The sequence below is a fragment of the Phaethon aethereus genome (assembly GCF_964289735.1).
Source record: "Phaethon aethereus genome assembly, chromosome: 3".
Classification (NCBI taxonomy): Eukaryota; Metazoa; Chordata; class Aves; order Phaethontiformes; family Phaethontidae; genus Phaethon; species Phaethon aethereus.
In genome coordinates, this window is record NC_138576.1 from 100,583,859 (window position 1) to 100,827,815 (window position 243,957).

The window sequence follows — 243,957 nt, forward strand, 5'->3', positions numbered from 1 at the left end:
TCCACAGAACCAGACTACAACTAGTGTAAGATAAAGCCCCGTGAAGTACACACACCATGGACACTGGGTCTGCTTAGCTTACTGCTTCACTCTACAGTCTTCTTAAATTGCATCATACTGCTTGCTAATTTAAATATAATCAATGTGGCAGATACTGCCCATTCAAGAGCCTCAAGCAGCAGTAACTAAACCCACTGCCAACACACACCTCAGCCCTAAAAAGGAGGGCTGCACTATGAATTTGAGTGTTACTTTCCCTGGAGTAACTATAGCAGCAGTGTCTCACTGCTCATCCACTTTTGCTTCCATCCCTTTACAGTTGGGAGTATCAAAAGCTAGTGGGGTACATCTAGGAAAGTTCTCTGAATAAAGTTTAAAAAAAACCCAAAGATCTACACACTTCACACATCACCTACATTTACTGTTTTATAAAACTTTTAAAAAAACACTGAAAACACAACCCAATAATCCACATCAATGGCTTCATTGTAGCTGATGATAGGAAAGGAAGAGCAGCATGTGCTCGATAATGCTTTATATTACTTGCACATCAGCTTAACCAAAGCTGCCTGGAAAAGAGGGTTTTTTTGTTTTTGAATAAGCTGACCAACATAATATTCATTGTTTCGGTTTTCCACTTGAATCAAAATATCAGTTCTTTACAAATGCTCCATCATTTGAGATTTGTTCTCTCCAGTCACCACTTTTCCTTTTGCTATACAAAATTTTAAATACAAGATCATGAGTTTTGAACAAATAATACCTGGCTTTAGCAGGATAGATGACCTGGTAAGAACAGGCCAAAGCAGTATCACATTAATAAATTCCAATAAAGTGTTACCCCTCTACTCAACACATCATCATCATCTTATTTCATTACCTCCTTGATAAAAACAAGTAATTCATGTACTAACAATATAGAGCCATGTATGCTTTACATTCACTACAGGTCAACTTCCTGCACTGGGGTGCAGACACAGAAGTACAATTATTGAAGACAACATTTTCTGTTAACACGACAATCCCCTGAAAACTGCAAAGACAGATGGATGCTTTCCTTTGTGACTTAACTGGAAGTTTGTGCTCATTGACTTGTCATTACCATACACACTAAAGAGCCACCTTAAGCTTTCCAGTAGCCTAGTCTGAAACATTCTTAAACAATGTTTTTCTGAGCTGAATTCCTGTTAACTCTTGCAAAAATAGGCTTAAGCAGCTAGGTGTACTATTTATTTGAAATTAAAAGGTTACTTCCCAAAGATGCAGAGAACCATGAGATAGTAATGTAACATCATAAAATGACGCACTGAAGTAATGTTAATGAGAAACTAATGGTGCATGGGGGTGAAGAGTTGTGGGTGACTTATTTTTCCTAGCAGAACAATACCCAGGCCTGAATAATTTCCTCCATAATTATAAGAAAGGCTGTTGTCTGCTGAGATATGGGGTTTTCCCTTCTATCATTTTCTATACTAAAACATCTTTGTGCCTTCTCTCCCTATGTAGGTTTTTCTAAGAGCTAGAAGACCAATTTAACCTACACTCTTTGGCAAGTCTTATGTTTCATCATGCCAATGATGTCTAAGAAGTTGAGATGAGCTGAAGCGCTCATCTCAAGAAACTGAGATGAGCTGCAGCAGCTCAGTGGTTTCTTACAATCTCATGCAAAGCTTTTCAGACCAGTTTTCTTTTGGAATGACACTCATTTATTCTTCAGAATTTTTACTTAGCACACGATACAGATATAAATCTGTACAAGACTTATTTGTTTAATTTTAAGCAGCTTGACCAAAGTTTCCCATGCAAGATACCTGCCCAAGACTGAAAGGCATGAGCCAAATAGCTGAGGAGTTTGCAAGGTTGTCTGTTAAGGAAAAGCAGTTTTGGTCATCTTTTTGGAAACTCAGCATTCTTATTTTTGCATCAGGAACACATCTTTCATTGTCCATGCACACAATTCCTCTTTTCTGGGCTTTTATAGTCTAATGTTTTTTGGTTTTTGTTTTTTTTTAAATTAAGAACCTGCAATGACTTGTCCAGATTTTGCAATCAAATTCCCTGAAGATCACATGCATACTGTATATGCCGAAGACCAGGGCTAAACCAGACCCTTCTTGAAGTTTCATAAAACATTTATCCTGCATTCAAACTGCTAACAGTGAGAAGGAAGAAACCACAGCTCACACCCTGTACATCTATAAGCCAGATCCTGAAGATGATCAAGCATGAGTGTCCAAAGAAGGGCAATGAAGCTGGTGAGGGGTCTGGAGCACAAGTCTTATGAGGAGCGGCTGAGGGAACTGGGGTTGTTCAGTCTGGAGAAGAGGAAGCTGAGGGGAGACCTTATCGCTCTCTACAACTACCTACAAGGGGGTTGTGGCGACACAGGTGTTGGTCTGTCCTCCCAAGTAACCAGCAATAGAATGAGAGGAAATGGCCTCAAGTTGCGCCAGGGAACATTTAGACTAGATCTTAGGAAAAATCTCTTTACTGAGAGAGTGGTCAAGCATTGGAACGGGCTGCCCAGGGAGGTGGTGGAGTCACCATCTCTGGAAGTGTTCAAAAAACGTGTGGATGTGGCCCTTCTGGACATGGTTTAGGGGACATGGTGGTGTTGGGTTAACAGTTGGACTTGATGATCTTGAAGGTCCTTTCCAACCTTAATGATTCTGTGATAAACAACTGAAGCACAGAACACAAGTGACAAAGAGGGAAGGAGCCAGAACAGAAAAAAAATTTTAACAGTTTTCCAAAGAAATCACCATTGCTCTCCTCCAATTTACTGAGGAGACAAATATTTACATCAAATCACTTGGGTTTCTAAAAGGCCCAGGATCTGAAGGATGCTTCTTCATTTCCACAAGGAAGTAAAAAAAACACTAGTGCAGCACGGAATTCAGAGAGATGAGAAAACTTGTTGGACAAGGTGAAAGAACTAAAAAAACAAAACAAAATAGAGCATACTTGATACAATTAGAGTGGTGGGCAGAGAGAATTGATATTAGAGAAAACAACAACTATGGACACAGAGGTATGCGCAACCTATCACAGTAATCTCCCTCCACAATCCACCCATGGAGTCTAGACCTTGGATTCTTTCACCAAGGCCTTCCCATTCACCTGGAAGAGACCATGCTTGCAAAAACCAATGGTTAGCTAGCTATTTTCCAATGCTGACCAGAAAAGAACAGCTATTTACCATTACCTGTAGCAGTAGGCCTGTGTGGCACATTTAAGCATTCCTACTGGACTGATGATCCAAGACACTACCAAATAATCATTCATTTCCACCCCCCCGCCCTGAAATAACAAACCACAACAAAAACTACACCAGCCAAAACACTACACACAACTAGGAACATTAAGGTAGCATTTAGCTAGGTATACGAATGAGCAGTTTGCTTCATTCACGATGGACAGTATTCTCTGAACATCATTCTAGGGACCACCCCGTCCCTTGCTGCAGTCTAAATAAACCCTGCTCCAAAAAGCAGTATTTGTAATACAAATACTTCACAGACACAGATTTTTACATCCAATATTTTTACTGCCTTTACCTTTTTGTAATATGGAGGCAACACATTCATGTAAGAAATACTCTCTACTCTCAGTTGCCCCCTCCAAGAGCAATAGTTCTTGACACTGAGCACCTTAAAAGACTGCGTTTAATACACAGATTTCACAAGCTTTAATTTCAATTCTGATGAGTTTACACTTCTACAAGACAGGCTCAAGCTTAATATGATAGAAGCACACATTAGTGATGATTGTTGGAAAAGTTTAAGTGAAAAATGATAATTCTGCACCAGAGACAAGAAGAGAATGGTATTACCCTGGATAACTACTATGACACTATTTTCTTTCTCTAGTTCCCTACCTCACTAACTGACCACTTCACAGCTACCACAAGAAAAATGGGTTCTATGCACTCTCCATACAGCCTTCTCCATACTACATTAATTCCGCTTCCCTCATCTTGATGTATATGTCCTAATTGAATCACTATCCTATATAACAACCTCCTTGAAATATCTGTACAGAACAAGAGATGAGGGGCTGTGTAAACAAATGATACATATGATCACAAACCCACAGAACATGGGATACACATGTGCAATTTTTCCTCATTTCCACCTGAGCCAAACAGCTTTCCATTCTAAATGAATCATCTTTTCACAGATCTCTTTCAGTAACAAACATACGTCCAGTACAAAAGACTTCATACCTTCTGGACACATGCACTCAATTAAAGTGTTAAGGTATATATAATGCACATGATAAATATATATAATAGACACATTCAAGCCCCTGAGCCCACACATAGACAGGGCTGGTCTACACCACATTAAGTGCTTTTAGTTAGCTGCTGACCTGTCAACACCATTATGAGTGCTAGTTTCAGCAAAAGTTTACTCTTAAAGTTAATGGACTATTTACCCAGTGGAACAGACAGAACAAAATAAACAAAAAAAGCACCTTTAACAGAAGCCCCTTGACTATTCTGTAGCCTTCTTCAATCTGAAAATATTCAGAACATTCACAAATTGCCTCATCTTCGTTCACTTTTTGAGGTTCCACTGGCTGTCACGACTATAAAATAATTCTCCCCATACCAACAGGAGCAAAGAATCCCCACAGCCTCCCACCTGCTCAGGACACACCTGGGACCTCAGACCCAGTCCATCATCTCTCCTCTCCACCCTTTCAACTTTTCATAGCCTCAGCCAAAAACGCCTGCCTCCTCTCCATACACAGACTAGAGTTCCCACTAACTCAGCAATATGAAAACCCCAGTTTCCCTTTTGCACAAATACCATTCCCCTGATACACGCATGTATAGATAGCCTAACATAATCTTCACCCGGGTATATGTACAATTCCCACAAATTCATCCTGCTCCCCATTTTCAAACGTACACAAAACTTTCAAAGACTCCACCATTCATTTCTACCTCTAAAGAGTCCTTCAAGCCCTCTCACTTTCTTATAATCCATGGTAACCCCTGGAAATTTACCCACAAGAAGAATGCAGTGATGCCCTTATAGACAGAAAGTTACACTGCCCAACACCCGTCACAAATACAGATAACCTACAGTTCCACAACTCCCCAGGACATGCACGGACTTTTCTCCAAACTGCACTGTCATGACCACAACGTGTGGCATTTGCTACGCGTTTTCCATTTGTATTCTATGGCTCAAACAACAAATACCCAGCCTTGCAATTTCATCACAGGTGAGACACCAATTCACAGCCCCTCTCACGTTCCCACAATGCAGACCATGTTGCTTGCTGCCCTAGCCCATCTCGACACAAGAGAAACAGGGCTCACTCAGCTGGTGACAGCCAGGCACCTCTCAACTCTCGGTGTGAGCAGCAGACACACCAACTTGCATGCAGTAAGAACACGCATGCCTTTCTGTCCACATACCATCTCATATTACACACGAAGGTCTCGCACATTAAGTCTAACCACACTGGCCACCAAACAAAACAAGTTCAGAACCTTGTAGCAACCTGTTACCACTGTGCCTGTAAGTTGTACATAGCCTTACCACCCAAAGCCTCACTCCTCCACACCACTTAGAAGCCAGCCAGCTTAATACCTTACTTCTCACAACACACACACACACGATTGTATACTTATCGCTCCTGAAGTCATAGGCCTTCATGTACCACCATTCCTAAATACATGTGGTTTCACCCACCATCTGCATTCCACAGCATAAACATATCCCTCAACCCACCACAGCACACAAAACAACACACATACAGATTTTTCCAGCTGCCTCCAGCCTATCAAAACGCCTCCCGTCGACTAGCTACAAATTATAGTGTATCCACGTTTATGTCCACCGGGTTCGCAGAGCCAGCAAGCTCCGAACTACAGGAGAAGGCCGCCTTCAACTTCTTCCCCCTTCCAGGCTACAGGCGCCCAGGCGCTGCCCGTCGGTCCGTGACTTCATCCCCTCCACACACCACCAGCTCGTCACAAGCGCCCAGGCCTAACGACAGCTTCTCCCTCCAGCGCTAAGGCCTTACCCGCAGCTCGCCTCCACCCACCACCCCGCCCCGTCGGTAAACACCGGGCCCCGCCGGCCCCCGGCCCGCCACTCCCCCGGCCGCAGCCAATGCACGTGCACAGCTCCGGCCGGCCGGCCGCCCCCTCGCCTTGTTCCGCGCGCGGCGGCTACCGGCACGCCGGCCGCCTTCGGCCCCTTCCCCGCCTCGCACACGGCGCTGCCACACCGGGCCCGGCCCGCTGCCCCTCCTGCCGCCGGTCCGGCTCGCCCCACCGCGGCGCACAGCGGACGGGCCCACCGGCCCCCACCCCGGCTACACGGGGGCGCTCGGCTTCCCCGCCACTTCCTCGCCGTACCTCCCCCGCGCGCCTGCCCGGCAGCCGCGGCTCCCCCGCCGGAGGCCGTGTCAGCGCGGTCCCCGGCCCTCTTTTCTCCTCCGCGGCGGGAGAGGCGGAGGCCGGGCCTGCGCGGCGCCTGCCCGCTCCCCGCGGACGCACACGCAGCAGGCCTTACCCGCCGCCTCTCCGGCCCCACGGAGCAGGCCGGCGCTGCCAGTCCCTGCTTCCCACGGCGGGCGCGCAGGCCCTGCCGCTCGGTAACACGCGCGCCCAGGCCCGGCCTGGCCTCTCGGCCCCTTCCCTCTCTGTCCGCTTCGGCCCAGCCCGGCGCGGATACAACCGGCTCTCCCGTGCCCTACGGCTGGCCCCGACCCCTCTACCTGTCGGCAGACGAGCGCCGGCGTCCCCCGGCGTCCGTGTCCCAGGCGGCCCGGCAGGGCCCGGCCCGGGTTGGGTTGGGGGGGGCCTGACGCGGGCTCAGGCGCGGGCCGCCCCGCGCTGGCCGCCGCCGGCCGCAGTCACCGCCCGCTCGCGCACTCCGAGCGCTGCCAGCAGCGCGGACATGTTGAGAGTCCCTGTCCCAAAGGCCGCCGCTAGGCCCACCCTCCCCGCCACCTACGTCAGAGCGCTCCGGGAGGGGCGGGCGGGGAACGGGCCTCGGCCCCACCGCCCCGTCGCCGCTCCCGGCCGGGCCGCCCCGCATCCTTTCCCAGCCTACTGGTTGCCGCTGCCGTCGCTCATCCCGTCCCGCCCCCCCGGTGGCCATTGGCCGCCCGCCCTGCCGCCTCTAGCCTTCCTCAGTGCCATTGGTCGATCTGTTCACCGCTCACCCGCCAATCCCGCCCCAAAAGCTTTTCTCTGATTGGGCATTTGCCCTCTGCTTTCGTAACTATTGGCTGCGGCTCTTGTCAGTCAAGGCGCTAGCGCACGGAATCTGTCTTTCTCTGCACTTTTTTATCGGGCCTCGTAGCCTGGGCGGGACTGACGGAAGCGGCTGTCAGCAAGCGCCCTCGCCCCTCCCAAACTCCCTCCCTCCACCACATCCTTTCCCTCCCGGCGCGGTTTGCCTGCAGGTCATTGGCTCTCAGCGCCGCCAGTCCCGCAGTGCCGCTCGCCCCGGCCGCCGCTTCGTGAAATGGGCGTGAATCGGGCGGTGAGTGCCTTTTCCTGATTGGCCGTCGTCCCTGCCAATAAAGCGGGTGTTAGGGGGGCGGGGTGCCGGGGAAGGGCCGGCGGACCTCGGCGGAGCCGCAGAGCGCGCGCCGTCCCGCGCGCCGCTGCGCACGGCGATTGGTCGCGGGGCGGACGGGGAGGGGAAAGGGTGCGCGGCCTCCCCCCGCTCCCGCGGGGGGGCGGGGGGCGACAAGGAGTACCCGTATGTTCTCCCGATTACATCACCGCCAGCCAATCACGGAGCGTGGGGCCGGTCTCCTGGTCGCGGGAGGGCGGGGCCTGGCGCCTGCCCGCGGGTGGCGTTGCGTCTCGCGCGGACGGGGAGTGAGGGACGAGGTGGGAGCGGCGCCGCTGCCGGCTCGGTGGGCAGAGCTGCCGTTTTTACCACAGTAAAGAAGGAGGCTGGAAGTGTCTCGGTGCTCGGCCTTGCCTTCCGCCGGCGGGGCTCGAACGCCATGGCCCACCTTAGGGGACGGACCGCCCCCCGCGGGAGGTTTCTCGCCCCGAGAAGACCGCCCCGGCCCTTTCTGCTATCGGGCACGGGTGGGTCTGCGGGCAGGGAACCGAGCACCGCACCGGGCGGCTGACAACGCGCCGCCTGAGAAGTAACGGCAGTTGGGGGAGGCCGCCAGTGCGGGAATGGGCAACAGCTCTCAGCCCCACCGGCTGCAGTGAGAACCTCCCCGTGGGAGGCCGTAATTAATCCCCTGCGTGGGCTTGCCGACCCTTTAACTTCTTTCTCACCCCAAAACAAAAATGTTTATTCAGGAAGAAACACGAAAATCTGTTTGATGCCTTGTAATCCCTTACTCTTCCCATCTTTCTCCACCAACAGGCTGGCTGAAGCCAGCTGGCGTTCATCTCTCTGCAGAGGGACCCAGCTCCTGCCTGGCTCTGCAGCCCTGTACAGCAGCTCTGCTGGCTGCAGACAGAGGCTAAAGCCTTTAATCAAAAGCTAAATGGCATAAAAGTGATGCCCTTGCCTTACAGTCCTGAGCCTGAAGTTTCAGGTACCATCCATACGAATGGTATACAACTTCCCACACGATAGCCTACTGCTACCCTTGACCCCTTACGTCGAGGCATTTCCTCCCCCCACACTATATAGATCAGTGTGAATGAATGCTTGTCGAATGCAGGGCTTGAGGCCATAGGTCAAAACAGGGTTTATGCAGCATTTTTCTTTATCCATCTGTTTTCTCTGGAGTTTGCAAAGCAGTTACCCCTGAAAGAGATGGGAACTCTCCCTTCTGGAGTTGGCATTCTCTCCCAGTCTTCCACACAGGCACACTGTGGGATTGTATTTCCAAGCTCTCTAGAGTTAAGCTCGCAGTATACAAAATGCTATGCAGCTTTAAGGTCATCAACACCACCACTCACATTAGAAAATCCTCGCAGAGCTCTGGAAGCCCTTTGAGCTCACGTAACTGATGCAAGTACAGCTGTAAGAGCTGAAGCTTTACTTTCTGTGGGTTCAACTGCATCTACTCTGCAACCAGAAGATGGGAAAGGTCACTCCAGCGTGACGGTGCTGCTTCCCACAGCTCTCTACCCGGTGACAGAGTTAATTGAGAACGAAACATAGATTGCCTCAGCACCGGCACTCGTGAGCAGGGTCAGAAACGGCCAGAACACTGCGGCTGCGGTTAGCCCTCTGTCATAGAAAACTTGCTTATAGACAAGCTAATTCGAGTGCCCAGACCCAGCTGCCAATCAACCTAGTTAACTTTGCAGTGTCCACATGATCTGGGACTCAAGATACTTTTACATATATCTAGCTATGGATGTTTTTTTGTTTTGGCCTTTCCTCAGGCTTAAATCTCATAGTCATTTAAACACAATTCATATATTACTAAAGCAATGACAAACCTGGCTTAAAAGTGCTATATCTTTAGGTTGATGAATGTAAAATACAGTCAGCTTAGGTTCTTCCTGGACTTTCGAAACAGTCTTTACTTCAAGCAATTCACCAGGAATTTTTTGAAAGCCTATCACTCTTTAAAGTGATAGTAGGTCTTGCAGCAATTTCAGCAGGTACAGAGCTGGGCTGTAATTTTATCTGGTCTCTGTTTACACCCTCTACTTTGCTTCTTGGCTACCTGCCAGAGAGATACAGTGGGTAGCATTAGATAATTTTGCTCAGTATGACCAAGGTGTACTCAGCTGCTACTGACTCTTTCATCTAATTTACTGTAGCAGCCATTCTTCCCACAGTGACTACTAATCCAAAAACATGGAGAAATACTGAAGTAAACCATGAGTTAGTCCTTCAGTTGTCATTTGAACCTCCTGACCCTGCCTTTCTCCTTGCTGCTGGGTTCCTTATCCCCTTCATTTCACCTTCAGCTCTAACTGTATGTATCATTTTATAACAAATCTATAACAAATAAAATACTTCCTTATCATATCACCACACTACCAGTACAACCTTTACAGAATTGACTTCCTCAAATAATAAATATTACCTTACATTAGAGATAATGTAATAAATCATACTCCCTATTGCTTCTCAAAAATGACCTGTGTGAATGTTAGAGATTAACTAAAAATCTACACCATGTGTATGAGTGCTCAGCCCAGCATAAACAGCACATTCCTAATCACTAGAAAATGTGCGTATCTGGCTGGTTTATGTGGGCTAAAACTAAACGTGGCATTGCTCAAGAGGTGTGTGTGGCAAGAGGCAAGAGCACAGTGACAGGCAGCAGGGGCGGTGGGTGAAGTAATAAGTAGGTGAAATAATAGTTTTGTGTGGCAATGTGGAGTTAATGGCTAATCTAGGGATTTTGTGCCTTTTTGGGGCTGGCCCCAGTTAAGCTTCATGTAAGATTACTAAAGCAGGATATTTGTTTGTGAGAATACATGTGTGTTGGATCGACAGTAACGTGTGCATGCCTGAAAGTGCGTGCATTTCTTAATACATGCAATGTCCATCTGATTCTTAGTGGCAACGAAAGTAACTATGAGCTATAGAAATGTTAACCAATAAAAGGGAAATAGATTGTACAGGATAAAGGTAATTTGCAAACAACTTTATCTGATACTGCACTTAAGAAGAATGAAAGTGAGTTCTTACCATGCAGATTTTTTAAATTCCCATTGTTTTTAATGTTCTACTGTCAGTGGTGAACAGATTTGTCCTATTGATGAATCTCAATAATTAAATTTGTTTCATGTTCAAATGAATGAGATGTAAAACAGGTCTTGACAAAATATCAGTAACTTTGGGAAGGTACTTGATCTGAGACTATTTTCACATCATTATCTCAACTTTTAGCTCTGTTTTTGAAAAAACTAGCTTTTCATCTGAAGCATGTGTCCATCTAACGTTTTAACTGGCCTTCACACTGGTTTGACCACAAGTGGCAACTGCTCTAGTTTCACAAGAAAGCATTCTCAGACACTGAGAGTATTCATGGTACATGAATATTTTTTCATCTGCAAAGCAAACAAGCTCTTTCATTTTCAGCTGAGTAACTTCCCATGGAAATCAATTCACTAAACAACAGTAGTTAAGTTCTTCCCCACTTCCCTGCGTACCCCTCTAGGTTACACCATCTGTCAAGAAAGGAAGGAAGTCACCACAGATAATAAGGTCATCTTCATATTAAGAAATGAGTAGAGAACATTTGGAAAGATTCATGTAATATTTTGCCTTGGTTTTGCTCAACAAGAGGAAGATTAAATGCTAATACAGCAACGGGGAATAGGAAGAATGGGGGATGGGTAGCAAAGAAATAGGCACAGATATAGACAAAAGCAAAAAACAACTAATGTTACTGTGTCAAAATGAAATAACTGAAAAGTGAATGTACTATTTCCAGCATTTCAGGAAAAAGAATGGAGGAATTTCACAAAACAGTTCAGGACACCCCCCCTGTGATAAAAGAAAACTGGTGGAGTTCCTAACTGGAACACGTGGATTAGAGGGGATTTGCAGTTGAGGAGACACGGAAGTAAAAATAAAGATGGGTAGTAACATTCTATGTTAAGGAAGGAATGTTCTGCAAATAAAACATAGGGAATAAACCAGCTCGATTTAGTTCCAAGGTATTTTTGGATAAGATGGTTACAGAGTGTATTGAGAGGAGAGGGATGTGAGATGGTTACAGATCCTTGGGTGGAAGTTTTGGAGGTAGCTAGAAAAGTCCATATTATTAAAGAGCTTGGATACAGAGAACCATTCAGTGAGATTTCAAATTCTTAGTTAATAGTTTGGGGAATACAAGCTACTTCTAGGTTGGGACAGAGATTCTGGGCTGTGGTCATCAATGAATTCCTCCTCCAAACTGCCACCAAGCCTGTAAGAAGTAAAGCTTTTGGATGGTTCAAGAATATGCCCTCAAAGGCCTGCCTGTAAATAATAACCCTGGAGTAAATGATCGCAAGTTGGGTGATGAAACGCAGGGTGAAAGGAAGTAGAACATTCTCAATTTCAGAGACGCAAACTCTGACCTGGCAATAAAATCAGCTTGTATAATGAAAATAGAAATTTGAATGTGGAGGAAGCCTTAGGTATCTTAAAACCAAAACTGCCAATTCCACTGGGATTCTGTATCTCACACAAGGCAAAAAGGTTTACAGGCAGAGGCTTCAAGGCCTAAGTGGAAGAGAAGCAGCATCAAGAGAGAGGTAAGAATTATAAGCAGAGAGCATATAATGAAACAGAAAGCAAGGTCTGGTTCAGGAAAGATCTCAAACATCAGTCAATGCGATAATGAAGGGAGAATTTATCTGGAAAATCAGGTTAATTTAGACCTTGCATATGATATCTGGAAAACCAGCAAGATGTTATCCAGCTGTGACATAATATTGGAAGAAAGAAGTGATGTTGCTTTCCAGTGAGGAAGAAGTGGGGATTAGAGATAGTCTACATCTGATTCTAAAACTAAATGCATATTTTGTCTCAATTTTCAGTAAAGATGGTGATGTTGAACGTGGGGTTAGGGGGCAGGATGGCTAATAGCTAGGAGGGAAAGGAAATTACTAAATCACATATAAGATGAAAATAGAACACAGTCTACAGCCTCTGGGCAGAAAGAACAGATAGTGCCCATTCCAGAAGTCAGAAAGCAGTGTCACATGAAATCACCTGTCTCACAGTAAGCTTTTTGAAGTAAATATAGCAGGAAATGAGAAAGAGTAATGCTTGTTTACAAAAGGTGGACTTTGGCAGATTATCCCAATATCTTTCTTTGATAATACTATTCAACTTCTAGATAAAGGAGGAGATGAGAGGAATTAGCAGAGCACTACCAGAGACTAATAGCAATAGAGGATAAAGCAAAACCTAATTATCAGAAGTAAAGTATCTGAATAAAGGTTGTTCTTTTCCCCCCTCCCCCAGCCCCAAGATCAGTTTTGGGCTTAAACCTATCAGATATTTTCCTTAATGACACCGACACAAGAAGGTGGTGGGAAATAAATTTGTAAATTACCCAGTTCTCAGAGGTACCAACAGTAAGGAGCACTAGGAAACCATACACAATTAAACTGATGGAGAAATAGAAATGCAGTTAACTTCAGGAGTATAAAGGCAAGACCTTTGGGCATTAATGTCAGAAATTTCCTCTAGCAGGTGAGAGCTCATCACTTCAAAAAGATGACAGAGAAGGACAGAATATTCTACTTTATCACAGCATGATATGAAATACTATTCAGTTTCAGCATTAGAATGACAAATGCAATCTTAAGCATGGCTGGGCAACAGGTTAAGTGCCTTCACACAGGCACTTAATTGGCAGTGTGGAAGTACTTATTTGGAGCTCCAGACAGGCAGCCATGAGCTGGCTCTGAGAGGTAACAAACTGAAGGGGTTCATGTGCCACTATTATTTCTGTTGTCTTCATTCGAGCTTTGTTCATGTTGTTAAATTGGGTAGGGACAGTCAGCCACAAGCTGTCAAGCCAGTTTGTAATTAAGCCATGACTTAGCATGGCTTAATAAGTTGTTACTGAACAGACAAGCTGTAATAACTGCCTGTGTGCACGCTCCCAGCTCATCCAGCTGCCGAAGGAAAATGTGTTAGTTTAAGCTACTGTACGCTGCTATAGCATCCTAGCTGATAAGCAATAATTTGCCTTGGTAACCCAATCACTTGTGAGCATACGTTCACACTTTTCCTCCATGCTACTTGGAAGCTCAGAACTCAGTGCAGTATTGTAGGTAGCATGGGAGGTAGACTACAAGTGTTAGTTTTGTCCACTTCTTGCTGAAATGTCTCCTTTTGCAGTCTAAAATCTTGCTAAACATTTTACTTCAATGTTAGAATACCAATTTTTGCTTAGACTACTCTCACCCATCATCCGTAATGTGTCTTCATTATCACTGCCCTGGTTTATTCTTCACTGACTATCTGGACTTCAGATTACTTTTTCTACCCTTTGACTGAAGTATTTTAAGAGAGCTTAAAATGTTTTATGAGAGCTTAAAATGCTTTAAGAGTTCAAGAGCTTAAACATGATCAACTGTAAAGTACTTATGTTCTTATCTTTTAAGCTCATGAAGAAGTCAAACCTTATTAAAGAAGTCAGTCAGGTTTGGCTAGTGAACTTGCTTTTAGACACCATAAAATAGATGGCTTCTGGTAACAACACCCTCTCAATTTTCAAGTATCTTTCAAATGCTGTATAGATACAATGGTTATACGGTACAGACTATTCTAATGAAAAGTCAAAAATAAGCATGAGATTCAAAAAGAAAAAAAATGAAATGTGAAGAGATTATCATCGAAATTCGCAGCTATTAACTGGGGTATATTACTGTCAACACAATTCCATTGCTACCTTTTCCTGCTTACTTACACTTCTGTCCTAAGCATGTCTCTAATAGTAATCTAATGACAAGTTAACAGTTTCCTAGTTAATCTTTGTGATATTTTCCTAATTCATATGGAATCATCATTACTGTTAATTCATTATTTTACCCTTCCTTACTGTAACTATGAGAAGTAATTGCCTGGAGAGTGGCAAAGGTTGCTTCCTAAGATCAGCGACACTTTAAAAATACTTTCCCACGTTTCCGTTCACCATCATCTCTTTTTCTCCCCGTTGTTGAGGGAGAACAACAGCTTGAGAGCCCCAGTACCTTGAGAGGGGGTTTGTAACACACGCCGTTCTTATCTATCCATGGGTAAGAGAAGCTGCCTAGAATGGGGCAACACATCAGGCAGAAGCAAACCTGATCTATGTGAGTGGCGTGTATTATTCAAGGATGTTTCTGGCAAGGGCATTCTGTTAAGATCAGCCGAGCTGTTAAACCGGAATGGATGTGACTCATCATCCTTCTAAGGGGAAAAACACCAGCGACCAAACTGTGCACAGGGTTGCCCTAACACACGCTTGAAACATTAACGATGAGCAAAGCGGGTCTTGAGAAGAATTGTTTTTGGTTTTGTTTTTTTTAAGACTGAGGGGGAAAAGATATCTTCTTCTGAGAGAAGCTTCATGCACGTCCAGTAGGTCACTGAACCTTTTCCTAAAGAACTGAACTGCAGCAGGGGCTGTTAAGTAATTTATGGATGCATGCAAGTGATGAATACCAGTTTAAGTAGAAAGGAAAGTGGCAAGAAATCAAACAAACCAGAAAAGCAAGCCCACAGCAAGGGAAGGGCCTCTGTTTCTCTAAAATCTTGTAACATCTAAGCAGTGCTCCTTGGTATCCATCCCAGCAGTGCACAGCCCCAGAAGAAGTGGCCCAGCAGGCCAGAGCTGCGGACGTGACTGGTTGTGAACTTGCTAATGGAAATGCTCGGTGGTGACTCAGTTACAGAGTCACCAACAGCAAACCCAACAGGCTGCACACCAGCTTGCTGGGAGGTAAAGCTAATAAACAGGGTTGGCAAGGGGGTAACACTGACTCCAAATGGTGCCCCTCACTAAGTTGTTATGAAAAAAGAGTTAATTCCTCCTTTTCTCATTTCTGTGGGGTAGTTAGATAGGTGCTGTCTCTGACCATCAAAGCGTCAGACACTTTGTCACGCTGCGGCCATTTCAATTTTGAGCTCTGAGTAAACAGCTTAGCTTCTGCATGCTAAATCCAAGTACATCCCCTGCATTGTCTTGCAATATCCACAGTTCAAAAATTAACGTTTTTAATGTTAAAACATAGAAGCATGTAATGAATCTTCACAAAGAAAAGTGGAATGTAGGCCAGGTTCCATGTTCTTATTTATTAATGTTCTTTTCAATTAACAGTGGGGTTTTTTCCCCCTGATTATTTACCTTGAAACAGTTGTTCTGTCTGTTAGTGTATATGTTGTATTTAGTTTAGAAAGTATTGTTAAATCCTTCTTTGTCTAGTTATGAAATTCTTCCTGAAAAAGAAAATGCGTGTTTTTCTTACTAGCATATCCACATGGAGATTATTCATGGCAAGGGTATTAATTTATATAAGCTATTCTTGTGGCTTCTAGAAATTATATTAGTGTCTGGACAGAAAAAAGACCCAACCCTCAGATACATTCTCACCATGGTGACCTATGAGAGAACTGTCACAACAGAAGCTGCTGTTGCCACTACAATTTCCAGAGCTCCTGCTGTTCGTGTTGTTGCTGAAGAGAAAATCTACTGCCCTTTGCTTCACTTAAAGCTCAGTAAGATCAGATTGCAGCTTAAAGATAATGTTCACACTTTACTGTACATCAGTATCAAAGAGAAAATGAGATGATCAAAATATGCCAACCATAATAATAGTGTCAACGTTAAGTATGCTGTGTACTTCCTTCGAGGTACTGAGCGCTCCGACTCCCTCCCGTTTCAGCAAAGGGGAACTAGCATCATGATCACAGCCTTTGGGTTCAGCTCTGCTCACGCCAGAGTGCTGCTAATCTTGGTGAGAATACAAGCTAGGTAGGAAATAGAGGACTGATCCCCCTCAAAGGAAAAATAAAATCTAGTGGTGTTTTTGAAACACAAAAATAAACTAGTATTAGTATTATCAAAAAGAAAATGTGAAATAAGAATGGGTGCGTTGTCTCTCTGCACAATGAATGTTATGATCTCTGCTCCCACGCTCCACCAAAGGACTGCCAGTTAAAATAAGCATGTTGCAAAGGTCCTTTTTGCCAACAGGAGAACTGCTAAGTCAGTGAAATGTGTAAAGCATATCTTTTTAACAGACTACCTGTTACCCAGCTAAATAAGTGTATTTCAAAGTGTCAGAAAAAAATTTCTAATTTCAAAGCTAATCTAAAGTTAGTGACAAGAGGACATTGGTTTTTAAATGTGAATGTTCAACTTGAGCAAAATGAGCAATTTAATGAATTTTACACTCCACAGTACAAAAATGAAACAAAAGCGAAGTCTTGGAGATAGGACTCGGCATTTTAAAAGCAGTATTTCTGAAAGTGAAAGGGCCCCCAGAAGACGTCCGATTAGCTTGCTCACTATCAAGAAACTCTGGAATAAATAACTCAGAGAAACTGCTGAGATACCTATAATTAACTATGGCTAAGGGAATTAGAGTTGGAAGTTACTATGACAGTTGTAAAGCCTCTGATACGATGAAGTGAGGAAGTAAGAGGAATGACAATCATTTAAGAAAATGCTCCAAACACTAAACTGATCATCATTATTAGTGACATCTCATGTGCGAACCCTATGAATAAAGTAATCCATTTTTCACAGGCTGTGAGGTTGGGGTCTGATATACAATTGGTAGTTTTGCTATATGTAATTTATAAGATCTTAAATAGCCATGAAAAAAAGGGTCATATTATAAGTTAAGCTGTCTGGGAAATGGAAAGCCAAATCAAATTATAATCCAACTCTCTTTCTAAGCAGGAAGGTAGATCTAAGTTTGGAAATTAGTGTGGCAAAGGATCACTGTGTATCAGAGATGATTCAGTTTGAGACAAGCATAAACAGATTTCATTTGCATTCATCTAAATAGCTCATGCTGATGAAAACTACCATACCATATATTAGAATTTTCTCTAAGTTGAAGGAAGCAAGGGAAGGGAGGTGGTGCAAAGAAATGTTCTGAAGTTTACCCTCCCTTGCAGTAGGGAAGTCCCTCATACATTGGGCAGAGGCAGGCAAAAACCCAACCAATCCTGAAGTGCAGTTGTACTGGCTCCTTGGCTCCTGGAGGTGAGCTGTGAGTGACTGCCAGAACAAGGTACACATTGAAATTGGATTTTCTTGTTCCGGTGCTTTTTGTTTGTGTGTTTAAGTTTGTTTCCATTTTGTAATCGGAAACTTAACCGTTGCTTTGCTAGTCTAATCTTCTTTTCCTTATTTAAGTTTGCCTGGTAACAACAGTGATTTCAAGTAACTGTGGCAAGCAGAAGGCACAGTGGGTGTCTCCCACTGAAGAAGCATCAAGTCCAAATAAATGAGTTGGCACACACACCTTTGGAATTCCCACAACCTGGGAGAAATTTGAGAAACCAAAGCGTTTCTTAACAAATACCGAGAGTCAGCATTACACTACAGGGAGAAGTCTTTCCAGGGAGGCATTTATTGAAGACATGAGATTGCGCAATTGCAGGTGCCCAACTGAGATTAGATCTTTTGGAGGTTACACAGTGATCTAGCACACCCTCGGATGCAACGTATCACAGGCAAGGAGGGGTGAGGCAGAAGTATACATGGAACTCCAAGACAGTCAAGCAAGAGTGCCGGAGGGAATGCAGAGTATACGACTGCCAGGATAAGCCAGGTGAGTATCTTACATCTAGAAAAAGATTCAAGAAATGTAAATATTGCATTCCATTGCAAAAGGGTTTAAGAACAGCAAAATTCCAAAAGCTGAAAAAGAAAGAACGACAACAGACACTGGAGAGCACTACTGTGCAAAGCTCTTCAATGGTAAAAACTCAGCTTTTTCATGAAGTGTTTGAAGAAAAAATTGAGAGGCTCCACAGCTGAAGTGTAATAAGTGCAAAGGTAAGTGCATAGTGGACACTGCCAAACACACTGCTGGCACTGTCATATCACAGTAGGGTACTTACGACTGGATGCCAGCAGTGTATAAGCTAGAGAGATACAGAAAACCTCAGTGCCAGTTGATTCAGAGAGGGACCTTTGGATACAGGCTTTGCAATCATGTATGTTTACCTAAGATAGGCCAATGTTAGCTGAAACACCATAAACTGCATATTTGCATTGCTGGATGGGACTTGGGAATTTTCACTCCTTGAAAAAATTGTTACTCATTTCAATTACTAGCACGTTGCTATTACATTATCGTTATATTTTTGCATATCAGGAGTAAAAGAAAGGAAGATACATTATTTGCAGAGACATCGAAAAGAGCAGGGGCATTCAGTCTCCAGTGGCTATGACTTCCAAGTGTATTTATTCAGTCTGTGGCCCTCTGGAATAGGCTGTAGGCAAGATGACTTGCTCTGGTAGCAGCAGTAGCATACTTCTTACCACCATTCCTTCCCTAGGCCCTTTCCCTGCCCAGCCACAAAACACAGGAAGGACCAGAGCCCCTTGAGAAAGGGGGCTTTTAGAAATGAGCTACTGTCAGAACAACTAACCCAGTAATCACTCTTTTCTCCTCACACGTCTGTGGCACCGCTTCGAAGGGAGGAGACCGACAGTGAGCTGTCTGAATTACTTGGCGACACTGATCTATACTCTCAGCTGCTATATTTCTCGGGCACTCATCTCTTCAGCGTGGGAAACTTGCTGCATGCAACCTGTTGTATATATTTAGTAGCTATGGCACTTCCAGGGCATTGCTGTGTCCTGCAGCAAAGGATGGACTGCGGTACGTGGCCCTCTCCTGTCGCTAAAGAAAGGTGTAGCATCTCAAAAGTGGGCATCTACTACAGAGCATCTGACAGCAGTTCAGCAGAGCAGAGTGCTTTGTGCATGCCTTCTTGATAGGAATCGTGGATGGTCTCAGATAAAGTGTCAACTGTGATTGGCAGTACAACAGCAAGAGAAGGGACGTTAAGAGGCAAAATATACGGGGACTGAGGTAGAAACATGTATTTCAACTTCTCTTCAAACCTTGTCATACAGCTGTGTGGTTCTCCTTGTATCATGCCCCATTACATACAGAATCTTAATGACCACTGAGGTTTGAAGTAGCAAAAAGAAGAAGTTATACTCTATTTTCAAGCACACTTAACTCAAACCACAAAACCAACAACTTCTGAATTCTAGTGACAGAATTACAAGAAAGCCCTGTGTGAACAATGATGCGGGCAGGAAGGTGTGACTAAAGACTTAAAAGTCTGGGATTTATTGTTTTCCAAAAGCAAAATGAAGGACTATATACCCAAAGTACAAGGAAGTCAGTGAAGCAGAAGCCACAGGGGATGAAGTGTCCACTCATCCAGCACTTTCAGATTTAGAGGACAGGGCAATTTAGTGAATCCCAGAGATGAGAAGACAGAATCATAGACGAACTCATGCAGATTAGGAATCATGCCTGACTGACTGCAGGAGCAAGAGAAGTAAAGCACACAGCCCCAGAACACTGTCAAAGCTGACATACTTTTGAGAAATTACATAAATTCCCAGAGAAAGAGGGAAGGGTATGTGGCTTGGGGGCATCAACTGTTCTTTCAGAATATTGGAGAGGTGGAGAAAAGTCTAGAGACCTCGATCAATTTACTGAAGCATTTGATCGTGTTTCTTTCGGGGGAAGATACATGCATATCATTTTCTGTTGCTTGAACATTCATTAGTAATTTGTCAGAAGAGTTTAAAAAGCAAATCGTGCAGGACTATCCCAAGCAAAATATTTTTTTTCTCTCCCTTAGTCTTTGTGTGGAGGGGAAAGAATCCTGGAGCAAGGATGAGACTATCATAAATTCTGATATAACAAGTACATGAGTCTGTATCAAAGAGTATGAGATTGAAGAGAAGCATTTCTTTGGTGAGGGAATCTCACTGGCGTTTGTCTCTTCAGTCACTGCAGCTCGTACTGTAACTTCAGGCTGCTACATCACATCAGATTTTGACCAGAACTCAGAAAGAGACAAATAATTAGACTGATCTTGTTCCCATTAAAGTCTGCCATAGAATTCCTATTTATTTCAGAAAAAGCAAAATCAGTCTGAAGATATTTGCAGTAGCATTTAAAGAATTGCTTTCACACCTAGTTTTATATCATCTAATTCTGTTTACTTCAGTGGGGTAATTATGATTTTCAGTCTTAAAAATAAAACCAGAATCAGGTCAATTTGTCGTTTTATTAATTATTAATTGCATAAGCCTAGGGACTTATAGCAGCTGAGGCCCCCATGCACCGCTGCTAAATTCATAGCAAAAAAGGCAGTGATTATGTATTAGGCCTTTAGGTCTATAGCATCAGTAAATTATCACTGCTTCTATATACCTGCAGTGTTTACAGACAGACCGTCCTACTTGGAAAGTTGCTCTTATCCACATTATTTTAAAAATTTATTTCAAAGGATTCTGCAAAACATAACCTGAACACATTTAATAAGACATAGATACAAATTAAGGCGACCATTGAAGAAGTGTATCTGTCTCTGTAGTTAAAGCCTACTAAATTAAATTTTAAAGAATTCACTCAGACTGGAAATCATATCACTGCGTGTGGGCATAGAAGAAGGCTCAGTAAATTCTGGCTTGGTGGGTGAGTCAGCATGAGTCATCAGCAGACATACCATCCTACGGTTATATGAATCTGCAAGGTACATTTAGAAACGTTTCACAGTAACAAAATAATGCCATCCTCCTGCTTTTTCTCTAGATGACATTAATGACAGCCCAAACTTTCCTAAAATATTGTAGGTGTTCTCCGCTCAACATGTGAGGTTAAAAAAAAAAAAGAAATTCCCCTATTTTGGTATTTTCATTGGGCAAAGCTAATACAAATATGAGAAGCTGTTAAGAAAGGCTCACATTGTCAGTAAAATAATTTATGTAGTTGCACGACACTGACAAACAACTGAGCAACATCTACTTTTCAGGTGGATTTCTGATTACTTGATTGAAACATGAGGAATTTCTTTTTCTCTCTTCCAATTTTAGTTGTTTACATTTCAAGTGGGTATAAAGATGCTATGACAAATGAAGTTATTTAACTGACATCAACTATGTAATAAGCAAAACAGTGTCAATTTTGTTCTGAAGGACTTTTTAATTGTGGCATCTTATTGAAAGACTCCAAACGCAAAGTAGATAAACATTTGTACGGCTGAAACTATTCCTCCTTTCTCCTCTTCCACTTTTCTTAATTTCCATGGAAAGTTAAATTCTTTACTCTGTATTTCATTTTCATCCAAAACAGATTTCATTTTCTTCCAGCCTGTCAATCCATGTACAATATATAATTACCCAGCATACCGCCATTTGTACAGCTACATAGGAAATGCATTTTTTCACTCCTCCTCATATTAATTTTGGGAGCTCTGATATTTACTTTTTCTTTAGTTCTGCTAAAGATTAGGGAAACGTCACAAGTAATATGGCTGCGCTTACAATCTAGGTAACAGCCTAGGTTTGCTCTTGGGCATATACGTACACAGCTATTTGGCCGACTGATCACCTCCCAGCCTAGTCTGGAAACCAAATCCACTGCCACGATTAGTCATCCACTTGGATCCCACTCATTACAGTGATGCCAGACAGATGCAGCCAGATTCACATCAGCTAATCTAGTTACAAAACAGAGGCCCTGGTTCTATCAGAGATGTTAAAATCTGTGTAAATAGAAATGGCTTAACCTCTTATTTTAGCCCACAGACTCTTGTTTCCCGCTCTCCCGGTAGCTTGGCAAAAGCATTCTGAATTTGTTTTCTCATTATTCTCAAGGGGAGGATGTTTCCTGGATTTATTATACTATATAACATAACTATTGCGTTTTGGTTTACTAATTCCTTAAGTTGTCTCTATATCACCCACTTAGTATTTTAGGCAGTTAATATTGCCCTTCATTTCCTAGTGCTATGTGCTAGTAGTCTTAGTAAAAACGTGTTTGGGTTTTTTTTTTAATTCTGTGAAATACATATTAGCTCCCATACACTGAGTAAAGGAGGTTACGCTTGCCAGTGCCGCTGCCTCTGCCTATTTTTGTAAGGCATTAACCACAGTTGGAACTTCTCTGCTGGATTGGACCCTTCGGTTGGATGAGGAAACGTCAATTTTGTGAACCTTGTCCAATTGAGGAGTGAACTAGTGTCATTAGGATAGGTAACTTCAGGCACACCTTGTGGAAGAGCATAAGCCCCTTGAAGGTTTTGCAAGAAGCTCTGAGGGCAAAGTGATTTCTGAGCGTCAGAGGCACCTTAATGCTGGATTTGGGCTTCCGGACTTCAAGTACAACCACAAGGACAAACTCAAAGCCACGTTTACCAAACATCAGTGCTGTTTACTCACTGGACAATCCATGCTGCCAACCCCCCCACACTCCCCGACGATTTCAGCATCTAACCCAAGTTGTAAATAAGATCAGTTAGCAACATATCTGTTGATAATATCTAGCATGTTGCAAAAAATGCACACAAAGAAAATCAGAAATACTTTTCTTCAATCATGTTCACCTAATAATACAATTCAGTAATAGCTTTACTTCAAATATTTTACCCAAACTCAAATCTTGTAGGACATTGCTGCTTTTTGACTGTAAACAGTGAACAGAAAACATTTTTCTGCAGAAAAACTCATTATTGTAGACATATACGCAATATATGCTTATGTACATACACATACTTATCTTTGTAGAATATATTCTCAGCATGTAGTCTTTCCACAAAAATTCAATATGCTTGGTATATTTTAAGCTGTATTTTATACAAAAATGCAAAGTAGTGTCTATTTTATTAAACTCATTTTCAAACGTTGCTAGAACCAGCACTCAGTCTTCTGATACACTGCTCTTTCTTCAGCATTCCTTACAATTAAAGTGAGTTGACAAACACTAGTTTAAGTCATCAAAAATGAGGCAAATTCCCCATTTCCTCATGCTTTATATCAGCTACTAATAAAAATTAAGATTTTCTGTATTTTTGGGGGTGCTTATTTCAAAACTTACTATGAGTAGGGGAAATCCACTCTAGTAACCATACAACAGATTCAGAACAAAGGATGTGTCAAAGATGATTTAATACTCGGCTGCAGCAGATGACATAAACAATAATTCTTGAGTTACCTTTGAGGGAGGATCTGTCGTCCAGCAGAGGCCATCTCAGAGCCTGCAGGACGTACATGGAATATCCTTTTCTTTCACCACAAGTTCTCCCAGGAGAAACCTCAAAAGTGAAGCTCAGAATCACACCTAAAAACTTCCAGTCGTACCTACAGAGACGGAGACCTTGTGAATAAGCCAGTGAGTAGACCTACAAGAGGGAAAACGACAGGTGTACTTACCTTGTTTCCACCCTTCAATGCTTTCAGGTGCATTTAAGAGCAAATCCCTGAGCCACATGAAAGAGCCGCTGTCCCTGCTCAGCGTCTCATCTGCCTGGGCAGTGGAAGCTCCCGAATGCTCCGGCAGTCTCTGCTCACTCCCATTCAGGCTGCCTGGAAGGGTGGGATGGGTTCATGTCCAAGTCTTTCGTATATCCTGAGGTTAGGGCTGCTCCTCGCTTCAGCTGCACAGCCATTGAACGGGTATCCAAAAAAGCATTTAGGTGCCTCGGTCCCCTTGAGACCTCACATAGGACTTTGAACAAGGAAATTCCAGCCCTCGCGACTGGGTAATGGGATGATATTCAAGTCTTCAGGAGGGCTTACTCCAAGGGTTTGGGATGCTTATTCTTAAGCTTCTGTATAACCCCTGTAGCGTTTTTCTGATTTAAGTCATTACTGAATGCACTTATGATATCAGTCTCTGTCTAAATAGACAGTGGATGAATTCAGCTAAGGAAACAGGCATCGTTCTGTATCCTTGTGTTCTGTGTCCTTGCTGGACAGGGACTAGTAAAAGCTTTTTCTAGTCTAGCAACAGGTAGATTTCCCAAGATGAAACTGCTGAGTAACCTTGGTCATTTTCCAGTATGTTTCTTCATTTAATGTAATGTAATTAATTAATGGTATATTTAATAATGTAATTAATTAATAATTAAATGTAATTTAGAGCATCATTTTCACGCCTGTAGCATTTAGGTAATCGTTAGCTAAGAGCTGCCGATGGTATCAAACATTCAGCTCTGCCATGCAAACCTACTGCTACGTTTTCCAGCTTTGTTAAATTGGATGTCAAGATCAGGTACAAGTGCTGATATTTCAAATAAAAAAGAAAGAAAGAGAGAAAGTAAGAGAGAAAATGAGTGGAAGAAGGAAAGGAAGGAATGAAGGAAGCAAGCTCTGGAGAAAAGATTGGGTTAAAGTTTTTCATTAATTAATTTGTTATGTAAAATAACTTTCAACAAACATACAAATATGTTAAATTCTTTTTCAGCATCCTTTAATTTTCCTACTTGTTTGGTAAAAAGTCAAATAACATTTCTAGAAGTAAAAATCAAGCATGGCAGAATCGAATTAAGCTTGTTCATTGACAGTGCCCCTTGTACTTTCTCAATATTTAATATCACTTCAAGTTTTCTTGCGCAAATCCGGTGACTGTACAAAATGCAGGGCAGTGGGGAATCTGGCAGTATTTTTCAGGTCTATATATGTGTATTTGAGGACTGCATGCATATACATAAGTTTGTGTAATTTTGATAAAAAATAAACATCATAGATTTGACTTAAAACTAGTCGATGCTACATGAGTTCATTTGCTTGCATAATTTTCCCCCTTAAACCTCGGAAAGTAGCCACTGCTTAGCCCAGCCTACCGCAGCTACAGGCAGAGAGAGTGGAGGGCTGGAGCTGTCAGGGCACCAGAGATGTGGAGACGGGAGACAGAAAGGCTAGAGATGCGTGGGTGATGATGAGCTCCATAGAGCATAGCTGTAAATCAAAAATAGCTAAATAAATGCCAGTTGTTTCAATTTCTCTTTTTGCATCAACAATATGTTGATGTAGACTGACTGTGGGCAGTGCTCGTGTCTGAAAAAAAATTATGCAAGTGGCTGAGCTAGCTTTTACTGGGTGGGAATGTGGGAGGCAGTGAGGAGGCAGCGGTGGAAATCGCAGATTCTACATGCTTAGGAAAAAATCGCATCAAACACGAGCGCGTAAAAGCTGCTGGGTGTCACAGTGCGTAGTGCTGAGCCAACATTGTTCTGCTGCCTGAACTGACTGACGAGCAGGTTTGACATCTAGCAATGCCAGTCATGGCACATAGTGAGCAACCGTGGAGCAAAAAAAATCCAGAGGGAGTAGGGGAAGAGGGAATACTGGCTGCTCAGCATGGCCGGGATAAGGCTAGCTCCGGCTGAGGCAAAGACACGTCTCTGCTCTTTTCCCAGTAAGAGTCTGACAGGGAATTGCTCTGTGGTATAAGCACCATCCTTCCTTAGATGTTACTAATGGTGCCAACCAGCTAGTGAAAGGCTTGCATGTGCTGCAGGTTTTGCTGGGGAAGGGGGAGGGCGGAGGAAAAGAGAGGAAGAGGATGTTTGCGCTGCTGGTGGGCAGTGGGTAGATTGGGACAACGAGGTGCGTGGGGTGGCAGAACTGCTTGCGGGACTGTCCTGCACAGGGCTGCGGGAGCTGAGCGACCCCGAGGCTTCCCCGGAGCGTGCCGACGCAGGCGCTCTCCTGCCGGCAGCGGCCTCGCCCGGAGGCCAGGACAGAGCGGGCAGCCGTGGGCCGGACCTGGGGAGAAGGACTCGTGAGGAAGCGCTGCCAGAAGACAGTGCAGTGGAAACCAACGCACGTAGAACTGTTTAATTATACAGTGCTTAATTATATAAGCTATATCTAAGTGTGGAGAACAATGAGTAGGAGTAGCCCATATAAGTTAGTTGCCCGCAAAGTAAAAAATTCCCTAGGTACTGCAGTTGGGTAAGTGAATTTCATTTTACATGTTTGTTTCTTCTTTTTCTTTTTTTGGAAATCCGAAAAGCTTCCCCTGTAAATTTGCATAGCTGTCGACTTGCTGAGGGCAATGTTGCTATGTTGCTGAGAGAAGTCCTCCCAAAAGGCTAAAACCTGTGGGCTTTGTTTCTTTTCACATCACTGATTCATCGCTCGCTCTCCTTCCTCAAGATTTACAGTACATCAGGACCTGACTGGAGGAGCTGTCTGTCATACTTCCAGTTAATCAATGACCTACTTTATTATTACATTTAAAGCATGGGCTCAAAGAGAGGCTTTTTGCATCGAGTGAAGATCTGATCAATAACTGGCATGAAGGACACGGCAGGGAACAGGACTGTGGAATAGTGAATGGTTTTTACTAAATGTCATTTCATGACACCTCCCCTTGGTAGTCCAGTCTGTTTTGGGTACAACAGGATGTCATCATTCCCGTTACTCTTTCAAATACAGATGTGCAGATTGTGGAAGTATACTGGGCACTGAACTGTAAGCCTTTCATATAAATACTAGCACACCAGAAGGAAACAAAACAAGTTTTATTTTCGTTCTCCGTCATTTAATTGTATGCAGCTTCTCTGATATAATGGCAAGTACAATACAACCCAGCCGGCCTCAGAAAGTTAAGTGGAAGTGTGCCAAAAATTACTTTCTACCGGACTAACAAAGGGCAACTCTGTTAAGAGTTATTAAGAAACTTAATTGGTAAAACTGCAACCATTTTGGGGGACAGACCTGTTCCTTTGGATCTTCTGTGTCACAAACACTTAAGTTCATTACAAAAGTAAACACTTGTTACTTTTACGCACCTCTGCAAAACTGCCAGGAGCAGGAGAGAAATGAATTGTGTTCTCCTTTGTCTTATGTATCACCAAGAGGATTACTGTTATGTTTCTATTACTCATACTGTATATAACTTTTTTTAATATATATATAGAGTTATATATATATATAGTTATATAGTTATGCTTCTGCAACCTTATGTAGCCAGTACAGTCAGTGGATTTGTATTGTTCTTACCAAAGACCAAAACCAGCCATGCACAGGCGCAGCTGAAGAACGATTTGACAGTCTCTATTCTCACTGCCAGGACAAGAGTGGGAAAGATCCTGAGTTTGAGATCCGGGCTGAGTTTGCATGTTTCGTAACTGAATAATGTCTTAGGTCTGGATTCATCTCACCTAGCTGTAGGCAAGTGTTTGAGTCGATCAGGGGGGTAAGTAGTAACCTTCATGTCTGCACAGGGTTAGTCATGAGTGATGGACTGAGTCAGTCCACCTAACGTCTGATGCATTATCTACAGGTGTCTGTCCTTCTCCATGAGTCATCACAGGAAGCCCAGTGAGACCCTGTCCCTAACCGGACACCTCAGGAAGTGTCAGTGCTAGCTGTTATCGCTCAAGGCCTTCATGCACTCAAGGAATGGTCCTGACCTGGGAGGAGAGACTGATAGATTCCCTCTCTGTTGTAAGAAAAACGGGAATTCCCTACAATCTTGTGCCACTGGTAACTTCCCCAACAATTCTGAAAAAAAATCCAAATCCTTACACTTGAAGTGTGTGGGTTTTTCAAGAGACAAAGCTAGTTCCAGCAGTAACCCCTTTCCAACGATAGCAAACACTATTCAGGAGAATGGAATCTTGTGGCGCCAGAAGAGGTACATGCTAATGAAATTGGGGTGAAACCGTGTTGCTCTTACGATTTTGGTTCCTGCCCATCTTTGCATAAAGGGAGGAGTTCCAACACTTGCAATTTATACTCCCTTCAGTGCAAAACCTCCTTACATGGTCTACCTGTTATTCTGCAGCTTAGAGTAAAGCAGCCGTTCAGAAGTGTTACAGAACACAGACATCTGCTCTTCCTTCCCCAAAGTCAGAGTGGTTTTGGGGTAGGTGAAAGGATGAAAAGGAACTGAGAGTACCCGGCATCTCGTGTTCACTCCTCCTAATATCAATATTTATGCATGGTAACGTGCAATCCTATCATAGGTGACAGAAAAATACAGGTAATAGCTTTAAAACAGGGCATTGATAAAAGTAAGCTCAGGACCCTTTGGATTCATTATATGGAGAGAAGAATTGCTGTCAAGACATCAAAAGCTTTGTATATTATAACAAATGCCAATACCTGAAGCTAAGTACTTAAATAAGCATCTCAGTTTCAGGTTCTTGCCAACCACGTAGCTTTGGCATTTTGCAAAATAGTATTTCACAAAAAATATATTGGCATGTAAGTAAACAATGCTTTTAAAATGCCACATTAAGCTAAGTGATAACAGGAAAACATAGGAGTGGAGTGGTAGAGTGGTTAAAATGAGTTGCTAGGACGTTACAAGGATGACTTTGAGATTGTTCCAAAGAGGGTGTCCTCTCAAAACTGTAAACACATGCTTGGGCTGCAGAGTCAAAAGCAGATAAATTACATGTTAGCTACATGGCTCTCTGGCACGCCAGAAGTGAGTATATCTTAACTGTTGTAGCTCAAAGGGCTCCAAAGATCAGACAGGCCATGAATGCTGATTATTATGAAATTTATATGATAAGATTATGCAGAAAGAAAGCCTATTTATTTAGTTGAAAGCTGAATAATTAGATATGGAAAATAGTAGCCATGGGCCACACAATGCCGTCATTTTGAGAATAACCTCATTGTAAGAGCTGTTCTAAACTGAAAAACACAAGGAACAACTGAACAGAACATAACACATTTAACAAAGGAATAAAATGATATTGGAATGACCACATTGCAGGGAAATGAAAAGCTGCTCCCAAAAGTCTGACTCTATTTGTTCCGAGTCTCACATGCTAAATCTCCCTGAAGGGTGATTTTTCTTGGACAGATCAGACAGATGCACTCCCATATTGCAAGCCGCTCTCCCATCACTGCTGCACAGAGCAGACCTACTGATGGCCTGCTTCACCCCGAGTGTGGAGAGGCTTGCCAGGAATACATGGTTCCTTCCAAAGAGAGCAAACATATTAGTTGTTTGCTCAGTTAAATGCAAGGTCTTTGGCCCCCTTTTTGTTCCTTCTACAACTGTCCCGTTCTGTGAATGAGATGTTTTGCCACTGAAGTCATGCAAGTAATAAAAAGGGTGACGTGGTGTTTCCTGTATCTATTCCCTATCCCGGTGTGACACAGACCCTGCAAGCTCCAAGCACCTCTGAAGCCTTTCAGTTTGATGTGGGCAGAGCACGGCTTCCAGCAGGCTGTGGTATAAGGTGTCTCTGAATCTCAGCCTCCTCTCTCGCGCGCTTCTTGCTCTTTAAATTATTCTCACCTCTGCAAGCAAAAAAAGAGCATGTGCCTTAAAAGTCCTGTATTAGTGACCAAACCGTCAAGTTTCTAACAGCTCCTGAAGTTCTGCATATCCTGAGCGCTCACTGGAAATGTAAGCCCCTCCGCATCTCTGCGGCCAGCACTGGTGCGCGCCGTAGGGAACTGAGAGTGAGTCCGAGTGGTTACTTTGATTGACACAGAGTGTCCAAGTTATTCTGTCATAATGTTAAGCAAAAAGATCCACTGGAAATGCACCAGTAAAAATTACAACAAAGGCCAATTAGGTTCTTTTTTCTCTGACTTACTCACAGAAAGAACATTTTAAAAGGTGAATTGCTGACTGCAGCTGGGATGAGGATAACTTGGGGTTGGTAACTGCAATAGCAGTTTCAATAGTGAAACTCATTTGCTGGCAGTAGTGCAGCTCTAACTGATTTTCATCCGCACTTTTAATAAAGCAATTACAAAACAGCTTAGTCTCCAGTATGTGAAAGTGTCCAAAGCTGGGACAGAAATTAATAACGTAATAGGGTAAGGTTCCTAGGGTCTGGATAAAGTGTCCTGGAATTAGAAATGCTAATGGGTTGTCTCACAGATAACTGGGTTGGTATAACAGTGGGCACAGTGGCCTGCCACGAAGCCCACTGTGCACTTGAGTCACTCCAGAGCCTGGAAGCCAGCTCTGCCACATATTCAGGTCTTCCCAGCATCACCCCCACTTTTACAGAAATGCCAAGTTCAAAAAGTAGGACTGCTGCAGCCATTTCCCAGCGCTGATAGTCCTGGTGCTTCTCACCAAAAAGACTAAGGTTGTGAGAAGAGAAATTATTTCTGCCTGCTTTTGAAAGGATTTGTTGATTCATGACTAGACCTAACACTTGTGCTGAGACTCCCAGTGTCTCAGAAAGGCTGAAAAATCTGATTACAGCTGGGGTGAATGGGGGAAAGATTTCAAAAAGCCTTGCAAATTTCAGGAGTGTTCTGATGATCAGAAAGAGCTATTTCAGCAGTCCACAATTCCATGCAAGATACTCGTTTATAAGGAGGAAGAATAGGTCAGAAGGAAGGCATAAATGAACTGTCGCTTAGGAAGTTTCTGCTGTGGCTGAACATTTCTGGAGAGATCTTTACCTTCTAATAAACTTAAGTTCTTGGAATACCCTTCCACTGTTTCAGAGGACATACATTCACTTATTCAGAAATACTGGGCAAGTCTCTTAATTTTGCTGTGCTATAGAGCACTTATTTGTACAAGCATCCTACTTGCCTTACATTAAGTTTGCCACTAAACGCACCAATGTTTGCAGAGAATTTAAAATACTTGGATGTCAGTGAGTCAGAAATTGGAAGCATTTGGTATTAGTTATATCCTATGTTCTTTCTCCACGTATTTTAGTCATTATATACACGTAAGAGAATAAAAGGAACTAGCATTGCTTTCCTTAAGACAAGTAAGTCGTCTTTCTAGCAGCTCACAATCTGGCCCTGCAGCTTTGGCTGTCTGCCAGGCAAGTTAGTGCTGGTATCATGTAGGCTAATGTAACTCTTGAATCACTTGACTAAATTTAGATGCTTGCCTCAGAATTGCCTCCAAACATTTAAACAGACCTCACAGAGATGCTTTTCAGGTTTTGTGGGGTTTTGTTCTTTAAATCAGACACACGCCCTTAATTTGGCTTTTTTTTCTTTCTTCGGTAAAATAAGTTATTATTCATAGATACTAATTAAAAAATATTAATTCTGAATAGTTAAGAGATGCTTTCCTAGCACGCCATGCGTTCAGCAGCACGGATGCCCGGGTGCCTGGGTGCAGGAGCAACGTGCAGAGCGGCTGGTTGTTTCCTCCCCTCCTCTGGGAGCCCCCGGGAGAGGCGCGCAGGGCGAAAACTACGCAACTCGGCGTTATGTAACCCAAACCACCACGGCTGCAGCGGTATTGTCCCCTCAGGGCGCGTGCCCGGACATACTCATCGGGAGAGTGACTTCAGACCTAGGGGAAATCAAAGGGACCTGTCCGGGTTATCTCCCCTCTATCCTTCCCTGCCTGAAGGTGTGGGAGCTGTGGGAAGGGGGAAGAGTCCAGCAAAGCAGGTTTGCAGTCACACCTCACCACCCCACACTTGGTCTTTGAGCTGCCTTTCTGAGTGGTCGATGGTATGGTTGTGTTACGATGAACGGCAACTGTGGGCAGCGCCAAATCAAGCAAGTTAGCCATTATGAGTGGAGCCCCGGCAGAAACGCGGCAATTCTCTTTCGGGTGGCAGCCAGGCCCAGTGGCACGTCTGACAAGCACTCAGAGACTTGAAGCTTGGTCGGCACGACCCACTCGCTGGCGTGAAACCGTAAGCTCACAGAAAGTCTCGGACTCACATGAACCACCGGGGAAAAGGCATGACTCCAGGGCATTTCTGAGCCTCTAGGAAGGAAACGCCGTTTTCCGAGCCAAGCCCTGTACCGTCACTTTTCTTTAAGGGATATTAAAACGAAGCTGTCCAACAGAGGGTAAGCACATGGATGGTTTGGAGCTCGTCATACACTGTACATATTGGTATCTGGTTGTCAGTGTATAGAAACTTCCCTGCTGCAGAGTTTCAGAAACTGAAAGCAAAGGCTATAACTGGCGTGTTTGAGAAAGACCAGAGAAGAATTGGGTAAGCGACCAGCAGAACGAGATTTATGGGAATATATATGAACACTTCAGCTGTAAACAGCTAGCTATGCCGTGACCATGCAGAGACAAACAACCCTGCAGTTTAATTAGTGACGGCAATGTGCAGTCCCTGCTGCCGTTCTGAGGCAAAAGAGACGTCTGTGTGAGAAGCAGAAGCAGAAGGTTTGGCATGAGCTGGAGACTGTGTTGACCTCCTCAAACTCCATACATCACTCAGGGTGGTGACAGCTGACTCCACTCATGTTTTGTATTCTTACAATGTATGGTTAATATTCTCACAGTAACTATGGCAGCTACGTTTGGTTTATTCTGTATAATTAATGACTTTATTCCAGAAATATGTACCGTAGCATCCCTTACATTTTCCTCTGAAGCATCTGATATTGGCCAGGGTCAGATCCTAGATTGTTTTGGACCAGCTTGGAAGTTCTTCCTTGTCTTATTAAACAAAGTCATAACATTTTCCTTGTATACGGCAAATAGCCACACTTGAAGCTTAGAAAACAGTATCTTAGCAGCATTTACGCCAAAAGAATCTGAACAAGTTGTAACATATATTTATACATATACATACAGGTGTGTATGTACTTAAATATATATCTACATGTACATAAATATATATCTATAGGAAGCACTGTCTGAAAAACCACCTTCCCGGTATTTATATATAAATATATATAGCGAGATATGCTAAAGCATAGCAATTGGCTGATTCTGACCTCAGCCAATAGCAGCAGAAGGAGGGGGAATTTTGGCCTGTGTCTACAAAGGGAAACAGAGTTCACATTGGTAGCGTTCATGCACAGCATCTCTCCTGCGTCAGGCCTCAGCCGAGAGCATGCGGTACCCCACAGAGCAGCACTCCTAAGTGAGTGCCTTGGAGTTGAGAAAGACAGAATTTGCACCAAAAGACTGATGTGTTCATTCACAGCCAGAAGCCACAGAAAGCTTGCAATGAAAGGCGCGCAGTGGAAGGTGTAGCTAGAGAAGCAAGGAGTTAGCGAGTACGAAAGGACAAAACTAGGCCCAGGGATGTCCAAGAAACTGATCTCTCAAATCTGCTGATGTCCATTAGTGTAGCGCCTAGGCTTTCAGGGTAGTGAGAAAGTCCCAGTGATGTGGAGGACTCAGGATCAAGTGTTGGGTTTGTCAGTGACCAGAGGCTTCAAGCATGTTGCCTGAAAACAGCCAGAACTTCAAAGACAATCACAATCATTGGCTTTCTCTGTTTAACTCTATTAATTCTTTAATTATATAATTCATCGTCTTCCTCCTTTGAAGAAAAGAAGGTAGTGTATTTAGCTAGAAATGAATGTGAACTTGGACCTTATTTTGGACACACACACACACATTTTACTGAAAAGTGTTAATTTTAATTTGGATCTGAATTTTACTTCTGATCACCTTTAGCATGTAAAAATATTTAGGCATCTGGAAGAAAGACCTTTACAACTGGCAATGTTTACATGTGGATCTGTATTTAAAACCATAGTTGACATGAACTCATACTCTATGCATACGCTATACAGTTATACTTTCAGGGATGTAGACTTTCATTTCCCTGTGTGGTCTGTGGCCCAGACTACAACATAGTGTCTTCCACAAGCCAGAGCTGAACTGTCAGCTTTAACAGTAATTTCACCCAGCAGAGTCATCGAACTGGCCAATGTCATTCATGGTCACTTTCTACCATGACATTCTGTCTCAGATTGAATTTGATTACTTAAAGCTTTATTGCCAAAGCAAAATAAATCACTCTAATTAATACCACAAGCTGAATGCTAGCGGAAGCATGGTCGTTTTTTGTTCTTTCAGTAAAGCCTATCTGTTTTGGTACCATAAATATCCTTATAGCATGGTTTGAGATCATCTATACCAGCTGAAGTCACTATCAAAATTACCTTTTATTCAGTCAGTTTCGGGGAGGTATCCAATTGTAACGTCAATACACTTCATCTTTATGCCTTGGAGAGGGACAAAAGAGTCCAAAGGAAGACCTAAAAATCTTTGTTCCAGAGGTGAGAAGGATTGCTGCTGAGCAGGAACCAGAGAGACAACTGTAGGGCGTTATTTGATGACCCTTCACAAAGTCAACAGTAGAAGGCAGAGCATGGCATTCCTGATGAGTGGAGACAGGAGTATTAGGCTAATTAAGCTGCATTGCTGGCAGCAGCTCAAAGTTAAGAGGGCATAAAGTTGGAATTCCTGCAAAGCAAGGTAGAAGTGAGGCAAAAAATCCTTTATGATATTCCTACCTATCAAGAGCAATTGCGATTAACTAAAGATCAGAGCAGGGGACCAAAAATAATCTTTCAAATTTGAGTTAATTTTCTCACAGTATTTTTTCTGTTGAACTTCATTCTCCACTACTGGTAAGCTGGGAAGCAATGTTCTCCCTATAGATCTTTCTTAGTATCGGTTTCCAGGTAGTGGCTCAGCGTATGAGCTATTATTCCCCTCTGCACTGCCACTTGCTGTCCTTTCCTTGAAGCCTGGTCAAAGCATCTGCCCTAACAGTTTGAATTACCTGACTTTGGAAGATATCGCTGTGTATACAGCATCAAGTATGCACATACCCTTTACAGAGCACATTGAGAATGAACAACTCACTATCCCGCTTGCAGAATGTAATGCACAGGCCAGTTATTGTTGGTGAAGAGATCTCACAATTTTTCTTTTCCATGGTAGAGTGTTTTAAGGGAAGACTGAAAGAGATGGATGGTGCTTATAATCTGCAAAGTAGTGGCCTGTTCTAAGTAGAGGTGTGATATGAAAAGAAGTGTAAGTCACAAGTGGGAGAAGACAACAAAAGAAGTAGGCAGCAGAAAATGCATGGAACTGATCAGGGTTGACTCATACGGCTTTCAAGTCTGTTTATTTGTTTGGAGGACTATACAGACATCTATTTTCTTCATGGACAATTGACTCCTGCACACAGCCTTGCTTTCTGTTTTTCTGCCATTCGCTAGGTATAGACCTCCTTTCTCATACACAGGCCCTATAAACAAGCTGTGAATGTGCAAGGAAGGAGAAGGGTGTTAAGAGACTTCTGTTACTTCCCTGATTTGCAGGAAATTGGAATTAACCACTGCATCCTTATGCTTCTCTATCCTTTAACCATACCAATGTCAGTGTTCTCACCTTTACAATATCTCCTTGCTGCTGAGAATGAAATTCCTAGAGCACCCAGTACTGTCAGGTTCCATGTACAAGGAGCAGGGAAAAAATAACCCTCTGCATTTTATGGCCTTTCAGGGACAAGTCCTCATCAACCACATGCTGGGAAACCAGACAATTCAGATGCCTTTAAGACATCACATGGAGATAGTGTGGGTAGCGTTCCGGGCTTAGGTAGCCAAAAACAAAAAGAGCTTTCAAGAGGGTACTTAGACTAAACTTTTTACAGCCTGGAAACTTTGACATCTGCAGAATGCAATGCTTAGTTATTCAGCCTCTGTTTACATCTCCTTCAGATCTAGCCATCTGCTACACTTCAGCTGTTGTGTTTTGATGCCAACCTCCCTGTAAGCAGGCTTGCATTGATTAGATTCCATCTAGCAGTGTAGTTGCTTCTCTGTGAAAGCCTAGCTTAATGGTTCCTTTCTTACTTCTGCTTGGACATGTGAATAGTGCCTTCTCATCAGAATCAAACTGACATGTCATACATCTACTAGTTGCCCACATCCATTCTTGTAAGTCCATTCATTCACCAGAAATTCCTACTATGTTAATTCATGTTGCACTGCTGCAGAGTATGAACGTAGAGGCATTCCACACATGCATGGATATGACAGATTTAGCAATTAGAAGTTCACTTTCTTGCACTTTCACTGGCATCTATTCTATTCTAAGCAAAAGGAACTGTTCAATACATTAAGAATGCGTCATTTTTAGAGGCTGAACTCATGGGCCTGAGTTGGCTGAGATGCAAATATTTACTTAGACTTTATTGTTTTCTCTGCTTTTCTACTTCTTGTTGTGCTTAAATCTGGGAATAATTTTGGATAATATTTACCAAAGCCATGGATAGAAGAGGAACCATTCAGTAAGCTACTAAATCATAGCCATGCAATGAAGTCTAAGGAGTGGGAAGAAGAAGGGTCGAAAACCTGAAAAAAAGGAGACAAGTATAATAGGGATAGATCAGTGGGAGTGGAAATTTTGTTGTTCTTTCTAAGATAGTAATGATGCCTTCAGAAAGTAATATTTTAGCTGAGGTTTTGAGTCTCTTCTTGCATGCCTTGAAATTGTTATTCATTCATATAGTCAGAAACATTCTGCAATAGTCTCCCTAGTTTGCCAGAGCAAAAGGAACAGCAGGTATCGGAAGACATGCTGGAAGTGTGCCTAGGTTTATTTTCACGTTTCATCTGCCTTCCTCCCTTACCCTTCATCCCTTATTTCATGCCTTTTCATTACACTTTCTAGGACGGGCTGTGCCTTCTAAGGCCATCATTTTGGGACATTGTGAGCATGCTAGTAACATAAGCAATCAATAATAATTCTACCATGGAGCAGCTAATCAGCAAGGTATGTCTTGCAGCTCATACATAGTAGATGTAGGGTCTTAATTCTGAAAACATTTCCACAAAGTTGTCTTACATAAATCAGTGAGAAGGTCCATGGCTGTGAAGTGCAGCACATGCATATGTGCTTTCAGGATTAAGGCCCAGTAAGCAACAGGATACTGTTTATTTTAAGCCTGCTTATTGCATTCAGCAAGTAGCAAGACACCATGATTTTACTTTGCTTTGTTTTTGTCATCACAGCAGCTTCCAAGAGTTCAGGAGTGAGCCACTGGTGCTGTGAAATAAACTGCAAGCTTTTATTGACTTCAGCTAGACCTTTTAATCATAGTGTTTCTTAACACTATTGCTCAGAAATACTGAATTTTTCCACACAAGGAAGAAGACAAAATGATTTCTTCAGGTAACTTCCTTTAGCAAAAAAACCCCAGGATTACAATATGTATTTTTATTTATGCACTTCTCTCCCCAGCCACCAAAAGCTTGTTAGAAGTACCAATCAACTTTTCTGTTGACCATACCGTGGATAATAACCACTTGTTCACAAATGCTTGATCAGATTCTGAAAATACAACTTTTTATTACGTGGACAGAGAAAACCACAATATTAATTTGGGCATTTGAAGCAATAATCAATAACTCTCTGAGAGTACAGCACTTAACCAGCCATCAACCTGTGTAGCAGTCCCTTGCCGTGGATTCCCTCAGGTATCTTTGTTCAAGACACAGGTCCCACACGCCTTCTTCGTATTACCTCCTTCAACTGTCCTGCCAGAGCTTGTGCTAAATTACGGTTTTTCAGCATGACACCATCTACAAATATATCCAGGGTTGTCTAAGGAACCCTTATTTAAGTCAGCCTTTTCAGCTCAGGGTATGCTAGGCAAAATTGGCCCGTGTTCACCTGCAGTCGAGAGTTTTGGATATTTCTTCTTGCAACACCACGTAGAGTCGTGAAGCTCCTTTCATAGTAATTTGAGATATCTGTAACTGCAGCTGTGGGAAGGCAACATTTTTGAGGGAGAGGTGATGTACCTTATCAAAACAAGTGACAGAGTTGGAAGAAAAAAGCAGACCAGATTTTAGTCCCATTGGGCCTGATCCAGAAGTCTTATACGGATGGAACGAATTTTGTGCTAAGCATAGACTGAGCTTGAGCTGTGTCCATGCCACATAACAGGGAGGTCTCACACAAGTCTATTAATTTCTTGCAGATTCCTACAGCCTCAAAAAAAAAAAAAAAAAAAAAATTTAATCAGCTTTCTTAAGCGCAAAAATCTAGGGCTTCAACTACCCTTAAAACATGGAGGAGGCATTTAAAAGTTACAAAACATTTGATATTTTGAACAGAGTCTGTGTTTACAATGCTATCCATCTTTCACAGCATAAAAACTTTTTCCTATTTGTGTTGTTCAGATCGTTTCACATCATTCATAGCTACACAGATGAAGTTTTGCTATGATGAATCAGTTACTCAAGGCATCACAGAGTTTTAGCATAGCATAGCAAGGTTCTTAATCTTTAATCTCCTACAACACTTGAATGAAGTATAATCAGATTCTTTCCAGTGGTTTATAAGGTGATTGCTAATGCAAATGATATTATCTCAGTTTCTTCCTACAGTTCATTAATATAGATCAACAAGGTTTTCCTCGATGCCTTACCTCAAACTGTAGAAATTCTCTACGGAATTCTCTACAGAAAAAAAATTTTTCACAACATTATCAAGAGAGTTGCCCTCTCAGGGAGTGGGATTTTGAGGACAACTGTTGAAAGTCAGAAAAGGAAACGTGAAAAAAGGCATTTGTTTTCTGAGGATTGCCTTTACTCATCATAGTCCAGATTTTCTTTGCAACTAAGCTCCCAGTCTGGAAGGCTGTGTGCATGTGCAAAGGTGGGGTGCATGTGTACAGCATGGGGGACGTTTGGGATGTATTTCTTGCAAAGCTTGAGATGAGAGAAGAAGTAATGACATTGCTCCAGACCTTTAACCTCTAGATCCTGCACGACCTGATTTCCACCCAGTGTTTCAGGAGGCTCTGGTAGGATGGTGGAAGGGCAAGAGTTTTCCTGCTTAAGACTGGAGATAGCTGCATGCAGGGGCTCCCTCTATTCACAGATTCCGGAAAAATAAAGTCTTCCCATTCTCCCCTTTATTTTGTATCATCCTTTTCAATTCACATGTTAAGGCAAAGATCCACAGTCTCAGCCAACAGGAAAAGAGGCCTGTAAATCTGATGTATACAGATCTGTGTAGCAGATTTCAGAGAGGTTTGTGGTTTCTAAGGCAAATCGAAAAGTATAATCCTGGCTGGTTTTTAACAAGTGTTCCCTGACTACAAGACTATTGGCAGAGCCTGCACAAAAATGTTGCCTTTATTTATTTTTATCTGCGCCTAGACATAAAGAAGGCATTTTGCCAAAATGCAAATGAAAATCATTGGCCAAATTAGCATCGTGTGATCTTAGCTTTAAAATGACCCTGATGCTGTATAAACAAGATTACATAAGGGTTCAGAGGTATGTGAAGCAGTTCAGTAGTGCCATCTTGAGGGAAGCTCCTAGATGTTATGTACAATTCCAGATTTTAGATCATCAGCATTTGCCTGTGTTTTATTAGTTGCAAATAAGTCAATGAACTACCCCAGAAGAATGAGGTACAGTACATTCAGAAATGCAGTAAAACATGCCCTTATTAGCAGAAGAGAAGTCAAAGCCAGCACTAATGCATTTCTATTGCTTGCAGAAAATTATAGTCTAGGAAATAGGACTGTAATGTTTTGCACTTTCAGCTGTTTATCGCAAAGCCACTTAGTAATACGAATTAAGCCCTGCAAAACATTAACACTAATATAGATCATAAATACCTTTGCGTCAGAAGGGAGCCAGTGGAGGTAAAGAGCTGATGGCAGAGTCTCACAGAATTCTGTTTATTTTCTGTAATCTTTATTTTCATCTGGGATGCAGAACACAATCTGTTTATCCTAGTCTGATTTTCAGTAGAATTATAACCATACATCGGAAATCAGATTGATTAATTTATGAAGTGGCAAATGGTCAGAATTATGAAAGAGGATGCTTACAGTTACGATCTGCTTTGTTTTCCATGCATTCCTATCTTCCCCATCACATTGGTCTGGAAGTGTCATGCACCATCTGGTAGACTAAGATCAGTAAACGTCAAAAATGTTTTCAATTTTTCAGTTCTGTCAGCTGATGACAAGTAGGGCAGTTTAGAGATCACACAAAGTTTTTTTTCCTGGGGAGGGCTCTCTCCTTACTCATAAACATTTCTGCATTTCCTGACCAGAGCCAGAAATGGCAGAAAGTGATGGTTCATATATGGAGTTTCTTTTTTTTTTTCTCCAGTTTCCTTCTTTCAGTGAGAACAGATTTACAGCTCTTAAACCAGCACAAAAATAGTGTGCCATCTTTAATAGCTTAGATGTTGATGACGTGTTACTCGACATGCACAATCACCAGAGCTGACGTATGATTTATTGATTATCTATGAAAGGACAGACAGCTGTGAACTTCGATGCTTCTGTAAATATCAACATCCCCCTAATGCGAATGCATGCAGTGTGTGACCTTACAGCCACACACAGTTCCTCTGGGCCCTGCAGGTGGAACTAAACATACAAATTCAAGTCACCTCTTCACAAGATCCAAGCATGTTAATTTATTGCTGAGTTCATCGGGACCAAGGGTATTTTGTGCCTTTAGGAAGCTCCGACAAGTCCTAAGATTGTCTGGAAGAAGCAGGAAGGGAGAGGGAAACAAGACATCTTTCCTAAAGGGGGAAGTGAAGACCCCCTTGAATGTAAGTGCAGATAGCCTCAGAGCGATTGCAGACTGAGATCCTGATATACTAGCATGATACTTATTTCACAAAAATGGCTCTTTGAATAAAGAGTAAAAGTTGTGGCAAGGTAAATGCTGTCGTACTGTAGTGATAAGATACCTTGCTGTGACTTTTTGGTATCTTGTCATTCTTCAGAGCTGGCAGAGTAGTCAGTCCCTGTATGATACCATATGCGATGATGTTTTACCCACATTCTGATGCTAAGTAAATGGCTAATCATCTGAAAAAATAACAAAGACATAGAAAACAGCTGTTCATAAGTCTCCTTGAATCAATTCCTGAAAAAGTGCTGAAGAACAATACTTTTGCATGTATCCTTTTGAAGTATAATTTGCTTGAAAGATATGCAGAGAATGCGTACTTTTGATTAAATGGAAACTATATATTGCCTGGGCCCTGGGTATCAGTACATGCCTTCCTTTTCTTTGCTGCTTCATCCTGTTTTACATCGTTTTTGCTCTTCACCCATCAGTCAGATTCTCGGAAATAAAATATCATTGGTAGTCTCTGAACTATAGCACTTTATGAAGGTGAGGGCCTGCCTTCTGTCTTCATTGTCTTTTATACCTTATTGTTAATCATCCTAGTGTTTGAAGTTAAATTTTCAAATCAATATTATTATAACAGTGTGAAACAGAAACTGAAGTGAAAGAAATAAAAATGCTAGTGCTTATTAGAAGTAGATACATTTTTCATTGAGAGACATTTTCCTCGTTTTCTGGATTTATTAATGAATCTAAGTCTTTTTATTCATTGTTTCTCTGGGAAACTGTCAGGAAAGATGAAAGCCGTGTGACTGTGGAAAATATCTAGAACTATGTTTCTAAGTCCTTGGGGTGTGATGACTGCATATATGTATCAAATAATTATGCTAAAAATGTAATAACATTTTTGCTAGGATTGAGATAATGCTTTACCTTTTTCTCTGTGGAACTAAAAATTATTTCCATCATATACTTCTCCGTCAATACAGCATGCAGATAAAGAATTATCAAAATTACAGTGAGGTGTTGGTTTTTCACACGGTCCTCACTATAATTAAAAACTCTACCTAATCCTGCTCTGGGAAGAAGGTTTGAGTGCATATACCTCCACACACACATGAAAGGAGGAAATCTATGGGGAAGGCTCTGTATGTCTGTACTTGTTTCTTGCCTCCTTATACACACACACTTGTGGAAGGAGGCAATATCTGAGAAGGCCCTGTATTTATGCACTTGTTTGTAGCCTCCCTATTTCTTTCAGAAGAGTGAACATACTGTTCAGAAGATATTTTGTGCTGCACTGGACTGCTGGCCCATCCCTTGAAAGAAGGAAATTTATTAATGTGGAAGGTATAGTAAATTAATATGCTTTATCATGCCTATTTGGGAATTGAGTTCGTGGATGACAGCAGGATTTCTATCCCTCCTTACGTACCCAGCCCATCCACAAAGGGCTGCCTAGAGGGATGACTAGGGTGGTGCAGTGTAGAGTGGAGTTGGCCTTCTCTCATTCTGTGCCCATGGGAATAAGGCTCTTGTTTACCTCCAGAAACAGAGGCAATGATATGACATTAATGAATAAGCTGCCTCTGTTGTTGTTTATACTTGTCTTCTGTTTCTTGTATGAGCAAAGCAAAAAGAGCTAAAATCCAGGTGTGAATACTAGCTGTATGTATTTATTCTATTTCTTTTTTTAACTTGCTCTCTCCTCCTTAATCGGGTACAGTTCTACAGCCCAGATCCTACCAAAGGAGGATGCTAGGTCTGTGGGGGCCAAGAAAATATCACAGAGCAGGGGCCACTCATCTCCAGCGGAGCTGTGGAAAATACTTGCAGTGAAACCTCTCAAAGACTTTTCCTGTTTGTAATTTGCCTGCTTGTTGCTTTTCTTTTCCTGTTTGTGGTTTTGCACTTCTATGTAGATGTATCTGCATCTGAATAAATGGTCATGAATGAACGCAATCTGCATGCAAAAATGGCGTCTGTCTTGAAAATATGTGAAAACTTACATTTTCAATTTATCCTTTCCATAGAAATTACAAAAAAAAAAGCAAAGCTTGGGCTGTGGAGATGACACTAAATGCAACAGAAATACTTTTAAGAAAAATACACAGAATTTCTTCAGTTGAGTGTGTTTATAGGTATCCCTTGCTGCATTTCCATTATATGCTATCTGAATAGACTGCTATGAAATTGATATGAAAGAAGTACTTGTATCATCTGAGTTTCCTTTAGAGTTTTCTTTCTCTTCTATTTCCAAATAACTGGTTTGTGATTTGGCAGTTCCATTTAACTGGAGTTCTTAACCTCACCAGCCAAGCTAGTAGGTAAAATTTTTCTGAAGTACTAAACACAAAGTCCTGGTTGTAGGGAGTTGTCTTTACGCTTCTCTTACCATTCAATTTTAAATGTCCACCCTCAAAGGAATTGGGTGAAGGATGAATGTGCCAATGTGTTTCCGTGACCTACAGTCCAACATCACTGCCTGAAGACTGAGAATCATCTGCTTTACAATGTTAATTGCTCCTACCAGAGCACTGTTTTCAAAAAGCAAATTCTGTCACAGGTTTACTGTTTTAAGCAGCAGTGTTATTGCATCAGTAAAATATCTGAACAAAAACTAAGCACTGATTTTATTCCTGAGAGTAATTTAGGAAAAACATTTCTCGATGGATTTGTCGTATTGAATGTGTGGTTTGCACTCCCCATCTACAGAATTCCTGTGGAACTTAGAGCACAGCGCATGAGAGTCCTTCACATTATGTGTCCTCAGCCTGACATAGATAATTTTTAGACTCAATAGCACAACAAATGCTAAGATCCTAATGCAGGCAAGACAGCAGTGTACATAAGCCGGAGAAAGTAGCATGTACACGTACTGCTTTTTTTCAAAAAGGAGCTACAAACAAGCTTATCCTCTTGCTAGATCATCCTTTATCTCAAATGGTCCTCCTGCAGGAGGATCATCTCTGTTGTTGACATGATGTTCTTATATTGTGCGTTCAGCACACGTGCAGTTCTACAATGGCTAGATACCGTGAGGCGTCTTCAGGTTTACTTCAACCAACCTCCTAAAACACTTCTGGTAACACAGAAAGATAACACCTGGAAGTTATTCATAATTTGCAAAAGGGAAAAAAAAAATCCAAACCTTCTTTCAATTTCTACTCTAACTTCCAGGACATACTTTCCCCCCAAAGGAAAAAAAAAACCAAGTTCCCATTTCATCTGATTCATATATTTATGCTATAGTCATAAATTCATATATGTGGTGGTGATACCTATTTTGTTGGTATTTGAATATGGCTTTTCTTTGCAGCCAAGAAGCTATTTCCCCCAGAAAGGATGCGATTCCAGCAAATTTCCTGTGCCAGTACTATCCTTTGCATTCAGAAAAGTTGCCGAACAATGTGAGAAGAGAGAGAGAAAGCACAGGGACAAGAAAATACTTAGAGCATATTTTAGAAGTACAATGTAATAAATACTCCATTTTTCTTGGTGAAATATACAGATTTTGAATAACCCAGAAAACTCATTAGGTCTTTGTTTATATCTGACTATATCTGCAAAACATAAAATTCAAGATTTCCTTTACCAAATGGCAAGACACAAACAGGCACCATGATTTACTGCAGGGAACAGTCTACAGGGCTGTATATAATTCTGAACAACAAAATTACACACATGTTTTAAATGAAGACTTAATTAGACATAATGTTTTAACTGTCTCCATGAAACACTGTATTTGATGCGATTGCATTTTAACATCAGTTATTTCTGACTCTACATACATTAAAGCCTTATTCATTCATGACTGGTTGCAAACAATAATCTGATAAATATCAGCTTTAACCCCTTGCTTGACAGCCTAAGAAAATAAGACCCTGATCTTGACTAAGGTCTTAGTAGGCTATAATAAGACAAAATGATACAAGTTTCTCCTATAATTTTTGTCAGAGGTCATCAATCTGTACTCAACAAAACCATTATTGATATTTGATGCCGAGGAGTTCCTAGTTCACCGGCTAAAAAAAAATTCGTATGACATATTAGGCCTATTCTTTTTCTTATGTGAGACCCGTAATTAATAGGGCCAAGTCATTCTCCACAGATAATTAATTCTCATATAATTCCACAGGGTGACTGACATTTCATGTAAATACTTCTTTGGATAGGAGGATGCAAAGAAAAAGGGCTTAACTGCCAAACACAGTATATTTTGCATCCAGCTAAAGCTCCACATCAGTGTGCTGTTGCAAAGCTGCATTGGCACACACTTCCCTATTGTGTCCTCCCCCAGTCCCTTCGCAAATGGCTGGAGAAAGAGTCTGTAATTTGAAAGAAGAAAGGGATTAAAAATGCTTAAAGAATCAGAATGACCAAAAGCCAAGATTGAAGCCCTATCACAAAGTGTAATGTCTGTGTAACCCTCCTGCAGTGATAACGTCTCAACACAGTCTGTTGGTGTTTTTAAAATGGCTAGGCCAACCCTATATACCAGTGCTACCAAAATGTGCAATCCCATTCCCTCTTCCTCTTCTCTGGAGGAAGTTCTGGTGTACATCAGACTCTTCACTGAGCTGTCTTCATTCACCAGAGCCGTAAAAAGTAACAAAACACACCTAAAATGTCATGTTAATCAGTTAAAACAGCCCACTGAAGGAGCAAAGGAGCACCAGTTTGCCACAGAAATGTGTGAGATGTGAGGAGAAGGGGACAAGGGCTTCCCCAGCTGCCAGCCATCACCTGACCACAGAGCCCACCTCCTCCAAACCTGCCCACCAGAGTCTAATAGGCATGGCTGAGGCCACATGAAAATACAAATGCAAAAATGAGGTTCATTGGTTCTATTGACCCCACAGAACCAGCATCAATGAAGTCTTCAGAGAGGCTGATTATATAAGGCTGACTGCAATATAAGTCATCTTTCCAGCTCTGGATGAACTAACCCTCTTTCAGACCAAGAGATTTAGTTCCCTGCTTACAGGAAGACAGGCAAATAAACTAATAAATTACTACATTGTTCACCTTTGCAGACAGGTTCCTTCATTTCCTATAAGATATATGAATAAAGTACCTCATGGATAAAATAAAAATCTTTATCTCAATTGTGTTTTTATAGAGACCCAGGATCAATGCAAAATGATAGCAAACCCCAAGCATAAATCACAGTTTTTGTGATAAGGCTGTCTGGTACTTAACATGTAGGTTTCTGGTAACAAAGAATGCTGGATTTAGCACCACCCTTGTCAATATAGAGCTTTACAGTTTTACTAACTGCCTTTTGGAAACTATTTAAAAATTTATGTGAAGGCATGGGAGTAAAAATGTAAAGGGACAACAGACCTGTTAGGTCACCAGATCCATCTACGTGACAGATCAGGACAGCTGGTCCACCCAGCTGAGTTTTAGCCGTCTTAGGCAATTGGACAACTAGCACTTTCCCTTACATTATAATTTTTTCAGACCGTATGTTGTGTGCTTCTTTTCATTAATTCAACCATATTTTTTCCTCTTCCTTTTAAATAAAGATTGCAGCACTCACATGTCAAGCTGAAGACGACGTTATTCTAACAGTAACATCTAACATCTGTTTTTGGCAGGCACTATGGGCAGTTGGCAGCAGCTCTACAGTTCCCTCCTTATGTAAATGATCATGTGCTGGTGGCTGTCTAAGCTAACGTTGCTGGAAGACAAAGGAAGAAAAAGTCCTTTTCCTTTTACTCAATGCTTACTGTTTAGCTAGAACATAAGGAGTTTTGCATGTTGAGCAGACAGCCTAATTTTCACTCTATGTGGGCCAGATCTGGCTTCGGGGGAACCAAAGAGAGCCTTGTGCAAGCAGGAATATTCACTAAAATATTTATCAAAGAGAAATTATTTTTAGGGTCTTATTTATGCACAGATTTATTAACTGGAAAGAAGGAATTCTAGGGAACGCTGCCTGACACAGAAGCAGGGAAGAAATTATGATGTGCACCCTCCAGTCCACACAGCAGATGTATCAAACCTTTCCAAGACTGGAATGCATTTCTAAAAGGTAGGTTCATTGGATGCACAATGATTGTTCAAACCTTTTTTAATACGCCTGTAAAAGACAGCAAATATAGAGCCCCGCTTACTGTGAAAATCTGTCCTTTCCTGGGCATCACATAGGAAGTACATTATTTACAATTCCTCCTCTCATCTTGTGTGTTGACCACTTGATATATGGAATAAAACCAGGAAAACTGGAGACAATCTTCCCTGTATTGTACAAGACAAACCGGAGGGTCCCTTCAGCTTATCTCTATAGATCTCCGACATGCAGTCTGTGAGATCTTACCACTTTTAACTCCTGCAGGGGTACAGTTTCTGAAGATATCACTTCTCTGAGGTGTTTTGGAGATTCTCGTAATGCAGCTGCTCGCAGATGTTGGGACAGTACTGCCCAGCCTTAATTCACTTGAAAATTTATTGCTGTCTGCAGTGAGAGCATGAGTAGACCTAAGGGACTATCAGGACTGCACAAAGCAGTTGTAAATGTGGTCTTCAGCTCCGAGGAGCAGGTGTTGGCCTGAGAGCGCAGTTTCATGGTAATTAGCCCAAGGTGTTCTGAGGCAATACTTCTGAGGTCCTGCCTTCCCCTCTGTCTTGCTGCCTCCTACCACCTTGTATTTTTGTACCCGTACTGGCACTTCTTAAGGTGCATTTTAAACTGGAGCAGGTAGCTCAGATGGCCAAACGTTGATTGTACGAGAAACATGGGCTTTTTAAGCCCGAGCAAAGCTCTGTGCTAATGTAGCAATACTGCTGGTCCTTAAGTCATTTTAGCAGCTCACATTTCTTACCTTAGAACTGCATTGGGTGATGCTGATACACCTCACATGTATTGAGGAATACACCACTTTGCAGCTTCAGACTCTGACTAAATACTTCTAATCACAACTGTGCTGTCAACTACAGATGTTTTTCCCCAGTTCTCAGCATTGCCATCACTGAAAGACCTCAAAGCTGTTACAACCATGGCTCTGGGTAGCTACTTGTAAGTACTGCCATGCAGTTCAGCCAATCTTGTTTAAACAAAAACAAGCAATCTTATTGTTTGATATCTGAATAACATAAATGTCAGTATGAGATGCCAGTTGTGATGCTATGTAGTAGTAAGAGCCCCAAAAGAAAGAGAAAACCATGGAGCTTGAAATAGTGGATGAAGATCTGTTTAGATTTGAGTCTTCCTATGACACTACTTTTTACAAAAAGAGAATCAAAGCATTTTACAATCTGGCAAAGTTCATACTTCACCATGTTCATACATGGAAATTTAATCTAATGGTTAAAAAGGTAAATTTGAGTTAGCTTTACAGTTGAGGTCTGGGTTCTGTTTCAGCTTAATTTTCAACCCCAAATATTCTACATAGCAGGAAAAGGAGTTTCTTTGGTTAAGTGGTCAAATTTAAGAGATATAGCTGCTGCATATGCTCTGTTCCCTCAAACTTCCCAGCCAGTTGCAGGATTGGGCTTTAACCTGTTTGCAGCAATAAGTTCACTGCTTTGGTAAAATGCCACTAATTTCTTGGTTTTCTTTGGGGATGTTAGGAAGCTGTTGCTGTGTGTGCATTGGAGAAGCCTGGACATTTCACTGGGAACTCTTTCTACATGTTTACACCAATCTTTCTATCTTGATGCCATCTTAAACTATGCTGAACAATGGTGGGGACATGCTGTGCATACTGCTGTGAGAAAAAGAGAGAAGAAAGGGCAGAACGACAGTAGGAAGCTGAATGGTGTGTGAAAACAAGAATACGACTAAGTGACTTACCATTCAAATTGCCTTTCATGAAATGTGTGTAATCAATTCGAGCACAGTAGGGATGGTTAACATTACAAAGGCTCCAATCATGGATTTGTCCAATATCGTCTTTCCCAAAAAGTAGCCTCAGATGCCTGAAAAGCATATGCATGGATTCAGTAACAGAGTTGAGGTTAGACCACTTTGCCTTTATAAAATGTCTTGTTTTCCAGATTTTAGGTGTCCCTGCTGTAGTAATTTTATTCTCAGGGAGCAAGTGACTTCTCAGTACTTGCAAAACTATACCTACAAATTTGACTGAAGCCAATACTTTGCAACAACTGAGGTAACAGTACTAAAAATTTTATATTTTACGGCGTTTGAGTTTTATATAGAACATAAACCAATAACACTCACAAGGAAATACAGCTGTATTTGGGAAAGCCACTGGGAAAATGATCTACTGCTCTCCAAATTAATCCATATCCGCTGAAAGCACAGAAGACAATCACTTTAGATTTTTTAATAAAGAGGAAAACCCCTGTATTCCATGTTGCACTAAAAATGATAAGCCAAACATTTGTGACCTTTATATTCTATTTAACAGGGCCAGAAAATCTGTGAAATCCTCGTCAGAATTAATCTAAAATATATTAAATCAGCAACTCCTATTCATTTATAATTTTATAACTATGTATTCTCCCTTTTATGGAATTTTGTGCTCCTTCACAAATCCAATTCTCCACTAGTTGTTTCAGCAGAAAAATTCCCACCAGCTCTAGCTCATATCCAGAAATGGCAAATCAGCTCTGAGTATCTAAAATAAGAAGCTTTTTGTGTAATTTTTAATTAAATGTATTTGCATTTCTATCTTGAACTGGAATACTGGAGAAAAAAGCCTCGGGGACATCTGATCTGTCCCAGCTTGTTCCAAGCAAGAAGAAGATCTATATGAGCCTTCAGCTTGCATATAAAACAGTCTATAGAAATGAAAGATGTTTAGAAAATATGTTAGTTTTCTGAAAAACTGAAAAATAGATGCTCTGAGCACTGAACAACTATGGGTATTTGGTAATGATCTAGACTAATTCCTTTGAACTTACTGGAGTTTCTCCCTATTTATCACACTACAAAGTAACGTCAGAACTTGGCCTAATTTCTGAAGTTACTTCCAGTATTCATTGCAGAGGGAAAAATCTGTCATTACAGCTCGCTATTAAATGAGTTCAATATAATTACATCACAACCTTAATAGCATGTGTCTCAATAATTTTCAAGATTAGTGAAAAACATGGACACAAAAAAGAAACCTGCGCTTCCTTACATAACTCTTCTATTGCCATTTTTTCTATTGTCATAAGTAGCTGCTTTTCGTTGGTGCACTACAAAAGAAACCTCTTTAGACAGCGTTCTGCTGACTACTTCTTTTATCTGTGAATGCTTTCAGTGACTTGTTCAAATATCTTTTTTTTTCTCCAAGCAAAATAATCTTCTATAGCCTCAATGAACCTGACAGTGAAAAGCACTAAAGTTGGACTACACAGGGGCGTATCACAGCTTACCAAGAAACACAGGGCCACCAAAAGGAGATAACTGTAGACAGCACAAGGGTCCAGGATGGCTCGTGCTTCAATCCTGCCTCAAGGTAGCATCTCACGAGTACCCACTTTCTATTTCAGTAATCCATCTTTGTATAATATACTTATTGTTTATGGCCATCAAGTAAGGCAGGCAGCCCTCATCCCATTACTGTTTTAGCTCCAGGGTAAGGCTTATTTTTCTTATCTACAAAGAGGATATTAAGGAGTGGAATACATACACATAGTTCTCCATAGGTTTATTGTGTTCAGCCTACTAGCCTGTCAATCATGCCATTTTTGTTTTGTTATCAGTTTACTTAGTTTAGTGCCATAACCTCAGGCTCTGATCTCATCAGATCTCACAAGCTAAACGGGGTCGGGCCAGGCCAGCATTCAGACAGGAAACTTCCAAGAAAATTCAAATGTTTGCAGGAAGGAGTACTTTTTCCCCCACACTATATTTTTCAGTCTCAGTCAGTACCCAGTAGTGCTGAATCAGCACCAGTAAATGAACTTAGAAAGTTACAATAAAAGATTTCAAGGCAATTTCAGTGTTGACAGACTTCATGTCTGGAAGGATACCCAGCTTGAGTACACTCAGTCTAAAACAACAACTATTACTTCAGTAAGATAGTTCATTTTTCACTTACCCTACAAGTCTGTGGTTGCCTTCATAACCTGTCCACAGATCTTTCTGACAATACTATATTTTTCCCTTCATTGATATTACTCACTGAGAACTCCTAGCTCTGACCCAGTAACATCCCTCCTTTTCTAGGTCTACCGTAACTCCTAATGCCACAGGATCAGGTTCATCTTTCAACCACCCTAGCAACGACTGCCTCCTTCTCAGGAAACTAGCATTTCACTACATTTACTACACATACTCTAATTCCAGTAGCGTATTTTGGTTCTCATTTTATGTCATTAACTGGTGTTCTGTTACTCTGAACTGCTAAAAGCTTTCTGTCCCATTTCTAAGTTGGCTAGATTTTGTGGCAAATAAAATAATTTCCACAGAAGTAATTGTTAAACTAAATTGAGACCTTTCTGAAGGGAAGTAAATTACTTTAGTTATTAGTTTAAATGTGGATCTTTTTATTGTTAGTAGCTTTTTAACCAAGTTCATGTTTTATTATGTTAGGGCATCATCCCATGACAATCTATGATAACATAAGAAGGTATGAAGTGACATCGTCTGCCCTTGGTTTTTCTGTCACTGATTGTCTTTCATTGCCACTCTGAATATTAAGCTCTACATTTCATGATCCTGGCTATGACCCTTCCACCTCATCAGCACTAATGTTTGTCTTATTATCATGTAAGCTTTTTATTTTTTTCTTCCATATGAGAACCGTAAGTCAGGAACAATAAGTTGAGCTCCTTATGACTTGCTGAGGAAACCTGTGCAACTCAGTGTGTTTTCCTTAATGCAGTGGATAAGTCAGTTGGCCCATTAGTGATTTATTTATTTAAAAGTTAAAGCCATTGTTGATAATTTGGAAAGCATATACCACCTTTATTCATAAAGGGTAATACCGTCTTCTACAGGAGAGTCATAGGGATATTCAGCAAAATATACTTAAGCAAGTCAGAGTAATAGAACCTGTGCTTCTGATACCATGACCTGATGCTAGTTATATACATTATTCTCAGTTTGTATTTTCAAAGGATAAGTAGATGCACGAGAACTTTATTTTTGTTGTTGAAATGTTGCTTTCACTATAGTTATAAAGCAGGAGGCAACATGATCTTGTAAACAGAAAAGGAAACTGAGGATTGGGATACTTGGGTATTTTTATCTTGACTTTGCCACAGCTGTCACTGTTATCTTGGATAAATCAGTTTCAGACTGTGGCTTCCAGCTTCCAGAGCTTCAGTTACTCACAAGTAGGTAGTCACAGAGTTGGGGAAACAAATGGGCTCATAGGCCATGCTCTTAGGCACATCAGCCTCAAGCCAACATCCTCACAACCGTCCTTTGATTACATTTAGACCATCACAAGAGAAGAAGTTACATAGTGACATCATCTGCTCTCAGTTTTTATGTCACTCAATACCCCATCTATAAAATGAAGCTAAATATACTAAACAAACACATGTTGGAAAATCCTTTGAATACCTGAAATCAACAAGTCTGTGTAATGAAGTTTGCAAGTTCATAATACATTCCTTATAGGTAGATGTGGCATGTTCAGTGCTTATTAACATCTTACTCTTTGGAAAGCATCACCAATTAGAAATAAGAGAGTGGGGCCAAATATGGAGAAAAGTACATCTTAAATAGGTCTGAATTTGGATCACAGAGGTTAAACGATTTGCCAAGGATTGCAAAAAATTTTTAGAAAAGAAGCAGGACTGCATTAATTTCTTTTAAAGTTCATTCTTTGCTTGATTTAGATTCTTTCTCTTTAGCACGCAGTAAAGCCATGATACTAAAATGTTACATAAATTTAGAAATTTCTGGAGATATTAACAACAAATCATGAGTCTATAATTTGAAAACAAAGGGGAAAAATGGACAATGTACAAAAAGCTTTGTAAAATATTTGCATAGACATTACGCAACATGTGCCTTAAAGAAGCTACATGTGATTTGTTTTCTTAATTCAAGTTTTCTCGGTATACAAATCCTTCTAGAGAGCTTATTGCTTGTTTACATCAAACCTTTGACCCAGTAATGGAACTTTACACAATGGCACAAACAGAAATAATACCAAAAGGTGTGAAAAGAATGGGTCCATTGGGATTTATACTTATTCTAAACGGTACTATATGTCAGCAACAGTCTAAGGTTACCAGGTTTTATCCATTAATAACCACTGACTGTTAAAAAGTGTCACAGATTCTGATAGCTTCCACACTGCAAACACGCTGCCTTCTTTTGTCAAGAACCACTTTTAGATAAGGGCATGTGGCAGATTACTGTTTCTACTGTTCCTTCCTCGCCATTATGAATCTCAGCATGTAGTCCTCATGCCTTACAGAATTTCACAAGATCCTCTATGTGATGCAAAATTTTCACTCTACATGGACTAAGCTACCCTACGACAATTCCCAAGGGACAAACCCTCATCAACTGACAACACTTAAATGTGACGTACAGAATGGCGAAAACTAATACAGCTCCCATCTTATTTTCACAGCTGGACTCTTATGAATTTTTGACCCCAGCATGTTGGACGTTAACGGGACTGATTTTTGATTCAGTGTTTAAGCTTCACTTTGACTTTTTATTCCCACTGCCAGATGATTACTATCTCTGATCACACTCTCAAAGTTTACCAGGCACAAATCCCTATAATGTGTAACCTTTATACTGCCTTGATTTAACGTTAATCTGATCTACCAACAAATGGACTCATCTGTTTCATTCTGACAAAGTTGATTTATGTTGACATGTTGACTTTTGTACTTTCCAATGCTGCATTCCCTTTATTAGGTTTCTGACTTCGTGTCAGCTAGACAGGGCTGCCTTTCTGCGTTTTTTTATTCAGCTGGGAGATAGTTCACTGCTTCTAAAAATTGGGACGCTGAACTACTAAAATCAAGAGACAGTACAGTACAGTGGACAGTACAATAAGGTCTCTTTTCACTTCCTAAGATTTCAGTGCTTTGATTTCCTTCTCACTTTGGTTGATGTAAATTATTAACAATGCAAATAAAATTATTTAAATTACAGTAGTGGAAAGGCAGAAATTTAGAAAGAATTGTTGCCTAATTATTTTAAAACATTTAGCGTGAACATTGGTACTGTGTGGTACCAGAGCGCAAAAAATAGCTTTGTCCTTTGTTCAACGCCTGCATTTGCCAGGACAGGAATCCCAGCTTCTGACAGAAAGCCATGCTTTGTGTCCTGATTGCCCTCCTTCAGGAATAAGAAACATCTGAGCCAAGGCTCTCACTGGGGAGATCATACCCTGATAATAATCCCAGCTGAGTAGAGAAGGTTTATAAGAGAACAGCAGAGGTCTGTACTCGGATATCATCAATGCAGCATCAGGATTGTGTGGCCAGGCCTCCCATGATGAAAAAGGATGAGCGGCAAATACCACAGATATATATGCATTTTCACATAAAAGTGATAGAAAGAACAGCCAACAATACTTCAGTGAGACAAGGGCTTCATGAAAGCTTCTTTTCCTGGTAGCGAAGTGAGATGCATTTTTCTCCAGCTGAGTGATGGGGAGGAATACAGAGAGAAACCCAGCTGTTTGCATACTGTGTTGATGTACTTCTAAGTGCTATACAAGGAAAAGATAGTATGTGTTTTCCAGGCATAACCAAATCAGGCTTTGAACAATATTTTGTAATACTGTGGTCTGGAAAGCATCTCAAGAGATCATCAAGGCCAATGCAATTAAACCAGAGGTTGAACTTCAAGACCTTGTCTGATATATGGGCATTGAGCCCATGGAAGCAGATTAGAGCTAGCTGAAGTAACCTCCCTGAAACTAATTTTTCATGGACATTGTATCCTTAGCTCCATCCATTTTGCTCTTTAATCCCAATCCTGTTACATCCCACTAGTTCCTGACAGGGGCAGAGGCTAAGTGTATCACTTTGCCTTAGGGCTATTGAAATTATGGATTTTTGGTTGAGTGGTCAAATCAAGAATTGTCATAAAATTAAGTAAAATTTTGATTTGGATCAAACTGACATGAAGCAATTTATTTTTAGCTTATGTAACCATTTTTAATCCGGCAGTATAAGAGTAATAGATGATGGAGGTGGAATGGAGGAGCAGGAAAATGCCTGTTGAAAATAGTTTTGCATGCCTTTCTCCTTTTTTTTAATTAAATACAATTTGCTTAAAAAATGTTACTATTCTTAGTACTCTACTATTTTCATACTTGTTTCTTCTCTAATTTTGCTATTTCAGTGGCATTTTCTTTCCTTTTTTGAGGGATTTTTTGAAAATTTCCAAAATCTGTGGAAAGGAGCAGCTGGGGGGGGGCGGGTTGGGGATCACAGGGAAGAGGTTTCAAAATGACCGTACTAGGGTGGCCCAGCTGTGCTCTGGAACATCACCTACCTTTCTTATTTTAAAATTGCGGAAAAGAAAGACCAAAAGGAGAGGACACTCAGACAACGCAAGGACATGCAGAAGTGGCTGTGATCCTGAGGCCAAGCGTGCCATCTAGTGTTGGATATTGTTTGTCGAAGGGCAAGCAATTAATTTCCGCCATGTTTACAATATTCGTAATATACCCTTCATCACTTACTGGCCAGGCTACTGATACCATGCTTGGGTATTAAAAGTAAGGCTGAACAATAACAATAATTTTTCACCTCCACCATGTTTGGGCAGTACGTTTGAACAGTTTGTGAACATCTTTTTTGAAAGCTGCCGATCAACACCCAGTAACGAGCACATCCAAAGAGTAATGAGCCTTCTGTGGAAACAGGGCTGCCCAACATTACAATAAAATACCTTAAATATACTGTGGACATTGCAATGATCATTTACTTCAGTAAACTGCTGGAACTGATAGCTCAGCTTGCTGTGCAACAGATTGTAACAACATACTTTCCCTGAAAACCCAGTAAGGAGGACGCTATAACCCAATTACCACCCTCCCACAACAGCAAAATGGGTAATGAAAGTTGAAGACATGCAGACTGCCATTTTTTGTTCTTTTGGTTCTTGTCAGCTACTCCATATTCAGTGGTGAGGTATCAGCAGCAACACAGATAGATATTGACAGCCAAAGCCACGGCACCACTTTGATTCTGGCCGTTCACTTAGCACAAATACTCGGTTATCACTGAGGAGCATGAGTTTCTAACACACATTACCACAAAATTCTCTTAAGGAATTGCTAGAAACTCTCATGGCACAGTAAGGGCAAGTATGAACACCTGCAATTTGGTGCATTCCCACAAATGCAAAAAATGTAAATTCTTTGAGATAAGGTGTCATTGTTCCTTCAGTTGTTCCCTTTTGGACCCCTTAAATAAAGATGCCAAAAATCGTTGTGGGTGAGCAGGGCTGCAGGCAAGAAGTTGTATGGCAGCTAGAGAGCTGTAAAAAAGACTTGCCTGTGAAAATCTATGGGAACAGTTATTTCAAGCATCTCTCATATTCTTGATGTATTGCTAAAATTAAGGCTGATGTGAACGCAGGCACTACACTGGTGGGCAGAGTAAGCGGTGATTAACTGTTATTAACTGCAAAGTGACTTCATGATACATATTATCCTTTGTAACTTAGACTGTTGCCAAAAAAAAAGTCACTCAGATTGCCCTCCTGTGGTGCCATGCTCCCACCACTTTCCTCATGTCAGGTCCAGTGATCCTGCAGCATCAGATTTTCCCAGGTCAGTGAGTTGGTCCAACTGAAAACCAACTGGAGGGAAAAAAAAGTTTTCTATCAGCCAGCCACCAAAAATGACACCCTGCAGCAGATACGGGGGCAGGAACAGTAGTCTGATCGTTCAGGGAAAATCACCCTTTTTAGCAGCAGCTCACAGTTCCACAGGTTTAAGAGCAAATGAAACCACACCCAAGACTACAGTACTACAGACCAAAGTATTCAGCGATGGGCGTGAGGTGTAGCCCCTCAGGAAGCATAAAATATCAAGGCTGGCGAGTAAATTTTATTTTGATATATCAATACAAAAAGTAGAATTATTTATAGTACAGAGAAAGCAATATTTTTAAATGTTTAAGCTGCGTCCTTTGAAGAAAAAGCATGCTGCTTTACACTAAGATCAAATTAAAAGACAAAATGTGTGTTTCTTCTCAACACACACATTTTTTAAATTTCATTATGTGCCTAAAGGTTTCCTTAGTTGTAAAAATACATAGAATATTGAAAAGATGGACAATTGGAAGATTTCTTCAGTGAGAGACATCAGATACGTTATCTTCAGTTTAATGTTGTTCATAAATAATCACTCAAGACTCTGAGTCTGAACCTGAAAGCAAGCGGAAACATTGGGAGACACCGAACTTGCAGTGATCTTTGATTTAAAGAAAACATACCGCTGTGCAGCTAGGAGGGCACCCACACTAACAGCAGCACCATTCTCCTTCAGGAATAGGCTGGGAGCACAAATTACTCCCCGAGTAGGTTGGAAGTTTCTGTGTATCCTTTTCCAAGCAGTGATTCTGTTCAGAGTTACTACTTGTAGTAAGCCTGCATGCCAAGGTCAAGTAGGCAACGCACAGCAATTTGTAATGTTCCTCCCAGCAACTATTTCTGAAGCATGTTACAGCAGGATAACTCTGAGCGCAGCACATCTCCTGTAGGAAGCACTGTTTCAGACTTTGATGTGCAGCAAAGATACAAGAGAAATATCATATCCTTTCTCAATTTCATCACGGATGATCACAGTAGTAATTCAAAGACCAAACCGAGGACTCATTTGCACTGAATATTAATGTAGGTGTAACAGATAAAAAAAACCAAAACTGGCAGGAGTAGTTTTCAGAACAATGCATCTGCCAGCCACAATCTTTGAAACAAATCCAAGTCTAACAGAGCAGCTTCTTTGCCTTTCTTGAAAAAGGGACTCAATATGATCAGCTATATCTTCTCAAAAGAAAACATTTGGACTCTTTTCTTTTGTAGACTTTGATCCAACGTCAGAATGGCAGTGATTTCAGTGGAGGTAAGCTCTTAAATAAGGCTCGGGCATTTAGTTGCCTTTGAAACTAGGTGTTCGCTTTTGTGAAGGGACTTACTTGCCAGTCTAAAGACAAAAGCCTCTTTTAATGCCCAGAATAGAACAAACATGCCATTTTGGAAAACTGCTTCACAGCCCTGCCAGCTTGCCGTGACATTTTGGTGCAGGAATCGGCCTGAGTTTCACAAAGAAGCTATTTCCCATGGCATTCGGCTCCTCAGCTCTGCTAAAAAGGCTAGTGCAGATGCTGAAATTAAAGCAGGGCGGGTTGCTTCAGATCTAACCGTCTGCTGGACAGCAAACAGGCCTGTGAACCATTTGTTAAATATCAACAGTCACTTCCAGCTTATAACCAGGTCCTGCACAGATGTAACTTCACTGAAGTAAATGGAGTTCTGCACTTGACCTGAGGTCTGATTTCATCAATAATTTTAAAGTAGTCTAGCATCAGTCTTCCAAGTCATTCAATACACCTGCAAAAAACTGCTTTAAAACTGGAACTAAACCTACTTACAATTTCAGTTTTCATGTGAACATACACGTTCAAAAGCTACAATGTTAAAATTTGCAACTTTGATGGTAGTGAGAATTAAATTGCCATTTTTATGCACGGATCCTTTAAGACGATCCTTCCAGCAAAACAAGACACCTTTTCCTGCCAATATCCTGCCGTACCCTTTCTCTCTCTTGTTATACTTCGGTGAAAGAATACTTCATGTCCTCTCCATTACTTTCATACTTAATGGCATTGCAATGAAAGAAATGACACCTTACAGAATCAGGGCCCAGACTAGCATCCCTTGGAGGCTGAGTTTCAGATCATTATTTCTGCTGACACTGTGCAGCTGTTGCAGAGGGTCTTTTTTTCTAGGAGCAACTTTGGGTGTTTTTTCATCTTTTTTTTTTTTTTTTTTTTTTTTTTTTTGCCGCAGAAGTCTTTAGCGGGAAGAGGAAGGCATGGCTTGTTGGATCAGTGATGTAACGCCAGCTGACAGGTGGGTTTCAGGGAACTCTCTGGGGCCATGGCCTCTTTAGTGGTTTTACCACTCTAAACTCAATTACAGTGGAGTTTCACGCTCCACAGCAAACTCCAGTCTTTTTTTGATAAAAACTCTACAAAGTAAATAAGTCATGATGATGATATGGGTCTACCATTTAATATTCATTGAAGTACATATGTTTGAAAATTGGAAGCAGAGTTTAATCCATTTTCATATTTATATCAACATGAAGCTTTAAAAAGGGTATCTTTCCTTTTCTTGGAGAATCTTGACAATTTCTGGTCTGACATAAGATAAATAAAGATGTACAAAATTCACTTTGAATATAAGGAGAAGACAAAAGGAGATTTAAGATGCAAATATTAAAGTATATATCCTGAATCTACTCACTTTCAAGAGGGAGCACATCTCCCTTCTCTGTGATTTTCAGTTAGTTTGAAAAGACATCAAATACTTTAAGGGATACATAATTCTTGATGCTGTGGGCATAATGTGATCACAATCTGCTTATACCTTATTGCACAGTGCACTGATGGTATAACAAGCAATATATTTGACAAAGGGACTTATACATTCATGACCAATTTCTTCTCTCATTTAGATATATTAGCTTGAAGTAACTTTTCTGTCTTTGGTATATTTAAAGTTACAGCAATCATTAGAATTTGGTTGTGTATAGCTATGACAGTTAAATCACAATATGCAAAATGACTAGTCTTTATGAGACTACACACAAAACTGACAAAATAAAAAATACACTGATCTCAAATAACTTAAAAAATTCTAATTTGCAAAAAACCGAACCTCATATAGCATTAAGTTTAATCATTATTTTATAACATCAGACAGGTTTTCCTGCCCATGTTTATGCACTTTCAAGAGAAGTTAAAAGAAAGGCATAGCAAAGTTTTCTTTGTTTTAGCATTTTATTTCAGACCATTGACAGATAAATGAAGCTGGCGCAAAAAGAGTTAACATAATGATGTCATCTTTTATTTGACTGAATGTTTAAGCATGGTGCTACGGCTGATGGCACCTTGTTTAATAATGCAGTACGTAGCTTCCTAAGGGGACAGGGCTTGATCTGAAAACTGAATATGGTGCACTCTAAATTCTCTTCCCTGAGGAAGGCTGACTAACTGATAAGTGCCATGAGCTAGCGCAGGGACTGATTCTGTCAAATCAAGCTCAAATGGAAGGCATAATGTAGACTCTTCTCAAGTCTTAGTGAAGTAATTTGAGCAGACATTTGTGACATTAGACAGTGCATCAACTATGGAATGCTGTAAAAGTTCACTGTCTTACTACAAGGTGGTCTTTAGATGACAGGATAAAGAAATCAGTGCAAATTTGTTAATGTAACAACTTGGAAAAGCATGCTAAAAATGTCACTCTATTGGGATATGTGATAAAATGTATAGGGAAGTGACTGCCAGTTGGGTTTCCTTGTGAATCCTTCATTAGCACTCATGTAAAAGGCATAAAAATAGGGAAATACAATAAACATAAAATTTGTATTAGTTGTCATCAGCTAAACTTCTGGTTTTCCTCAGCTAAAAAACTCCCAATGACAGCTGAGGCAAACAAGCAAGCAAATCCATTGTTGAGCTGTTTATTTCTCACTTTGGGATTATGTAGGGATTCTTTCAGTTAAGTCATTCAATTCAAACTTCTGGTACTGAAGTCCTTGAACATCTTGTCTAAATAAGGACTGAAGAATAACAGTCTTTAAAGCCAGGAAGAAAATTGTACAGGTTGAGAAGGAGGTAAAACCTGTTAATCAGACATAAATAATATGATAGCATGCAAGGACTAACTTTAAGCAAATCAGCAACAAAGACTGGAAAAGAACGGAAGTTCCTCAATAAATAGAATGGAAAGTGGCAGAACAAATGAATTTTTCACTGGTCATTCATGTTTGCCTACCCTGGTTTTGTTTTTCAAGCAAATACTGGTTTCTGGTTATAAAAAATGAGGAAGATCTCTGCCAGGTTTTGAGTGAAAAATCTGACAAATTGCTGCCTGGTGAAATTGAAGATGAAGTTAGTAAAGGAAAACATGGTACATAAGAAACTGATTAAAGAGGATATAACAGCAAACAATGTTGAAAATAAGCATTTCAAGTTGGAGAGAGGTTATTAGTGATTATCTTCCAGGATAATTTTAAAAACAAACTTTGTCAAAAGTTCTGTGACCTTTACAGAGAAATGACAGCGTGCTGACGAGATGGGTTGACAATGCTCAGCTAAAAGGTACATCAGTACAAAAAGAGTCAGCATGTCTGAGAGAAAGACCTGATGTCTGGAATAATAATACTGTGAAGAAATGATAAATCACAAAACACAAAATTGTGCATCTGGAGACTAATAACAAAATCTTTCTTGTAAGCTGGGAATCCATCAGTTGGATAAGGAGAAAGATTCTGGTGTAATGAGTGATCACAGGAGGAGTTGCAGATGACAATCTGATGCCATCAAGAGAAAGGCAAACGATACCAAACTGGTATCAGATGAGATTTTTCTGTTGAAGAACTACTAATATCATTGTGCAACACAGCTGGTGAGACCCTACCTGGAAGCTTTATGTGACAACTTACTATGAAACTTTCAGGTCACCTGGTTCAGGAAAGAACTCCTCAAACTGGAACAGTCCTGCAAGAAGAGGCTATCTGATGAGATAGTATGAGAAGAGAGTGACTTATTTTCTTAAAAGAAAATATTGTTTTCTTTTAAGAAAGGTATCATTCGGGTGCAGAAAGAAAAGAATTTCTATTTAACCACCACGACAGGCAAATGAATGACTAGCTGTACATGAGCCAAGGGGCTGACGCAGGAAGCTCCCATGGCAGTCCAATTCTGAAATGCAGCTTCTAATCTGAGCGGTGGAAGCAAAAGGGCTGCTCCCCAGCACAATGAATTTTGACAAGGTCAGGAAAAGAGTTATGTGATGTGTATGTGCGGTTGTGTTTGACGTGAAGACCTAGAAGGTACTTTGCTTACATTATCTTGGGTTGTATAGAGAACACCATTTTTATTAGTAGTATGCTCAAAGGTACAATTCAGGCCAGTATCTGAGAAGTGTCCTCAGACTGAAGTACTATACAAGTAAATACATTAAGAATCTTGTATTAATGGACCATGGGGAGAATTTTCAAAGGCATTCAGCACTTGCAGAACTCTACAACCAGTGATATTAATGGCATTAAATAAAAAAAAAATTGAAAGGGATCCTCAACCACCTTGTTCTGCAGAGACGGAATAAAGATCCAAGCATACTTCCAGTGCAGGTGACACTCACAACTTTTCTAACAAACTTGTATTCAAGCTTTAAGTCTTGGAATTCTACATCTCGGTGTGCAAAAATATCTGGTCTTCACCACTCTGGTGATTCTGCCCACTTTTAATCCAGGGAAGAGTCATTAAATCATACAACCTTTTAGGAACAAGACAGATCTATACTAAATCTAGCCATTCCATTAATAGTAGATATTACCTTACTGTAGAGCCATGTATGTACAGATACCCTCAGAGGTGGGGAGAGAGGCTGAGGGGGGATAATCTGCTAGTTGAGTCTAATTATTAAAGGTCTGACTCAAAACACCTAAAAGTAGTGATGCTCATCAACAGTAAACTGGAATGCAACAGTTTGATTAATATAGATAGCCAGTCACATGAAATAGGGAAATCTTTGTTTCTGCATTGTATTGCAGAATAGTTGCTAATATACATTTCATAGATTAATGGAATACATATACACTTGTTACACTAATTTTATTTCGTGAAAACAGTTCAACTACACAGCATTTTCAAGATTTCCATAGATTCACCAGGTAGTATGATCAGACTAGCCTGCCTAATCTTTTGAAGGGACTTGCCCTACAAAAACTTTAAATCATTATTTTCAGAATAAGCATTTATATTAAAATTGATCAAGTTTTCTTTGCATTCAAAGTCTTCCCATCACTGAGTCTCAAGGGAAAAATATTGAAATCCAATAGGCTTTAAAAAAAACCACCAAAACTATTCTTTCAAGTATTCCTGCAAGGGAGGACCTTGAAGAATGCCTGAAAAACAGTTTGATTAAATATTTTTACTATAGTGCTCAAACTCTGCTGCTCAGCTTTTACTTTAATGCCTTCCTCTTCTTAGACCATCAACCCAATGAAACTGAGTCCAGTCCAGCCAGAACGGAGGATACTCAGCAACAGCTTACTTAGGAAGCTAAGGGAAAAAATCCACAAGCAGCTTTCTAGTTAACTAGGAAAAGATGAGAAAATTGCAGTACTCTCCAAGCAGAGCAAAAATAAGAGGGCAAAAAAGACATTCTAATTTTTCAGGGACTGAGGTGGTCTCTCTGTGAAGCAGTATGAACCAGCTTTTATTCTACATCTTGAGGTTCTGAAGCAGCATTCACTGGAACTGGTTTCACTGTTTCATAGGTAACATCTGTCCTGCATGCCCCACTAGTATTTGCAGCACAGTCTCAAAACGAAAAGAATAAAATAGACCTCAGAGGCCTAATATTTAAGCTAATGAGATTTCCTAGCCCGAAAAGCTGACAAACCAACTAATTACATTGACACAGACCTATTTTTAAGACCACTGATAGGCATGAGATTCAAATAAATCAGAATTGGTTGTACATAGACCCCTGCTTTCTATTTTCTTTAATTCATTTACTTACTCAATTCCGTTCATTCATTGAGACACAGCATATCAGTGTTAATGCTCAATTCAAAAGTAAATGCTCAGTTTCAGGCAGAGCATTTTGACTTACATCTGCAGCAAGGTGCTCAAGAGTGCTGCAGAATGAACGGTAAGTTACTCTGTCACCTAGTGTCAGGATTTCCAAGGTAATTACATTTGGAAGTACCTACATGGCAACTAGCATTTAGCTAGGGTCCCATTTTGGAATTTCCTGTGTGATCATTCTACTGCCAACTAATTTAACTTACTTAGAAATAAACTGTTATATAGCTGAAATAAGAAGAATATTATAAATCATGAAACAACACTAATTACTAGATGATAAAATAGGCATGCATTGCACAATAATGATATATTTGTAAAGAACAATTTCTCATGTTTTAAGTAATTTATGAATAACTTGTACTTGAAATTTTCCTTCGTTGTTTTGCTGCAGAGGAGGATGTCCTGTGAAGCACAGGCAGCATTCTAAAGCTGCAAGTCTATAAACGCTAAGTGATGCTTTATATGGGAAACCTGAATCAAAGTTTTCTACAATAAGGACATAGGCAGTGTACCTTTTACAAACAAGGTGTGTATTCGATGCTGGTATGTAACTATGCCACAGATACTTTCACCAAGGGCTGCCTTCAGCTCTGACCGATCTTGATATCCATTCTTACATCTTCTATAGCTCATCTCAGATCTTTTGGTACAAAGAATTGTAGTGGCTTTGTAGCCAATAAACTCCATCAAGACTTTCTTCCACAGCTGGCTGAAGCAGGAGCCAAAAAATCAATAGAGCTAGTATAATCAAGTTATAAATATACTGACCCTGTTGAAAGTCAAAGGATTTTATTATTATTGTAAAGATCCACCAGCTTTGATTAGCTTTCTCATATCCATGGAGTAGAGTTTAGATCAAACTTTGGCTGCACCTATGGGCTACAGTTATAATGGAGTCTAGTGTGTGCTTCTTATTGCTTATTATTCATCAAGGCTGCAAAATCTTCAACATCTCATGCAATGTCTCTCCTCTGGCATTTTACTTATGAAGTAAGACTTTTCCTCTTGCACTAGCAAAACTGAATATCTGCAGCAATGTGGAGAACTTTTCTATACCTTTCTGTTTGTAATATCGTGTTGGAGGTATAAGAATATAGACATTTAAAAATATTTCTCTGCCCATTTAAGATAAATGTTTTAAATGCATGTCTAGAAAACTTGGAATGGATTTATCATCAAAACATGAAATGTTCATGATTTATTTTAGAAAGTAATTTAAAAGTTATGTTCACATACTATTGTACATTATTACAAGTTATAAGGGTCATAATATTCTATGCACTACATTACTTAAAAAGTGAGATGATGTTCACAACAGACCTTTCCGGCTAATCTGAAGTGATTTTCTTTGAAATCCTAAACATAGGCCTAGGAGGCATAGACTACCACTCATCTTCCAAGGAAAAACAGTGAAGAAGTGATGACAGCATCATAAAACTTTTTCCTTACACTTTCACCAGTTTGATAATGTAGTGTTTGACAATGTAGCATCATTTTCTTTCACTGAAAGAAAATGGAAGCATCCCAAAGTAATGCCAGTGGCTACCCTTGAGGCATTTTGCTTTAATATCTCTATGTCTCAGTTTTCCTATTTCAAAAAACTTTCGTAATATTCATTCACACCAACAGGGTGTTGTAAAGCTAAATTTATTATTGTTTGTAAAATGCTTTTAGAGCATCCAACTGGAAGAATGATAGATATGCAAAACAGAACCTCTTGTAGCTATTATTCTCAGACAAGTTCTGTTGAATTTATATAAAAGGAATAGTGATTATTCTCAGACAATTATTCTCAAATTGTGTTGAATTCATATAAAATGGATTTTTTTAACAATATAAAGAAAACTTGTCCATTAATCATTAAAATAATGATGCCCCCAGATTTTTTTGCAAATAAACAATAATAAATTAAATTGAAAATACATCAGACACATTCAGCCTCTGTTAAAATCTAGATGCACTGAACACCTACTTCATACTGACATGTGTTACACGAACACGAGCCCACAGTCATCCTTGCTTCTTCCTGTCAGTAAAACATGAACAAAGCTTTCTAAGAGTGCATTTGCTTTTGATGTGTGACTTTCAGCTAAGGAGAAATACAAGACACTGCCCACTAGTTTTTATTTCCGGTACTTGTCTGCGAATCCTGTCAAATTCACACTTTAAAAGGAGCTTCGTAACATACTTTTCAGAGCATGAGGAGACCCTTGCTTGCTCACTCCAGTCACGTTCAAATCAAATAGAAAGAGGCAAGATGTGCTCTGGTATACAGGACTGGAAGTCAAACCAAGCCTGTGCTTAGTGTTGCCATCCATTCACTTTAGTCACAAAACTCTGAATTTTCATTCCAATGACAATAAATTTGCTGCTACAGTTCCCATAAGACAGCTCGACCTCCTCCTACACAAAATAAGAGCCTATCCCTCTCCTCAGATGTTGACTTTTATGGTACTGTGAATTAGGCAACACCAGGATTCTGCTTTTTAATCACTTGCACCATCCATCTTTACCACTCCCAGTTCTGCACAGGCCCAGAATGGCTGTAGTTTGATCAAAATTGAAATTTATATTGAAGATTTTAGTTCCTTGTAGGCCAATGTGTAAGCAGGTTAAGACCAATATACAATATAAAGTATTACCGGCATTCTGTAAGGTCTTACCTGGATCAGAGCTACTTGCTACTATAATGCACGTGAACAGAAGGAAATGGCCAGAACGAATATATGCCCTCCCAATATTATGAATAAAAGTTAGTGATCCAAAGGAAAACGTTACTCAAGACCAGAATAAGGACTTGTAACATTTTCAAGAAATCTGAGTTTAGAAACATCTGAATTGGCTTATATTTATCCATAAATGTAATCAATGTAAAAATAAATGGATGAACAATACTGATTTTTTTAACTGATATACCATGATCTCACTCCCTGCAGGACTGGAGATCTGGATTAGCTTTGTCCAAACCACAACCCTTCTGGGGCTCTTCATACACTTCATGAGCAAGAGATTTGGTTCTATAAAGCACTAAATCAGCCAGGCAGTAGTAATTATAGTGTGATCCAGGATTATCCCTTCCGTTCAAGCTCTCACACTAAGCCATCATCAGGCTGGGTACAAGACGGCAGACACGTGCATGTGGGCACACGTGTGCAGATGACTCTTCCTGCTCTTTTCTGAAAGAGCCATCTGACGCCGGCGGCAGGAGCGGGCCGGAACCTGTGCCACCACAGAGACCCTTTCTGCTTGGAGCTGGAGAGAATAATCCCCTGCAGGGTTCTTAATTTAAAGACGTTTAGGGGGAAACAAATAATGAGTCAGAAGAAAACTAAGAGAGAAACCATATTTCTCCGTGCCCAGTCCTTTTATAAATTTACACAGTGGGGATAGGTAGTGGCGGCTGTGAAACCTTGAGATCTAACCTCAGGCACTATTGACTTGGCACCATACTACTTCGCTTTCCCCAAGACCAAATGAAATGCCTAAAAATAGCAACACTTGCCAAAATGTTTATGTTTTTAGCTTCGCTTGGTTGTCTTCACATTCAGACCTCTTTTCTTCTTCTGCCCTATCCCTCTGATTAGATTACATTCCTCTTAGTTGTGGGAGCTGGGATTACGCCTGAGCTGGGAACTGGAGGGAATACAGTAAAGCAGTCTAAAAGGGAAGGGGGAATGTTTCTGACATTCCTCCCAGTGAAAGCAAGCAGTAATTGACCAAACACACTGCACATCCACACTCGGTGCTTACACACTGGGTTAAAGGGTCAGCCCTTGATCTCTCTGTGTTGCCTTACTGCATTTCCCAAAAGGCATTACCTTTGTTGACAGATTCCATCCTTCTCGTCAATGAGGACTGTCATCTGATCCCTCAGGCTACGCTCTTGACTGCTTCAATTGATCCTTTAGTTTGCTTTTATTTCTGGATGCCATGTTATCGTTGTTGCCGGGATTTTGTATGCGCAGCTGAGTATTATTATTAGTCTAAATAATAGCTCCTCAATTTAAAGAAACCCAAACAAATAATTAAAAAAATAAAGCTTGTCCAAAATCCTCTAACTTTTATTTTGATTGTGTTTAATGTTTCTAAACGTTACATCCCTCATTGTCATCATTCCTCTCCCCCAAATCAAGTAGCTCTGAACAACTTTCAACCTCACTGCCAACTACTGCAAAAAGAATAAATCAGGTAGCAACTGGTTTCAGCCAAAGTCTACAGTGATTCTTACTGGCATTGCAAAGCTTACTTGAATTCACAGGGGGCTTAAAAAGCACTGAGATGGCAGAGATTGTTGTGGCAGAAGCAACTGGAAAACGTCCTGAGATTGAAACACAGACATATTAACATCACCCTTGTGGACGCTAATGACTTGCACTTTAAAATGCCAGAGGCTCATACTGCCAGCTAAAACAAAGAAAAAACACATTTTTAGTCTCCAAAGACTTTAGATCTTTCCAAACTCTGAGGGCAAATTCAGCCATAATGTATTTTTGCAGTAGAGCAGGGCAGCTCATGCATGCCACTGGGGGAATCATTGCCTGGAGTTGCTGTAGGCAGTGTAGTCAGTATAGCTAAATAAAACAGCAGCTGAAAACCTTTGAGAGGTTAAACTAGTAATGAAGCATTCCATAATGCAATGCCATCAAACCCAAACAGTTTGAAGGCATATCTTGCTGACGCTCGCAACCCTTGTCTTTCTCACTGAAATGTATTTAAGGAAACGGCCACCAACACAATCCAACACAAGGATTTCTAGAAGAGGTTTACCTTTTAAATTGACACATAATTAGAAAAATATTTTAACCTTTCAATGAAGCAACAATGTCCTACTTAGACGTTTCTAGGTGAGGAATCCTTTTAAGAGCTTACTAGTAATGGCAGATTGGAAACTTTCTGAAACTGTAAATGTTTAAAGAGCTCTACTTGAAGAAACGGAAAGGTAAGGAAAGAAAGAAAAACAGATGCTGACAATAAAGAGAAGGCTAGGAAAAGGCTTAGAAGCAAATATTTGGAATAAAAAGTAAGAAAAGGACTGGTTTGAGTGGGAAAATATGTGTAGGGTAGGAAAAATACAGAGGCCAAATTCATCCTCAGTATAAATCTAATGATGAACCAACCCCACAAAGCTTTAAGTGGACTGGGACAAAGTATATTTCTTTGTTTGTTTATGCTTTTTAATATGTAAAAGAAAAAAATTTCAAGTTTCATTTGCTTACATTAGAAATGCAAACCACATGTACTTCTTTCTTCACAGATTCCACGGACACAGGGTAAGATTTGTGTGCTATATAGATTGCATTAAACCTGAGTAACTGAGAAAGTAATTTATACCTTGCCTAACTGAAAATACATTTTCTTCTTAAGAACAAAAAATACTGACTAATGTTATGGTGTTCTCTTAGGGACTTACTGCTACCTCCAAAAATCAAACAGAACATCTCCTTTTATAAATGTTATGATAAAGCAAAAGAAGTAAAAGGGCTTTTATTTCCAATTTACATTTAAAGTAATTCTTATAATAGAATGAGTCTGAAAAAAGAATGTTTTGTCAAAGTCAAGTGAGAAGGTATCGTAAAAGAGGTGTAAATGCAAAAAGATACAGAAGATAAACTTTGTATCAAATATTCATAACGGAATTTGGTGTTGGAAAGGGAAAGAGGTTTGCTCAATGAGCTTCTGGATCTGTGCCCCACGTATGTTTAGGCACATCTCTATCCTCACACACATTTTAGTAAAGATAAGCCTTAGGTACATTTAAGCCAATGCCTGGAGCTGTCAAGTGAGTAGTTAAAAAGATGAAAATAAATTGTGAAATTGTGAAGTTTATAGGCAGAAATTAAAACACAAACAAAACCCAGGCAAATACAATTAAATTCCTCCCAAAAATGAGGAAATACAGTGTAGTTCAGGGATAAAAAAAGTAACACATATACAGGACTAAAAAAACAGACGAAAACAGTTACATCCTGAGGGTTAATGTTGGGGAAAAAAAAGTAAGAGGTGAACTTGCCAAGATCCTCAACATAAGGGACCAGCTCCATTCCTCTTTTGATCTATCTTGCCAATTGGCAAACCCCTTCCTATTGGAGTCCTAATGCATTCCAACTAATTCACTGTGCATCTTCTAAATTCAGATTTAGATTTCAAAGTGTTGGAAGTGGTCTGCTAGGTTAAAAGTTTAGACTGCATTTGTTCTTCTAAAAATCTCTTCTAGATGCTTGAATTTGTCGTGTGCAGATAACCTTCACTAAAAACTCTGGGAAGATGGAGAGTTTTGACCAAATAATGAGAGTTAACTGTAACCAGCAGGAAAGTGGGCAGGCTTAACATGGCTGCAATTCTAGTTGGTCTTTAAACTGGAAATGAACAAATTATCCAAGATTCGAATACAACCTGGCCATAAAAATGTACAGTAGTATTGAATTGGAGCAAGTGAAGTAATTTAAATAGATAAATGTTATTGAGCTGATCCTTGCTCCTTGCACACCTTAAAATGCTATTGATGAAGTCCTTATATTGAAGTTCTAAAAGGACCAGAAACACAACTTTGGGTCATGACCGTACAGATTTCTCTGTATGTTTAACTTTTTTTCCAGAATGGAGAATGTAAATTTAAAGTACTGTATGTATCACTGACTAAATCCTTGTGGAGTCCCCCTTATTCTGTACAAAGTATGTTTTCCCTCTCAGATTAAGCTTTATTCACTTCACTGAATTGTTAATCCACAATAAAAGTTTAAACATGTTGGTAAATTATATCAAGCTTATCTCCAGAATTGCATACAATACTGAAAGAAGCAAAGTAAGAACTATTAATAAAGATCATGCTGCGTATGGGAATATCCATCACAGAAACCCAAGGGATGGATAGCTAACAGTCAGCAGCGAGATGCTTCTCTTCAGTTCCTCTTCTGCTCCCTAGCTAAAAGTCAGGAAAATACTCTACTTGGCCTGACTTCAGGTAGAGCATTAAAAAGGATTGGTAACTGTCAGCAGTATTAGCATCAATTTTAATATTGTTCTACTAAAATTTGCAAATAAATAAGGACCAATATCTCTCTAAATCACATTTCAAATACTGGATTTAATATCTAACTTTAGTTTCATGAGCACTTCAAGGCAGGATAAAATAGCATTATTGCTAAAACAATAGCAACCATCTAGCCACCATCAGTCTCTCAGCTTCCCATTTCTGCACAAGCCCACTCCTTGTCATCACCATGTGTTGGCACAAACATTTGTGTGGCTGTGCAGTATAAAGGACTAGAGAGATGATCTGGCTTGCAACTAACCCAGACTGCTACACCCATCTGGTTCATCAAGAAGCTATGTAAACACTTGTGCCAGCACAAAAGGATGGCATGGGTCAGGACTCAGAAGCAAAATACAGGTTGAGGGAAATACTTTTAACATATCCTGTTTACTACCTATCTCAGGGGGTTTCTCAGCAATTTGTGACAAACTGATTCCTCCCCAGATATCAGACTGTGTTCACACAACAGCCTCACACTTTGATACATAGTCCATTGCCTCAAACAGAACGACCACTTTTCGATGTATAAAGATCAGGCTAAGCTTACTTATTTGATTAACCACAATTCTTTGGAACTTTTGTGTTTCCCTGACTCCTGCTCTGCCCTCTCCTCCAGGAATTTTTGGGGCTACACAGTAAAACTGGATGCTAATGTTCATTAAATAAGAAGCGTGTGGAAGAAGGATTTAAAAGAAGTGGGGATGGATACAGCATTGCATTGTCCTGACACACTCCCTAAGCAAAGACACAGGAGCTAACACATGCACGCATCAAGCTGACCACAACATATGATGATGTTCTCAGCACCAGCAACATCTCCCTCCCCATCACCTAGTGCTGCCCTGACCCACACAGAGGACATTCACAGGCAGGTCCCACAGATGTAACTCTGCATCTCTGGGGAAGTTCCCTTTCCAAGAAAGTCCTTTTAAGCAGTGACCACTCATTCCAACACATCTGATTTTACATGTGCTGAAATAACTTGGTGGTTGTACCAGCTGTCAACATGATCCAAATCATTTTGTGTAAGCAAACCGTTTCCATCACTTACTACCCCATGATTTTTCTCGCTAATTCAGACAGTGTCTTTTCCTTCAAGTTTTAAGTAAAGTACTAAGCTGAGAATGATCTCTATATAACCTGACTAGACTATAATTTATTTTGCTACTTATTCCTAGAAAACACATTTTGAGTATTACTAGCTAACCCATTCTGAATTTACTGTTGTTGAAGAGCAATCATTTTTTAATTGGTGTCACTGAGTCAAATGCCTTACAAAAGTGTGCCAACACAGCTGTCACCTTTATCAACCAGACTGGTAGTCCTTCAGAACAATATCAAATTCCTTTGACATGACCTAATTTCTATGAAATCATGCTGGTTAACATTAACTATATTCCCAGCATTTAATTCTCTATTGAGAATTCTTATCTGAGTCACTGATTTCGTAAAATAATCAAGAAGTGTTTCATGGCTTCATCAGAACATATATTTGCCAATAATAAGCAGAAGATTTTGCAGAGTGAATCCAGGTTTGTAATATTTCTTTCTGCACTGCTAAAAATACTCTTTTGCACATTTTTGATTAATGACTTTAAAACATGAGTTTACAGAAATACACAAATACTTTCATGCCACTGTTGTGGCTACATGGATAAGGCCACCAATGAACCCTGCTTATGCTAAGTATATCTATTTGTTTTTTAAACTCAGCAGCTCTGAAGTTCAGGAGGAAAAACCTTTTAGAAAACAAAGCTAGGGAAACCATTCAAACTTCCCCATAATTTAATCTGTCAAAAATCCTCCTCTTTGAAAAGAATGTCTAGCAAGTTGTTCAACCTGTAGAAATTTTCTATGTGACTAATTGACACTTGAGTTGTAAATGTTGTCTTGTAACACAACCAGTACTTGCGCTTAAAAAAACAGGTAAATAATTGTTCCTGCCCTGGCTTCAAAATTGGAAATTGTACCCCTCAGTTAGACCATGGCCATACCAACATTCGATTTGTCATTTGGCTTAACCAGTGGGGCAGAAATGTCCAGCAGGGATGATGGAAAAATAAGCAAGAGGAGAAAAATCTCTCAAAGCAGATAGATCAGCTGCCAAAAGAATTAAAAACTATTTTCATCAGTGGCTGATCTGCTTTAAGAGGTTCTTGCTCTCTGCCCTTCCAAATGCTTGTTTACACCCCTCCTGATATTTCTGTCTTCTCAGTCAGGTTTGTGCCCTCCCTCTGAAGGAAGAGAAATAAACAGGAAGATGGGAGTTCTTAACACAATAAATGCTAATTTCATTATTGTTCATAAAAATAGCAACCTAGCTATCATTTTAGATACCCGTATCATATTTGAATGACCTGAATGAAACTAAATTAAGTGTTGCTCAGACAAATGAGACATACAAATGCATAGTAGCATGCTCTATCTGTCCCTGGCATGTATACCAGTGAGGTAGACATGTGTGAGGTATACATATACTGTATATGTACACCAAGGGGTTTAACATGTGTCTTAATGTTAGTGGATTATGTTTTGCAGACTCCAAGTGGCCTCTGGATTAACCCTTCTAGATCACATATGACTAATTGCCCAATTCATAAGAAACATTCAGTAAGCATTAAGATAAATCAGAACATCTGTAAGAAAACCTCAAATATTTTGCATCAAAGCAGAAGCCTAGACTTCAGATGCTCTCACTTCATCTGTCTTATATCCAGAATTACAGATTTTTTTCATTGTTTGGGATAGGAGATTTGGAAGAAAGAATCGGCCAGCATGTCTGCTGATATAAAAACAGCATAAAGATTCTTATCTAAAGTAAACCCTGTAAGCTTATGAATCATGTTTTAATATAATTTCCCAGTCCAGCTAGTAATCTGCATTATCTCTGAATCATTACATTCTTGTTTCCAACCAAAAGTTAAAGTATGCATCCAAATTTGAAAATGGTTTATTCTGTACTGGAACTACAGGCAGCTGAAACACAGTTTTACCATTCCTGAAACTTGTCATACTACTTTCTCCCCTCCAACACTCAGAATAGCCAAATCCTGGAACATGATATTCTTTGTAGTACAGCATGCCCACAATTACACATGTAAAACAAGAGCAATGACAGAAAAAACACAGTATGTGATGCACATGCATATAAATCTTAATTATGACTTTGTTATTCTTTAAAAGCAACAGATTTAAGACACTGAAGGACTACTAAAGCAGTTACAGATTTATGACTTTTGCAGTTTTCAGTAACAGTAGAATATGCAAATCTCTCAACTATATGATTCACTACAGCTCTAAGAATATACCTTCTGACAAAAGCGGCTACCTCAACTTCTCATTTTATGCAGCTTATAGAAAAATTTCAGATGTGACCCAGTTATGTCACAACCATTTTCAAATTGTGATCCTCTGAAAAGTAACTATATAAAAAAAGCACCTTCTTACTCATCAGATCTACTCCTCACAGATAGCCAGGATAAGACCTGCTGACTTGGTTACAAAAATAAAGGCTCTACTACTTATTAAAATTTCTGCTAACCTTGCAAAACTAACAAAGCTGAGGAGCACAGGGAGCTAAAGTATTTTTCATCTTCAGTGGAAATAATTATTTAACAGCGCAATACAGCTCTAAAAGAGCTCATAAAAGATTTTGAGTAGAATCAAACAACAGCAAAAGCATACTTTTGTCTGCAGAAACATTTAAACTAACAGATACATACAATAAGGAATTAATTTAGCATTTTGTCAGAGATTAAGTCGCATACAGAGAACCACAGGGAACCACATTCATCATTCTCCTTCTATCTTTTACTGCCTTGAGAGTGATCTCTTTCAGACGCTCTACAGATTCAGCCTGAATTGCATGCTTGAGATTCGGCAAGAGTCTTAATCCAACACTTTGAGTCAGGTTTAGAGAACAAGCCATAGGGAAAGGTCACTTTTTGGTTTCTTTGTCACGTTCCCTCAAGATACATTAAGAATGCCCATTATAGAATCACACAGAATCACAGAATCATTGAGGTTGGAAAAGACCTTTAAGATCATCAAGTCCAACCACCAACTCAACATCACCATGCCCACTAAACCACGTCCTGAATTACCACGTCTACACGTTTCTTGAATACTTCCAGAGATGGTGACTCCACCATCTGGGCAGCCTGTTCCAATGTTTGACCACTCTCTCAGTAAAGAGATTTTTCCTGATATCTAGTCTAAACCTCCCCTGGCGCAACTTGAGGCCATTTCCTCTTGTTCTATTGCTGGTTACTTGGGAGAAGAGACCAACACCCGTGTTGCCACAACTCCCTTTCAGTTAGTTGTAGAGAGTGGTAAGGTCTCCCCTCAGCATCCTCTTCTCCAGACTGAACAACCCCAGTTCCCTCAGCCGCTCCTCAGAAGACTTGTGCTCCAGACCCCTCACCAGCTTCGTTGCCCTTCTTTGGACATGCTCGAGCACCTCAATGTCCTTCTTCATACCAGAATCTCTTACGTACCGCACTGTCTGAAATCTAAGGTTATCCTTACTCAGCCAACAGAAATAAAACCAATGTTGACACTAACAATACAAATGTGTATGTACCTCGCCATCTTCTCAATTCCATGGCCTACCATCCCCCAAAGTCTCAGGTAAATGCCCCAGATTATCCTCTCCATGGCAAATCTTCCTGATAATCCATTTCCAAAGATGAATGCAGCCACTAAACGAATGCTGGGAACTATGTTCCCTCTCCCCATTGCGTAACATAGACCATGCTCCACACTGAGTTATGGCTTTGGTGGGAGGACAGATGTCTTACTGCACTGGTGTCATCCGTACAGAGCTGCCTCTAGATGAGGCCATGTTAATTTAGGGAACAGGAGAGAACAGGCAAAAGTATCAGGGGGTTAGGAGCAAGAGGTCCCCCCTACACACCACAAGATGTTTTGTGCCCACCTTAAAATCTCCTGCCTTGAAACCTCTTGAAATGAATCCCACCTTTTCAATAGGGATTCGATGGGTCGCTCCTTCAGACAGCTCAAGCCAGTAGAGGGCACCTCTGAGATCCCCAAAGGATGCATGGAATTCAGCGAGACCCCATTGCACAGCCTGCAAGCACAGACCGCGTTTGATTTTTTCAAAGATTAACATCTCACAAACCTCTCATATGAGAGAAAGGCAATTAGCCTCAATCCCTGTTATCATCTTACCCTCTGACACACAGCAGTCACATCCAAACTGCCTAAGGCAACAGTCCTAGGCCAATAGTGATTCTCTGCTACATGTCGTCTTGTATTTCCTCCAATGTTGTAAAGGCATTTTGACACAATTTGGATCATTCACTCCAAAAGTGTTTACTGCTCAGGTTCTGGGGATGCATTTATAGCTTAGTTTTAACTTTGTATTTCCATATTTTCCAAAGCTAACTGTGGCACAAGCTACTATTCTTAGCTGTTTTGTACATAAGGGGTTCTATTTGAAAGACAGGAGAGTGAGCAAAGAAAGCTCCGATTACTGCATGTTCTTGTAACTCTTGCTTTGGAAATTTCCATGTCACACTTCAATGAAGTTTTAAAAATTATTAAGGAGTGTTTAGGATATACACTCTACGAAATTAGCAGAAACCTTATCAGAACTCACAAGTTCTAGCAGAGGTGGAATGCATGTAGGCAATGCCTATTTATTACCTTAAATAACCGGAACCATTCTGTGGCCTTCAAGCCAACTAGAAGAGTTTGGCCAGAGTCCTTCATTTTAAATCCTCCCATCCTCCAGCATGGCATCACCATTGCCAAACTGGCAACAGCCCCAAGCTGGTTGATGCCAATTCCTCAAACTATGCCAGGCAATTGTCTGGCGTAGCCTGAAACTGTTGTAGAGAACAGGAATTCAATACTACAGACACAGCTCCAGAGCCCAGGAACATAACCTGGCACTGCTTAATTATTATCCCCAGGTTTACTCTCCTGGGAGTTATTAAGGATGGGAATAAATTCTCTGGGCATAGTGAATCAGACCAAGAATCTTGGAGGATGTGGTCTGTTTAGAGAGAGGAAATAACAAGTTGGCAGAGGATTTCTTTTGCTTGTCTGGAGCTTTCTGTTAATTCTTTCTTTTGGCAGCGAGACCAACAAACCAATTTTCCCTAGACTGCTTCCTTTTTCTGGTCCCTTGTCTGCCACACGTGTCTTTCCTTCCCAACTCTCTTAGCCTGGACTCACTCACATCTGATTTTTCACTTGCTTCTCATGCAGCTGACCACAGTTTCTGTGGTTTCTACAACTCCTTCCTTTTTGAAGTGCATCTTTTGCAATCCTCCTACTTGAATGAGTATCTTCATCCTCCTCTTTGGATATGTTTGTGCCTTTGGCCTTTTCTTTTCTGTATCTCTGGATCCGTATCTTTTACTTCTGGATTTGTATTTTCTACAAATATAGCATAGCTACTGTGCTGAGAACTCGCAGATCTATCTCAAGCTTTTTGTCCATACTGAAACCCTGGTGCCTCATTCACATCTTGTGTACAACTCCAGTGTGGCATGGCTAAAATAAAACACTCACTGTTCACCTAGTAACTTCTGTTTCTCAACTGCTACTGGTGACATTACCATATGGTGCTTCCCCTAGATTATCCCATTCAAGTGCTAATAATTTTTCTCCATGAATAACATATCTAATACAGAACTTGTTTCTTCATCCAGAGAACTAAAATTGTCACCTAGTGAGACTCCAATCATTTTGTCTCAATTTACTGACTAAAAATTTTCTCATTTTCAGATCTTGATAGATATGATCCAGACCCTCCCATCCCTTCAGAGAACTGCAGCAAATATAATTTCCTAAGTCTACTGCTTCAGCTGTATCTCATTTTGAATTAATTCCTCAGGACCCTCTTTCCTTTCCACATCCAGCAAATAGTTGTCTTTACCTCTGAAATAGAATTACATCTATGACCTCTCACATGACAGTGAAAAGACAGCTCCTCTCTGAGCAGCCTATTGTTTCAGATCCGTTATTTACTTACTAGATTTTCAAATATCTTTGCATTCCCTTTGTCCTTTGGAGGAATTCCTGGTCACCATCTGTCCCACCGTTCTCCTTCTAAACACTTCTTAAAACTGTTCTTTACTGATTCAGTAGCAGTGAGGTCTCAGCGACAAGCACTTACTGTTTATTATGCTATGTCATCTCATTATTTTCCTTTTCTCCTCCAGCCATTTGCTTTACCCGTTCTTGCCATTACTGTAAGCATTGTAGACATGTTTGTATCGTGTCTTTAGACTGAGCTCCCAGGGGCTCTACACCATAATCAGGTTTGGTGAGCACATCTCTAAGTCAACCTAATAATTAGCATGCAGGCTACTAGGTTTGTACTTGGGCTAGAAAATTCATCTCTGTCTTCCTTGCTGAGACTGAACTCTATATTCTCTGAAATAGCGTAACACTAACAGAGCAGAATTGACGATAAGCAATAAAATTACAAATACTGTCTTACTAGCTTTAGCTCATGCCTAATGGCTTGATGATGATAAGTGTTGACCATACAAGACTTTCCTAAAAATAGCAAAAGTGGGTGCTCATAACTTTTAAAAACTGGGCCGTTGGCATCTTGATGAGACTTCACAACTCTTTCCAAATATAGCGTAATCAGAAACAGCTGATTGTCCTTGATTTGATAAAAATCCATCTGCCCCCTGTAGTCATTATTTGCAATCTATGGCAAAACCAATGTTTTTTTGTATGAAAGCAAGCACTTAACTTGTAAATAGCTATCTAAATTAATGTTTTATATCATAGAAACCAGCGTCACTTGCATACCAAAATGAAACATCAATGCAGATGGCACCTTTGTAAATACAACCAAGCTCAGGCAGAAATTTACCGTTAATTTTTTTTTTTAAATTAAGGTTCTTCCCTCTGCCCCTCGCTCCCATTTTGTTGCCAAGAGGAAGCAGGGATACAAGAGTTCAGACACCTCTGTGAAGGCTGGCCGCCACTGGTGGCTTTCCCAGCGCCGCTACTCAAGTATTGCTTTCTCGGGGCCACATGTACAAATGAACTAGCGGCGCGGTTAAGACAGAGTTTATTCTCGACAAGAACAGGCCGAGGCATTATTTTTTTTCGCATTTGCACGTCACCAGCCACATTTTTAGCGGTATCCGAAACAACCCACAGACAGGGAGCGGCAGGTCCGGCCCGCCTCAAACCCTGAGCGAGCAAGAGCTGGCGGGAACCACCTCTACCCCTGCGGGCAGCCCCTACGACACCAGCCGCCCCTTCGCCGCTCAAGGGCCCGCAGCGGCTGCCAACGGCCCGCCGACCTCCGCCCCGCCAGCGCGCGGACAACAAGAGCCGCTCGCGCCCCCATCGCCCACGTGACTTCCTTCCGCAGGCCAGGGCGGGCAGGTGCTACCCACCCGCGAGACCCCCCCGGGCCAACGGATACCTATAGCGGAAGCGCACGGAGGGCGTGCAGTGGGGTGCCCAACTCCCCCGAGAGCCTGCCGGCAAAGCCGGTGCTTTACTGTGCTCTCTTCCGCTTCCAGGAGGGCGGCGAGACGCGCCGAGCCCACGCTTTTCCCCCCTCTAACAGCTAACGGTACCCCCCCGCCTGCCTTCCGCTGGAGCACCTCCGGGTTGGTTGCCGATGGACCCAACCCGGAGCTGGAGCTGTGCCGCCGACCTTGCGTGGAATGTCCCATCAGCGGCACGGGGTAGAAGTGGAAGGGCACCAGTGCCTGAGCGAGCCCATTCCGAGAGCGGGGCCAGTGGCCCCCCTGCGAGGAATGGTTGCTCCCGTCACGTGGGCCGGCGGAGGCGGAGCACTGACGTCTGTTGCCCCCTCGCCCCCTGGTGCGCGTGCGTAGTACCGCGGTGCCCGGCTCACGTGCTCCTCTGCGTCCGGCGCGCGCGGCGGTCATGGCTGCGCTACTGAGCTCCGCCGGGCGCCTGCGGGCGTTCTGCCCGCGTCTCCTGCCCCTCCTCCGTCCCCCCGCGGCCGCCGCCGCCCCCCGCCCGCCGGCTCCCACCAGGTGAGACCCTGCGCCGCGGGCCGGGCCGGGCCGGCAGGCCGCTCAGGCGGCGGGGCCGGCTGAGGCGGCGGTCCTCGTGGCCAAGGGCACTGCTGGCTGGGCCGCCTCGCGCGCCCGCGGCCGTTGGCCCCTTGGCCGCCGCCGCTGGGGCTGCCTGCGGGAGCCTTGCGGCCCGGCCCGGCCGCCCCTGGCCACATATACGCGGCAGCCGTTAGTGCGGGGTCAGAGGCCGCGGTCGAGCCCCGCTTCCTCCGGCTGGGTCGGCCCCGGTGGACCGCGCCCTCCGCAGCGGTGTGTCGTTGGGCTGGAGGGAAGGTAGAGCGCTCTGTGGAGAGCAAGGGGTGGGTCTCGCTCCGGAGGACGTTGCTGGTGTGGGGGCGAACTGTGCGGAGAGGGAGCCCAGGGGGAAGGGAGAGACCAGGCGGAGATAAGCCGTGATTGACTGCGGGTAACCGCGCGCTTGGAATCCAGGCCTCTTTCCCCGTGTCCATCAAGATTCCGCTGTATCTGTTACCAGGAGAAATTCATTAATTCCTTTGCTATGGCTTCTTCTCTCCCATCACACAGGTAGGGTGGAAAACTCACACCACCTGTTTGCACACCCGTAGCTGTTCTGATCACACTAATGTGTGGTTGGTGCCCTGCAGGATGTTTGGACACACACCACTTCCTTAACACCAGTACATCTGTTAATTAAAAAGCAAATGCTAGTTTTGGGAGAGCTAAGCTTTCTCTCCAGTGGTGGTGCACTGCAGCTCCGCATTTGGAATGTTTTTTCTCTTGAGCACATATCTCTAGGATGTACAAGTGGAAAAGGCTCAGTCCTGAATACATGAATAAACGCGTCAGAATTTGTGTTTGTAGGAAACATATGCTATTTTAGGTTTTCTTGCATGCACTGGCATTTTAATAAATCATGAGGGTGATAGCATTCTGCTATATAGGCAAGCTAGTTGCTTCCGTAATTTTTTCCTTAATTACTTGTCCTAAGAAGGAAGCACCTTATGCAGATGATAGCTATGTCAAAGAGTTTGTCAAAGGTATTTTTTGTATTTCATGTAGCGAGTATGCTGTTGCAACTACATGAAGATTTGTGCAAACTTTTTTTAATGCTGGGGTTACTTAATTGTCAACAAGTTCTTGGATTGCCTGAGAATGAGAAAGGTTTGTTTATGACTTCTGAGCCTTGATGGGGTTAGATGTTTTTTTATTTACCCTATGTCCAGTTTCTAAGTCTTAAAGGAGGGAGTTGGGAATAAGTTGAGATAGTTAACTTCCATTTATGTCAAATGTCTTGCTGGGATTATAATTACAGTTGTTACCTAAAAATTTGTGTAAAATTAACCGATTGAAATAACTATGAATAATTTGTAAATATAAATGCCTAGCTGTATAGAGGTTTAGATCCGTTTTTTCCAAGGATGTGAACATTTGCTGTATTTTTTTCCAGTGTTTGCAAAACCTAGTGAGGGTCCAGTGTGGGCGGGAAGGGGATATGATGCTTCTGGTGTGTACAAGTGTCATCTTACAAACTATTCAGAGAGTAGCTAATGCTGCTATTAGCTCTCAATGTGGGAACACAGCATTATTGTCTGGAAAAAAGTATCGGTGTGTAGCTTTAGTATTGGTGACCGAGCTTGAAATTAATCTCTCATTAAATGTCCAAATGATGCTATAGACAAATTTTTGCATAAAATTTGGGAATATAAAAGCATTAAGCATACACACCGGGTTTTATGAGCTGACATAACAACTTAGTGCTACCAAAGGGAGAAGGTTCTTCTGTCCTGTCTTGCTCGTGCCTTGTTATAGCTCTGATGGTCCCTCTAAGTCAATGTAACTTAATTCCTGGCAGGAAAGTAGAACAGTTTTCTGCCATTCTAGATAGATAAATTTGTTCAGCAGAGGACTTGGTAAGTTCCAGAGCTTCTGGAGAAGGGATGGGAACAGACGAGAGTCATCATTAGAGAACTAGAGGGAAGTCTCCCCGCCAAAAATAAGGAAGTTGTTGCTACCTGCACTAGCTTTTGTACTTATCAAACCTATTGTGAGCTGATTTTATTTGGTATCCTGACCAAAATCTTACCTAAAAAAGAATACCGTTTTCTGCTGGGTTTACTGGTTGAAGTGTAACAGATATGTAAATGCTGAAGTTGGTGTGAAAGATGGAGTAGACCTGTGCAGGAAGGACCAGGAACTGGGAAGGCATCTGCTGTATGGTTGGCAACAGAACCACATGTTTAATTAGCTGCAAATCATGAACAAACTTTTCTATTTTGTGATAACTCAGCTGATTTTTGTTTTCCTCAACTGGAAGCTTGATTCCCTAAATTAGTTTGTTGCAAGAAGCAATACTCACCAAAATTTATGTATGACTTGATGAAGGACTGGTTTTTTTTCCTAGAACTGCATTTCTGAAAAGAACTTGAAAAGTGCTTTATGCGATAACTTGGCTCTAACAGCTGGGTTTTCGTTTTTTGGTTGGTGTCTTGTCCCCTTCCCTGATACTCTTTTTGTGTGCCAAATTACACTCTCTTCTATTTTCAAGTATAAATGATGTCATATGTGGGATGGTTTCGTGATCATGCAGAAAATTCTCAGGCTAGATTTAGTTAACTGTGAGAAGGTGCTTTGTAGAGAACACATTCATAGGAAACAGTAGTGGTATTTATTTCATAGCTTTAAGGTTTTAGTCTAAACTGCAAATTATATTGGAGTAAGACTGAGTAGCAAACCTAAATTTTTGCATTCTTTTTGTCCAGTAATTTTATTCCTAAAATAATTTTTCACCTAAAATCTTTGTCTTATTATCTCTTTACTGTGTGGGTTTAGGCATCCTAATGCACAAATGATGCTCTAGGATGAAAATGTAAAAGCAAAGGTAAAATTTATGAACTGAAACTGCACATATAAGCATATAATCTCATTTAATTTTTTACTCTAACTATTAATTGGATTTTTTCCTACTCAGGCCTTAATTTCTGGAAATGTATGTCTTTTGAAGAACTAGAATGACATATAGACAACATTTAGACTTTCTGTACTCGCTCTTCAGGTCTCAGGATGGTATTTTGAGAGTGAAATGAAGTCTGCTGCAGTAAATTCCAGAGAATACTGATAAAGTTCTAACTGAAATAGTGGGGGGGAAAACCCCAGAGTTATAAGAGTAAATAAGTAACAAGGAATAATCCAGCATTTCGCAAGAGAACTGAGTAAATGACTTTATGTTTATATGTGCTTGGTACAGTTGCTTTGGCATTGAACATACTGAAGTCAATTCAGAGGCAGGTTTGAGGCTTTCATTACAATAACCATTAGAGAAAATTTGCAGATCTCTTAATTTCTTTAGAGATGTGTAACAGAACTGTTCACATTCAAGCAGAGGTTTTTATCACAGCATCTGATTTTTCCAGGAAAGTCCTAACTGCCATTGCCGAACTGTAGAGTACACAAATGATGAGTGGACTACTTGTTATGCCTGTGTAATTTTAGAGAATCTCAGGATATGTTGCTTTTCTGCTCATAGCCAGTATGATATGCACGGGACAGAGAAGTGACTCTTCATGCAAATAACGCTTCAAATTATGTGTCAGTACTTTGAAGTGCATCTGTGTTTGTGGTGGAATGATGACTTTGACCACAGTTGGACAGTGGCTATGCAAAGATAGTCTCCCTGCAATGACCCATGGTTCCTGTCGCTCTGCTGCATGTTGCCACACCATGGTTGTGCCAATGGAATATACTGTGGGAGTGGTTCCCATTTTTTTTTTTGTGTCGATTTAATCTAAACTTCTTCTGAAAATGGATTAGGACAGTAGGTGGAGAGCAGATTGCATTGGGTGGTTGAGGAGTATGTCATAGTAACAGCCTCAGATCAGATCTAAGGCAAATTTACTATTTCCCTTGTCTACCTGTTGTATGAAATGTGAAATATACTGAGCTATATGTCATCACTCTCATGCCGTGCAATTATAAGAAGATAAACAAGCTATGACAAACCAATACAACAAACTTCAGATTTACAACATCAAACTTTAGCACTGTGCTGGTTTATATAGTACAGATGATTTACTGGAATTTTGTTCACAGAAGCTTCAACTAAGGGAAGAAATGCTTAAATTTGCTGCTGGTAGCTGACTGTCAAGAATGCTGTAACAAACCTCTCAATCAATGTGTGTTCAGAGTAGATTTTGAATTAACATCAGAATACCTGTTGGGGACTTTATTCTACATACTCTAGGTGACTATGTTATGGTGTGATGTTACAGCTTGCTGCTGTGGGAAGGTTAGTGTTGGGAGGAAGGGCATTGGAAGGGCATTGACTCTATTCTTCCCACATGGACCACCCTCCCATTGCTGGCCAGCTTGTCCTGCTCTAAATCAGGGTGCTCCTTGGACTTATTTCTCGACCGATTTCATTTGTTAGACTGCAAGGAAAAAGTTTTCTGACAGATGGACTGGTTTTCTTGGATCAGTTAAGGATGTGATAAACTCTGGAAGAGTGGGACCACGGGCAAAAGGAGAAGAGGGAACCCTGCATAATGACTCTGTGGTATTAGATCAATGCAGCTTTTTTGCTGAACCACACTTTTAGATGTGTGAGTGCTAGGAAGTCATCTTGACTCATTCTGAAGTCAACACCCTATCTGTTCTCAGAGAAAAGGAGAAAAATTAGGCTCCCAAGGCATAGATCATAAAAGTATAGCTGAGGAGGAAAATCAAGTGGAATCTCTACATGAGAGTCTTGCAAGGCATCTTTGGCTTTGCTGTCACTTCTGCAGTTTGAGATTCTTGTCTGTGAGTTTAAACGTTGCTTTTGGGGACTGTGGAGCAAAGAGCATCTTCCCAAATGCAAATTGTGGTGTAGTGAAAACTTCAGCTTTTTGTAAGATCTGTGTTCTATTCAGAGGAGCGATTGCTGATGAAGTTGGTAAGAAGGTACCATGTGCAATGCTTTTCAAGTTGTCCTTGTAAAGACTGTTGACTTTTGGTATGTTGTTGTGTGTTTGTACAAGATTTAAGCATGTTGGTGAGATGGGAGGGAGAATACCCTTTTAGAGAATCTTGTTTCAGATATGGGGGTTTTGATTGGAGCTTTGGGTAAGCCATAAGTTAAAAACCCAAATGATTCATCATTTAATGCATGGTACATTTTTTTTTAAATTAGCTGCAAACAAGTTGCTTTTGGCTATTCACTGTCATACTCAGCAATCCATCACCAGTGGACAAAAATGTAGTATTGAATGCTTAATTACATTAGCAAAATAATAGAATCAATGGGCTTTAAGTGCAGAGGAGGCATTCAGTAGACTTGCTTTTGGTAATACTGAAGCCATGCTTTGTTGTAGTAAAGTTTCACAAGCTGCACTGTTGTAGTTTGTATGTATTTTACTGATGGACATAAAATGTCTAGCGACTTCCTAAGAAATAGCACAAAGCAAAGTCTTCCTGCTTTGCTTTTTGTGAATCACTTAGGCAAAGTTTTTAGATACTGTCCAAGAAAATTGAGGTTTTTCAGTCCTGATGAAAAATCTTAAAATTTTCTGTCTCATAGGATCCTACTGTATCTCATTTAAACAAGGATACAGTGGCCTAAACATTGGGGTCTTTTTTTGTAGGTGATTGTAGCTAAGTGAGGGGAGATACTGTTTAGCAGTCATGTGAACCATGCTGGGATACCAGGTGATATATTTAGTCTTATATTTAGTAAATTTAACTAATGTTAAGTCTGTAGTGCTTTTGTGTAGGGTAATGAATTTTAACTCTTTTAAGTTTACCATTATTCTACTTTGAGTATGGCTTGTATTTTAAAAACTATTTCATATACCTTTCGCCTATTTAGTTTAAAAAGAACTAAATATTAAGTAATTTCCTTCAAGAAAATGTAGCAACTGCCTTATTTGGCCTCTAATAAACGGAGGCAAATATCCATGTGGTGGCTTTGTAGTTATTTTTCTGAATGTTTGCAATTGGTCACATTTTACAGAAAGTAAACTTTCTGGTCCTGCCAGGGAGAGTGCTGGAACTACCTAATTTTTGAGTTTTGGGACATTTTTTAATCAGGCTGGTGTGTAAGATGTGTTCCTTTGGAAAACTGAAGGCACTGCCTTTAGTCCGCTTCAGAAATATGGAAAACATTTAAGTACATTAGCATGGTACTGGGATTCTCACTAAACCTTTGCAAACATAGAATAATTTTACTAGTTGACTTGGTATCAATTTCCCCATGCACACTTCATCTCTGCATAAGTTTTTTTACAAGTTTATCTTCAACTACTTCCCAAATATTGTAAGCTAAATTGGAGTTGAAAAGTTGCCGCTAAATAGTGGGTGGTTGTGTGTTGGGATTACAAGTGTGCAATTGGTTAATTTCTCCTGTGTAGGCAAGGTCTAATCCTCATAGTTGTAGAGCCAAAGCTGTAAATGGTGTAAAGGTAGAATTATGTAAAGGCTCAAATATCAGAAGGCTACTTCTACTCTTGTGATTGTGGGAGTAGGAGAGAATTCACATTATAGGGCTTAATATATCCTTTTGAGCTTCTCTGAGTAGGTACAAAGAAACAAAGTTCTGAAGCTTAGTAAATAGAAATTACACTTGTTGGGGAAGAATCAGATTGCTAATTCAAACAGATCTGAAGTCTATTGTGCAGCTTCACATGTTTACAAATACAGTGTTTCACATGGAGAAAATCTTAAAATGCTGTTTAAAGGTAATTGATGAAGTAAATACTTGGCATTCTTTGTAGCCCTTGGAGAAGTATCATGCATTTTTCGATGTAGCATAGCATTTAATTCTGTACAAAGTTAATTAAAACAGTTGAAAAAATGTGGTTACTTCATAAGACTGGAAAATCTAACATCTAGAACCGAGGCAGGATCAGAAATGCCAAGGTCATACATAAGAAAGGGGAAGGGGAAAAAAACCCAACAACTTTATAGCTTCCAAATGGGAAAGTTTGACTGTCAAAGTGTCCTGCTCTAATACTCATTACAATTAATATTACTAGTGTAATGCCTGATGGATTAGGTACAGTTACTTCTCTACTTGGGGAGTGGGATGGGATAGATGAGTCTTTTTGAGTCTCTTAAGCTTGTTTTTGGGATGTTTAGATTTTGGTGGGGGTTTTTTTTGTTTGGTTTTTGGGTGTTTTTTTTGAGTAAACACACCGTGACAAGCAGAATTATTTTCTCTGTATTTTATCTGTGTTGCATTTGTTAGGAGTTGAAGAATCAAAGGTTTTGCTGTGTGATGTTTCATGTTTAGCAGTGGCTCATTTTCAGTACTTTTTTGGTTGTACTGTTGTCTAGCCAATTGTACGCCATCTTATGTTTCTGCCTTTGGTTTTTGTCCAAAAAGTACAATTTTCTTTGGTCCGTATTGTTTCCTTTTTGTTGATTTCAGACCATTATGTCAAGTGTCCAAGATGACACTGAAGTCTGAGACTCTCCTAAGCATTTGCCACCATTATGGTGTCACCTACAAATTTTATAAGTTTATTAACTCTTCTGTCATCCAAATTGTTTATTATTGAATGGGCATGAGTCATACGAGTCTTTTCCCAGTTGAGTCAGGCAATAGCTTAATTTAGAATCCCACAAAATATATTCCCAATTTTGCAACAAACCCCGATAAGCACATTTTAATTTTATATACATATTTTCTTTAAATTTTTTTAAACAACTACTGAACCCATATTTTTGTAACTGAAAGTACATTGTATCTCCATGTTTTGCTTATGAGATTGTCAGGTAACATGGTGCTAAAGCCTGTACATAAATCTGGTTTGTTGTTTTGTTTTTTTTTTTCCATTGATTATGCTTCTGTTTTTCCCCAGAACTTTAATGAATTTTTCCATTCCAAAGGACTGGAGTTTGAGTAAGATCCATTAATGTGTCTTAAATGTAACATATCTTGATGTTTCCAGAAATTACTTGCATCGTTCTTCCCTATTCTCACCTACACTCCCATCTCCTTGTTAAAATTGAGTAATGGTAAAACGGTTAAAATTTACATAGTATGTTTGCAATTAGCGTTTTTGAAAGCAAAACGGTATATGACCTGTAAATTTTTTCCCTTTTAAAGAGGTATGTGTATTTTCTAAAATAATCTTCTATTTAGAAGCCTTTCTTGCTGCCTTTTCATGTGACATCCTGACTGAAATGGCTAACATGGCCTTCTTGATTTTTTTATCCTTGCTTTTTTTTTAATTCTCCTTAATCATGTGTTCTTTCTTAACTTCTAAAAATTGAAGAAGAACTGCACAAGTTTGTTGAAAATTCCTGATGCATGGATAACTGCTTCATTTTGTTAACTTCTTTTTTGGTGTCATGGGGAGGTTGTGCCATTGGTATCAATTTTCAGCATGTTGTGTACTGCATTGTTCTGTCCTTCACTTGATTGTGTGAAATCAAACCTGATGCTGTGTCCCTTAATTTGTTAAGTTTGCATTTTTTTGGAAGCTATCTTTCATCTTTTGGAACAGTGAGCTCTTAGCATTTTTTTAAACTACATTTTCTCTTAAGTTTTGTGTTCTTAGTTGATTTGTAGTGCTAAGAACCAAATTCAAAATAGTAGATGCCTGCAGCTTCATCCAGCTTTTGAAGCCACAGTTATTTTTAACAAATTCTTACTGTGGGATTGGCTTAGCATTACACAGTGCCTTAAATCATGCTGAAGGTGTAATTTATTCAAATACTGAAAGCCTACAGATGATAAGGTACACCCAAGTCTTGTGCTAGACATTATATTTCAGATTGATAATGGTAATTTAGGTGGATGCTAGTGGAAGTTTAAGAGTTCCTCAGGTTGTTTTATATTCTTATACTGTTTTCCCCTGACTGTATAAAACTAAAACTCAGACTCCCAAGTTGCTATTTTTTAAAATATCTTTAATCAGTATAAATTAACAAACACCAGTACCATATTTGATAGTATCAGAGGGGATGGGTGGGTAAATAGAAAAAACCAAAAACATTTCAGATAAGAGTATAATATTTTACAGGATGCACGTGTAGCATCTCATGTAGTATAATATTCTGAACTTAAGTTTTAAACAGCATCACGCTAAATGCTAAACAGGGAGAGTTTAGTAACAGACGAAACTTTAGAGTCCTCTCATGCTGTTAATCAGCATATTTTGAGCATGTGTGTAATGTCTTTATCTTCATACTTAATCTGATGGAGCTATGGAAGTGCTTTAAAATGTTTGTGACTTCTGATGTGCAGAATCTTACAAAGATGGCTTTCTCAAAACAGCACAGGACTTAGGCTAAGATTTGTAGATACCTGTTAGTTTACAGTTACAAGTGTGCTATGTGGCGTAAGGTATAATTCAATAATTTGCAAAATACTGAAAACAGTAGCAGATTTTAATAGAAAAAAACATTTCAATTTTAATCTGAAGCACAGGAGTTTTGTCTGCTTGTGCTTTGATTTTTAATGGAAATCAAAGTGTACATTTCTGCGTTACAAAGGCAGTAAGTCCTGTGTTGCTGCTTGCTTCCAAAGCATTTTTTCAACCTGACTTGAAGGATTCTGAAAAGCTTTCATGTAGCCTTTTTAATGGATGTATGAGTGGATGATACCATTTTCTTGTTTTATCTGTATCTTTAAGAAAAAATAGAGAAATAACTTGCAATCATTACAGTTTCATTCTTGCAGCTCTCCAGTGGCTAGCTCATAGTTGAGTATTGCTATTTATGTGTTATTAATGAGTTTATCCAAGTCGCAGATATCTCATTTGGCTGTTACAGCCAAAAGGACTTAAGATTTAGTATCTTACTGTTACTCTTACCTTGTACTACTGGATTTTATTCTAAGGGATAGTATCCTGTCTTTGGTTATATGATGCGGTAGAAGGAGAATAGGAAAAAGAAGGAAGAAAAGAATCGGGGAAAATGACACCCTTGGAAATACTTCTAGTGAGAGAAGGCGTTACTAGTAGTAAAAAAAAAAAAAAAGTTTGATAGCCTTGATCTGATGAGCTGCTTACCACCAAAAGTGGTGTTTCAGTTTATTCTTTTTCCCCCTAGTTCCTGTGATTTTACCCACCTATTCCTACTCCCTTTCTTTTTTTCTGGTTCATCTGGTAGTTTTTGGACATTGTGAACTATTTCCACTCCAACCTGAAGGAACAATAATTGGTTTTTTGTAGAAGGGGGTGAATGGGTATTGTGCCAAGTTAATGACTTAAATAAGCTCACAGAGGGATCTGAATAAAATGAGAGCTAGTTTGACTAGCTCTAGGATTCAGTGGGAACTTGCATCTAGAAGGAGATAGAACTGAGACTGAAGGAAGGAATCTCTCCTTTTTGGCTTTTTTAATTTTTTCCTTCTCCAATTCTTTCTTCCGTGTCATTTACCTAGCCAAATGAAATGCAGATAATTTGCTGGCTTCTGGAAAGTTCTTCAGGAATAAACTTGAGGAGATTCGGCAGTGTAAAATTTGCCTGCTTGAAAAAGATAATGCGTAATGGTAGTGATGTTCCTCATTAATAAAGGATTTTTTTTAATGACTTCAAAAATCAGACAGATCTCCTATTAAACTCTTTTCACAGCTCTATTAGGAAAGAGACTCTGCTTCAGGATGGTTTTGTTTAAAGAACTTTACTCTTGGAACTTACGGCCTGCTCCGTTACCAAATGAGGTTATCAAACAGCAAGGAAAAAGAGTGGTCTTTGGGCTACTTCCTACTCACAAGAAGCAATCAGATGGCAAACCACCACTCTGTTTTTTCCACCATACGTGGTATGTGCCTCACTGATGCTCTTTCTGTCACTTAGCAGATTGCAGTCAATGCTGAAACACTGAATTGCCAGCGAGCTTTTTCCCCTCCACTGGATTCCCTCTGCTAGGGCCTTAAACTAGCACTGGTTGGTGAGAAACCAACCAGCAATGGATATTATATACCTGTGAAAAAGCTCTAGGCGTGGGAGATAATTTTGTAGAGAATGCCAGCAGTCCTCACTTTAAAGCTGCCTTTTCAAGAAAATGTAGGACTCCTGGAGCATCTGTAACAGCAGGGAATACAACAACTAATTTTTTCTTGGAACTAGTCTAGAGACCTTGGGGAAATTTAGCTGAAGAGCTTGCTAGAGAGCCAGAGGCCAGGGAGGGCAATTTCACAAGTTGCTGAATCTTCTTTTTGCCATTGAGCATGTGTTACTTCCTTTGTGTACGATTCTGGAGGAGGATAGTCTGGTTTATTTTATGCAGTTGTAAGACCTATTGAGAACAGACTTCCAAAAATGCACGTGTGTAACAATAATTTGTCCTGCAAAGGCTGTTCACAATTCCTCAGTGGCACAAATAGCATGGTCATATTGTTATGTACATCAACTTGTTCTTTTTTATTAAAAAAAAAAAGGCAAGCTCTTATGGTTTTGCTAGAGATAAGAACACTTCCTTGTTACGTTTATTGTCATTGTCATACTTTGAGAAAAACAAATACTTAAATCCAGTGTTGATGTTTGATTTATGTCAGAGGATGACCACTTCGTGTTCTTTAATGTAAATTCTGAAGAACAGGGAATGATTCTGTTATTCTTATGTTTGATACATTTGTCTGAAACAGTGGCCTCTCCATTAGTTTGTGTATTTTAATTGAAAAGAAAGGTATGATTTGCTGACTTGATTTGCTGTCTTCTGGAAGAGAAGTCTGTGACTATTCTTGGAATAATTTTTTGAAAAGCATGTGAGAGCTTTTTTGAGATATAATGGGACAATAGACTGTACTTTTTGGGAGCAGTATTTGAAATATTTAACTCATGATATTGCCTGAAAATCTCAGCAGAAAAGTTGTCACTGTGAGAAAATATACATTACTACCTTTTTAAGTAGAAAGACACTGAAATGAATCACCTGCATTTGTTTATATCAATATGGAATGTTTTGAGAAACTCTTCATTAGCAAGAAATAAAGCGCATAATCTTTTTGGTGTTGTATGACTAGTGGAGTTGCAAAACAAGTCACAGAAGGTAATCTCTCTTTTTTTGTTTGTTTTTATTTCAGCAGAAATATTATGTACCAAATAAGGTTCCTCACAGTTGCACCTCAGCAGGAGGGAGGTGTTAAAGAAGAACCAGTTTCAGAAGTTCAAAACAGACGGACCTGGCAGTTTGACTGGGCATTAAATAAACTGGATAACTCTGTCAGAAAAACTGGCCGCATCCCTAAAGCCCTTCTACTAAAAATCTTCCATGGAATATGCAAAACAGGTAAGTTGCTTCCAATTAAAACAAAACAAAAGCTACATTTTAAGCTGCAATATAATGATTCATCAGACCAAGGAAATTATTTGAAAGAGTTCTGATTTATGGTTTGTCTTTGGATTTTGTTTAATCTACTGCATATATTGATGAACAGATGAAGATTAAATGCTTTAGAGATGTTGTTTTCCTTTAAATGTTCACATTTACATTTCTAGGTTTTTATGTCTTTGCGAATTTATAAAAAATGAAAAAAAACCCAGCGTGCTCTTAAGAAGTCTCATCATATTGTCTTGCTTATTGTGGATTTTTATCTGGTAATGTTACGCCTTCCTCATATAACTGTACTGTGAACTCTGAATAGGGATCATGTCTGTCTGTTTTACACAGTATACTTTTAAAATGTTTATAATAAACCATGCTGTCCTTAAGAGGCCATTTGTTTTAAAATGGAACTATAAAGGGAAATGTGGAGGTGATCCCCAAGCTTCCCCATTCCCTGGTAGCTGTGGCTATTCAGGACAAGAAAGCTTTATTTTTTGAATAAAACAAAAAGAAACAGCTGAGGCATGGTTCATTCTGTCAGATTCAATAAATATTTGGCTAAAAATAGCCAGACTATATTAATATTTTGCAAACCAGGTACCACAGTTGATGAGGTTTGGTACTAGTTACGGTGAGTCAATGGAGATATTTGATGAATATTGGTGAGTATATTTAACAATGAAAGCGTGTATTGTTTTGTTTTAATTTTAAACTTTTCTGCGTATTCTTCTGGACTGTCACTGGCTTGTATATCTGGGATTGTGCTTATAAGAGTTTTGCTGGTCACTGTTTAAAAGCTGAGTCTTCAGTTCATGCTCTCTTCCTGTCGAACTAAGTTTTTCCTTTTTGCTTGTGATATCCTTTTTGATTCTGACTGCTTTTTCTTTTTTAGCTATAAACTTAGAATTTGTGAGTGTGGGTTGGCAAGAATTTTATGTCTCTAAGCTTATCTGCAAATCGCAGTTCTTGATGATACTTGATTAGTTACATGGTTCTTAGGAAGTTGTATTAACAAAAAACTTAATTGCTTATAGTGGTTTCCTTTGGATGTGTAAGTATATTAAAAAAAAGCCCACAACAAAACCCAACAAACATGGAAGTTACCAAGAGATTTAACTAGGATGCTATTCAAATAAATCATTTCCATATGAAAAATCCAGTCCTTTTTTTCATTAATAATTTTGAAAACTAATTTAGTAAAAGTGTGGGAGGTTAGTTATTGTGGATTTCTTAAAAAGATTTGACTGTGTTTGTATTGTTCTTCTTTTTCTAATTACAACAAAAAATGCCCAAAGAAGGTGCTTGCTTTGGATCTTGTCCTGCATCTTTCCATACTCATACTGCCAAACCTTTTCTGGTTTCTTTTGACTTTCAAGGTACTTGGTCACTATTGTAACACTGGCATTGTGAAACTGGAGATGTGTTGGCATTTTTATTGCATGAACTGAATGTATACAGGGATTTAAAAGTTAGTCAGGTATGACTTACCTCACCGCTCCATTATGTCTTCAGAAGTTCAAATCCCCATTTGCAATTTGTACTTGCTCCCTCAATATGTTAACTTTTTTCCTCTTCCTTTCTCATTATTGCCTAGTTTTTTCCCACTACTGGCTGGCTGTCTTTCTAGATGCGTTTACTCTGTATGAGTAACTTTTCTGCTGTAGATTGCACTCTTGCAACGTAGTTTGCATTAGTTATGTGGTATCCTAGATTTGCTAGTCCTGTTTGGTGCCTGAAGTTCTAAACCTAGAGAGTATTTAGCTTTCTGCTGTTGAGGTTTTTTTACTTTATTTTGCCATTATTTTATAGTTGTATGTAGCTGTTTCTGCAGCTCTGTATAATTAGAAATTACACTTACAGTGGTCAGCAGCAGCTGGAGATATCTTTACTGGCAACAGCTCCTGCCTCTGTGCATCCTTTAGGGATGCGGCCAGTTTTTCTGACAGAGTTATCCAGTTTATTTAATGCCCAGTCAAACTGCCAGGTCCGTCTGTTTTGAATTTCTGAAATTGGTTCTTCAACACCTCCCAACTCTGGAGTGTTGGCATGATGATTTGTCGGTAACTTATAAAGCATTAGAGATGCTTTAGACTTGAAGTCATTTTGGAAGTCTGAGTCTTTCAAGTCTGCATGTATGTCTCTGAGGGCAATGATGAAAAAAATCTGTAAGGTTTTCGATGTTGTATGTGAACATTTATCTTGCTCCTTGTTAGAAGAAATTACTTCTGAATTATACCTTTCTCTGTGCTAGGAGAGGGATAGACAACATTTTTTTTTTTTGCCTTTTTTTTGTTTGTTTTTCCCTTTACAGTATGCTGCTTGTTAAAGGAACTCTCCTTTTTATTAGAAATTGCTGGGTGTGCATATAAAGATGTGATTGAAAAAAGTTTTGTGTCTCCAGCTTATTGGGTAAGCTGTGATAAATTCTACAGCTCTGCCTTTCTTTGCCTTATGAATAGTAGTGAAGTCCAAGACAGACAGATGAGTTCATAGTTACTTCTTCAACATCCTTGGGCTAGTGCAGAAGTCAGAGAAGGTAGACATTCATAGTTTCCTTCACTATGCTCTAGATGTAAGTTATCTCATTTATTTTATATTGAGCATGGGCAGAAGTGGAAATGGAAATTCAAATATGGAATGTCTCTGAATACTAGTTTTGGAGTAGTGTGGAATTGGTATGAAGTATTTTGCCATTTTAAAAATTTACCAGAAAGTTATGTCCTGGTTAGGATGAAATGATCTGTGGATCTTAGATTAGGAAATTTAAAGTACGAAATCATTTGAGTTTAGTATTTTGAGTTGTGCTACTTAAAATTTCTGCTCAGCTCATTATTTTACTAAATAGCATGTTTTATCATGAATCTTTTTCGTGATAGAGCATAATACTGTCATTGTTTAATTATCTGCGTATCCTGTTCAGTAAAATACTTCAGTTTTGGAGAAGATTCTATTCTATACAGAATGCTTAATTATTTCAGTGGGTCAGTCTTGAATTTTTTTTCTAATTTTAAATGTATAATTATTTACAAAGAAATCTGTGGTTGTGTTCCACTTGCAGGGTGTCCAGGGAGTAACCAGACCTTGCTTTTGTTGCGAAGTTGTGGTGCTCTTTTACCAGAGGTATTGTCACCTGAAAGAACAGAATTAGCCCATATGATATGGGACAAGATGAAAGAACTGGGTAGGTTGTTTTTTGTTAGTCCCTCTTGCAAGTACAGCTGTGTGCTTTAGTTACTTTCTTTGTAACAGAAGTCTGAACATATTTTAACAGCGTTTAAATGTTAGGTTACAACAGCAAATACCCATTACTAAAAAAAGCTAGGTTCTATTATTCAAGTGAGAGACCTATTTCCTATTCTTCGAGTTATACTGACATCTAGGGGTGTTACCAAAAAACCAACCAAACCTTTAGATTTATTATTAAGGTGCTTAAATTGGACTTTTGCTAGATTTTCATTATTGTGAGAGTGGATTTTACTTTTCTGTTAGAAGTTAGATATTCTGTTAGGTATCTGGTGGGCTGAGTATTCCTAGTGCAACCAACTATTTTATCAGATGATTTTTTAATTGTAACTTACTGATTTATCTATAGATGTTGCATAGGTGAACTGCTTCTTCGTAGTAATATTGCTGAATCTGTAAAATAAACACAGCTGTAGAGACTGTGGGATAGCACGCACACAAGCATTGATGTTACTGTGTTCTTGTTATGTTTTAGCCTTTTATAAACAGATGTGTGCTGTTAAATAGATGTCTGATACTTCAAAGGTGCATAAAAGGAAGCAGTCTCGTTATACATAAATTTCATACAGAATACAATTGATATGAAGTTAATTGCTTGAGAAAGGTACAAAATTGTGTTGAATTCAGAGAATCTACATTCACTGACTGTGGATAAAATATTTCCTTAGGTGCTGTGTATGATACAAGCCATTATAATGCTTTACTTAAAGTCTACCTTCAGAATGAGCATAAATTTTCTCCGACGGAGTTCTTGGCCAGGATGGAGGAAGCTAATGTACAGCCCAATCGAGTAGGTACCCCTTTATGATACCTTCATTCATAATAGTGCATTCTATTACTATTCATAATAGTAGCATTCATTTATTGGGTGGAAATCATGAACTCGCCCTTTTTGTTTTCTGTAGGTTACATACCAAAGGTTGATTGCTGCTTATTGCAATGAGGGTGACATTGAAGGAGCGAGGTATTCTTTCGCATTTATGTTTAAAGGGATTGCCACAAAACTTCTCATGTTCCCTACCATCAATGTTAAAACTCATTTCAGTGTAATTCTTATAAATTGAGCAAAGCAAAGAGGGAGTTTAAGTATATTTTAACCAAGCACTGAAGAGCAGTTTCTTAGAAACAGCTGGAACCTACACAAGCAAAAGAAAAGTGATAGACCAGTGTGTTCAGATCAAATTGTATTCAAGTTGCTCAGAAAATAACTTTGTCATTTCTAGAGCCAGCGTGAAAAAGTGTGAGGTTATGGAGGCTTACTGCCTACATAAGAAAATGGCTACTAGGAAAGGCATTTGAGAATTAACTGGGCTAAGGATGAAATAGTAATAAATCTGGGTTTTGTTGTCATTACGCAGGGCTTGCTGGACATGTGTCTAATGTTTTTATTTTAGCAAGGTTAAGTTGCAACAGTGTGATTGCTGGGCATGAGAAATAAGTAAAAGGAAGAGAAAAATAAAAAACCCAGCCCCCCCCCCCTTGTGTGGGCATGATTCAAAGTGACAAATAGAATTCATCTGGAAAAATTAAAATGACCAAATTATGAGCATATTATGCAGCATCCCCAAATGTAATTGCTCAGTGACATCAGGATTTGGTTTTGTTTGATGCAGTACTTGTCCAGCAGAGCAGCAATAGCTCAGTAGTTTATCTTTTCAAAGGAGGAAAAAAAAAAAAAAAACCTAATCATTCATTGTCTTGTGTCTTGCAGTAAGATTCTTGGATTTATGAAGAACAAAGATCTCCCAATTACTGAGGCAGTATTCAGTAGCCTTGTAAAAGGTCATGCAAGATCAGGGTAATGTTGTTTAATACCTTTTTTGTTTTCTTTTAGTTTTAGTACAATATAAAGTGATACTGTACAGAAAAATTACATGCTGCTTGTAATAGCATCACCCTATTCACAAGAATAGTGTGATGGTTTTTATTAATGATGTATAGAAGATTGTCTTTTTACACATTTTTGAAGCAAAACAGGGCTATTTAACAAAGTAGATATTTCTTGTGTCTGAAGATCTTGAATTTCGAGGTAAATTATGGCACCTTAATACTATTTGAAAAAGAACTTTGCTGCACTTAGTTTTGAACTTTTTCAACTGTTAAAGTTGAATAGTTTTCTCAGTAATATAATAATGAAAAGATTTGCACTTTCACCTTCCAAGATTTGTTTGGTTTAAAGTAAGTTTCTGTATGCCTGTTGCAGTCTTTGTTTCCAATTGTAATTAATTTAATGAGGAAATGTGGAAGTCACAATAAACATTATGATGATTAAATCTACTGAGGGTATTTTTTCTGAATTCTTTTAGAGATATGAAGAGTGCGGAAAATATCCTTTCAGTCATGAGGATGGCTGGTGTTGAACCAGGTCCAGACACCTATTTATCACTCCTGAATGTGTATGCTGAAAAGGGTGATGCTGATAGCATCAAAAAGGTATTGCAAATTTGAGTTTAAATACAACTTGTTTGATCTTTTGTTCAATTCAACTTTGGAATGCTTTTTATCTATGTAGGAGGAATAATACTGAATTTTATAACTTGTTTCCTCCTAGTCTGCAGCAATGAAATTTTTTTTTTTTGCATCTGAATAGCTGGTTAACTGAAAGCATTCTCGTAGCTTATGAAAAATGCTTGTCTTTTGATAGTTGCTTTTCACTCTGAGAATATGTTTGTCAGTAGTGATTTAATAATTCAGGTTTTTTTTTTAAAGAGGCAAATAGTACACGTGAAATATTTGTATATTTATAAAAAATAAACCTGGATTATACTACTCGTATTGAGTCATTCTTTGGCTCTCATTGAAGGCACAAAGTCTTTCCAGTAAAACTGAATTTTTTTTTTCATACCAACAACTTCATGAAGTGTGAATCAGATAATGCTACCTTACAGCCCTTTGTGTAGCTGTTTTTTTTTTCAAGTATTCCTTACTTGAATATATCTCTTTTTTTAAAATCGAAGAAGTATTTGTAAAGGAATGAGAGAAGAAAATTGGTTTGAGTTTAATAAGTAGTATCAGATGGAGAGGACTGAATCAAGGAAGAGGATGTGCAAAACATAATATTGTTCTGTGACTTACAAATTAAACAAATCTTCATAAACCAACTTGCTTCCAAACACTAGCAAAAAGTTTGATTAATCATTCTCTTCTTTTCAATGTAATCTCTTTTGAAAGTCATCTCACAATGGGAACACCTCTGCTGTTTTCATATATTTTTAGGTAATAGAACTACCTATTATATCCCTTTTTCACAGTCTAAAGGTGTTTGAGGCCCTCTCTATAGATCTTTGGTATTCTCTCTACCATATTCTATGTATCTAACCCTGTGGTTTTTTAAAATGGAAAAAACCCTTCAGTTTTGTTTTTCTGTGGGTTTTTTTTTTGTTATTTTAGTATATGCTATTTTGAATCACTTTGGAGTCTATTGAAGTTAAATTTATTTTGATTTACAGACTCTAGAAGAGGTTGAGAAGGGTGAAGGGTACCTTATGGATAGGATTTTGATGCAGGTAATTTTTAGCCTTGCCAAGGCTGGATATCCTCAGTACATCGAAGGTATTAAAGAACGCATAAGATTTGAAAAGGGATTAATTCCAGGTATGTACTTGATTATTACAGCAGTGTTTTGCTACTCAGGGTGGAGAGAGAAAGCTTTTTTTTTTAATTGCAACAATAACTAATGTTACCCAAAACAGGTAATTTTGTTCTTTTCTCTTGAATGCTTAGGGAAAGTGATATTTTTGCCATTAGTTTGTGGATTCATTTGTACTACTTTAAAATTAGTTTATATTTAAATTTTATAAAATGTGTTCTAATAATTTACATACAATAATTAATCTATAAATATTTTTTAACTTCTAAAATTCATTACGTTTTTATAGAAAAGCAGTAAGCATGGAGTCTTCTTCAAACAACACTTTTAATTCCTGTTCTGGCCCCTCTTTGTGAAAATCATAAAACGGGAGATTAAACACTGAATATAGTTTCCTTTATCTACAGTTAAAGACACTTTTGGATCCCAGTATGCATAATCTGTTTTATAACTGTTAAATACACTTCATCTTTTTTTTCCTTTTTGACGTGTCTAGAAATGTGTTTCTTATATTTAGTATCCTTCTATCATATTGCAGTGGTTATGCTTCTGTATTTTTTGGCACAGTCTTCTAACAGGAAAAGCAAATTTCATTGATAAATATAAGTCTGAAAAGGGTAGTCTCAAATTTGATTGGTTAATCATGTTTAAAAGTATGCTAATGATACTTGTAAAACACTTTCCTAGCTTTCACTAATTTTAGTAGTTTAATGTGAAAATACGTATATGTACTTCTAAAATTTTGTTCTCTGTTTTTCAATTGCTAGATGCAATGAACCTGTGTTTGACTCTGGTAACTCACGGCTTTGAAGATATAAGTTTCCATATTTTGAAGTCTCTTAATCATTTATCGCGCGATAATGTGGATCAGGGTAGCTTCTTCTTGCAACACTGTGTAAACAGAGATATGGTATGCAGAATAGTAATACTCTTTTCTTAATATATTAGGAACAGTATATTTAGCTTGATGCAACTGTGAAGAAAAATGGAAGATTTTTTTGCATGGTTCTTAAAGAATACAAGAAGGATTTTAAAATTTCATATCAATTTGCATAGTAAATTGAAATTCATGACGGAATCATGTTTGGCATGTGTCACATCCATTTCCTAAACATTAGAAGAATCTGATATTCTTAACAATTTGTGAAATTGAAAAATATATTAAATTGATTTTTTAAATTCTTTGCAGCCTATGAACAAGTTGAAGCAATTTTGTAGTGAGTTAAAAGAAGCAAAAATGCACTCAGCACCGTTACCATTTATTTTGCGTTGTGCTTTGGAGGCCAACAAATCAGGTACTCTGCTTATTTAGTTATTTTACATATGCTTATTTAAAGTACTTGGTCACTGTTTAATTGTCTTGTGAATCTTTGCAGCCTTGGCCATTGATGTGATGAAGATGATGAAAGAGGAAGGCTTGCCACTCAGACCTCATTATTCCTGGCCGCTGCTAGTTGGGTTCCAGAAAGAGAAGAATCTTAAAGGTTAGTTGTTTGATTTATTGCAAACCTAGTGCACATATCTTATTATGAAAACATTGTTAGGAGATTCAGCAGACTCTTGAAAGTGAATGAAGACCTTGCTGCTTGTCTGTATTTTTTGTTGCAAACAGTTTTTTCTTCAGAAAGACTTTTTTCAAAATCTTCTTTCTTTCCTAATCATGGTACTTTTCTACAAATTTAAAGTCTACCTTTGCATAGAAAGGTTTGTGAGAGTGTTTAATTATCTCTTTAACCCTTCACGTTCTTTCTGCCTTCCACTGATTCTTTTTGCTGCTCATTACCTTTTACTGAGTTTACTCTTGAAGAAACTGGAATCTGAGAGAAGCATTTAAAAGTAAGATTATGTTATAATAGCTGTCTTGGACTGCAAACCCAATCCTTTTTTCAAGCCAACTTATTATTATTTACCTGATAAGCCAAATGTGAGTTTTGTTACGATAATAAAAACTGCAGGAGAACTTACATGGCTGAATGTGTGAGCCTGACCTGACAGCATACTGATTGAAGGACAGAAATGCTCAATCTTTGGGATTCTTAAGTAGGTTTAAGCATTTAGCACACTTTCCCCTGTTACACCTGGGGATGTCTACAGGATATGAATAAGAATTGAACAAATATTAAATTTTAGAGTACAATATCTAATTCTTTGGTTTGCGTTATTGGTAATTCAGAAAGAATGGTATTGTAAAAAGATGCTTTTAACAGAAGTACTTCCCCCTTGGGGAAACAAAAAACTGTCTTTTTCATCTTATCTCACAGTATAATGTGCTTTAGAATGAGATGCAGAGTTGTTAGTGTGACACTGGGTGACAAACAAAATGCACAAACAAAAAAAAAGTGCTTTTAGCAGACTCTTCATATCGCAATTTTATCTTAAATATACAGTCACATTCCAGTGTGGAAGAAATGCTGAAACAAGTATTCCCTAATTGTTTCTGGCTATAAAAACGTCTCAAGTCTTTTTCAAAAAGCCTTTGTGAAAACAATATTCAGTTTTTATTAACTCCTTAGGCTCTGTTCCTACTAGGTGACTTCCCAAGTTCATCTTCTCCCAGGTTTTCAAATGCTTGAAAGTTCTATGATATTTTAAAAGTCTGGCAACGTTGTTGTAGTTCTGTCCTTTGTGACTTAATTGAAGTACAATGTTGCCAAAAAACAAGTAAATTGAAATTGGCGTCATAGTTCTCTATGTGGATGCTGCCTACTGAAAAATCATGCTGTCTGTTACTCCATGGAAAATTTCACCTCACTAACACAGTTATAAGAGGTGTTGGAAGTATTTTTAGATTTAGACTTGACTCCCAAAATTGAAGCAATGTTTGACCATCAAGAGAAACTTAAGTTTTCCTATCTCTTTTGGTCTTTGGTAAGATCAGAAGTTGCCTTAATTTGAGCTCCTGCTATAGAAATCAACTATGCTTTGGCTGCTAGTTCCTGCTGGAAGCCATGAAGCAAATTGAAAAGAAAACTGAGGATGGAACCCTCAATTCTGGCTTTGCCATTTTCTACAGAGCTTTTCTTTTTCTATCTGCAAAGGCATTGAATGTATAAACTTCTGTATGGCTGTATGATAGTACTGTGGATTTGCAAACATGTTTTTGTTGGTACTTAGTCTCCAAGTTTGAATTGTCAAGTGGGAGCGTTACTACTGGGTGCATACCTACAAAAGTCAGTGATTTTGCAATTCTTAAAATACATAAGGTACCTAAGCGATGTTTTTCTACATGAAGAGTCAGTGGAATTATTTTGCTGCAGTGAAACAAGTTGTCTTTTTCTTTCCCATGTGTAAGCTTACATTCATTTCTTGAAATTTAACAACCAAAAAAAAAGAGATCCACTATCTAAAAATATAACCAATATGTTTGAAGGAAAGAAAATAGGGGAGTAAACCCCACCCAGCCTGAAATTGTTTTATAGAAATAATAGAGCAAAAAATAATGCCGCAGTGAGAACTTAAAGGTGACAGCAGATAGTAAATGAACAGAATGGCGCTTTCTAGCAGCAAAAAATAATAGAGCTGTGTGAACAAAACTGTAGATAGATGTTGTATCACATCTCATACCAAAAATGAAGTAATAATTCCTTTCTCTACAAGGTAGTAATGCCCAGCCTAATGTGTATAATTTTGCATCTCTGTATAGGTGAGGCTGAAAATGGAAAAGAACTTTGAGGAAAAACTATTAAAAATCTGATAAGATGTAGATAGTGGACTAAATAATCATTAAAGAACACAAATATAAGCAACAACTTACCTAGAACTGCAGGGTACAAATGCCTGAATCAGTATGTATAATGTGACCCAAACAATTATATAACTAATAAAAATGTTTAATTATACGTTTATCTAATGTTCATTATAACAAAAGCTGACATGGGATATCAAAGGTAATTCCCTAACTTCTGTACTATGGAATTGAGTTTGAAAGAAAAATAGCAGTGAAGTGGTGGCTAAGGGGAATGAAAGTAAGCAAGGCCCCTTTTAAATATACTGTAGAGAACTTAAGCACTCTGAAATAGCAGACAGTTCTTTTCCATCATTTTACACAGGCAAATAATTTCAGATAGGGCATTCTTGCTTTTGTGTGCATTTGTTATATAATTTGATAATTACTTATTTCCTTATTACTTATCTAGTTACTTATTAATTATAATTAATAATTACTTGTTACTGTTGGGCTTTTAGGAATGGAAAGTGCTTGAAGGGTTTAAAAGATCCATATGCAGTGGTTCTGAAATGGTTACTGGCACTGAGATTCATCTTGTATCAGATAATACACTGAAACTGGGAGCGCCTACTATAAATAACTAGAAATGTTTGACTTCCCCTTCATCTTTGTATAATCATGTTATTTTTAAGGACAGTTTTTTTAAAAGTCAGTAAACTTTAGTTTACTATTAAACTGTTGTTATATACACAAAGCATGGTTAGTGAATGATAATTCAGTTTTTACTTTGGGAAATAAGAGTCTGGGTCCAGAAAGGAATTAGGTTGATAACTTCACAAAGTGATTGCTTGAAATACTAGTTTGAAGACAGGTTTTTCTGGTAAAGAACTCTGAGTGCAGCTAGAGCTCAGTCCGGCCACAATCGTAAAGGATAATAAAAAATGTTTTTACAAATATATTAACAACAAAAAGAGAGGCAAGGAGAATCTCCATCCCCTACTGGATATGGCGGGGAACATTGTCTCCAAGGACGAGGACAAGGCTGAGGTACTTAATGCCTTCTTTGCCTCAGTCTTTATTAGCCAGTCCAGGTAGCCACAGGGTATTCAGCCCCCTGAGCTGGAAGATGGGGATGGAGAGCACAATGTACTCCTCATAATCCAGGAGGAAGCAGTCAAGGACATGCTGAACCACCTGGACACCCACAAGTCTATGGGGCCTGATGGGATCCACCCAAGAGTACTGAGAGAGCTGGCGGAGGAGCTTGCCAAGCCACTCTCCATCATTTATCAGCAGTCCTGGTTAACAGGGGGTTCCCAGAAGACTGGAGGCTTGCCAGTGTGACGCCCGTCTACAAGAAAGGCCGGAAGGAGGATTCTGGGAACTACAGGCCTGTCAGCCTGACCTCTGTACCGGGAAAGATTATGGAGCGGTTGGTCTTGAGAGTGCTCACAGGGCACCTGCAGGACAACCAAGGGATCAGGCCCAGCCAGCATGGGTTCATGAAAGGCAGGTCCTGTTTGACCAACCTGATCTCCTTCTATGACCAGGTGACCTGCCTAGTGGATGAGGGAAAGACTGTGGACGTTGTCTACCTGGACTTTAGTAAAGCCTTTGACAGCGTCTCCCACAGCATTCTCCTGGAGAAACTGGCGGCTCGTGGCTTAGACAGGTTTACTCTTCGCTGGGTGAGGAACTGGCTGGATGGCTGAGCCCAGAGAGTTGTGGTGAACGGCGTTAAATCCAGCTGGCGGCCGGTCACAAGCGGTGTTCCCCAGGGCTTGGTTCTGGGGCCGGTCTTGTTCAATATCTTTATTGATGATCTGGATGAGGGGATCGAGTGCTCCCTCAGTAAGTTTGCAGACGACACCAAGTTGGGTGGGAGTGTTGATGTGCTGGAGGGTAGGAGGGCTCTGCAGAGGGATCTGGACAGGCTGGATCGATGGGCAGAGGTCAAGTGTATGAGGTTTAATAAGGCCAAGTGCCAGGTCCTGCACTTTGGCTACAACAACCCCATGCAACGCTACAGGCTTGGGGAGGAGTGGCTAGAGAGCAGCCCAGCGGAAAGGGACCTGGGGGTGCTGGTTGACAGCCGGCTGAACATGAGCCGGCAGTGTGCCCAGGTGGCCAAGAAGGCCAACAGCGTCCTGGCCTGCATCAGAAATAGTGTGGCCAGCAGGAGTAGGGAAGTGATTGTGCCCCTGTGCTCGGCACTGATGAGGCCACACCTTGAATCCTGTGTTCAGTTTTGGGCCCCTCACTACAAGAAGGATGTTGAGGTGCTGGAGCGTGTCCAGAGAAGGGCAACGAAGCTAGTGAGGGGTCTGGAGCACAAGTCTTCTGAGGAGCGGCTGAGGGAACTGGGGTTGTTCAGTCTGAAGAAGAGGAGGCTGAGGGGAGACCTTATCGCTCTCTACAACTACGACGACGAGGGTGTTGGTCTCTTCTCTCAAGTAACTAGTGATAGGACAAGAGGAAATGTCCTCAAGTTGCGCCAGGAGAGGTTTAGATTGGATATTAGGAAGAATTTCTTCACTGAGAGAGTGGTCAGGCATTGGAACAGGCTGCCCAGGGAGGTGGTGGAGTCGCCATCCCTGGAAGTGTTCAAAAAACGTGTGGATGTGGCACTTCAGGACATGGTTTAGGGGACATGGTGGCGCTGGACTAATGGTTGGACTTGATGATCTTGAAGGTCCTTTCCAACCTAGTGATTCTGTGATTCTGTGAAATTAACAGCACAGCAAAAATACCTTATATGTTACGTTGTTTTCCGAAAAGCGACCTTGCTTTTCAAACCAGAGTGGTTTTTCTTTTTGTTTCTTCAGAAAACTGCTTGAAGCCCTTGCACATGTAGTGTACGTAACTGCCTTAGAAATCCCCCCTGGAAGAAGGCATGACTTACTGTGAGAAACTTAGGAAATGAAAGGTGGACTGAAATGCAAGTCTCACTTTTCACTTCTTGAATAACAGCAAGTTGCTCTGCTCTATCACAGGAATATTATGACCACCTTGTAATTAATCTCTTCTGTATTTGTTCTTGGATATACCGATTTGAGGCTGGAATCTTTTCTGTTGGGGTGTTCCAGTGCTGTTTCCAGTATTGACAAAAAGGAGAACGGAAGTTTGTCTGTGTTTTGTTCTCTATTTCTTTCCTCTTTCCACTCACTAAATGATTTTTTTATACTCAGCTCCTGCAGTCCTTGCATATCTCAGCCCCAAGATCGCGAAAAACTGTTCTTGATTAAGCAGGGAGATGGCCGGAAGACTTTACTGTGTGTTTTAGTCATACCAGTCTTCTGGATCAGTGGTCTCCGAAGTGGGGTGTGCAAGGCAATACACTGGGGTGTGAGCCATCTGTAAATAAACAAAATAATTATTTAATCCTTTTTTACTTTCTGTTTTTGTGTATGTTTTATACTGTGCATAATATATCAGTACAGTAGTACGTGTATATAATTTCGAAGTAAATACACATGTATTGGGGCTGTGTTCTGGAAAAAATTTGGTAGACCAGCGTTCTAAATGAACCTGACTGCACTTCTGTCTCTCTGTTTTTAGTCTGTTCTTTGGTTTGGGGAGAGAGAAGAGTTTAGTGTATTTTCCAATATAAGGAGCAAATAACTTCTAAAAGTCCACACACATAGTGCTCAAATCCTATTTCATGCATGTATTGAACAATTTTACAGTATTTTGATTGAAGTGCAAATGTTTTATTGCTTTGTGTTGTGGAAGGTGTCTATGTGATAATAAAGTGTTTCTACGCTTGGTGAGGTAGAGAATGTAAGCAAAACTGTAGGATTCCGTGTTAGTTTTAATCTTGTATCCCCCCTCCCTGCCCCCCCCCCCCCCGACTTGTACATTAGCCATCTTAGAAATGAAGAAATATGTGGCAGCATTTTTAAGTTTGCAATTAATTTGGCTATGTGCAGTATTGTAACTGGTCTTCCTCTTTAATCTGCATATCACTGTTGTGCTAGTTTTCATGCATGCCCTTTCCTACTCGGGAACTATGCCAGTTCATGTAACATTTTTGTGGCAATGTCTACTAGGGAATGGGGATGATTAACAAGCCTGTTTTGTACTCTGTTCTAGATACAAATTTGAACCCAAGTCTCCTGAGTTTACCACACCTTATTCATTATGGTGTCTAGTTCTTGATCTACAAACTACTTTCTAGTGATACAGATACAGTTATTTTTTTTAAAATGTTTCAACGTTAAGAGGACTTAGTGTGTTTTTTGTGAAGTAGAAGACATGAAATAGAAGCTAGCTGTCAAAATTTGAGAAGTATCAAGAAAGATTTACTGTAATTAATTCTTTATTCATATTTTTGCAGGTTCTGGGCCAAAATCAGAGTTTTGTTTAAGGCAAACTCTAACAGATGATGCGACTTTAATCTAGTGTGACTTGCCTGCATGTATTTTCGAGTGCTCAAAGGGAATTCACATTTGATTATTTGCACCGTAGTGCACTGCATAAAATATTCATGGAAGTGTCACTTTTCCATAGGTGGCACTCCAGGGCAAAGACAGGGACTTTGGGAAACTTTACATTTTTAAAGTAATAAGTATGAAATGCAAGTTGAAAAAAACATATGCTGTTTGGTACTGGTGTCCTGCAGCAACTGACAAACCATTTTTAGACCAGCAAAAATGATAAATACCTGTATTTGTTTTGACAAGGATTCAGAGTTTGCTAGCTAGGGTTACTGTAAGAAGTTTCTGTAAATCAAAAGAGCGTGAGCAATTAAAAAGCATGACATATACACTCTTATTGCTGAACTACTAAGATTTGGTATCTGTTGTCTTCAAATGCATATCTACAGTACTAATACACAGTCTAGTTGTGTGAATTGATCTGAACCCTGTAGAAGTTATAATGTAGCTTCACTGGGGCTTGGGAGACTCCAGCCTTTCTCTGAATTTCCAGTTTGAAGCTGATGCATTCATAGAGGAGTCAACCTATGTGCTTACAAAATTGTTACTTGTTTTAAACAAATCTAGAGACAGATCTTGAAAGATTGCTAATCTGGGTTGGATACTGGGAACAAAACTAAGAATTTATTATATATTGAAGAATGCATTTGTATCTTGATTTTGATTACATACTTTACACAAAATTTCAGATTTGTTTTTTGTGCCAAATAATATGGACATTTTGATACATAGCTCTAAAATGTGTTTTGCAAACATGACCAAGAGTAACTGTCATATATTCAGTGTTAGAAGATAACTTCGTATACTACCAGTTTCCAAACTGGCCAAGAGTTTCGTGGCTTTTATAGTACAGCACAGAAAAAGAAGTTTTGTAAATCTATTCTAAGTTTCACAATTAAGAACTTTATTAACACCTGAAATAAAAATGCAGGATTTTGCATGTCATTTTCAAGGAGGGAAATTGAGGGGAGAAGTGCTTTTTTTGAAAAGCAACATTTCTTTTTAAAAGTTGAATCTCATGTTTCCATTTTTCTGAAATGCTTAGGCTTACCAATTTTGTCTTGCTAGGTATCTTTGATGTCCTCAAAGTGATGCACGAGTTGGGGGTGGAACTTGATGCCGAAACATACACAGACTATGTTTTTAAAAATTTTGCTGATAGTGAAACTGCCCGTGCCCAGCTGAAGGTGAGTTTACATTTAGAATTCGTAAAAATTACTATTGCCTGCCTTGTTTTTGCTATGTTATTTATTAAGGCTGTGGATCCCAGTTGTGCTCTAAACATGAACCTGGTATGATGAAGCCTGTTCAGAACATTCAGATTACTTTTGAAACAGTTGTTGCACTGATGGTTTGTTTACGGTGTTTTTCTCCTGAGTTTCTTTCTCCTTTTCAGAGCTAACCAAAATACTTTGCTCAAGACTTACTAGCTTTCTGTTTCCTGAAGTGGAAAAAATAAATAAATGAATTATGTCCTTTTTTTTAACTGGGTATTAGGAGTATTACAATTGTTACTGGTGAATTATTTTTTTTTTAATTGCTGAAGAATTCAGAATTGCAGACTAAATTTAACTGTCCCACTCTTTCTGCCTTTGGTAACTTCTCTCTTGCAGTTGATTTCAATACAAAAACTGGATAATTTTTGATGAGTAGCAACTTACGTGGCTAGCCATGTAGACTTCCGTAGAGCACCTTCTATGTTCTCAATAGCCATCAATACAAGAATGCTAATATCCTTTGGGAAGGAAGTGTTTAAAAACAAAATAGCAGAAGGTCTTCTCTGGATGTATTTCCAATGATTGATCGCTTTATCTCTAGAAAAATGACTGCCTGTTTGAAACTGTTGGACTCTCTGTAGCAGAAATAAGATATGAAGCAGCACATGGAAGACTGAATAATGTTCTTTCCCTATGTAAGTATTTTTCATGTTGCACGTAACTATGCACTTGGCCATAGTGTTGATTGGTTGTAGGCTAAAAGATTGACATGTATTAATATATGAGGTTTAAAGATATGTGGGAAACTTGAGCAAAGTTTTATTATGTGAGGTCCTTTATGATGAGATGTCAGACTGTTTGAAACTACCAATTCTGGACAAAATATCATGGTTAAATTCTTTTTTAATATTGAACCTAGCTGTAAGATTTACATACAACATATTTATGAATCACAGCTTTGCTGTGATTGTGATAGGATTATGATCCTCTTGTACTTTGTGGGCTTAAGGAGAGCATTTGCCTTGCACAATGACTTAAGTCTTTGGTGCAGGGTTTGCTTTTGTTTGCAGCATCAATTACAACAGGATGCTAGTCTAACAATATGGCTCTGAAGTACTACAGAATTATAATGAAAGAACCAACTTTAAAGAACTGATTGGCACTGACGTTGACCTGAGGGTGCTCTGCTGATCTGTTGGTCATGGAAGTTATGTATATAAATTGGATGGGTTAATTAGGTGAAGTTGTAACAGCATGAATTAATCACTTAAGAGTTCTCTCCAAAGACTGTTCTGATGCTCAGTGCCTGCAAAAGATAATACATGTCATTGAATGTACGGGATGGGATGATTTGCTTGGTTAAGTAGGAATGTATGTTTCTCTTCAAAATTTAAAACAAATACAGTTTTTATTTTCCTAGTATACTGAGGCAAAAATAAACCACCTGATTTTGGAGTAAATCTGATACAGAGAGATCTCTTTTTTTTTTTTTTTAAACAAGTTTTATTTGTCCAAGGTTCAGGGAAAAGCGTAAGCAGTCTTTTGCTGCAATTGTTATTAACTGTTTTATTTAAAAAATATAGAAATATGTAGCCTATACACTGTGACCATGGGATGCTGTAGTGTTGAAAATGAGAAAATTAAATGAGTAGTTACTAATCAGTGATTTAATTTTTGTATTGGAGATTTGTCAATTAGTGAAACTTTAAGATTCACCTTAGATTATGCTATTATTTTGTTTGCTCTTATTACAACAAAAAACATTAACCATGAAAATGAAGTACTTAAAATAACTTTGAAATTTTTTTGAAAGGATAACTATTTATTAGGAACAATGAAATTTCTTCTCCAGAGTGGAATAGGGTCTTTTGCCTACATGAAAGAGTAGACCCACCCTGCACACTCATTTTGGTTAACTGAATTAGTCAGGTTTTAATGTGTTATAAGGTAGAAATATGTGTGTGCCTGCTATATGGTAAATGTATGAGATACCAAAAGTATGGTAGAGGCACATACAGCAGGCTGCATTCTGTCTTACTGTCATGAAATTAGTGTCGCATAGTGTATTATTTAGCTGTTGTCTGTGTGTTGAATTTAAATCTTGTGGTGGTATTTCTCTTTACAAAGACTAGGGTTAATAATTCATGGAGATGTACAAAATTTCTTTTGAACTTGAGCTTTAAAGGAAGGTACTCGTGTAAATAGTTTACCAAGCTGAAATGAATGCTGATAAATCTAATTAGCACCTATGTAATGATAAGGCATGGATATTAAAAAGCTGGGAGGTTTTTTTGTTTGTTTTTGACTTGGGTTCTTTTGCAGTATTACAAAGAGGGAAAAATAGATGCAGTATGGAAAATAGTTCAAAACTGTCTCATCAGTGTAGTCAGAGGAGGCGAAGGTTGGTTATTAATGCTGGTTGCTATCTAGTTGTATTGATTCAGCTTCTCATACCCTAAAATATATAGATTTCTGCTACTGACAAGATGAAAACTACGAAGCATCAGCTGAGGAATCTGGACGCATAAGGCGGCATACATGAGAGCTGCTTTTTCCCTTTATCATGCCGTTCCATTCCACTTCATTGTCAGCCTCTTGATTTTCTCAGACTTGTTTGTTGCTAAGGAGACCAGGTTGCTGGTTGTCAGCAGCAGCTGAGCATACTAAGATGCTTTTCTGCTGGTCTTTTTATGAGCAAAAAGTTTAATATACCACTGGAGGAGAATTTGTGTTGAGGGTTTCTTGAAACCAACTTTACCTGAGATTTTCAAACTAAAATAAATGTTCCAACATTTAGAACTTTTAATTTTCTAAATGCCTGGGGTTAGACTAAGGAGTGGTTTCAGCATGTTGTTCCTGCCTTTTATTTCCCAGGTTCCTATAGAGCTGGTGTTTGTATTTCAGTTCTCTTTTACCATCTACCATATTGCAGCCCTGGCTGAAAGAGCCCAGTGGATTCAAGTTGTTACAGGGGTTAATTCTATTGTCATGGTGAAGTCAGGTGGTAGTAACTTCACACAGGACTGAAATGCATCTACTACTGTATTTTTTTTCTTTGCTGGATTGTGGTGCTGGAATGAGACACAGCAATTCTAGAGGAACAAGGTGGAATGATTTGGAATATTTAGCCAAGAAATGATGTAAAGATGAGGACATAGGGCATAACTGTAAATGACCTCTCAGGGACATCTAATTTTAAGTAAGTTTACAGTTTCCTTTGTGTTCAACCAATATTGTAAATATCAACGTTTAGAACTGTGTGTCTTTTTCTTTTTTTCCCCACTTAACGTTTAACTTGATTCAGTGGATAGCACTTTAGACGGAACTATTTTTTCTTTCTTGTTAGGCAATTTTACACCAGCAGAAGCAAACACCTAAGGAAGTGTCTTTTTTAGTTTTTTGTTTGTTTTCTAAATCTAAAAAATAGAAGGCAAAATTGTAAAGCCTATTTTAAGGCAGGAATTCGGTCTGAAACAGCAAACCATTTGCTGCTGATGGATTTCCCCCCCAGCGCTAATATCTCAAGTTTTCTTGATAAGGATTGTTTGGGGTTGTTTTGCTTTTTGGAATATTATATTTTGTTTGGTCTTGTACTTCTTTTACAGATAAGATGCTTACTTCTATTACTAATTTATATAAAAAACCTGATATATCAACTATTGACATTAAGGGCAATGAAGAGGGGGGGGGAAAAATCTCTCAGAATATTTGATTCCTTTTGAAATGGAGCGGATTTAGAGCTGATAAAACCAGGACTGTTTCAAATACCCTGGTATTTGAAATTTTGATTTTAAAAAGTTCATCAGCATTTACTAAACTGAAGACATAGTTCTTCTAATGATACCCTATTTACATGACCTCCTGACTTGTTGCAGTTCAGGGATTTTTTTACAATGACTATTTAGAAACATTTCTTTCATTTACAGTATCTTCAGCAAGCACACCTCCTATTGATACTCGTCAGTTTAAAAGCAGCCTCATTTTGGGTTTTAAAAGGTAAGGTTGCTATATGAATTACCCCTCCCCTCCCTTCGCAGCAACATTTCCTCTCTTTTTTTGCTTTGTTGAGCACAAGTCTGTGCAGTCTTTTCCCCCTGACTCCATGTTTGAAAATTTAAAAGTACGATTCCAGCTGTAGGAGATCAGAGGAATATCTTTGTTCCTCTCTCCTCTCCCTGGTTTCCTTGCCTCTGCTATATGTGAGTATCCCTTTGAAGGGGTATATAGTGGATTAAAAAACTTCACTGTTCTTGTTTGTTCTGTGCTATTTGACAGTATATAAACTTCTCAGAGTAGAAAACATTCAGGGTTTTATCATTATTCACTTTTTTGTTTAGAAACTGCTATGCTAATACAAGATTTCCTTAAAGATTACTACTATTAACCGTTAAAGTAAATGGGTGCTTAATGAAGATGAAATACCAGGAGGAGCCAGGCATATTCCACTACATCTGATAGCTTTCTGTGCCCTTTGGGTTAATATGACTCCCAAATGCTCACATTTAACACCTACTACTGTGCTATGTTGCCATGACTTCGTATTCACAGCCATATGGTCCCATTTTGTAAGGAGAGTTCCTTCCTAACTTGCAGGGTTTTTTGCTTACGCAAATACATGTGAGTTAACAAGCATTTCTATCATTCACTCTTTGCCCCAGTCAAACACTGAGGACGGTGAATGAGGTTTTTTTGCAGCATACGTACACCACTGGGAACCAGAGAGATCACTTAATATTACTCAGGACCAGAGTCTGAAGGCCGAGTTTGTCGACTAAGTTATTTCCTAAAATTTTGTAATGGGAGTGTGATGTGCGAGATGTAACTATGTTTAGGTTAGATATTAGTAAAATGCAGCAGGTGAATATCACCAAAATAATTTCCTAGTAAACTGCAAGTTCTATCTAGCTGATCCTGCTCTACTGTGAGAAAAGTAGGAGAAAAAGCAACCAGTGTTCAAACTGGGTTTGTTAACTAGGTCCTAGCTGACCTTGACTTCCAAGGCATAACTGAAATAGTTTTAGATCCAATAGGGGTACTTTACTATGCCTTTTAGTAGTCGGCTCCAGGATCATCTGTTTCAGATGTATTAATTACAGTAACAGATTTTGAAAACACATTTTCTATCTGTAAGTATAGATAAATATTTAATTGAAGTAACACTTGAGCTAGAAAGGAAGCCATACCAATGTTTTCCACACAACCAATGCTAGTGTGAAATACCTCTACCACTGGAGAGTTGTGCAGGTGTTCAGAATGTGATTTACAGTATCTTTAAAACATTATCAACTTATGTTGTGAAAACTAGCTGCTGAGGAATCATACTCTCCTCAAGTGAAACAGTTACTCTCCTTAGTGGTGGCACAGTTACGACTGTTCCGATTTCAATAGTTATCAGACATTTGGGCTAAAAACTCAGAATTCTGAGGGAAATTAAGGGTGGGGTTTTTTAGTTTACTGTTTCCCACTCTCCTTGCCACTTGCGTGGCACAAGTTTTGGTGGTTTTTTTTTTAATTTTTGTTTCTTTAATATTACCCTTTCTTGTTTGCCTTTATTGTTACCTGGCTTCAGAAGCTATGTACAAGGCTGGCTGTGCCCATATTTCACCCTTATATTGTTTCTGAAAGCATGCCAATTCACGGTTCCTTTTCTATTTTAATGGCTAGAACAGCCTGAAAATTAATCTTGAAGGTATAGTAGGGTAGAAGAAAAGAATGTGTGTACCTTTTGTGAAGACTGCAGCAAAATTTTATGACTAAATGCTGGTCTTAAATGTTCAAATGAGTGGAATTTAGGACTGGCATACAAAAGTACAGTGTAGAGACACCAGGGACACATGAACAGTGTCTGTTGCAGACTAGTTTATGGATTTCTGTTGAAGCTGCTCTTCTCTAGTAACTGCTTTGAAGTATTCCCATTCTATCTGCCTGATGTACCATTACTATTTCGGAGTCAAGTACTTTAGGAAATTGATGCATTTGATATCTGCAGTTCATTGTCATGCTGTCAGTGGTGGAGCGAGTTTACCCAAGAAAGCTTAACTAATCTCACAGATAGCATTTTCCGTGCCCTCCACCAGCCCCACCCCGCCCCGTGGACCTGCATTTGACTCATTTTCAAATACAAGTGGCAGTAGCACAATAAGAATAAATGTTTCATAGGCTTGAACCTCCTAAATAAAATCATAAACTTCTGTGAATGCTTTGAGATTTCTATGCAGCTGTTCAGACTGACATCTTATTTTCCCCTTATTTTATCTTCCTACAGTTCTCATAAGGTCATAAGTTTTTGTTCTCCTAGCCTTGTCTAGTTAATGCTGCTCTATAGTTGTCAGAAAGTTATAGCTTCTAGTGAGAATTTTGATCTACAAATTATAGGAATATGTCAGGTTTTTTATACTTTGGTGAACTGGTTAATGTTTTAATATGTCAGGGTTTTTTATATTTTAGTGAACTGGTTGACATTTGATCTTTGATTGTTACCTGATGATTTACGGAGAAGTGCTTTCCATCAAGATCTATCCTGTTTGAGTTCTATATTTTCTGTTTTTTAAAATATTTTCTATTTATGTCACTATAATAGACATTATATCTTAAGTAAGAGATTTGATTACTTTTTTGCGTGGTATAAATGCATTTATAACTGCCTGTAGTTAATTTGTCTCTACTAAAAATCTAATGTTAATGCACAGGAGTCTAGATTTTTGCTCTAGCAAATTCCATGTATTGAGGGTTGGCTATGTAAAGAGTGACTTGTTTGAGGGAAGTTTATTTTCTTGAAATGCTAAATAGAATGACATATAAAATAAAAAAGTACAATCAGAACATGTTAAAAGATCTAATTAAAAATAAAATTAAAATATATTCTTAGTAGTCTTAGTTATCTGTTTGGATTGCTGCATTATTTTAAGTCATCTAGCAGAAACTATGACCATATGCAGTATAGTAAAAAGTACAATACTTACGCTGTACAGAGTTGGCTTAAACAATATGTGGCAATTACTGTATTTTAATTTTATTTCAATAATTTAGTAAGATCCTCAGTGTTAATGATTTGTGAGGTTTTTTTTAAAAAAAAAGATACAGGAGTAAAATCATTTTGTTGCTTATAATTTGTTATCCTTTGCTGCCCTCTTCAGCTCAAATGATGTACAACTTTGGAGCAAGGTAAGTGGAGATAATGCTGTAAATAAAATCATGTTCTGTAGGCACGGCATGTTTATCATGCATTACTGTAAATCTGAATTCAGAGATCAGTAATTGTAGAGCTGATTAATTTGAGCAAGACTTTTGTCAGTGGCAGATTGTACAACTGTATGAAATTGAGTTTTCAAATTGTACAGTTTAGTGTAGTTGTGAAAAATCAAATGTGGTGCTACGATGTAGTGTAGCTGTTGCTACTCCTGATTTCTAGATCAATGTTGTTACAGATGAAGGTAGTATATAGTTGTAGCTTCTGTAACAAAACCTGCCATGGTTGTACAATTTGACATTGTTTAATTCCCTTTCCTGCTGTCCCTGGACTTTCTTCGTATCTCCACACTAGTACTAGTAAAATAATAGGGCACAATTAAAACCTGAAAGTTTCTGTCATATAACTTCAAACATGGAAGGCAAAGCCAGATAAAAGAACTCACCTGGATGAAGTCAAAGGGAAATGACAGATCATCTTGCTCTCCCTGGTATGGGCTACATTAAACACTGCAGTATAACTTAGTGAATAAATTTTGCGGAGCACAAGAATAGAGGAGATGTTGGCAGATACCGCTCGGGATGTAGTTACAAAATTTGAGAAGGCATGCACTGTGCTTTTTGTATTTTTTCTTCAATACTGTACCTGCTGACTAATAAACTAGTACATGGCTTGCAGTATATTTTATATTTTGCAAAGAAATCTTGGAATGAGGTGGAAATTTTAATTTGGAAAGTCACTGATTAATGATTTAGGTAAGTCAGGTACAGCTTGTGAGGTGCAGGTTTTTTGTATTTTACTATGATTTTCTGTTGTGTGAAAATTATGGCAAGAGGATGTTTTTGTCCTCTGCTTCTATCCTTCCTTTTTTGCATTTAAAAAATTAAAAGGGATGGCAGGGAGAGAAAAAAAGGGTAGCTCTAATCACTCCTGTTATGACACTAATTTTGAAGGACAGTCAGAGGACTTCAGTAATGGTGGTCTGCACATGAAGTTATATACAGAGTTACTTCTACAGTTCTCCACAATGGAAGAAAGATATATTTTATTGTCTTTGCTAAATTTCTGAGTAAATACGTGTATTTCTAAAATAAGAAATGCTGATTTGGGAAATTAATAGATACTTAGCATTAGAAATAATATCACGCTTTTTTTTTTTGTTCTGTAATCCATCCTTTTTGGTCTTCTCTGAAACTTGATTCAGAACAACTATGCTATCATTACTTTCTTGGATTTTTATTGTAGTTGTAGGTTCTTCTGTGTCTTGATTTGTCATAGGAAAATGAGGACAAAAGAGCAGAAGAAAGCTGTAGTTTAACTGTCCACAGTGTCTGTGGTGGTGGTAGAATGAGAAGTGATAGATACGTTATTCCACTGCACGTTTGGTATTTTCTGGCTTTGTTTATCCTTTTTCATTAACATTTGAATGTTGAGGGTTCCTTTTCTTTTGTCACTACATATAACACAGCACTTTGACAGTGGGAATGCATCTCCCTCTAACTTCTTTCAGGTTGCATTCTAGAATCATGGCAGATAAAGCAAAATTAATGAAATATTTAAAATCTCAGTTTTTAACTAAAGGTGATGTAATTTCCTAAGAACAGTCAAATGGATTTTTAGAGTGATGTAGTTTAAGTTCAAGTATTTGTAGGTAGGTTGTGGGGACTTTTGGTAAACGCTTCTTTTCCTCTGATGAAGTAAAATAGACATATTCCTTCAGTTTGTATGACTGATGGAACATGTGCTAAGTTTAGTCAAGTGCAATTAATTTTTATGGACGCATATTTTGTCATTCAAAATTGCACTTATTTACAACAGCCGTACTAGTTATAAATCTAGCAGAGCATGAGAAATCGTGTTCCTTTTTTTCTTTATGTATTTGCTTCTTTCAAAATAATAACAAAAAAAAGCTTTATGGGCGAATTTCAGCCTTTCGGTAAATTGGAACATAATTGTAGCATCTCCATGAGTGACGCTGGTTAATATTTGCTTTAAGCAATGTCTTACAATAGCTAACTTTCTGTAGAATGATACATAAACAGAATACTAGAGTGTCTGTCTTGTTTCCATACCTCAGAAAGCATTTCTGTGTGCAATATTTTTTTTTAAAGAAAAACCTATTATTTAAAAAACAAAAACTTCCTTGTATTTCTTAGGGAATTACTGTGATGTGGTAAAGAATAATACTTTAACAGAGAAATGCTTTATTATTTTGAGAATTCAATTTCAGATACTATTTGTCCTTGCTTGCTGCTTTTGGCTGCAATGTACGATTATTCTGTCTTACCAGATAACAGAACTGTTGTACAAGGATGAACGTTATTGCCTGACGCCTCCAGGACCAACTGGTAGAGTTTCAATTTCTATGATTGTAACTTATCCACAAATCCGTTCTTCTGTGTAATGATGGGTTTGAGGGATTATAACAGTAAACACTGATTGCTTCTTTTTGAAAGTGAAATTTGAAAACATGTTGGGTAAAATCCTAATTCGAATAATCAGAGCATATTTTGTCAGATCCATGCAATTTTTTAAAATTATAAATAAATCTTGCTGATAATGATTTTTCTAAATCGGTTGACCGAAATAGAGATTTAGAATGAACAACATATCAGTGCTGAAATGCGTATGTAATAAATAAATAAATAAATGCAGTCTTTTAACCTAGTTATACCTTTAGTAGCTCTTCTGATTTTTATGAAGCAAAATGATACTTAACATCCCAAATCATCTACTGTGAAATAAGTATACTTTTTTGTATAATCTGGTTTTTAAAAAACAGGGTGGTTTTTTTCCTCCTGTCAGGGCCAGAGGGACAAGGGGGCATGGGGAAAGTGAACCTTTGAAAAGACAGTAAATTATGTTCTTCCTATTCTCGGCTGCAGGACCCCCGATATTTTTACATTTGCATATGTAAGAAACTTAACACTACTTGCTAAAATCTGTTAATCTTCATTTTCATTGGCTAATAGGCAACTTCTTCAGTATTAGTTCATCTAATGGTTAAAATGTATTTTATGTTTTTATATTAATACTAAAATACTTTATCTTTGTAACGGAATATAATGGCTAAAATGTACTGAACAAATATGCAAAGTGTTAGAAATCTGTTTTTTCTTTTGAGCAGTGACAAAATATTTGTGGCAACTATTTGGGGTAGCGGGCAGGAAAGGGGGGGAAGGCCTTGGGCAGTACCACTTCTGTCACACAGTAGTGGAAAAAATAGATTGAAGTAAGATTCCGTACTGAAAAGCTGTCACTAGGTCTGAAAATAATTAATATTCCTTTCACTCACCAGTTAGATATGTGCTCCCAAACCACATAATCTCTATGCCTCAGTGATCATTGTTGCCATTTCAGAGCCTCTCATCAGGGTGACATCTCACACCAAAATGATTTCTTATAAATTAATCTTGATAACATGACAGTCTCGGTAATTTTAGTGGAATGCTTTCTCTTGTTTTTTTTCCACAGAAGCTGTTGGCTATTTTCTTTATCACTTGATTGACAGCATGAGTGACTCAGAGGTACAGGCCAAGGAGGAGCGTTTGAGACAATACTTCCATCAGCTGAAGAAGATGGTACCATTTCATTTTTTGCTACATAATGCCTGTCCTGCCTGACATGTATCTATTAGATTTGAAATTGCTGCTTTTAAGTACAACCAGACCACTTCTCAATGACATGCAAGAGCTGGAGACTTGAATTACGTCTGAGATAATTTGTTAGACAAATTTCAGTTTGGTTGTGTTTCAAAACTCATATAATTTTTCCCCACCTCTTGGTACAGAATATAGTTATCCCTACAACCCACTTGAGCGGCATTTGCAGACTGCTGGACTCCTCTCAAGTTCCTGAATTAATTAAGGTCTGTGGTTCTCTAGCAATTACTTTGAAGCTAAAAAATGGAGTATCTGTACTCTGTGAATATATTCTCATTTGCAAAATAAATATCTTTATGCAATGATTATATGTAAGCCTTTTAACCTTTCCATGATTTTTCACTGTTGAAGATGTTTTCATTTCATAATATGAAAGTTTGAGGGATACGTTTAATAAGTGCTTTTTCAAGTCAATGTAACGATGCTGCGGAATACAGCTTTTTTTAACATTGCAATTATATAATTAACTGGAACATTTTTAGCATGATATGCTTACTTAGAGATTGAACTTCTGCGGGGGGGATTAGTGATACCTTCTTCTTACTACATTTTAGGATGCAAGGTTACTGTCTCATAAAAAATCCCTGTCTACAGACAACATTCCAGAAGTAAGTAAATTCGCAGATAGCTATGCTTGTTCTTAGTGTAATAATAATGTTTGGATATGGGTTTTAGATGAAGAGTGATCACAGAAGTATGTTAATGTTACTTAATTCTACCGTTTGAAATTCAGAGGTTACTTTCCAGAGTAGGAGTAAAGGCTCTCCAGATTTTCACATAGACCTGATACTTGACCTTGGAGTTGGCTAATGTTTCATGCCTCAGTTTCCCTCTCTGGTAAATATTTTTTTGAAAGTTCTAGTTAGTTAACAGTGGTGGTGTGAGGCTTAATTCATGCTTGTAAATTACAGTGATCCACTTGAGTGGCAGGAACCATATAAATCCATACTGCTTCTAATGGTGGAGTGTCAAGTCTTTACATCTCTGATCTGAGCAGAGTGGAGACAGAAACAGGCTTCTATTCCCTACTTCCCTGAACACAAAGAACTGAGTATGATAGAAATAGTAATGTTGACCTTTGTAGATACACTACTTCATGCTTTTTTTTACTGTATTCTTACTCAAATCTTCAATTAGTAGGTACTATTTAAACAGATAAAAGCACCTTAAATGATGAAAAAATTTCTTATAGTATGAAAGAGGAGGATTATTTTGTCTGTCTTTAATAAAAGTGATCCGACAAGTTGCTTGGGGAAGGCTGTTTTTGCAATTGACATTCTTTCTGTTACCTCCATTTAGAGTGCTAAATCTGACGTGTCTGCTTTGGAGAAGAAACTAGAAAAGCGAAAAGCTGAAAACCAGCCTATTACAGATGTCTTGAAACAACTCATACATGCTCTTTGTGAAGAAGAGGTATCTTAAGCAATACAGAGATAATTGGAAACACATAGCTATATTTTTAAAGGGACATAAATGACTGTATTATGGAAAGACATAGTTAAGCAAAGACAAGTGCAGTGCTTGAGGTTTCATGGTTTGATGCTTATAAATCAAACATAAGTGCAAAAAGCAATTAAATCAAAAGGTTAACTAATTTCAGCAACACCTTGAATGGCATGTTTTGGGGTTGCTGAAGTTTGTTTACAATAATCTGCGAAGTGAATGATAGTAACAGCTGTGATAGGTTTATCATACATGCCAAATGTCCTTTCAAGCCATGGCTCTGGTCTCTTATATCTAGATTGTCAAGCAACTGATACATTTGCAATTCAAATATTACTAGGTTGTTAATGCAGGGATTGAAATTCCATTTTCCTGCAGGAAGAAAGCTCTTCTGAGATAAAGGGTCTCTTGCCTTCATTCGGCAGGCGTCCAGCTGTAGTTTACATTCATTTAGTGTGTGTCTGTAATTTGTGGGGTATCACCACACTTTTGTTCAGTTTCTTCTTCAATATGATCCTGCCTATAAAGCTGTATGTATAGGAGCAGTAACAGCCATGCAGATGATAGCACAATTCTCTATTGCTAAGAATACAGTTTAGAAAGAGTGATTCTCAGCTGTCTGTCTTTATAGTTTTGCATATGAAATAAAATTAGAAGCAAACCTGGTTGTAAGTTCAAACTGGTCAAATGTATGAGTAGGAATGTATTAAAAAAATAAGCTTTCTGTGGGATCATTAAGTAGTTTCTTATTCATTAGAAAGTAGTTTTGTTGTGTTTGGCAGTATAACAGGTGAAAATTGTTAGGAATTCCAAATAAATAAGAACTATTTTAGAATTTGGGTTAATCATGTTTATGGTGTCTGTCAGGATTAAAAAAAAAAAGGCTTACATAAAAACATGCTAGCAATATAAACTCAAAGCAAGAAAATTTCTTTAGAAGTCTATTATCGAGTTCATCTAAAAGGTGTTTTAGGAAAATATTAATTTCTGCAAAATAACTTTCACTCTTAAAATTTGCTAAAGCGTTACAGCACTGTGTTTTCAAATGTTATCTTATACTACTAAAAGCACCAAAGCAGTCATGTAGCTGCACATGGAGTATACAGGAATTGTAATGTCGTAATGACTTTTCCTCTAGTTTACATCTTTGCTGTGTTCGTTTTTTAGAATATGCAAAAAGCCCTTGAAGTGAAAGCCAAATATGAACCGGACATGGTTGTCGGTGGCTATGCAGCCTTAATAAATTTGTGCTGTCGACATGATAATGTAGAAGAAGCAATGAACCTGAAAGAAAAAGTGTAAGTACACCGGCACTGAAACATGTCACAGAGATTTATGCTGATACACAGACCTTGTTGCATTAAGTAGGTTGAGTATTAACCCCCTCATCCATTTTTAATTAGTTTCCCCCACCAATGTATGTGCATTTAAAACAGTCAAGGGTGTGTTTTTTTCTAACAAAAAATTTGCTTTGTATAATTGAACATCAGAAGCAACTACTTTGTATGGTCAGTAATTATCTTTGTTTAAAAAAAAAAGGCAAATTGCTGTGTAGTATCTGTTTTGCTTTTATTTTAAACATACATAGTGTCTATAAGTCTGGCTTAATTTAAGGGGAAATAGAAGTACCTGTATTGTGTGTTAGAAAGCACCTAGAATGTGTTTAGAATATGCTGCACCAATACTGTCTTTAGAATAGAAGTGTTTCTGAATGACATTATTTTAAGACTGTCAAGAAGCATTCTACTTGATTTTTTTTGTTTGTTTGTTTTCAGAACTTTGTATCTTGGCTGTAAAATTAGCTCTCAGCTAGAACATGCTATGTGTGACTTATACTGGAGCAAATTCTTACAGATCATCTTTCTGTCTACCCCTTTCCTCTTTCCCTTGAAAACCTCACTTTGGTGTGATGCTACAGTGAATATAGAATAAGTTATGTGTTACTTTCAGTTTCTTTCATACGTGTTCACAAAGTATTTGCTTTGGTTTTACAGTAGATTAGCAGGCAGGTGTTCATTACACCTTGCTGGTGTTTGAAATTGTGAAATGATTGAGCTATGAATATAAAGAAATTTGCCACTCTGCAAATAACGATAGTGTATTGGTTTTGTCTGGACTACCACTCTCACACAACCCCCCTAAGTGAGCTTGCATGAAGTAAAATTGAGTCTTGTAGTGGAGCTTCACTGCAGTAGCACATTTTTACTGCTCTGCCTCAAATGTAGCATAATATTTCTAAGAAATGACTCTTTGAATTATTACAAAAAGAAACAACAGAGACAATTAATTTTAAAACTTCCAGAAAAAAGAAAACAAACACATAGCAGAAATTTCAAAATAGTAGCTTTTAACATGTTACTATAGGCGAGTAGTTTCATATTCTTTAACAAAAAGAATATAGCCCTGTCCCAGCCATGCGGACTGAGTTTTCTTCCCAGGCTTCTGCGAAATACCGGATTTTATGCAATAACTACCAAATAATTAAACCATTTGGCTCTTTAAAATACAACTTTTGGGTTTAGGAGTTGAGAAGGTGTGTAGATAATTTTTTTTAAATCCTATTTTAGTGGTGCATTTTTTAAAGTCTATCAGATTTTTCCTTTAATACTTGTTATAACTTTTAGCTCTCAGTGCTGTTTTTTTATTATGTAGTTTAAAAAATAAATCTTTAAGCTAAATCCATAAAACATGAACTTTTGTTGATGCAATTCTTAATGTTTTAATTTCTAGCTTCCCAAAGAGTTCACCTGTTGCTCTTGACACTGGAAAGTATGTAGCACTGGTAGAAGTCTTAGGAAAGCACGGTAGACTAGAAGGTAATCCATTTGCTTTCATTGTGTGTTTCTGCTATATAATAAAGGTATCTTGCCTCAAGAATAAAAATGTGAGTTGATATTAATGGTATATCATGTCCTGAAAAGTGCTTGAACATTTTGCATACAAATTTGCATGTGAATTCAACCAGAGATGCTTGGACAGTGCAGGCCATTAGTTTTAATGGATTGGCAAGCTTGTCATTTACATTTGCACAGCTCAGTGCTTTTTGCATTTCTGCAGCTAGTTTTTATTAGCATTGCTGTTTGGATTGAGTTTGAAGATCATGACTTATGGCACAAATTGCGTATGTGCCTAGACTAATGGCTTTGTTTTTGCTTAAGAAGGTCTGAAGGCTGAACATAAAACCTATAAACATAACCTTCTCATAAGAGCCAAGTACTGCAAAAAATCACTTAACTTTTTATAAAGTATATATTTTTCTGTTAGTATTCTTTTATGTGTTTGTTACTGAATTTTAGAGTCAATCTGTCAAACTGCCTGGAAATTTTGGCTTTTCATGAGTGTTCTGCAAACTGCCTATTTTGTATTTCTAGATGTTTGCATTGAGCTGTTAGCTCTTTAATTTCTGTAATTTAGTCTAATAGAATTCTGTAATTTACATGATTTGCTTTATCTTTAAAAGAACTCTAGACTGTCATCAACTTTAAAAGGTGATTCTGAATATAGAGCTCTGTGATTTTGTAGAAGATTTAGCACCATAAAAGCGTGGTCCAAGCCTATACACAGTGTTATGGTTTATATAAAATACTATACAATAAAATTAAAAAGCTAATGTAATTTTTTTCTTGTAAGATCTTTCTTTGATATTTGTCTTGGCCTCTTATTAAGCTTACTGTTAGAAAAAATAATAAACAAAGATGATGTTTTCCAAATCATAATAAATCAGATCATGACCACCTCTACATTAAAGCAGTTTGAAAAGATTAGCTTGCTTTGAAGAGCATAAATGTCCCTCAGAAAATAAAACCATTCATAAATGTAGCCAAATGTAAAGTGATCAAAACATTCTGCCTATCCAATAATTAAGAACATTATAAAAATGTACTTTTTCCATATACCAAGATGTTTGTTTCTGCCTTACTAATGAAGCTTAATGAACCTAATGTTTTAACATGCAGTCTGTTAGAAAGCTTTCATTGGCTCTCCTTGGCTAATTAGTATCGACACAGCAAACAGGCCCTATCGGTATCAGACCATTAGTCTGGCTGTATATACAGTGTAAACATATCTTTATTATCTGGCCTCGTGACAAGCCATCTGCTGAAGAAACAATGGAGTGATTTAGCAGATGTTAGCATTGAACGATAAAAGCATCCATTTAGCAGAATCTTGCAGCTATAGGGCAGACTATACAGGGTTATGTGGTGCAGAGTGGGCACACAGTTCCTATCTATAATTTGTAGTCAAAGTTGCAGCAAAATGATAAAACCATGCTATTGTGGATTTATAATTGTAGTCTCGTTTAGAAATGCAAGTAGTAATTAACTTGAAATCGGCATTATACGCCAGAATTTACATTCCTGCTGGGTTTGAAATGCTGTTTTAATAGCAGTTTGTTTTCCCTACATGAAATTACCTAAGGGTCTTTTGTGTTGTTTCATTGTAGATGCTATTAACATTCTAACGGAGATGAAGGAGAAGGATGTTCCTATCTCAGACAGAACAGTTGCATCTTTTTTCCGCATTCTTAATGCCGCTGCCATACGAGGTGAAGTTGAAACAGTGAATCGATTACATGAGACCATTGTGAACCTGGGGTTGGCAGAAACTGCTGTCCTTCATTGCCCTCTGATTACAGTTCACCTTGAAAAGTAAGCTATATTTGGGCTTCAGATGACACAGGTTATGATATGATATTTGTGTATGTGATTCATAGCTACACATTCATGTTTGAAAGTGCTCATGCACGTAAACATGCACACATGCATGCACATATAACACTTAAGTGACCTAGGAATAGTCATGAATGAATTTCTTAAGTTAGATGAGTCTGTTTTCATCAGTTATACATCACGTCATGGTCTTTGGGAACAACAGCTGTGTTTTGTGGACACATCAGACATGAAATGTCTATATATTGGAATATGCTTGTGAATTAGTTGGTTCTCAAGTCTGTTTGACAAGAGCATAATAGGTATATTCTCAGCTCTTGTGGTTAAGTAGTGTATGTTTTCCCATCAAAACAGCGTTATTTTGCTGTGCCACCCAATATATCTCAGGTGAGTTGAAGGGTGGTTGTTGAACACCGAAATATTTTTAGTTCACATAATTGAGATAACTTGATGTTATTGCCAATAGACTTCTGTGTTACTGAATTTAAAATTCTAAGAAAGTACTGTCTGATTTGTCCATTGTGTTTTTTCTTTTTCTCACATGTACTTTTAATTCCCTTTGTTAGAAAAGGAAGATCATACTTAGTTCTGGCAGGAAATATCTGTAGTTCCATGTGTCATGTTTTTGCATAAATTTCTGTTATGAGGTGTAGGGTGTTTGAGCTAATGTACACATGAACTACATAACAATTTTTTACTAAAATTGCTGCAAGACTCCCTTTTCACTTCCTTTACCATATGCACAATCCTTTCATTTTTTTTTTCTTATGTGATTTATTTAGTTGCTGGATTTTAATCTCTTGCAGCTAGTGTGTTCAATTTCTTGCAGTTCGGTTCATGTATAGGGAATGCTTTTGGCTTAAATATAATACTTATAAGTGAATTTTTCATAGTACCGTGTAAGTCAGCCGCAAAGATACATATTAATGTTTCTCTTAACGTGTAGAGGTTTTTTAGTTCTTTTAAGTCTTGTCAAAATTCTTGCCAAAAAGATGTAACTCTTGGTAGATGCATGTACATTCTCTTCTAATACGTAGTGGTCAACATTTAAGAATATAATGTACATCTTTTCAGTTAGTAACACTGCCTTGGTTACATCACAAGACAAAGCAGATGTTTGTGAAAGTAATTTAACTGCAATCATATGTAACTAACGTGTTGGAAAAATATCTGATATGCTTTGCAGTGTGCAGTAAGAGCAGCTGCATTTTACATAATTGCTTTATGTATGTTGACATGCAAGCTGTACATGGTGCTACTTGGGTTCTTTGCAATTCAGAAGTATATAGTGTTGTAAATAAAGACATGATCACGTGTGGGTGCAAAGGGGGACAGTAAAGTGTGACTTCAGTTTGGATTGTGTTCGGTAAAACCGTCTAAAGTTTTTTTGGCGTTTTTTTTGTTTTATTTTTTTTTTTAATAAGGGGACTCAGACTGCGTTTTTAAAGGAGAAAGTAATTTCATACTGTGGAACTGTATGGCTACAAATCATTTGTATTCATCTATCTGTATAACTCTTAATACATTTCATATATATATAAATACAATACAAAGTAAGCTCATTTCCTATGGTTTTTTGCCACCTTATTGGTGGAGAGACTTGCTTCCTCTCCAATGTCAGAACAGAAGGGTGAAGCTTTTTCCACATAACTTGCTTGGGAGAAGTAACTTAATTTCACCTTTTTTGTTGTTGTGTTTTTTCTCCTGTCTTGGAGATGAGTTTTTTAAACTTATGGGTCACTGAAATAAGTGTTAGTCGTTCATTGCAGCAGTAGTGCTTACTATTTGCCATCCTAGAGCTCAAGTATCATGCTGAAATGCTGTCATTTAGCTGCAGGTTGCCAGTGTGCCTCTGAAATTAGCTCTGGAATGTTTTTTAATGTTCCACAGCAGTGGTTGTGGAAGTGTTTTGTGTTGTTAATTTATTTCCAACTTTTTAATTGCTTATAAAGGAATCTGTGATTTCCTTTTGAATATTTCAACAACTGTAGGTGTAAAATGTTTTCATCTACCGCTTTTCTCTGTACCCAGTCCTGAATATTCTGAAATTCTTGTTAAGTCCTATTGCATATTAGAAATGACAATTTGCAGCAGAGCATGGAAAAGAAAAAAGTTGTTAATAATGAGCAGTACAACTCGACAAAAGCTAACGAAGTCTAATATTCTAGTAGATTGGGCATTTTGCTCTCAATATTTTGAGAAATATTTAACTGATGTAGCTAGAGATGTAACTAGAGAGACAACTCATACCTAGTTTTTCACCCTGAGTAAATTCAAGGGGAACCAGCCCCCTCCTTTTAATTGTATGATTACTATTTAAAACTCTGAACAGTTTCTCAAGGTGGTAAAATCACGTTAAAAATTGAGGCAGTCCACATGTGGAATCTTGATCTGTCATCCAAGGTGATAAAGCTGCCTTGGACAGTATGACAAAAATCTTAGTTTCTAAAAGCTGCAAGGATGTGAAGAGCTTGCACTTGTTCTTAAAGCATATTTTACTATTGAACTGGTTCTTTCAACTGATAATAATTGGAGACAGTTGTGTTACCTACACCATATAAAATCTCTTAGTGATTTTAAGGAGTGTAGTTTTGGGTTTTACCTTCTCTACCAACTGTCAGGGAAACCTATTTGAATATGAGCCGTTTTACAAAACTGAAGAGGTTTGTGAAGCTAACCTGCTCCTGTGCTGTATGGTACTTTGAGAATACCTATTTACAGGATGATGAATTAACAGCTACAGTAACTACTGATAATTTTTTTTCTTCCTAAAATGTTGCTCAAGCCAACTTGCGTACAACCAAAAATAGGAATACACGTCTTAAAAACTTGATGTGGCTCCTGTCTTTTCATCAACATAACTTTGTTTTTGCTCTCCTTGAATAATAACACCTCTGAGAGAAGACAAATAGTATCTTCAGGTTTGAAATTTACTAATTCCCCATATCAGAATTGCTCCTAAGCAGAAGGAATAAAATTTGCAGGTAAACTATGAAAACATTATGTTACGGACTGTATGAATAAAATATTTTGTGGTTTTTAAGTCAGTGAATGCAAGCAGTTAATATCTGTATTTTAAATGATCAAAAGACTATAGCTGAATTGTGTTCTTTAAAAATGGTCAGTGTATTTTAATACAGCATTGTCCAGTAAAACATTGTGTGCTGCTTTGTGATTAATCTTATATAAACCCATTTTGTTTAGTTTCTTATGTAGTAGATACAGCATGAATCCAGTACCTTGACAATTTTTCTTCTGTTGTTTTCACAGTTAAATTCAACTGTGACTTTATTTGAAATGATTCTGTAGTGCATACAAGTTAATTGACTTCGAAATTTACTTAAAAAATAGGCATCTTTTTAAATTAGGTGGTATTTTCAGTGGGAAAAGAATATCTCTAGTGGGGAGAGGTTTTTTTTCCTAATTTTTAGCAGCTTTATTTCAAATATTTGTAGTAAAACTCTTTACGTGTTGCAATGAAATTAGGGATGTTTGGCTCTCTTACTCCATTATTGCAATTAGGAATTTAGCATCGTCAGTGCCAAAGGACAAAAGTGTCTAATTTGCCCTATGGGGACAGGACAGTGATAAGATGATTTTTCATCAAGGATCATTGGGTCGTAATTAAGTTACATTCATGGCTATTGCTTTTTGAAGGATGATTGGTAAATGACAGGCTTCATGTGCTTCGTACGGACAGTGTTCACTAGGGTTTTTTCTCCCTCTGTCAGAAAATCCTGTTGAGTCTGATAATGTAAATGTGGCATTTTATTCTGAACAAAAGAGCAGGGAAATGAGCTATCTTGTCTAATCATTCAGTTGTTTAACACCGACTTCCAGTTTAGACTCAATTGGCTGGAAAGCACTTGACATGTGAAGTTAGTGCTGTTCGGAACGCATGTTTGAGTAAATTTTAAAGTAAGTGACAGCTAAATTGTACCTAGGGAAATTACAAAGCCTTCAACACAGTTAATTTTTTGGGGAGGATTAGTTGTAATTGCAACACCAGTCTCCTTGAAGATTCCTTAGTATAGCAAATGAACAGAAAAACATTTAGCTCTTTCAGGAGCCTGTTCTCTTTTCACAGAATAATTTTTGTAAGCTGATTGTACCTTGCTGAATTGACTTCCCTCTACACTAACATCTGCTTCAGATTTGCAGAGACGGATTTGTTTTACCAGTCTACCCTCCACCCCCACCCCAGAGTCCTTTTTTTCTTTCTACCTCTCTAGTGATTTCAGGTTTGAGAGCTTTTCAATCAGTAAACCCCTTAGGTAAATTGCCACTTCACTAAAGCTTTATGCATAATGTTGCAGCACTTCATTCCAATTAAAATCAATATTTGGGGTCTTATTTTTATCAGGCAGACTCTCTGGTTGCTAAAGTTGTTTATTACAAGTAAAAGGGTTAGATTTAGTACTACGTTCTTGAAGCAAGAGGGGAGTGGCTTGTTGAAATTCAAGGGGGATGTTACATCCATGCACATTATAGCCAGTCCTGTTACAGAGCGTGTTCTGCAAACACTCAGACATCTGAGTAATTTTGTCCCTTCAAATAGCTTTGCATGAGTAAAATTACCCACACAAATATTTTGTAAGATTATGCCCAAAGTGGACTTCACAGGCATCCTGAACAGAAAACAAATGAATCCAAAAACTTAGGATATCTTAACCCCAGCTTCAATTTAGTTGAAAAATAATGCCAAAGTAGGACTATTCTGGGATTACATAAGGGCCAAGCGTAATACATTGATGACTGAGGCTCCTTCTGCCATTCAAAAATAATAGTATAGCTTCTTTTTTAAAAGAACAAGTTTCAACAAGGGGGAAAAATACACCTAATCTTTAAGTGGCAAAGGTATTAGCCCTGAACAGATAATATTTGTGAGTGACTTAAAGCTGTACTATCTGGCCAACTCAAAATGAAGCATGGATCATCTGTGTTCACATTTTAAATGCTATTTTGTCCAGACTGACACCAGAAAACAGATTTTTCCAACATGGCTATGAGTGTATGGGCTTTATTTCTTTTTTGAATAGATCTGTATTAATTAGATAGTAATTTTGGACCAGGCTTTTACAGTAGTAGTTGAGTAAGTATCCTTTGGGAAAATAAAAGGGTGTTTGACATGCATACGGTCATAGAGAAAGACTGCCAAATATTTTCAAATGTATGGCCATGTTTAAAATCCTTATGTCTAAATAGCATTTTCTTAAAATGTGGAAAATCTTTTTTGTGCAGTCCCTTTTTTAAGTTAGTGAGTCATAACAAGAAACAAATTAAAATGTTACCTATACTTGAAATTTGAAGCCTACAGTAAGTTCCTAATTTCCATTGGGCTTTTGTAACGGGATTGTAAAAACTGCTTACAAAAGTAGTTGCTGGTACTTACTTGGAATTAATTGCAGTTTGTGACGATTAAGAAATGCTGGACGTTGTTGAATAAATCATATTAACTCAAGTACAAGCATGAGCTTGATGTGCTCTTCTTTGTTGTAGTAGTACAAACGATTTCTTTGTAGAGGCTGAACTTTTATACGTTCTAATGTTTTATAGCTGGTTCCAAATTTTATCTGGTTTATAAATGCTGTTCTCTAGTAAACTGTGGATGACTGGTTGGTTGCTTGAATGCAACAGGACAAATATATCAGATTTCAATAATTTCAAAACAAATGTCTAGTAAATTAGTGTGTAAGATACTGACCTCCTTAAATGAAGACTTATTCGGGTGCCTTTGAGCAGTAAGTACCAGAAACAAGCACAATATTTGTATTTTATCTCAGCTCTTTGCTAACTTTTTTCTCTATGTATACAGTATTAATGCCATCAGAAGTATACTTTTAGAGACTAGGAAATGCTTAATGTTCCTGTTTAAATGACATTCCAATTACTCATTCCTGTATTGATAGCTTTGACCTAAAAACAGTGACTTTAATCCTTTAGGAATACAGCTGAGACAATACTATGGCTGTTTGAGCATCAATCTGAAAAGCTAGATTTATCACTGAAAACTTTAATTTAAATGTATAAATGTTGTTTTGCCTCCTTAGAAATTGAGTAGTTTTCTGTAAAACTGTTTTTTTAGATGTTAACTGAACTTGCATCTGAAGTAGGAGAAAAATACTGATTATATTAAGCTTTATATCTGTCTATGGTAACTACCATAGTATTTCTCTTTTATGACAGTAATCTAGCCTGCAACATCTACTTGCAGTTTTGAAATTAACCTGTAATTTAGTCTTCACCCCAAATGACAAAAATTCAAATGACTCCATGGGGTGCCAGAAGATGCACTGTAAACAGGGCTCGGTAAGCGGGATAAGGTAGAAATCCATCATCTTAGGTTTGTTTTCAGAACACCACTATTACTGAAAAAAATTCATTATTCTTCTGTGTTTTGCTCTTAAAATTTTTAAAATATTAGCCTAGATGAAGATAGTATGTAACAATCTAGATAGTTCATTCGTTGAAAAAGCAAAATTTGTGCTGCAAAAGAAATGCAGTGTAAGGAGAAGACACCTGAATTTGGCTTGTTTTAACAGTAATATCTTAATTTGTTACAGTTTAGTTGATCAATAATGAAGCTGCTTGAGGAATGCAAAAATCATTATATCAAGTCAGTTTTATTATGGCCTTCAGCTGCTGCTGTTCAGTGGGGATTTTTGTTCATTTTTTCCTTTACCTACTTCCACCATCCTTTATTTGATAAGCCTTTTGAAATCTAAAATGCAGTCTTATTGACAGTCTGGCTACTTAATACATTTTGTGTGTGTCATCTTGATTTGTTTCAACTTGAGTTTAAACCTTCCCCTTCAAAGAATAACTTCACATATTGTTTTACAAGTGTTTCAGTGGTTGTCCTCTGTTGGTTTTGGGGTTTTTTTAGGTTGGGTTGTAATCCTTTGAGAAAAGGTCTGCAGCAGATGATTTAGTTCTGTTGGTTGCACAGTGTAGAATGTTAATTTTTATTTGTTGTTATTTTCAGTTCCAGATCTGATTGTTTTTATGGCTTTTCAGTTTTGCATTTTAACTATGTAGACTTCCGAAGGCGTTAATATGGTATACACAGGGGGAAGAAAAGTCAGTGAAGGGCTGAGATAACAATGGAAATACCATACTTAGAATGATAGACTAGTTTGGGTTGGAAGGGACTGGTACCACTCAAAGGCATTTGTGAATAAATGCATTTAAGGAAGTCAGCATCTTACGCACTAATTTACTGGTGCCATGGCTCTATGTGACATGGATAGGCCAGCATAAAATACATTTTGGTGCCTTAATATATTGTTGAATTAATTGCGTGTTTTCTGCAATAAAAATAAGATTTTTGCATTGGATTCTGACCGTTACATAGAATGGAATAACAGTAGTCCTGCTCTTGTGACAAAATGGAAACTGATCGATGATTTATAGCCAGTCTGTTAAGGTGTAAAACAATTATAAAGCAATGGAAAGAGCTGTGTTTTAACTTAGGTACCTCTGGAGATCCATACTGCAATAAAAATGCTGTGGAAAAATTTTCAAGAGCTTAAAAATTGAAAATGTCTAAACAGAGACATTTGGAGGTAATGTAATATTAATATAATGTAAAATAATGTAATATTGTTAACAAGGAAAATGGAACTCTTCTATACAAACTGAAATTTCCGTGCAGTTGGGGTTTTGTCCCAATAGTACATAGCAGAACTTAAGAATTTTACTTCAAAAATTAAGTGCATCCAATGATGAAGAATATTCACACCTTTGGTTAATTTGTAGTGAATGGTGGTCATGCAATCAAAATCATACAGCCACGAGGTTTAAGCATAAATCTGTAGTTCTGTTTTCATTTCTGTCAGTGTCAAGCATATATGGTATTTGTTTGTAGGAGAACTTTAGCTGTTATTTAAAAATAACTGTAGCATGTTGCGGGGCGGGAAATACACTCTTGGATTATAAACTGCTGAATGAATTTTCCTTGAAATTTTCAAGACTAAAGTGGGTTCAGCACACACTGCTCCTGCTTGGAAGGTTTGATTGTTTTTATTCTTGTTTTGTTTCATTCCACAAGGGATGACATGCCTGCAGCTCTGGAAGCTTTAATCAACTGTTATAAGAAGTATGGTAAAATTCTTCAGCTTCATAACATCTACTGTAGACTGATAGAAAAAGGAGATGCCGATCTTCTGCAAAAGGGTTAGTTGCATGCAGTCAGATGCTGTCTGGTTATATGGAGTATTTTCTGGAGGCTTTTCTTCCATGATTTGTCTATCATTTCTTTCAATCAAGAAGAAAAAAAATGGTTTGTGTTTATATGTGTAACTTTAAAGCACTTAAATGATGTCTATGTTTTTCAGATTGAAAATTGATATTAATTTTAAATGTAGAAGAATCCTAATGTTTGGATAATACAGCATCAAGCTCTTAAAGATTAGTGCTAATGCTTATTCTAGCTATGTATAATACTACTAAGAAATAACTTAGTAGTAACACAACACAATAGTAAAACAACACATCTGTTTTTAAAATAGTTGTGCAGTTAAGAAATAGTATGTCTTCACTCACTACAAGTAGAGAATGCCAATGTATAGTCTGTTTTGTTGAATGTAATTCAAAATACAGTGCAGATAAACAAAACCATTTTAAATATGCTCAACTGCAAAGCTACAAGAAATTGTGTAATATGTTGTAATCATTCTGTATATTTCAAAATTTATTTCCCAATAGCTTATTCTTAGAGTTTTGTGATGCTTGGAAAATATTAGTATTAATATCTGATGTAGATATTAAAATGCTTCAATATATTTAGCAAATTAATGAGTTTCATTCTCTCTTTAGTTTCAGATTTTATAAGCAGAGAATATGGTGACATGATGGCTCTTTATGATCTCTTCTTTGCCTTCTTGCAAACAGGAAAATACAAAGAGGCCAGGAAAGTCATTGAGGTGGGATTTTAACTATAGTACTCTAATCATGCAGCTATTTAGACTCTTAATTAGAAACATTTAAAGTTTTTAACCTTTAATTAGACTTGTTCTGATTCATGTTAATAGAATTCAATCCCAATAATTAAAAAAAAACCTCGACCAGCTTTATTTTGTGTAATTACAGTTCAGAAGAGAGACAGTCTTGTATATTGAAATTGTTTCTTCACTTTTTCAAATTCGCTGTTATATATCAAAATTATATTTGCATATTAAATATCGGATTGTGGAACAATTAAATTAAACTGGCATTCCTGGGTGTAAAGTTGCTAATCCTCTTTCCGAAGGAATTCTTTGTTCTTAAAAGCACTGGAATTTAATTTGCTGCAGACCATGCTTAGATTTATTTGTAATGCTTGTCTACAAGTTAATCAGCCAAACAAGCACTGTCTGCTACTGTTTGGCATTTAATTTAGCATTTCTTCTCTCTCTCTTTTTCAGGATAGTAAGCAGCTTATAGGAAGTGGTAGGTGACAAACTTGGTCTATTTAGGATTAGTATATTTTATCTAGACTTGATTGAAATTGTGCTTACTGAAATTGATAAGTCAAAGGGGCAGCTGCAGAGTCTGTCCAGATTGTGATTATTTTTCTTCTTAACACAGTTGTATGTTTTCGAAATGCTGCATAAGTTTTCCAGTTAATGTGTGGGAGAAAGCATCTTGCAGAATAAGTAATGCTTTGTCCTCATGATTTTTGTGTTATATACATACGCAACTCTGTAACCTATTTTTTGGGGGCTTTTTTCCTTCCTAAGACAAAGTATGCTTTTTTCCTGATTCCTCCTAGGATATTTGAAATACCAGTTATCCCTAGTTGAATTATCTTATAGTACTCTTGCCTTTAAAAAAATCTTAAGATCTGCTTGTTTGTCTGTGGTGGAACAATATTGTCCTGCTGCAAGGTGTGTGGAAATGGCTAAGCACAATGATGAAGCGTTGATATTTTTGTTCTCAGAGGGTTTTTTGGAGCTCCAAGTCTTATAATATAGAAGAACAGAAATATCAGTATCTGACAGAAGACAACACTGAGGAGTTGAGTTCTTTTATAGTGATTTAAGCTTAGAGGAGGTAAAAGGATGGACTCTGGGAATTGGAAGCAAAATTAAAGCTAAATAAATAAAACTGGTACTTGGTGTGATTTAGCAGCTGTTTCTTTGATACTGGCATTTAATTTCTCAAAACTTATATTGGTGGCTTCAGTTCAGCAATCATGAATAGGATAGTAAGCAAATCATCAAATTGTTAGGGCTTTGAAACTTTCGTCATTTTCTTAATAGGTGCCATATTATCTCTGCAAATATTCAGTATTTGGTGATTGATTATAAATTATTAGTAACAACAAACAGATACTTAGGCATGAATCTGAATACCTTATACCTGGTGACTAAATGGAAGTTTTCCTGGCTTTTTATGCTCTTTAGAGTAGGCTTCCTTGCTCTTACCTAGCTATGATAAAGTATGAATTACAGCTTTGTCTAGGCTGTTGAGAAAAAAGGTTTTAAATTCCGCAATTTTTAGGAGTATAGGAATTTAGCTAGGAATAGTATGCATGTATTTTACCAGTGGATAAAGTGGCACAAAATAATTACTATGTGGTGTGTTGTATTTTAAGTATGCTTTTATTATGTAACAATATGTTAAGTATTTTCAAAGACTTTTTCCCCGCAAGAAATTGTGAGAAATTGGCCCCAATGGGGGAAATCTTAAAATTGGTATTTTGCTGAAGAAAGTAGCTGTTATTATTTTAAACCATGAACAAGTTACTATTTGCTTTTTCTTTTTCGTTGGGAAGTCAAAGCCTTAATGAATATAATGTGGAAGATGGAGGACAAGGTGTGTGTGTATCGTTTCTCTAGTCCAGTGGTTTTTGTGGCTAAATTACTTCTCTTGTTGGTCATCTCAGATTGTTTTTCTATTTTCCTTTCTTGTGAAGTAATATTCAGTAAAGGTGATTGATTGGTGCCACTTTGTATTTTTATGTCTAATATGCAACAGCATCTAGATTACCTTTCACCACGTACTTTTATCACGTACTGCTGATTATGGTGGTCAATTGATTTTAGTGGTATCATTTGTTTTAAAAGCATCTACGGAGTTAATACGGAGTATCTAAAAGGGTAGCAATGAAGTTGGAAATAAGTGTCCTTAGGAGCTGAGGAAATGAAGACCATGGAGGATATGGTCACTTAAATGGGGTGTTACTCATTGGAGAACACTGCCTCTGCTTGCTTTTGCTGCTCTTCTAAATCAGATGTACACTAGAAGCTTATGTGAAACTTAGTGACAACTGCTGCTTTGAAAAACTTGCAACGCAAAGCCCCAGGAATAAGAAAATAACTCTCAGTCTTTGGTAAAATACAACTGAGTCACAACACTGGGAAAGGAAGAAGGCTAAGATCTGAGTGAGATTATAAAAATTAGGTCAGAGTTATGTATGTACATTATCCAGTCACAAATGTGTGGTGCATGCATATATCTATATCTATATAGGCTTGTTTTGTGGGATATTGTCATAGCAAGACAGCTCAAAGCTCTGGGGCTCATCTGCTTGCTGGAGGGACAGCAAGACTAAGCAGGAAATGATAGTATAAAAGGCAACAAAAGCTGAATAGAAAGGAGACGAGGCAAAGAATGCACCTGATGGATACCAAAATGAGTAAACTGAAGTATGTGGTAGTTCGGTGCTATGAGTCTCTCCTGAAAGGTTGCTAAGTGTAAGAGAAGCTGTGATTGAGAAGACTGGGGGGGTGAAATGCAGCTAAGTTTGGTTGATAAGGTAACAGTTTGCAATGTTGCTAGACTGCCTTTCTAAGCTTTTGAAAGTCTGTTCTCATTGGTTCTGTGGCAGGTAACTAGAGGAGAAAGCCCCTCTTGGAGAGTACCTCCAAATGAGGTAGCCTTGGCTGCTCTGTAAAGTAGACGTCTATTTTATTCTAGCTGTGCCTGGAGATTCCTGAGCTCTTGAAGTTATGCTGGTAGATGCTCTTTTGCTTTCCAGTGGGAACAAGTCCTGCCATTAGCTGCTGTAGTACATCAAAGCATGATTTAGTCTTCAGTTCTTAATTGCACCTCAACTGATAAATCCTTCAAAGGTTATCATGTCAAAACAAGGTTGGCACATCTCCTTGCCCCTTATCATAAGGTCACATACTAGCTTGCTTTCCCTCGGAGTGGCACAGCATGACTTCTGTGTCATTAAATCTAGCTCTAGTTACTTGGGATTTTCCCCTTACTTGAAAAGGCTGTTTAATTGCCTTTTTTCCTTCAAGTTTGTTTTTCACAAAAAAGGAAAAAGAAAGAAAATTAAATCAATACATTTTTATTTAACTAAATTAAACTACATGAAAACTAATGTAGGCTAAAAGAAAGGGATATGAATTTTCAATAAATAGGATTAGGGAAGATGTACCTTCTAGAAAAATATTTTCTGTACCTGTCTTCTAAAATGTTGTCTTACTTAGAAAATACTAATCAGATTTTCTCCTGGAGAGATACCTTATGTAATTCTTCATATGTGTTGCTCCAGAGCTCCAGGTAGTAGATCAGAGAGTCTAGAAGAGTTGCTTGGCCTAGTATTCTTTTAAGTCTGGTATATAAATGGTAAGAGAATTTTCTAGAGCCTAGTTCCCCAAAACCTTCCAATCCACAGCTTCTTACCTGTTGCCAGAACTGGACGGTTGGGATTCTATTAGGTCTACTCAGTTGTTTACTGACACTTTATTAACCTGATAGAGCTGATGGTTGAGAGCTGGACGAATGTGAAGGTCATGCAGGAGAGTGGGAATGAAAAAAGAGGATGTTATACCACCTTGGAGGAATCTACTTCCTTCCCTATTCACCAGTTATTCTGTTATTTTGTTTGCATGCTGCATGGAGGTATAAAGATTTCACTACCTGAAGTAGTTAGAATATAGTTGTTGTCTGTCATTTTAGTCCAGTTTTAATTATTTGGTCATCTCTGAATTTTGCACTGAGTTCTCATACTTGCAGCTGTTTTACCTGCATGATGATTGACTATTTCCAAACTTGCCCTTTCCCTTCATTTACTATTCATGCTGAATGCAATTATCAAAATACTCTCTGAAACTGTGTGTAATTAAGCCCATGTCCATGCTTGGCTCTTTCTGCTAGAGTTACAGGACTTACATATCGTTAAGTACTGTAACAGTCCTGCAGCAGAGGTTCAGGCAAGCCCTTCTATAAATCTGCTTAGAAAAAGTCTAAACCATGTTTTCATGAAGTAGAAATGAGCACTTTACACCTACGGCTAAAGTATGCAAGGTTTTAAACTGGTGTTAAATCCATTTATGCACTGTAGTGATAAAATCATTACACCTTAAAACTACATTTAATTGGACAGCAAAATAGTGTAAGAAAACCAAAACAAGCACCACATAAAAAAAGGGTATGAAGTCACTGGCATTTTTAGTTATGAGCTTATGGATTCCTCTGATGGGAAGTAGGGGATAGAGATGTTCAAGTGTTTTTTGTTGTTTAACGCATACTTATTGAAGTCTTTCCAGATCAAATCACACCAGTTACTAAATTAAAATTGTTCTCTCAATGAAAGAGTAAAAGCTCTTGTTTCTGCTCTCTTTGTAGTTTTACTGAAAATGAAGGCTAAGAGAGGATTACTCTATTTGGGATATAGGGAAACATCTCAGAACTGTATGGCATGTTTTTTTAGTAGAAGACGAACCTGTACAAGTTTGGTACCACAAGAAGAACCTCCTTGAAAATGGCAATGCATAGTGCATGGTTTCAAAATTCTTTTAAGCAGATTTTGATTAAGTGTGGTACTTTCCTCATCTTCTCTCATACTAAATATATCATTTAAATTTAACAGTTAAATATACCGTATTTCACAAATCTCAGGATATTTATGTGAAGAATTGGGGGACAAATGGTTGTGAAATTTTAATGAACTGTGTTCCAATGTGAATAAATGCAACAAAAGGCATTTTCTGCTGAAATTTGAGACCTGACAAAAGAACAGTTTTGGGTGAGTTTAGTGTACAAGAATATATCTATCAACAGATGTCAAGTTAATTCAGGAGGTAAATAGATTTAAGGAAAGAATTGTGACATCCACTGTCAGCAGACCACAAGATACCAGTTGCCATTAGATTTAATCTACCATAAAAACAATGAGAATATTTCTACTTGATATTGAGGGATTACAACCTTCTTTCATCCAGATTGCTTTTTTAAGATAAGAGCCTGCAGCATAAAATTGAGTCTTGCTGAATTTATGATGCAGATGAACTATTGGGAGAAGATGCTTTCTTGATTTGTGACAGCAGGATTTAGGGTTGTTTTTTTTAATATGTACCTTAATCATTATTGTATCTAGTGTCTGAATTTACTCACAAAAACTTGTTTTTGGTCCTGTTAAGAAGAGAGTGGAGGTGATAAGAAGAAAATTTAGATGTTTGTGAATGTTGAATGCAAATTGTATTAGATAACGGTGGTCTGAGATTGAGGAGTAGTTTGTAGGGGGTGTAATAGCTTTTATCAGAGTAACTGTACACAACTGAGAGGGAGGGGGAAGGATGAAGAGCTTGTAGGCATGCAAGCCCTATAATTACAAAAGATTAATTTTTTTTCTTACTATTGAGTCCTATTAGTCTAATAAAAGCATTACTTCTTCTTATGAAACTGGACTCTGATACAGCTATTAGTGAAGTTGGATTTTGTGTCCATGTGTGTATGTGGGTTAATAAAAACAATGGGTGCTTACTATTTCAGTACACATTATTTAGATGTTAAATACTGCTTTCTTAAAAGAAAGCAAATGAGTATGTTGAAAATAAGTAAACTTGGTAAAAGAGATGACTACTGAACAAATCCCTTGCAGAAAGGGAGAGGGTAATGTGTTTGGAATGTGGGATCATGGTATCCTTTCTTTGTTCTAGGGACTTTGTGTTAGAGGAAATATACTATTGAGTTTTATAATGCTTTTTTCATTCATCATACAACATAAAACCACATTGCAATGCAAAGAGCAATTTTTTGTTCTGAGTCTAGAACATCCTTGAGGATTTTGTTTTGAGCCAGGTTTTTGCATGTTTTTGATATCACCATATCATCCAGCATGATTATTGTTTTGAAGTTCTCTTATTGTCTAATGATTTTTTTATAGTAATACTTTACTGCATAATTTCTCTTGGAAGTCTTACTGGTAGATGTAGGATATTCCAGTAGTACTTAAAGATAACATCGGTCTTAGTTGTCATGAGTAATGCTAAAGTTTTAAAGCTCTTTCCTATTTTTATTTTGGTATTTTTGGAAAATAATCAAGTTTCCTTACATTTTTCTCAATGTCTACCTAACATAAAGCAGCATATATTCCGATTTCAAGTGAAATAAATAAAATCATAGTATTTACTCAACAGATACTAATTGTGTTGGCAAAGTCAGTGAACTACATTACTGACAGAAGCATTGAGGCAAATACATACTTCAGGGGGGAAAAAAAAAAACCAACCCAAAAAACCCAACAGTACAAAATTTCCCAGTTAGCTTTTTTAGAACTAATTTTCTTAGTTCTGAGCAGTTAGCAAGGTTTTTTTAATTTAGAAAGAACAAAGTGAATGGGGGTATCTTTCTGTCATCACCAAAGAAACAATTTTTGAAATCCAGAAGAGCTAAACTTCTTTCAAGGTGGAAAATGAACTTGTAGAAAATGTATTATCTCAATTGCCTGCCATATACACATGTAGCTCCAGTGTTATCCTGGTAGTACAATGACTTAAAGAAAAGCTGAGCTAGAGAGAAGTGATGTGTTTCATTAGGAAGTTGATATGCTTGCAACAGGAAAGATGCTTTTTGATGCCCAGTTTATTTGTAGATCCCTCAGTCTTTAAAGCTGCATTTTTTATAAACTTTTGGACTATTGTGTAGAAATTATGTTCAGAGCCAGTAATCAACAGTGTTCTCTGTATCCTGCTGTGGTACTTCAGTTACATTATGTTCTAAAGGTTATAATGTAAGAAATACCACAAAGTGGTATACTTGTTTTGTACATATGATGAACACAGATTTTAAATTATTTTCAGAAAAGAAAGTAAATATTTTAATCAGTATTTTTTTAAAACTAGTGCTTTGCTATTTGAAGGTGAAGGAGTATTTAATAAGAGGCAAAAATATAACAGAAGTGTAGATGATTTTAACCATCTCATCTATCAATTAGACTTAGATATGTAAGGTACAAAAATTTTGTATCTGCATATTCTTGTAACTTTCTGATTAAGCAGTACACCTGCTACTTTGTAGAAGTGAGGAATTCTGCCAAGAGTTTTAACATAGGGGAAGATTCAAGCATAGCATATGGTGTTTATGTTGTAGAAAACCTTTGTTCAAGTAAGATGCCATGCAAAAATATCCCAGGCTTCATTGAAGCTGCATGGAATTTGTGAGATTTTCATAGACATTTTTGTGGAATCAGGGAAAAATCTGTCTTTAAATTAAGAACCTCCCATCAAATGTTCTGCTTTCACTGATGCTTATGGTGGAGTGTGCTGTTAGAAATGACATGCATCGGTTCTTATAGCTGTCTGTTCAAGGCTGTCTGTTTGGAGAAGTAATGCGTTTTCTTGCAAGACATTGCTTTGGCATCTAAGTCTCAGTAACTGGTTTTGATACTGGTAACATAAGTCTGGTATGGCTGTTGATGTAACTCATCATGAAATGTTCTTCTTACTTTAGCAGCATTAGCTGTCTCATATTATTACTGGCTTTTTCAGCTGCAAAGAGAGGAATGAATGGATCTACCCGTCCAAAAAATACCATCAGAAAGTGCACCATGGATGGCATTTATAAAATTTGGCTGTTTCTTTACAATATTTTTGGATTAGTGATTATAGTAGAACTGTTGCCCTAGGAAAAGATTGAACATTGCGAAGAAAATGTAAAGATTTAGAAGTACTCAAGGCGGGCAGAATTAAACTTGAATGGTTAGAATTGGTGTGGTGTTCACGGTGAACTTATACTGTGAAAGGCTAGAATAAGTTTTCCAAAATATGCAACAATTATTTTGCCAACCAATGCACAGTTCATGGAAGTGTAGTGTTCGAAGGTTAAAACAAGAGAGTAACGCATCTCATGTCATGTATATGCCAGAGGGAATGTATTTCTGCTGGCTTTTAAATAGTTACGCATCCTAAGCAAGCTATAGCAAAAGTGGTTCTGTTTTGGGACGTTCTCAATGCTTACTTTCATGGAAGTCCTCTTTTTGAAAAATACCACAGGGTTTCGGGTCTGTATGTTGGTTTTCATGTTTTTTTTCTCTCTAAGTAAGTTTTGTGTTTAAAGAGAAAAAGGTTGCTCTAGGCAAGTAGAGAAAAGCAAATAAATATTTTCCATATGTCTTCTCTAAACTACTTAACTTCTTTTAAAAGAAGTTTTTTTTAAAAGTAAAAAAAGATAGTATTGGTCTATTAGCTGTAACCGTTACAGAACACTAATGTAAACAAAAATTGAATATTTCTATCATTGTCTAAAAATCTGGAAAAACATTGAATAGATTCCTCTCTGACAGGTCAGTGTTTTCCCAGACAATCTGTTTTCTTTCAGCTGTAATAGGTAGAAATTAGCTCAAAATAAACATGTTAGTACAGAAGAGATTTTTCTGGTGATTGGACCCCTTCAATCACCTGTCTGAAGTGACTGGTTCTAGGAAGGAGAACAAATCAAATGCTTTCAGTGTGTTAGGATTGTTGCATTCTCATGGTTTTAAAGTGCTGCTGGCAAGAGTTCTTGTCAAGATGCAGCATAGATTTTCCCCTTCTGGTTAGTATTACTTCCTGTGTGTGAAGGTATAGAATCAGTGAGTAAATTAGTGTAGGGTTGTGGGTTGTATGTTGAGCCTCAGATAGTAACAAATGTGATCAAAAAGTACGGAATTGTTTCTATAGGAGATATGACTAAGTAGGTGAGTTCAGCTTAGTCTGAAGAAGAAACAGTGGCAATTATAAACCACTCATGAAATTAATATGAAATGGAGAGGATAAAGAGAAAGCAATTGTGCATTGCCAAATCTGGGGGCTTCAAGTGAAGCTAGTAGAAGCTAGGCTGAAAACAAACAAAAAGTTGTAGTATTTTGCTTTTTTTCTGCAGAAGGTAGTTGAGGCACCCCTTTGCCAAAAGATCTTATGAATGATAAATATTATGGGGTTCCAGTGGCAACCAGACAACCTCATGGAAGAGAAATCACTTACTAGAAACAGTGTGACCCACTGAACTTCAAGTAGTTGGAGTGTGAAAGAGCACTAAGGGGGACGTATTTGCTGGGTTTTCTATCATTTTATATTCTCCTATAGGCATTGTTAGGGAGAGGACAACAAGCTAGATGAACATTTGGTTTGGTACAGTACAACTGTTTCATATTCCAAGAGAATGTAAAAGCCAGAAAACCTCCCATGTTTAGTTTACATACTCTATGAATTGCTTGAGACTCTCAATTGTTGTTTCATTCTTGAAAGCAGTGAATGTTTTAAAATTTTTTTTAAAAACAACCAACCAAACAGAAAAACCACCCCAAAACACTAAGACTCAGTAATATTTTTTTTTTTTTAATCCATTGAAACAAGCAAGATCAAAATAGTAAATGGAAATTTGGAAAAGTAATTAGAGTAACAGGTTTTTACTTAAATTGTTTTTATTCGCTGCATTTTTTTATTCTGTGTTTTAGTCTGCGCTATTGTAGAAAGTCTGCTTCCTGCTAAATGCAATGTTAAAAATTCCCTAAGATGGTAAGGGATAAGCTACAAATATGGACTATCAGGCAAGCCCTGGAGATTTAGTTAATCTGACCTAGATGCTCTTTTGATGATTGAGACCTGCAGTATGTGAAAACACTTCTCAATTTCAAAATGAAACAGGGATATCTGTTGTATAACTCAGCTGTCCTTGTAGTGACAGACACATCAATCATTTCTGAACAGGAACGGATTTACTATAAAAAGTTTGTAGCTTTGGAGCTGTTGAGTTCATTGGCATTTGGATCAGCAATGATATTGGAAGTTGTAAGTGAATTCAACATTTGAATTTTACCATGTCCTAAAGAGGATTAGCTACAAATGCAGGCAACATACTTTCTTCTCTTTCATTTTCAAGAGCCTGTTGTGTAAGATGTTAATTCTTGACTTAGTTTTCAGCATATTTTGTGTGAAACTGCGTGGTAGCTCTTAAAAAAGCACTGAGTGGGTACCTATAAACATAACGGGGGGGTGAGGGGGAGAATAACTAATTGGAAAAAAAGCAAGTACCTGGAAAGCAAAACTCTGTTAATATATGCCACTTTTGAATACTCGAGAAGCTGCCATTTTTCTGTAATCTTTTGGGTTCAGACTATTTTTATAGTACAGTTAAATACCTAAAGAAGATGCTCCATGTTGGAGAACTGTGGGCTTAAGGTCTTATTTTTAAAAAAATCTTACAATGATTGCTTAAAATTGTTTGGATGATTGGTAGGATTATATGGCCTAACACTTACTCTGCAGAACACAGTTTCCTATAACAAATTTTAACAGTTTTGTTTAAGTTTAACATGCTGGTTTTCTGGTGTATGCTGAATTATTTCAGAAGGATGCAATGGTAATAATTCTTCTCTTAGAGAATACAGGAAAAGGAAATTATCTGTTAAAAAGACAGAAGGTTAACTAACTTTTTCAATGGTAATTGTTTCCACTGTTTTGGAACTGAGACACAATATTTCTCACAGCTTTTAATTAGAACTGCCTCTTTCATGCGAAGTGGTGTTTAAAGTTTGGAAGTTGGACTTCACGTTTAAACAGAGACTTATTATAAAAGCTAAAAGCCTTCAAGAGTCAAAACATGTATTTCTCTGTAGGAATGAACAGGCATTTCCTCGGAATCACTTTGAACTATATTGATGTAGATCTGGACACCTGAAATGAAAGCAGAATCCTCTCTGTAAATGATCCTTGTACTGTAAGAGAGTATAACAAAAGTAAATTCAAGTACTCTGTGGGAGGGAAGGGTAAGAGGTGAAAATTATGGATGCTTTGCACACAAGTTTTTTTTGTATCACTTTTTTAGGTATGTCAGACATAAGTATTGGCATGCCCCATAACATGTTTCTTTAAGAACTTTGAGTTTTTCTGTGTTTATTTAAGAATTTATTTAAGTGGAGGAACAGATATTTTGACTAGGGTCTGTGGTGCTGAGCAGACACAATGTGGTAGTTCTATACCAGATGGACTTTCCAAGGATTGAAACCTTTTTGAGAATATGTATTCTGTAGCTGTTGTCTGCTCAAAACAGCAAAGGAATGAATAAGCAAAGGCTCATCAAAGTTGGGAAAATTAAGAACAGAAATAACAATAGCATAGTAACTACTATGCATCAGTTACTCTGTGTACACACACTTCTCTGTTCTTGGACAGGAGTTGCCTTACAGTTAGTATACTTGGCATCTGCATCGGCAGCATGTTACAGTTGTAACAGTTACTGCTCTGTAAATTCCTGGGTTTTTAACTGAGCAAGAGAAGTCAATATCTAATAACACTATTGTTCTTAGGTATTAATAGTTGTAAGAAAATGGCTAATATTAGCAGAGAAGGGGTACTGAATGGTGGTGTTGTGGTTGAGAGGCATGGTTTTCTAGTTGCTAAGACATTGCAGTGATGTTGAATACAAACACATTTCCTTGTGAAGACAGCTTGGAAATATTTGGTGTTATTCTTTACCATGAGTAACACAAATTATTACCATGGGTAATATAGCAACAATACTCTGTTACTGTGGTGATAGAAATTATTTAACTTTTCAGTTTATCTGAAGTGTATCTGAAATCAAATCTCTTGGCAGTGTTTTTGCCAAAAAGGAAAATGTCTTGAATACAATTACTGCAATTTTTAGGTGTCTCATAAATGCAACCTAACTTGATTATTTGTGAGCTTGTAGCCTCATTCAGGTTTCAAAAAACAAACAAAAACTATGAGCTTTTATCATGAGTACATGTGTTATGTTTACCTTTCCTTAGAATGTTCCATGTGGAGTAATGTGTTTCTTCTTGTGGAAATATTTTACAGACTCCTGGCTTGAGAGCACACTCTGGAAGGTTGCGGTGGTTTGCAAAAAAGTGTATATCAAATAATCAGGTATGTGGCTCATATGATGTCTTCTATGTAACTGTCATTATATTCCAAGAAAAATAGTTTTGAAATATTTCATTCCTTGATTTTTATGTTTGTGAAAGGATGTGTGACAGGCTGATGAGGTGAACTTAATGCTCTGTGTAAACGCTAGTGTATACTTAAGCAGAAATATTATTTTTAATATTTCTGAATGCACACAGCATGTAAGTGCACATATATTAATTGTTTGACTGAGGTATAACTATATTCTTTCTTCTTTATTTTTAAAGATGGAGACTTTGGAACACTTTGTAGAATTAACTCAAAATCTATTTGAATGTGATAGAGATGAGATGTACTACTACCTGCTCCAGCTGTGTGGTAAGTGAGCTTGTGATCTTTTTCATGTTGTAATCTGTTTTCTTTTGTTGTTGGAGTCAGGAAATAACCCTGAATTGGAGACGAGTGTTATCCTCATATGCAATAAGCCTGGATGCCATTTCTGAGGTATCTTGCAGGGGGGAGAGAGTACAGATTTTTTTACCTGCAGACCTCAAGATTTATGTAGAACTTGCATAGTACAAGTCTTCCAATCCATGCTATTGTCTTGTGTCCTAATTTGAAAGTTTACTGTGTTTTGCTTTTTAATATGCTTAAATAAAAAACTGCTCATTTGTTATGTGTTCATAACTGATAAAGATCTGGACTCTCTTGTAATTGCATCTGGTTCTGAAAGTGTGTTTTATTTTAAAATCTACCAATTCTTCACCAACCACAACCTAACTTTTGCATCATGTATAGGAATGGAACAGTTTTCAATTAATTGAAAGTTCACTTCTGTGCTACAGACTTAGTGTGGGATGTATGTATAGTGTTTTTCGTTTCCTCTTTTTTATATTTTTTGGTCTGTGCTGGTTTTGTTTTTCAGTGTATTATACATAATAAAAATTTTGGAAACTTTAGTTCTAGTTGGTTTAAATTCTTGAAAAAACATTTTGTGTTAAGAGCACTAAATAGTAAATTGGGACATAAAAAAAAGCCTTACACGGATTGCTGTGTACTTCAGTAATATGTATGTATATTAATGAGCCCTTACAGCAGTTTGATATATTTGGTCATGGGAAAACTTGTGTTTGAGTTTGAAGTAATTTTAGACTGTTCCCCGTGTATATTTTTGGTTAATTGGAACTAGCAATGTTTTAATGCTAAATAAAATAGTATTCAAAGCCCTTTTTTTTCTTTTCATATGGTAATGAAAGAGGCTTCTTCCCCATTGTACTTGCCACAAGCAGAAGAGATGAGTACTTCCACAAAAAAAAATGACCAGAAACTCCTTGAGAACTGTGTTGATTTTCATTTCTTTAACAGCCTCAGAAAGCCTCAAAACCGAACTGTAGCATTGCCCGATTTTGGCTTTGCACATGCTGGTTCACTATCAAGAATCAAGCAGGCTTGAAAAGCAACCTCGTCTCAACAGGGAGCCTTTCTATTTCTCCACTCATCTTGTTGACCTCTGGCAGTGACTAAGTCTGACAGTGTGCCTGCTAGGAAGAGAATGTAAGAAGATAGAATTTATCAAATTCTGTCATGCAAAAATCTTCAGTCTTCTTTCAAAGGACAAAACCAATTCCATCTATTCAAAGAAGTGGAAAACATTTGTGGGTTTCTGTCACCATAAAAGACAAAAACTATGCATATTCCTGCTTTCAACCAATTTAGATTACCTATCAAAGCTGCCCCATGCACAAATACAGTAGAGAGTTGTTATTGTGCACCTAAGCTGTAACTTCAGATCTATTTTAAGCATTTAAAAAAAGAACCTACTATCTAGTCCAAACTGTGATAAAAAAATGTTGAAAACAATGCATTCAGTTTTCTAGAATCACAGAATAATTTATACTGGAGAGAACCTTAGGAGAGGCCTACCCCTTCCCCAGAGTTGGGACAGCTTCAAAGTTAGATCAGATCACGGCCTTGTCTGGTAAAGTGTTGAGTGCCTCCAAAGGTGGAAATAAAACAGCCGCCATGGGCAACCTGTTCCTGGGTTTGATCATCTTCAGATACTCCATTGCTGCAACTTTTAACCCTCACCTTTTGTCCTTTGCTGTGCATTTCCAAGGAGAGACTGACTCGCTCTTCTCTGTAACTGTCAGTTAGGTAATTGAAGACAGCAATTATATCCCCTGTCAGCCTGCTTTTCTCCAGGCTGCGCAAAACTCATCTTCTCTCACTTCCTCTCTTACTTTGTCTTTTCTGGCCCCATGTCTGAATTTGCTCCACTTCCCAGCATCTCTTTTTATAGTTGTGGAGCCCAAAGCTGCACACAATACTCTAGATGTGGGCTCACAAGTGTCAAACACAGGGACAAACATATGAAAAAGTGTTAAGATGTTCTCTGTCCTGCTCTGTTAACTGCCATAATAATCTGGTTTAAAACATTATATGCAGTATTTAATCCTTAAAACCAATCATTTTATTTGAATTAGGGTAGTCACCAAGTTTGCTGCATGTTCTAAAATGCTGAAGTGATGCCAGAACCTTGTTGAAAGTGAGCTTGGATCTTGAACCAGCCCAGTTACGTACCCATGTGTTTTCCTAAACCCATGCTGCTCCTGGAAAGAAGATAGCATTGCACTGTAGTGTTTCATTGCAGTATTTTTTGCAAAGCAGTATATGCTGCTTTGAAACACCAACTTTATAATGATTCTAGGGAATATGCAAGTGTGTCATGCTGCTTCCACATGGCTGCTCCAGCTTTTCCTTGTGTTATGACCTAGTCCGGTGTAGCCTGAGCTACAGAACAGCTGAAGTTCCTTAACAGAAGAGTGGAGGAATAGCTGAAGAGCTGCTGTTACAGTCTGAGATGCTGTGTGCATAATTTATTCCATCATCCAACTTGTTGTCTTGCATCTCTTCATTTCTGGGATTCTGAATTAAGCCATGGAATGAACAGATGACAGCTAGGAGATGTTGGGCTTAGGTTAGGTAGTTGTGAATAGGACCTACAACCAGAACTCAGTGGTGTTCTGGTGACTTATGATAGGAGACACAGGAAACCACCTGCTCTGTGTAGTTAAATAGTAATTAACTGTTTTCTTTTACAAAGTCCAGCTTTATGTTTGTTTGCGGTTTTGCACAGTGGTACATATATAAATTGGTATTCTTGTTGAAAGCAGTTGAATTATTTTGTGAATTCATTAAGCAATTTATTAAGTTGTTTTTTCTTAGCAAAATGAGAGCCTGAAGGACTAGAACGCTTCTTTGACTTGAAAGTGGTAAAATTCTGGGCTATAGATGCTCTAACTTGGCAGCAACATACCCAGAGGATTTCATTTCAAGAATTTCAGAATAGGACTTAGAAGTGGTACTGTAGAATGTTAATGTTTTGTAATTTAGAAGTTTTTGTAGTTGTTTCTACAACTAACAGTCAACAATATTATAACTCATGAGCTAGGAGGAACACTTCTGCAATATGTTTGAGTTGATTTCACATTCATTTGAAAATTCATATGATTCTGTTTGGATTTTTTGTTTGTTGTTTTGGCATTTGCATCTTCTGGTGTCCTCTGTGTGTTATAAAGTAGTTTAGAAGTTTTAAAGTTGATGATCATATGAAGCAGATGTACATGATTAATTACTTTCCAAAGACGCTTTTTTTGAATCACTTTAGATAATGTATGTATACTTTAAACATGCTTTCATCTGAAGATTTGAATCTTGTTTCAGAGAACAACAGTGACTGGAGAAAGGCTGAAGCTGTTTGGACTAAAATTCAAGACGAAAATGTTGTTCCTCGTGAGAAAACACTAACCTTACTGGCTGATATACTTGAGAAAAATGGTCAGGTTGTTCCATTTGAGGTACCTAAGGTAACTGGAGTTTAACTTTCCTAGCTAACAATACTTTTGAATGTATTTCTTTCCATTGAAAAATGTTAACAGATAGCATTACAGTAACTTGAATAGGTTTGTTTGTTTTAAAGGTTGGACATGAAGACACCAGAAGTTTAAGTGCTTCTAATGTGGTAGAAAGAAAAATAAGGATGCTTTGCAAGAATAGCAATGCAAAAGGTAAACTGAAAACCACTGTTTTTTTTACCCTATCAGCATTAATTTTAAGATTTTGATTAACTACAGAGCAACAGATGCTTGCTGCTGCTTTTTGTTGGTTTGCTAGTATGTTAGGAAAGGTACATGATAATGTTACCTGCCAGTGTTCTGCTTCAGAAGCTGGTATGATAGGGATATGCTAAAATATTGAAATGTCATTTGAAATGCTGACTTTCGAAATGTATGCTTGAAAGCCAGTCTACAGTCAAGTTGCCAATTTTAAAATTACCAAAATATTACTGGTTGGTAGTTCACTTTGTACTGTTGGGTTAACATCATGTTCTAGACTTCCAAATGTATCCATTAAAAAACAGAAACTAAATTTATGTACAGATTGATGCTAAAAATACCAATTTTATGGTTCCCAGAAAATCTAGCTTTTTGGTCACAAGTTTTATGGTGTGAGACATGAGAAATATAGTTGAGAAGAAAGTTTAATATCAACTGCAATAGCTGGCTCATGTTCGTGAGACAGCAATTACTTCTTTTAATAAGTTGTTCAGAGATTTTTGTATTTGCCCCTGCTGTTGAAGTCTTAATAATAAGATCAGATACCGTTCCCAAGTGTACTTCAGGCACCTTATTTAAGCTGTAGACTTGGCAAAGAAATTTGATTAGATTAAATGAGACAGGACTATGTTGTGGAGATAATCATTGCTCTCTTCATATCTGGGTTTTTATCTGTTAGTTTTCTATTTGTTGATGTTACAAGGCTTTATTTCTATTTGAAGGGAGGATTCAATGTTTTGCGCAGTGTCTTTAGCTTCTTTACAACTAAGATTAAAGTGTCATCCATGTTTCTCTGTGGAATTTGCAAACTTTGGTCCTCCCCCAAAGAAATACATGAAAGACCACTATGTCAAATAACTAGGTATCTCATTTGAAAGCAGATTAGAAAATAGAATTAAATAGCTTTAAAAAAAATTAATTTTCCTGTATGAGGAAGGTTTTGGGTGTTATCACTATATTTTACAGGTTCAACGCACAGATTTTTAAGGTTTGAGGTTTTAAAAGAAGAATCTGTCAGTCATTCACACAGTTAACTTCTGTTCTTAGAGAAATGACCCTATAGTTATTCAGTCACAGGAGCACCAATTAGATAAAGTGAAGTCTGAATATTCTTTATGTAGGGAGTGCAGTCTCGTGTTATGTATATGAATTAAATAATCGTGTGTAGCAGACATTAACTTAAATGTTTTCTGGAAATTCTTCATTCTGGTAAATTTGGGGAATCAAAAGGAAATAGGAGAAATGCAGAAATGTTTTTCACTGAAAACCAGGCAAAATCTAGTGAATCCATTTTGTAACGTTATTCCTAGAAACATGTCCTGTGCCTTTGAGATCATAAATGATCAAGTAGAGAGTAGGAGGAAACTAAACATGCCTTGGACCTTGCAGGGAGACTAGTTTAAAACAAAAATGCAAAACATAACTGCTAACAGTCTATGATGACAATTGATACTGAATTTATCAGTAAATTATCCCTGCATATTCTTTTATTTAAAGGTGCAGTATTTGAGAGGAGGTGGCAAGTTCCATTTCTGTACGCAACCAGTGGAAAGCAATATTCAAAAACAGGGTGAAATCCTGGTTCAATCTGAAGACAGCAGAGCTTTTGTAGGAGTCTCTAAACATAAGGATGTTTTGGCTTTAAAAAACAAAGTGTAAACAGGCTTTCATAAGCAGAAAGAACAAACCTACCACCAGTCAGCCTCATTTATGTTAATGAAACAATTAGTTACACTTGTAATAGATTATACTAGTGAAAAGTATTTTGTTATTTTTGAACGTGATTGCTAGCCTACTGGTACCTCAGATTTCAGAAAAATGTCTTTCCCACTGAAGTTAAGTGTTAACACTCTATGAATGCAGGTATTCAGTGTCTAAGCAGGCAAGAGTTCAGCGCATTGCAACAGGTCAAGCTTTAACCTCAGACCTATAAGTAAATGTGGTAGAGGATTTCAAGACTCTTCCTGTGTCGTCCTGTTGTTGTTTTATTGGTCTTCTGGTTGACAGTGCAATCACTATTCTAATGTCAGGCATCAGTCATTCTTTCTCCACCTCTCTCTCTCTCTCACACACATACACAGAGGTGGATTTAATTTTTACTGTGGTGTTCTTATCCTTTATCTCTGTTCATATATATATTTCATGTAGCTCCAGGTGTCCGAAGTATGGATGTGAATGTTAATTCTAATTATGAACTCAATGGAAGAGTTTGTGTGTTGTAAATAATAAAATTTATGCATAGTCATTTTTGTGCCTACATTTCAGGAGATTTTTATGTATACTCTTCGGTTGAAGAAGTTTAAGATTTAAACTAAAGTGCACATTAACAGTTTTGGTTTGGGGAATGCCAGCTTAAAATTCCGCAGCACACTCTAGTAAGTGCTGTTAGCGTGACACTTCTTGTGACAGTAAGATTCAAATGAGTCTTCAAATGAAGGTCTTCATCTTTACGTTTGAAGTATAAGAAAAAAAACTTAACACTGTGAAATTTGTGGTGATAGGCCAAGTATTTGTGAAAAATATTAAAGGTTATTGTGGCTGTGATTTAAATTAGCACAGGGGTTGTTTTTTGATTCTCATTAAATGGAACATGCAGTCACAGTTTAGACGTAAAAGATCATTTGTGGTTCTTAACAGAGCTTTCCAACATGTTACAGCCTGCATAGCAGTTTTAGCTGCATGTTTATAGCTGCATAATCTTGTTTCAGAAAAATAAATGACTGAAAATTGTGCTTATCTCCCCCCCACACACCTTGGGTAACATCTTTTCATACACTGACAGTTATTGTGAATGCATGAAATAAAACTGTTAATCAGTCAAACAAATGCAGCGTAGTTTACTTGTTAAATATCTGTATATTTGTAAATTGTATGTTTTGTATAAATCTTGTCGTAGCCAAATAATTTGATCTCCCCATATTGGAATCACCTCCTATATTATTTGTTAAATGCTGTTGTGATCATGCACCAGACACTGTAGCTATATACCCCAGAATTAGGTGTTGCTTTAAAAATCCTGAGTCTTCCCCTTCTAACCAGCTGTGTTGTTATTTAAGCAACAGCCACATGTAGAAAAACAGCAGTAGCAAACTTTTTGTTCTGTGGAGGTATGTGTCAGTTGATTGTTGTCTACAAGCAGTTTTGAACAAGCTGTGACCAACAGCTTTGGGCTCAAGGATGTAAGCAGAAGATAATAGATTTAAGATGGACCTTTTCAATGAATAGGTGGTTTCTATGATCAACATCATCACAATATGACATTTCATTTTGGCTTTTTTTTTTCTATTTTAGAAGCCTACAACATTTTCCTGAAAATGCAAGGGAAGAGTGAGCTTCATCATCGTTCTTATGGCACCCTTATAAAAGCATTGCTAACACAGAATTGTCTTGAAGAAGCCATCAAAGTGAAACGCATGTAAGGCTTTTCTGTGTTTAGGTACTGTAATTGTTCAGGGCGGGGGATGTTTTTAAAGGTTTTCTGCATCATTTTCAGGTAAGTCCTTATCTTTCAATGGGAAAAGAGGTCATGACTGCTAATTAGGAGTTATGATCAGAAATCCACCAGTGTTTCATAGGGCGATATGCCATATATTAAAAAAGCACTAGAGTGACAGTATGTTTTGCTAATAACTCATTTCAACTAACAGTATCAACAAATGTACTTGGCATCAGAACTGAAAGTCTACCCTTCTGGCAGTCTGCCTTTTCCTCTTTAGAGCAATATCCAAACAGACAAGATTCCTTCACTTAAGTGCCCGTGAGCCTTCCCCTCAATGCCCATCCCTGCTGCTGTCCTACCCTACCCACATTCCCTCACAGCCGGCTGCCTGCCAAATGCAAAATGGTACGTTTGACTGTGATGCCAGTGGCTAGGAGATGACCATAAACCTTAGGTCCAACTCTTACACTTCTGAAATAAATCCAACCTGCTGTCATGTATTATTAGAATCACCACAATTGAATTAACCTTTAGAGAGTTGTATGGTGCATCACTTGCTTTAATTATTGCCTGTAATGTGTGTTCTGGTCAGATTATAAGCTTCAGAGTAAAAGAGTTACTACTCACCAATGTAGAGGTAAGAACAACAAAAATTTAAGTAATTTAAGCCTTTCACTTTCTTCATCTAAAACAAGAACAGTGGTTGTCATCAGGTGTGTCCTCTGAATACAGTGAATTTGAAAGTGCCTGTAGTTAACTTATATGACACACAGGCCACAATAAAAATCTAATATTTTTAGCATCAACTTAGATTTTGATGTCTAAGAATAGTATAGTGTAAGAAGTTTATTATTTTCATGTTTTCTTTAAAAGCGTTTAAGCTGAAGAAATGTCTTTAATTGAAAAACTATTGGAGTTCTTCATTCAGAAAAACAAAGCATGTTTTTTCAAATAGGTCTCAGTAACTGGGCTTTATGATAGGGAATGTTTGTACTTGATGGACAGATGGCTTATATCAAGGAAAAACTAAAACAGTTTATCAAATTAAGCTCCCTGAGATGGAAGTAACTGATAAATCTTTGTAAATAGAAGATGGAAAGGACATGTTTTGGAAGCACAAGGGATGTTGATATAATCTAGGTAGTTTGTTAAACATTCTCAGAAAATATTCATGTATTAAAAGATGTATTGAAAGATTCTTCAGGGAAGGAGTTTGAAACTTTGTATACTGAAGATTAGTACATGCATTGACTGCTTTCCCACTCCGCAGCTCAAACACACTTGTAAGGAAGATGCACAAAATATTACATGTTATCAGAAGTAATTTGCAGATTGGAAGAGCAGAAAGAAGGTGGTGGCTTGTTCCTAGTATTTTGATGATTCGGCATTCCCACTTTAGATAAGTATTTTAGCATGTAAATTCAAAATGCGGGGAAAAAATGAACAAAAACCTTTAAAGACTAAAAGAATTGGAGGTGTGTTTTAAAGGACTAAGCCTCAGAACCTTGAGATATTTAGGAAAAAAGAAAATAGGATTTAGTAAGAGGTTCTGTTCTTGGTCACTAGTCAAAGACAACCATCATCATAACCCCTGTGCTTTTCAGCACTCTCATATTCCATCTTGTAGCATAGAAATGTGAAATAATGACATTCTAAAAAGCCTGTAACAGCTCACTGTTTCATCAAGATAAACTGCTTCATATTGGCAGTCTTCATCGTGTTTATCTGTGTGTCTTTTTTCTAGTAACAAAATCATGCGTACATTAAGCATTTTCAAAAGTCTGTAAGCTTTAAATTATTCACTGAAATAGAGAAAGTGATTGTGTGTATACACATGGTTGAAGAATAGCAAATCTGTGTGTTTTGCACACATTTCTGCATGCTCAACAATTTTACTAACCTCATATTACAAAGAGATTACTCCTACAAAGCCTAAATGTGTGCAGTGGCCTGAAACTTGTGCAACTCCTAATATTTTCATAAAATACAGGAAAGCTACCTTCGTTTATATAAGCTAATATATTTTTCTTTTTACTCAGCTTGAAGTCAAATTTGAAATTTAAATAATATTTAGAGAGCCTGAGTGTGAGTATTAGCATAGGCAACAAAATAAGTAATTTTTTTTTTTTTTTTAAAGGCCAGATTATTTTAAAACTTCCTTCCTGTTATTGGAACTGAGAAACTTCCATGAGAAGGTGATGTGGTAGAAGGAAATTGCACTACTACTCTGCATTTTAAAAAAAACCCTCCAAACAACCCAGAAGGGTACTGATCTATTGGTCAACCCAAGTGTAGTTGCTTTGGCATTCTAGCACTGTTTGGAGGAATATTTACTGCATTTCATCCAAGAAGTTTTAAACAGAAATTTAGGAGTATTGGAATGATGGATTAGTTCTGTAATAGTAGCTAACATCTATTTAATCACACTAAAGATTGGAAGATTGGAGAAAGTAAATCCTTTGTTATATGTAATTTACAGTCTCATGCATGAATTGTTGACTTAAGGGCTTTGACAGATGGGACAAAGGGGGAAAAAAAAAAAAGGGCGGAACTTAGCAGTGGGTGCTTAGGCAGGGATTAAGAGGATTGGTTGGGAGAGTAAGAAAATCCCGAGACCAGTGACTGCATTTGTGAGCCTGGGAGGCTGAAAGTGACTGAGAGGATAGTCATATTGTGTGCGATGTGAAGGATTTTCTTGGGATTGAGGAGAATAATTTAGCAATGACCCTGCTTACCTCCCAATCCGCTCAGCCTCTAAGTTCAAGTAGGTAGGCTGCTCAGTTGTTTGCCACAAGATGATCAGTGAGGTTTATCTTGATTGCTGATATGGTAAATGGCAATGCCCCCCTTTTCTGTGTAGAGATTTTGTAATCTAGAAATGAACATTTGTAAAGTTATCCTTATATATTAAAAATGTGGCTATATGTCATTTAGGAGCGGGAACATTTTATAGTATAAGATCAGTGTGATTGCTGGTTAGTCTCTCTCGACTAATTTCCAGTGTGTTAGAAAAGCTTAAGCAGTGTCATTAAAGCAAAAATTCTTTTTGCTATGGTTATGTGAAGTTTTGTATTACAGGAGATGAAGAATTGATAAGGGAAATAGAATTTTAACATGGCTAAGGCAGCAAATGTAGTATGTTCACTTTAAAACCTGTATACATCTACATGACAGAAACTTGAAAATTAATCAACCAAATGATATGGTGTTAGTTCATAATATGCTTTAGTTTATGTTTAAAATATACAGCGCTGAAAATAAATGTTTCATTTTTATTGCTGAAAGAATAGTTTTACATTTTATAATTATGGTGACTATTGAAAAAAGAAGAAAAAGTATCCAGCTTAGGATACAACAGAACAATGCAGGGCATGCAGTTATTTTAGTCATCTAATATGTCAGCATTCAAGAATCTGAACCGATTGTTTAAAAAAAATCTTGTACTTTGTTTCTTTTGTTGCTCACTTCCAACTTTGTCATCTGTCAGAATGCAAAAAAAAATTATCCTTCTATAACCATTGACAGGATAACACAAAAGCTGTCTCCAGGTCGATATTTTGCAGCAATATTTTTAACATACGAACAGTAGTTTTTATAATTTCACCTTGGTGCTCAACCATTTATTATCGTATCAGAAGCATGTCAGTAATTCCTTTCTAAATGTCTGCTTCTTTTAGTGCTGAGACCCACATCAAGGGCTTCACACTGAACAGTGCTGCCAGCAGCCTCCTCATCATATCGCAAGTTAGGCGGGATTATTTGAAAGGTATGTCACAATGCTTGACCTTTACGTCACATTAATGCCTCTGCAGATTTTTCTTGTAACGCCCTTCGAATACTTGGATAAAGGAGTCCATTTAGCAAATTACCTGCTTATCAAGAGCCTTTTGTGGTAGCTGAGAGACGTAAATTACTGTACATGCATTTATAATACAGCTTGAATATGAATGTACTTGTCATTTGACCACTTAGTCCAGTTTCCATTCCATTTAACACAAGATGGGTTTTCTTAAGATGAATCACAGCTCTTCAGACATGCAAAATTTGTGCTCCAGAACGAGAGAAAGTACAGGCTTTCAAGTGCGTTAAAATTCACAGCACAAGTCATTTTGCTTTGGAAATTAACATACTTTAGAGCTCTGAAACAATTCCCAGCAGTTGTTTCTTGCATATTGTGTTGGTTGTGTGAGATACCAGATGAGTTAAATTGACTGTTAAATGTGCATGATTGTGCACAAAATGATTATAATATTGATTTAAAAAGTTAATCAAATACTTTTTAATAGTTCTCAATACCAACAGTAACAAAATATTCAGTTTGATTTTCTTTTTAATGTAACAGTGATGATACAAAAGAAAATGGTGGCTGAAGAGTATGTAAGGGTACCCAACAAGTCGGTGAATAAAGTTTATTATAATTGTATTATTTTAGTTCTAGGCATTGGTCATTTTGCAGCCTAGAGTTCAACTCCACAGTATTACATTTTATTTATTTAGTCGTTCTGTAGAACTCTTGTGAGAGAGGAAAACTCTGCAAGCACACAGTTTTACGTGCAGTGCTGTATCTTTTATCCCCGTGCAAGTGTATGTATCAGTAACAGTGTTCATACATATTTTCATCAGTACCTTTAAGTGATAAAACTGCTGTTTATGGAGAAAATGTATTACACTGAATTGGGTTTTAACTTCATGCCAGAAGTCATACCAAAAAATCCCCACTTTCCTGCCGTCTGTTAATTTTACTTCATTCCATTATGTATAGCTGTAGTAACATGTAACATCAGCTACGTTAAAATACTCTAAGATAAGTATTTAAACACATCTTCTCACTTGTACTTTTTCCTGCAGCTGATAAACATGTCTTCTTTCAAATTCCTTCCCCATTCAGTCTCCAATCTGATGTCATTGCCAGGTGTCATCGCTTGAAGTATTTGTGGTGAATGCAATTCCTCCTCTTGTGCTTGGCAAGTCTTAAGTTTTTGCAGCTTTCAAGTCCTTCACCTGACTTTTCTGTCTGATTTTCTTCTAAAAATTTTTCTGCTTTTTCTTGTCCAGTTTGCCAGTTCTTCTTCATAAATACTGCACAGCAAAAATCTTTCCTTCTTCAGGGCATCACTGATGTTTCTGTATTCTGCCAATCTCTTCTCCTAACTACATGATTTCTTTTTAGCTAGCATACTGAATTCTGTGCCATGTCAACCCTCTCCTTGCTGCACTAAAAATATTTCTTTTTTGCACAGTACAAGGTTTTTCAAGGAGTCTGTGGAATTCCATTGGTTTGCAAAATTATATTTTCCTTTATCTTGTGCTTTGAACAAGCTTTAGTTTGGTAACATCATTGAATAGTCAGTCTTGATTCTTGTTTCTATTTTAATTTGAAAGATAACTGCTTTTCTCTTTGAAGCCTTGAAAATGCAAGCTACTAAATATTTCAACCATACTGGTCATTTTCTGAGGCTCATAGATTACCCCAAAAATTTTTGGGTACAGTCTTTTTATAATCTTTTGGTGGTGAGTTCCATTTGACCTACATTGTGTGAAGGCTTTCACTTGTATAAAACATGCTTGCTTTATCATTTCCTCGTATAGTTCACTATTGTTCTTTGCTGTGTTTTGTGGTGTAATTAAAAGTTTTTACGTAGGTCCCCAAGTATACACATAAGAGCTCTAATACCTTCTAGCAAGAACGTGGTACTTTTAGAATTGGAACTCGAGTTTCACGGTATGGAATTTGCAGAGTTTATAGGAAAGCCTTTTAAAAGATAAATGGTCAGTTTTCACAAGCACATAGTTACCTGCTCTTAAGTACTGAAAAATCAAGGGATTAAATTACGAATTCAAATTAGTAGTAATGAGTGCTTTTGCATAAGAAAAAAAAGATGCCAGCAGAATTCTCTAGTATGCTACTGGTACATAATTTCTTGCAGTAGTGCTGCACACAGGCAGCTTTCAAATCTTCTCTGTCCTTGTTCTTGAGGAGGCTGGTCATGCTCCATGCTACACTTGTAGGTGGGAGAGAATTTGAACTTAGCATGTGTTTTAAGTATGCTTTTTCAATTTTGGGAATCTTGCTCCTGATGTATTGGTCATCTGTCCCTGCCCTGCCCCCGCCCCCCCCCCAAAAAAAAAAAAAGGGAAAAAAAAGAAGGGCGGGGGGGTGTGCAGAAAGAAAATTTGCTGTGAAGGAAGGTTAGGCATACGGGATGTGTTTTCTTCCTGTCTTGTAAAAGGTAATATTTGGTTTCTGCAGTACCTACATATTGAATTGGAATGTTAATGATGTGGAGTTCAAGTGGGTGTGTATTGTGTTAGAAGTATTATCCCTTGGTATTACAATTATTATCTGTGATTAATCCTGCCTGTGCTTGTAAGGAGTAAGAGTTTTTTACCAGGGGGGCATGTCTTTGTGTGTTTGCTCATGTATAACATAAATTGACAAGAATTCTGGTTAGAGAAATGAAGGTGACTGCATCTGCGGTGGGTTTGGGGAATTTGTGGCAGACAGACAGGAGATGGATTTTGTGTGCTTTTAACATTGGTAGTTGCTATAATTTTAGGAGTTCTTGAGGTAACTGTCCAGTTTTGAGTTTGTTTTTGTTCTCGTATGGAGGCTTGTGTCCTGTCCTTTCAATAAAAATTAAATGTTGGTAAACAAAGTTTTGGTGCACACTTACAAAGACAAATTTAATTTTAAACTATATTGGTTCTTAAGTATGCAACAGTTTGGGTTTTTTGTAATGAAAATTGATTATGATTTGGAGGAGAAGCAATCTGAAAAGGTCATGACTTTTAAGATCATAAGGGAGAACATTTGACACAGCTGCTTTTTTCCTTGAGCTGGATACTAAAATTAATGAAATGTTGAAAGTATCTTAATACATTTTATTGAGCAAGTATCAAAGCATTTTAACCTGAATTACTGTTGAAAGTTTTTATTTTTGTGTGTGTGTGCGCAAGTTATAATTCACTAGAGCAGTTTTGGGGCTTAAGTTCAGTAAGAGAATTATTTCCTGTGCATGTTTTTAAAAGACTAGGGTTAATGATACCAGCAGCATGGCTGCCTTCTGGACTAATATTTGATTTCTTTTTCCCTTATTTCTTTACTATCGTTAGATGCCATGGCTGTTTTAAAAGGAACGCTTGACAGTGGCTTGTTGCCTAGTAGACCAGCAGTTACTGCGCTCACTCAGGCTTTAGCAGAAAAAGGAGATAGCAAGAACCTGCAAGCACTTAAAAACATGCTGGAAGACATGACAAAATCAATTGGTATATCTGCCTCACTAATAGCTAATGCTATTGCATTGGCTCATGCTAAGAAGTAAGTATTTCTAGGACTGGTATATGTAATTCTTTTATGCAGACTGGTGGGAAATCACCTGCGTTACCCGTTTCATTCTGTTTCCATTCTTACAGTGTCTCGGATGTTAGAACTTTGGCCAGGTTGAGCAATGGGCTGCTCAGTTCTGTTCTGGCATCATTTCCCAAAGACATTTGGGGTTGAAAATCATTTAATGAAGTACAGGGATAGCTATGAAGCATTTGGGAGAGCATAAAGTCTTCTCTGGTGGTGTAATTTAGCTTTGATACCTTTGTGTTAATGTACTACACCTGTAAAATGTTCTTCTTGGTGTTAGATCAAAAGCCCTATGAAATCTGTATGTAAAATTAAGGTACTTCATCAATATAAATGTAAAAAATCTTGGAAGTTAGCACCCACAGATTATGCGTGTAATAATAGTTTGGGAATAAAAATTTGCTCCCTCTTCCAGTAGTTGAAATGACAAAATATTATTGTGTTTACCCTCCAAATGTGAAAGCAAGACATACATCTCTGGAGTAGTTTTGTTGGGATTTTTTTTTTTTTTTGGACAGAATTGTAGAAAATTGGCTGCTGTACTGTTTTAGGCCACAGTTTCGATCATGATAATTATCCCTACGCTTTGATTATCCTTTGGTTCAACTGTTTAATTCAGCATCATGTTCTGCTTGGCATTACGTTGGTACTGTGCTAGTTTATCGGTTGTATAAAACTGCATGGGGGAAGCACTTCTGGGAGAACGGGCATACTATGAACTTCTCTAGACATGCTTTGCAGGAACCAGTCTTCAAGAATCATAAATATTCTGTTATTTTATTTCAATCCAGTTTCATTGGGTAGAGCTCCTGTGTCTAACTTGGCAGGAAAGCTGTAGAACTGTGTAGTACGTAAGAGATACCTGATCGCTTCAGGCATGCCAGGCCAGAGAGAATAATCACTGAAGTGTTTGGAACAGCAAGAGGACTTGAATTGAAGGAGAACCATGCAGGCCAGTTCCAGTAGTGAGCTCACTATATTTTCAGCCACTGAAAAACAATCTGTCTGTAAAGGACTGATCCTGTAAATACTTAGAATGGTCCTTGGCACACAGTTCTAGTGCATTGACTTTTGCCTAAATTAAACACTTGACACAGGAGAGATGCTTCAGGATTTGTCTTGTAAGCTGCACGTTTTCATATATTTCCATGTCATAAAAGTGCTGCAAAGTCATGCCATGTTCTCAAGACGTAGATCGGTGACAAGAATAAATAAATAAATACGCTGTGTGCAGGCACAGGTTATTCAAGCAGCATGAACTTTTCCCATACCAAAACTAGCTTGGATGTATGAAGAGACTTAGAAGCAGCATAAATAATATGCACCTTGTACATTCTTGAATATCTTGCAAGCTGTACCTTGAGAACTGTGAAAAACAGATTCTTACAGATATTTTTAATACCTGTTTGTTTATTGGTGGATTCATGTTTCTGGTACAGCTTTTAAAGCATTTTTTTACAGCTTTCACATGTGCTGCATTTCTGCTTCACCTAAAGACATTCGCTGTGCTCCAATTTCTTTTTCAATTAAATTAGTTTTTAGAGTGGAGTGATAAGAGATGTCGTCATTTATCTTTTTAAAATGCTAGAAGTAGAGTTTACACTTTGGTGAATACTTCCTGCAGTATTTTATTAGCATTTGCTCTACTTAGGCCATAAGATTAAAAGTGTTTAGACAAAGGTACCGACCAAACGATGTTTACTATTGTCTTTTGCATCCAAAAGGGCAGGCATGGGAAAAATCAGGTAAATAATTAATTGAATAGCATTTAAAAAAAAAAAACCCTTGAGTTGTGTGCATTAATTATTTAGATACCTTCCGTTAATATTTTTATTTTGCATTTATAGATTTGCAGAACACATTTTCCTAAAGCAGCTAGCTGAACTCTGCTTCATGAGGAAAAAAGTGTGTCAAAATTACTTTGGGTTTGTATAGGTCAAAGTTCATTAAAAAATGTTACTTATGTATTAATTTGTTAATTCAGTCATAAATGGTTTCACTTTTACAATGTCTGAATGAAGTCATAGGTTCTCAACTATTCCTGGGAAATATAACCTTAGAGTAGAAAACAAAAACTTTAATATAACTGGTTCTTTAGGTTTAGAAATCTTGATTTCAGAAACTAGGTGAGTTCAATCTCTTTTCTTAGCAATGACCTTGATGCTGCTGTGGAATACCTTGAGCCTCTGCTTATCTCTGGTGCACAGAATCCTGATCAAGCTGTCAGAAGTATTTCCTATTTGTTAAGAAGGGTGTCTGAGGAAGGATTAGAACCAGCTTTGGAAAAATGTAAGTTAACTGCAATGATATTTAAATATTCTGACTAGACAGAGGTGTTATGAAAGAGCTATTATATGTAAAACCTGCTCAGTCAGCATAAATCATGCCTGTGAAGTTTACAAAAGTGGCTTTTCAATCAAAGATTTTCCTTATGTACTCATCATTTTGCAGTTGGTGTGATGGCAGAAAGACTGGCCAGTCAGTTTGGAATTTACAGACCTGTCACAGATCTCTTCCTTCAATATGTCAGTGCAGACAGAGTGGATGATGCCAGATCACTGATACAGGTAATGACACAACAAGAGAGGTGCAGAAATGCTTAGAGCTCTTCAAAGGTTAACTGAGAAATTGCCAAAATGAGGTGTTGTATAGCGTAGGCTAGTACTAGTATGCTTTTGAGTTACAGTGTGAGTAGCAGTAGCACAGTTTAGACTCTTCTAAACCATGAACTAGTACTCTAGTACCGATAGTAGTAGTGGTGCCAGAGTCAGAAGGTTTTTTTGTCTTCTAATAACCTGAAGGAAATAAGGGGAGACTTTGTATATTGCTTGAAATTCCACCCAAAGCAACTATTTTTTGTAAGTTTTCTGCTGCACAGCAGTTGCTTCTCACAAACCATTTCCTTGCAACTTCTCACATGATTTAAGTGCTGCAAACATAACATCTTGCAACTGTAAAACTGTACAGTTTGCAAACCAGAAGCAGGCAATGTTTGCTTTTCATGAACCTTGTTTCGCTTGGTTGCTACGTTGTATATGCTGTCTTCAAGGTTTATTAAGAGTGAATTTGCTTTCTATTCACTTGAGTGTCACAGGTGCATTAAAAGACAAATGCTGGTCTCTGGGCTGCAGTCTCAGCTGAGTTAGCTATCTTCAAGAAACAAGACAACTACATTCATGCCATTTGTACAGAGCTAAAGACAAAGCTGAGCCAGAGGTGGGATGAACTGTGGGTGATGGGAGCTGCCGCTGGCAGCGTACACAAACATGCCCTGCTAGGGAGGCTCATCCCAGCAGTCTAGCAGTCACGCCAATTCTGCAGATTGTTCTGTGTCATAGGCTCCTGCCTCGAATTGAGGCCTCTTACTATCTCCTGGTAGTGCATACTACTCATTTACCAGTTCTGAAGTATTTTAAGCTGTTAAAGAAAAAGCTCTGCTTCATCTATCAGATGTCTTATGATACTCCAGGACCATTTTTTGAGAAGAATGCATACCAACAAATGTGTTCAGTTACTTCTGTTACAGGGTGAGGTGTATTATTTGTACAATTACCTGCTCTGGAATATTATTTTGTTTATTGCTTTGCCTAACTGGTCATCTGAGTATTAAATTAAAAGGAGACTACAATTTTGATAGGAAACCCTCTTGCTATATAGCATGAAACATCAAAATGCAAAAAACTCTCAAGTTATCCTGATTTTTTGATTGCTCTTTGATTGAAATGAATGAAATTGAATGAGTGAATGAAAAGCAGTTACAATTTCTTGCTTTTGTGAAGATAGGGGGTTTTGCATTTCTAAGTGAAATCTGCATGTTCTTAAAATTTTTCAAAACATGGAATAATTTCCATTCATATGTTTCTAAAAATTCTTATTACAACAGCATCCAATTGTTGGAATGAAATTCTTGGCTCTATAGCATACTTGAAGTAATATTCTACATGTTACATGTTGAGGGAAAATTTTAAAATATTTCATGTTAAGTGGACATTGACAGATAAGCTTGAGTTGAAACTTCTGTGTATATGACAAAATTTGTTTCTTATATGGTGCAGGAAAAACTTTCGGTTGTGTTAAACATTCTTGACTGCTATTGTGGGTCAGGTATTCTACTAATAGGTAACTAAGGGATAGTAATAATCACTGTCCATTGTTTTGTTTCTTGAAAAGGAAACCACAATCTAAATGAGTTATTTTGCTTCTATTAATCTGAAGTGTTAGTATACACATGGACAATCCTTGCTTTCAAAAATGCATCTAGGAGTTTATTTAAAAGTTTAAGAAACAACAACAATGTCTTTTGTCTGGAAGGAGAATGCTTTTACTGATGGAAGTCAAAAGTGGTTTGATATTTCAGCAAGAAAGGGGGCTGTGGAAAACATTGTCCAACTAGACTGTCTCTTTGCTGTCAAAGCGTTCTTATTGCTTATACTGACAGTAGGTGAGAATGGCTAGAATTAGTAAATACAATGTTGCAAGTTTCTCCTATTAATATCTCACCTCTGTTTATCACCATAAAGCAATTTTTTGTCAAAACACTACAGTTACATTTTTGTCTGAGATCGCTGATGGAATGAGGCTTCAAATCTTTTCACCTGGACCTTAAAGAGATTGTCAAACCATATTACGCATACAGTACATTCATAATGGCATAAACCAAAATTTCTTGTTTGCATATGTCTCAAATACTAATTTGAATGTAGTAAATTCATGGTATGTGTATTTTTATATGCACAATATTCTCTTCTTCCTGTGTATTTTGGTACTGATACAATATCTTACAGCTGATAAAAAGCACTGTGCATTGTAAAAATTTTAAGACATGACACCTTTGAGGAACATACACCAAAATATTCTCTTGTATATTTTATTTTGTCCTTGTTTCTAAAGTAAAACAGATTTTTGATTTATCTGGTCTGTCTCAAACTTTTCTAAGTTCAACTCCTCTCTCTCTCAAACACTGTCTATTGCAGTGAAAGCCTTTTATAAAATAGAGAGATTGAAATCAGTCCTTTGTATGCATAAGTGTAGGTAATTATACTTTAAAGAGAACTTGCTTTGTACATTTTAATTTTTATAAAGAAACGAGCAGTTATCTCCCTGACACCTTATTAAATGTATAATTAACCTTATGATCCCTAGCTCACTTCTGAATGCTTGGCAGTATAATTGGAGAGGAATAGTGTTTCTCTTTTTCATTCTTTCGCAGTCCTAAAGCTCGTTTTTGTGGTATGTTGAAATATTAGTTTTAATTCTTTCCCCTTTTGTTTTAAACAAACTTCATACTTACGATTTTAAAAACAATGTTTACCAAAAAGGTGCATGAAATGAACTTGTCTCCTATGTTCAGCAGTGTTTTGGGGTTTTTTTTAAACTAATAGTCAATTATTTACTTGTAAACAGGTATATATTAGTATATTGTTTTAAACATCTGTGATTAGAAATTTTCAACTTAGTCGTTTTGTATATCACTAACCTACTCATGACTGCTACATTAATTATTTCTTTTTCTTTAGAGGTGTGCTGCATTAGTTGAGGAGAAGAGAGCTTTAGTGAGTTTTATGGCTAGATCAGCATCTAAACCTGGACAGGTATAATATTTTTCAATGTATATCATTGTATATGTAGCAAAATACTATTTCATTAACCTTTGTTGAAGTGTTTTGGATCTTGAAATTCACAGCTGACAGCTTTATCAGGTTTCTTGGGGAGGGAGGAGTTTAATTTGCAGAGCTGATTATGTTTAAAGGAATGGCTTACTTGATGGAGAATGATGGAGAGGAGGGTGTAGTTATATATTTTCTATTCTTTCAGTAATTTCCTGTGTTTTTGATGTTACAGTTATATCCCACAAACATTGTCCTTTAAATGTTTTACTGCACTATCCAGTTTGGTATCACAACATGAAAGTACTTATTTTGTTGGCTACATTGTATCAATACAAATGCAAGTTAAAACCTCAGCCTCTTTCCAATGATAAAATGCCTCAATGTTTACATTAAAAGACACATTCCATATTGCTTGTTATGGTGGTTTGGGCATGGATCTAGTTTGAGTATCTTGTTTAGATTCCTGGCTGTGTGCTCATTCCCTATAATTGAAATATCCTCATTTATGTGCCACAAACAAAAAAACAAAATAACAAAATAACAAAAAAACACCACACACACAACTCCCCCCACCCCCAAACACCATGACCAATAATAAAAAAACACCCACCTCACCCCCCAAAACAACAACAAAAAAGATCTGAAATAATTATTCTAACTTTGGACGTTTTATTTTGTTCTTTAAGATTTGTAGTTAATGCTCTTTTTGTCTGTGCGTTAAATTTCACAGGCAAAGAAGATTGAGACTCTTCTAGAACTGGTTCCTGAGCATCAGGATACGGAAATTGCATACCATTACCTCATGAGATGTTATGGTAATTTACTCTCCTTGGAATAGTTTTTTTTAGTAAGAACTCTGACCTTCAGAAAGGTCATGTAAACCCTTAGAAAGGGGAGTAGGATCTAGACTGTATAACTTGCTCTACAGTTGAAGCCACAAAGAGTTGGGGGGTTTCTGTGAGGTTTTTGTTGTAAGTCTGTTGGATCTGTGTACTATCCTAGCTGTTAGGTTGGAAAAGCAACCAACTGACCCAAGCCGTGAATCCTTTACAAAAGGAGCTGTATCAGATTAAAGGCTACTGCTACAATAGAGGCTAAGTAGGGGCTTCATGGAATAAAAAAGAATCCGTTCTAACCCATGGAGAGAAATATTGTAGAAATGAATGGCTTTTAAAATGAATCTAGCTTTTTTTTCCTGAAACATGTAGTAAGTATCTTGGTTCCTTTGATGTGGCTATTTCAAAGTCACAAGTGATAGTTCTGTCAGTAATGTGCAAGGACCTTATTGTTATTAATTCTTTATACCTGTTTTAATTTAGCCAAAGTTAATATTCCAGACACCTTCATTTGGATTTACCTAAATAGTTGAAGTGCTAATCAGTTCTCTTCATAGTTGAAGTCAGAGAGGAACAGCTCTAACAAATCAAGTTGCTTATTTAAATATGTCGATTTGCAACACTCACTCTTGAAAAACCAGGACATATAGCCCCTATGGCAACCCTTAGCTGGAAGCTTGTGTGCCTGTGCTGTAGTGTCCTTTGTCTTGTGTACTCTGGTATGGTCCTCCAGTTAAATACGCTTCATATGTGTATTACAAGCAAAAAGACAGAATGACAGAAGCTCTTGTGCTCCAGTCTTTCACAGAGGAGATAAATAAGAATAATTAAGTAGAACACTTCAAACCCAAATCCAAGGTATGGTGTTGAAGGAATACAAACTTTGCTGTATTTGAATCAACTTGTAGAAGTTCTCATGATGTAGTATCTAACTTAATAAATTCACTTGCTTAGTAATGTTCAAAACAGCAATTGCTACCAAAATCCTTTAGACCCATAGTTTCATTCACATACTTTCTAACATGTTTTTATAAAACCAAGAAACACCCTTTTGTCACCAGCACTGTACTTGCTGCTTTCCACTATCACTAGCCCTTGGTAAAAATTCCGTGAGTTAACTTTTTCAGTATCCTTTCCAACTACATCATAGTACAACAATTTCATAAAGAGATTGCAGAGAATCAATGTCTTGCTCTATTATACCTAAAACAGTGGATAGAGTGTATTCAACACGTGAAGCCACTCTGTATATGAACAAATGATTGCTGTAGTTTCATCAGGCAGAGACGCTGGCTTGTAGAAAGTTCTAGAGGAGATGTTCAGTACCAGCATGAAGAGATTTAAAAGCTGTTTGCAGGTTATTCAAGCATCTCACCTGTATGAGACATCGATTCCACTCCTGTATGAGGTAGAAGAGTACCCATCAGTTACTTGACCCACTTTACCGTATCAGCTTTGCATTTCCTACTCTTAGGACATTCAGGGGCATTTACTATATTCTGTCCCCACCATGTATAATATGTACAGACTTGTACACATGGACAGCAATTTAACTACATCTTCTCCTCATCCTATCTCTTCCATTTTTCATACTTTCTGCAGTGCTGAGTATGTTAGTTTCATTTGGTTGTTAAAATTACGATTAGCAAAACTGAAATTTAGAAGGCTGTGCTTAGGTTGTGTTCTAGCCAAGAGGGTTAGAAATAAGGTCTTTTTATTTAAAAGATTTTATTATTCTCATTTTACGGTTAGTAAGCTTTAAAGCAAGAATTCTCATTTTGCGCTGAGTCCAAACTTGTAGTATCATTTTCTGGAGAACAAATTATTCTCCTGTCAAGCCCATTGTTATTTTTAATTGGTTAGAAAGGGGAATGAAAGATAACAGAGTACTGTTACTACAGTCGGTTACTGTTGTTAGTTGTCAAAATAAATTGACAAATAAGATGTTAATTGTTTATGTGTTTAGAAATCATATAGTAGGATATAGATCGCAGCTGAAAGAAGTCTGATCGTATATCAGACATCCATGACTGAACAAATAAAGGGACATTTACTCCTTTCCTTGTCCTGCGATATGATCCACTGACAAGACTAGATTTCCTTCATCTGGTGAGATGCATAATGCTTTGCTGTATACCTTCTAGAACAAGGAAATGTAAAATCACATTTGCGTGGTCCATTAAACACAATCTAAGTATTAGCTTGGGGTTTTTTTGTTTCCCATATGGTAAATACTTCTATTTTAAAGAAATAGAAAGTTAACGATTTCTATTAGGCTTTCATTAAACCATCACTTCATGCAGTTTCTGCAGTAGCCTCCCACGTTCAAAAAGGAGCTCAGCCACTCGCCAGATGTGAGTGGGAAGCTTTTTCTCATGAGAAAGGGACACAAGCTATCCGTTCCTGCATAATTAAAGCTTCTTTTTCTTTAAGAACCATTGATTTGTAGCCCCTATGGTTGTGAAGATGGTGTTTCTAAATGTGAACGAGTAAGAACTTGAGACAGCTCTCATACTACAGGTGTTTGCGTTTTCCCAAGCAACAAAATTAATTTAGCTGGATATGATGGCTTGCTTGTTGCTCACAAGGTGCTAGAAACTGTTGTACTGCTCCTAGGACCCTGAGGACAACAGTGAAACTGTCAGGGGTCACTTTAATTTCATCCTGATGCTTCTCAAGCAAATGTCTGAGCAGTAGAAAAGTCTGTGGTTAAGTATGAGTCAATGTAGAAGGAGGAGTTTCTCCCTTCTCACTTCAAAGGAAGGAGAAATATCCTCCACTCTTCGACAGCTAGAAGTGAATAGTGCTTTAAATATATGAAGAATGGATTTATTAGAACCTGTTGCAGGGGATGATGCCTTTTATGGAATATCCAGCAAAATGCTATTTGTTACCTAAGCAGTCAAGGTTTGTAATAGGTAGTGGGTCAGCAAGAATTTTCTCCTGCTCAATAGCATGAACTGTTTTTTCCTGTGTGTTCTAAAATGAGCACCTGACCTTTGTTTTCTTTGTTCCTTTAGGTTATATTTTTGATGTAGCCAGCAGCTGTAACCATTAACAACACTCTGCCCGTAATTAAGGGAATTAAATTCTGTTCTAGAGTTCTCACATGCTGAATAGGAGTGGCTTTTGTTCTAGCTTTTGTTTTTATTTTTTATCATTTGCTTCAGAAAGAGGCATATGGCTGTGAATCTTACATCCTAGAGTGGTGTGTTCTCACTGTGAGGCTCCTACTCCTTTGTGGTTCCAGCACATTCTTGAAGGAATTGATCATCCAGCCTCAAGTAAAAAGGAAAGCTAGAATGGCTGTATATTCTGTTCTCTTATGTGAATTGTCGGTAAGACATGAAGAATACCCAGAATATTTGGAATATTGTATAAAATATTTAAAATATGTTTTGGAAAGTAGTAGAAATGCGTGACATCATGGAAGCAGGTGAAAAGAGGAACGCTTAACCACTGTGTGGTTTTTTGGTTCTTATTTTTTCCTTCAGAATTGGATGGGGATGTTGCTTCTGTAAAGGCTGTGTATGAGAAAACAAAAGAGAAGAATATACAGCTGCATGAGCTCTCTCTGAAATCTTTGGCAACTTTTCTGAGGAAAGTAGGAGAGCCTGTCCCTTTCACTGAACCCCCTGTGAGTATTTCCTAATTAAGAAATAGATCTGCAGAATCGTGTATGTTCAATGTTAATAAAACAAATCGCATGAATAATTACATAGGGATTAGATCTCTGCAGAGACTCCTCAAACGAGGTAACGTATGAAGTACCGAGTGCTGTAGGAGCTGTTGTAATCTTGCACTGGATTTGACTTGAGGAAATAAAACCTCTTGGGGCTTACAATATTTAAACTACCTGATCCTTATCAGGCACTTATCTACAGGTGTACCTTGATCAAATGTCCTTGGGGCATTAATCTAAGAAAATGAACTTTAAAAGTTTTATAGAATGTGTATTTCATTTAACAGCTAAAGGGTTTTAGTTTTCATTAATTACCTGTGTTATAACTAGTACAAGTTGCTGCTTTAGCAGGATGGGATTTTAGGACTGTAGGAATTATATTTCTGTTGCAGCTTTGCTTCTAGCTGCCTTGCCAACAGATCTATGCAGCTGTGCAAATATACTTTATTTGAGGGTGACAAGTGGCATGACGCTAAAACTGTCAAGACTGTAAATACTTCTTTCACATCATTCCTTTGACTTAATAGTCTACTAGTACTAATTTAGTGAAGCAGACTTTAAAGACTTATTAAATTTTCTCTCTCTAAGCAAACTCCTTATTGTCATTTTCTAGTTACTTTTTATATCGTAAAATAAGTGTTTTTCTGTAGTTCTGTAAAGACCTGATTAAATGCTGTTTCTCCATATTGCATCATGATAAATGTAGTTTCCTTTTCTCACTTTGCAAAGAATTGGAGAAAATTTTGGCATAAAATGTTTGGTTTAGCCTTTTAACAGCTGTGAAGTTTTTTCTGCAATAATTTATAATCTGAATTTTTATTTGGACTGTGTAAATTTAAAACCTAAAATGTCTGTTTCTTACATGTAGCTAGTGAAAATAAGAGTGTTTTTTCAAAGTCACTGAAATGATTCATTTTCTGTTTTCCCTGTTCAATTTTTCTCTCAGACAGCTTGGTCTTTAAAAGCATCTCAATTTTTTTGACACAATTGCAGATTGCAGTTAAGAAGTATTTTCGCTTTTAAAATGAAATTGATTATATTATTGCATTTTGTAATAGAAGCTTCATTATGCATTTTTGGCAAGGTTTTCCTTTTCCTTTTATTCTCTCTCTCTGGTATTTCTCTTAATTATACAGACTTCAATACAGATCTAGTTTTGTATGACAGAGAATAATAGATTTTGCTTTTGTCAGGACATAAGACTTTGTTCACAATTAGTAACTTTTGAGTTGAAACAATGTTGAACTTGTTTATTCCACTCTATTTATAGGAGACATTCAAGTTCTATGTGGAAGAATGGAGGAAAAGAAGATTGGAAGCATCATGAACAGACAGTCATTTATGCTTTAGTTGTTTATGAAATTGTTTAAATGTTACACTCAATAAAAATTTAAAAAAGCATGCTGTTGTGTGTAATTTTTAATATAAATCTATGCTTAAACAGCACTTTCCATAGCTGTAATTGATAGAAACATTCATTAATAGAAATGCTGTTAAAATTGCTAATGAAATATCAAGATGCAGCTTTCTAGGCTATTTCTGTTTTGATGTACAATCTGCTATAACCTGAACTGTATTTTGGCTCCTGCTGATTCACAAAATATATGTATATCAAGAAAGTTGCTAGAGGGGTATGTAACCATAACTTAAGCAAACTCTTATCCTTTGTTGTTCTTTGCCTGATCGATGTACTTTGGGGTGCAAGTTGAAGGGTAAAGAGCATCATCTTCAGGATTCATCTGTATCTACGCAGAAAATAAACACATCTTTTTTAGCTTTCTCCTAAATGTACTTCTCTTTTGTGTTAAGCATCTCGTCAGAGTGTTCAATATTATAGGTACCGACAAAATTTACACTAGCTTGTGTGTTGTAGTTTTATAGCGTCTTTAATTCATTCTCATAAGGGTTAGTCCAGTTAATTTTATGGATGCAAGAAATGCGTATCCATGAAAATGTGCCTTTTAAACAAAGCAGTGCCCATTATTTGCAGGGGTAGCAGTTGCTGGGAGACTGGTATACATGTGTTATTTTTATAAACGTGGGAGTAAACCTACTCTGATACGAAGTTTTACAGTCCAGAGTTGTGGGATCGTGAAAATAAGACACTTATGAATTACAAAGATGAGAGAATACACAGAAAATGCATCCATTGGCTCTGTGCACCTTGGTATAACAAATGGCATACGGTGCCTATGCAGTACCTCAGGCAGGTTTTAATGACATGAAAGCTCGTTTCTGTGTGTTTAATAACTTTGTTGATTGATCTTAACATTTTCAGTTAGTTACCTTGTATTTCTTAGGTTTTCCCACATAAGCAACACAGTGGTAATTAAAAATTCATGTGCCCACACAAGGTTTCGACAAAAATTCGGAAGACTTGTACAGTAATCTGAATGTGTCAAAGTTGGGAAGAAATTTGGACCTAATTTTTTCCAGTAAAATTTCCAATTCATTAGCTAGTATATTTATAAATACACAGAAAATTCCTGCTGTAATAAAAAAGAAGAGGTATAACTAATTGGGGGCTGAGGCAAGAGGTGAATTCTGTTTTCCAGACAAACTGCATGAATCCTAGCTGTCTGCTCCATTGCTTGTGTGGTTTTATGATGCCTTCGTTGCTCCACGAGCGTAGGCTTGACACCACACTGCACCTCCACGGCTCGTAGCAGTCTGGCACTCTTTGCTGCCTGGGTTGTCAGGTTCAGGCTTGACCGTTTGAAATTTTATTCATAGCCTAATGGTTGGGTGCCCCATCGGAACGCAAGCCTAGGCAGTCCTCAGTGTGTGTTGTTTCACAAAGGGAGGTGCTGCTTTTTTTCTAAAGCGACAGCTACATTAGATGTGTTTCAGTGTAATAGCGGCATCATTGAAGACTGTGTGAACCCTTTCTCTAGTGCCACAGCTCTTGCTTTTAGAGGTCATCTCCCGGATCTCGGTTTCACAGTGGTAGCTGTGTTCCAGGAAGCGGAGCCACATCCAAGCATAACTGGAGGCAATGGGCCTGTACACTTTCTGAGCTGAGCTGGCACGTGGGATAGGGAAGAGAATGAGTATTACTTGAAGGAAACACCAGGTCAGCACGGAGGAGGTTAAGGGCAGAACTGTAGATCTAAACTGCTGTTTTGACAAGGACCCTGTGGTCATGGACTGGGTGCAGCTGGCGGTCCGGTGCTGCATCCGTCCTCAGTCCGTGCTGTGATGCAGGCAGGTTGTGTCTGATGGCTGCCGCCTGCCAAGGCAGAAAAGAAACACGAGCACGTGCGTGGCTGCCGGTTGCTAGTGCCCATGCGTGAGGGCTGACCGGGCAGGATGAGTACTAGTTAGCACCTACATGGTTTTTTTTTCCTAACTTGCTTGACTTGAACAGAATGATGCCCTACAACTTAATAGTTGCAGTTGTGGACATGGGAAGTCAATTTGATAGTCTGTAACTGAGGAATATGAATAAAATTGGTTTTGGCTCTGGAATTGCATTTTGAGTGACGTCATGGAAAGGTATGGGCTGAACCAGCTGGCTGCTGAGCCGGTGAGAGGTCAGTGCGGCACTGAAGGAGCGTGAGACCAAACAGTACCAGGGTTTCCTGAGAGCAATGGGTGAAGGTGCACGCTGATCATTGGGATCACACTGCAGTGGCCCTGGCCCTGGCCCTTGGTGCCTTGTGACAGAGAGAGGAAGGCAGAGATTATTAAATCTCTGGGTATTATGGGCGAAAAAAATTATGGGCAAAGATTATGGGCTAAGGCTGCCTTTGTGTGAGAATATTTCCCATTTTCTGTTCCAGTAAATGTTCGGTGTACAATTAAGGAATGATTACACAGAGGAGTGCAGTCTCTCCTGTCTTTAAAATGTGGGACAGTGAGGGTTTTGTGCCACTCTGGGACACAGTCGTCTCAGTCTGAAACAAGGTTATGCTGGGAAGGTTTTGCAGAATCAGCACTTGTGTTGACTCTTCTAGAATACGCTTGAAATGATAATATTTTTTGTGCGTTGGTGTGCTGAGACTCAGCCATTTCAAGCATGAAGAAAAATGCGGTTTAGAAGGTTAGCGTTTCTTCACCAAATAAGTTGGTAGTTTCATTATTTTTTTCCTCATATTCAAAGAAAGAAACTGGTAAGGTGACAAAATGCAGAATGGCAGCCTTGCAGAGTTGTCGTGGTGATTCATTAGCCCGGACACCAAACGTACTCTGTCACACTGACCATAGCACTTATCCCTTTAAAGCAGAAAAGAATTATTCGCCACCGGCTAGTGGATGACTGGGATTGTGCGAGGTCCAGCCCAGGTGCGGTGCCTGTGAGATGGGAGTGTGCTTTTCCCGAGGCCTCTTGTGGGAAGCTGAGAGTGTGCTGACATGAAATGACCTGACACGTTGCTGTAAAAAGCAAATTGTGTGAGCGTGTGTGTGTTTGCATAATAGTGCTGCTTGATTGGGGTTGAGAGGACTGGAAAAAGCTTGCTGCTTGAATTGAGATGATTTAATCTCAGCCTGCACCACATTACGGACTCGCCTCTTTTCCCCTTGTCCCCTTGAGGTAGGGGCAGGAGGAGGGTGCTGCTTGGGTTTTGAGCTCAACATGGGAAAAGTTTCATTGTTAACCACCAGTGCAGTCATTTTGCAGCACGGTGGTTACACCCTGTAGTTCTATCCTTATCTACTAAAACAGTTCGTTCAACTCATTGTCTCCCAAGACCCTTTTCTGTAGCCAGAAAGTGGCTTGGTAGGTCAGGAGCTGCCTGTTTGGACTTTCTTAATACATACCCGCTGTTGAAAACAGAGTAGCTGAATGGATCTTGTCTTTGGCAGTGGCAGCTCAGGAGAGTTTTAATAGATTGCATGCCTGAGTCAGCAGGATTCCAGCTGCAGTTTACGGTAACGGGGGAGGATCGTAACGGTGAAGGTAGGATCACGAGTGCACGTGTTCTCAGCGAAATAATCTGGAAGTGTGTTCACTACCGTGTTTATTGCTTTCTCAAAGGTGTGATACTTCTGGACTCTCCAGGAACATGGCAGAGGAGGAAGAGACGGGAGTGGTGTTTGTGACCAGGACTTGTGCTGTTCAATGTGAGAAATCTCTCAGCATCTAGAAGGAATGTCCAGTTTCCTGCACCAGTTTGTTGTTGCTGTGAAGGTGACAAAAGCGAGCGTGTGAGAAAAAGCTGAGACTGTCATTGAATTTAGCCTTTTTTAGCGAAGATCTCTCTGTTTCTTAAAATTGTTCTCATAATTTCTGTGTGAAGTCAACTGCAAAAAGATAACTTCCTTTCCAGAATGGCTGCGGCTTCTGGTGGTTTGCCAGTACTTCTGTGAATCGGGAATCGGAGGAAACACAATATCCTTTTAAGTTAGTGGCTCCACCTGAGACTGTAGTGTAATCCAAGGGCATCTTTCTGCGTGTAAGCGTGCAGATCCTGAGCTACAGGAGCAAAGTTCTGGGTTTCCCATTAGGTATGAAAATACGAGCAGATGTGGAAGTTTGAGGTTTGAGTTTTCTCTACTGTCTCCTGTAATTAAGAAAATGAGATAATAGAAACTGTCTTAGGCAGTGCCTGCTACAGGCGGGGGCTCCACGTTGATCTACTTTTAGATAAAACCATTAATGCAAGGTTTGTCTCTGATACTCTTAAACCTCTATGTTACAATTGGCTAATGCTTCACAGTTTCTCATGTTTATTACCCTTGTAACACCGTGATAAAGCAGCGGTATCTATAGAATTGCTGTTGCCTCCACCAGTAGCTCCAGACCGCTTCGTAGAGCTGTGTTTCTCGTAGTGACTTCCCTCGGCTGTAAGCGCCCATGAGCTCGAGGTTCAGCAAGCAACGAAGCTCGGTGTTTCCCAGTGAAAGCGATGAGTCTTGAAAACTAGCAGCAAATTTAGTTCTTGGTTTTGCCAGTAGATTGCACCTGCTGTTCTTCACATAGTCCGTGAGACCAGGGCAAGTCTGAAAAGTGGAGTTATGGGAAGAGCTTTATGGGAAGAGTTGTAGACAGTGATGGTGAATCTTTAGGGGAGGGGAAGACGGTGGACTTTTAGACAGAAAACAGTTTGGGCTGGAGGGAAAGCACGGAAGTGTGGACAGGAAGAGATTGGCCTGGCCAGTCTCCTTTGAGGGTGTCGAAAAAGGCTCTGAAAGGCTGTTTTGCTGGGTGCTGGGTTTTTACTTATGGGAGAGGGGCTATGAAGAGTGGTTGTCAAAATACAGGATCGCTGCAAAGGAACTCTGAAGGGATTGAAAGTACTGGGATAATACCTAGGTGGGAAGGATGAGGGTTGGTATTGTGGGTGGCAATAAGAAGACAAAGCTAGCAGCTTCAGCCTGATGCCTTGTGCCTGGTTGGACTTGGACTGAAGGACCATGAGGGGAAGGAGCAGCCCTCAGCTCGCTGGCAGTCGGGGTCAGTGACACACCACCGTGGATCTTTGCTTTTTCTCATGGCTCCCACTGTCTCCTCCTCAACCACTTCTCCTTGACGTTCACTGGCGAGGAAAGCAGTGGCAGCAGCACGGGCTGCTAAGGGTGAGTTACCTGCTAAGCCCAGCTCAAGGAAGGAGGAGGCTTTGAAGGACTGATCGGAGCTGCTGAGCCAAGCCTGGTCCTCTTATGCCTTTCCACCGCGGGGAGCCACAACGGTGCTAGTCCTGTATTACAGCTGGGTAACTGAAGGAATGGGTGCATCGTCATGTGCCAAAAATCCCAAAGGAAGTTTGTTCCAGCAGCAGCCTCCTAATCCTCACATTTGGCAAATTCGAAAGCAGCTGTAGGAACAAGTGTGTTATATGGTGTAATTTAGGGTGGTTCTAAAGATGAGTCTGAATACGGGACAGCGTTTAGCATTGGGGCTGTTAGGATTTCTTTGCATGTTCTGATGTGGAAGTTGGAGCCAGAGGTGAGGCTCCAACCAAAGCAACTGTGTTAAGTTGCTGAGCTCATTACCTAGCCATACTCTGAAAAACTCTCGGCTGAAACCAAAAATTAAATCAGGCAGTTGCCCTTGTTGTTTGCAGCGTTCCCTGGGATTTCCCTCTGATCAGTGTAGCTAGTAGCTTGAATGGCTCAGGTGTGACGGTCAGCTCAACTGTAAATCTTGATCATCTCTAGTAGTTGTCCATCTTTAGCGCCCTCGGAACCCTTTCTAAATAAAAATACACTCTAAAAATTGGACGCAGGATAGAAAGCGTATGCTCATTGGAAAATCCGTTAGGAGCTATATATCCATAGACTTTGCTTAAACAAGGTTTTTGCTTTCCTTCATGATTCTGTTGACTCAGCCTGTATTTCAAACATTAATGTTCAGAGTGAGAGAGCTGGTAATATCACGTATCGCACCTGGTTAACTGTTAACTGTTCAGCTTTCCAGGGAGGAGGAGAAAATCCTGATCAAATGCAATAGCTGAAAATAAATACATATGTAATGTTAAAATAATTTTTTTAAAGAACCCTTCAGTTTTCCATCTTTTTTTATAGTTCTAATGACAACCGTATTTTTCATCATCTATAGCACATATAAAATATTGTGCTGCAATTGTTTTTATAGTCAGGAATACAATTTCTACATTTTAGTGTCTTTCTCACTGACATAAATAACGTTATAAATTTGTCTAAATTCAGCAAGTAAAAACAAGGTTCAAAACTATGTTTTATACCACTAGCTGCAGGGGGCATAAAATTACGGTAATTTGTGGCTTTACTATTGTCAGTCATGTTACAAGAGTTTTTTCCAGTGGAAATCTATCACGTGTCTGGCACCGAACATACTACAAAGCTGCAAGGCTTTTTTCTAATACAAAAGCACTGAGAAATTCCCTATGAAGTGTATAAAGCAAAATATTCATTCACCTTTCTTTTGCCTTGCTTGTAGAAGGGACAAACCTGAAGTAAGCGCGTCCCAAGCGTTTGACAGTGGTGAGCTCCGCTGTAATAGGACACCGTGCTTTTCTAGGCGACAGTAATACTTGGATAAAATGCTTTTTTTACATGATTACTAGGAGTAACTGGTAGGAGTTGTGGGTGCGGGAGAAGGCCGAGAAGCAGGTTCAGCGTGCGATGCCAACGGCCAGAGCCACTGTGCGTGGAATTGCTGCAGGAGTGATGGGAGCGTGCAGCTTTTTGACTTCCTTGCTGGTCTGAAATGCCCCTGCGGCTCCGTGGAGGGCGGCAGCTCATGCCTGTATTGCTAGGAATTACAAGCCAAAAAGTTTATTAAGTGATTGTATTCAGGGGATGCTAAAAGGATGCTAAAGGGCAGAAAAACGTTGCTGGTGCTCTGCCTTTTCTCAGCAGAGCTCCGAGTCCCTTGGGGTGATGGCTACCACAGGTTTGACCTCTGACTTTCCCACCTGGAAATCTGACGACCGCCTGGTGTAAGGTAACATCCTGCGGCTGGAGGCAGCTCATCAGGGCAGCACATGTCCTCTTTTCCGAAGTTTTCAGTTTGTGCAGCACATCTTCTTGTTGCCTGGTTTGGAACTCCGTTTTCTGGCTTTGTGCCTTCCTACGATCAGTTGAAGCGCTGCCGCAAGGTCATTAACTATGTTTAACTGAGTGTAGTAGAAGATTTGGGTGTTTGTTGGAAAGCAGTCATTAAGATAATACGCGGTTCTTTTAGGGCACTCTTCTAGGCATTGTGACTTGCATCGTGAGTAGGAAGACGTTTACTTGCATCAGGGAGGAGCTAATGGTGGAGGCTGGACTGGCATAGCAGGGGGGCTACTTTTTTATTTTTCTTCTGACTTTCTCAGTGAAACGTGAAGTCTTTCGTATTTTAAAGAAGTTTATTGTTGTTTTCTAAACTTTTCCCCCAACCCCCAGTAAATGAACGTGAGCAAAGGTACTGTCTTGAAGAATGATGACGTGAACTAGTACGGTTGTATCGTCGCAAGGCTCTGTACATTTTGTTTTTGACTATTTGTGAATGTTCATAGATTTCCAATTGCCATGCAATTGCTTGAGAATTCTGTACTGAAGTAGTAGATGACTGTCTGGTGGGCTAATTTGCTTGTGTACAAAATCGAAATTATTTTTGAGGCAAGTGGCAATATTTGTTTACTCACCATATGGGTTCTGGCCAGCACTTTAACATTTATGCCTCTAAACCTACTTGTTAAATGTGAAAAATTAAGGTGAGGCACCAACAGTACTGGGATATACTAGGAATCTTAGCAAAATCTGATGAGATGCTTCAAAAGGAGCAAAATATCCAAATGTGGTGTTGATGGGAGATGCTGGTTCTGGAGCCGTGATGTGAAGGTTGAGGGGGTCTGTTAAGTTGCAGTTTTGTAGCACCGGAAGCATTAAAAGTATCAAATCATGACCATGAAAGCAAAATAATGCCAAAAAATTTGCAATTCAGAATAACCATAAGTTTGATTAAATGACAAAATAAACATCAACAAACAGTTTTATAACTAATTATATAATATAAATTGGCAACAGCACTTTTATAAATTGTGGATCTGGATTGCTTTTTAAATATTCCCTGAAAAATAATTGTGAGCTATCATAGGCATTACAATTGTGTGTGTGTGTATATACGTATGTACGTAATCTCTTCATGCAGATACCTCTACGTATACATATTAAAATGAACAGATGTGCATTATATATATATGTATCTCTCTATGCGCTTTTTAAAGCTCGTCAGTTCTTTAAAGGGTTAAGGAGTTTTAAAACTACCTCAACCCACTGCTTAAACACTGTTGTCTTAATTAATAGCTGCTAACATATGAAGGGCTTGTCTTGGCTCTTGGAGTATAAAAAAAAAAAGCAGCAGCATGTCACAGAGCTGCATGTACACTGTTTCTTGTCTACTGCCATTAAAATTAATGACTGTGGCTAAAACCTGAGAGGATTGTTATTTCTGGTACAAGTGGGCATACCAACACCTGTAATTTCTTACCAGTAGAGTCTCCTTGAGTAGCATATTGTCTGTGGCTTTTTTGGGTTTTAAAGGAATTTCGGGGAGGGGGGGGGTATTAAAAAGGGATGGCTATTGATACTTGTTACTGACTTAGCATTTCTGAATGCACTTTGCAGTGAACAAACAGAGGATGAAACTTTCAACAGCTACTTATTAATTTAGCTTATCCAGAGTGAAAACTACTCCTTTCCAAACGACGAGTTAAAAGTGTTTTGGAGGACTGCCACTACCCACTTGCCGATGTGCAAAGCAGTGTCTCTATAATCCATTTCCCAATGCTAAAAAAGTTTGTCCCTTTTGCCAAGTGGAGAGACTGGCGTAAACTTGGAGTGGAGGTTGGGGAAGAACTTCCCACCTCTCCCTATGCTAAATATTTGAAGTAAAGAAGACAAATTTTTCTTATCTGTTTCATTACAGGTAAGACAACACCTCACAGAGGTGGTGTAACAAGACGCGGTTCTGTTGTCCACACACTGCTTTACTTTTATAGTATCCATGTCACCAACGCAGATTTTTATTTCTTTTTAAATTCTGTATTTGGTAAATTTTCCTTACAAATTATCATTGTTGCTTGTATTTGAGGTTCCTGTTCCCAAATTTGATGTGTGTGCCGACTGAAGGGCCCTAGCCTGTTGCTGCTAGGTCATGCGCCGGCTCCGCAGCCAACTAAACCTGGCGCCAGTTCACAACCAGTTTTGCGCTGTCTTGTCGCCCGCGGCAGCAGGGACCGTGACTTCCAGTTGAGGACATCCTTCCCGAACCTGCCCAGGGAGGCTACAGGAGAGCAAAGACACTAGTGGGTGAATCCTCGGGACAGCAGCGTTGTCGGACCGGTGGGCAGCGCTCGGGTCTGTAACGAACGGCACGTTGTCCTGTGTGGAACTAAACGCTGAGTTAGTTTCAACAGCTTATTCTTTGTGTTGCGGCTGTTGGGGACTGCTGTAACTTCGGTTATCCTGATACCCGGAGTGCAGGCAGGAGGGCGCATCCGAGCCGCTGCTGACATGGGGGAGTCTCGGGAAAAGGAAGGGCTACTCTGAAACTTGGAAAGCAAAGCTGTGCTGCAATTCAATTATGACATTGAGCCTTGGTTGGAACTCGCGGGAAGATTTCTGTTCCCTCACTAACCACTCGTTTTTGCAGCAGCAGCTCCACTGTGGAAGTGTGAAGCCTTTCCCGCGCACAACTAACACAAAGCAGGACACGGACGTAGAGGCCAAAGCGTACAGTGTGATCCTTGTGAGCCGAGAGGTGCATAATTCCCCCGAAACTTGTACTATTTTTCAGCTCCTGGTAGTGCGAGTGGGGCCGGTTGTGTGTCATCCACCCACTCTTCCCTGTGTTCTTCTCCGTACACGGCCCCACGGCGTGCTATTGTTAGGCAGGAACGCTAATTGCTGGTATTTCAAGGCTCCTCTCTTCTTATTGCTAAAGCCTGTAACAATAATCACAGCCTATATTCCCCATCTCTAGGCATCAAGGAAACAAGATATGATCATAGGCAGTGTGCTAATGTAATTGTAGTATATAGAATATGAGCTTTTTCTATGTAAACACAGGCCTGGCCACATCCTATGATAGCTCTTCCTACACTCCATACGATGGCTGTTCCTAGGCTCACCGCTCAAGTCCCCATTATGTATACATCTACCCTTGTCATAACACCACCTCTGAAACACTCACACCGCTTGGTCCTGCTGCATAATGTTAAGAGGGTGGAATTTTAAATTGAAAAAGGCTGTTTAAGTAATGTCAACAGCCTGACTAATTTCACAAAAGGAAGGAAATTCAAAGTTAAGGCTATGGTATATTCTTATCTAGATGCCTGAAGATTTCTGTGCATGACAATATGCCCCTAAAATTCAGAGCTGTCCCTTATGTCTTTAATTTCTCCCATTGTCTCTCTCCTTTTTTTTATTAGACATCAAAGTGAATTCACAACAGAGAGTCAGCCTAGAATTTAATCCTCTAAATACCTTGAAAATAGAGGTTTAGACTAGAAGTACCAATATATACCCTTAAAACTTCAGTGTAATATAAAAGAGATTCTAATCACAACAGATCATTACAAAGAAGAGTAAACCACTTTAAAAAAAAAAGTGTCTTAAATATAATAAAAAGGAATAATTAAGAATCAAACAGGAAGCTGCTATTCTGACAATTTAATGATGCTGAATTGAACTGAAAGAATTGGCTTTGCCATTGAAAATCTGATCACTTCAAAATGGCACTAGGATCAGATCAAGTGCTTTTTTTTGAAATCAAATGCAGTAGAATCAGAAAGAAATGGTAGAATTCACCTTAGAAAAACCTTGGAGTGTTTTGAATTCTTACTGCTGCCTGGGGCTGAAGCTGTTATTTTATCAGACCTGCTTAACATCTTTAGATTGGGATCTTCCTGGGAATTTATTACCATGTGGAATCCGTGGAAAGTATTGTGGCAGCCGTAATTGCCAAATAGAATAATAAAATATTGATGTTCTTCCATTCTTTTAAAAAAAAAAAAAAAAAAAGAGAGGGTGGTTTTACATAACAGTATCTGGGCATTATAGCTGATTACACTTGGAGTTTTCCACTGTGTTTAACATGTAAATGAAAGTAGAGTAGATGATGTGCTTTGGGTCTCTGTATATAAGCACAGAGATATGCACCAAAACATTTAAAATCAAGCAAGCTAATCTTATAAAATGCTCACAACAACTGTACACCTGGGTTGCATGTGCACGTACCATGATTGTGTGTGAATTACAGCCATTTACTTACTGCAACTTGTTTTCTGAGCATTTGTGTCTTCTGGCTGAGCATCACTAGGTGCACAGTTACAAGCGTTTTATAAATCGCGCCATTAGATTTTTAATTACTGGAGGGGCAGGTTGGCATTTTCTACCTGAGAATCTTAGGAACCAAACTTGGGAAATTGCTGCGATTTGTATTGCCGTGGAGAAAGATGTGATTAATAACAATCAACTGGTACGTATTTACACTGTAGAAAAAAATCCAAGAAGGTGAGATAAAATGATCTGTTACAAGAAATGATCTGTACGGTGAGAAAATACCCACCTTGGGCATCAACAGCATCTAACTGGAACACAAAGGCAAAGCCTTAAAACACATAAGCAAGTAGAAAACAGGTAAGCAGGTAGAAACAATACAGGCTCGTTACCAGTTGTGTTTTCCATCCTTGCATATTCTCCTGAAGCGTCAGTGAAAACTTCTGTGTTGCTTTCCCCTGCGCTGTTCTTACGAGTGCTGAATGTTATGCGTGCTACAGAAAGTAGTGTTTTGGGTGTGCTGATCCCGCTTCCCCCTGCGCTCCCTGAACTAAGTATGTGATCGCTGTACGTCCAAACATCACGGACTAAACCACCAGCTGTTACAAAGTCAGACGCGTCCTTTTAAATCGCTGGCCCGTAACTCAGAATATTTCAAGCTGTGAGGAACTCATAAGCATCTTGTGGCCTACAAAATCCTATGTAAACGAACACCACCCCCTCCCCAAACTCCCCCCCCCCCCCCCCCCCCGCCCCGAAGCCAGGCGTTCGTCTCAGGGCCGGTGGCGGAGCCCCGCCTGCCTCCCGGTGCTGGAGTTCTGCTGCCATCCTGTGGCCGGCCGGGCTGGCGTCCCCCCTGCGCCGCCGCCGAGCGCGCCCCGAAGGAGCCCGTGGCCTTCCCCCGGCTTCTGGCGAGGGACGCTGTAACCTGCTGCCGGCGCTGCCTGCTCTGCCGTTACCAGTCTTGGTTTGATTTCTGCTTGATGAACCTCAGAGATAAGTAGTATAAAAGCAGGAAAGCGCAAGCGATGCCAGCGAGGACGAGGTAGCTTACGTAGAGAGGGTGGGAGTCCAGGTCCAGAGCCCGAGTGACCTGTAACCGCAGACAAGGCAAAATTGGGATGGGGCACGCAATTTTCTTGTTGGATCTGTGAAGCCCGTTTTACGTGTGAGATTCCCTGGCCCCCGCCCCCTTTTCCCGTGGCTGCCAGCTGGATGTAACTTTCAGAGAGGTTTGACGGCTGGTTACAGCTACGCTATGTCCGGCGGCTGCGGTATTTCAGAGGAACGCGGTTCAGCTTCTGAACAATCCCAGCAAGCACGTAGCTGGGGCTGATGTAGAAAATAATAATTGCCCTTTTTTTTTTTTTTTTTCTTTTTTCTTTTCCACTAAAAGGCATAAAAGGAGTGACTGCTGTAGGGGCAAATTTAAAATGTACCAAGTGTAACGCGACTTCACATATTGATTTAGTGTTTGCCAAATTTGAGGTCTACAACATCTACTTAAATATGATGGGCATATGAATATATAAATAGTGTTCTAATCAGCTGCCAAATGTTTGTAATGATTTTTATTAGTGACTTACAAGTTTCCCTGGTATTTGAAAAGTAACATTGCCAACGGTCATTTCATATGTGAGGTCAGTGAACTGAATTTGCATCATGCCTTGAAAATTCCATCTGGGAAAAGAGATTTTAGAAAACCAAAATGGAACTGGAAAAAAAATGGCAGAAAGAAATAAATTATATAAATTAAATGTAAGCATATACAAAACTTACTTGAGATCTCAAACTGCTGTGTTGCTGCCAAATACAGCAGGATTGTCTAATACCTTGACAACCAGAGGCTGCAAGCGTATAACGGTTATTATTGGACAAAATAGCAGGTATACTTTATATTATTATGTGGAGATGGAAAATTAGGAGAGAGCTAATATCCATAGCCATCAAATTCCCACTGTCAACTAAGTCTCACTGGAGCTCAATCTTAATCTACTGCATGTAATTCTTTGTACTGAAAAATTTAGTGACCATGTAACAGTCCAGCCTTTCACTAGTGCTTTTTTGGCCAAAGTTATTGTCACCTCATTTTTCAGATGGAGAAACTAATGTAAAATGAATGACCTGACTTCACTGTCGCCACCCAAGAAGGTAATTGCAAAGGTGGCCATAAAGCTGAGTTTTCTGGCACAGGACTCACTCAGCTTCACAACCACCAGGCACTGATGAAAACCATCAATGATTCGGTTCAGAGAGATGGTGGGAGCTTTGCCTTACCTGTCCAGAGGTTTTCCAGGCTTATCACAAAACCACCACTCAGGTAGAACGATGTGAAAAGGGCGTTGCCGAAGAAGGCAGAGAGCTGTAACGTCGGCAGCAGTGCCGCCACCCAAAGGGCCATCGCGCGGGCACTGTATACAGTCAGCCATACCAAGAGGAAGTTCAGCAGGAAATGTTCTGGTTCAGGAATGAGGTTTGCCAGCCAGTAGATGGGAACCCCATAAATTATAACAAAAGCGCAGTGCTCAGGGAGCTCCCCTAAAACCTGTTCAGGAAGGGAAAAAAAAAAGAATAAGTTGAATGACAATTACAAAACTCATCTGAGATGCACCTTAATGTACTTATGGACTGTTTATAAAATAAACTGCAGGAAATAATCCCTTAGAATCCAGTTGCTTCCCTGGTAGGTGTTGTCCGTGATGTGCGAAAAACAATCCACAAAAGAAATTGAAGTTCTTATTAATTTTTTCTCCAGTTGTGTCAATTTCTATAACTAATTGTTACATTGAGAAGGTTCTTGTCACAGATTAGATGTCTTGTTTTGCTACAGTTTTGTCAGCTTCTAAGAATTTAAGACGCTTGCCCTGAGAACTGTTGCACTTGATAACAGTAATACTGTTACTGACTCATCAAAACTCTTACGTTTTGTCCAAATTCGGTTCAACCTAGCGTAAGATCAAATTTGAAATTAATTTGGTTGTTGGTCACTTCCCCACTTTGTCCCAAAGGCAATCCAGTTGGTAACCACTTAACTCATTTTAAGACAAAAGCTTGTTTAAGATTTTCTCAAATATCTGAAGGTATGTATAGAGAGTATTATGATTATTTCTTCCAAAGAGGGTTGCTACTACCCTCTAATACTAAGGTTGTAACAAATTACATTGATTTCTCTATGAATAATGTGCAATCTTTGTGACACAATGCAAAGAATATTTTTCTCTGGCAACCACTAATAAGCATTTAAAATCTTGTGCAGAAATGGAAACCTAAATTACAGATGCCATGGCAGGCAGAACTCATCTAACAGTGGCAACATCACAAAGAAGGGATTATTCTAAACCCTTGTGAAAAAGAGAATTTTTTTTTTTTAATTTCTAATTTATTTCCAGAAACTCTGGCTCTTTATGCACTTAATACAGTTGTTTGTCTCTGACCCATGCAGGCCCAAAGAACTACTGGAAATGTCACAGCATTTTGTCATTTGTTTTACCTTTACTTTAGCATTTAATATTAATATTTTGTTCAAGACATGTAATCGAACTTCGAAAGATGCTTCAGCTGATGAAATATGCAGGTATGTAAAATTGTCTGAACTTCCAAAATTAAGTTGGAGAATTCTCAAATTTTGTCCAAACAACCCAATCTTTCACAACGGTCAAAGATTCTTCTTTGTCTTTTCTGGGGTAGGATCTCAGCCATGACTTACCGACAACAGATCTAAAGTAATGTGAGGTTTCATCTGTTAATTCCAAGGAAGTAAGAATGATAGCCCTTGCTGGCAGACACAGAAGAACAAAGTCTGATCTGAATGTGATCGTTTATACAACAAGGCTTTAGCTTATTAGTGTTTTTTAATGTTAAAGCCAGCTGTGTGTTATTTCCTGGAGACAAAACCAGTTACCTTAGCAAAGAAGTATGGGCTAACAGAGTACATTCCATCTTCCAAGTCATGATAAAGCATAGCTCTTTCTGAATGACCTGCAGGGTAGAAACAAACAGGTTGGTTTCATCCTAGGGTTTCATTAATAAGTGTAATTTTTTTCATTGATTTGGGAATTTTCTGATTTTGATTGTTCATAACATTTACAAGAAAACTGACACTTACATTTGGCAATAACATCCAAAATGACTGTGAATGGGATTAGTGCACCTGTCATGTACAACAGTGCTGTTGTGTCACGAATAGAGAGTCTGGTTTTGTCATGGCCATAGTACAAAAATCCAATTAATAATGACATGAGAAGGGCCTCAAATCCATGGATTAATAACGTTGAAAGGTCTCTGAAGTTATTGGAGACTTGACGACTAGGAAAACAGCAACATTGACCATAAGGTATTGTACTTAGAAATGCCAGTTATTTTCAGATATATTGCTCAAACGCTCTGCTAAGATCAATTTGTGGAACTTTTTGACTTTAAGCAGGACTGAAGTCGCGCTGCCTGGATTTTTAAAGGTTTTTACGTAATCAAAGCTATTGAGTGTCTGTAGCCACCTAGTATTTTGGGTGTGAAATGCTGAAAGTTTGAAGGAAGGCAATGGGGGTGGGACGGTCTGATTTCAGAGATGTGGAAGCGATTTCTCCAGTTATAGAAGCCTCTCTGTTAAGGACGTCTAGCATAGCTAACAAGAGCTGATACTGGCAGTGATGTTCTCCGTGTATTAAACCATGTTTCCTTTGAGTACACAAGCATGAAACCCAACTACAAGACCCATCTATGCTGGCTATAATCAGCAAAGCCTCCTGGCTTCAAATCTGTGGCAGAGGCATGATGATGGCAATGCCTGAGCCTACCACGCAGCTGCCTGGGTTTGCTGAGGGTTGAGCCACCACGCTTCAGCATGGGGATCAGGGTGGCAGTACCCAAAACAGGGATGCACGTTCCTGAGCCTGGAGGCTCCTGCTGCTGTTTAAAGCCACAGGCTCCCAACGATGTGAGCTGGAGGTGATTGTGTCTGTAAGGAGCCCTGGGGCAGAAAGGTGGGGCCGTACATCTGGGTGCGGTCCTGCTCAGGGGTCTGGGGTGTGCTGGGATAGCAACACCTCTGCTCTACAGCTTGCTCAGGCCTAGCACTAGCTCTGTACTTTCAGCATGCGCTCAGTTCTCATTTTGTGCTTCTTTCTTACGCTTTAAAATACAAACGGGCATGGTACATAACTGTTTATGCCGGAGACAAGGTTACCTTAATAATATAGTGAACTGCTTTAAGACTCCTGGTAACTGATCACTTGAGTGGTGAGGCATGTTGATAGTCTCTTCAGAATTTAAATGGGAACTGCCCAAAAGAACAGAGGAAAAAAAAATTGAAATTATCACAGTCTGTAGCTGTTATTCCAGATCTGCTATATGACACTCTTTGCTTTACCTTTGCTTGCTGAATGCGGTTGCAACATTGTCTCCTTCAGTAACTTTCCATAAGAAATCATCAAAATCTTTGACTTTTTCTAGGAACAAGTTGGCAAGAATATTTGCTCTCTTCCGGCTTTCCGTCTCCTTTTCTGCACTCTGTTTATCGATAGTGGTCAAATCAACTGCAAGACATTATTTGGCATGAGTCCATATGCTACAGATGTGATAAATTTATGATCTGTTTAGAATCAGAGATTTCATTGTGAACAGACAGTACGGCTGATGTGCGTGCATTAAGCTATAACGCTTAAAACTTTATCAGTTACTTCAGGTAATTGGAGAAGAACAGATTGTTAATGTGTATTTTGTTTCGATGTTTCTTATCTAGCCATTCAGTGAATCACTGAGAGATTTTATAATTGCTTATTAAAATAGTGTAGACTACTATTTCACATTTTTCTAATTTTAATAGTGGCTTGAGAGGGATGCTGAGAACGCAGTTTTGATTTCCTTCCTGGCCTTTAGACATTTACAATCTGTTATGTGACTTTGACCTAAATCACATGTTTTTTCTCTATCTGCAAAATTACTGTTTCATCTTTTGTATCTTAAAGAGGTGCCATAAACTTTACCCGATACTGAGAAAGCCTAAGAAGAATATTATCCAAGGACAACATAGTAGCAGCACAACAACAGGTGACTTGGCATTATTTTTTCATTTAATACATTTTTTTTAAATCTAAGCTTATGATAGCATTTTCCAATGCTGACCTTCAGTATAGAGTGACAACACCTGAAATTTTGCAGATGCTTTGAGAGAACTATCGCTGCACATTTCATAACTCCTTACGTTGGGCTGATCATCTCTCTTCAGCCACTCTTCAGCAGCAGTTCATCAAAAACGAGCTGCAGTCTGCCCTACCTCTTTACTTCTGCCCTGGTCTCCTGTTTCTCTGACAGACATCTAGCATGTGTGCATTTGTCGGGTGCTCCTTCTTTCTGTGGCATCCTCTACCATCCTGTCCCATTTCTACCTTCCTGCTGCCTATATTTCTCTTCTCTTCCTATGGGTTCTAGTCCTGTGCATACTGCTAAATGATCTTCCACCTCCCTTTCTCATCCCTCCCCACCTCCACATCGTAGGGGTTTGTCCCTGTAACCACAGGCTGTAGCTACAAGTTTCCCCAGGACTGCTTCATATTCTCCATTCCCATACAAGAGTGCTGCAAGCCTTCCTCAAGGCTGCACTTGGTTGAGGACTGCTCTGAACCGTGGTGGTGACAAAGGTCGTCTTGCAGGGCTTGATGCTGAGGTTAACTTTTGTTTATCTCTGCACAGCTGATAGGAGCTGACACTGTCTGCCACATAGGCACAGCAGAAGAGGTTACTCCAGAGTATTGCAGTTGGTTGTACAAGGTTTCCCAGCCAACTTGAGTGCAAAGACCTAAGGGCTGGAACTGAACCAACCTCTGTGGTAAGAAACTACTGCCGCTAGATTAATAGGGCCAGATTCCCTTTGCATGTTGCAAAAAAACAGCGCAGCAATGGATTTGGAACCATGTAGTTAAATTTCTTTGTGAAGAGGAATAAAAGGATTGCTGTTCTGGGTTTGGGTTTTTTCCTGTCTAGTATGTTCTGTTGGGCAGCTCTCTTCTTTACCATTTACTGTTCCAGGTGTGTATTATTCCTCACCCTGGGAAACTAGCTTCTCACATTTCTTCATTTAGAAGTCAGAGAACTGGCTACAGAAAGCAGCTGATCAGTGCATCTATGTCTTTCTCAGTGAGGGCAAAAGTTTCAAACAGCTAAAACACAGCAATAAGTGTGCTAAATGTGTGGAAGAGTTGCTATATCTGGCAGGGTTAGAAGGAGGGTTATTTAAAATTGATTTTGTCCGTACTGGCAAATAAGGATCTTAATAAAAACTGAATTTGCTGCAGTATTGATCTGATTCAGTTATAAGGCATTTCTAAGACAATTATGGTCAATAAGAATCAATGTTAGCTGATACACTTATGAAAGCGAATGATTTCCAGTAACCTTTTTTTATGTCGGTGCTTGATACTAACCATAGAAATCTGCAGGATTGCTGTACCTTGGGCAGGGATAGCCTAGTTCTGTGAAATACTGGACCATGTCTCTAGCTGTTCCAGAATAGACAGTGACTCCAGAAGTCATCAGAAGAACTAAATCAAACAGTTGGAAGATATCTGACCGGGGCTGATGAAGTGAAAGAAGAACTAATCTGTTTCCTCTAGCCAGTCTGGATAATGTTATCACAAGGTTATGTGCAGTAAAACTGTCCAGTCCAGATGTGGGTTCATCAAGTATGAGAATTCCTGCCAAAGACAATAAGTTTAGCTGTGGAAAGCTGCATGTTTGATTTGGAAAATATGTTCTAAGTGAAATAGTGAGATTTCATGCACTAGTACCGATATATTCCTTTTTTTAAAAGTCTAAAGTATATTTCCTACCAGTATCAAATAATATTCAACACTGGCAATTTCTTCTCTGTCTTACTGAACATGATGACCAAGGGTAATTACTTTAAATCTTATCTTGCTCCTACTGGAAACAAGATTTTTAAAAATTGTATTATTATTTTCATTTGGATGCAGATTTAGGCTCCTGATTAAGTTTACATTCTTCTCTGCAGTTTTTGCACTTTGCCTGTACAAATATCAGGTACATGAGTATTAATTAATGCAATACTATTAGCTTTGTATCCTGCCTACTGAAACATTTTAACCTAAATGCTTGATACTTAAACCTCTTGTATTATTCATGTGTAAATAGACACACCGTACTAATTTAGATAGCTGCTCCTCGCAACTGCTCTCTATTTTGCACCTATTTGTACGTATACATGAAGAGATATGCATATGTTTGGATGTTTTTGTTTGTTTTGCAATTGGCTGTTACAAACTTGAAAGTGTTGTATTACTTTGCAGTGTTTGTGTTACTATAGAACTTAATGGCCGCAATGAGTACAAGGCAATGTCTGTACACAGCCATGGTGTCTGTGCTGAGGCATATAATGCATGTTTGAAATGTAAAGAAAACTTCACTTATTTTTCCTAGAAGTGATTATTTTTTTACTTCGGTACCAGTACATCTATTCCTGAGTGTCAGTTCCTACAAAAAAACCCCCTTCTGCTTGCCCCATAATTACAAAAATACAGCTTTATACAAGCAAAAAAATCTCAGATGTGTTTCCCAGTGCAAGAGCTGATGGGAAATCTCACTCAGCAAGAGGCTCAGCCAAGCTTATTAGTGCTGTTGATATATGTAAGAGCAGATAGGCGATTCACTCCTGCAAAGTCAGCTGCAGATTTAGTCTTATGTTTTGCTTTTACCGAAGATGGAAATTTCTGTTTCACCTGTGGCATGAGCCAGCAATGTCAGTGAGTTGCACAAGACCGCAACAGCTGACTATGCAGCCAAGAAAATGACCTTCCCTGCTAACGTTGCACATGTAAATGGCCTGGGTTGGAGGAAAGGAAAACAATCTTGATGCTGTAAGAGGCCAGCAGCCTTCCAAAGGAACTTGTGGCATGCGGTCAGATAAAAAACAAACCTCACACTGATATGCGCAAACCAGAGCAATGCTGTGAGGGTGACTTCAGGCAACTTTCAGTAGTTTGTGTAATGGTTGTTTGAGACCAGTGGGTGAACGGTCCTGAGGCTCTGTCACTGCTGTTCCATTGGCAAGGGTGAGAGAAGCGAAAGGTTGGCTCCTGAACCAGTCCATTTACACAATTATTACTGCAATAATTACAGTATTATCTATGATCAGCACTGATTTCAATTTAAGCAAATGGACCAGCACCTTGTCACTGTGTCTAACTTTGCCACGTAGAGATAACCTCTGGCAGAGAGTGGTGCAAGACTTATTAAGTGTCCTGTCCTGAGTACAAACTACCCAAGCTGCCCCAGGGGCACCTCTGTGTATGACTCTTCCCTGTAAGCTCCTACCTGCTTTTAATGCCCCGTTTGCTCTAGTAGTCTGTGGTGGGCACAAAGAAGGTGTCAGGGTTTTGCTCACCCGGGTTCCAGAGCAGCTGCACACCGATGCTCACTCTCCGCCTCTCGCCTCCTGAAATGCCGCGGAGGTACTCGTTCCCTACTCTGGTGTTGGCACACTGACGCAAGCGTAGTTCTGCTATAACGTCTTCTACCTGGGGGGATCCGAAGGGTAACAGATATAAAGCAACAGTTCATCTGCACATTTGTGCATAGATTAAGCTGAAAATACGATTAATGTGGTTAAAATTCATCTGGATATTTCAGTGCTATCTGATCAAGGGACACTTGAAAAACATCTTGATTTTAGAGATAACATTAAAAAAGGCTCAGCGATCAGCAATTTAGTTCTTTCAGCCTCTCTAATGCTTTCTCTAGATTGTCATTTTTTATGAGGTTTGGAACAATTGCTGGTTTCTATCTTGAAAGAAGAAAAAGGTTTATAATTCATAATCTACATTAAAAAAAATGCCAGATTATCTGTTCTGACTCCAAACACATCGGATCTCTTGGATAATTCCTGTCAGACACATTTTTGACAACTTTATTTTTTTCCAACAGCTTAATTACCCTTTTTTTCCTTTGTGAGTCTGAAAAAAACTTTGGAAGGCGCAGTTTGGCAACGAACAATAGTGTTTCTCTGACAGTCAGGTGGGGGAGCAGTCGGTCATCCTGCCGCACATGTGCTATGCATTTCTTAACAAGCTGGGGAGTGCTGGGTTTGTTATTGATCATGATTTGACCGGACTTGATTTTGCCTCCGTGATCCCGGCAGGTTATTACATCAAGCAAGGATGTCTTTCCACCAGCTAGAAAAGTCAAAATTGAAAATTACATTAATTTCCAAGGGATCATTTTGAAAAGGGATTTAGTCACAGACAGAAGATAGACGTTTTTGTTCCTTAACATCTTTTCCCCAGCCCTTCCTGAAGCTTTTCCAAAGCCACAGACACAAAATAGTGACTACAAGCTCACGTTCAGGAAATCTCTCTCCTCTGGAATGGAGTACATGGCTTTAACCTTTGTTATTTCTCAGCAGAATTGGGTAGTCGAGTGTTGAGGATAGCTCCTTGAACTCAAGAAGCAAGATCTCTTTGTCCTCGTTACCTCTCTTTCACTTCTGGAACATAGGTGAAAGGTGGTGTCCTGTGCTGTCTGCAGGGCTGGCACCTAAATGCTCGCCAAGAGCTTGCTTTGTAGAGGGAATTGTGAATTCAGAAGCAGCAGCTGGAACAGCTGAATAACTAAGGTGCTGAATGATGATACAGACAATAAGAATCATGACTGAAATAAACATTATGACTTAAATAAGACAAAGTCATTTAAATAATTAAGAAAAGCTGGCTCATACTCAAAGATGAGAAAAGTAAAACAATGAAAACAAAACATGATTTGAATTAAATAAGATATGATTTTTTTCCTTTTTGCTGTATGATACTGTATGTAAACACACAGAGCTCTCATGATTAGATGTAATTTATTTCTAGTCTCCCTGTTGAAAGAATAGCTCCACGCTTGTTTCGTAATATATACATTTTAAAGAAGAAACCCATCCATCTGTAAACCATGTATTGCTCTATTTAAGAGTGACATATTGATTGCCATTGACAGTGTGAAACCCATCAGCAGTGTAATCCACTTTACTAAGGCATTTCATGAAATAGATGATAAACAGCTTTTAAAAATAGTTTGACTAGATTGCTGAAAGGGGTTTGTGCTCAGTGTATGTTACCTTACAAAGGTGCTATATCTATAACTCAATATGTTATTTCATCACAAGCTTTTCTTTTTATTATCGGGAATCTCCAAGGTACAACTTCAGTTACATTAAGGATATGTGCTAAGAAAAAAAATCCCATGGCAATGGGGAAGAAGATATCTCTTTTGTAGAAATAAGGTTAAAACTTCTTGGCAAATATGCCTTGCCTTTCTTTGAGAGCGAGCGTCTTCACTGAATTACTGAGCTAACCTGATGTAAGAGTCTAGTGGAGACACAGCATGGGGGTTTTACCTCCAAAGTATGGGTACTTTTTACTTCGGTTTAACAGATCACGTGTCTACTTCTTATCCTCCTAGATGAGCTTTGACTCAACTAACCACATGGGGTAAAGGCTATGTCTCCATTAGTCAAGCTCACCCTGGAGAAGATTAAACCAGAAATGAGAGAAAATGAAAGAAAACCAAAAAAAGATCTAAGAAAGCAGAGACCCATTTTAAAACCAGACTGAAGAGGAACTGTCTTTTCTTCTCCTTACATTTCTGTTAATTAATCCAAATGCGATATTTTGTCCTGTGATAATTGTTTCAAACCAAAGGGAATTCTTGCTTATGGCTATGCAAGTTGCCAATGATCCTTTTTACAGGGTCTGGCCTCATTTGCCTCTATGTTACTGAGTAAGGTCTGCAACTGGCCTGTTTTGAATCTGAGCCATGAAGCTGATTCATGTCCAGCAGAGCTGGCACTGCAGGCCACAGTTATAACAATGCCCCACTGTACCTCAGGAAACAAAGAGTAAATGTACAAGTCATAACAAAATTGGTACTGAAAATAAATTTAAATTCCATCCCCCATGTCATTCTTGGTTTTGTTATGCTTTGTTTCCTCATACATTTTAAAGAATGAATTTCAGTGACGCATTTACAATGGTTGTTTCTTAGCTAGATTTTGCCATTGAAACACCGCAGAGAGTTGCTTTTGGCTGTGTACATTTTACCTGAGAGTTGGTCAAATCACGAAATTTGGTTTCTCTTACCAGTGCTTCCTATGATAGCTAGCATCTGACCACTTTGAACTTTTAAATTCAGATTCTGGATTATTGACATATGAGAAGAGGGATCCGACTTCCAGGTCCATGGCATTTTCATCTGTGCAAGGCTTTCATACCAGGGAATCTGGGATGCCATGTTAACCTAACAAAGGAAGAATCGAGTCGCTTCAATTCGAACAACAAACTATTTAGCAGTAAGTATCTTCAAAGTTATGAAGTTACAAGCAGAGAATATGTTAAAATAATATTGTTAGTCTTCAGAAATACGTGTAAGAAAGTTCTTTTACAGCCAAGCATGGTTTTCATGCTTTGCTTCTTGTTCCTGTTAAACACTAAAGCTATCTCTGTCCTCTGTTACTTTGGTAATTTGTTGCTATTGTAAATTGTAATTTTTTAACATTTTTATATACCATTTGAAATTACTCAAAACTCAAAATTGTGAAGTCTACTTCAGATGCCATGGTGGCACAAAGGGAGATGAAAAATGTCACTGTTTCCCTGAAATCCTCCTTATGTCATCCTCTCCTTGTCTCCTTCCCCATGCTCATTCTTGCCAGCAAGGACTCCCGACATACCTAGCTGAATGGAAAGTCCCTCTGCCCCAGCCTTCAGAGGAATAATTTGTCTCAAGACTGAGAAAAAACAGAGCCTAGAAACAAACCTATTTTCCCATCTTATCCCCTAGCTTTAGTAGGTATATTTATAATGGAGAGTTTAGCCTGCGGTCAATATTGCAGCCAAGAGCATGATTCTCCTTACAAAACCTCTGTGTATCTGACTCTGCAATGGTTGTGTGAATTAGTATTGTGAACTTCAACTTTGTTCACTTCTAAAATGGCTTGTATATAGAAACAGGTATTGCTGGATATGCTTCCTGCTGAAGGGAAGTATATAAGGTACAACTTTTACCTGGTAGTTGAGTTCTTTGACCTCGAGAAGGTTTGATTTTCCACTGTATTTGAAATACAGACTGTTATCTTCTTCAGAGCAAAAAATACTGTCCTGGGCCTTGGTCTGGAAAAGTTGTTAAGTTAGTTACAATAGTTAATTACAATACCTAAAGTGCTGTTAAAATTTTAGTTCAGAAAAGGCGAAGCAGAAAGGGAAATATATTTTATGGGATATAATACTATTGTTGATGAGTTACTGCAGTGCAAAAGTCTGAAGGGTTGAAATGAGTTATCTGTTAATCAGTCTGAAATGTACTTTGTTCTAGTGGCATGTGTGAGGGCCAAATATGCTGTGCTATGCTCTTCTGCTTGCTTTCAGTTTAAATGGGATCACTTTAAAAATGGAGATAAATTTCATGCCACCATAAAAAGATTGGACTTTATTTTTGAAGGAAAAAAAATGTACCGCTTCTGCAGTGTTAGTCTACTGGATCAAAATGGTGCATATTGAAATTCCTAAGTTATGGCAGCTAAAAATTAAGGTTCACTGGAAGTATGTTCGTTATTGAATTCCACAGGGACTCGTTAACATGCAGGCTTTATGAACAAGTATGTGTACGACCACGAGTACAGCCTCCTCCTCTCTTGTTTTTTAAATTCACAGTTTGTCAACTGGAACCTGGTGTTCTGAGATACCAGTTAAAATAACAGAGAGTCTCTACGTAGCCTGGTTAACCTTTTGCACACAGCTGCAATTAAGAAGTCTTTGCTGAGGCAGCTTTCTGGCTTTGGGTTTAATTCTGTGTGCATGCCTGTAGTTTTCCCTCCAGACAGCCGTATCTCTCCCAGAGCCTTGTGCCTTTCCTACAAGTCAGACTCACTTCCCAGCCAAGGCAAACGTACCCGTTCCCTGCGTAGCGGACCTTCTGCGTGTCTGTGGTATCTTTGGCAGATGGTCACCGCAGTCTTTGCGGGCACCCCTACCCTCACAGCAAGGGAGGCTGATGAATCTTTGCAGTCTAGATTCACAGCAGAAAGCAGCACGGCACCAAGCAGCCTGAAAAGCTACGTTAAAGCCCTCCGAGTTCCCCCCGTTGCCAAAACGCTCTGCACTCTTACTTATGTTGCAATTAATTTTTTAAAAAACAGGTGGTCCCCAGCAAATGTGGGGAGCCGGTTTTACAGCCCAAAGACATGTCCTGGGAAAGCCAGTCCAGGCCACGCTCAGGGACCTTCTGCTCCACCCGTGTATTTGAAGGTCCCCTCCCTCACCCCCCCCCCCGACCATGGCATCTGAGCGAGGCTTGCATGTCACTGACCTCATCCCCAGTGCGTGCTTGTGGGGGGTGAGGCGCTCTCTGCTCCCCGATTCAGGGCTGGAGGAGGTAAGGGTTGGCCGCCTGAGAAAGCCTGGCTGGCAGGCTGGCCGCCCGCCTCTCCCAGCTCCCGGGCAGGTGCTGGCACTGCGGGATGACCGAGCCCGTCAGGTCCCTCTCTGCTTCCTGCAGGTCTCACTCACCAGCAAGCCCTCGCATGCCACCTGGCTCCGGCCAGCACTGTCCAGAGAGACGTTTTCAGCAGCTTCCTTCATGCTGGCGGCGGAAGGTCTTGCTCCCCGAGGTGGTTTGAGTGTCGGCTCTTTGAAAGTTGTGGAAATCCTTCTCGCCCTTTCCCGGCGCCTTCACTGCAGCAGCATTTCTCCTGGCGTGCGGTGTCTCTGCAGCTGGCGTGACCCCATGGACAGGGAAATGTTCCCCTCCTCTGGGACAGTAACAGCTCGGGCTAAAGGTACATCAGATAGCGGCCTCAGCTAATCACCTGTCAGTTGTTCTCAGGAAAAAGAAAGAACCGAGGGCCCCTCTCTTTTCTTTTAGGTGCTTCCTAAAGGGTGGTGAGTGGCAGGGGGGCAGCGACCTGCCGTGACCAGGGACGGCGGGGAGCTGCCCCTGCCCAGCGTCGGGGGAGACATGGTGGCAGCGTCGGGCACCTGGCCAGCAGCGTGAGGGAGGGAGCCTGCGGGGCCCGAGCACCGGAGGATGTCGGGCAGAGGGTCTCCCGCCCTGGAGATGAGCGGCCGCACTGGGCAGACAGGCGAGGTGAAGGCCGCGGCACAGCTCTCTGACAGCATCAGTGTCCGGGGCATCTCCTACACCGTCAGGTAGGGCTGGGGTGGGCGGCATAGTGACCCCCTGCCCCAGCTGCTCTGGCCCCAGCGACCGAGGGGAGAGGGGCTGGGACTGGTGGGCTCTGAGTTTGGCATTGGCCCGGTGAAGAAGGAGGGATGTTGCCTCATGGTGCTGGGCCGCCCGCCACAGGGGTAGAGCACCCGGCTTGAGGGAGGCAAAGCCGGTCCCTCCTCTGGAGGGTTCATCAGATCTTCTTCATGTGTCTCTGAAGGAGATGCTTTAGAGAAGATTTCCAAAGATTGTGCCCTTTCCCACTGCCTTTCTTACTGCTGCCAGAAGCATAACGTGAGGCCCTAAGAAAATGGTCAGGTGGATTCATGGCTGGTGAACACAGTCAACAAATAAAGCCTTAATTCGAGTTTCCCTTTTGGTTGTAGTCCGAAAGCCTCCTAGCAGCCATTCTGAAAAATCTGTTCAGACTTCATTTTGCCTTCCGGATAACACTGAAGTTAAAAAGTTAAAGCCTGGGGGGTGAGGAGGGAATTTTTTTCCCCTGACATTTTAAAATCTTTGCAGGCTCCCATCCCACATGCAATCAGCTGTAAACAACTCACTTGCTTTACACAAAATTTTAAAATCTTCTCTATTTCACCGTTTTTCATGTTTGTTTTCCAAGAGAACATGTTGGCCCGTGGTGGAATGTTTCTTTATATCATAAAAAATGGACCCGGCAAATACTTAAGGATGTTTCATTTCACATAGAGAGTGGCCAGATTATGGGAATTTTAGGAAATTCTGGTAAGTTGTTCCAGTACTTCAAAAGAAATAAGATCATAGTTAATACCAATGACTTCCACAGTGGTATGAATGTGACTGAGGTCTGTGTTTTAAATAATGAAATTGCAGCTGTTTTTAACCCCTGCTTTGTAAATATGTGGTGCTTGGTTTTCAGAGTTCCATCCTCTGTCATCTAACTAACAATTAATAACTTCAATAAAAGTTAAGGTTACTTCTAAACCAAAACATTTTACTATGAACTGTGAATTTGTATGAATTATATGCTAAGATACACATGTTCTACGTTTCCCATTACTTCCCCCTAACTAGCTGCGCTTTCAGGACCTATTACTTTAATGGCTTTGAGGAAAAAAAACACCTTTCTTCTTTTCATATGTCTCCATCCAAGCGAGGCAGCCACTCTTGAATTCATAAAATTCATCTCATCATGTGATTAATTTATTTTGTTTGAAAGGATCTGGGAAAACAACACTTCTGGATGCAATATCAGGAAGACTGGGCCATAACAACAACTTCTTTGGAGACGTGTATGTGAACGGGCGTCAGCTGAAAAAGGAACAGTTTAGAGATTGCTTCTCTTACGTGCCACAGGTTGATTTCTGTGTTTATTTTTGTGCATTGTGCTTCCTCTCATGTGAAGTAAAGTTAAGTTGCTGGTATAATTGATTAATGTAATCTGACTGTGATTTTATAAGTAAATTGATACAAAGCAGTTCATAAATTGTATGAATGAATGAAAGTTGTGCAAGCAGGGGCAAGATCTAATGGCTACAGGACAAACTGCTCTTCCTCTTCACCTTTTTTTTCCAGAGTGACACTTTGTTAAGCTTCCTTACGATACAAGAGTCTCTGACCTACACTGCTTTACTAACTCTTCAGAAATGCTCCAATGACTTCATCAAAAAGAAGGTCTGTATTCTATCATCTTCTACCAGAAAGGCAGACATGATGTCATGTAATGCTTTCACCAGTAGCACTTTCCATCCATGGCTGTGTTTTACGTTTATAAGGTTTTGTAAATCTCATTCTGCTAATGGGGAGCAATCCTTCTGCTGAGGAGTAGGGGACAAGCTCTCGGGTGCTCCCCACCTCTGCAAGGGGCTTGTGCTGACGCCCCAGGGAATCGCCATTATACTGGGACAAAACCCTCCAGCCCAAAGCTGCAGCAGTTACTGCTGCAGGAGATGCTGCCATTGGTATTGAGCTCAGCTCCCCTTTCCCAGCTGGGTAACCCAGTTCTCTGGGATGTTTAGGGCCATGTGTGCTGGCAAGTCTCATGGACAGCAGAGGTGACTTTGACGCTACTCTGGCTCCTGTAGGTTGTTTCTCACTAACCAGAACAGCTCTGAAAAGCACTGGTCTAATAAGCCCCCTACAAGCTACTCTCTTGATAAAGTAGGTGTGTTTCAGATCTATTAAAGGATGCTTTTTGGCCTCTGTTTTTTGGCCTTTTTGGCCTCTGTAAAGATTGGATATTCCTGACCAAAGGCTCTTGCCCTCTGTCTCCTCTCTTCACCTATCTTCCACTCAGTATTTTCTACTTGCTCAGAATTGATGTGCCTTTCTGCTATCAACACATTATGCTTCATACCTTAACTTTTAGTCCCACCTCTAAACTCTTCATCTTTTAATGTTAACTGAAGCTAAAATGCAACTTATTTCAGAATAAATGAAAATAAAATTTAAAAAATAATAATTGAAATAATATTAAAAAAAATAGAAATGAGGCCAGATAGCTTCCAACTAGAATGGATGCAAGCAGCATATTGGGAAAGCCATACCTTAAAATTATGTCTTTTTCATCTTTCATTTTTTCATTTTGCATACAGGTACCTGAGCTGGACTGTGTTTAGTCTTTCTAAAATTGTAATTATTTTTCAGGTAGATGCTGTTATGGCTGAGCTGAGTCTCAGCCACATTGCTGACAAAATAATTGGAAGCCGTATTTTTGTAGGAATTTCTGGGGGTGAGAGGCGTCGTGTTTCAATTGCAGCTCAGCTATTACAAGATCCCAGTAAGTACCACTGCATGGATTTTCAAAATAAAACAAAGCAGTGTTTGGCTCGCACCATGGACCCCCATAAGCCACTTCAGAATAAAAAAGTTTTATATACTGTAATTCAGCAAAAGCTAGTCTAGTAATGACAGAAAAGGATGAGCCATAACTCAGGTCTGCCATTAGTCTATTAGTTGATGTTGGAAAGTAGATAATTTTAAAATCTTAGGAACTGAGCATAGGTTTAGACTTGTGTTTATCAATTTTAAATCTTTCTGGGCTCACCCTTTCTATGTATGAAACGTTGGTTGTGGCACATATAGTTTTTTGAGCGCATTGGAGCCATATATATGGAAACATTGAGCCTTGTAATGCAGTAGCTGCTGTTCAGCCATGCATGTGTGAGAGCCATGTGTGTTCCAGAGTCAAAAAGGTAGTCAGCACATGAGATTTGCTCATTTGGGAAAGACATAAACAAAACAGAGTAAATGCTCAGAAGTATAATAGCCCTCATTTTGCATTGCCTGTGATAAGAAACCAGATATGGATGAATACTACACTTCTATGTGTGGTTGTAGATTTACAGTAAAGAAAAAAAATCCGATGAATGAAAATCAAAGCAGGGTAACAAGAAGGATTAGCCATGGGAAACAGCACTGTAAATTTTGTCAGTTTTGAGATAAGATTCTGGCACCTTTAAGAAACTATGTAGTGAACGTATAGCATGTGTTTACTGGATTCTGGAGTCCTCATAGCGGTACAGATGTGCTAGGATTGCATACCAGGCAGGAAAAAGCATTTAAATAGCAAAGTGAGGTATATCACAGGTGCTGTGTGCTACTGTTGACTCCCGGAGAGTTCACTGGGTGTAGTTATTGCTCAGTAAGTTCGCTAAACTTGATAGTAAACACTATAGTAATTCTGTGTAGATAAACCTATAGAGAAAGCTCTCCCCCTTAATCCTGATCAAGGTTGGCCTGCCCTCTTCTGTGTCTCATATATGTAAAAATAATTGATTTGACTGTAACTTTGACCCTTCCATGTGCAATTAAATCATGAAGAAAATGCAGTAAAAAAACCCCTACCTCTCATATCTGTGGAGTTATATATGCTGTATTTTAACATAATTTAATTTGTTTATAACAAATTCTGTATGTATATATAGATTTAATTCAGATTACAATGTCTAGCTAATTTTGTCAGTTATATTTACATTTGTATATATGCTAAAATTTGTCATTATTGTTCTTAGAAGCATATATATACATCAAATCTATTGTGGTAATTATCACATTTCACCTGAACTTAGAAAAAGATGATTATGCTCTGATCCTGCAGTAGTTTTTTATGTCCTTATTCCTAGTGATTGAAACTGAACCACTGAAGCTAACTAAAACTGAAAGATCACATCGTGGCAATATCTGTGCATACTCTGCTTTACACGTGGAACTTCACGTGTAAAGTAAATTCTATACTACTTGCCAAACTAGCTTCAAAGGTAGAAGCTATAACATTTGCTCCCTATTTACCTGAGTTTTAATGCTAGTTCTTGTCATTTCACAGAGGTCATGCTACTTGATGAACCAACGACAGGGCTGGACTGCCTGACTGCAAACCAGATTGTCTCGCTGCTCTCAGAGCTTGCACGCAGAGACAGGATTGTGATTATTACAATTCATCAGCCTCGCTCAGAACTCTTCAGGGTAAATGATATCTACTCACTATTTGCTTTTTTTACAAGGCTTTTTAGTACCTAGGTCCTTTTCAGGATAAAAGTATAAGATCCAGTATAGTTGCCTTCAAAGGCTCTCTTCTTTCCCTGCCCCCCTCCCAAGGCTTGTCTTGAACTAGCTCTGGCCTTCTGCCAGTCACAGGGCACTTTGGGACAGGTACTGCCCTGTGAAAATAGTACACACCTGACTGTGTGCCTAACCTTTGTGTTATGCAGCTACCCAAATCAAAAACACTGGGAGAAGCTGTGTAAATGCCCCATGTGTGCAGGCACTGTAAAAACTAGCACTTTATTTACCTTTACATAGTCTTATTTCAGTAACACTTGCAACTTGAGACAGATAAAGCCATAATTTGAAATGGCAAAAAAAAAAAAAAAATTTTTTTTTTCCTCCTTGTGTCAAGTGATGTGGGTACACCTTGGTCATGTGGTGGGGCAGGCCTGCCTTGCAGGGCTTGTGCTGGGCAGAACATTTCTCCCTTCCTGTTACTATTTTGCACTTTGCTCTTTCGACACATCCACCACCCACGTGAATGCAAGGCACCTCTTCCCTGGCTGACTGAACTGAGTGTAAGTGGTCATGAAGCCAGAGGGGAGTGACAGTGGTTTTCTGGACTGAAAGCTGTCCTGGTGCCTTCGGAATATGGACTGATCATAGCTGGTGGGAACACTGCCCTGGCAAATGTTCGCCTGAAAAGCAGTGCTGTTAAAGTCGTTAAGCACTTCAAGATAATCTTCCCAACAATTTGAGGCTATTAAGCACCAAAGGAGATCAGTCAGTAAGTGAAAGTGCATTAGAGAAGTGAAGTCAGAAGTCCACAGCTCCCATTTCTGTTTGTGGATTATCTCTGCATGCTGCTGGCACTGACAGTTTTGAGAACCACCAGTTTTAAGAGCTTACAAGTGTTTCATCTTGCATAACCACCAAGAGGTGTGATAGAAAGGACAAACTTCCTTTGATAGAAATGAACTAAGGAAGTTTGAATGTGTCAAAACTATTTTTCCTGTCAAAGCATTTTTATTATCAAGACAGTAGCTGTACTCAAGAATTCATGTGCTGCTTCTTGGTATGTATTGCTAATATATTAATTTTCTCCCCGCAGTTATTTGACAAAATAGCCATCATGAGCTTTGGAGAAATGGTTTTCTGTGGGAACCCTATGGAAATGATGACATTTTTTAGTGACTGTGGCTATTCTTGTCCTGAGCAATCAAATCCTTTTGACTTCTATGGTAAGTTTGTCTAAGTTGTTTTGGTAAAAATATGGGTTTCCTTTAAATAAACAAGTTTTCTTCCCCAAATTAAAGTTTTTCCAGACATAGAAATGTGTTTTAATTCTTCCCCAACTTTGTAATTAGTCTCAGCTCAGAGAAGAGCGAGAGCTGGGCCCATGTAACCTCCACTGAGTCCCTAAAACAGCAAAAGTTTCCAGTAGGTCTGAAACACAGTAGAAAGGAGTAAACTACCAATAAAAAAGGAATCTGAACTTCATGACCTGTGGATTCCTGATGGCATCTCCCTATGGCTGTCTGTGGGACGTTGGAGAAACAATTTGATGCCAAAACTGTGGAGAGTCCCATGCTCTTACGGACTGCGTGATGCCAAGCAACTGAAGACAGTCGTTGCCCGGAGGGAAGGATGTAGAATAAATATGGGATGACCGAGGCATCAATTTCCAGAGATACTGAGTTTTAGGTTTCCAAAAGTTTGGGGAGTTGCTGACACCAGGGTGAGCTACTGGAGCAGAACATACAGATGCTTCAGGAGATCATAGTAGTAAGCTGTTGGCAAAAGGTGAAGAGTACTGTTTTACCAATTCAGGATGAAAAAGAGTGTAAGCATGAGATTTTTGGAAATGAACTTTCATTTTACTGCAGGGCATCTATGTACCTGATGCATGCAGATACATGTTTGAAAAACATGTGTATGTGTTTGTGTGTACATACATATGTGTGTGTCTATTTAACTCTCTTTTTTAATCTAGTGTGTAGGTTGATTTCTGATGCTACTAGTTGAGCATTAACTAGGGAATTTGACCAATCCAAAAAGCTGTATTCAGAAATATGGCACATTCAGAGGAGGTAGTATTTTTCTATTGTCTAGATGGCACCCTAAACTCAGCGAGAAGAGAAGATGGTTCTTGACATGAAGCTGGAATGGGATGAAGATGAAAACACTGGTGTGACAGTGAGGATAATTTTACCTTCATGAATTTGAATAGTCTTGAAAAGCGTAGATGATTTGAGATTTAGGCCCACTCTTAAAAAAGCTTGGTAAAGAGAGTATTGCATTCTTCAAATGTCAGCCTTTGAATGTGACAAGAAAAGGAAAAGATACTGTTTAGAGCTAAAAATCAGCAGAATATTTAGTCTTTGGAAAATTGGTAGTTTATATTTTTTGTGTGATTTAATGATGTGAATGAAGGGACAGATTCTGATATCATTTACACCAACAGCAGAGGAAAATAGATCCGTATATCTTGGGTGTGGATTATCTTATTGAAATGTCATGTGTCGTGTTTATTAAAAAAAGTACAAATGGATGGTAGGAGTTAGCTATTTAGTCTAGTGACTAGTCAGTGTTGTAATTTTTTTTTTTTTTTTTAAAAAGCACCTGGTTGCCATTTATTTCCTGTGTGACTTCCAGCAAGTCACACTGGCTAAGTTTTAAAAAGTGTGTCTGCATTTTGGATGTTCATATTTACATAAGTGAAGACTTTATTTTGGATGTTTACCATTAAAGAGAATTCTGCTGAATTACAGCTTTCAGAACACCAGGGAAGTATTCATAAGCTTAATTCAGGTTTTGAGGACAAATTAAGAATCTTGGAGAAGGGCTCCTTTTCTCTTGTTCAATTTGTATTTGAAGTTGAGCATAATACTATAAAACTGAAATCTAAGGATGACACAAACCTTAAAAATAAATAACTGATAAAGATGTCTTATCAGATGTAGAAAAGTAATATAAAAATCTGTAAGAATAGCTATTCCTGAGAGCAAGTCTGGTTTTTGAAACCTCATTGAATTCATTGCTATTAGGAAAAAGGGAAATTTCTAAGGTGTTTTAGCATTATTGCTGAATCCTTATGGCTTGTACAAACAGCACACACAAAGTTCCCATCTGCCAATAAAAGAATTCCTGGTGTCAAGAATAGATATAAGTGGATTTATTAGAAAGGAACATTAACTCTGTGAAGCATTTACCTTTCATAAGTTCCACAGCAGTAAGTAATATTTTCTTCAGCTTGGGCTGTGCCTGCTAGGGGAATTTGGCCTGCATGTCTGAGGAGGAGATGGTTGAAATCCAGAGCAACAAACGCATTAACAGCTCAAGTAGAGAAGAGCAGTGTCCCTGCAGCATGAGCTCAGACTAACTGAAAAATGAAGCTCTATGGTTATGGAGGAGCAGGCAGAGGACAGGGGGGAATCAGGGAGCTCTGTGTGAGGATTTTCCTGAAAAACCTAAGAAATACATGACCAGAAAGCTGTCTCTTCATCCTCATCAATATTCATCCTCAGCTGGTGCTCTGTCTTACTCTTGGCAGCAGTAGTGTTTCACCAGTGGCACAGCTCTGTGCTGTGCAAGGAGAACGCTGAAGGTCTGACCAGCACACCATTCAGTCCTTGCATTTCCAGATAGAGGACTCAAACTTCAGGGTCCTACAGAGGCCACAAAACACAGAGATCTATTGTGGCTGCGCAGTTATTCATTCATGCCGCTTCTAATTGAACGGAGGAGTAAAAGAAACCTTGAATACTTTCAATGGACCTTTTCTTCTTTGCAGATTTTAGGAGAGAGACAAGGAAAGGTTAGTTGCACAGGGGGGAAGAGGTAAGAAAGGAAAATGATTGTACATATAGTAAACACTTTGTAAATTTACAGTGGATTTGACATCTGTGGACACCCGAAGCAAGGAACGTGAATGCGAAACCTACAGTAGGGTTCAGGTAATTGTATCAGCCTACAAAAACTCGGAGATCTTTAGCGAAGTACTGGCAGCCATTGAAAAAACAAAGCGTATGAAAGAGCTGCCACCAATACCATTCAAAAACAAAGACTCACCCAGTGCCTTTTACAAATCATGGATTCTTTTAAGGTAAGACTTTTTCTTCTCTTTCTTTTTTAAAGAAAAAAATTTTTTTTTTCCTTATCCACTAATCTCTTGGGGTTTTGCCCCATATATGTAAATGCACTTTCTTGTTTTTTTGGTCTACCACTGTACTTGTCACTGTCTTTTTTTTAATATTATCTCTTTGGGGACATTGCGTGTCTAAGATCTGTTCAGCGATAAATACCCTACCAACATGTGGTCAGTCATAACTAACAAGTATATTGTTACTATTTTGTTTCATTATCAGGAGGACAACAAGAAACTTCTCCAGAGATAAGATGGGCATCATCATGCGTCTCCTCCAGAACCTGTTGTTTGCCTTGTTTGTAGCATTCTTCCTTCTTAGACTAAGAAATGACTTGGTAAAAGGAGCAGTGCAGGACCGTGTGGGGCTTGTCTACCAGTGCGTGAGTGCCCCTCCCTACACAGGGATGCTCAATGCTGTTGCCCTTTGTGAGTTTCTGTCCTGTATTACGTGCGGCAGCAGGTATCGATGCCACTATTTTGTCAATAGGAAAAAGGCTTTTTTGAAGATAGTCATTTAAAGGATCTTAACAGTTTTAGGTAATGTCAGAGCTGATATCAAAGATGAAGCAACAGGAAGCTTCGCACCACAGAAAAAGATTAGCACATCAGAAGGGCTCCAGGCTCACTGCGCTTAATGAAGGCAAATGCCCTGATCCCTGCCTCTCCCTTTTGCAGGTGGCCTGTGTATGCAGGCTTTATTCTGAACTGTGCAAGAGCCCTTCACTTGCCTGCGGATAGCATTATATAGGCAGGACACAGTCTGGGTCTGTAGTTAACATCTTAAGTGGGATCAAAACCAAAGATGTGGAAAGGATGGAAGTACAAAACAGCTTTGACAGCAATTAAGGATCATTAGGTTTAAGAGTATGATGTGATGCTAACATTTTTCTCTTACAGCTGCCATACTAAGATCAACAGTAGTTTCTGTTTACAGCCCTAAAAACTGTTCTGCTCATGTAGGGAACATACGCTGCTTGTTGTCACCTGAGGAAATTATCCAGTGATGGCAGTTTTTTCATATCTTTAATATGTATCTGCAAAAATAGAAGGCTGTCCTGCATGCTGCCTAGTTAGGCCTCTTTCATTAAGCATACCAACTTTTGTAATCTGCAAAGAGCATGTTTTGCATTTATAGTGGGGGAAAAAGTGATCAGGCTGGTTTATACAGAATAATTTTGATATATTCTTAAAGTTGTCTCTGTGCTTCAGGTCATTTTTGCTAGCAATTCTTGGTCTCTTCATTCAATAGTGATTTAATTTATTTCTTATACATTTAATCCAGTCCCACCTCTACGTGCTATCAGTGACCAAGAAAGTAAAGATGGCTTGTATAAGAAGTGGCAAATGCTTTTAGCTTATATAGTCCATTTCCTGCCCTTCAGTGTCATCAGCGTGGCAATTTTCAGCGCTTTCATATACTGGTAAGCACTTGTACCATCTATTGGATTGTTGTTTTCTTTTTGTTATCAATTTCAATTCCGATGTCAGCAACAGGCCTCCTGGCATGGCTTCCTGCTATCGTCTCTCAGAATGATTACAGAGAAAGCTTAAGGAAAGATGACACACTTTTAGCCCTTCTCTTTCAGGCAGTGCTAAGACTAGGTGCAGGTTTCTAATAAGAGTTGCTAAATAAGATCAGGGACTTGAGTGGCACTTAAGAACGTGCCAGTCTTGCCACAGACCTGTTGAGCACTGCAGGAAGGCCTTTTATTTCTGGTAGGTCAAACTTTGCATGTGCGTGCATGTGCACACACACACAACAAGAAAAAAGAAGTAGGGTTAAAACAAGGTCAGGTTGGACGAGGCTCTGAGCAACCTCATCTAGTTGCAGATGTCCATGCTCATTGCTGGGGGTTGGACTAGGTGACCTTTGAAGGTCCCTTCCAACCCAAACTATTCTGTGATTCTATGAATGAGTGAGTAACACTGGAAAAATCAGTTGTCTAGGTAACTTCAGAAGTTCTTATGGGCCTAAGGCATTTATCATTCTTGTGTCATACCACAACTTGGAAGTGTTATTTTACACTACTTTTAGAAAAATAGGAAATAAGTGCAGGGGGACGGGAAGTGAGGAAGACGAAAGTAGGTTATGTGACAGTTTTTATTTCCTGGGATGTTTGGGGTTTAGCTACAGCACATGGAAGTGATGAGACCTTGTCCCTTCGCTTGCACTACCCAGAGAAAGACATAGAAGTGGATTTCTGATAGTGGGAGAAAGGGTTTGGTTTTAAACCTTGCTTTTTTCCCCCAAGTACATTCATTTCTTCACATCATAGTGAAGTACTACCTCAGAATGGGGTGATGAAATACATCATCTGTTCATTGCCTTATCTATCACATAGGTCTGCTCTTCTTCATTTCTGTTCCATTGATCTCCTGCCTTCCACTTGCTTATTCTGAATTTAAGAGAGTCCACGGCTACTGGCATAAGCTAATAGCAATGTAATAAGGACCAGTTTCTGTCCTTCAGATTTTTTCTGGGCTTTTTGGTTTCCTCATTATGAAGAGAGTGGTGTGTAGCACACTAAAGTTTTGCTCCAGCAAAGCCATCTTTCTCTTTGTCCACTTAGCTACCTGGGCTTTTATTTCTGCCAGCTGTCACTGCTGCCTGCTTCAGACAGTGCTCCCGGAGAAGTCCTTTTCCACATACAAACAGAAATTACTCCTCCTCCCTTCATGCGTTTAGGGGATGCGCGGTGCTCCCCAGAGCCCTTCCATTGCTGCCCACTAGTGACCTGGTTGCCAAGAAGGCAGCCATTTGGAAAGCACGTTTTCAGGCTCAATGAGGGAAGGTTTGTGGAGCTCCTGAAGATCATGAGCCACTGTTTGTCACGCACACTCCATAATTTGTATGGGCAGAGACTTTGCCCTTGTGCTTTGGCAGCTTCAAACACAATCAACAATAAAGAGTGTGGTTCTGGTTAATGGATAATATTTACAGATATTAGCTTCCTGATATCTTTGCTATCTTGTGGTTGTTTGGAAGCCATCAGTGATGTGTCAGAGTGATTTCATAGTGCCCTTAGACCTCTTAGGGCAAGCAGTTTCTCTCTGAAATTTTGAAGATTGTATTTGTGCAGTACTATGCTTTCCTGGATGGACTAACTTTTGGAGAGGCTTTGATAGCCTCTGATGTGTTCTTACAAGCCACTTGTCTCAGAGTTTGTGGTCGTAGGGTCAGACAGACCCAAACTTGTACCTGATCAGAACCGAGGCAGCTCTGGCCAAAACCAAATACAGTCACTTTTGCAATCAAGTAAATGTACTCCATTTATGCAGATTTCCTGGCTAGAGATACCTCTGGGAAATGTTCTAACAGTTTATATTATCCTACCATTCTATTGCTGTAATATTCTTTCTTCTGTGTTGTTTTTTGTCTTATCTTTTAGGCTTTCTTCTCTTTCTATTCCTACCCCAGATTTTCTAGTCTGTATCTACATAGCTCTGTGTAAGGTAATAGAGCACTTCAGAGAGGGTGATACTTTTATGCTAGGACTTTGGAGGGCTGTTTGTTCTGCACCAATCTGTGATTAAAGGTTGCTAAATACCTGCTAGCTCATTGAAATACTTGAAGAGTCAGTGTTCAGCCATCTATTTATAATAGAGATTATTTTGGTATTACATGCAAAAAATGCTACAGGAAACCTGTAAGAAAATTAATACTTCTATTTTAAGACCATGTTCGAACATGGTGGATTAAAGAAAAGACAAAGGGCCTTGCATTGGGGAATGAAAAAGAAACCAAGGTGTTGAATAGCTGCTTGTTAGCTAAGCAAAGCGCACAGCCTATACCTGGCGTGAGGCAATGTTGGTATGAGGTATTTTGGAAAGAGAGTAATATGTCACCATGTAATAAAAGGTTTTGTCCCTGTCGCATACACTATAAAGCTGAATTAAGTTTGCCAAGCAATTGCTGGCCTCTCTTAACTTTTCTATCTTTAGTACAGGTTGGGAGTAGACTTTTTTTCCTTAGGCGAGCTAGGGAAAAACTGGGAACAGTGTGTTGTATTAAAGAGTGCCAGGGTATGGAGGAAATGGTGTTTGGATGAATTACGTGGGTGGTGAATTCAATTGGCCGATCTATTTTTATATTTGCCTGCACACTATCGGAAGTGCAAAATTCCATCTGTTGATTATCTGCATAAAGATGTTCTTTAAATATGTGATTTACATAAATAACTCCCACTGCATACACTGTAAAAGGAAGAGGATGTTAGTTTAAGGGATTGTAAAAGTCACGGTGGTTATCTTGAAACAACACAGATTTCTGCTACAATTACATCTTTTCATAACCCTCTTTAATCTAGATGGAGAAAATCTAATGCACTTATGTCACAAAATTAAGTGAATGTCCTTTACGTTAAGGCTCCAAACAACATACTAATGGTTGACATAAACAGTTCACTTAATGAGTAATTGCAAAAACTAAATAAAAACAAAAATAAAAGCTATGTTCGAAGTTTAATGCCAAAATACTGTTTTTTAAATGTTCTTTTGCTCATTTTTGTACAGGACTGCAGGGTTGTATCCTGATGCTTCCAGATTTGGAATTTTCTTTGCTGTTGTCTTAGCATCTCATATAATTGGTGAACTCCTAACTCTTGTTATACTTGGTGTGGTTCAAAACCCAAATACAGTCCAAAGTGGAGTGGTGCTGCTTAATTCAGCAGGCGTGATAGTGGGAACTGGACTAGTAAGGTAGGAAAAAGTTTTATTTCATTATGGTGTTAATGTTAAAATAATCTGCCTACAGAAGAGTTTCATGAACAGTCTGTATTGCTGAAGCACAGTAATGCACACGTAGCAACGCAGAGAAAGTGCAGCTGTTATCCTTCAGAGGTAGAACTACCTAATCGTGTCAGACCTCATGCTAAACGCACAAAAAAGACAATTACTTTAGATATCAACAAAGATATTAACTTTTTTCACTTTTTGCAAATAAATTGAAGATAAAACTGAGCAATTAATATCTCTCAGCTCATCTGAATTATTTTACTTATGCTGATATTATCACATAAAATGCTGTCCTCATTTGAGGATTCTACCAAAAAAATAATCATCTTACAACTTTTAGTAACTGCTGGACCTTATCAGGTATTAAATACTAGGAATGAGGGCTTTTAAAAAAAGTTGTTCTGAACTATCTTATCTGTTAATTTCCAGTTTAGTCACTGAATTTTTCACACACTTTACCTGGGCAGACTGAACTACATAAAAATAATAAAGTAGTTCAGTAAATATGCAGGAAAATTCTGATCCACTTGCTCTATTACTTTACAAATAAATGATTTTGCATTGTAACTGCATGAACTTTGATATTTGTTGATACTGAAATTACTATTTTTTGAGAAACATATTGTAATAAATTATCGTCAAAAAAAGTTTTCTTGATGTTGAGAAAATATGATATGCTCACCTGACATCTTTCCAATGCAAATGAAGTAAGCTTAACAAAAGATGTCAAATTGCCCTCAATAAAAGCATGAGAGTCTTCACAAAGCCGATGCTTTGTCTCTTCAAAGTGGATCTTTGCTAATACTTGCTTATCAAATAAAAATAAGTTCATATGTAATTAATTTGGTTCCCTGCCTAATTCCAGGAAGATGTATGTTTATAGGGACAAGACAGTTATTCCAGCTACAGTAGCCTAATACCTTAATGATAACTTTTCAAAAGTATTAGAGAGGTTTCTAACCTTATTTTACAGTAGAGACATTACTAATTAATATTGTGAATGTCTTTGATGATTAAATTTCAGAGGCAATGAAGAATATTAAAAATAGAATTGAGACTTGGGTTGCTGCTTTTTTTCTGTTGATGTGTTTAATTATAAAGTCTTGCAGTACTTTAGGTGCAGAAATTGCCCAGTCTTGTTGAATAATATTATGTCAAAATTTTCATACTCTGTTTCTCTTCTCATTCATCTTTGTTTCATTTTTGTATTTTTATTATTGTTCTGGTGGCTTGATATTCAGTCATTTTTGGTTTTAAAGATAGAGTGGGTGATGGTTTCTTACTTTGGAAGCAACATAGTTTTGCAACTAAGGTTTATATTGGGTCTTGTCATGTTCAGTTTATCACTGCAGTGTGAACAGCAAACAACTTAATGGAATTATTTGTGATTGTCCATAAACAAGTCAGGGCTGAATGTTATGACACTGTACCAAAGTCAGAGACAGCCTTCATGGTTGTGTCTTCATTTAGCACTAAAATGGCCTTTGTTTGAAAACCCTACAGGTACAGCCAAGAACCGTTTCAGTAACAGCCATACAAAGATGACACCTTGTTTTAATTTGGGGCCGAACTGGCTCTTGGAGTGTAGCAAAAGCAAATTTAACTTCTCTGTTTCTTTAAGGACCATTGAAGAAATGCCGACACCTTTTAAAATACTCAGTTATCTTACCTTTCAAAAATACAGCAGCGAAGTTCTTATAGTAAATGAATTTTATGGCTTAAACTTCACATGTGGTAAGTGTTCAAAAAAACCCCAAAACAAAATAACCCCCCAACCAAAAACCAAAAAGCAGCCTTTAAATCCATTGTAAATAACTTTAATGAGATGTTGATGCTTATTTTCCTTCTACAGACATTAAAAGTATCCTGATAAGATAAAGACAACTTGTGAGCTGTTAAAAAAAGCTTATTATTTAGTAAAGACCGTATTGGCAAGCTAGAGAAAAGCTTGACTTTTTTTCCCCAACCATTTCTCATTCTTTCAGTTTTTCATCTTTCTCTTCTTCACGTGTTTTTTTATCCCCCTGCTTTGGGGGCATTTGGCAAGGTAAACTTTGTGGCCTGTTATGTGCTTATTGGAGCAGTGTTACACAAATAGAAGATCAATAGAACTGCACAATATAAGATCAAACATGAATGCAGGGAGCACTGACAGGTAACACCTGACCAGATGTTTCCTCTCATACTAGCGAGGCTTGGGTTCAGATGTGTTGCCATGGCATATACTGAGCAGCCTGGATCTGTCAGGCTGTGCTTCGCTGGCTGTGAGCAAGAGAACTGGCAAAACATTAGAATCAATCAGGCTGGCAGGGTTAGTAGCTAACATCCATCAATAGGGGTAAAGCTTACAGCTTTGGACCTGCCCTATTTTGGGCTTTTAGCATTGGAGAGAAGCACAGACACCTGGCTATATATTCTTCATCCATTATGCTCTCCTGTCCCTCTTTATTACAAGAGCATAGATGGCAACTGTTAGAAAATGAATCCATGACTTTGGTAGTAATGACAAACAGCTGATGTGCCCTTCCAACAGTCTCTCTTTCTTGAATTTTGGAAGCACTTAACAAATATGAACACTATAAGTCTACTACATTGGGCAACTTGCTTCTTGAGGCCCCTCCAGATAATGTGTCTGCAAAGCTGTAGATTTTCTTTTGTTTGGCATGAACAAAAGGGAAAGCTCCTAGTGACCCTTTGTTATTGCCTTTGAAAAATATGGCATAGATTAACTTCAGAAGCATATGGCTTGTCTGTTCTTATTCCAAAATGATAAGAAATCCTGCTGTGTGTATAGTTCATATAAAATAATGTTAGGGCTAGGTATAGGAAATGTATGAGCTAGGTACTGAAGCCTGAGTTTCAATTTTACTGATTCACCTACTGAAGAAATTAATTTTTTCTTTTGACAGGTGAAGCCAACAGTTCCACTGCAACTAATGCTGCGTGTATTTTCTCTCATGGCAATCAGTTCATTGAAAAAAACTTTCCTGGTGCATTGTCACGGTTCACAATCGATTTCCTAATACTCTATGCTTTTCTACCAGGACTTGCCATAACAGCAATTCTAAGCTTCAAAATAAGAGACAGACTTATTGGCAGGCAATAAAAAAGTAGCAGTTCTAACAATGTCTAATACTACAATTTTAACTTTATTATGGTTGCATTTTAGATAGAAATTAAGTGATTATACATACAGAAACACATTCATCTTCTCACATTTGTTTCTAACTGGACGTTTTCCTTCTTGAAAAACAATGCTCTCTTAAGAGAGTGAATGGCTTCCTGCTATTGGTATTCCCACCCACTTCCAAATCAGCCACAATCAACAGTATTGCATGTTTTAAAGGACTTTCTGAATTTAATTCAGTTGGCTGTTGCTGTCAATTTTTCAGTGTAGCAACGCTGCTCTAATTTTCTCCCCATTATTTTGTTTTTTAACCGTTACCAGAGGGGTACAATTGCTAGTAAATCTCATTTCTAGAATTGTATTTTAAGTCCTACGCTTTGTTTTGATAATGTTCTGGGGATATGCAAAAAGGCAACAAACCAAAAACATGTAAATAAAGACAGAATCAAGAAATCCCTCCACTTTAATCTTTTGCATACTATACAACCAGTGAGTACAGGATCTTTAAGCAATATCAAAGTTACCTGACATGTTTTTGTCTTGTAAATGATGACAAATCAGAGAAGACAGTTATGTTATTTATATGTGTTCCTTCTTTTCATTATCAAGTTCTAAATCTTGCTTTGGAAGCAGTTTGTGAATTACTAGAACAAATTTCTGTTTATTAATAAAATGTCAATTTAACTAGATAAAAATATACAGAAGTTGTTTGCCAGTTCTTGGAAGCAATGTAGTTTGCATCTTTGGAAATTATTCTCATGGGTCACTAAGAGTGACATCCCAAAGAGTCTACTTTATCCATTTAATAAATATAAGTACCTATCAAAATTGAGAGCCTAACAGACACAGAATTCCTAAATTTTGTAACTTACTTGTCAGGTTCAGTGAAGAAATTATTTATTACAGAGGGAGAGCTAGAGATTTCTTCAAGGAGGTAAGTATATTTGTATCTTGAAATTCCATAATAATATAACTAGTTTAATTTGACAGTTTTGAAATGATGCACTTTTTAGTGAAGAATCTGAAATCCTTGATTTAATGCAAGTTCTCCACTTAAGTGAGGCCAAGATTTTTTTCTAATATCTTTATGTATAATATTCTGAGATACAAATGTTATGTTAAAAACAACAAATAACTTTAAAGAGCTGGAAAGATACCACATTAGTTTGTCTTTTCCATGTTTATGCACATGTAGGGTTGCTCATTGGGGAACATTCTTACGCTCTGGTCTGCCAAGTGACTGTTCAGACATTTACTCTCTGACAACAAGTTTTAGCTCTCAGGAGACACCTCTGGTGTTAATCTAGATCTTGTCTTGCATATTCTTAAAACACTCAGTCCATCTCATACTAGTGAGGAAGTCCGTGCACAAAAACCTGTATCTAATTTAGGCTAGCATTTCACCAGCTTAGGCTGCATGTGAATCAATTATACTTCCTCCACTAATCAAATACGTCACATCGATTTGACTGACTTCCTAGCATTTGAGTATTTGACAGAAATGTCATCTTCTGAATTCTGTGCAAAGTTATTACAATGTTACACATTGCAAGAAATAATTCCTGTATTAAACTATGATACTGAAACAGAGATAAAACAAACTTCTGTATTTTAGACCAGGTCAAACCTGGTTTTAATTGCACTTTATTCTGCCAGTTTTTGTGGAACTTTCCTATTCAAATACATCAAACAATAATGCAAGTATATTCTCCAGGTTTGCTTTTGAATGATATACGCAAGGAACTAGGAAAAGATACCTAGTTTACCTTAGTATGCAGTTTCATATTTTGGGTGTGAAAACTTGTTTATATGTAAATACATGTTTAGGGTGGAAGCATGAAAAAATAAATTGAGTAATGTGTTAAAACTTATAGATAGAACTGACTAATGCCCGTCTTCATATTTAAATCTATCTCTGAATAATCTAGAATTCCTTTATTCCTACTTTTTAAAACTCTGTGTCAGTACTGAGATATACTTAAATTTGAACTGAATGAATAAACAGCTATTTTTATTAAAAAAATAACAGGAATGCTTGATAGATATTAATTTTGTAGTTTGATCTTGTATATTTTCAACTGTATCAGATTAAACTGCTAGTATAACGTTAAAATAATTAAATAATTTTGTAAATGTTAAACTGGACACCTATAGCAGTTTATCAGTCAGGGTCAAAATCCATTTCTTTCCAAGATTTAGAGGCATTTCTTTTGTATTGTTCAAGCTCCTAAAACAGAAACATACATACATATTAATCTAATATCCTTGTTATTAAAAGTGGTAAGAGATATACATTATCCACGTAAACATTTAAAGCTTGTACAGTTTTCACTGTTAAAAAAAGTACTACATTTTTTTGTTTTTTTAACAAAATTATACTAAAAGTGCTATAAATTTTGCCACACTTTCTCTCACTTAGGGAACTAGATTTTTATTTAGGCCTAGATAGTTGCTTTATAGGGTAGAAGAAATTTTGTGTGGGGTCTTAGACATTGAGTTTGAGAAACCAGGCTCCCTGTGAACATACAGAAATGTAACACTACCTGTGTTTTAAAAACAGAAAACAGAATTGCCCAACAGAAACTACTGTTTCACATGCCTGAAGTCAGGGCCTTTCAACAAAAAAAAAGTGTTAGTAATTCCTTAAGACTACAGAAAAGAAACTAGAAGAACAAAGCCTACTTTCTTTTTTTTTTTTTTTCCAATTTTTTAAGCACAGGACTGATATCAACTTCTGTAAGCTTATACATCTCCAGCGGTGATAACTTGAGAGGTAACAGAGGACCTTAGAAACCCCTGCAGAACACAGGCTTGTCCAGAAAACAGTAAGCAGAAATCTGTTTGAGGAATGCAATGGGTGTTTAGGAAATCGTGACATACCATATCTATTCAGCCTATGGTACTGGGTATTTGTGGAAATATTATTCATCATTGCTTGAAGTTTTCCAGGAAGTGTGTTACTGATGACAGACAATGATGCCATGCTTATACTTTTGTTTTGCTTTTCAATTAGCAGTTTAAAATATTTTCTTTCAGGTGCTTTCTACTGTTTAGTAGATTGAAAAGTTAGCATCTCTGTGTAAAAATAAAATGCGAACCCAATGTGGTAATTAAAATTATGCATCTTCTAGATAGTAGTTAGATTATTAAAAGCAAACAGAGGCTCAAATTGTGGGGGTATAAATAAAGCAAATTAGGTATGAAAGATGAGGCAGTCTATGTTACACTATACTTGATATAGCCTCGGTATTAGCAAGGTAGACAAACGACCTCATTTCAGCCAAAAATGCTACTTGGGATTTTGAAGCCTATAATAAAAGGTTCTAGCAACATTACCAAACTACAGAATTTTCTGTAGTGGTGCATGCAGCACTTAATTTAGAAAGCACTATGATAGCTTCTCGTTCATTTACAAATAAGGCGACTTCCAACATATTCGGAGGAAGATGATACTCTAATGAGGTACTGTTTGACCTCCGTATCACTTGCAATACAAAAAAAAGTCATCATATCTCACTTAGGAAAAGAGGTGGACATAAACTGGTGATTCGTATAAATGTAGCAAAGCCCCTCAAAAGTGGGCATGTGTTTTCTATGATTGCTATTCTGATTTTAATAGAATGGATTTAACAGAGAAAGGGAGGTTTCACTGTAGGTATACAGATATGAGAACTGACAAAAATAACAAAATTCACACCTTGTGACTTCAAAAGAAGTATTAATTATCAATCCAGAGCACAGAGGAAGGAATAAGAAAATAACGGGCAGAGCAACAAAGAAATCATAATCTAAAAATTGTATGGAAATATTAAATGGAATTTTCTCTCTCAGGAAATCACTTTGGCAGCTTTGTTAACAATGCAAAATTTTCAGAAAGCACCACAGGTTTATGAGCACTAAGAGGATTTTTAGTTTTTGCATATTCTTCATGATGCTTGCAGGAGCCTCGTTTTACAGTTAACTCCTAGGTGACTGCCACAGAACATACTGTGTCCAGTCTAAATCTACAAAGTTGCATTATTTAATACAACTCTAGTACTACTGAACCAGTCTATCTCTAAACCAGCCTTTACTCAGTATTTTCACACCCTCATTATTACTATAAAGTAATTATGATCTTGGAACATACTGAACTGCCAGAAACTTGCCAACAGTTAGGAATAGAAAGAATACTGTGATATTTTAAGCAGCACATGTAACCTGATTTATGCTAAGTAAATAATTTAAATTCTAACAACTTTCTCAAAGGCCACAGGAAGGGGTAAAATTAGACAATGAAGTTTTACATATAGACAATGCTGTCTGGAGGTCATGTCTACAGGTGTTGCCTAAATAATTAGCCTTACAGATTTGTCATCTGACTAAACTGTTTCAAGAAAGAGGCGGATACTTCAGCAGAATTTATTCAGTGATTCAGGAGGAAAAAATGCTGTCAGGGAAATACACTTCCTTAGTTTTCATGTAAAATAGAAAGTACAATAAATGCTTGTAAGTCCGAAATGTAATGGAATAATCTTTCCAATCCAGCTCAACAATCACTCCAGAGCCCCTTTTGAAAAACGATACCTTCCTGCTCAAAGTCCTAGCAGAATTGTGGAATATACTGTAACTATACAGTCAGCTAAAAGATCCTCTCTCCAAACTGAAAAAAGATCCTAAAAAAGAATACATCTCAAAGTACGCCAAAATGTTCACACTGGCATTTTGTGGCATTTGGCTTCCTTTGTTTTCTGGGTACCAAGTGTAGGGGCCACAGATCAGATTTACAAGGAATTAACAGTTGCAATTTAAATATGCTTTCAATGTGCTCCAAGTGCTTTAACCATTATTAGTGCTAGCTACTTGTCTTACATGTCTCAACACTGGTATAAAGTGGAGTTTTAAAATTATTTTTAACCTTGATGCTTCTGTACTTCTGTGTTTCTATAAATTCTTCATCTGTCAAACGGGGAAGATCACACTTAATCTCATAAAGGGATAGGGAAGAAAGACTTAACTGATGTTTGTGAGGCACTCAGATAAGATAACATTACCACATATTCTCAGAGAAAAAAAAAATTAATACTTTTGTGTTCATTGAAGTGTCTGAATGGCAGGTTGAGAAATAAGGTACACAAAGAATAAGGATGATGAAAAGAAATACTGAACAATTGAATTGAGACATCAGCAAAATAGTATATGATCATGTAATTAAAGACAATACTATAATGTCTACAAACAAGGAGGAAAAATTAAGATTGTAGGAAAAGCCTTAATTGTTGCATTTCCTCAGTTCTGAGGGACTGACATGACTTTAACTTTCTTTTTCATGCAGTTTCTTACTGAAAGTGCCCTCAATCTGGAACACGGTGAAAATAACCAAGTACTGAAACAAGGATTAGAAGTCTTAAGTGCCTAAGCTTCAGTAGGAAATGTAGTAGCAATGCTCTAATAATGGTCTTTAAGTTAATATATTAAAAAAAAAAATATCTTTTGTACCCATTTGGACATGCTTTCACGTGAAAATGAGAAAGCATATTCTTGGCAGCTGAGTAAACATCCTAAATAACCTTTTCTCCACAATATGAAGACTAGCACTTCTCTTCCTCTGGAGAAAATGAAAGATGCTACTGCTCTGTTACCCCTGTTAAGAATCCTGTCTTACTTCTCTGCTCTCTAACGCTGCTCTGACCAAGGAGGTTCATCGCACAATATGCGACCTTCTATTTTGTTGAATGAGATGAAAATTGACTCCTGGGGTTCTGCATGGTCATGTCAGTGAAGTGTGCTGAAAAAATATTGTTGCGAGATGTTATAGAACCTTCCTTTCTTCTGTTTAAGACTTGTTAAAAGTCTTAACAGTTACAGCCCCGTTCAGAGAGATCTGCTTCCATTACTTCTTGTCACCAAACATCACCAGGCATCTACCTTCCATCCCCCCCACCTCCCCAAATATAATTTGTGGCGTTAGGCTTCAGCTAAAAGTGGCACCAATGTCTAAAGTAATAAATACCTTTGTGTAACAAGGACCAGTCAGTGTGAACTTTGGCATTGCGTGACACTGACGCCTTAAGTACCTGATTGGGAGGCTATCCAATTCTTTGAGCCAGCTTTATCATTTGCTTCAACGAATGAAGCTGCAGTCAAATGACCAGCTGAAAAAGGTCCAAGCACCTATTTTGAGTATTGGCAGTACAAGACATAACAGCACAGCTAAGAAAGATCTGAACCAAAACAAAAACTTTCAAAAAGACAAGCTAGAGTACTTGCCTCTCTGGTAGACAGCATTTCTAAAGGAAATGGAGCAGACATGCCCCACATGCCATCTCAGTGCCACAAACATTTGGAAAGAACTAAGGAACAAGACTTTCATGCACTCCTAGGTGCTCACAGATGCAGGTGGGATATCTGCAGCTCTAATGGACAATATTATTTTAAAAGATCTCACTCTTTTTCAAGTTACAGGTGTACCTAAAATGAAATTAAGGTGACCTTAAAGCATCAAAAGCCAAAATGTTAGAGAATGGAGAGAAACGGATGACAGGTTTGCCATCTTGTTTATGTTTTACGTAGACTGTACAAAGAGTTAACAGCAAGCTACATGTTTAAGGCCTAATAAGTATGCAAAATGAACATTTTTCTTGAATCTTGAAAGCCCTGCAAAGAGCAAAAAATTCCAGCCATTCCCAGAGAGAATCTGCTAGTTAAGAAATACATCAAAAAAGTAAATTCCAAAGAGGTCCCTGGTGCTGTATTCTCTCTCTGAGCTAAAATCCAGAGAATGAAAAAGCAGTAAACAATTGCAACAGCACTATTTCATATAAACCTGCATGTTGTATGTCTGTGGGGTAAGAACTAGGAAGATAATTTGGAAAAGATATAGTTGAGAGAGACACATGTACATCTTGAACAAGGGTACAGTGATGAAAGGATAACCTCAGAGAGCTTTCCAGAGCAAGTTAACGCTGAAAATATTAAGAAGGCAAAATAAGCTGGTCTGAAAGAAAACACTCTTGCCACAGAATGCTGATGAGATAGACTCTTAACTTCTACAGCCAAAAAGCATATCGGATAAATACTAGCTGACACCTAGTACATGGGAATGAGCCAGGTACTTTCTTGTTTCTGTATTTTCTTTTTAGAGCTGTTTTTTAATTTTATACTTGAGAATTTAACCTTTTACTCTGCTAAAGTGTAAAAACCCTACCTGCAGGCAAACACTTCAACCAAGGTTACAAAGTTGGAATTGATTTTTTGTTTCTGTTACTATGTTGTTGTGTTTATTTTTTCTTTAAAGCTTATCTTTGAGATAAACAAGCAAACTGGTCATCACCTAGAGTCCAAAGTGGCATATTAATTAGCCAAAAGTAACTGTAAATAACTGAAAATAACATGCACTTAAATGATTTTAAAATATACACTGGTGCTGTATGAAACTTTCATTTTACATTATGTCCCATAATTTCATCAGCAACATGTTGCATGTTAAATGTCTTAATGTACCTTTCCTCCTGCACAATGTGAGACTTTATAAAGAATGTCAGACTTACGATGCATTTAAAATGGCGCTTTTAAAGTAGGAATTTTGTGCCACTTTTCATTTAACTGTGAAATCCAAAGACACTTCAAGAATCAGTGCAAATACAGGAGTTCTTTTCTTTTAGATGTATATTGCTATCTTGGTGCATTTCAAATTGAATGAAATTCTTGGAGTATAAAACATTTTAATAATGTGCAAATAATCTTGTAATAATTGAACTTCACGATAGAGAAGTTTAGGAAATAGCTGCAGATAACAAAAGTAATTTTCTCTTTAATGTTGAAATTACTTGTAGTAGTCCAACTAAAAGAAGCTACACTGCTTTGCAATGCCCTTGAACAGATTAAGAGTCTAAAAGCCTGTCTCTTTTGTTTAAAAACAGAAAATTAATAATTTCCTACATGATTTAATCAACACATACCAGTATCTTCTTTTGCAAGACCTACGTGTTATCTAAAAATAACAAACCTAGTACACCATATAGTTATTTTGAGATATATAGATATACTGAATATGAGATTACATTATAAATTCCAAAAGCAATGTGCTTTACAAATTTTAATGATTTCTAAGACTGCTCTGGATGTAACAAATTCAGAACTGATGCCAACATTAACAGGATATTACAGGTAATGTGCAAGTTCAAAGACTGCAGGGGATTCTTGAAATTGCTTTATTCTTTTACATTATTAATGTATTTCTTTGGATCAGGTAACTGTGGGTTTACTGCCTTATGCAATCTAACTAAACCCTACAAAAACATGATGCCAGTAATAATCTAATCCTTTGGCTTTTTTACAAGCATGCAAAAAGATGAAATTTGCCATGGTATTTTAGGGTTCATTGAGATTAACTGCGGTGCAATTCAATAAAACTGCCTTTCATCTTAAGATTGGGGATCTGTAAAAGCATGTGAGGTCTAGATTGGTACAATCCATCATCCATAAGCACTGTTAGAAAAACCTCCTTTAACCGCAGTAACTTGGCCCACAAAGAAGTTAAATGGTGTACAAATAGCCCACATACATGTAAGAAGTGAGAATAGAGTGGAATGTTTCTCAGTCATTCCAGCAAAGAATGTTCTGTGTGTGAAACAAATGAATCTATATGAAATAAGAGTTTCCAGACTCAGTATGTGATACTTCTTCCAAACAAAGAAAAAACCACAAATCTTGGACTGACTTTAACAGACACATATCTATGATCTTGATGAAGACTATATACAGTATTTCTACTCATGTGATGTTATCTACAAGGTAATGTTCTAACCTTCAGCTAGTTTGCCACACAATTTTTCTATAAAATTAATTTACCAGAAATGTAGGGAAATGCAGAAACACTTCAAAATTATATAAGAAAAAATAAAAGACCCTTTTGCCACTAAAGGTCTTTCCTGGAAATCAGGAGTTAAGCCAAATATCACTATGTATGTAGAATAATTCTGTTCACTCTGTTTAAGATAAAACGTACATAGCCTGCAAACCTGCGTCAGAAATGTTATCATCTCAGTACCTGTCTGGTTTAAGTAAAAAGTTTTGAAGGAGGAAGACAAAAATAAGAAAAGTAAATAGCCCCCATCCCAACCCTTGATACTGCTTCCTAGACTTTCTGCTAGTCAACACCCAAATGAGAGTGCAGGGTGCAGAAACAAAGAAATTACTGCCAAGAAAACTTCACAGCTTTGCTTCAATACAACTTTAGTGAAATAATTCTGGAAGAGAGCTAGAGGGGAAATGTGAATTATTCATTTCTAAAGAAATCACTGAGCCAGAACTTTGAGATCTAACAATGCTCTACCAGCTTAATGTCTACCAGTGGAGAAAAAAAACCCAAACAACAAACTACTAAGCTGAAAACTAAAGTTGAAGTTATTTAAAGGCAAAAAGGGGGCCACAAGTATATTCTACAATTACTTCAGTGATGCTGGCGATTCTGGAATACCTGACTGTGAACAGCAATTGGAGAACTACCACACACACCTGGTTTTTCTGAGCTCTCATAACATCGACTTCATACTCGGCGTATTGGGAATCCTGTGCAGGGTCCTTGGTATCTTGTAAATCACAGAAACTCTGAAAGAACAAATGACAAAAACCCAAATGATAAATTTTATCTTCTGTTCTTTTAACAAGAAAATGCCATGCAGTAGATCCAATGGAATTATTTGCTTTTAATACAAACATATTAAAATCCTGCATTTATGGAAGACTTTTGTGCTATAAGACACAGATCAGATGATTAAAAAAAACCCCAAACTTAGATTGGTGAAATGATGAGAAAGTAATAGTGCAGTTAGATCTTAAAGGAAAGAAGATATTCTTTCTGGCCCATGACATTTGGGCATAGTTAAGGTTGCTCTTGCTACAGTGTTTAATACTCAAGACTGGAATTCAGTTCCGGTTACCAGAAGTGTTACTTCAATTGCTGAGAAATTGATTCCTATCTTTCTGCCAAATACTTGAATTTTCATTTACAAACCTTGAGGGAACTATAACTTGAATTCCAAAGAAGCAAATACACTAATAGAAGGAGACATTACCAAATAAGGAATTTTTTTTTTAAGCTGTTGTCCTGCACATTTCTCCTTACTCATAACACATGAAAAGTAGCAAGGTGCCCATCATACAGATACAAATAAAGCAGAATTATACTTATTATTAGATGAGGTTTACAATGCATAAAGACAGCTTTAAAGTTTAAAGCATATTTTGGAACTAAAACAGAAGACTGGGAATCTACTTGACAAATCTTTAAATCTTCTTTAGCTAGACTGATATCTTAGAACACTGATGGAGCTTGCAAGATGAGAAATGTATTCATTTCTCCAGCTGTTTCAGGGGGAGTTCAGGAGCTACTGGGTGGGTGATGGTGGTGGAGGAATGTTTGTTTATGGTGTTTTAAAAGGCTATGAGGAAAAATAACATGAAAAATAATAGCCTTTATCATGTTGGGGCACACTGTACTGAGAATGGCATCTTAGTGATAATTTGTTCTGGTCACAAACCACCTGAATAATTTGTAGGCTTTGATATGTAGCAGTCAAGTGAGTGGAAAAAGGTGAATTCAGATTCCTTCTCACCAAGAATGGACATCCATAGACTGGAAACTATAGAAAGCCCAGTCTGTGCACCATAGTTTGAGGCACAGTTTCATAGCCCTGACTGATTTCCTTGCCTGCCCAGGTAAGCCGTAGGGCAGTAAATGGACAGGGATAAGGAACTGTGATACAGTCTAGCACACAAGGAGAAAGCCACAGCCTGTATTTGCTCAGGTCAAATAGAAAAGAACTTTGATTTCCTAACAACAGCAATTACTTCTATTGAAAAGAAGTATTTAGAGGTTTGCCTCTTGGGACCAAAACTTACGTACAAGATTTATGACTACATAGGTGCTAAGGGATTCTAATTACTTTGCAAATCCAAACACTTCCTATAGCAAAAGGACAGATTTTGGCAAGGAACTCTAACACACTCGCCTCATTCAAAGCCTCATGCCCTAGGAGAACAAGGATCAGCAGCTTGCTGCAGCCAGGAAGAGCTCTCTTCTTGGAACATCACTGTCATTTGGTTTAGTTATTAGGGGATGTGTCACCTCATAAAATTCCAAAAACGTTGAGTATAGCTTGTCTCTCAATGTAATGAAAGGCAATGGTATAACTTTGGAAAATACAGAGGCCTACATCCTACTCAATGTAGGAAGGTGACTGAAGATGTAGAAGCTAATAATCACATACATTTTTAAAATATACAAATTTGTATGAATTAAAGAGGTTGGAAGAAACAGAACTGCTGAGTGAGACTGAAATTCCAGTCACTGGACTTGAAAGACAAAAATCAGTAGTGATATTACGTTTACTCTATGAGAAATGAGCTGTGTAGAAGACATGTAAATACCTACCTTGGGAGGAAATGTTTTCTCAAATACTTTTTTCCACAGTTCCAAAGGTGTGTTTGCACGCATCTTTCCAATGTCACTATCAGAGACGGGTGGTGGTCCTAAGGATTACAGCACAGCACAAAGTGATACAAGTATGTTGTCATAACAACACAAATTATCAAAGCATCTTGGATAATGATCCATCTAATTTAATACTTTATTTTCTACAGTGACAAGCTGCAGCAAGTTTAGAAAAACATTGATATCCTACCATGAAATGGGATGAGTGGTATTGTATATTGTATTTTCTTTTAGATCTAAGCTTTTTGGTACCTTACTATTTGAAGTAGTGCCCATACTTTATTAAACTACCTAACAAAACTGCACAAGTAATTCTCAATAATGTAAATACTGAATTGTAATTTTAAGTTTTCTAAACCATTTCCTGCAATAATCTGTTAAAACTGATGCTGATGTGCTATAATTTAACTTTTATTTTTTATTTGTTTAAATTTTTTTTCTCATTTTCAAGAACAATTAAGCAACAAACACAATGAACAGGAAATGTCCTAACCTATTTGGCTCAGCGAATCCAGGCCTGCTGGTATAAATAGAGGTTTGCTGTGATCCACTGATACAGACTTGCTAGACAGAAAAAAAGAAAATGTTTACAGTGAGCATTTCAATGGAAAATGGCATTATTGTAGTCAAGTAGACTCTTACTGGGCTTTGCATGCAAACACATGTAAATAAAAATCCACTCCATTTTAGTGTTGACCATGTTTCTAATCCATCAGTTTGGGGCTCAAAACTAAGGAGTTATCACTGTCCTGTGCAGACATAGGCAGCAGAGACACAGGAGTAAAAGTCCATGAGCAAGAATATTTAAGAGATCATATTTAAGAAAAAAAATATGTTTGGGTGATTAAAAATTTTTTTATTAAGTACTTTTAGACTCTGGGCAAGACATTTAACAGTTGAACAATAATTATGTTACCTTTTATCATAGCCAAATGCCAAGTGATTAATAAGAACACGGACTTTCAGCAGGAGAGCCTCAGATTTACTGGTAAACTAAATGAATCAGAAAACAAAATATATATTATGATCTTCCACCACAGAAATATTACATCGTCACCTGCATAGAGGATTTCAGGTAGAGCCTGGCTAATTACTGACCTCAATAAATTTGGTATATGTTCGCTGAATTTACTAAAATAAAAGTCTCACCCTCCCTTTCCAAAACATGAATGTATTTGCCACCAAATATATAGATCAAGAAAGATTAAATGAAAAATAGCATAAATAAAGATTAAATTTTTAAATATTGATTCCCAACTTCTGAAGCACCCACATTAAGAGACACAAATCTTTTCGCCCAAAACTAATGAGTTAAGATTTTAAGCTATGTTAAAAATTATCCAGAATACCATAAACATTTAGAAATGTAATTAATACCTATCAAATTGTTCACACTTCATGAAAGCAGCTTGGTAGTGGCAGAACTGGTGCAGATTTATCAGAAAGTAGCTCCCAGAATACCTTCTCAAACAGCATGCTTATTCCTGTCTAAGGGCTTTTGTATCCTAACAGGTTCATGTCTTTGAGAAAAAGGTCAGATCCCTACTGTGGGAAATGAAATTTCTCCCACTCATTTCAATGAGAATCAGGATTTAGCAGCTAAAGAATTTTAGGCTCCTAGTCTTTAATTACAATAATCCTTAAATACTTTTTAAAAAGAAAACATTTAAATCAAGACAGCTGTATTCTTAGTTAACAAAAGATGAATTCACGTGTCAAAGTACAAAAGCTGTACAATTTTACATGGATGCAAAAGGACATGCTGTGATTGTAACAATTTAAAGTAAATGTAAGATTTTTGGTAATCAAAGAAGCCACTATTAAATATTATTTATTATATAAATGATGGTTGATACAATTAGAATGATCTTCTGATGTGGAGAGCCAAAGAGGCAGCTTTTTTGGCTTGTGAACCTGAGCATGCATGTTTCTGCCTTTACTCAGGAGATGATCTGCCACATTAAAAAAATCAATTTATATACCCAGATAAATACTTCATTGTCCTCATGGCTGGCAGCTCTTACTCATTACTGTAAAAAAACCCCCTGCCTTTATTCTTCAGCACTGTAAATGTGATGAGTCTCCAGTATGCTTAAACTGCTGTGGATGAGCCTTTGGATCTAAGTTTTTAAATCTATCGAAGCCAGGTCACTAGACATAAATTCATATTTCTACCAAAAAGGCCAGTTCTCTAATTCTATCTAGGGCAATCACTTTCTCCTGTCCTCCCTTCTTGTATGAAAAAAATTTTACCAGACACACAATAAACTCAATATGGGAACTGAGTTGGCTAACAGATAATTCTCAGTACCAACAAAAACTAAATAAAAATAGTTATGTCATTTGTGTGTTCACAACATATATCCATCCATCCCCTTCCAATAGCTGTAACCCATTTGACAGATTAGCTCATGAAGAAAGCTATTGTAAACCCAATTAAATCCCATTTTCTCTAGGAGCTTTGCATTTGTATTTTTTTTAAGATATTGTTTTGTAACACAAGTTTTGCTCATCTTCTCTATCCTTAGTTAGAAAGTGAATATACATACCACTAATGATGCTCCGTAATAATGTGAAACAAATCGAAGTGTCTTGCTTATTATTTTCCTCATTTCTGAGTCAAACTCCTGGAAAAGTTGATATTGAATACATACATAAGAAACAAAAAGCAAAATATTACAGCTAGAACTTTTTTTGTATAAACTGCAATGCACTTAGGCTACAATATATGAGGCTTTCATCTGTCAGCATAATTATATCTTAAGACAGAATCAGTAACAGCCTACTCCAAAAAGAAATGTCGCAATTTCTCTTTGTTTCTTTTTTATACAGGGAGCCTACCAAATTCAGGCAATATGTTAGTCCAGAAAAAGTTGGGAATGTGTATTCAATTTTCAATTAATTTGTTTCATTTTGGTTTAAATTTTTGGAAGTAGAAATACTGCCTGCTGGAAGAATAAGGATTTTTTCTTTTTGTGAAAATACTTAACTTCCAGTAAACCTTTGGGTATATGCTCTGCAGTTTCTAATACCTGCAAGATTTGAAAGGTGCATAAAAATACCTTTTCATCAATGTTTCTTTAATGCAAGATCATACAGATGGCCTTCCCCAGATGAAGTGGGCGAAAACCTGGTCCCAGTGAAGCCTGCAGGAGTCTGTCCATAGACCCCAATGGAATTAGGCTGTTATTCTGTGCTTATTACAGGAGAGTCACCGATTTTTAAAGAGGTCATGGCTCAGGAGAAAGCCTCAGTGTGAAAGAGGGCACAGTACTTTATTAATAAAGAATTAAGTGACTCAAAGAGTCAGACAAGTATCAATGCACTATGTAGTTATCCAGAGATGCACAGGCTGCCAGCACGGCAGCTAAAAATCAAATATTCTCTTCTAGTTTCTCATGATCAAATGCTGCTTGAAAATTGAGTATGCATTTGTTTGGATTAACATCCTGGGAGGGAATCCAGCAGTACTATGACATTTCTTTGCCCTCCCCCCTAAAAGATGCAATTACTCACTAGTCTCTAGAAACTTAAGTAGTCCTTAAAAAATAGTTCCAGGCTGAAATGATAGTTTACTGCTCATGTTGCCACAACTACCAAAGAATCTGGCCAGCTGACATGAGAGAGGCCCCTCATTCATCGCCGTACAGTTATAGTTGCTGTCAGTAGGGAAGGACACATGGAGCTAGATTTCTCTCATTATAAGAGTAAGTCAGCAACACGGTGTTTTCTTGCTTCCTTCCTTGGTCTGCAGCAACTTGTACGTCAAAAATCATCAGTTTGGGAGCGTTCTGTGAAGGAATGACAGTATGTCTTCCATAATGCCATTGGATGAAAAGGTGGGGATTTTTTTTTGTGGTAGAAGGCTGACCGGGCATTCTTTTGTTCAAATTACTACTACTACATTACAAAGAGTTTATCATATAATATCTTTACCAGGAATCCTTTCATTATTAAAACAATAATTACTTACATGAAAAATATCGTATTTGCTTCCTATTATCACCAAGGGTACTGGAAAAGGATCAACTAACTCATAATCCTATTAAATAGATATATGACAGTTAAACAGTGTAAACAAATTGTAGAAGATTGCAACAGTTAAAAAAACTGAAAGGAGGTAAAGTTAATTCACAGAAGACAAGGTCTATTTTTTCAAAACCTTAAGTTAGATGAACAAACTTTCATGCAATATCCATATTCTACAATTTTCTCATTTTTTTCATAAATGGTCAGGAAATAATCCCTCTGAGCAGTTGGAACACTTATTGACAAAAAAGGGCTCTTGCACTATATAGTCCAGCTCCAACATTAGATGGGAAGGGAAAGAGGGAAAACCTCCATAAGTTCACAGAACAACTGCCAGTTTAGATTAGTAAAACAGGCGCTCTGACATAATCCCCCTCCTCGCATCATAGCAAAGTCATAGAGACAAAAGCTCAAGAAAATTAAACAGAAAGATTTGCTTGTGTCACACATTTGTCCTCCCCACATTTTAAAAAAATATTTCATGTGATTTTTCAAATGTTTGATATCAGAAGAAATAGGAAAACATCACCTAACAAACATGTAAGTGCAAATCAATACCAGTGAAAGAAAATAGCTCTGGGGATATAGAAGATTTAACTGTTAAACAGTTATCTGAAAGGTTTTCCTGTAGTCTACATGGAATGAGACTATCCCTGCCAGTGTTCATGCAATGATTTAGTCAAGCTGCTTTTGTTGGAGCAGAGTGGAAAAGAGATGTGTTGTAGCAGAGGCTGACCTAACTGTTCCCTTTTAAAGCCAGCTATTTCACACACAGGTTAAATGGCAGTCAGCAAGAAGCTGCAAATACTGAAAATCCTCCACTGGAAAGGAAAAAATAATGGCTTCACTCATACATAGTCAAAGCAAAAGCTTCCAGCAAAACTACCATAACTTAAAATTGCGTGTATAGAATATAGAACTGAAAAAAATTTGTCTTAGTTTCTTAACTAAGAAAAAATTAATTTGGGGTAACATCAGAAACATTAAAACTGGCATACTGAACCCTATTAATCTTTTCACTATGGATTTAACTTTTGACTATGGACTACTTTAGGTGCGTCCAGCCTTTTTAAACAAGGTCTGCACTTGATATATTTGTTTTTCCATCATAGCCAATAATCCTTTATCAGGACTAATGGAATAGATCTAATCCTTTGAAAAAAAACCAACTCTCTAAGAACCTTATGAATTCCTGTTTGTCATAAAAATATGGTTAGCTATAAAAAGGCAAATCAAAATCTCTAAACTGTCATTTATTTTTTTTACTATAAAAGACAGTATTTCCTCCCACAAAATTGACATAAGTTTTTCTTGGAAAATGATGAAAGTTTAAACAGAGCCCAGGAGTAACGTAACATTTTGTTTGCAACCTTTCTGGTTTTGATAATGAAGGCTGAATAGAAAGTCTAGTTTAGATGGTATAATCGTGTTCCCTACAGGGCAATCTTCACAATCTTCAGAAGATCACAATACAGATATTCTTAACAATTAATGGTGTTGCTCTGTTTACTTATTGAAAGGAGGTTGTGATTTGCTGATTCGTAAGCCCCTATATGTAAACTTGACACTGTGGTCATTATTTGTTGCCAAGTGTGCTTGCAGGCATTTTCTTTTTGTGAATTACCTTCTCTAAAAGCAAAAACCAAAATCATAATCCAGCAGATCTCAAACCCTACCCTCTCCATCTACTCAGTGTTGCATATGTTGCTTTCACAAAAATTTTAAAAGTTACTTTTCAATTTTTGAGCTATATAAGCATTTGCTGTATTGCAGCATTTTATAGAAGTTACAGTAACTAGATTTATATGCCAAGTCTTTGAATTGTTAAATACTTATTTATGCATTATATACACACAACATTTGCAGAGGTTTAATGCACAATGACTTTTCATTTCTATCGCGCATAATCTAGTTTAGCTTTTCCAGAGACTTAGTTAGCAATTATGTTTAAAGGACTGATGTTAACATTTCTGAAACTTTATAATTTAATTAGTTGTCAGATTATCAAAAGGCATTGAGTTTGTGATAGACATTTAAATAAATGCAAAGTATATAGTCATGTTGATGGCTGTTACAACTATATTCTTTGCTTAAATTTGTACCTTCAGCTAGTCTCTTGCTAGATGACTTTTGTACATTCTAGTTTTTATCTTCCTTTTAAAAAGATGGGGGGGGGGAGAAAACTGCTACTCTAAAAGTATTTCTTTTGATTGGTGTAACATGCCATAACAATCACATTAGATAGCTAACAAAAAGATATAAGAAACCTTCTTTCCTTGTTTCTGCTCTTATTGAATTTTTATTAAATTGCTATAATTTTCCGGTGAACAGGTTCATCTACATCAAATGGATTTTCAGTCATGCATAAAAATCTAAAAGAGTTGTTTATGATTTTCAAAAGCATTATCTTTAACTGTATAAAGGCCTGTGACATCTGGAGAAAATATTAGAAGTAACTTACTGGATGATCCCTCTGCAGATTGTTCTGCATCCTCTGTTTAATTTCAGTAGCTACTTCAGGATTTGTCTGTTCTAGTTTGGTTAAAATTTTGTGCACGTGGTTCCTTGTGACCTGCAGAAGTTTCTCCATAGTAGTCCAGAGTTCGTTAGGTTTGGACAAATCCAATACAAGAACTACAGCAAATGACCTATTAAAAAGGCATTATTTGGTCAAATCTTTAGCATGTGAGACAATTAACGTTTTCATATAGAACCATACCTGAGGTACAAATGGTGAAAGCAACAAACGCGAAAATACAAATGCTAAGACAGAATGGAATGTGACAGCAAAAGGAGATGGCTTTTACGGATACTCTGAGCTCTGAAGAAACCTTTCCCTTGTCTCTTGTTCAGAACTATTACTTGGGCAACTTTCCATCAGAGGTTTTGGGGGATTGTACATATCAAACTTTGTTTCAAAGTAGTAAAATATGCAAATATCCTGAGCCCATTCAGCTCCTTCTTCCTGTATGACTGGGTACTTCTACCATCATGTATCCCTGCCATCTCATAACTTTACAATCCCAGATGAAGTAATGCTAGCAAATAGTTAGGATCTTTCCCAACCATTAATGTAGTAGAGTGTTCTATGCTTTACTCATTCTTCTGTAATATGAAATGGAAAAAAATGGTTAAGGGCAATATTCTGTATAATATATTATGTGCTAATTAGCTGGAACCTCAAATGAGCATATCAGGAAGTCTTCTGAAAGACAAACAGAAGAAGTCAGAGTACTCAAGACATACTTAGCAATTACCAGGCTTTTAAAGGTGGATTATGATGAGAAACATTTTACATATAAGCTCTTCTCCTTCCAAAACCTTACCTCCCAGAACTCTAACTGCCTTAAGGAAAAACTGTCAAGAAAAACATTGGAAATGGAGCCATTTGGATGGAGGCAATTGTTCTTTCACATTCCATCCTAACTTGAAAAAGGGGATTCCAGACCAGAGTGGTATTAGAACAACTACAAAGCAAATGTCCAGTTTTACTTTAAAATGCTGGGGAGGGGGGGCCGAAGGAGAAATCTGTTGAAAAGTCTCTTGGTGAAACTAGATACAGTTCATGGAAATTTTAAATAAGCAAATTGCTTAGCTGCAGACAGATGAGAAAACCAGCAAAAAGCACTTATAATTAAGTTGAAATGATACAAATTTTGAGTAGTATATTAAAATATTGCCTTATGAACACAAGTGGTCTTAGAGAACAATGTTGCTATCCCATCAAAGAATCTTAAGATCATCCACATCAGAAGATTCGTTATGAGTAAAAAAAGGGGAGAAAAGGCTGATAGAGGTGGAGCTCAGTTAAGTTCATTTAGGAAACACTTGAGAAATTATAGTTGATTTTTTCCCCTCAAGCTCTTCTAAAACCAGAAAGGTTCACATGCCAGAATTGGTGTTTGTTTTCCTTTTGTCTTAGTCTCTCACTAAATAATGGCATTATCTCAAGAGCCAAAACAGTAGCAAATATACATGATAAAAATTGTATCTCTCCTTTTTTATTCGCCCCCGAAGTTAAAGCTCACTACCAAAGAATGAAGCAATCCTTCTCATTTCTTCATGCAACTCTCCTTCATGCATTTTTTCTTCCTATGTTATTCCATTACTTTTATGGATTTTTCTCACTAAGTTCTTCTAATTCTCTCTAAATTCCTGTTTTCTTCCATCTCCAAATCATTTCAACAATTTTAGTCTCCCAGAAACATCTTCTCTCTTGTATGGTCTTCTTCCCATCAGTTCTTCCCAAAAATCCAGAGATTTTTTTCCCTCACACTTTTTTGCCTTCTTTTTCACCCTAAAATATTGCCCCTTACAAAGATAGCATCTATGTTTGCATACAGAAGTAGGAAACCAGATTTTATTTTTTCATATGCTCCCAAGTTGCTTTTTCTGCTTTTTCACTGAGCGTAGACATCTCATAGACATAGACTTCTCTTTTTCTGTATTTCTTGTTCTATCTAGTTAAGGCAAATCTACTTCCTTCATGTCATTGCTTTCTCTTGTTGCGGGAGATTTTTAAGAACTTGGCTTATTAGGAGAGAATCGTGAAAAGGAAGGTCAAAGGAAAGGATCAGTAGTGTTACAATGACTTTTAGAAAAAAATCATAAATGTGCAATCTGACATTTCAAAGCGTTTTCCACAATAAAAGGTCTAGAGATTTACTTACGTTTGAAGGAAAGCTGAAACTAACTTTGGAATTGTAGTATTAATCACTTACCTCATGTTGTTGCTAGTGATTGGTATTCGAATCAGTTCCAGTAAAGAGGTTCCACCACCTAGTTCCCAGAAATGAGCTATATCTTTAGGCTGTAAAAGAGTTTCTTTATGTTAGAAACGTTTCCTTCCATGCAATACCAAGAGAAGATCTTCATTTGATAAACTGGCTTTTCATGAAAGTGGCTCAGAACAAGAGCATATATTATTTCATTAGCATTTTCTAAAAAACAAAACCAAACAACAAAAAAACCCAAACTCCTCATGTTCAAGAAATCCCTTACAACACTTATGAAGGACTCCTGGCATGCCTACGACTGTCTCAATAAATAACTATGGTAAAGTAAAAAAGTCAGGAAGCAGTATAATTAATGATAAACATAAAAAAAAAATCAGGTTCTCTTCCCTTTCTTTTTGTTTACTGCAGCTCAAGATTCATGCCTTTTGAGAAGTTTGCAACTGGAAAAGTAATGAATCTCTACCTTCGCATTTAGTTTCTGGGAAAAGTTTTAAGTGATTTTTATCTATCAGATGGAGTCAGATTTTCCACTCCCTGCTTCAATAACAGAAACAGCAATTACCTGCAGCAGTAGCGATTGTTGCTGGGCAGTGTTATGCTGTGATGGAAATAGGCTCAATATTTCTGTTAACATAATCTGCAGTGCAAAATTTAGTGATATGGACATGTAAACCCAAAAATCTAATTATGGTTTAACATCCTCTAAGATGACTGCTTCTCTCATAAAACTGGTTGTAAAGTATCTTCATTGGTTTGTACTCATTTTGCATTTTAAACACAAAGTTAAAGGCATGCATCCTATGTTACAACGGGAAAATAAAAGCACTCAAACATGACAAACAAGGTAGTTTTTAAGAATTGATCCAATTCCTTTGTGTTATACTTTGGTCCCTGATCTACTGTATTTTAGTGAGAGGGAAAAACATATTACAGATTGGAATACAAAATAAAGCTAGCTAATCTTACTAAAATTATAGTCAAAAAACCTTTTTCCAGAGAAAAATAAACAAATTCACAAACAATAAGCTAAAACCCCCTAAGATTCTTAGACAGAAAAATAAACCACACTATTTATATATATATGTGTGTGTGTATATATATATATATAAAAAAGGTATAGTAAACTATACTTTCTGGATACTCACTGTATTGTGTCTTCTTGCCCTTCTTCCAAAAGTATATTCCAAGGCTAATGTTGGCTTTGGGATCTCTTCCCTATACAAGGAAAACCAACTTCCTTTTGTCAAGATCCTCTAAATGAAGAAACTTAATGCTACTGCTACTAAATTGTATTTATCAGTCAGTTCAGAATTGGGCTTAGAAACAGCAGTACAGAGAGAACACTTTAAGACAGCAGGTCTCAGTTGCTAAAGACAGGAGAAGTAGCAGCACCAGTCTGAAGAGATGGTCGTTTAAGCTCTATCAATAGTGAAGAAGGAGGATTGAAGGGGTCAAATGACAGGTAGTAATACAGGGAAATAAATTTATCTATAAGTGATCAACAGGTCACAGAAGACACCATCTGTGTATATATATATAAAAATAATTGTCATGCAATATAACTATTTATGTACAATTCTAATCCAGAGTTGAAAACTACTTTTAAAAAATTAACACATACCTCTCAAGACACCTTAGTATGATAGTGGTCTTTCCCTGGAAATTAAAAACAAAGAGCCCTACTGTACTGTCATTAAAGCATAGAAGTTGTATCGCTAAGTGAAACTCACTCATTTAACATTCCAGTAATAAGGTACCAGAAAAGTGTAAACTCATGTAATTGTTTGTAGCCTTACAGTGGAAACTTAACTGCCAACTTTCTGGCAGAATCAAGTTACACTACCATTATTATAATTATAAACGAATGGAGGTGACAAATACAGTAATAGGAATAGTGTGCTTAAAATTAGACATTAGTGATCAACCTGGCCAATGCTGTTAAACTGTTTAATAGTTTTTAATTATTAATAATACATTTATGTAATGTTTGGTTTCCACTGGAATTAGTTATTACTGATGAGATGGAAATAAAAAGAATGCTTAAAATAGAAATAAACATACAGAAAAACATGTCTTTACACTGTTGAAATTCAGACACTGAGTACTATGCCACACTGAAGGGGCTAGCACTTCTACAGTTTAGTCCTCTGTCCTTTTCCATCTCAAAAAATCAGTGAATTTCATGTAAATCTGAAAAGTCATTGTATTTTCTCCAAAAAAAGTATTTTAAAAATTGCTGATTAAAGGCTGCACATATTCCACTCCTTCTAAAATGAAAACTGTATTCTTAAAAATATGGCTCCCTTGGTCAAAAGGCAAATATTTCCTTATTTACTTTACAAATAAATGCTAACAGAAGAAAAATATGAAATTACTAATGACCAAACTTAGGGGACAATGAGTTAAAACAACCTTAGACAAGTGGAATCATGAGTTTGCAATCACTGATAAGGCATGTTCAGATAGGTCTGACATAATACCAAACACAATACATAGCAGGATGTCAAGGCCTCTACCTACAACATAGCTGGTATCGATGCACTTAAATTGGACTGTTGCCACTTAAACGTTTACAAGGGGAAATCTGACAGGTCAGGGAGTTAAAAGGAGTAACATTATTTCCAGCAGTTACTTTTACAAAAATTAATGAAGCCAAACCTCAAAGAATTAGCACATCATTGATAACACATAAACTTGAGCTTCTGAATTGTAATAATGTCTAATTGGTCCACAGTCTGTGGAATGCCCAGTCTCTGCAAAATCAGAACATGACATATTCTGTCTTTAGGGAATTAAGTGAACCTTAACATCTGAAAATATCAGATATTTTCCCTGACACAAACAATGTTTGAAAAGCACAGAACCATACAGTATTTAGCGTTACCCCATTTTTGCTTCCCATAAATAATATTGACTTTTCCCAAACTTCCACATGCTTGCCATCATCATCAGGGTTTTCTCTCTTCTCCACTTCAGCTATAGCAAGATCCCATAAAGTATCACTAGTTGGAAAAAACAAGAATGTCATTAGAAAAAAACAACGGAGCTTAGACCACAATTCCTGAAAATATATAAATGAATAAATGAAGGGTATTGTGGTTGTTTGATGATGATGATGATTTTATATAACATGCCCTCTGCTTGTCGAAATACTTCTTTTTAACAAAACTGGGTTAAACAAAGTTCCTGAGATAACACTTGTGGCACACGCGGAGTTAGTACCAGCTGTGTAGCGGGTGGCTGTGTTTCGAGTACGTTTGAGACACCTTGAAAAAGTTTCCCGACGACTACGGCTTTTCATAGCACCCCGCAGGCCGGGAGCTCTCGGGCGCCGGCGCCGGAGGGGCCGGTCTCGGGTCTGAAGGCTCGGGAGGACTCCGGCCCTGCCCTCGGCGGGCCCTCGGCGTCCCGGGGAAGCTACTGCTCGGAGCAACGAGGGCTTCCCACCTGCGGGGCGCTGGGGGTGGTTTAGGCCTCCTCCTTTTCTGTGGGGTCCATAACAGGAGGAGCCGGCCGCTCGCAGCTAGAGCCAGGCGTGCCCCGATCCCACGCTCGGCATCGCTCGCTTTCGGCGGCAGAGGCCGAAACAGCTCCTTTTCCACTTCCCTCCCTCCCCTAGGCTGCCCTCCCCGGCCGTCGGCTCGTTCCCCACACGGCAGCGGAGCCAAGCCCCCGGGAGAGGACGGGGGAGGCTGCCGAGCCCCCCTCACCGAGCGCGATCAGGGCTCTCCGTTACCTGGCCTTGGGCATCGCTTCTCGGGGCCCGGGCCTGGCTCCTCGTCGCCATGGGAACGGCACAGGGCACGCTGGGAGGTGTAGTTCCGCGGGGAGGGGGGCCGGAAGGGGACGGAGGCCGCTTCGCAAGCGGGGAGTGCCGCCGCCCCGCCCGCCTTCCGGCCTCCGCCGCTAGCACGGCGGGGTCCTGCCCCCGGTAGCCAGCAGCAGCGCGGCGGGCGGGAGTGTCCCTGCCTCCCAAAGCCGCCTCGGGGGCCGCGGGCATCGCGCCCCTGAGGTGAGTTGAGGGCCCGTGGCGGTTCCACCGAGGGTCCCACCCGCCCCCGGGGTTGTTCGTGGGACCCGCACCAACCTCTTTTTCGAGTGCTTTGAAATGGCACCCCCACCTTACTGCTAAAGCGAGCAGAGCTGGTGTGAGGGGTGGCAGCAGCACTAGGTCCTTGGGAGGCCTCGACTGTAGCCCTTGTTAAGCCGCAAAATTCTTCAGCTGTGGAGAAAGCCAGGAATAAATATGCCATTAATGGTAGGAGTCTTTTATTCTACATCAGCCTTGAGCAATTGGCTCTTGCCAAGATAGCTTTCTCAACAGCGAAAGGAGTGAAACAAGACCTCCCTCATAAATGAACTGCTGTACAAGAAAATAAGTAATTATTTTCTCATTACTGGGGCATACAAATCGACTATTATAAATGGAAGTATGGTACTGTAGCAAACAGGAGACAGGGTCTAGGTTATTTCAAGTAAGATCTAGCCATCAAAGGTCATGTTAGGGTTAGATTAGAAAGTAGGATTTAAAGGGGGCAGTAAAACTGAAGATATAGGATGCAGGTGAAAACCCGACAAGTCAAAAGTGTCCTATGTTGAGGAAGTGACACAAAATCCAGGACAGCAATTACAGCTGACCTTTGAGTGGCTGCTTTGTGTCTTGGGAGACTAGAGATAGAAAAACCTAAGTAAAATCCTCTCTTACCTGTTTGATCAAAACCAGGAAAATGGCCTCATTTATAATGATTAACTCACAATTAATGTTCTTGGTTCCCCAAAGGCGGCTTATGTAGCCTTCTACAGACCCTAAGTAATACTTGTGCTTTAAATAAGAATTTTTTCTAACTTTCACTTGCATAATCACACAGTTTTAGTTCCAGAAGCCTTCATGATATTATTTTCCCATCTTTCTTTACTTCTAGGTTTTCACATGGCTCTTCTAAAGCATTTGCAAACCCCCTACGGAAACCATGGTCTTGGGAGTTAAAATCGAGAAAAACTTCATTGTTTAGTGTTGTACTGTGGCAAGTCATGCTGATGCCTTTCTAAGTGCATTTCTTTCATTAATTTCATGTCAACAGAACGTTTCTGCTATCTTGGTATATGAAGCCAGTGCTGATCTGTAATCGTCAGAGGTGGTGAAAACAAACCCTGGACAAAGCTGCTATTGCTCTCCCAAAGGAAGCAGAACTAAGGTAGGAGTTGTTCTGGGCACTGTGATTTAGGCATGTATTACTGCAGCAGCATGAGTGTAACAGTAAAAAGTAAAGTATTTTTACAGTCATTTACTCAATGGCAGAGAGGTGGCAAATCTGGAAGATGCAGCAGTACAAATCTGAGCTGTGAGGCACTGTGTAAGGGTGTACAATTAATAAGCTGTACTGAAGTCCAATCTGGAAATGAAATTGGAGTTTTTAGTATTTTAAGTTTCATTTCCTTTGCTGCTCATGCTGTAAGGAACAGTAAAATAATTTTTTTTTCTTCCTAATTAATTGTTACTGAGTTACTAATTACCTTAGTTAAAATTAACTCAAACTAATGGATTGCACTAAGCTGTATGGACTATTAAAGCTCTACCTAAAGCTTTAAGCGGTGCATTCCTTCATGCAAGGATGAATTTTTTCCTTCAGGTCCTGACCTATAAAAACTGTGTTAGTCTGACAAGGAACTCCAACACCAAATACCTACCAGCCTTCTTTTACAGGGAAATATTTGCCTCTTATTTTAAATATAAACCAAATTTAAATTTAAAGTAACAGAAAAACCCTAATTTTGTGGATTGTATTAAAAACTCAAAGGTTTGTCATTTGCCTGCTGTACTACAGGAGTAAATAGGTTTTGCTTATTTTGGAAATGAGCAGTTTGCTTACTAATACTGCTGTACAAAAATTGACACGGCAAAGTGAAATTCAAGTGATATATTTACATTGCATTCCAAATACTATTTTCAAATCAATGTGATTGTTTATACAGAGAGTTACCAGTGATCTTTAGTCGCGGTCAAGCTCAGACTCATTGATCATTTATACTGATTGTTGTTACTGACTGCTAGCTGAAAGCAAGCACAAAAGATGTTCTGAAGTTGGTGATAGAAGGTAGAGTTTCCTTGTATGTGCTAACACATTAATCTCATCCCGAGAATATTTTTATAACCTAGGTTCTACAAGTCTTGAGCACGGGAAGTTCTTCAGCATCAGTCCCAGAAGTCACTGCACATTTGGCAGCTCCCATCGTATCATCGCTGCTGAAGATTAGAAGGTGAGAAAGGTCTAGTTTCTACCTGGGCTTTAGTAATGGATGAGGTAGCACAGTATCAGTTGTTTTGGTGAATGACTCAAGGTTAAGACTGAGGTGTGGATCACTCATGAGGCTCTGGCTGGGTGGGGAAGGCAGAACAGATTCCTTGCTTGGACGCTGACTTTGCTGTCTTACGTTGTGTGGTATCTTCAAAGTAGCTCTGGAGCTAGATTAAAACGGAGCAAGTGCCCCTGAGACTTGCACAGCTGTGTTTGCAAGCCGAGCTGTTGAAGTCTGTTTGCATGTGTAAGAGACTTTACTTGCTGACTCTGTCGACTTGAAGGGAAGTGTCTGCTTGAAGAGGTTACTATCATACTACAGGAACCTCACTCTTGCTAATCAAAATCCTGGAAGAAACTTCATTGTTTAGGGTAGTGTTGGCACTGTAACTGTGATTCTGAGTGCATTTCTGGTAATGTGACTATATGAGATTAACAGTGACCTAAAATGAGCAGTTAGTGGTAGTAAGTCTGGAAAAGTGCTGCCAAGAAAAGGGAATCTAAGATACGAATTGCTTCTGGCACTATGATGTAGGGATATACTGCAGCAGCAAGAGCTTAACATTAAAAAGCAAAGCAATGTCTAGAGTTACCTACCCAAAGGCAGACAGGAAGGTCATACTCTACTCTACAGACTGCATAGTACTTTATGACACAGCTGTTTGTAAGGTTGTTAAGCATTAATGAAAACTGTTTAAATTTGCACATAGATTGTTTGCATTGTGTATCGTGCCTCCAAATTTAACAAAGATTGTAAAAACCACATAAACAAGCTCACTAGCAACATGCAACACTTTTTTTGCCTTCTAATAGAACCTGATCTGCCACATTCATTTAAAACTGGACAGTTAGGAAAGAATTAGTAGTTGGAATATTCTAGGTTGATGGTTATCGTAATTTCATGATGACATGAAGATTTTTGTATTTGTAAATTACAGTTTTTAATCATGATATTTGAGAAGCTTTAGACTACAACCCAGGTATAACTGATAGAGTAGCATTTTTAAATTTGCAAACACCCTGCAAACACTCAAATCTCTGAAAGTTCACTATTCTGCTGATCAGAATTCCTAACCCAATTACACCATGCTATCTGCATCACTTCACATGGGGTGATGCACAAAAAGATGCTGCAGTTGCTGCCAGGGTCTTTTGTAGCTTCCAGTCTGCTTTCCTTGATGACGGCAGATCAGCCACCCACTAGGAGGTAAATCTCCTGCTGCTGACTCTGCCTCATTCAAAGAGAAGGATCTAGTGCCACAACCACCACCAAAGGATAAAAGTTACCAGGAGATTCTTACTGCACTGCACATGTGAAAGCATCTAGTTATAGTGTAGTTTTTATTTGCTTGTAATTTTCAAGACAAAGCACTGACGCATAGAACCATTGATAAAATGGTGCTTGAGTCCTGCAGACTGAAGTAGCTGTGGCAGGATTTTGAGAGCTTTCAGAAGAAATGTATTTATCAAGTCAGCTTGCCAATTTGTCTTTCCACTTTTTAAGAGCATGTTATTTTCACACCTGTATCTCCTTTCCAATCTATTTTAATTCTTCAGGAGGATAGATCCTACCTTTAACAGAAGGCAAACAGCTGAAAATTCCTTTTCTCCCAATAGGAGTATGTATGTATCTGAAATGTTTAAATGTCATAAAACAAAGGAGATTTTCAACCTTCAAATACTAAAATTCATCATTATGAAATTACTTAATTTTTAAGTAATGAAAAAAAACCCCAAAAACCCAAGACTATGAGGGCTAGCAGTAAGGGATTAATGATCCATGATCATTAGCATGAGCAAAAGTGGAAACTGTGAAAGATACATAAATGAGTCATTTATGTTTGACTACCTTCTCTATGGTTGGACATAATTATCTATTAGAGTATGCTGCTGATCCATCTTAGAGCCTACAGAAGTGGTTTTGTTGTACAGAAACGAAAATGTGAGGATTGGAAGAAAAAATGGGTGTCATTTCTATGTACTTGACCCTACGTAGCACTGAGGCTTGCAGCTGAAAGAGGCAACTGGAAAGTGGTCCTGGGTCCCATAGTGCAGATGCAGCATTATGTCTTCAGTGTC

At 38.5% G+C, this 243,957-nt stretch overlaps 3 protein-coding genes across 3 annotated transcripts; 2 read left to right on the top strand and 1 right to left on the bottom strand.

The window, feature by feature from the left end:
* Nucleotides 1-79,384: 79,384 nt before the first annotated feature.
* On the top strand, nucleotides 79,385-172,296 carry LRPPRC (leucine rich pentatricopeptide repeat containing; the record flags this gene model as incomplete). Its single annotated transcript, XM_081998503.1, has 38 exons — nucleotides 79,385-79,497; nucleotides 91,509-91,714; nucleotides 94,809-94,931; nucleotides 95,662-95,783; nucleotides 95,899-95,957; nucleotides 96,705-96,791; nucleotides 97,300-97,426; nucleotides 98,443-98,587; nucleotides 99,350-99,492; nucleotides 99,772-99,877; nucleotides 99,959-100,066; nucleotides 107,754-107,872; nucleotides 108,504-108,597; nucleotides 111,829-111,898; nucleotides 115,039-115,066; nucleotides 117,382-117,439; nucleotides 118,566-118,672; nucleotides 118,882-118,959; nucleotides 119,308-119,361; nucleotides 120,053-120,166; nucleotides 121,364-121,494; nucleotides 122,927-123,012; nucleotides 124,641-124,845; nucleotides 132,917-133,041; nucleotides 133,684-133,790; nucleotides 145,887-145,955; nucleotides 146,222-146,312; nucleotides 149,658-149,800; nucleotides 149,914-150,001; nucleotides 153,341-153,464; nucleotides 157,166-157,254; nucleotides 160,602-160,806; nucleotides 162,992-163,131; nucleotides 163,294-163,409; nucleotides 166,359-166,433; nucleotides 167,182-167,266; nucleotides 170,782-170,924; nucleotides 172,240-172,296. The coding sequence occupies 38 exons, from the start codon at nucleotides 79,385-79,387 to the stop codon at nucleotides 172,294-172,296; spliced, it is 4,140 nt and encodes a 1,379-aa protein (XP_081854629.1).
* Nucleotides 172,297-184,559: 12,263 nt separating this feature from the next.
* On the bottom strand, nucleotides 184,560-239,582 carry DYNC2LI1 (dynein cytoplasmic 2 light intermediate chain 1; the record flags this gene model as incomplete). Its single annotated transcript, XM_081998593.1, has 24 exons — nucleotides 184,560-184,752; nucleotides 185,246-185,373; nucleotides 185,937-186,204; nucleotides 187,561-187,637; nucleotides 187,765-187,964; nucleotides 188,842-188,934; nucleotides 189,025-189,190; nucleotides 191,078-191,347; nucleotides 193,054-193,186; nucleotides 193,602-193,840; nucleotides 195,785-195,941; nucleotides 196,709-196,813; nucleotides 224,834-224,932; nucleotides 226,758-226,855; nucleotides 227,311-227,381; nucleotides 227,734-227,810; nucleotides 229,367-229,444; nucleotides 230,791-230,859; nucleotides 233,308-233,494; nucleotides 235,568-235,656; nucleotides 236,728-236,797; nucleotides 237,204-237,238; nucleotides 238,467-238,584; nucleotides 239,293-239,582. 24 exons carry the CDS (start codon nucleotides 239,580-239,582, stop codon nucleotides 184,615-184,617), a joined length of 3,255 nt encoding a protein of 1,084 aa, XP_081854719.1. The 3' UTR covers nucleotides 184,560-184,614.
* Nucleotides 198,726-215,320, top strand: ABCG5 (ATP binding cassette subfamily G member 5; the record flags this gene model as incomplete). The annotated part of the gene is made up of 13 exons (XM_081997290.1): nucleotides 198,726-198,847; nucleotides 199,492-199,613; nucleotides 200,068-200,204; nucleotides 200,424-200,526; nucleotides 201,499-201,627; nucleotides 203,173-203,312; nucleotides 204,445-204,574; nucleotides 207,225-207,438; nucleotides 207,701-207,906; nucleotides 208,763-208,901; nucleotides 211,993-212,178; nucleotides 213,836-213,948; nucleotides 215,124-215,320. The coding sequence occupies 13 exons, from the start codon at nucleotides 198,726-198,728 to the stop codon at nucleotides 215,318-215,320; spliced, it is 1,938 nt and encodes a 645-aa protein (XP_081853416.1).
* Nucleotides 239,583-243,957: the final 4,375 nt, after the last annotated feature.